This window comes from Anolis sagrei, chromosome 5 (genome assembly GCF_037176765.1).
Source record: "Anolis sagrei isolate rAnoSag1 chromosome 5, rAnoSag1.mat, whole genome shotgun sequence".
In the NCBI taxonomy this organism is placed as follows: Eukaryota; Metazoa; Chordata; class Lepidosauria; order Squamata; family Dactyloidae; genus Anolis; species Anolis sagrei.
In genome coordinates this window covers 176368591-176635344 of record NC_090025.1, presented here as the reverse complement: position 1 = coordinate 176635344, position 266754 = coordinate 176368591, and the positions used below count along the sequence as shown (strand labels likewise).

Below are 266754 nucleotides of genomic sequence, written 5' to 3'. Positions count from 1 at the left end.
ACCGACAGGTCGCAGGTTCGAATCCGGGGAGAGGCAGATGAGCTCCCTCTATCAGCTTCAGCTCCTCATGTGGGGACATGAGAGCAGCCTCCCACAAGGATGATAAAAACATCAATTCATCCAGGCATCCCCTGAGCAATGTCCTTGCAGACGGCCAATTCTCTCACACCAGAAGCAACTTGCAGTTTCTCAAGTTGCTCCTGACACGACAAAAAAAAACCTTCCTACTAAAGCGGTACCTATTGATCTACTCACATTTGCATGTTTTCGAATTGCTAGGTTGGCAGAAGCTGGGGCTAACAGCAGGAGCTCACCTCGCTCTTCAGATTTGAACCGCCGACTTTTTGGTCAGCCAGTTCAGCAGCTCAGCAGTTTAACCCACTGTGCCACTGGGGGCTCCTGGAATTTATTATGCTTTTGATATTTAGCACTGAACCAACTTACCACATATAACTCACATACAGATAATTTACTTGTTAACAATAAAGTCTTAGAGACTGCTATATGATGTAGTTAAATTGTGGACAGGCCATTTCCTTTAAAATTAGCTAATTACTAGTAAGTGAAAAATAGAATTGCCTGGTATCTCTTTGCAGCTGCAATTTTTCTGATGTAGCATGTGGCTGTCTTGATAGGACAAAGTATTTGCTTGTTTATATGTTAGCCTGCTACTACACTCAATTTCTAAAATTAAAAGGTATACCTTATTTTTTTATATACTACTAACTAATCAAATGAATGGCATGGTGCCTAAAATGGCTCGGAGCTATATCTTTTCTTTTAAAGCTTCCCTCCTGCTGGCAACACATTCAAACCCATGTTCAGAATGTCTGAATTTTACCATGATAAATACCAACACCTCAGTCTGAGTCAATCTGGATAAACTTTTAAATTCTGGCCACTTCTGACAAGATATTGCTGTAATTAGTGGTTAAGTGTCAAAGAACACCAAATAAATACATAGTCTGAGACTGATAAGAATTGCATAAAATGGAGCACAAGTGTTGAACCATAAAAAAAAGAGAGAGCAGGCAAGAAATTGAAAAAAAAACATTGCGATTTGGCAGGGAAAAAATGCCTCTCCAGAAAGCGACATGGAAGTGATTCATCTTCAAGACAGAAGAATTGTGGGACACGACATGCCTGGGTGGAACAGAAAGCAACAATGGACTAATTAATTACAGAATTTGATTTAGTTTGTGTGACTGATGAATCATACCTAGCTGGACCAGAACAGGGAGTAACAAAGGAAGAATCGAGTGATGGATGGATCACTGAAAGAAGAGGAACCTCTAAAAAAGGGAGGCTCTCCAATTTGAAGGTGTGCCAGACTCATTCAACACTGTCCAATGTCTGGTCACCTGTTTTAGGTGGAAAACCTAAAGGCACCCTGTAACAGAGTGAGGAGTAAAGAAGAATGTGTGATGAGACAGTGGGGTTGGGAAAGAAGGATTGAAAAGGAGAATGCCTAGAGCAGTGGTTCTCAACCTGGGGTCCCCAGATATTTTTGGCCTTCAACTCCCAGAAATCCTAACAGCTGTTAAACTGGCTGGGATTTCTAGGCCAAAAACATCTGGTTGAGAACATCTGGTTGAGAACCCAGGTTGAGAACCACTGGCCTAGAGCTATTTGGGAGGGGGAGATGCAGAAAGAATGGATGATTTGTATTGCCCTTGGATCTATTTGCCACAAAGACATAATACGTATTTTGTGGTTGCTTGTGAGCCTGCCAGGTGACGTTTGCTGACTCTCCAAGATAACAGTTAATCCTTTTTGCACCTAGTGTTTATAGGAAGCAGAGTTATTTTTTTAATTTGCTGAAGCTGCTGAGCTGTTTGTTTTCTTTATCAGGCTTTGATTTAGAGAGTAAATACAATGCAAGCAGAGATCCCTCTTTTTAGCGTAGCATATGGTCCCGTTCCATTTAAAAAGAAAACGTTTCATTTTTCAAATCCCATCACATGCTGTTATTTTCAACCCTTTCTCCCAAAATGAACCATATTCTGTTCCACCAATAGCGCAATTCTGAAAGCCAAGGTGACTATGAAGGAGAAAATACAGCGAAAGCAAAGTAGTGATATCTTAAAATTGTGCTATTCTGAATGATTTAATTAATTTTTAAACATTACTGTGCCAGGCTCATGCAGCTGGATTTTGGAAAAGAAGTGGAGCATCAATGTTATTATTATACTGGATGCTGTGCCAAAAGATGACGACGATGATGATGATGATGACGATGATATATATCCCACATTTTCTCTTAAAAGAGACTCAAAGCAGCCATTATCTTTTAAGATCAAACAATGAGGTTATCTGGCCAGCATTACAAACAACAGAACCAAGCATGAAAAGGAAAAAGAAAAAAAGGCTTGGGAGATAAGGAGTGAGAGAGCTGAGAAAGGGGCTCCTGGAGAGAGTAAGGATCAAAGCAAAAGATTGAAGAAACAAAGCCATGATTGAGTGCATTGATAAAAAGAGTTCTGAACTGAAGCTGTTCATCAGCCTGACAGCCTCTTTCACCTCTTCTTCAAAACAGGGCTTGCTGTGATATGAGGCCAGTGAAACCCAAGCAACTAGGTGAGCATAAATGAGCATTAAAACTCATTTGTTGTTCAACAACTCTTTTATACAAGTTCTTTTAAAATTGATAATGATATGAAGAATAAGGTTTTTGCTTTTGTTCAATAGTTCATATCATTGTATTTATTTCTCCGACAGCACAGCTGAATATACACTGTAATTGCGATTTCTGAAGTGGAGACTTGCGTTGGCATTAAATCTGACTCATAAAGTGCAACTTTAAGGAATTCCTTTTTTCTTCCAAAACAATGAATTCCTATGGCACCTGCTAGATTAACATTTTTATTACAGCATAGACTTTCATGGCCTATAACATGTTTAGTCCACATATAACAAATTGTTTAGTTTTTAACACATTGTAAGACTCTTAATGAAAGCATGCAATAACGAAGCCTAACATCTATTGCATTGGAGAACCTATGACATTTCAATCTTTTGTTGTTTTTGCTCTAGTATCGTCAAGAAAGACTTAAAAAAAACACTAGAAAAATTTGAACACATAGATGATAATAAGAAGGGTTTTTTTTTTAGTGTCAAGAGCAACTTGAGAAACTTTAGTGAAGTCGCTTCTGGTGTGAGAGAATTGGCCATCTGCAAGGACATTGCCCAGAGGACACCCAGGTATTTTGATGTTTTACCCTCTTTTTGGGAGGCTTCTCTCATGTTCCCACATGGGGAATTGGAGCCGATAAACAGAGCTCATCTGCACTCTCCCAGCTTTGAACCTCCGACCTGTAGGTCTTCAATCCTGCCGGCACAAGAATTTAACCCATTGTGTAAACTCTCATAATAGAGATTAAAGTGAAATAAAGCAGATATTAGCAATGGGAATTCACAAAAGTTAGTTGAAGAAAACATTTAAATCTTCCTGGGATTTTCTTCTGACCTCAGAACATCTATCTTTGAACCAAACAAGCAAATAACCCTTTAAAAGGAAGATTTGAAAGAAAAACAGAATAACTGGAATGTATCCGCAACCGCCTTAGTTATTTAGGATCACAGGTCCTACCATGCTGGTTTGTCATGCTTTTGTATTCGCTTCCTAACACTAGTTGATGAGATGTACTACACAACTGGTGATGCTGGGAAGAGAGACTGTTTTTTATTCTCTGTTTGGGATAATGAGCAGCTGTGTGGGAGAGGAAAACCAAGCCTGAGCCGCCAAGGTCATTCCTGTGAGAAAGCTGATATAAGGGAGAAGGAGTAAGGCTTGGCAAAACTGTGTGCTGTGGTTATCTCTGTTTTCTGCATAAAGTTGCCTTAATCAACTAAGAATTTGTTTTTCTGAACTGGGGTTTGCTAATACATCATATTAGTCTACAAAAGCATATGCTACCAACTACGCTTTCGCTCAATTTCTAAGGTGCTACAAGGTCACTTTGCATATTTTCTTTTCCAGGAGCGACTTGAAAAATGACTTGAAAGTTGCTTCTGGTGTGAGAGAATTGGCTATCTTCAAGAATGTTTCTCAGGGGACGCCGGGATGTTTTGACGTTTTATCATCCCTGTGGGAGGCTTCTCTCATGTCCCTGCATGGGGACCTGGAGCTGACAGAGGGAGCTCATCTGTTTTCTCCCAGACATCATAACAGAGTGTGGTTTGGCAATTTGCAGTTCACAACATTTTAAAGAGGTTTTAAAGAGATTGCCTTATGTTTTTTATATATGTCCACCTAAAATCAATGTGACAGTAGTAAAACAATTCCCACTCCTTAAGAGTAAACTCAGTATCAATGTAACTGTTGACAAAAAAAACCCACTTCACATTCATCTACCTAAAAATGTTTGTAAATGGCATGAAAACATAGTCATCTGCACTGGTTTATGAAAGGGAAAATATCCAGACTCCACAGGTAGACAGTACCAATGCTGTTAAACACAGTACTCCTCATCCAAAAAGATTTATAGTCCACCAAGAACATTCAATAAAAAAAGAAATAAAATGATTTCCCCTTTCCCGCTCAGTGAGGCAATGTCCCTCAATGCCCACTTTTCAACCCTTTATATATTTTTATTAAAAGTCCATAGAAATGTACTGATTCATACCAGCAAACATACAAACGGAGTCTGCAGCTGCGAATCCTTCCTGCAGCAAACCCAATTATTAAATGTATTCATTCTCCCTCCAATGTGTCCATTTTTACATACTTTTATCCCCTACCCTGTCTTTTCCCACATATCTCGCCCCCCAAAAATCCTATATTTAAAATTTAAATTTAAAACAGTTTTCTTGACACTGCTTTTCATGTCCAACCAGCCATTTTGATGTACTTTGGTATGAGTTACCTACCCCAGATAGGGGTACCTACCCCTATCTGCACATGTGAGGAAAGCTAAACAAAAATAAACACAATGTTTTTAACTTCTTTAATGAAATATTACTAATATGATCTGCTGTACCCTTTCCTCTCTATATCTTAGTTTATGACATGTATGAATTAAATAGGATTTCTGCACAAAGCCAGCCACAGAGGTCATTGCCCCTTGCTGACCTTGCTGTGGAATTTCCTGAGACATCTGGAATGGGCAACTCACAAAACAAAAGGTAACAATCAAGGTCCATTGTGTACACATGCTGGTCAACAAGCAGTTTCCTCTGCAAGATCAGATAAATGCCAGCTGATCACTTCCATTGAACTGACCACGGAAACAGGAACTCCAAATGTACACACATACCAGATCCCTTTGTCTGTCACCCAAGATTTGATTGAAGACAATCATCAACTTTTTGTGTCAAGGCACCTGACCCTCACCTCTCCCAGGAAACTTCCTCCTCACTCAACATTAGAACAATTGAAACAATCAAAGACTTATTTGCATTCCCCAGGAGGGGAGGGGGGGGAACAGACTTCCTGGGGTTCACCTCCTCCCAGGAGAGCTGCCTTTCAACAGCTGATTGGCCCTGCCTGGGTCAATCCTCTCCATCTCCTCCCCTCTGCGTAAAAAGCCAGGTCTGAAGTTTCGCTCCAAAAACCGGAAGGAATGGGGCCTGGTTGATGTCACTGGGAAGGGAGTTCTGCAGCCAAGGGGTTACCACTGAGAAGGCCCTGTTTCTTGTCTCAACCAATCATGCTTGGGAAAAGGTTGGGACAGAGAGCAGGGTCTCCCCAGCTGTTCTTAAAGCTCTTGTAGGTTCATAGATACATTTGGACAGGTAAGGTATTCTACCATACTTTATGGAAAAAATATTTGGAAATTATTAATAAAAATGGAATCCCCTCCAAAAAGTGTTGATAATAAAGAAGCATTTGCAACAGATTTGTGTAAAAGTCTAAAGCAGCCACTAGGTGATCTTAAGAAAACCTTTTTGTGATCCCGGACCCGGAGTTTAAGAAGCCCTGGTATAGGGAACATGGGGGGCAACTTCGTTACATGAAAATGCTCAAAACCATGAAGAAAGATCACATGTACAGTCTTTGGAGCACAACAGAGAAACTTGGGATATTTAGTTTACCTGTATTAAGCAATGATTTTGTAACATAACTTAAAATAAAACTCTGAAAAAAACCCCTTTTATTCTGTCTGTGCTGTTTTAAATAAACATCACATAAAAAACTTACCTTCTGAGGTAACAGCCAGTCTTTTATCTTTCCAAACATTAACATTTATTTTTTTAAGTTGCTTGCAGTTACAAAGCTGTAGAAGAGCATTATCTGAGATATCACAATCCCGAAGGTCCAGAGCCTCCACTGCAGGGTGCAGAATCTAAAACGTAAAAATGGCTCACAATTAACATGGTACAACACAGCACTCTTCCTCTTACCCTGTACATTCTCAGCTGGCTAGGAAAATGGGGATTGCTATCCAATACACTGAAGGCACCATATCCCATCTGACCTTGGAGTCGCCCTGGTTAGTACTTAGATGACAGACCACCAAAAAAGCAGGTGCTATAGGCTATACTGAAGGTGCCAGCCACAGATGCGAAATGTTTGAAGAAAATGCTGCTGAACATGGCCATACAGCCTGAAAAACTCACAGCAACCTAGTGATTCTGGCCATGAAAGCCTTCGACAAAGTAGAGATATGTTATGACACACAAAAATCAGAAATTATTTCTATTCAAAACTTACAATATTCGCATGTGAAACGAATCTGACAGTAAAGCCTTTCACCAATAAACAAAAGATATGTAGAACTTTATAAAGACAAACTGAATCCTTCCTCCAAAATGCATCCAAGGATGCCTTTTGTTTCATTAGATACTTCTCATATTATTTCCATTAAACAGAGGCTGGGTGGCCATCTGTCAGGAGCGCTTTGACTGGGTGTTCTTGCATGGTAGGGGGTTGGACTGGATGGCCTTTGTGGCCTTTTCCAGCACCATGACTCTATGATTGTATTAGATGTTTGCCTTTTTTATACTTCAGCAGATTAACTTGGCTACTTTTTGAAATAATTTCTTGTTTTCTATAAAATGCTTATCCATCCATTTTGTTACAAAATGATAATCCGCAATTGTTTCCACTGCACTAGCCAATATTTAGTAAGACATCAAGGAGGCTTTTGTGAGAAAATTGGGATGGAATATTTGCAAAATATATCTCATTTCAGCTTTAACCTTGGACCAATCATCTCAAAATGTTCCCTCAACTGTTAAATTTTGCATTGATTATATCTACTTGTTATTGAAACATTCATCAGTAGGTCAAAGCGATTCAAGGGACCAATGAACACAGTTCTGCTTTTATTTCAAGCTGACCATTTTGTATTGCCTCAAGCAATCAGCTATATTGAAGATTTATCCATGCTTGGCTATTTTAACAAATTTAGCATGATAAATAGACCTGAAAGCTGAGAAAATAACTTTAATAGTCTTTAGGCTGCTAAGAACCTGATCCACACTAAGATTTGAATACTGCTATAAATCCGCAGTTCATCCAAAACATTACAGGAGATGGGTTGTTGTAGGTTTTTCGGGCTGCATAGCCATGTTCTAAAAGCATTCTCTCCTGATGTTACAGGTTATATATAAGCTTGTTGATTTCATATGGCTCACTTGAACTGACTTGGAATTATTTATGAAATTAGCAGAACACGTAAAAAAAGAATATGTAAAAAAAAAAAGAGTGTCAAGAATTGAAATTACAATATTACTTCAACAAGACCAACAATGTAAATAAAACTCTGAACTGCTGTGAATGTTGAACAAAATTGTCATCTGACATTAAGTACAGTCGTGTCTGACTCTGGGGGTTGGTGCTCATCTCCATTTCTAAGCCAAAGAGCCGGCATTGTCCGTCAACACCTCCAAGGTCATGTGGCCAGAATAACTGCATGGGGTGCTGTTACCTTCCCACCAGAGCAGTACGTACTGATCTACTCACATTCGCATGTTTTTGAACTGCTAGGCTGGCAGAAGCTGGGGCTTATATACCCTTAGGCAAGCATACATTTAGCAATCATGTTCCAAAGTCTGTATCCTGTGGTTAATCATTATGTATCACTAAGTATGTTGTAACTAAGCATTTTAGCTTTGGACCCTGCTTATCAGTAGGTGTGGAGCAATCATGTACCCTGCTTATCAATCACTGTGTACTTTGTGGTCAAGGCTGTAGCAATCATGGAGCCAGCATGCTCTGGGTCACTTGCTCCATTTAGCACACTTCGAGACATGGCATTCCCTCTCAAAACAACTTGAAGTTACTCAACAACACCAATCCTAATTACTTAGGTGATCCCTCATAGTCCAAGGCTGATGGTCCTCCAAGTTCGGTGTCCTGGCGGTGGGTCTGTAGGTGACTGTGGAGCCCTATTCTTGATCTGCATCTTCTTCCGCAGTGAGGACATTGGTTTCCAGGTGGAAGGCAGTCTCGGTCGGGGTTAGCTTGATGTGCCTTCCTCTTGGCACGTTTCTCTCTTTCACCCTCCATCCGTGCCTCTTTAAATTCTGCAGCACTGCTGGTCACAGCTGACCTCCAACTGGAGTGCTTAAGGGCTAGGGCTTCCCAGTTCTCAGTGTCTATGCGAGTTTTTGAGGTTGGCTTTCAGCCCATCTTTAAATCTCTTTTCCTGTCCACCAACATTCCGTTTTCCATTCTTGAATTCGGAGTAGAGCAACTGCTTTGGGAGACGGTGGTCGGGCATCCGGACAACATAGCCAGTCCAGCGGAGTTGATGGCGGAGGACCATCGCTTCAGTGCTGGTGGTCTTTGCTTCTTCAAGCACACTGACATTTGTCCACCTGTCTTCTCAAGAGATTTGCAGGATTTTCCGGAGGCAACGCTGATGGAATCGTTCCAGGAGTTGCATGTGACGTCTGTAGACGTTTCACAGGCATACAGCAGGGTTGGGAGGACAATAGTTTTATAGACAAGCACCTTGGTATCCCTACGGATGTCAATGTCCTCAAACACTCTTTGCTTCATTCGGAAAAATGCTGCACTCGCAGAGCTCAGGTGATGTTGTATTTCGGTGTCGATGTTGACTTTGGTGGAGAGGTGGCTGCCAAGGTAGCGGAAATGATCAACACCATTAAGCTCTATCTCTGGCATTGGAGAGCGGTTGGCTGGTGACTGCTGGAACAGCACTTTGGTTTTCTCAATGTTCAAAGACAGCCCGAGTTTCTTGTATGCTTCTGCGAAGGTATTTAGAGTGGCTTGTAGATCTTCTTCTGAATGTGCACAGATGACGTTGTCATCAGCATACTGGAGTTCTATAACAGATGTTGTTGCAACCTTTGTTTTGGCTTTCAGTCTGCTGAGGTTAAACAGTTTGCTATCTGTCTGATAGATGATTTCCACTCCGCTGGGAAGCTTCCTATCAACAAGGTTAAGTATCATAGCGATGAAGATGGAGAATAAAGTTGGGGCGATAACCCATCCCTGTTTGACACCTGATTCCACCTTAAATGGGTCGTTTTGGGAGCCACTGCTGTCCAAAACTGTTGCCATCATGTCATCATGGAGGAGCTGCAGGATGTTCACAAATTTGTTAGGGCACCCGATTTCTGGAGGATGGTCCAGAGAGCGCTGCGATTCACTGTGTTGAATGCCTTTGCAAGGTCAATGAATGCCATGTACAGAGGTTGTTTTTGTTCCCTGCATTTTTCTTGGAGCTGTCGTGCAGTGAAGATCATGTCCACTGTTCCTCTGGAGGGCCATTCTGGGATTCTGGGAGGGTGTCTTCTGAGAGGGGCAGAAGGCGGTTTGCAAGGATTCTTGTCCCCTTTTTTGTAGAGGGTGATGATGGTGGCATCCTCGAAATCTGTTGGGATTTTCTCGGGCACCCACACTTTTTCTATGAGCTGGTGGAGTTGGTGTGTCACCTCAGGTCCTCCCCCTTTAAAGATTTCAGCAGGGATCCCATCAGGTCCGCTGGCTTTGTTATTTTTTTGTTGGTTGGTGGCATCGTGGTTTGTTGTTGCGGGATTTGTGAGAGGACCTCTTCGGCCACATTGGAGGCTTTGGTAGTGTTCTTTCCAATGTTGTGCAATTGATTTTTGGTCCTTCAGGAGTTTGGTTCCATCTGATGAGCGTAGAGTATGTATGCCATGGTTCTTGGTCCACCTTTGTGGCTTTGAAAAATCCCTGAGCATCATGGGTATCTGCCAGGTGTTGTCCACCAGATATTGTTGAGTTCTCTTGTCCTTCTTTGGACCTCAGCTTTTGCACTGGCGTATATCTTTTTCTTAGCAGCACAGTTGATGTCTCTCTGCCATGTTTGGTTAAAATTGTTCTTCAGTTTAAATATTGTAATTTTTTTTCGTGTCAGGAACGTCTTGAGAAACTGCAAGTCGCTTCTGGTGTGAGAGAATTGGCCATCTGCAGGGACGTTTCCCAGAGGATGCCCTGATGTTTTGATGTTTTACCATCCTTGTGGGAGGCTTCTCTCATGTCCCCACATGGGAAGCTGGCGCTGACAGAGAGAGCTCATCCGCGCTCTCCCCGGATTTGAACCTGCAACCTATCTGTCTTCAGTCCTGCCAGCACAAGAGTTTAACCCATTGCACCACTGAGAGCTCCTAATATTGTGTTATTCTTTCATCTTTTGCACTACAAATCTGATATGTGGTTGAAGAGGTTCTTTCACAAATCCCGGAACAACAAACCAGGGATGAGCTTGCAGCACTGCCTAGCTTGGAAGATGTCAGTAATGCCATCAGCCAACAAAAAAATAACAAAGCCAGCAGACCTGATAGGATCCCTGGTTAAATCTTTAAAGAGGGAGGACCTGAGCTGACACAACAACTCCACCAAATCATTCAAAAAGTGTGGGAGACCGAGAAAATTCCAGCAGATTTCCAAGGACGCCAGCAAAATGTATTGTCTGGCCCCTCAATGGTCTGCTTCCCTGGAGACTAGGACGCAGAACAATGGCTTCAAACTACAAGAGAGAAGATTCCATCTGAACATGAGGAAGAACTTCCTGACTGTGAGAGCCGTTCAGCAGTGGAACTCTCTGCCCCGGAGTGTGGTGGAGGCTCCTTCTTTGGAAGCTTTTAAACAGAGGCTGGATGGCCATCTGTCAGGGGTGATTTGAATGCAATATTCCTGCTTCTTGGCAGAGGGTTGGACTGGATGGCCCATGAGGTCTCTTCCAACTCTTTGATTCTATGATTCTATGAGGGATTGTGAACCGGCCCTCGGCTTACAAAGTTTGAGGACCCCTGACATAGAGCACGTTCAATGTATTGTCGAAGGCTTTCATGGCTGGAATCACTGGGTTGTTGTAGGTTGTTTCTGGCTGTATGGCCATGGTCTAGAGGCATTCTCTCCTGACGTTTCGCCTGCATCTATGGCAAGCATCCTCAGAGGTAGTGAAGTCTGTTGGGGCATGTTAATAATAGAGCATGTTAATAATGATCATGTGACAATTTTATAAGACACAACAACAACAAACAATAACCAAAAAAAGCAGTCAAAAACGACCTTTACCATACTAATATTCGAATCCGTGATCAGTCCTCGGACACTGAGCGATTTAATTAATTTATCTTTGAGGTTGGGAGGCAAAGGCTTAATATCCGCAGCGTATCTGGATATGTTTCTTGTTAAGCAGTAAATGCATCTAAAGAGGAGGAAAAAATATGATTAAGAAGGCAAGATACTGTCTTGTTGACGGTGAAGTCAATCTGGAGGCCTATTTTATACATTGTAAACAATGGGGGAAAACAGGTCTGGGCAAATTTTGGCTCTCCAGGGGTTTTGGACTTCAACTCCCATAATTCCCAACAGCCTACCAATACAATTTGGGTTATTATGATGTGAGAAGGTAGGCCTGGCTGGCCACTGTTGTTGACAGCATGAATTGATGTATCTAGAGCAGGCCTGGGCAAGCTTGGGCCCTCCAGGGGTTTTGGACTTCAACTCCCACAATTCTTAACAGCCTACCGGCTGTTAGGAATTGTGGGAGTTGAAGTCCAAAACCTCTGGAGGGCCCAAGCTTGCCCAGGCCTGCTCTAGATGCGCCCTACGTGAGCTAGAAGGCTTCCTTTCCACCACTTACTGGTCTAAGAGGGACCTGACGGCCCCACACCTGCTGCCTTCGCCGAGGGAACTCATCGCCGCCCCCGCCCGCCCTTTCCCTCTCAGTCCGGGGAATCCCTCCAGTAAGGGGCCGTCCCTCAATTCCGAACACAGCACATTCTAGCTTCATAGCACGGCTCAACCACTTGGTCTCCCTAACAGGAAGGAATGAGGTGAAGAATTTGCCCGGAGTCCCTAAGAGGAATGTTGTTTGGAGGCGCAGCGGCCATCTTGGTCGGCTCTCTTGAAAGGCGAAAGGCTGTCCTAGAGAGTCCCTAAGAGAGAGGCGGGAGCGGAGCATGTCGGGAAATGTAGTTTAAGGACGTGGCGGCCATATTGGCTGTCCTAGGCTTTTCCATAATGCTGTGCACTGTGTATTGGACTGATTACTCAATATGGATTCTATACTGTATAGAATTCATATTGCTCCTTAAGATTATTTGAATATTCTTCATTCTTAGAAATCTCAGAATTATTATAATAAATATTAAGAGCTCATATTCTTGTTAATTAATAATAGCTAATTAATTAATTATAACTAATTAATTAACAATAGCTCATTATTAATCGATAGTAACTAATAGTAGTTAACATTTAATAGTAGATAATTAGTCAATTAGTAATATTCTTAATTAATTACAACTAATTAATTAACAATAGCTCATTATTAATTGATAGTTAACATTTAATAGTAGATAATTAGTCAATTAGTAATATTCTTAATTAATTATAACTAATTAATTAACAATAGCTCATTATTAATCGATAGTAGCTAATAGTAGTTAACATTTAATAGTAGATAATTAGTCAATTGGTAATATTCTTAATTAATAATAGCTAATTAATTAATAATAACTAATTAACCAATTAATTAACAATAGCTCATTATTAATTGATAGTAACTAATAGTAGTTAACATTTACTAGTAGATAATTAGTCAATTAGTAATATTCTTAATTAATAATAGCTAATTAATAATAACTAAATAACTAATTAATTAACAGTAGCTCATTATTAATCGATAGTAACTAATAGTTAACAATTAATAATAGATAATTAGTCAATTACTGATAGATATTTAATAGTTATTAATAATCACTAATACATTAATAGTTACTTATAATAACTAAATAATAGTTAATAGTTGTTAGTTAATAATAGTTAATTGATAATAGCCGATTATTTACTTATTTACAACATTTATATGCCGCCCTTCTCACCCTGAAGGGGACTCAGAGCGGCTTACTATATATATATATATATATATATATATATATATATATATATATATAAAATCATTGTTAGTTAATAATAGTTAATTGATAATAGCTGATTATTTATTTACTTATTTACGACATTTATATGCCGCCCTTCTCACCCTGAAGGGGACTCAGTGCGGCTTACAATAAAGCATAAAGACATTACATATATTAGAAACCAACACTTTCTGATTACTTTATTTTCCAGATCAACAGACTGGGCCACAGCAATGCCTGGCAGGGGAGAGCTAGTGTGTGTGTGTGTGTGTATATATATTGTTAATAATTGTTAGTTAATAATAGTTAATTGATAATAGCTGATTATTTATTTACTTATCTACAACATTTATATGCCACCCTTCTCACCCTATCTATCTACTAGCTGTCCCCTGCCAGGCATTGCTGTGGCCCAGTCTGTTGATCTGGAAAATAAAGTAATCAGAAAGTGTTGGTTTCTAATATATGTAATGTCTTTGTGCTTGAGGGTAAACAGTATTTCTTGCTGTTTCTTTGTCAGTGTTGATGTGGAGAGTGTCTGGTTTGCCCACCCTGCAACATGCAACATATCATCGTCCTTCTTTAAGGGTCCCTTTCAAATCTATGATACTATATCTCTCTGTGTGTGAATCATATCTATCTATCTCTATGGCTGGATGGCTCTTTGTCAGAAGGGCTTTGATTACATTTTCTTGCCCTGATGAATGGAGTTGGATTGGATGGCCTTAAGTATTTTCTGTTGGTCATGGGGGTTCTGTGTGGGAAGTTTGCCCCGATTCTGTCGTTCATAGGGTTGAGAATGCTCTTTGATTGTAGGTGAACTATAAATCCCAGTGACTACAACTCTCAAATCTAAGGTCTGTTTCCTCCAAACTCGATCTGTGTTCATACTTGGGCGTATTGAGTGCTTGTGCCAAGTTTGGTCCAGATCCATCATTGTTTGTGTCCACAGTGCTCTCTGGATGTAGGTGAACTACAACTCCCAAACTCAAGGTCAATGCCCACCAAAACCTTCCAATATTTTCTGTTGGTCATGGGCGTTCTTTGTGCCAAGTTTGGTTCAATTCCATCATTGATGGAGTTCAGAATGCTCTTTGATTGTAGGTGAACTATACATCCCAGCAACCACAACTCCCAAATGATAAAATCATAATGTTTTGAATGATGGTCACTCCTTGTGTTGTGAGACGTTTTGTTGCCAAATCTGGTGTGATTACGTTCATTGGTTCTTTTGTTTTTAGGGTACTCATTATGCACAGAGCATTTATAGATAGATAGATAGATAGATAGATAGATAGATAGATAGATAGATATAAAAATGTCATGTTTGTGGGATTAACAGAACTAAAAAACCACTGGGGGAATTGGCACCAAATTTGGACACAAGGCACCTAACAAACCAATGTACGTCCTTCACTAAAAAAAATAAATGATTTTGTTATTTGGGAGTTGTAGTTGCTGGGATTTATAGTTCACCTACAATCAAAGAGCATTCTGAACCCCATCAATGATGGAATTGAACCAAACTTGGCACACAGTTCTCCCATAACCAACAGAAAATATTGGAATGGTTTGGTGGGCAGTATCCTTTGGTTTTGGAGTTGTAGTTCACCTACATCCAGAGATCACTGTGGACTCAAACAATAATGGATCTGGACCAATACTCAATATGCCCAAATGTGAACACTGACAGAGTTTGGGGAAAATAGAATCTTGACATTTGGGAGTTGTAGTTGCTGGGATTTATAGTTCACCTGTAAGGGATCACGGGTTTAGGGTGCAGGGTCCCTTTTCGAAGAAATCCACAGAGTCCAATTGGTTCATGTAAGACACTGTTTATTCACGGTGATCAACATGAGATGGACGGAAGCACTTCTGTTTGTGCTTTCAAAGACGGCAGCCCCCTCCTCTGTTTCTGCTGGCCTTTATACTCAAGTAGTAAGTCATGGAAAGTACTCTCTTTCCAGCCCCCCTCCCTTGACCTTTTGATGGAAAGTACCTTCTTGTACCTGCAGACTCTGTGCTTAACCACAACCTTTGCACTTCCTATGTAAGCTTGAACTTTGTATGACTTCTACATGATGCCTCTTGTTTTAAAAACATTTTCTTCCCTGTTGCTCCTTTTCTACAGAGAAAGGGTATTATTCTCTTTTGCTGTTCATTTCATTCAAAGCCCCTTGCTTAGCATTTGCAAATTTCACTCAAAGACCCTTTCACACCTACAATCGCAGAGCATTCTGAACCCCACCAACGGTAGAATTGGGCCAAACCACCCACATAGAACCCCCATGTGGGCCTTACTTAGGCGATCCCTCGTTGGACGAGTAAGATGGTCTTCCATTATGGATTTCCTTGTGGGTCCGTATGTGGCTGTGGAGCCCTATTCTTGCTCTGCATCTTCTTCCACAGTGAGGGCATTGGTTTCCAGGTGGAAGGCGGTCCCGGTCGGGGTTGGCTTGACGCGCCTTCCTCCTGGCACGTTTCTCTCTTTCACCCTCCACTCGTGCCTCCTCAAATTCGGCAGCACTGCTGGTCACAGCTGTCCTCCAGCTGGAGCGCTCAAGGGCCAGGGCTTCCCAGTTCTCAGTGTCTATGCCAGAGTTTTTAAGGTTGGCTTTGAGCCCATCTTTAAATCTCTTTTCCTGTCCACCAACGTTCCGTTTTCCGTTCTTAAGTTCGGAGTAGAGCAACTGCTTTGGGAGACGGTGGTCAGGCATCCGGACAACGTGGCCGGCCCAGCAGAGTTGATGTTGGAGGACCATCGCTTCAATGCTGGTGGTCTTTGCTTCTTTCAGCACACTGACGTTTGTCCGCTTGTCTTCCCAGGAGATTTGCAGGATTTTCCGGAGGCAGCGCTGATGGAAACGTTCCAGGAGCTGCATGTGACGTCTGTAGGCAGTCCACGTCTCACAGGCATATAGCAGGGTTGGGAGGACAGCAGCTTTATAAACAAGCACCTTGGTATCCCTACGGATGTCCCGGTCCTCAAACACTCTCTGCTTCATTCTGGAAAATGCTGCACTTGCAGAGCTCAGGCGGTGTTGTATTTCGGCGTCGATGTTGACTTTGGTGGAGAGGTGGCTGCCAAGGTAGCGGAAATGGTCCACATTTTCTAATGTGACACCATTAAGCTGTATTACTGGCATTGGAGAGGGATTGGCTGGCGACTGCTGGAACAGCACCTTGGTTTTCTCAATGTTCAGTGACAGGCCGAGCTTCTCATATGCTTCTGCGAAGGTGTTTAGAGTGGCTTGTAGATCTTCTTCTGAATGCGCACAGACGACATTGTCATCAGCATACTGGAGTTCTATAACAGCTGTTGTTGTAACCTTGGTTTTGGCTTTCAGTCTGCTGAGGTTGAATAGCTTGCCATCTGTCCGATAGATTATTTCCACTCCGGTGGGAAGCTTCCCATCAACAAGGTGAAGTATCATAGCGATGAAGATGGAGAATAGAGTTGGGGCAATAACACATCCCTGTTTGATACCTGATTCCACCTTAAATGGGTCACTTTGGGAGCCACTGCTGTCCAAGACTGTTGCCATCATGTCATCGTGGAGGAGCCGCAGGATGTTCACAAATTTGTTTGGGCACCCGATTTTGTGGAGGATGGTCCAGAGAGCGCTGCAATTCACTGTGTCGAATGCCTTTGCAAGGTCGATGAATGCCATGTACAGAGGTTGGTTTTGTTCTCTGCATTTTTCTTGGAGCTGTCTTGCAGTGAAGATCATGTCCACTGTTCCTCTGGAGGGCCATTCTGGGATTCTGGGAGGGTGTCTTCTGAGAGGGGCAGAAGGCGGTTTGCAAGGATTCTTGTGAGGATTTTCCCAGCTGAGGTTAGAAGGGAGATACCTCGATAGTTTCCGCAGTCTGTTCTTTCCCCTTTTTTGAAGAGGGTGATGATGGTGGCGTCCTTGAAATCTGCTGGGATTTTCTCGGTCACCCACACTTTTTCTATGAGCTGGTGGAGTTGGTGTGTCAGCTCAGGTCCTCCCTCTTTAAAGATTTCAGCAGGGATCCCATCTGGTCCACTGGCTTTGTTATTCTTCTGTTGGCTGATGGCATTGCTGACTTCTTCCAAACTAGGCAGTGCTGCAAGCTCGTCCCTGGTTTGTTGTTGCGGGATTTGTGAGAGGACCTCTTCGGCCACATTGGAGCTGTGGTTCAGGAGGCTTTGGTAGTGTTCTTTCCAACGTAGTGCAATTGAGTTTTGGTCCTTCAGGAGTTTTGTTCCATCTGATGAGCGTAGAGGCTGTATCCCATGGTTTCTTGGTCCATAGATGACCTTTGTGGCTTTGAAGAATCCCTGAGCATCACGGGTATCTGCCAGGTGTTGGATTTCTTCAGCCTTCTTTGTCCACCAGATGTTCTTGAGTTCTCTTGTCCTTCTTTGGACCTCAGCTTTTGCACTGGCATAGATCTTTTTCTTAGCAGCACAGTTGATGTCTCTCTGCCATGCTTGGAAGGCTTTCCTTTTCTTGTCAATTAGCTGTTGGATCTCGATGTCATTTTCATCAAACCAGTCTTGATGTTTCTTGGCTTGGGATCCAATAGTTTCTTCGCAGGCTTGGATGATGGAGGTCTTCAGTTTGTTCCAATGTTCCTCGACACTTTTGGGGTGTACTGTGGGTAGATGGTCCTTGAGTGCTGTTTGGAGATGGGCTCGTCTGGAGGGCTCCTGAAGGGCTTGGGTGTTCATTTTGCGCCTTGTCTTCCTTCCTTGGAGTCTGCGCTTGGGGGCAATCTTGAGAGCCATTGAGGATCGAATTAGCCTGTGGTCAGTCCAGCAGTCGTCAGCACCTGTCATGGCTCTTGTGAGGAGCACATCACGGCGGTCTCTGACGCGTGTGATTACATAGTCTAAGAGGTGCCAATGCTTTGACCGGGAGTGCTTCCATGATGTCTTGAACTTGTTTTTCTGGCGGAAGAGCATGTTGGTGATGACAAGGTTGTGCTCCGCACATTTGGTGAGAAGCAGGATGCCATTTGAGTTGCTGTTTCCAACCCCGTCTTTTCCGATGGTCCCTGGCCACAGGTCGAAGTCTTGCCCGACTCTTGCATTGAAGTCCCCCAGGAGGATGATTTTGTCCTCCTTAGGTATCCCCGATAGGACGGTATCCAGCTGACAGTAGAATTTCTCCTTGATGTCTTCGTCAGCATCTAGTGTTGGTGCATGGTCCATGTGGGCCACAGCAATGTGTGGCAGGGGATGGCTAGTATCTATATAAATAAAAATGCAATGTTCGTTTGTGGGATTAACAGAATGGAAAAACCACTGGACGAATTGACACCAAATTTGGACACAAGACACTTAACAACCCAATGTATGCCCTTCACTCAAAAAAAATAATTTGGTCATTTGGGAGTTGTACTTGCTGTGATTTATAGTTCACCTACAATCGCAGAGCATTCTGAACCCCACCAATGATGGAATTGAACCAAACTTGGCACATAGTTCTCCCAAGACCAACAAAATACTGGAAGGGTTTTGTGGGCAGTGTCCTTTGGTTTTGGAGTTGTAGTTCACCTATATCCAGAGAGCACTGTGCACTCAAACAATATTGGATTTGGACCAAACTCTACACGAAGACTCAATATGCCCAAATGTGAACACTGATGGAGTTTGGGGAAAATAGAATCTTGATATTTGGGAGTTGTAGTTGCTGGGATTTGTAGTTCACCTACAATCAAAGAGCATTCTGAACCCCACCAACGATAGAATTGGGCCAAACCTCCCACACAGAACCCCCATAACCACCAGAGTGGGCCACAGCAATGTGTGGCAGGGGACGGCTAGTATACACACACACACACACACACATACATACAATACATTGTTGCAGCACCCTGCTGCCATTTTTCAGGATTCACAGAGATCCGTGGAGAAGGAAAAGACAGAGACAGCTTTGCAAGTTTCCAGCATTTATTCTTACCCAGGTAAGGGTGCCCAGCTCTTCAAGATGGCTGATGAAGCACACCGCACTGCCCAAATTAGCCCAGTATATATAGAGAGAATTACCAGTTTGCACATGCGTATATCAACTCTGACATGTACACAATACATAATCATTAACAGGTGTCCTTCATGTATTGTTACCAAGAACAATCCCTTGGCAAGGTCATGATGACAAACATTTGTCCACTTCATATAATTATTAACTTCTACTTTTCAATGTTATCGATTTTCCTAACTCACGAGGCCTCTAGCCTGACCTTTTATTGTATCTGTTGAATTTCCCTTGCTGTAGAAATCTCCCGTCAGCATTTAAGGTAAGGCTTTTCTGTTCATTTTAAATTCATTTTTATAATTATTATTATTATATTTTAATTTTCTCCTAATGGCTGCCACAACATTATATTATTAGCATAGTACAATATCAGTATTATTGTAGAAGCAGAACTGTGTGATTTATCCAAGGTCAAAACTAGGTTTGAATAGTCAAGCATGGATTCTAAACCTGCTCTCTAGGTTCCAACACTCAAACCATTGTAGAAAATAAAATAAAAACCACAGTGACTCTATATTATGTGACTATATTATTGACTTCACATCAACTCAACTGCCAGATTTTTTCCATAGAGATATTCATGTTTGGCTGTTTCAGTTAAAAAAAATTAGGAAAGAGGGAAAAGGGAATTTTTAAAGGGAGTTTTAAAGGGAACCTGGGCTGTTCCTGCTTAGCGCCCATTGGTTGTCTCCCATTCAAGTCCAGACCTGAGACAGCCCTGCTTAGCACCCATTGGCGTTCTCCCATACAAGTCTGCACCAGGTCTGTCCCTGCTTATTGGTCTTGAACATGGGGCCCCTGTGCTGCCCGGGTTATTTAAGGAGGGCATTGTTTGTGCTTCAGGTTTTGTCTAGATATAGTGTTGGCTGGGTTCAGTGGGTGTGGGTGAACTACGACTCCCATATGTTAGTCCCATGGTCCATCTTCCTTCAAACCGCACCAGGATGTAGAGTGGGTCATGGGCGCTCTGTGTGCTAAGTTTGCTCTTGATCAGTCATTGATGAGGGTTGCAGTGGTCTCTGGAAATGAGTGAAAGTACTGCAAGTCCCATCATCCATAGTCCATCAACCACCAAACCACACATGTAGAGTGGGTCACTTTGTGTGCCAAGTGTGGCCTTGATGAGTCATTGGTATGGGTCGTAGTTGTCTCTGAAAGTGAGTGAAGGTACTGCGGATCCCATCATCCATTGACCGTCGTCCCTCAAACTGCACCCCTAATTCATGCTTCTCATGTTGTTTGTTCTTGTGTGTTGTGCAGCTTGAATGCCTTTCAGCTTGGAACACATTAATGACTGAATGTTATTCCCGTTTCAGGCTAGTTGCATCATTACCAACTACTCATAGTTGTTATTTACTCTTCCCCTGTACCTCGTTGAGTGCTTTCCAGTCCTGGCACTATCTCTAGTTTTATTATGGATTGTCTCATCATAGGGTTTTTGAGGTAAAAGACAATCAAAAGGAGTCTACCATTTCTTTTTCTTTGCAATATCAAGAAGTAGTGATACTACTGTTGTCTCTCAGTGATCTGGTATGGGAAACTCTCCTTATGCCAGATATCCAAAGTCCCAGTTATCCATTCAAAAGGGTGATTCACTCCTTCCTTCTTAGCCTTTACTTTCATGAGAAATGTAAGCCCCTGGACACATCTGGTCAGGTAAACAGTGCAAAACACATCCCTAGTGATAAAGGGATTATTTGTCTTTCACCAACATACAAAAGGATTTCTTCTTTAAGTTTGGGAGATCACTGGAGGGATATTTCTTAATGGTTTAGCGATCCTCGTTCTCGGGGGTTCATGTTAATAGAGGGGACTGGGTAAAAGGGTGCCTTCAGAATATATTTGATTTAATTTTATTCAATTTTAATTAATACAGCATACACCAAAATATAATTTAATACATTTATTCAAAGGCTCATCTGATAAAGCATGAGGTACAGTCAGTTACTGCTGGGTCCTTCTGGAGCTTCTGACTTCTTCTCTTTTTAATTTTATTTTATTATGCTATACACACAAATCAACAAGCCATATTCCAAGTATTACAAGCATATTCAACAAATATTATTGACATTGTGGGGGCAGTTAAAAATATATTGATTTTTCCCTTTTGGTCCTGTTTGAACTGCATGTATAAGTCAGATCTGCTGACCAGCACAAGGTCACAGGAGATATGACCTGAACACGCTGACTTTCCAGATGATTAAAATGTTTTCCTATGTATTAATAATTAATTAATGTCAACAAGTCATATAAGCAATTGTATATAAATATGTGCTTTGTTTAAAACAAGGTGTGTGGAAACCCCTTGATTCAGCTGCAGGCTGAGGTTTCCCACCCTTTCCCATGGAAAAGTAAAGTTTTGAACTTGGAACTCTGCTCTAGCCTGGTGTCGTTCTTCCACCCCATTTGCGTCCCAACAGCCAGGCTGCTGTCTGCTGCAACAACATTATGCTAATTTACACTGGCGTAGATTATATTTTTCCTACCCTCCTTCCCTTCCCCTCCCTCAACCACAGTATATTTCTACATATTAATCATCAGTTACAACAGATGGAGCTCTTAGATTATCTGCAAAATGCTCTTTATTCAGCCGAGAACTTGAGATCTCCACTTCGGCTTATGCACTTTGAACCTTGGCAGTGGCTCATGCTTCCCCGTTTTGATTTGGTTTCATGCTTCTAATTGCAGATGTATGTAACTTGTAGGCATACTGGAGTCCTTGACCCTCAAGGACTCCTCCTATGTGATTAATGTCTGCCTGGACTCCAGCACATAATTTTTCAGTTTCTACTTCCTCTGTAATTGGAACATATACTCAGATGCTGTCATTCCATTTCTCATTAGATTTTAATCCTCTGAGCAAAACACTGTAATTCTTGGCTTTGGACTGTGGACTTTGGTTGGTTTTTGTTTTGGACAGAGCTTCTGATAAGCGGGTATGTTTACAACAGTAGCAAGGTTTTGGAATGAGCACAGCTGAATGACACTGCCATAGGCCAGACATCTCTGCCTATAAAAGGAATTTAAGAAATTCATGCAACTTGCTCTCCCCTTCACTTACACCTTCCCGGTGAGGCGCCCCTTCACCTCACCATTGGGACCACATTAAGTCCACAAATCCTGATAAATGAATTTTCTTCTACCATACCTGTACAGCGTCACCCTTAATGCTTTCATACAGTCGCTGCATACAGCAGGGATGCGGCCACTGCCATTTTTGAGCTCCCCCCACAATATGCAGCAACTACAGGTTCTCCAGTCCAGATTGGAAGTTTCAGGACCCGCTCTATAAGATGACTCCTGGCATATAAGACTATTCCCACATATAAGCCGACCCCCATGCATAAGGCTACTCCAGCATATAAGACGACTCCCATGTATAAGACTACTCCCACATATAAGACAACCACTGACTTTTGAGAAGATTTTCTTGGGTTAAAAAGCAGTCTTATACGCCAGAATATACGGTATATCAACTGCTTTTACATGAAACTAAGATATACCCCTTCTTCCTTCTTGAGGAATAAGGAGATAAATATAAGAGACAGACATTTCCTGTTATTTAGCAAGACAGGACAAGTCACAGTGTCTAAAGTCTGTTGAATAAGAGTAAAAGGTTGAAGGATCAGCAGAATAACGAGGAGGTCAAGCTTAGTAGGTCAAGAAGAACCAAATATTGTGTAAAAGGAGAAGCCCCCTCCCACATTGGAAGGAGTAATATGCAGTTTGTTTGCCTTATTTCCTTATTTGGAAAATGCAGAAGCAGCAAAAAGTAAAAGAGGATGTAAAACTTTAACATATAACCATGTATGGAAAGCTTAACCTTTTGCCTAAAGCTCATGATTTAAGTTGCTTGTCAAAAGATATAAAAAGCCTCACTCTGAGATGTTCGAAACGGCAGCCACTTGAGAAGGGAACACTGTGTTGTTCCTGGCTGTCCGTCTCTCCACAGCCGTGAAGAAATAAACAAGATTTGCTTTACCTCAGGAGACTAGACTCTCGTCGTTTACCACCCTCCGCGACGAACTCTGCAAGGACCCCGAGCGGGGGTCCCCAACATTTCAGTTACAATTTGCTGGGTTGTTAATTTTTGTTATTATATTATTATGGATGTATTGTTATTATGTTATGTTATTATGGGTGTATTGTTATTAGGTTATTAGGTTCAGGCATTGAATATTTGCCTTTTTATGTTTGGAGTCCCTCTGAGTCCCTCTGGGGAGATAGGGTGGAATATAAATAAAGGTGTTTGTTGTTATTATTATTTTACTGTCACAGCAAATGAGATCTATATCCTGGATTTCATATCACAAAATCACAAGTCGAACACTTCCCAAGCGTCTAGGAATGTGTGATTATTTTCGAATGATGAACGCAGATCCAAGTATGGTGGCCTTTTACAGTTGAGAGATCATGATTTTGGTAATGTTTATTGTTTCCAAATGACAGCTGAGATCTTTTGGCATGCCACCCAATGTGCCCATTACCACTGGGACCACCTGTACTGGTTTATGCCAGAGCCTTTGCAGTTCGATTTTGAGGTCCTGATAACGGCTGAGTTTTTCCTGTTGTTTTTCCTCAATGCAACTGTCACCCGGTATGGCGACATCAATAATCCAAACTTTTTCTTTTCCACAAGCGTGATGTCTGGTGTATTGTGTTCCAAAACTTTTTCAGTCTGGATTCGAAAGTCCCACAGTATTTGTGTGTGTTCATTTTCTACTACCTTTGCAGGTTTATGATCCTACCAGTTCTTTACTGCTGACAGGTGGTACTTCTGACATAAGTTCCAATGAATCATTTGGGCCACAGAGTTGTGCCTCTGTTTGCAGTCTGTTTGTGTGATTTTCTGTTGTTGTTTTTGTTGTTGTTATTATTAGTATTATTGTATGAGCCAGTAAAAATATATAGATTCACAAAATGCTCCAGAGACTTAATTTATTATTTTGGGAGGGGGGCATGTCAATTTCTTGATAACACATTCTTTCATTAGTATTTGCAACATTATAGCCTTCATTCATGTGCTATGTTTTTTTTTTTTGTATTGTTACCAAGGATTCTCTCAAGACACGTGTGTGAGCTCATACATGCATTGATATGTCTGTAAGGTAGAAGTGAGAACCTTTTCAAGTTCTGGAAACTACATGTGACATCCTCCATTGAACCTTAGAAAGCCAGAACCTCCCTCCACGTACTCACCATATATTCATGAGTGGAGAACCAAGTAACATCTAACTTTGCCAGGAGCAGCTGCAATCAATGCATTCATACCTGGTGTTTGCATGTTCCTAGAGTTCCTGACACACCTTTTTCTCTGCTGGATTCTGACATTTGAATGATCATTGACTTCCTATCTGGCTTTCCTTCACTTGATTCACTAATGGCATGGTAGGACTTTATCTGATCTGAACCCAGATCTTCCTCCTAGACTGTGATTTTGGGCAATCCATATCTTGTCACTAATCTCTGTGTTTTCTTGAGTCTCCTTAGTTGCTTTGTTGACACTGTCTGAACCTTCTTCGGACTATCCTGATTCTATTGGTGCTTTAAATGCAATTTCCTGCTTCTTGGCAGAAGGTTGGACTGGATAGTTTTTTCCAACTCTAGGATTCTATGATTCTATTGCCACAATAATAAGCCTAGAACAATGGTTCTCAACCTGTGGGTCCCCAGGTGTTTTGGCCTACAACTCCCAGAAATCCCAGCCAGTTTACTAGCTGTTATGATTTCTGGGAGTTGAAGGCCAAAACATCTGAGGACACACAGGTTGAGAACCACTGGCCTAGAACCTGATTCAAGGCCGGCCTAACTGAATTAGTTAGGTCGGCCTTGAATCAAGGAAGCACTGGCCCTTGTGCGCTTTAGCTGGAGGTCAGCTGTGACCAGCAGTGCTGTAGAATTTGAGGAGGCACGAATGGAGGGCGAAAGAAAGAAATGTGTCAAGAGGAAGGCTCATCAAGCCAACCCCAACTGGGACCACCTTCGACCTGGAAGGCGATGTCCTATACAGGAGAACATGCAGGTCAAGAAGAGGGCTCCACAGTCAACTACGTACCCACCACCAGGACACCGAACTTGGAGGACAATCTTACTCAGACAACGAGAGATCGCCTAAGTAAGTAAAACTGAGTGTGTGGGGTTATAGTGGTTTGAGTGCTGCATCTAAATTCAGGAGACTGAAATTCAATCCCCATTCACCCATGGGAGCCTTCAAAAATACTGGATGTCTTTGGGCAAGTCACGTGCTCTCATTCTCAGAGGAAGGCAATCCAAACTACTCTGAACAAATCTTGCCAGGAAAACGTTATAATAGGTTTGCTTTAGGATTTTGGAAATGACCTGAAGGCATTTAGTAACAAACTGAGCTGGGAGATATTATGGCTGTACTTTGACTCACAAAGAAAACAATATTGAGATGATCACCTGCCAAAGTAGTTTTTCCTTTTTCAGCATGACGTCCATTTCAATAGAGCTTTGTCAGATGCAGAGGTGCATTAGGGAGATAAAGCTCCTTACCTGGAAACATTCACTCAGCAAATTTGCTCAGCATTCTTTTCATATGTACATACAAACTTCTCTTCCTTCTCCTCCTCCTTTTGTTATTTCAAGTTGTTTTTGACCCTAAGAGAACCTATCAGCAGGACATTTCCTGCTTCTTGGCAGGGGGTTTGACTGGATGGCCCACGAGGTCTCTTCCAACTCTATGATTCTATGATTTTGTTTGCAAGGTTGTTCAAAGTAGGTTTGCCTTTGTCTTCCTTTGAGGCTCAAAAAATGTGACATGCCCAAGCTTACCCAGTGGGTTTCCATGGCTGAGCAGGGATTCAAACCTTGGTTCCCAGAGTTATAGTCAATGCCCAAACCACTACACTGCTATTCTCCATATATTTGTTTATCTCAATCTTAAAGGTGCTACAAGTTCCCATTGCATCACGATTCAGAGATAATAAGGCTATGCCTTTGAATTCTAGACTGAAGTCGAGGAAACCACAGCCCCAAGTTTGCAAAATCTGTCAATAATAGGATGTCTTGGAAGGTTCTTCATTTATAGGGTTGCCGTAAGTCAAAGTTGACTTAACAGCAATTGACAATAAAAACAATAAAACCAACCATTTGCATTTCCATTCTCCCTCATCCTACCCCAGCTCAGCCCAGTATATGTTCAATCTACCAACTGTCCACGGCTGGAATGCTCACTCTCCTCCAAAATTGTGAAATTCAGTTCAGGCCTTGAATTGAAAGAGACAACCAATGCAACCTTTTAGTACCCACACAATTTGTACTTTATTGGGTTTACTGCAACAGAATGTCACATAGTTGTCCCCTAGAAATTATGCATATTGACCACTCTCCAAACTATCACTGATAATCATCCTACCTAGAACCAGGAGGTTTGCATTAACGCTGAGGCTCCTTCCGCACAGCTGTATAAAATCCACATTGAACTGGATTATATGGCAGTGTGGACTCAGATAATCCAGTTTAAAGCATATATTGTGGAAGGGGTTCAAAGGTTTTCCTACTGTTATTTTTAATATTGTCACTTGTGATCGCAGGGAACTCCCAGTGGTGCAATGGGTTAACCATTGTGCCAACAGGACTGCTGATCAAAAGGTCGGCGGTTCAAGTCCGGGGAGCAGGGTGAGCTCCCATCTGTCAGCTCCAGCTTCCATGTGGGGACATGAGAGAAGCTTCCCACAGGATGGTAAAACACCAAACATCTGGGCATTCCCTAGACAACATCCTTGCAGACAATCAATTCTCTCACACCAGAAGCGACTTGCAGTTTCTCAGGTTGCTCCTGACACGAAAACAAACAAACTCATGATTGCAATATTATTCTGGTTATTTTTGGAAATACTTTGAATGTGTATCTTTTGTCCTATGTTTGCCTGAAGAAGGCCATAGCCATAACATAGATTTTTGGTTTATAACGAGTCAGTCTGTGCTCAGGAAAAGATGGTTTTAGTTCTGTCCCACATACTTAGCTCAGCATCAAACTTCAAGTATATCTTTCGAGTTCATCTTAATTTTCTCCCAATATGGAATTCAAGGCAGCTTATCATCTCTTCCTCTCTCTTCCCTCTGGCCAATACAGATCAGAACCATATAGCAAAAGAGGAAAGCTAAATATGGTCCCAGTCTGAGTTGTGGTGGTGGTGATGGCGGGGAAGTTGCTAAGTACCTCTGGAAAGTAGCACCAGCTTTCACTTTCAGCTAACCAGAATCAGCCAGGAATAAGATCTGGATAAGATCTTATTCTCATCCCTCCTATCCCATGCATAATATAAATCTACCATTTCCTTTAATCTGTCTTCTAAACAAAAAGATTGTGCCTTATAGTTGGGTGGGCAAAGTGTCACCTTCCTGATATTGTTGGACTGCAACTCCTCTCAGCATCATCCAGTAAGGAAGAACGCTAGGAGGTATGCCATTGCTTTCTTTATTCAGCCTTGAAGAAGTTGCATTTTTTAAATAAATTATCTCATGTATTCTTCATGTTCTCAGGAGGATTGTAGGATTCTGAGAAATATTGTTTTCTAAACTGGGTAGTTGTAGATTTTGGAGCATTTCATCCTCACAGATTTACAGCAAACTGTGAACTCTATTTCAGCTACACTGTCTAACAAACAACAGAAGTTTTAGAGTTCTGAGATCGTCAATTCTGAGAGAGCCAGTTGGGATGAAATGTTTTGATAAAAGATATCTGGCAGAAAGAGAAAGTTGCAAGTTTGTTCTACCCTGTACCAAACCTCCTGGAATGATATCACTCCCTGGCGCTGGGTTACATTTTCTTCTCAAGAGAGGAATGCAGAAGACTGATAATGGAAAGCCTAGCTAGAAAAATATAGATAAGAAACCTAGCAATGAGTCAGTATAGCAACAAATGCAAGTCTTAAAAAGTGTATGAACATTTGTATGCCACAGCTCATTATATTAGTACAACACATCTCCAGGTACAATTTCTATAAAGAAATAATAATAATAATAATAATAATAATAATAATAATGATGATAATAATTTGTTTCCTACTTTTCCTCAAGGTGAGGTGCAACATAGTAACTAAATACATGGTTATTATGGGATGTGTATACATGACTAGCCAAATAAAAATGCTCCAAGATATATGATCTATTAATGGTGGAGCTTTGATGTAGACGTAGTTGTTATTAACTGTTGTCAAGCTTGTTGGGGTTTGTAAATGTAAATAAACAGAAGCTTTACCACAGTTTCTGAACCAAGATATACCCTGCAGTATAATAAAATGTCACTTGGGCTTGTGTAACAGGTAACAGTATCTTTACTTCAGTTCAAAAGGTCAAACAGGGCAACAATATATACAGCAGACTCTATGAATACACACAAATAATACAGGGAATAAATGACTATTTATTCCCTGTATTCTCTGTGTGAATTTTTAGATAGTTTTAAATGTGTGAATTTTTAGATACTTTTAAATGTGCCTCATGCATTATAAATGATCAGGCTTCAGAGAGTTGGCAGCCATTTCCAGACTGGCTGTTACCATTCAGTGCTCTCTTCACCCTCTCAGTGGAAAATGGCAGTTAAAACCGTTTGTCTCAGCAGCAAGCCAGAGACAGCAGCCAATCAGAACTCTGGCTCCTGGCATGCTCAGCCAATCAGCTGCCGACACATGTCTTTCCAGTTAACCCACCACATCATGGCACTCTTTACAAATCCTCACAAAGCTGAATTTGATTTATGGTAACCAAATGAATATGGCATCTCCCCCTATGAACCAACTAGGATGTTAAGATCGTCTGGAGAGGCTCTGCTCTCGGTCCCGCTTGCATCACAAGTACGTCTGGCGAGGACGAGAGACAGGGCCTTCTCAGTGGTGGCCCCTCGGCTGTGGAACGCCCTTTCTACAGAAATTAGATCGGCCCCCTCCCTTTTAGCATTTCGGAGGAAAGTGAAGACCTGGTTATTCGAGCAGGCATTTGAATAGGCAGTGTAACGAATATAGGAATATGGAACAATTCAGAGACTGGATCTTGATTTTAACTATGAGATGATGATGAGACGTTATGATGGTTAATTGATTGCTGTAATGCTATTGTTTTAATTGTTTTTAACTGTTTTATGATGTTTCAAGCATTGAATTTTGCTATCGTGAGCCACTCTGAGTCACCCGAGGGCTGAGAAGAGTGATATGCAAATATAGTAAATAAATCAGTAAATAAATAAGTTGAGGTTTCAGTTCCCCAAAACCGACCACTTGCAACCTGAAGGTAGAACTTGTTGAAGTAATTCTGAAGAAAAACAAGTTGGAACTCTTGATTTGCTCCCTCCAATTAATACAGTGGTTCTCAACCTGTGGGTCCCCAGATATTTTGGCCTTCAACTCCGAGAAATCCTAGGAGCCGTAGCAAACTAGGATTTTGCGAGAGCAAACTAAGCCAGCACAAGCAATGCTCCGCCTCTTTCTCCGCCTATTTCCCTTTGCTAGGGCAGCGTTGTGAGCATACGCTCGTGCCACAGCAAACTACAGGAAGCTTGCGCTCGGGCTTGCTCCGAAGCCCCGCCTTTCCCCCCCCCCCCCCGAGGCTGCTCTCTCTCTTGCTAGCGTGCCTGTTTTCCATTGCAGAGGGCAAGGATGTGAGCGTATGCTCACAGTTGAATTCTGCCAACTGCGAGAGTACACTCGCATTGCTTCCCTAGCAAGGGAAAACAGGCACACTAGCAAGAGAGAGAGCAGCCTCGGGGGGGGGAAAAGGCGGGGCTTCGGAGCGAGCTCGAGCACAAGCTCGCTCTCGCTTCCAGTAGTTTGCTACGGCTCTAACATCTGGTAAATTGGCTGGGATTTCTGGGAGTTGTAAGCCAAAACATCTGGGGACCCACAGGTTGAGAACCACTGACTTAATACGTATGAGTGAGTTTTGCTTCACCTTTGATCATATGACGCTGGCACAGGCATGTATGATTTATTCACTTTGCTCAGCAGGAACAGCCTATGTACACAGATTCTGTACTTCTAAATAAAATGGAATTTAATCATATTCAGAGGATGTCCTTTTTGTCTGTCTGAAAGAATAAACTTCAACTCATGTAGGAAAGGTTGGCAATGCGACAAAAACATATGGAAAAGCGGTTCTGGGCTGCGATCCTGGACAAGCCCCAAAATTGTTAGCGATGTTCAGTCTACCTTCCACACTCTGAGTAGGCATGGAACTATTTAAGAAACTTTGAACTTAATCAGAAATCACACACACGCGCTCACTTTGATCATCTGGAGAGGCCCTGCTCGTGATTCCACCTGAGTCGCAGGTGCGGTTGGTGGGGACGCAAGACAGGGCCTTTTCTGTGGTGGCCCCCTGACTCTGGAACACCCTCCCCAAAGATCTTAAACAGGCCCCTACATTGGCAGTCTTTAGAAAGAACTTGAAGACCTGGCTGTTCCGATGTGCCTTTCCAGAATAGGAATCTCCAACAACAAGTCCCAGAAGCACTTTACTAGAATTGAGATTGCCACACACTGCACACTGCACTTACCCTATAATCCTTACATATCACCTGTCACATCAGCACTTTTAACCTTGTACCCATTACTCTGGCCCGGCCCAGTTTTATAGTGTTTTGTTGTATTGTTTATTGTTTGTTGTTTAATATACTTTAACTGTTTTAATTTGCTTTAGGTGTTGTATTGTTATGTTGTGTTTTGAGGCCTTGGCCTTTGTAAGGTGCATTGAGTCCTTCGGGAGATGCTAGCGGGGTACAAATAAAGTTAATAATAATAAATATAATAATAATCCTGGGAACTACCGCTCCTTCCAGCTACACTGATTTCTCTCCTTCTGAATTCAACAAGCAAATACTGCCTTCTTTGGGGTTTCCTCAACCATTGGACCAAACCGATATTCGTGGGGGTTATATTACAACAGCATCTGATCTTTTACGCCTGTGTTTCCCAACTCTAGCCATCCGGAAGGTTTGGACATCATTGGTCAAAGCAGGTGAAGCTTCTGAAAACAAAAGTAAAAAAAAGAAGTGGAAGTCTAGAGCCATGATGGCGAACCTATGACATGCATGTCAGCACTGACACGCGTAGCCATTTTCGATGACACACGGCCATATGTGGCCGCATACAGGGAAGCATGGCGCCTCATGCCAAGAAGGATGTTTCATCCTTGGCTCCCGCACAGCTAGGTACAGTAGCCAAGGGTGAAACATTTGCTGTAGTGTAGTGTAGACACTCTGTGCCGGAGGTCTGTAGGCCAAAATAACAGAACTCCGGCACAGAGCATCTAGTTCTGGGACTTCCAGTTAGGTTGTTAGGGGATCTTTGAACTCACTTCCAGCCAGCAGAGTAGGGAGCAGAGGAACGCCATGGGGGACGCATCTCTGGGGCCCTGTGATTGCCATTGCCAGCAACCACATAACCACAGCAACTATCATCCAATGTACTGTTCTGGGGTGTCATGGATTTCTAATTGACCATAATAACTGAAATAAGTGGGGGAGGGGGGGCTGGGAGAGGCGAGGGCCTGTGCTATGGGTGCCATTTCCCGCCATTAGAAATAGCGGGAGCCATCTTAATTTGCACTAAGCAGGTAAGTTAAATAATTAGTTTTTGGTTTATTAAATATAGTTATATATTGCAATTATACTTTTTTGTTATTTATACTATAAATATCACAAAATTAAGGGTTTTTTCTCAAAGTGACACCCCACCTGAGTTATGTTCAATTTTTTGGGCAAATTTTGACACACCAAGCTCAAAAGGTTGCCCATCACTAGTCTAGAGATTGCTATTTTAAACTCAAACTCACCTAAGTTCTAGATACCCCAAAGCTGCACCAGTCTCCCAAGTCAATTAAGAGAAAAGTTAGGAGGGAAGAACCAAGATTTTTTATTTTAAGTTTGCACAAACCAGGAGTATGTGTGTGCTAGACATAAAGCAAGTGTGTCCTCCCAAACATTATCAATAGCTGTTTTTTATACTTTTGTTCCATGGTGTGCTAATTGGCTGATGTTACATATCCTGCATATGTATGCTAAGTTTCCTATATGCATACATGTGGTTCTCTATATGCATAGCATCCGTTTGTTTTCAGTAAGTATAAAGAGACAGATGTTTTCTGCATGTCTCTGATCTATGTGACCTTTTTGTTTCAACCGCAGCTAAGAGACAAGAAAATTGGGTGTGACAAAAAGCAGAAGTGGTGCTATGTTGTCTGAAACTTTTTGAGCAAGAGAAAATGAGCTTCCTTTTTGTGAGAAGAGCTATTAATTGCCCAATGATTTCCTCTTGGCATGTGTGCCTAAGATACCACGTGGTCTAGAAAACTGAAGGGGGGAAATGCCAAAATCTGGAGCCGCATTAAGACTAGGAGGCAGTTCACATTAAGACCTCATCACATGAAGGTCCTTAAGCGGGACATCTATTGGGTAGTGGGGCAAATCCATTGGGCAGCAGGGTAAACCATCAGGCAGTGCCTTACATTGCCCTCTTACCATCACACGCAGAAACCCATCTGTTCCCAGCTTGATCCTGTACAGTCCCATGCCTACTTTATGAGAACACGGGTAGTCACCTGTGTTCTCAGGGCAGCTTTTCAACTGTCCATTGGCCTGTAAAGCCCAAATATTTATTTCTAATTATTTATTTCTAAATGTATCTTTATCTACATAAAAACGCCATTAAACTCCATTACACCATTAAAGCCATGGCAGAACGTGCAAAAAGAATCTGCGAACCTCACCTCCTTCAAGAAGAACTGAATCACCTAAACTGGTCTTTACAGGCCAATGGATACTCCACCTCAGACATCAGAAGAGCTGCAAGACCAAGAACAAGCCACGAGAGTATGGGCAGAGATCCACCCAGAGGAAATGCGTTCTTGCCATACATCAAGGAAACCACTGACCGCATAGAGAAGCTGATGAGGAAACACAACATACAAACTATCTACAGACCCACTAAGAAAATCCAATAAATGCTACGTTCAGCTAAGGACAAGAGGACTCTGCAGGAGTACCGGATATCATGCAGCGGTGGACAAGTCTACATAGGGACCACCAAACACAGCATTGCCCAAACATGGATCAAGGAACAGGAAATGCACTGCAGACTACTTAAACCAGAGAAGTCAGCCATAGCAGAGCACCCGATGAACCAACCTGGATACAGCATATTATTTGAGAATGCAGAAATGCTGGACCACTCTAAGAACTACCATGTCAGACTACACAGAGAAGCCATTGACATCCACAAGCATGTGGACAATTTCAACAGAAAGGAAGAAACCATGAAAATGAACAAAGTCTGGCTACCAGTACTAAAAAACTCTAAAATTATAACAGTAAATAAAAAACAAAACTCAAACACAGAGAAACTCCAGCCAGGAAACAACACCTGGTCACCTCTCAACAAGGAAATTTCCCAAGTGCTGACAAGCCACACCTAAAAACTGTCAGGCCATCAAATGCTAATCAAGGTGGCTAATTGAAACATTCACACCTAGCTCCACAGACAAGAGTTCTTTCTCCCACCCTGGACCTTCCACAGATATATAAACCCAATTTTCCAGTTTCCAACAAACCTCACAACCTTCAAGGATGCTTGCCATAGATGCAGGTGAAATGTCAGGAGTGAATACTTCTAGAACATGGCCATGCAACCCGAAAAACTTACGACAACCCAGTGATTCTGGCCATGAAAGCCTTCGACAATACAATACAAAGTTAACATCTGTCCAGGAACTGATGGAATCAACATGTTTTAGTTGTCTGTCAGTAATTTACAACTTTCAGAACAACAGAAAATACTAAATAAAAAGGACCCTTTTCTCTCAGGAAAGGTGTGCCAGACAGCTGAACACCATTTCTGAACACCATTATGAACAGCTGCCTCCTCTCAAGAAGCTGATCAACTTAACCAACAAGGATTATAAGAATGCTTGATGAATGAATGAATTATGAATGAATGTTAGAGTATATGTATAAATGTTGATGCAATTTCCCCTTTTGTCTATGTAACCGATATATGTAGTTATTGTAAAACCCAGTACTGGAGTCTGTGTCTACTTCTTTTTTTGAAAGTGTCTAATGCAACCTGTGCTGGCACGGCAGTGCCAGGAGATTTGAACCTCTTTTTCTTACACTGCTAGTTTGTATGAATTTATTTAAGCCATCCATTTTGCAATCGGGTAGCTTCCCCAGGTTGCAGTCGTAGGGCCAGCAACCTGGCAATCATCGTTAGAGTCTTTAGACCTGCCTTTTCCCCAGGGTTTTGGAGGCAAAGGAGGACTTTTGTTTAGTCTCACTGTTTGGAGCCTAACAGCAGGACGTGTGGGGTTCTCTATCCCACCTGCACAAAGGCTTCACAACTCACAGCTCTGCTGGGAGAGAAAAGGAATAGTTCCACAACTTTTGCTGGGGGAATATAGCCAGCCTTTGCTGGGGCAACAGGATAGTTCCTACAGCCTTCGTGGAATAAAGCTAAAGGACACCTTTCAGCTTGGCAGATCTACAGGAACCTTGTCTGGTAAGGGACCACTTGGGCTATCCATAAAGCAGCTTGGAGCCGGGAGTAGGGGCCTCACGCCAGCAAGATATAGAAAGATTGCCCAAGGAGCAGTCAGAAGATTTCCCTAAGGAAGAAAGGAACAGTTTACTCCCAGTTGTCTGCCCTTGTTGGCAGATTGAGGAAGCTACCAAGTTTTCCAAGGTTATAAAGCGTTTAATTCGTTTGTTTGAAGATTTAAGCCCAAACGAAGAACTTTGTTGAACTTATTTTGAGCCTCAATAGAACTTTGTGTTGGGAAATCTAAGGGGCCCTTCAGCTGAGCAACCCCTGTGTCCCGTTGGGCATACAGAAGGCACGTCCTGTAAACAGACATTATTTCACGCCCAGCGTGCAAGAGCACACAACCCATCTCACTGAAGGTGGAATAAAATAACCTTTTTTGATGAAGGCATGATGGAAATACATAATACATATATTGGAAAATATATATTGGATGTAACCATATTAGAAATAGGAATTAGTAAATATATATGAAATCACAAAGGGATATGTATGTATGCATGAACATTCACTTGGGAAGAGATGCTCTTCCTAAAAGCTGCAAATTAGATGCCACAAAGAGGCCAGAAAGGGGTCTATGGAAGGGAATGTCTAAGGCATCTGGCAAATATCAAGACACATACCAAGCACGGCTTATCGTAAGATTAATGAGCCTTGCTCTCAAGAGGCTTCTTCAGGAAGGGCTTATCTCAAGATGGATGGAAGCTCTTGCTATCAGTAGCCGGAAGCAGACATTCTGGCGCTATGGGTTAGAGGATGGTACACTAATAAGCCGCTCTTTAGATAAAGGTGCTTAATAGAAAAAAAAGGTGTTGAAGTTAAAATATGCTATTGAAGACAATGTAAAAGTGGAATTTTGTGATACACATTGTGATGCATGCATGTTATTTTAAAGGGTATATAAACCAAGGCAATTCTTTTGTTCAGCACCCTGTTTTTTGGAATACCAGCAGGGTCCATATCCGGGTTGATGCCAACCGAGAATAAACCATGCTTTTACAGACCTGAGGAACTCTCTTTTATCTCTTTTCCTCAAACCTTCTCCCTGCCATTTCATTTTAATGTTTAAAAAAGTACTTGTAACATCCCTTCACCCATGCTTTCCATATTGTCCATGGCACTAGTCATGGGCTGAGTTTTACACAAAGAAGCGTCTTTTCCTCCTTCTCCTTGTTCTCCTTCTACTCTTCATCTCCCCAAGTTGAATCTTCTGATGTTACTTAATAATGTGAGTGGGCAGTGGAAAAGGAAAGGGCAGTGGACAGTTTTTGTACCCCTCCCAGTATTCTTGCGGACCACATGCTCAGGGTGCATGGCTAGGCTTACACAACGCCATGTATTCTGTTAAGCTTGCAACAGTTCTTGCATAGGAAATTGGTTTATGGATATGGATAAGAGTCTGCAGATGTTTTCCTATTTAGGTGCAGAAAGTCTGTGGTTTCGGTGGTTTGGCATCAAATGGCTAGGCTTCAGAAGCAAAAGGACAACAGGTGCATCAACTCTTGCTTGTTTAGTTTGGTCTATAAAAACTTGATGATTTTAAGTCAAACTTGGCCACAGTAGTCCACGCTCTGGTTACATCCTGTATAGACTACTGCAACACGCTCTATATGGGGTTGCCTGTGAAGACTGTTCAGAAGCTTCAACTAGCCCAACAATCAGTGGCCAGATTACTCGCTAGAGCAATTTACAGGGAGCATACCACCCCCCTTCCATACACCTGTATAAAATCCACATTGAACTGAATTATATGGCAGTATGGACTCAGATAATCCAGTTCAAAGCAGATACTCTGGATGATCTGCCATGATATTCTGGGTTATTTGGCTTGGGGAAGGGCCCTAAAAATGTGATCCTCACTCTTACATAGTTCAGTGTACTCAAACTTTGTTTCACGCACAAAATTACTAAACATATATGCAAATGCAAGTACATGTACATTTACAAATAATGTAGAGACAGTAAAGCAGATGAATGCTTGGGTTAACAAGTTAGTTGCAGTACCTTCTTGCTTATTTCCACACATTATAATTTCTCAACTGACCTCCTTCAGCGATTATTTAATACTTTTAAGCGTAGCACATTTCATGTAAATGGAGGCCTTTCAGCTAGATAATGTGCCCTCCCTCCATGCTATTTGGTAGCATCTCAACTTTAAGCTTAGTTTCTACTGATTTTGGAAACAAATGTGTTATCTATTTTCTGTGTTCCTTTTGTTCTAAACTGAAACCAGCATTTCTGTTCCTGACTTGATTTGCATTGATACACAGATATATCTTTCTGTGTATGCTTTCTTCTGTTTCTTAAAGTGCTAATAAACTAAAACAGATCCCAAGAGACATCTACTTCACACCCTTTCTGCTTGATAGGAATGCAAGAAATAGTATTTTCGGGTTGCTGTGAGTTTTCCGGGCTGTACGGCCATGTTCCACAAGCATTCTCTCCTGGCATTTCACCCACATCTATGGCAGGTATCCTCAGAGGTTGTGAGGTATATTGGAAACTAGACAAGGGAGGTTTGTATATCTGTGGAAGGTCCAGGGTTAAAGAAAGAACTCTTGTCTGTTGGAGACAGATATGAATGTTGCAATTAATCACCATGGTTATCATTAAAAAGCCTTGCAGCTTCAAGGCCTGGCTAATTCCTGCCTGGGGGATTCTTTTTTGGGAGGTGTTAGCTGACCCTCATTGTTTCATGTCTGGAATTCCCCTGTTTTCAGAGTGTTGTTCTTTATTAACTGTCCTGATTTTAGAGGTTTTTTTAGTACTGGTGAGAGGAGATGGAAAGTTTTTGTACCCTTTCCAAGTTATCAGGTGAGTAACATATCAGGATCACACATTGTGCCAGGCTTGCATAATGCTATAATACGTTCAGCTTGAGAGCTTGTAGTTTTGCATAGGAAATTGGCTTGCGTTTAGTCATAGGCGTCTGCAGATGTTTTCCAGTATATGTGAAAGGAAATGTCTGTGTTTTCAACAGCTTGGCATCAAATGACTAGGCTTCAGAAATAACAGGAAGCAGATGCACTAACGCTTGCTTTGAGGTATTGATGGGAGGGGGCTAAAGGAGTAGAAATAAAGGAGATGTAGTAAATTTCCATGACGTGTACTTTGTTTACCTTAGTGTATAAAAGCTGGATGGTTTCAGGAGATTGGGGTGGCGGTCCTTTATGCTACTCTGGCAGTGACTGCTCACCTATTTTTCTAGCTGGCAAAAAAAGCTTGATCTTTCACTCACCTGAAGTCTCTCTCTTCACTCTCTGAGCATCACAATGGAACTTAGAAGGAGAAGGCACACCCATTAGTTCCTAACACTGGTAGACAGATTTCTTCCACCCTGAACCTTCCATAGATATATAAACCTCACTTGCCTAGTTTCCAATAGACCTCACAACCTCTGAGGTCTATACAGACATTGTATTTCTCAGCGCAAAGATTTCTGTAGATGCAGAAAATCAGATATTTACTTCTTGGGAGGAGAGGAATGACCAATCTTGATAAAATAGTGAAGAGTAGAGACATCACTCTGGCAATGAAGATCCGCATAGTTAAAGCAATGCGCCCGTACCTTGGGAAGTCTGACTTGGCCACGGTAGTCCACGCTCTGGTCACATCCCGTATAGACTACTGCAACACTCTCTACGTGGGGTTGCCTCTGAAGATTGCTTGGAAGCTTCAAATGGTCCAACGATCAGCAGCCAGGATGCTAACAGGAGCGGCACTCAGGGAGCATACAACTCCTCTGTTGTGCCAGCTCCAGTGGCTGCCAATTTGCTACCAGGCACAATTCAAACTGTTGGCTTTAGCCTTTAAAGCCCTAAACGGTTCTGGCCCTACCTACCTGTCCAAACGCATCTCCTTCTATGAACCAGTTAGGACATTAAGATCATCTGGGGAGGCCCTGCTCTTGATCCCGCCAGCTTCACAAGCACGCCTGGCAGGAACGAGAGAAAGGGCCTTCTCAGTGGTGGCCCCTCGGCTGTGGAATGCCCTTCCTACGGAAATCAGATCAGCCCCCTCCCTATTGGCATTCCGGAGGAAAATGAAGACCTGGCTGTTCAAACAGGCATCCGACTAGGCAGTGTAATCGATTATTGGAACACGGAATAAAGGATAATGAGACTGGATTCTGATTCTATCGTTGAGACGTGATGGATTTGTTATATTGATGTTTGATGTTTAATTAATTGTCATACTATTGCTTTTAAATGTCCAATGATTTTGTACTGTGTATATTGAAACTATTGTTGTTAACCGCTCTGAGTCGCCTAAGGGCTGAGAAGAGCGGTATACAAATGAAGTAAGTAAATAAATAAATAATAAATTTGTGCTGTCGCACGCTGGGCTTGAAATAATGTCTGTTTACAGGATGTGCCTTCTGTATGCCCAAAGGGACGCAGGGGTGCCTCAGCTGAAGGGCCCCTTAGATTTCCCAACACAAAGTTCTATTGAGGCTCAAAATAAGTTCAACAAAGTTCTTTGTTTGGGCTTAAATCTTCAAACAAACAAATTAAATGCTTTATAACCTTGGAAAACTCGGTAGCTTCCTCAATCTGCCAACAAGGGCAGACAACTGGGGGTAAACTGTTCCTTTCTTCCTTAGGGAAATCTTCTGACTGCTCCTTGGGCAATCTTTCTATATCTTGCTGGCGTGAGGCCCCTACTCCCGGCTCCAAGCTGCTTTATGGATAGCCCGAGTGGTCCCTTACCAGACAAGGTTCCTGTAGATCTGCCAAGCTGAAAGGTGTCCTTTAGCTTTATTCCACGAAGGCTGTAGGAACTGTCCTGTTGCCCCAGCAAAGGCTGGCTATATTCCCCCAGCAAAAGCTGTGGATCTATTCCTTTTCTCCCCCAGCAGAGCTGTGCATAGTGAAGCCTTTGTGCAGGTGGAGTTGAGAAAACCCACACGTCCTGCTGTTAGGCATCAAACAGTGAGACTGAACAAAAGTCCCTTTTGCCTCCAAAAACCCTGGGGAAAGGAGCGGGACTAAAGATTGTAACGATGATTGCCAAGTTGCTGGACCTATGACTGCAACATGGGAAAGCTACCTGATTGCAAAATGCATGGCTTAAATAAATTCATACAAACTAGCAGTGCAAGAAAAATAGGTTCAAATCTCCTGGCACTGCCGTGCCAGCACAGTATTCCCCATAGTAACCTATGGATGCAAGAGTTGGACCATAAGGAAGGCTGAGCGAATGAAGATAGATGCCTTTGAACTGTGGTGTTGGAGGAAAATTCTGAGAGTGTCTTGGACTGCAAGATGATCAAAGCAGTTCATATGCTAGGAAATAAAGCCCAACAGCTCACTGGAGGGAAGAATATTAGAGGCAAAGATTAAATACTTTGACCATATAATGAGAAGACAAGAAATCTTGGAGAAGACAATTATGCTGGGGAAAATGGAAGGAAAAGGGATGAGGGGCCGATCAAGGACAAGATGGATATATGTTATCCTTGAAGTGACTGGCTTGACCTTGAAGGAGCTGGGGGTGGCCACGGAGCTCTGGCATGGGCTGGTCCAAGAGGTCATAAAGAGTCGGAAGCAGCTGAACAAATAAACAGCAGCAACAACAAATACTTATATGCATTGGCTTTGCTTTTATTTTGTACTGTGTTGTGTTTGAGGTTAATCTCCTTGAGTCCCTATGTTGCTGCAGAGACAACCAGAGAGTGTTTAGAATCATAGAATTGGAGGATAACAGTTCAACCCCCTGCCATTCTGAAAAAACCCTCGACAGATGTCCATCCAGCCTCTGTTTAAAAGCCTCAAAAGGAGCCTTCAGCAAACTCCGAGGCACAGAGCTCCACTGTTGAACAGCTCTTATGGCCAGGAAGTTCTTCTTAATGTTCAGGTGGAATCGCCTTTCCTGTAATTTGAACCCATTGTTCCGAGTCCTAGGACTTCATTCCACAAAGCGAGGAAAGTGAGTGAAATTGTTTTCTTTGTGTGGTATTTCATGGGGTTCTGTCTGTCAAGAAGATGGAGAATGTACTCACCCGTATCACACAGGATTGACCCCTCACCTTACCTTCTCAACCATTTCAAAGATATCAGCACACTTTTTAAAACAGGCATCCTTTCTGAAACAGCACTTTCCATTGGATCATCCCTCTTAAGCCCCTACACTAGTGTTTCTCAACCTGGGGGTCGGGACCCCTGAGGGGGTCACGAAGGGGTGTCAGAGGGGTCGCCAAAGACCATCAGAAAACACAGTATTTTCTGATGGTCATGGGGATTCCATGTGGGAAGTTTGAGCCAATTCTATCATTGGTGAAGTTCAGAATGTCCTTTGATTGTAATGAACTATAAATCCCAGCAACTACAAGTCCCAAAAGTCAAGGTCTATTATCCCCAGGCACCACCAGTGTTCACATTTGCGCATATTGAGTATTTATGCCAAGTTTGGTCCAGATCCACCATTGCATGAGTCCACAGTGCTCTTTGGATATAGGTGAACTATAATTCCCCAACTCAAAGTCAATACCCACCAAACCCTTCCAGTGTTTTCCGTTGGTCATGGGAGTTCTGTGTGGCAAATTAGGTTCAAATCCATCACTGGTGGAGTTCAGAATGCTCTTTGATTAGAGGTGAACTATAAATCCCAGGAACTACAACTCCCAAATTACAAAATCAATCCTCCCCCAACCCCACTAGCATTTACATGTGGGTTCATTGGGTATTTGTGCCCAGTTTGGTCCAGTGAATGAAAACACATCTTGCATATTTGATATTTACATTATGATTTATAACAGTAGTAAAATGACTGTTATGAAGTAGCAACAAAAACAATGTTATGGTTGGGGGTCACCACAACATGAGGGACTGTATTAAGGGGTCACGGCATTAGGAAGGTTGAGAACCACTGCCCTACACTGAGGGAGAGAGACATCCTTTCTTTCTTTCTTTCTTTCTTTCTTTCTTTCTTTTCTTTCTTTCTTTCTTTTTTGAAACACCACTTTCTATGGAATCATTGCCCTTAAGCCCTTAGGGTCGGAAATCTGCCCAATTTCAATCTGGGCTGGGGAATGTGTAAGGATTTGGCAAGAAACCAAGTATGACAGCATATCCAGGTGGTTAACTGCAAGGTCAAAATGACAGAGCAAGTTTAAGTGTCTGATGAAAACTTGAAGTAATGCCAAAGCACCAAGGATGGTGCAAAACAATATTGGATTGGCTGGGTTTTGTATAAAAAGGATAGCCAACATGGTGGTTGTTGGTGGTCATTGATGGACATTGGAGTGAGAGATCTGCGTTGGAGAATTTGCTGAGAGAAGGAGAGCATGTGATTTTTGTAGAGCTGTTTGTGTAACTGAACTGCAAGATAAAAGCCTTCCTCTGCTATTTTCCTGTGTGTGCTGTTCAATCAGGTACCTCCAGACTACTTAGACACTTATGACCTCATCACACTAGAGAATGAATCCACTTTAAATCTGGTTGCTGCTTCCTGCGGAATTCTGGGGTTTGTAGTTTAGGGAGGAGCCTTTAACAGCCTCACTAAACTACAAACCCCAGAATTCTGCAAGAGGCAGAAACTGGATTTGAAGTGGATTCATGCTCTAGTGTGATGAAGTATTTAGAGCTAGCTTTCCTCACTCATACAATGAGCACAAGCTCCTAACAGAATACTCCTGACATCAGGAGTGGATGGAGTCTCCTCCTTGGTGGGAAAAATAGACAGTTGTTATTGAAGGGCTTGGAGCCGGAGGTTTTTGGAAAGGGGCAGGCAAACATGTGTTGAGGCACTTCATGATGGGATCGTTGACCAAATCCAATTTGTTTAATGGGTGAGCCTCAGAAACACAAGGGGGCTGTAATGTAAATACGATCTGTTCAATGAAAAACATACAGGTTTTATCTGTATGCTGTTGGTGTCTCGCAGCAGCTAATCCCCCAATTCCTTCAGGAGATTTAGCTTTTCCAGCTGGCATTGTTTTCTCTTGGGGGACTCACCTCATGGTAGGTGTGGAACCAGCAAAGCCCCTCAGGCACACACACACACACACACACAAACAAGCAGGATAGTTTATAAAATATTTCCTTAAATGTGCTGGACTGCATATGTACAAATATGCTTTCCCACTTGAGTGCATCTCAGTTCTTTTTTAATACAGAACATATATGTGTGGGCCTCAAAAGGCTCATAACCATGTCAATATTATAAATGATGTTTTAAGAAAACCCAGGGATATATAGTATTGTAACATGGAGCGAAACTCCTTTTGTCTGGGGATTAGCAGATCATCTCTTTGTCTGGGGGTTTGGGGCACCCATTATTTTGGTGAAAGATTAACTAATCCTCTCCGGAATGTGTAATTTCCTGGCTGCTGGAATTGGTCTACTCATTTATTTATTTATTTTGTCAAAAGCGACTTGATGGTACATTTATACTGTATTTAAAAACACAAAACAAAGTTAAGAACTTGGCATTATACTAAATGTCCTTTGATCAGAAGCTGGCTACTTGGAGTGCCTCTGGTGTTGCCGTAAGAAGGTCCTCCATTGTGCATGTGATGAGGCTCAGGCTGCATTGTAGTAAGTGGTCTATGGTTTACCGTTCTCCACACTTGCGTGTTGTGGAATCCACATTATAGTCCCATTTCTGAAGACTGGTTCTGTACCTCGTGGTGCCAGAGCGCAAGTCTGTTCAGTGCCTTCCAAGTTGCCCAGTCTGTGTGCCCAGGGGAGAGCCCCTCATCAGGTATCAGCCATTCATTGAGTTTTAACCTGCCACTTTTGGACTCTCACTTGCTGAGGTGTTCCTGCGAGTATCTCTGTAGGTCTTAGAAAGCTATTGCTTGATTTAAGGGGTTGTTGTGCTGGCTGATATTCGAACAGAAGATGGGTTGGAGATGTCACTGCCTTGGTCCTTTGATTGCAGACTGCTATTTCCTGACAGATGTCAGGTGGTACAATTTTGCCAGCAATGTAGGGCATAAACATCCTGTGATAATGTGGCATGTTTCATTAAGAGCCACATCCACTGTTTTAATGTGGTGAGATGTCTTTCATACTGGGCGTGCATATTCAGCAGCAGAGTAGCAAAGCTCAAGGGCAGATGTCTTCACTGTATCTGGTTTTGAATCTCAGGTTATGCCACTCAGCTTTCATTTTATATTATTTCTAGCACACACTTTTTTACTTTTTTAAAAATAGTTTTATTAGGGTTTTGTATATACATACATAAAAACTATAGAGGAAAAGGGAGGAAGGGGGAAATGGATGTTTGTTGGGATAGTGGGGTTGGGAGGAGAGTGGATGGAGAAGCAGAAGAGGAGAAGTGAGAAGGATAAATAATAATAGCAATAATAACAATAATAATAATAAAAGATATACATAAAAGTGTAAGATTCTGAGTTTCCACATTCTTCTTCCCTGCGCGTACTGTTCTACATTTTTTTCTTCTCTTTCTTTCTTTCTCTTCTTTTTTTCCTCTTTTCGTCCATAAGGTTTCATTGGATTTAGTCACTTCCCTTTTGAATCGTACTCGATCTGGAACCTATTTTTCTAATTAACCTATCTCCCTCCGAAAAATTATGATGGTAGTGGATTCCGTTGTGCTTTCATATACTCTCTAAACAGTGTCCAATCTGTGGTTGTTATAGGTTTTCCCCCTGAGTCTTTGAGATAAAAGGTCAGTGTGCTGTCGCACGCTGGGCCTGAAATAATGTCTGTTTACAGGATGTCCTCTCTGTATGCCCAACGGGACGCCGGGGTGCCTCAGCTGAAGGGACCTTTAGACTTCCCAACACAAAGTTCTATTGAGGCTCAAGATAAGTTCAACAAAGTTCTTTATTTGGGCTTAAATCTTCAAACAAATGAATTAAACACTTTATAGCTTTGGAAAACCGGTAGCTTCCTCAATCTGCCAACAAAGGGGCAGGCAACTGGTGGTAAACTGTTCCTTTCTTCCTTAGAGAAATCCTTTTGACCCCTCCCTGGGCAATTTCTCTTTACCTTGCTGGCGTGAGGCCCCTACTCCCGGCTCCAACCTGCTTTATGGATAGCCTGAGTGGTCCCTTACCAGGTAAAGTTCCTGTAGATCTACCAAGCTGAAAAGGTGTCCTTTAGTTTCTCCACAAAGGCTATAGGAACTATTTCTTCACTCCCCAACAGAGCTGTGGATCTATTTCTTTAACCCTCAGCAAAAGCTGTGGAGACTGAACAAAAGCCCTCCTTTCCCTCCAAAACCCTGGGGAAAGGGGCGGGCCTAAAGGCTCTAACGATGATTGCCAGGTTGCTGGACCTATGACTGCAACCTGGAGAAGCTACCTTATTGCAAAATGCATGGCTAAATAAATTAATGCAAACTAGCAGTGCAAGAAAAAGAAATTCAAATCTTTTGGCACAGCAGAGTCAGTCTGTCCATATCCATTATTTCCCATACTTTGTTTTCCCATTCATCTTTTGTTGCCAGTTCATTCGATTTCTGTCTCCTTGCAAATACGATCCTAGCCGCGGTAGTCAAATAGGTGAAAAGTATGTCTTTGATTTTGTCTAAGTCAATATCTTCATCTGTAATTCCTAGCAAAAAGTAGTCTGGCTTTAATTGTATTGATACTTTTAAAATCTTCTGGCAAGACTTCTGGATCACACTTTTTACTCGATAGTCAAGCAGTGCTTCTTGTAAGTCAGAACATGGTCCAGGGTAACTCCCAGGTATTCTAGTGTGCTACAATGCGCCAGTGGGATTCCTTCCCAGGTCAACCTCAGACCTCGAGATGCTTGTCTATTCTTAAGGTGAAAAGCACACGTCTGCATTTTAGGTGGATTAGGAATCAGCAGTACTACTCTAGGGAAAAGATGCTGATTTGTTATTGGGAAACCTCATATAAAGTGAAATGTAAAATATATATAAATAAAATTCCCATTTGGCTTTGGAACTTGCATTTAGTTTATCAGGCAGGTTTTTAAAGAAGAAGGTTTTTAAGATCATGTCAGGGGCTGATATGGTTTTAGATATTTCTATGGATTAAATTCCAAGTTGTTTTTAATACTAATGATTTATTTATTTATTTAAAACTTTTATATCCCGATCTTCTTAACCTCCGTAGAGGGACTCAGGCCGGCTTACAGCAAGAATTCAATGCTAACAGTACAATCTAAAAACATCATATAATAACGAGTTAAAATACATATCGATTAAAATTCCAAATAAGCCAAATCGCCAAGATAAAATCATGCCCAACTCAGTCCGTATGTGTAGTCGATAACTGTTTTGTAGCCAGTTTCAACCATTACTCTGGGAATGCTTCCTTCCATAACCAGGATTTCACCAGGATTAATACTGTTTTAATCTTTGTATATTTTAAATGGTATCGTAATTCTTTAACATTAATTGGCCGCTTTGACTCTCCCTACGGAGAGAAAAATGGGATATAAATAAACATAATATATGTGTTGTCAAAGGTTTTCATGGCCAGAATCGCTGGGTTGCTGTGAGTTTCCCTCGCTGTATGGCTATGTTACAGAAGCATTCTCTCCTGACGTTTCGTCTGCATCTACGGCAGGCATCTCAGAGGTTGTGAGGTCTGTTGGAAATTAGGAAAATGGGATTTATCTATCTTGGGATGTCCAGGGTGGGAGAAAGAACTCTTGTCTGCTTGAGGCAAGTGTGAATGTTGCAGTTGGACACCTTGATTACACTGTTCTACAAATTTTCAGTTTTTTTCAGTTACGGAAACGAAATGTGCCATTTCTTAATAAATTTAACATGCTGAATTCAAATATAATAATTAAATGTGTTAATTGGCTATGATTTTTATTCAACAGCTATTTCAATTCTCCACAATAGGTAATTCGTGAATATTATGATAATGCACCTAACCTTACTGCATGTATATAAACCGTGAATATTTACTAAATTTTAGTCAAATCATATTGCCAATAGTTTATACATGAGAAATATTTATTTAATTAGTCTATTGTTTATGTTTGTGCAGCAAGAAACTATATTAGTAGGCCTAATGCAGTTGAAAAGTCTGAAAGTTTAAATGTCGCTTTAATTGTGACTTTAGTTTATATCCTGTTTGCTTCTCTTGACTTTTCTTTTGTATTCAAGGAAAGGATTGTCTCTTACAATGCTCCAGCAGTAGTCTGACAGCATTGACGTAGTCCATTTGCCTTGATCTCTTTTTTCCATAGTGCTTTATTTACACACATGTGAGGAGGCATAACTACAGTAAAAAGAACAATGTAAAATGATGTTTAACTATACTGTCTCAGTCTTCAACTGACTGACCCTCACCGTTCAAAAGTCTGGCCTTATATAGGGCTTTCTGGCTTTTGCACATGGCACTAATACGGCGTCATCCAACTTTCTAGAGTATTCTAGAATCTTCCATAGTGTAAGTCGCAACATGCATTTTTTCAACCATACATGATCACGTGATTGCTTATATCATAAAAACTAGAGCCAATATACATTTTTAAATGTCATTTTCATTTTCAACACCCCAAAATCATAAAAGAACAGCTATTTTCAGGCCCGCAACTTTCTAGAATCTTCCATAGTGTAAGTCGCAACATGCATTTTTTCAACCATACGTGATCACGTGATTGCTTATATCATAAAAACTAGAGCCAATATACATTTTTAAATGTCATTTTCATTTTCAGCACCCCAAAATCACAAAAGAACAACTATTTTGAGGCCTAAAACTTTTTCTCCGTTGAACAGTGTTATCATTTAAATGTCAGAAATATTAAAAATTAACTGGGTATTTTTGATTACAAAAGGGTGAGTTAGCAGGCCGAAGCCTGTTAGAGTTAGTGGGCCAAAGCTAGCATCGCCCTGAGGAGAGTGAGTAGGCCGAAGCCTGTTGGAGTTAGTGGGCCAAAGCTAGCATCGCCCTGAGGAGAGTGAGTAGGCCGAAGCCTGTTAGAGTTAGTGGGCCAAAGCTAGCATCGCACTGAGGAGAGTGAGTAGGCCGAAGCCTGTTAGAGTTAGTGGGCCAAAGCTAGCATCGCACTGAGGAGAGTGAGTAGGCCGAAGCCTGTTGGAGTTAGTGGGCCAAAGCTAGCATCGCCCTGAGGAGAGTGAGTAGGCCGAAGCCTGTTAGAGTTAGTGGGCCAAAGCTAGCATCGCACTGAGGAGAGTGAGTAGGCCGAAGCCTGTTAGAGTTAGTGGGCCAAAGCTAGCATCGCCCTGAGGAGAGTGAGTAGGCCGAAGCCTGTTAGAGTTAGTGGGCCAAAGCTAGCATCGCCCTGAGGAGAGTGAGTAGGCCGAAGCGTGTTAGAGTTAGTGGGCCAAAGCTAGCATCGCCCTGAGGAGAGTGAGTAGGCCGAAGCCTGTTAGAGTTAGTGGGCCAAAGCTAGCATCGCCCTGAGAGTGAGTAGGCCGAAGCCTTGTAGAGTTAGTGGGCCAAAGCTAGCATCGCCATGAGGAAAGTGAGTAGGCGGAAGCCTGTTAGAGTTAGTGGGCCAAAGCTAGCATCGCACTGAGGAGAGTGAGTAGGCCGAAGCCTGTTAGAGTTAGTGGGCCAAAGTTAGCATCGCCCTGAGGAGAGTGAGTAGGCAGACGCCTGTTAGAGTTAGTGGGCCAAAGCTAGCATCGCCCTGAGGAGAGTGAGTAGGCCGAAGCCTGTTAGAGTTAGTGGGCCAAAGCTAGCATCGCCCTGAGGAGAGTGAGTAGGCCGAAGCCTGTTAGAGTTAGTGGGCCAAAGCTAGCATCGCCCTGAGGAAAGTGAGTAGGCCGAAGCCTGTTAGAGTTAGTTTGCCTCAGTCTGTGTGAGGAGGCTTGTCTATGGGGTAAACCTCTGTGTGAGAGAAGCCTCGTCTGTGTGAGAGAAGCCTTGTGTGAGGGAGCTCCAGTGTATAAAGGTTGATGCATGTAAAGTTACTATGTATTTCTTTATTTATTTATGTTAGCAAAACCTTGTTGTTGTAAATAGTGCAACTGTATTATTTAACTACAAACAAAAGCCTCATGTGGAAGATAGAACATTGGTCTTTGCGTTTTTGTTCTTTTTAATCACTTTGGGCTATTTTACTGCTGCTAATGAGCTGCTCTGCTATACGTTTATGAGGAGGATCTTTTGTTGATAAGCCGAGGTGTTAGCTGGCCCCGATTGATTAGTGTTGCTCTTTATATACTGATTTTAGAGTCTTTAAATACTGGTAGCCAGATTTTGTTCATTTTCATGGTTTCCTCCTTTCTGTTGAAATTGTCCATGTGCTTGTGGATTTTCAGTGGCTTCTCTGTCATGGCCCCCTTCCACACAGCTGAATAATATTCCACATTTTCTGCTTTAGAATCATAGAGCTGGAAGAGACCTCATGGGCCATCCAGTCCAACCCCCTGCCAAGAAGCAGGAATATTGCATTCAAAGCACCCCTGACAGATGGCCATCCAGCCTCTGTTTAAAAGCTTCCAAAGAAGGAGCCTCCACCACACTCCGGGGCAGAGAGTTCCACTGCTGAACTCTCATGTTCAGATGGAATCTCCTTTCTTGTAGTTTGAAGCCATTGCTCCGCGTCCTAGTCTCCAGGGAAGCAGAAGAGAAGTTTGCTCCCTCCTCCCTGTGACTTCCTCTCACATATTTATACATGGCTATCATATCTCCTCTCAGCTTTCTCTTCTTCAGGCTAAACATGCCCAGCTCCTTAAGCCGCTCCTCATAGGACTTGTTTTCCAGACCCTTGATCATTTTAGTTGCCCTTCTCTGGACACATTCCAGCTTGTCAACATTTCTCTTCAATTGTGGTGCCCAGAAATGGACACAGTATTTCAGGTGTGGTCTAACCAAGGCAGAATAGAGGGGTAGCATGACTTCCTTAGATCTAGACACTATGCTCCTATTGATGCAGGCCAAAATCCCATTGGCTTTTTTTGCCGCCACATCACATTGTTGGCTCATGTTTAACTTGCTGTCCATGTGGACTCAGATTACCCAGTTCAAAGCAGATGTTGTGGGATTTTCTGCCTTGATATTCTGGGTAATATGGCTGTGTGGAAAGGCCCGTGTTGGTTGTTTGAGTGGTCCAGCTTCGCGCTGAGGAGACTGAGTAGGCCAAAGTCTGTTAGAGTTAGTCAGCCTCAGTGAGGAAACTCATCGGTCCCTCACTGATATGCTGGGTCTAAGGGCCCTTCCATACAGCCCTATATCCCAGAATATCCCACCGTATCTGAACGTAGACTCAGATTACCCAGTTCAAAGCAGATATTGTGGGGTTTTCTGCCTTAATAATCTGGGTTATAGAGCTGTGTGGATGGGCCCTGGGTTATCTGAGTCCACACTCAGATATTGTAGGTTTTCCTGCCTTGATATTCTGGGTTATAGGGCTGTGTGGAAGGGCCCCAGCTTGGTTCATAAGGTACTCTGCTATGGTTGAATAAGACCCCTTCCACACAGCTGAATAAAATCCTACATTTTCTGTTTTGAATTGGAATATATGGCAGTGTAGACTCAGATAACCCAGTTCAAAGCAGATATTCTGATACACTTTACTTACTTGCTTGGACGATCCCTCGTAGCTTGAGGATGATGGACCTCCAAGGTGATGGTCCTCCTGGTGGTGGCCCATAGGAGGCTGTGGAGCCCTATTCTTGATCCACATGTTCTCCCACAGTGAAGACATCTCCCACAATGAGGAACTCTCTGCCCCGGAGTGTGGTGGAGGCTCCTTCTTTGGAAGCTTTTAAACAGATGCTGGATGGCCATCTGTCAGGGGTGATTTGAATGCAATATTCCTGCTTCTTGGCAGGGGGTTGGACTGGATGGCCCATGAGGTCTCTTCCAACTGTTTGATTCTATAATTCTATGATTCTCGGTTGGGTGAGAGTATACAGCCCTGCCATACTCCTTTCCCAGTCTTGAACCAGTCTCTTGCTCCATGGTCAGTTCTTACTGTTGCTACTTGGTCATTATACAGATTCCTCAGGAGAGAGATAAGGTGACTTGGTATCCCCATCCCACCAAGAACTTGCCACAATTTATTATGATCCATACAGTCAAAGGCTTTAGAATAGTCAATAAAACAGAAATAGATGTTTTTCTGAAACTCCCTGCCTTTCTCCATTAGGTAAAGGTAAAGGTAGTCCCCTGGCATTAAGTCCAGTCATGTCTGACTTTGGGGCGTGGTGCTCATCTCCATTTCTGTCTTTAATTGTTTGATTTGCTTAGATTGTATTGTATTGTTGTGTGTTGAGGCCTCGGCCTGTGTAAGCCGCATCGAATCCTTCGGGAGATGCTAGCGGGGTACAAATAAAGTTTAATAATAATAATAATAATAATAATAATAGGTTCTTGTGGGTTTTTTCGGGCTATAGAGCCATGTTCTAGAGGCATTTCTCCTGATGTTTCGCCTGCATCTATGGCAAGCATCCTCAGAGGTGTGAGGTCTGTTGGAATTAGAACAATGGGTTTATATATCTGTGGAATGGCTGGGGTGGGGCAAGGAGCTCTTCCCTGCTGCAGTTAGGTGTGAATGTTTCAGCTGATCACCTTCATTAGCATTTGAAGGCCTGCCTGAGCCTGGGAAAATCTCTTGCTGGGAGGTGTTAATCTGTGCCTGGTTGTTTCCTCTCTGTTGTTTTGCTGTTGTAATTTTTGAGTTTTTTTAATACTGGTAGCCAGATTTTGTTCATTTTCATGGTCTCTTCCTTTCTGTTGAAATTGTCCACATGCTTGTGGATTTCAATGGCTTCTCTGTAGTCTGACATGGTGGTTGTTGGTGTGGTCCAGCATTTCTGTGTTCTCAAATAATATGCTGTGGCCAGGCTGGTTCATCAGGTGCTCTGCTATGGCTGACTTCTCTGGTTGAAGAAATGCCTCTAGAACATGGCTCTATAGCCCGAAAAAACCCACAAGAACCTAGTGATTCCAGCTATGAAAGCCTTCGACAATAATAACAATATATGGCTCTTTATACTCAGATAACCCTGTGTGGAAGGGCCCTGAGTCCATACTCAGATAATGTGGGATTTTCTGCCTTGATATTATGGGATATAGGGCTATGTGGAAGAGCTCTAAGACAAATTATCTTTTGTGTTTCCATCTTTTGACAACCTGCCAGTTTGACTTGATTCACCAGCTGTCCGTGTGATTAATGATTACTTCCTTAAGTGTTTGTTTAGTTTTCAGCTGTGAGCACAAAAAGCACAAGCCGGCGGCAGAGGGCGATGGAGGGCCGCTTTGAGGCTTTTGCTGGGCTTGTTAGCTTCCCCGGGGGAGGCTTTCCCTCCCTCCCCTTTCTCCCCCTCTTCCTCGGGGGTGGCTCCAGGGAAAGGAAGGCGGGGAAGAGAAGCCCCGAGAAGCGAGGAAAGTGCTTTAGTAGCCCTTGGAGAGAGAACGAGGGCCGCTTAAGAAGCCAAACGCAGCTCAATACAGGACGCAACGCAGGCTGCTGCTTTGCAAAGTCGGATGCTTTTTTCATTTCCAGGCTGCTCCAAGGGAAAAGCTTTGGGCCCGTTTGGCCGGTATTGCAGCGATTTGGGACCGGATTTTTGCTCTTTCTGCTGGGGAGGGCGAAGGATAAGAAGGAGAAGGAAGTGGGGAAAAGTGGAAGCGGATTGGAAATGGTGAGAGCAGGAAATATTCACGCCTCCCTCTAAACTCAGGCGGGATTTCTCCTTTGTTTGGTAAGTTTGGAATTGGAGCTGATGTTTCTTCCTTGCAGCTGGAGGCTTCTGTAAGACACTGCAGGGCCCTTTTGCACAGCCATATAACCCAGAACAGGCCTGTAGCGAGGGGGTGGTTTTAGGGGTTCAACCCCCCCCCCGAAATGTTTCAGATTTTTTACAAAAAAACCTGGTTTACTCACGAATTTTAACTGGTTAACCAAATCCCCATGCTAAGTCTATGAGATGCAAAAAAATTAAGAGTCCCTCCAGAACTGTAAGCACTATCTCAAGCAAATATTGACAATTTATTCACACTGTCATTACTTGCAGCAATAGCCGATGTAGTGAAGCAACCAAATTATGTGTATGTGTGTTGAATGCTCTCATTAAGGAGGCCAGACTTGGTGGAGGTGGTTGACAGGGGCGGAGCTGTGGGTTATTGAAGGTTGCTCTGCCTCTTTGCTTCAGTGTGAGCTAGGAGGCAGGTTTCAAACCCCCCCCCCCGAAATTTTCAACCCTCCCCGAAATTTTCAACCCCCCCCCCTGAAATTTTTACCTCCTCTTCCCCGCCGAAATTGTCAACCCTCCCTGAAATTTTTTTCTGGCTACGGCCCTGACCCAGAATATCTGCTTTGAACTGGGTTATCTAAGTTTACACTGATACTGTTTTAAACTGCAGCTGGAGGCTTCTTCATTGTGTTTTTTCGAAGTGTGAGACTCCTGAGTCCTATGTTGAGTGAGCTATTACTATTAGTATCAGTTGAGCATCCCATAATCCTGAAATCCTCCCAACATGGGACACAAGAGAGTGACCCCCTTGCTTTCTGATGCTTTAGAGTAGGCTTGAGTAAACTTGGGCCCTCCAGGTGTTTTGGACTTCAACTCCCATAATTCATATCAGCCTCAGAATATTAGAATGTTGAGGTTGGCCAATCAGAAACCATATGCAAATTAGTAGATAGAGATAGCTCATGCATGGACCAACTTGGGCCCTCCAGGTGAGGGAGATGATATGCCATATTTAGGGGCTTCCGGGGGTGGTTTAGACATATAGGCTGCATGCATATTATATTGGGAACATTGCAAGTTGCCTGAGGTAGGCATGCCGTACTTGGTACTTGGACTCCTGTGGTAAACAGGATAATTGACCAAGGCACACTTGCTCCATGATTGCTACTGTTTGACAACACGGTACATGGTTGCTTGGAACAGGCTGACCACAGAGAACATAGTTGCCCCATAGCTTCTCGGAACAACCGCTAACCACAGGGTACATGGTTGCTACATGTTTACTGGTGGTTGACCACAGGGTACACAGGGCGTGTTATGTAACTGGAATATGGTTGCTAAATGCATTGTTGAGGGTATATAAGCTCAACGGTCGTGCCATTAGGCACAGCAGCTTGGTATGGGCATTGCTACTGTGTATGCTGTCTGTCCGCCTTTCTTACTGCAGTCTGAAATAAACCTGTGTTTTGCTCTAACTGATTGGACTCCTGTGGCGATCTATAGCGACCTGGTAAGATCCCGGAGGGTTTAGGGATGGCGTACCCTTACACAGGTGTTTTGGACTTCAACTCTCGCCATTCCTAACAGTCTCAGGCATAGGAGGGGGCCTGAGGCTGTTAGGAATGGTGGAAGTTGAAGTCCAAAACACCTGGAGGGCTCAAGTTGGCCCATACCTGGTTTAGAAGCAGAAATTTTGTTTCACGTACAAAACAATGTGTAAAAAATTATCCCCAGGCTGTGTGTATGAAGCGTCTATGAAATCTACATGTTTAGACTTTGGTCTTGGCTCCTAAGATATCTCATTATGCAAGTATAGGCAAATATAGGTATTTCAAAATCTGATAAAAAACAAAAACACCAAACTCCAAAATGCTTCTACTTCTGAGTATTTGGGATAAGGGATGCTCAATCTATGTTATTATTTATTTATTTATAATACAATAAATAAAGGCATGCTTTTGTATTGCTATGAATCTACAAGCACTCACTTCGCATGCCTTTATTTACACCAGTCAGTTCTCAACCTGAGGGTCCCCAGCTGTTTTGTCCTTCAGCTTCCAGAAATCCTCCAAAATCTGGCTGGGATTTCTGGGAGTTGTAGGCCAAAACAGCAGGGGACCTATTTATTTATTTATTTACTTAATTTATATACCACTTTTCTCAGCCCTTGGGCGACTCAAAGCGGTTAACAATAGCAAAATTCAATGCTCAACATCATAAAACAGTTAAAAACCAATTAAAACAATGACATAATAAACAATCAATTAAACATAACTATAACATCTCATTAACGTCTCATAGGTAGAATCAAGATCCAGTCTCATAATCCATTGTTTCATATTCCTATATTCAATACACTGCCTATTCAAATGCCTGCACGAAAAACCAGGTCTTCGCTTTCCTCCAAAATGCTAATAGGGAGAGGGCCAATCTAATTTCTGTAGGAAGGGTGTTCCACAGCCGAGGGGCCACCACTGAGAAGGCCCTGTCTCTCGTCCCCACCAGACGTACTTATGATGCAGGCGGGACCGAGAGCAGGGCCTCCCCAGACGATCTTAACGTTCTAGCGGGTTCATAGGAGGAGATGCGTTCGGACAGGTAAGTTGGGACAGAACCTACAGGTCGAGAAGCACTGATTTACATTATTATTATTATTATTATTATTATTATTATTAAGTAAGGAAACAGAATAATAAATGGTGATAATACCTGGGAGTTTGCCATCTCCAGAATATTGTCTCTGCATTTTTGTGAAGCAGGAAATGAGGCAAGCGGAGTTATATGTGCTTTTAATTCATTCCAGCTGTTCCCTACCTCCCTCCAGACATTTCCTGTTCTTTGTTGTAACTGCCATCTGTCCAGGAGCCAGTGATTTTGTGTTTTTTCCTTTGATGTGCAAGAAACCAATCCTCACAGAGCATTTTTCTTTCAGGAAACTGACATTGCAAAGCTACAGCTAAAAATAATCTGTCGCCAGGCTATACAGATCAACAGGCGCCTATGGAAAGATGTGATGTTGCATTACTTTCAGCTGGGATAATGGGCCCACTGTGAGTAAATCTATTTTAACATTTCTTTAGCACAAGTATAGTCCTCCCTCTGTATTCACAGATTCAGTATTCCCAGATTCCATCACCCGCTATTTGATTTTTTAAATCCAAAAAGAAAACCTTGATTTTTCCATTTTATATAAGGAACTCCATTATATTTGAGTATCCAGATTTTTTTTTCGTGTCAGGAGCGAATTGAGAAACTGCAAGTTGCTTGTGGTGTGAGAGAATTTTGCCATCCTAGAACATTGCCCAGGGGATGCCCAGATGTTTGAGGTTCCCGGATTCGAACTGCTGACCTCTAGGTGATGGTTAGTGATTAATCATTTATATAAGTTGGAAGAAGTAATGATTAATGACATGTATATATAAACTGCGAATTCGATGTATAATATATAATGACTTGGCGATGGTTGTCCGTGCCTTAGTTACATCTTGTATGCATTATTGCAATGCACTTTATGTGGGGCTGCCTTTGAAGATGGTCCCAGAAGCTTCAATTAATGTAAAGATCTGCAGCCAGACTGCTTACAGGGGCAGGTTGTAGACTGCCCTCTTGAAGCAGCTCCATGGCTGCCTGTTGGAAATAGTAACTTTCTTCAAACCTACACTAATTATTTGTATAGGATATAACTCGGATTGCTTCCTGTATCGTATATGTGTATATTGGTTTGCAGTTTTTCTTTAACTCTTTGTTGTGGGTGGGACTGCAGACCAAGTGATCAGGTCTGGGCTTGTTCAGGACGCAGACTCTACTTTAGAACAGTATGCCTCAGACTTCAGTGGGAACTATATGCTTAGAGACTTCAGTAGAAAAAGATGTATGCTTTTAGAAGTGAGTTGAAACAGACTTCAGAGACTATTAGACTTTCATAATAGAGAGATGTTTTAGACTTTGGACTGTTGATTATGAGAAAGATGCCCTGTGTTATTGACACAGAGAAACTACTTCAAATCCTATCTGTAACTGGATTGATATGCAAAGTACCTGTATGCTGAATACATGAAGTTTGTGAGTAAACCAACTATTTTACTTTTAAAGAAGTCTACTTACTGTATTTTTGTTTCTTGAGAGCATGATTTAAAGGCAAATATATTTGAAGGGACAGTAGATGTTTTTGAGCAACTAAAAAGAACACTTCTCAAACTCTGCAGAATATACTGTATATACTCGAGTATAAGCCTAGTTTTTCAGCCCCTTTTTTATGCTGAAAAAAATCCCCTCGGCTTATACTTGAATCAAGGTTATTTATTATTTTACTCTGCTATTAGTATTATTTTTATCACATTTATTATTTTACTCTATTATTATTACATTTATATTATTTTACTCTGTTATTACTTTTAATACATTTATAATTTTACTCTTTTATTACATTTACATTATTTTACTGTATTATTATATTTATTGCATTTATTATTTTACTCTATTATATTACATTTATTACTTTATTATTATTACTATTATTATTAAATTTCCATTATTTACTCTTATTATTTTTATTACATGTTATTATATTTATTATTTTATTCTGTCATTATAGGTAATAAGTAAGAGCACATTTACATTGAAGGAGGTTAGAATAATGGTTGAACCAGAGTTGGGCAGTCTTACCTTAAATTACAGTTTTATGTAAATACTCAAAAACATTTAACCTACTGATGATTACCAGTAGCAGCTACATTTCTCACCCTCGGCTTATACTTGAGTCAATACGTTTTTCCAGTTTTTGTGGTAAAATTAGGTCCCTCGGCTTAAATTCGGGTCAGCTTATACTCAAGTATATACGGTATATAATGCGTGGGCATATCTTTGTCCCTAACAGTTTAAAGACATATTTAAGATATCAGTTTAACGGCTGAGAAACTTAATTGTCTTGAATGCCATTTTCCCGAAAGCTTATGACTCCAACAGGTCATGCTTTTACCAAGAGGGCATGGCAGCATTTTTCAAAAGGTTACAACTTTGGTCATGCCTTTCCAAAGATCATAAAATCTCCAAAAGGTTATGGAGATTTTGCCAAAACCACTGAATTGCTTCCAGACCCAATTCAAAGTGCAGGTTATTACCTACGAAGTCCTATGTTGTGAGAGCAGCTATTTGAAATTGCCTTAATGTAATACTTTCTTGTGTTCTGATGGAATAATTTAATAGGAACAATTATAAGAATCTGTAGGAAATTTTCTAACCTCTGATCTTACCGGCAGTCTGATATTGATTAACAGAACATGTCATGTATTATTTATTTATTTGAAACATTTATATTCTGCCCTTTTCACCCCAAAGGGGGCTCAGTGCGGAGCACAACATATGTACAGCAAGCATTCCATGCTGGGACATCAAATAACTATAAAATTACACAACATTAAAATCAGTTATATCTACTTTAAAATCAGCTGTTCCTGTACCGTGAACATTCCATTCTGATAAGACAATTAATGACATAATGATAAGTTAGTAAGTGCAAATAAGAGCATCTGCGTAGTATGAACTATAGACTTAACCTAGCGTTACTTAATATAATCATTAATGAAAGGTTACCTAAAAGGATGTGAACAATGAACGCCATCTAGGGTGACTTAATAACTAATGAAGCATAGTAAAATAATATATACTATAGATTATGGACTTACTCCATATGGGATTATTTTATTAATTAAATCTATATCTATATATATAAAATCCAAAAGGGCGTCGTTAGGGGCCGCAAAACGCGAAAACCCCCAGACGAAAACTCACCAAACTTGCCGTACGCATACCTCAAACCACAAGGTATGCACAACACTCATCACAATTCAAAACAACATTATCACAAACTCACAATCACAGAAACAAACAGCATGAGCAGAGGCGTCCCGGCGCGAGCCGCCCGCCGCGCGCACATGGCCGGACCACGCCCCCTCCGTGGAAGCCACGCCCCTCCCTTCGCCACACCTACCCGCCCATACGCCATCCTCCCCCTCCTCCCCCCCGCCCACGCCCCCTGCCTTCGCCACCCCGCCCCTTCCCGCACTGACCCAATCTTTCCCTCCTCCTCCCCCTCCCCCTCCTCCCCCACCCACGCCCCCTCCAAGACAGCCACGCCCCCACCCTCCGCCGCCCCGCCCATACGCCATCCAAACAGAAAGAAGGAGAGAAAGACGCAGGGAAGGAAAGAAATAAGGAGAAGGAAGGATGAAAGCAAACAGCTAAGGAAGGAAGTAAACAGATAGAGAAGGAAGAAAGGAAAGAAGAAAATGGAATGAAGGAAGGAGTGAAAGAAGCAGAGAAAGAGGGAGAGAAGGCTGGCCACAGCAACGCGTGGCGGGTAAAGCTAGTAATTTATATAAATAAAAATGTAAATTTTGTTCAAAATCTCAAATTTCTCAAAGTTCTTCACCGTTTGCTTTGAAATACTGACGCAATGTAGCATTTGAATAGGCATATGTTTTTAAGTTTTCATATACCTACTATTATATACATGTCACACATGTGACAGGTAAAATTATGCTTTTTTGAAAAACAGCACCATGTGTTGGACGTTAAAGCAGCACACGCTATACTATATATTTTACGATTCTATTTCAATGTTTCTGAATGGATTGTGAAATTGAATTTTCATAGATTTCAATTTAGTTTCATTTTGATTTAATTATTTAGTGTAACATTACGTTGGAATTGAGAAGTGTCATTTTTTAAGGGATCATTTAGGGTGCGGGGTCCCTTTTCGAAGACATCCACAGAGTCCAATTGGTTCATGTAAGACACCATTTATTCAAGCTGATCAGCATGAGACGGACAGTCATCACTTCTGTATGAGCTTTCAAAGACTGCCGCCCCCTCCTCTGTTTCTGCTGACCTTTATACTCAAGTAATAGGTCAAGAAAGTACTCTCTTTCCAGCCCCCCTCCCTTGACCTTTTGATGGAAAGTACCTTCTTGTACCTGCAGACTCTGCACTCAACCACAACCTTTGGCTTAACCACAACACAACTGCCTATGTAAGCTTGAACTTTGTATGACCTCTACATGTCAAATCTTGTTTCTTAAAAACATTTTCTTCCGTGTTGCTCTGTTAATTTCATTCAAAGCCCCTTGCTTAGCATTTGCCGTGCCATTGCCTTTCCAACTCAATGCTGCTTCTCAGTCCAAAGTTGCACCTAAGGGAAAGGGAGCGCGCCTCGACCACTCACCAGGCCTCTTTGGGCAGGTAAGGCAGGCCTCACCTCATGGGCTCTGTGTGTTTATTTGGCTGAGGGGGCATGTGCATTGCACACTCTCCGTTGGGTTTCCCTAACTTCATATCCTCCCCTTTAAATAAAAGCCTTCACTATCAATCATTGTCTCATCTGAGGGGGGTGGGTCTTTCTCTCTCCTTCCCTCCTCCAATGCCACCTCCCCCCTCAGCAATGCCGCTGTATGTTTATTATTAATTTCATTGGGGCTCCTTTGGGTGCCCTGTGACTTTCTTTAGGCCCCTTCCACACAGCTGTATACAATCCACATTAATTTACAGTGGGGAAAAAATTATTTGCAAATTATGGAGGAAAATAAGTATTTGGTTACCTACAAACAAGCATGATTTCTGGGCCTCACAGACCTGTAACTTCTTCTTTAAGAGACTCCTCTGTCCTCCAATCATTACTTATAGTAATGGCACCTATTTGAACTTGTTATCAGTATAAAAGACACCTGTCCACAGCCTTAAGCAGTCACACTCCAAACTCCACTATGGTGAAGGTCAAAGACCTGTTGAAGGACACCAGAAACAAAATTGTCGCTCTGCAGCAGACTGGGAAAACTGAATCTGCAATAGGCAAGCAGCTTGGTGTAAAGAAATCAACTGTGAGAGCAATAATTAGAAAATGGAAGAGATACAAGACCACTGATAATCTCCCTCGATTTGGGGCTCCACGCAAGATCTCACCCCATGGGGTCAAAATGATCACAAGAATGGTGAGCAAAAATCCCAGAACCACATGGGGGAACCTAGTGAATGACCTGCACAGAACTGGGACCAACTTAACAAACGCTACCATCAGTAACATATTATGCCGCCAGGGACTCAGATCCTGCAGTGCCAGACGTGTCCCCCTGCTCAAGCCAGTACATGTCCGGGGCCAACTGAAGTTTGCTAGAAAGCATTTGGATGATCCAGAAGAGTATTGGGAGAATGTCATATAGTCAGATTAATCCAAGTAGAACTGTTTGGCAGAAACACAACTCGTCATGTTTAGAGGAGAAAGAATGCTGAGTTGCATCCAAAAAACACCATACCTACTGTGAAGGGGTGGCAGCATCATGCTTTGGGGCTATTTCTCTGCAAAGGGACCAGGGTGACTGATATATGAAAGAATGAATGGAGCCGTGTTTCGTGAGATTTTGAGTGCAAACCTCCTTCTATCAACAAGGACACTGAAGATGAAACGTAGCTGGGTCTTTCAGTATGACAATGATCCCAAGTACATCGCCAGGGCAACAAAGGAGTGGCTTCGGTAGAAGCATTTCAAGGTCCTGGAGTGGCCTATCCACTATCCAGATCTCAACCCTATAGAAAACCTTTGGAGGGAGTTGAAAGTCTGTGTTGCCCAGTGACAGCCCCAAACCATCACTGCTCTTGAAGAGATCTGCATGGAGGAATGGGCCAACATACCAGCAACAGTGTGTGCCAACCTTGTGAGGACTTACAGAAAACATTTGACCTCTGTCATTGCCAATAAAGGATATATAACATCTCAATAAGTATTGAGATGAACTTTTGTTATGGACCAAATACTTATTTTCCACCATAATTTGCAAATAAATTTGTTAAAAATCAGATTGATTTTCTGGATGTGTTTTCTCATGTTGTCTCTCATAGTTGAGGTCTACCTATGATGTCAATTACAGGCCTCTCTCATCTTTTTAAGTGGAGAACTTGCACAATTGATATCTGCCTAAATACCTTTTTCCCACTGTATATCGCAATCTGGACTCAAATTACCCACTTCAAAGCAGACATTGTGGATGGTCTGCCTTGATGTTCTGTGTTATATGGCTGTAAAGAAGGGCCCTAAGTCTACACTTAAATATAATCCAGTACAACGCAGACATTGTGGATTATCTGCCTTGATATTCTGGGTTGAAAATGTCCGCATTCCTATGATTGCAACAGATATACTATTTCAGTTTAAGACATTGCCATTCCCAATTCAATTGGCGTTTGCAATCCCCATCAACAAAGCTCAGTGCCAATCTTTAGAATTGTGTGGTTAAATCTAGACACGGATTACTTCTCACATGGAGAAATATATGTTGCGTGTTCTACAGTCGACAAACCTATATTTACACAGATAATGAAACAACAAAAATATTGTATACCCACAAGCATTGTGAAATTAAATATATTAGAAACCTGCTCTTTCTCTTTCTTTTCCATTTAACCAGACTGGGCCAGGGACATCTAGTGGAAAATAAAGATGAACTGCATGATCTGTGACATGCCAATAAAAGATAAAGATGAACTGCTGACCAGTAAAAGGTCATATAGGTTTATTGGAATATGAACTGTACACATGGATAGCTGTATCTCTTTCATTTGTTTAATAATTAATAGTGGTCAACAATTTATGTAATGTTTGTCATCTATATATATAAATTTGTTAGGGGCATCCAACGAGGAAACAAAACTCAAAAACCCCCCAACGAAACTTAACCAAAATTCCCATGCCCATAACACAACCCACAAGGTACAAACATATCTACTCAAAATGAAAAACAACACAACAACACACTCACAAAACGGCAAAACAACAAAACTCAAAAATCCCCCAACGAAACTTAACCAAAATTCCCATGCCCATAACACAACCCACAAGGTACAAACATATCTACTCAAAATGAAAAACAACACAACAACACACTCACAAAACGGCAAAACAACAAAACTCAAAAATCCCCCAACGAAACTTAACCAAAATTCCCATGCCCATAACACAACCCACAAGGTACAAACATATCTACTCAAAATGAAAAACAACACAACAACACACTCACAAAACGGCAAAAGAATAAAACTCAAAAAAACCCCAACGAAACTTAACCAAAATTCCCATGCCCATAACACAACCCTCAAGGTACAAACATATCTACTCAAAATGAAAAACAACACAACAACACACTCACAAAACGGCAAAAGGATAAAACTCTAAAAAACCCAACGAAACTTAACCAAAATTCCCATGCTCATAACACAACCCACAAGGTACAAACATATTACTCAAAATGAAAAACAACACAACACACTCAAAACGGCAAAAAAACAAAACTCAAAAAAACCCCAACGAAACTTAACCAAAATTCCCATGCCCATAACACAACCCACAAGGTACAAACGTATCTACTCAAAATGAAAAACAACACAACAACACACTCACAAAACGGCAAAACAACTGAGCATGCGCATTGGCACCCAGCCGCAAGTTCCCTGGCGCGCGCACATGCCCTTCCGGCCAACGTTCCCTCTGCGGAAACCATGCCCACTCCAAGCCCCGCCGCGCCGCTTCCCGCACACACACCCCTGCCACACATACACACACAACCCCACACTCCATCATTCCCCCCGCCGCCGCACACACACACGCAACCCCACTCCCCCCGCCACCGCACACACACACGCAACCCCACACTCCATCACTTCCCCCGCTGCTGCACGCACACACGCAACCCCACTCCCCCCGCCGCCGCACACACACACGCAACCCCACGCTCCATCACTCCCCCCGCCGCCGCACGCACACACACAACCCCACTCCCCCCGCCGCCGCACACACACACACAACCCCATGCTCCATCACTCCCCCCCCCGCCGCCGCACACACACACGCAACCCCACGCTCCATCACTCCCCCCGCCGCTGCACACACACACACAACCCCATGCTCCATCACTCCCCCACCCCAATCTTACCTCCTTTTACTTCACGCCACCTCCAAACCCCACCCCGCCCCTTCCCGCCCTGTCAAAATCTAGGAAAGGCAGGAAGGAAGGAAAGAAGGAAGAAAGAGAAAGGGAGGTAAAGAAAAAGGGGGAAGGAAGGAAAGTTAGAGAAAGAAGGAAGAAGAAAAGGAAAGAAAAGGAAAGATGGAAGGAAAGAAAAGAGAGACAGCAGAAAAGAAAGAAAAAGGGGGAAGGAAGGAAAGAGATAGAGAAAGAAGAGGAGAAGGAAAGATGGGAGGGAAGGAAGGAAGGAAGGAGGGAAAGAAGGAGAGAAAGAGGGAAGATTGGCAAAGGAAGAAAGGGGGAGGGAATGAAGGAAAGAGAGAAGGATGAAACCAAGTAGTGAAAGACAGAAAGAGGTAGAGAAGGAAGAAAGGAGAGAAAGGGGGAGGAAAAGGGGGAAGGAATAGGTAGGTACCTCTCTTTCATAATAGTCCAGATATCTACCTCAACTTTGATAAGTTTTACTATAGGCCACAGCAACGCGTGGCAGGGCACAGCTAGTGTATTATAAATACAGGCATGATCAAATGGAAAGGTCTGGTAGTCCTTTGATCAGCTTGAGCTGAGACTCCCACCGTATTTAGTTAAATAGTAAAGGTTGCAAATTGGAACTGTTTCCATCTTTTCCTAATAGCTGTGCTCAAACGACAGGCAGATTTACTACAATAATATCGCTTGGGTACTGCCTGTTTATTTGATCACATTCTCCCCCTTCTGTTCAGGAGAAATACAAGCCAGAGGGATGGATCCTGTTGGATTTGCATGTCACAATAATCAACCACAGATCTGCTGATCTGCTGTATTGGAGAAGCAAATAGCTAGTCTACGTCATCCTGGTGGTTAATAATAATAATAATAATAATAATAATAATAATAATAATAATAATAAATAACAACAATTTTTTGTACCCTGAAGAGACTTGGGCAGCATACATGGGGACAGCCCAATCAAACATAGTTAAAATAACACATTTTAACTATGTTTAAAATACATAGATAACAGCATTAATCAAAATAAAACAAACATTATAACAGCATGTAAGAGGAACCATCAAACCAAAAACCAATGAATCTGCAATAATCAGTTTCTGGGTATGGGTGGGTAGATTGGTACAAATCAATTGTGAGGATAAGACTGATGGATAAAGTGCTTAAGTCAAATGGCAGTATTAGGGATAGAGAACAATATAAGATTTATTGTTTGCTGTTTGTTCGTTTTGGCAGTGAATGTTTGCCACTTTCTTCTTTTGTCTGTAAACCGTCCTGAGTCCCTTTGGGGAGATAGGACAGTATATAAATTATTATTATTATTATTATTATTATTATTATTATTATTGACTTAGGAAACAGAGCCTTCCCAAACCATGAAGACTATATGGAATTTGAGTTGATCACTGTAGGAATCCATATTTTGTATTAAACGTGTGGTTTATGTTTTATTTTCTCCATTTTTAATAGTAAAAAGGGCATGGAGACTGGGATACAGGTGATTTTTAAAAAAATATTCTTTATCTCTATATTTATATGCAGTTTTGAAACAAATCTCTGAATTCAATGCTACTATTTGCATCAGCAAAGACACCCCCATTGAAATAAATAAGTTAAGATGTGTCTGACATGCATGTATCTTCAAAACAACAATGGCCATAGAGCTAAGAATGCTAATTGAGGAGATATTTCTAGACAGCACTCTCTGGGGTGTTAAATGGAACAAGGTTAATTTCAGATGTGAGCACCTTATCCATGCTTCATGGGCTTGCTGCAGGAACATCCATGTGTAAACAGTCATTGTTTGCAGTGCATTGTGTGAAAGATAGGGTCACTCTGACTCTGTTCTTGAATATGTAAACTATTGCTCATCAGTGCTTCCTCTTCAGCATGGAAATAAGTGATGAGTGACAAATGAGGGAGATATGGGCCAAAACTAACAACATGAAGTTCAACAAGGACAAATACAAGATACTCCACATAGGCAGAAAAAATGAAATGCAAAGATACAGAATGGGGCAGGGGTGCTAGCAGTACGTGTGAAAAAGATCTTGGAATCCTCGTGAACAACAAGTTAAACATGAGCCAACAATGTCATGCGGCGGCTAAAAAGCAATGGGATTTTGTCCTGCATAAATGGGAGTATAGTGTCTAGATCCAGGAAAGTCGTGCTACCCCTCTATTCTACCTTGGTCAGACCACACTTGAAGTATTGTGTCCAATTCTGGGCATTGCAATTGAGGGGAGATGTTGATAAGCTGGAATGTGTCCAGAGAAGGGCGACTAAAATGATAAAGGAGAAAAAGCCCTATGAGGAGTGGCTTCAAGAGTTGGGTATGTTTAGCCTGCAGAAAAGGCTGAGAGGAGCCATGATGGCCATGTATAAATGTGTGAGGGGAAGTCATAGGGAGGAGGGAGCAAGCTTGTTTTCTGATGCCCTGGAGACTAGAACACGGAACAGTGGCTTCATACTACAGGAAAGGAGATTCCCCCTGAACATTAGTAAGAACTTCCTAACTGTGAAAGATGTTCAGCAGAGGAACTCTCTGCCCTGGAGTGTGGTGGAGGCTCCTTTGGAGACTTTTTAACAGAGACTGGTTGGCCATCTGTCGGGGGGTGCTTTGAATGTGATTTTCCTGCTTCTTGGCAAGGGGTTGGACTGAATGGCCCACGAGGTCTCTTCCAACTCTATAATTCTATGTTCTGTGGCCTTATTTCCTGATCTGCTGAGGTTGCATTTTCTGATGATAACAGAAAGCTTCTCTGGATTGGCCGTGGGATTCATAGCAGCATACTATTGCTTATGGAGTGTTAGTTCTAAATGTATCATAGAAACAAATGTGTGCTTCTTGTACAAACAGGTAGTTAATACCATATCTTATTTCAAGGAGTTTACTCCTGGTTTTGAGCTTTCATTGTCTATAGCAGATTATTCCTGAGAGCTCTTATGAAGGAGCATCATTATCTATAGGAAAATAAATGTTTAAGGTTGAAACCATTGTGAAATTGTGTCAAAAATTTTAAATTTGGAAATGCAAGGGGTAATATATTATGTCCTCTATATTTTCAACCCAGTCTTGTATGTGCAGTTTTGGAAATAAGCCCCATTGTTGATACGTTTAGAAATAAATATTTAGAAATAAATATAATCACACGCACACATATATATTGTATGCATGTAATAAGCACACAATATAGAAAAATCATACTGTTTCTGTCTGTGTATCAGAAGTTCAGAAGTAACAGAAAACAGGTTCAGGAAGGTGGTCTGTGTCAGGCAAAAAGGGAGTGAGCTGCTTAATCTAAACATTCCTGGAGCTTTCTTATGCCTGGCACTAGGACCTAAAGTGACCAGAGGCCCCATTTGATTGATGAGTTGAAGATGAAATGTTATCTTTACTTGCTGTTGCTATCTATAACCCTGCTTTTAGAGTGCTCTTAGAAAGAACCAATGTTTGTGCCATATGTTGAGGAAGGCAACAGGAGCTTTCCATGACGTGTAAACTGATGTTGTATTGTGACGATGCATGTATGTAACCAGAGTCTATAAAAATAACAGATTTTCTTTGTTCAGACAATCTGCTCTTTAGAAAAGGATTGCTAGCACAGTCTTTTTGCCAGCTAAGTAAACATCTCATGTTTCCTTAAAAGATTAGGTTCTGTGGCGGAATGAAAAAGCCATGTGTAGTTCACATATTTACCAATCCACACAGAGAAAATATATGCCACACATATGATCAGTAAAGAATAAGGTGTTTACCCTTTTGTTATGCAGTCACGAGAACAGTTGCATTGACTGACACAATGTCCTTTGAGAGATTCAAACAGTCCTTAGGTGTCCATGTAAAAGATCTTCCAGCAGCCAAGGAGCAAGCTCCTGCACAGAAAACCTAAATATGTAACTGTTGCCAAAACTCCCAGACTCAGCTTCTGGGTGTGGCCCAACCAATCAGCTTAGTGCTTTGCGTTTTTCAGTTAACACACCCACCAACTGATTTTTTACATGCTCCAACATGTAATTTCTCTGCTACTTCCTTGTGTACACATGATTGTCTTCATTTGCTATTTTTGCCATGTTTTTGTGTTTCCTATATTACTAGAGGACAGCTGGAGTTTTATTGCTCTGTTATAAAAACTGACTTCGGAAAAAGCAGGCAGGCAGACAAAAGAAGACAAATTGAAGGTCTCTTTTTATTTGTGTACAAAGATGCATTTTCCCATTGTATACCTCCTTCATACTGCTGTCATGGCCTTTATCTTTTGTTGTTTTGCTTGTTACTCTTTCCTTATGGTCTTTTTTCAACATGTTCAACTTTTTGTTAAAGTTTTGTTGGTAGCTGCATCTTCAAATACTGTCAGCCTCCATTTCCACTGGTTCTGTATTCATGGATCCAACCATACATGGCTTGAAAATACGTATATATAAAAATCCAAAAAAAAGGTCTTCATTTTGTCATTTTATATAAGGAAGATCATTTTACTATGTCACTGTATATAAGTATATAAGACCATTATATATGTCACTGAACCCACACATTTAGGTATCCACAGGAGGTTCTGGAACCAACCTCAGCAGATATCAAGACCCACTGTATTATTTTAAAGCCTGAAAACCTTTTCAGAAATAGGGAACACTATTGGCAAGTTGACAGAATTTTTTGGCATCCCTTCAGTTCTTTTCTGCTCCTGGTAGTAGGAGTGGCAGTTTTGTGTCTAAACAGATTACAAGATCCGGAAAAGCACCAGAATCCTGTTGAAGTATTATAATAAGAATCTGGAAGTAGATTTGTTTTATCTCTTGTAACAACAATATTCGTGGCTGGTTTAGTGAAAGTTGGCCCCAGAGTATAAGAAGTCACCTACCCTTTGTCTGGAAATTAGGTACTTGTGCCTTGGCTCCTATTTGGCTTTTTATATTGATCTCCTCTTCCACCTTTTGTTTTTGTTGAGAAAAAAGCCCCAGTGAGATTTGCAATTATTGTGTGGTTTCCATTGGGAAAATACGTAATTGAAGCTTTGTTATTATATGCCAATTGGTACTAGGCAACCACTGAGATTGTCCTAGAAGAGGAAGTGAAAGTAGATCAGTTTATCAAAGCCATCTGCTTTATTCTCCAGGTGCTAAGAGAGAAATAGAGGGTTGCTGTGAGTTTTCCAGGCTGTATGACCATGTTCCAGAAGCATTCTCTCCTGATGTTTTACCCACAGCTATGGCAGGCATAATCAGAGATTGTGAGATCTGTTAGAAACTAGTCAAGTAGGGTTATATCTATGGAATGTCCAGGGTGGGAGAAAAAACTTGTTTGTTTGATACAAATGTGAATGTTGCAGTTGGCCACCTTGATTGGTATTGAATAGCCTTGCAGCTTCAAAGCCTGTCTGCTTCCTGTCTGGGGGAATCCATTGTTGCTAACTGTCCCTGATTATTTCCTGTCTGGAATTCCCCTGTTTTCTGAGTGTTGTTCTTTGTTTGTTGTTCTGATTTTAGAGGGTTTTTTTAAATACTGGTAGCCAGATTTTGTTCATTTTTATGGTTTCCTTCTCTGGTTGAATTAGTCTGCAGTGCCTTTCATGTTCCTTGATTCGTGTTTGGGCAGTGCTGCGTTTGGTGGTCCCTATGTAGACTTGTCCATAGCTGCATGGTATACGGTAGATTCCTGCAGAGGTGAGAGGATCCCTAATGTTATTTGCCGTATGTAGCATTTGTTGGATTTTCTTAGTGGGTCTGTAGATAGTTTGTAGGTTGTGTTTCTTCATCAGCTTCCCTATACGGTTAGTGGTTCCCTTGATATATGGTAAGAAAACTTTTCCTCTAGGACAGCGTTTCTCAACCTGGGAGTTGTGTCCCCTGTGGAGGTTGCAAGGGGGGGCGTCAGAGGGGTTGCCAAAGACCATCAGAAAACACATATTCCTGATGGTCTTAGGAACACAGTGCTCTCCAGAGGTAGGTGAACTATATCGCTCCTAAATTACTGTCAATTCCTCCTAAATCTCTCTAGTTTTTTCTGTTGGTCATGGGGGTTCTGTGAGGGATTTTTGACCCAATTGTATAGTTGGTGTGGTTCAATTGTAGGGGAACTATAAATCTCTTCTGATGTCTGTGGTGGAGTATCCATTGGCCTGTAGAGCCCAGTTTAGGTGGTTCAGTTCACCTTGGAGGAGGTGGGGTTCGCAGTTTTTTTCGCACGGTCTGCCAGGACTTTAATGGTGCTTCTTTTTTGACTTGTAATTGAGTGCATCTTGGTAATAACCAGACAAACAGTTAAGCTAGGTTTTCCGTCTACCATATCTGTGAAGATAAAAAGAGAGCAGATAAGATGGCGCCGGCGTGATAGGCATTTTAAGGAGCTCAATATCTCTGCTGTTTTTAGTCTACTGGGCACAGCAGTTCACTGTCTTGAACTTTCTTCTATTTTAATCTCCTCTGCAAATAGGGAACAAAAAACAAAAACCCCAGACTAGAACAAGCCCTGACATGGCCAGACCTCACAAGCCCTCTAAACAACTCAAAATAGATGATTTTTTTGGGGAGGAAACCATAAGTATTCCAGACTGATTATTGCTAATAGCGAATGAATGAGTGTTCTTGGAATCATGCAGGGCAGATATGTTTGGGAAAAATTCTCTGATTATTGAGATACAACAATATGCTGAACAACAATGAATATACCCTCATGATTTTGCAGCGAAACAATGTCTTCCAACTGCCCACACTGTGATACCTATATTTGTGTTGTGGTTCAGCCAGCTGATGAAAGTGAGGGGTTTGGGTGGGGGAGCAGGGCCTGATGGTTCTGTGGGTGCCCAGATAAAGGGGGTCTTAGAGCCAAGATGGTTCTCCAATTGAAAGAACAGAGGGGCTTTTGGAGCAAGATGCTGTGGCTGAGTCACAGTGTGAGAGTGCAACTGATTTGGAAACCAACAGGCAGGGAGGGGAGGATAACGTTAGCTTATCCAAGGAAGCAGCTTAGACAGAGATGCCAGGCTCCTTCTGAGGGGACCGAAATTCAAGTGCAAGAAAAGCCATGGGAAAGAGAGGCAGAAGCGGGTCTCTAAAGGTCAAAGGAATGTGTTCACGTTTTGCAGCCCTTAAATTAGGGAGAGAGCTGTTAGGATTTCAGATCACTACTGGTCGCTACTGGAGTGAGAAACTCCCGTCTTGTTCCTGGTGCACGCTTTAGCTCAAAGTCCAAGATTCCAGGTCAAGTTTTGCTTCTGGCTTTATGAATTTACTTATGGATTCATGCTCTTCTTTTGTTTCTTGTTTCCTGGATTAATGTTTATGTTTTAACTCTTGTTATTTGGATTTACCTATTGATTTTGGGAATTGCTTTTTTACTAACACTTGGATTTTTACCCTATTATTCGGTGCATTTGGCCCTTTTTTATATGTGCTTTATCAATAAACTGTTTATTACCACGTCTGGTTTCCTGTTGAGTGCTGTGAGCAAGCTGAATGCCTGCTGAGGTGCAACAATTTGAAGGTTTATAAAAAATGACAAAACAACCTGAGCTCCTTATGCTTTCCTTTGATTCTTTTGCTCAAATAATACAGCTTTAAAAGAAAGCCCAGCTCAAGCCAATAACACAGAGCCCAGAAAGGAGGAAAGGAGCCCGCTCAGTAGTTCCTCCTACTAAGGAGTTGCAAAAGGAAAATTGCAACAGTATCTTACAAGCAAAACAGATGATGTTGTAAATTGCTCACAACAGACTAAATAAGGGCAGATGTGGATCACTGAGAGCCATTAGTGTCACAAGAAATTCAATGTGCAGATTTGACAAATATGAATTTAATATGATGTGTAGGAATGAATGGAAGAATGGAAGGATGTGTGGTTGAAGTTAATAATTTTGGAAACACCAGTGTAATATTAAGGCCTGCAATGACTAACTACCTACTTGCTGGAACTGGGATCAAAACCTGCTAATGAGAATTGATAAGAACTGTGACAATGGTTCTTTCAAGTTAAGGAAATGTTTGCAACATTCCTTATGTTAAGAAGGAAGTTAACATAAGATCAACACCAATCAAGAAGATCAACATCTGGCCAGGAAACTGAGATGGAGCCAGGATGGAAGTCCTCTATCATTAATTTACAACTTTGGGACTACATCAACAGAATATTCCTATAAAAGACTCAGTCTAATAATGCTCAAATTGTGGCAGACTGAGGAGTCTGTTCCACCTGCTATGCTCTGCTCCATGGGAAGGAGAGAGATAGTTCACCTAAGGAGAATGACAGATATGCTATGGGAAAGCATGATTTTGGTCACTTTGGGGCTTCTTTCTCAAGGGAAGAGGAAGAAGTTCACTTTTGGAGTCTTAGATTTTGTGGAGGGAGTCAGGTTCTGCAGTATGGAAAACATCTGGTCCTTGGCATTGTTCTTAGGGAAAGAGGTTTTGGCATTTCAGTGTTTTGAAGTTTTGGTGTTATGGAAGTTTTGGAACTATGCATTGATAGGTTGCAGGAAATCAGGGTCTGACCTAACAGGTGCTTCTCCAAGGAGGGAGAAATGATACGGTAATACTTGAATGCCTGAGGATGAATGTGTGTGCATGTGTATGAATGTTGAGTGAAAATGTAATTCCCCTTTGTTTGTTTGTTAACCAGTGTAATTGTAAATCCAATGTAGTTGCATAGAATCCGAATGTCTGTATGTCTATTTATTTATTTATTTATTTGCTGCATTTGTTGACCGCCGTTCTCAGCCCTAGGGCGACTCACGGCAGTGTACAACATATAAAAGACAATCTACAATAAAGCAATAACGAAATAACAACATATCAATAATACCACAATAATATAATTACACTAAAATAATCCGCTCCGTCTCAACGTGGAATCATAACCAATCTCGTAGTCCATATTCCGTTCCAGTCGTCATTACCCAGTATTGTAGCACTCAATTAAATGCCTTCTCAAATAGCCATGTCTTTAGGCTCTTACGGAAAGACATAAGGGAGGGCGCCTGTCTGATGTCAACAAGGAGGGTGTTCCACAGCCGGGGGGCCACCACCGAGAAGGCCCTCTCTCTCGTCCCCGCCAGACGTGCCTGTGAAGCAGGCGGGATTGAGAGAAGGGCCTCCCCAGACGATCTCAAGGCCCTCGTGGGCTCATAGGCCGAGATGCGGTCCGAAAGGTATTTTGGGCTGGAACCGTTTAGGGCTTTGTAGGCCAAAACCAGCACCTTAAATTGGGCCCGGTAGCAGATCGGCAGCCAGTGGAGCTGGAACAACAAGGGCGTTGTGTGCTCCCTGCGTCCCGCTCCTGTTAGTAACATGGCTGCCGCGCGCTGGACTAGCTGAAGCTTCCGGGCCGTCTTCAAGGGCAGCCCCACGTAGAGAGCGTTGCAGTAGTCAAGGCGGGATGTGACCAGAGCGTGTACCACCGTGGCCAAGTCAGACTTCCCGAAGTACGGGCGCAGCTGGCGCACGAGCCTAAGCTGTGCAAATGCTCCCCTGGTCACCGCTGAAACCTGGGGGTCCAGGCTCAACGATGAATCCAGGATCACACCCAAGCTGCGAACCTGCGCCTTCAAGGGGAGTGCGACCCCATCCAGCACAGGCTGTAACCCTATACCCTGTTCGGCCTTGCGACTGACCAGGAGTACCTCTGTCTTGTCTGGATTTAATTTCAGTTTGTTCGCCCTCATCCAGACCATTACAGCGGCCAGGCACCGGTTCAGGACCTCGACAGCCTCCTTAGTAGCAGGTGGGAAGGAGTGACAGAGTTGGACATCATCTGCGTACAGATGACACCGCACCCCGAAACTCCGGATGATCTCACCCAGCGGCTTCATGTAGATATTAAACAGCATGGGGGACAGTATAGAGCCCTGTGGAACCCCACAGGTCAAAGGCTGTGGTGTTGAACAGGAGTCCCCCAATAACACCTTCTGGGTGCGGCCCTCCAGAAATGACTGGAGCCATTGCAGAGCAGTGCCCCCAAGACCCATTTCCGCAAGGCGCCCCAGAAGGATACCGTGGTCGACGGTATCGAAGGCCGCTGAGAGGTCCAGGAGCACCAACAGGGACACACTCCCCCTGTCTAGCTCCCGGCGCAGATCATCCACTAAGGCGACCATGTTTTTCTGCGATCTGATATACCCTCTCACACTGGAAATTGCAATAAAAAGAACCTATGCTTTAAAATAATTGAAAAGTCATTTATGATATAATAACATCTTTGAGTCAACTTTTACATATGCATCCCCACTGCATTGATATGATTAAAGTGGAGTGGCTCCCCCAAGTATCTGCAGACAAGAGAATCCTTCTGACATTCCAGCAACCCACAATACCAACTATGCTGATGAAGATGAGACTTTTCCTGCACAGATTCCAAATAACTCCCAACATTGGGGTTTTTTTTCGAGACTTGGACAGCACCCCTCTGATAGCGCCTTACATGCCAGAGGCATGCCAGTGGAAACAAGTAGTATCTGCCCGACAACTCCCAGGGAGACTTCTTGTAAGAAAAGACAACAATCCAGTCCAGCCAAAACCTCCAGTATTTCAACACAGAAACAACCCAAGGACCTAAGTAGTTCAATCTGCAGTGAACAACATGACATTACCTTTAAGTTGGGCTACCTTAAGAACTGGTTGTTTATCATCAAGGACTTGGCTGAACCACTGGTAAACTTAGTACCCACTGATGAGCCCTCTCATTCTAGGAGAGACCTGGAGGGAGGCCTTGTTGTCCATCTACAAGTGATGAATGAGGAAGAGATCACAACCACATCTTCAATACAACTCTTGGAACCTAGGAGGGCTAACAACACACCCCCTCCACACGAACTGTTCTCTAACCCAAAAGTCCTGGAGCAGACCATTTTCTTTTTCCATGGTGAATTAGATGTTTGGGTGGATGCTGTTGAGGTGGCTCCAAATGGTGAAGGTGTCATCCACATATCTGAACCATATAGTGGACTTTTTGTTGCTGTTTCCAGGGCTTGTTTTTCAAAGTGTTCCATGTAGAAATGTGCTATGACCGTGCTGAGAGGATTCCCCATGGCTACTCCATTTTTCTGTTCATAGAATTAATTGCCCCACTGGAAGTAGCTTGTGGTGAGGCAATGGTGAAACAGGGCTGTGATGTATTCTGGAAATTCTGGTTGATTAGTGCGATGGTGTCTGCTACTGGGCCCTTAGTAAATAGAGACACCACATCAAATCTAATCAGTTTGTTATTGATCTTGAGCATGAGGTTGCTGATTTTTTTCTGTGAAATGGGCTGAGTCATTGATGTAGTGCTTAGTGAGCTCAATATGGGTTTATAGCTCTGCAGCCAAAATTTTTGCCAAATTGTATGTATGGAATCCAATGGCACTCACGATAGATCTGAGCGGGGTGGAGTCCTTACAGAGTTTTGGGAGTCCATAAAGCCTAGCTGGGAGTGCTTCTGATAGTGGGTTACTAAAATGCAAATTTCACATACTGCAATTAAATATAGTACAACAACTCTAAGATACAGAATGATTGGCCTAAAATAGGAGGCATGGTATTTTTTGATGGGAAAAAGTGTGTCAAATGCTTTTACAACAGTACATTAAAGAATACTTTAATGTACAGTTGCAGTGACTGTATTTTTGGTGTGTTATGAACCCAAATGGTTCCTGTTCTTTTGATGCAGTGTTCAAGGAATAGAGATACTTCAGAGGCCAAATTTGGTTTTACCACTTTTCATGTAATATTTATTGATCGGAATCACAGAATTACATCAAGAAAGAGCTCTCATCCATTCATCTCAAACACTCCATCATACTCACAATCAGGTCTTAGAAGAAGGTGATCAGTCTTTTCTAGAGGGTCGGACGCTCAGTTGCTGTGATTTCTAGAAGCGTGCTGAATCTTTGAAATCCCCTGCATTTTATAACCCAAAGTCAGTCCGCCTTGAGTGAATATGTTCCGTTGTTCAAAACATTCTGTTCCTTCACACCTTATTGTCCATTGTTATCCAGATACGCCTTACTGCTTTCTCAAAATCCTCGCTTCATCTGCCTGCCAGGTCCAACCCATATCATGCTTTGCACAAACTCCGTTTTTGTTCTTCCGACGTGTCACCTTCTAGTCTTTTTCACACATTAAATCTTTACAGGTGCACATGTTACCCCAATCCCTTAAAAGTGCAGTTTTGCGATGCAGCAGGCAACAACCAGGCATTTCTTAATCTCGGAGAGAAGCTTTATTTGCAAAAAGAGGTAAAAAAACAGAACAGGAGTGCTCCAGTGTGCAAAAATGAGACCCAAGGGATACAACTACATTCATTCTTATAGTTTTACAATATGGTGCCACTCTTCTGTGACCCTATTTAATCATTGACAACCTTATTTGGTCAAGGCATTGTTGTGGTGATTTTACATCCTAACACATCACTTATCTTACACCCTCCTTGTGTTCAGTTCTAATCAGTTGGCACTCCTCATTTTGGCCCAGGACATACAAGGCTGTTGTTGATGCAGATAGGGCAGGAAGGGGATCTGCATTCTCCAGTTATCAAGTCCATCTGTTTCCAGAAGAACAGGATACGGTGTCCCCTCACATATGTTTCCAGGCTTTGTTCTTTATTCTATTATGTTGTAGTGCTGAAATGTTGTGCTTCCCATGAATTTAAATCATACTTTTCCCCATTCTTTAATGGAAGATCTCCAAGAAAACCTTATACACCAATAAATAAATAAATAAATCAGGACATACATTCAAGAGGAGAAAAGTGAAACAAAAGAGGTAGCAAGCCAACTCTGATGCTACATTCGAAATTACAATTTAAATAATGGTTCTTACAATGGTCAGTTTGAGTAAAAAAAGAACTTTTAGAGTGGAGTGGACAATGGACAGATCTCATAGGTCCTATCCATTGATTTTGTCCCTTCATCAAAATTTAAGTGACATCTCCTTCAGACCAAAGCACACTCCTTGTCAGTGTGTATATCTTCTTTTAAATGACAATCTTGTTCTTAGAGAAATGTGGCTGTGTTGTAGTGGGCCCTAGTAAGTTCCCATGTGTATGTTGAATATGTATGAAGGAAGGGAGATATTCATATTTTTCCCTAGACCAGAGGTTCTCAAAGTTTTCAACCGTGGAGCCCTTTTTGAAGCAAAAGTTTCTTGTGGAGCCCCAAAAATGCTTTTATATAATATCGAAGATCAAGAGGAAATTGTGTGTTCTGAATACACAGGATGTTCCAAATGTCAATGTACACTGGACATTCCAATGCTTATCTATATAAAAATAATGTATGTTTATCCATGCTGGTGCTCTGGCACAAACCTGTAAAGGTGGTCCCAGTGGTGATTGGCACACTGGGTGCAGTGCCGAAAGACCTTGGCCTGCACTTAAACACAATCGGCGCTGACAAAATTACCATCTGTCAGTTGCAGAAAGCCACCTTACGACAAATAACTGGTGGGATCACAAGCCGGAAAAAGTGTATCGTATTATTCGCCGATACACCACACAGTCCTACACACTTGGGAAGTGTCCAACGTGTGATCCAATTCAATACCCAGCAAAGTAATCTTGTTTGCTGTGTACTAATCTTGTTGTGTTTCTGATGATGATGATATCAGAAACCCCAGGAGTCATCCAGTTCAACTCTTTTTGTTGGTGTAATGAAAAATTACCATGTAGTTTGCGTTTGATCAGTCCACACAGTCTTGCCAGAGAAAGAAAATATGCCACACAGATGATCAATAAAGAACAAGTAGTATACTCTTCATAGTACAGAACAACATATGTAGCATCATGTGATCAGTTGCATTGACTCATAATGTCTTTTTAGAGAGATTTTAAAATGGCCTTTCTTTGTCCATGTGGAGAAACACCTTCCAGCACTCCAAACTGTCTCTCTCTCTCTCTGCTTCTCTGCAAGCACCTGCACAACTAAAGCCTGAAAAATGTAACAGTATCCAAAAGTCCCAGACTCAGTCGGCTCTCCAGGCGTAACCCCATCAATCAGCTTTATTCATCTTAATTTACATTTGACATACATATACAACTGATTTCTATATGCTCCAACACTTTTTGCCATGCAGGAAAAGCACAGTCAGAGCACTCCCTGAGTGGCGGGAGGGAAAAAGGCTTTTGGCAACAAGGGAGATGGAGGGTGAAGACTTTTGGCGGTGAGGGGGCGGAGGGAAAAAGGCTTTTGGCAGCAAGAGAGGCAGGGGAGGGGAAGAGAAGAAAAGAGGAAGGAAAGTTTGGAGGGAAGGGACGGAAACTGTAGAGCCTCTCAGTACGCTTTGCGCAGCCCCAAGGGCTCCATGGAGCACACTTTGAAAACAGCTGCCTTAGACCATAAAAAACCCGTCTGATGTAGGATCATGAAGTTTTTCCTGTTTAAGCATCTTTACAGCATTCATATGTTTAAGACCTTTATTGCTTAAAATTGAAGACACATTCAAAGCATTTGCATATTTATTTACATTTACATGAAACGTTTAATGATGGTGTACCTTTGGTAAAGATAGCATATGTCAGTTGTGATAAGGTGGCATGCAGATGTCTGACCAGATTTGGAGGTCATGAATAAGTTAATACTTGTGTAACAACAAGAAGGGGAAGTGGTGGCCTTAGAGATAAATCATGGGAACGGATACACCCACACAGAGAAGGGACAAAAACAGGAAAAAGCCGTTAAAGTAAAAAAAACAAAAACAAAACCCTAGCATTTGATAGAAAAGCAAGGAAAAATGTAGGGAGAACAAATGATACACATTGCAAAGACCAAGATAAGCAGAAAAAAAGAACACTGAGGACCTCAATGGATTGTATGAGAGAATGTTAACCTGTAGATAACTGGACCCAAATCATTGTGGGGATTTAAAGATCAAAGCCATCAGTTTGTGCTTTGCCCAGAGACTAATTGGCAACCAGTAGAATGGCTTTAGTATATAGCTGTGATATGCTCACTCCTAGATATTCCCATAACTAATTTAGCTACCATATTTTGAAGTAATTAGAGTTTCCAAACTTGGGACGGAGTTAGCCCAATGCACAGTGCATTGCAGACTTTGATGTTACCAGTGTGTGCACTAAAACTACTTATAGGCTTCTACCCCTGTTAAAGAAATATCTGCTAACCTTCAGCCCTTTGTTTTTAGTACTGTCAAAATGACAGGAAGTTGACAATGTGATACAAAGATAAATGAGGTGCACCTACTTGTTTTGTGATTGTTTCTCAGAAACGATAAATGTTATTTTCGAAAATTGAACATTCCTGACAGCTGTGGTTTTTGGCTTGTTGATGGGTATATGTGTGTGTGTGTGTGTGGAAGGGGGGGGGTGGAGCTTAGAGGTTAGAGACGGGCTCACATAGCAGCCAGCCAGTGGACTTGCATTCTGCTTCTGCTACATGCTTGGCAAAACTATACAAGGGTTCTTTGACTGCTTATTCGGGGAGCCTGTGATTTGGAGTTTTGCTGTTGCAGACTCCATTCTTCCTGTCACAGATGTATTTTGCTACAATACTACCACTCTTTCAGACTCCTTTGGTGATTTTTCACTCTCAGACTCTGGAACTCCTCCATCCCTATAGAGGCTGGGATAACCCCATTCATTTTATTTTTCAAGGAAAGGTGAAAAAATACCACTGTCATTGGGCATTTATGGAATGATGAGAGGTGAGCTGCTGGGGTTGGTGCAATTGCAATTTAGAGATGGCTGTTTTTTATGTTTAAGATTTAATGACATAAAGGGTTTATTTATTTTTAATATGTTTTTTTTGCATTTTTTTCATTTAATTTGAATTGTGTTTTAATTTGAATTGTGTCATATTTATTGTTAGCCACCATGTGTCCCCATATTGGGAGAATTAATAATAGTAAACACAATAAGGTAGGTCCCCTGTTAAATGATGGAAGTGACTAGTGACTCAATTAAATACGAGCAGTTATCTGGTTTGAGCAATAGTTCAGGTTATTTTATTTGTATCCCATCTTTCTCCAAATATAGGGACTCCCTATAAACTGGGAACAATAAGTGAAATCCAGTAAAAAGCTGAGACTCAAGATATAAAAATAGATTCAAGTGCCTTAAAAAATTTGAACAGTTATATTATATGACCTTTTTGGAGCGGTTAAAAAGATGAAAGGGACAGCCATAGAGAATAATCGGAAAAGTATAGCAGTTTTGGTATTGGTCTGCACACTTCATCATTGTACAAATATATTGCTAATAAGCATAGTGATCCAAAGAGCTGTGTATTTTATGAACAGAGACACCTGGTAAAAGGTTAGGACATGTGTGCTTTTTTTCTTTAAACTCTGTGTCTCATATACTTTTAAAACTACTGTACTGTATTTCACTGCATGATAGTCACACTTTATACCCGTTTTTTGGCTGAAAAGGGGTAGGAGCGACTATTATGCGGTGAAATAAATTCCAGCTGTGTGGCTTTATTCAGTCAGCAGCTTTACATTCCCATTTACCTATTCCCTTTTATTGTAGCTGCTAGCCAAGTGAAGCCCCATAACTCCCAAGTGGACAGTTGCATTGGTGGAGTCTCACCCTTCATTTACTAGACTGGGAATTTTGGAAAATGGCATTCATAACCTTTTGAAAAAACACTAATTGCAGATCGTAACTGTTAGAAAAGTATGACCTTTCAGAGAAGAGCCAAAAACTCTTTAGAGTGGAATCTTCTCTTATGGTATACAACCAGATATAATTATGCTAGGCAATGGTTTTAGTTGTTAGACTGAATAACCTGCTACCTCAGATTTGTTAGGAAAACAGCTTGCCAGTGCATAAAAACAGCAGAGCTTTAGAAGTGTTTTTCAGTTTCCCAAAAAACATATACTCTCACATAAAACAACTTATTTTATATTATGCACTCAAGAGACCCGATGAAGTAGACTTTGATAAAATAACATACTTGGTTTACTCACAACCTTCATGCGTTCAGTATACACAGGTACACAATTTATCAGTCCAGTTTCATATGTTTGAGATAATTCTCTGTGCTACCTGGCCAGGGCAGCTGTCTTATAACAAAACAGCTATCAACAGACCACATAGTCAAAAGGAGGGAGAAGGAGAGAGCATGTTACCATAGAGTAAAGGAAGCTGCATACCAGAACATACATATAAACAGTAAACAACAGGATCATAGATAAACATTACTAGAGAAGGCTTGAAGAAGGTTGTCAACAGGGCAGGTGTATGGACAAGTGAATGAAGCGTGTGACTATTATGTGAGGAATACAAACATGTCAATTTTGCCACCCCAAAATGGGAGTGTGAATACTGCTCAGTGGTGTCTGTTATGTGAGATAATGTGAGAATGTGATTTTCCTCTTGTAAAGAAGTATTAATGCCACCAAATATTGTAAAGAAGTTCCAAGAATGCTAAATTAAACTGCCACCAATATGTATAGAGACGCTGGTATTAAAGTCTCTGTTTGTCCCTATTTGCGTTGTGAGGTGATTTTGGTAGAGTGGACTGCACTGAACGTAAAATCAATGGAGATGAGGCAGATTTAAAATAACGAAGAGAACAAGTTTATTGTTAAACAAAGCGTATTGTTACAATATGAAGATGTTGAGCTTGGCATATGCTTGATGGTTACAATATGGCTTGGTTGAGATACATTTCAGGCTATTGATGTTACAACTTATAAACTCTTTCTTTTAGTGAAGCGCTTTATTATTTCAGTGTTCCCTGTTGTGAATATTCTCACTGTTTGACCTACACTGGATCAAACCACTGATCTCCAGTCTTCCACTACTGGCGATCCTAAAACGCCTCTGTTAGATTCTTTCTACTCAAAGTAATCTAACGAGGTTTCCCTTCAGCTCCCTTGCTGAAGAAATATTCACAACACTAAAAACCTAACTGACTTTACACTGCTTCACTCCTCAGAGTCCTTATCTGACTCTGCTACTTTTCCAGAGTCCCTATCTGACTCTGCTACTCTCCCAGAGTCCTTATCTGACTCTGCTCCTCTTCTCAGGGTCTCTTCCTCCTGACTGAAACTAACTGGCACTTTCTAAACCTTTTTCTCTCTAAGCTCTGCCCACCTCCTCTTCAGCCTTGTCTCCATGGCAACCTATCCCTCACAGCTAGGCCATAGGCAACCAATGTAAAACACAAATACAGTTATTAACACATTATAATAAACACACTTCTGTGCACCTCTTAATCTATTTCTCAAATGTGCCAATATTGCCTTATTTGGGTTATATAATTGTAACTGAAATTACAGCTTTATGGCTTTTCAATTCTTTAGAAATACATAGCAGAAACTGCTTAGGAAACATTGCTTTGACTGTCTTGATACTAACTTAGCTTGGTTGCATCTAAGTGATCAATAACGAGCTGTATTGTGAGAGGTCTTAAAATATATCGTTTAATAGAATTTTATCAAACATGTTGTGAACAGTTTTATAATACATGTCTTTTTATAATGTTTAAATGATGGTGAGACCTAGGTTTTGTGTAGAGATTAAAATGCAAAAGACTGAGAACCAAATAGGTAGATAAAGCATTCTATTGTGTTAACCTCATAAGTGTTGTAGCCTGGCAAGAGCCAAAGGATTAGGAGAATGAGAGTGTTCAGGTAGATTTCCAGACAGGTCAGACTGACCTGGCTGATGCTGTGCAAACATTCTTTAGCAACCTTGGGAAAGTGAAACTTCTGTTTCCCTAGAGAAAGAACACTGGGAAGATAAACAGGATGAGGACACAAGGGAGTGCTGGATTAGATCGCAGAAAACAGAGCATGAAAAGTAGACAGACTAGGTCTTCAAGCGCCTCCAAGATAAGGCCTTGAGATCCAGGTGCCTTTGGAATTATTTCATGGGTGCCTGGATGGGCTTAAATTAAGTGTTTGGTTCCAAGTATTTCAGAGGAGACAACATTACTAAAGGGGTAAAACAGTCTCCTGTTCATATTACCAAGTTTTCAAGTCCATGGTTTTTGTATTGTCAAGATACTTGTTTCATGTTCCTTTGCCTATGTACCTTCAAAGAGTTTTGCCTCGAAGTGTTTCCTGTATCCATGTTCTTGGATTATATATGTTTTGGAATTTCTAGCTTCTGTAATGTGTCCCCGGTGGCACAGCTGGTTAAAGTGCTGAGTCCCTAAACTTGCTGACCGAAAGGTGGGCAGTTTGAATCCGGAGAGCGGGATGAGCTCCCGCTATTATCCCCAGCTTCTGCTAACCTATTAGTTAAAAAACATCTACAGACAATGCCGGCTCTTCGGCTTAGAAAGGGAGATGAGCACCACCCCCTAGAGTCAGACACGACTAGACTTAAAGTAAAGGGGAAACCTTTACCTTATAATATTTCCTTGGCATTTTTGAAAGACTTTTATTGAACTCTGGCTACTTTTGTATACAGTAGAGTCTTGCTTATCCAACCTTCGCTCATGCAGTGTAATGTATTCTCCAACGTAGTCTGCCTCCCGCCCAGATCTACAGCTGTTTCAATACATTGTCATGTTTGGTGCTAAATTCATAAATGCAGCAATTACTACACAATGTTACAATGCATTGAACTGCTTCTTCTGATTTGTTGTGAAAGATTATATTTTTGTGCTTAATTTGTAAAATTATAACGTAATTTTAGTTTAATAGGCTTTTCCTTAATCCCTCCTTATTATCCAACATTTTCACTTATTCAACATTCTACTGGCCCATTTATGTTGGATAAGCAAGACTCCACTGTATTGCTGTTTATATCCTGACTACTACTTTTGGATATAACCCCCCCCCCTTTTATATTCTTTATTCTATAAACACTTTATTATTGGATTATTGGTCTCTGGTGTGGTGTGGGGTGAACAGGTGCCTTAGGGCTAGGGTGCAACAATAAGTAATTTATTTACAAATACTACATCCCCATATTTGTTCTTTCTATTTGTCTTACCTGATATCCTTAAAGAACAGGGTGCAATGGCAGTTCTTTTGTTTGACAACTGACAGTTCTTTTGTTTGACAACTGTACCTTGTCCAGAAAAAACACCCACCAAAAATGTCCTGTGGTGAAACACTCTGGCATGTCTGGCAATAGAGGAGAACTTTATGTGATAAAGTTGATTTTTTTGAGGATTCCATTATGTAGCAGAAATGCTCCGTCCCTACAATCTTACCCTCTGGGATCTTGCCAGGTCACTATGGATCACGACTCAGAGTTCAAATTAGTTAGAGCAATCACAGGTTTATTTCGTATTGCAATAGGAAATGGCGGACAGACAGCACATATATAGAGTAATGCTGATTGCCAAGCTGCCGCGCCCAAATGGCGCTGCTGGGGCATTTTTATACCCTAGTTGTTGACAACTTACGGTTCCCCTTTATCCTTATTTAGGCATAGCATGAGTTATGCAAACCTTTCCTTTAACATAAACATCTCCGGGAAGAAGCCCACCACAGAGTTTCCTTTGCAGTAAACAATTCCAGGAATGTGTCCCATATATGGTAGTATAGTGTACATTGCTTACAGTTTCCAGTAACTGGCCGACCATAACTATTTCCTAGAACAGTGGTTCTCAACCTGGGGTCTCCAGATGTTTTTGGCCTACAACTCCCAGAAATCCCAGCCAGTTTACCAGCTATTAGGATTTCTGGGAGTTGAAGGCCAAAAACATCTGGGGACCCCAGGTTGAGAACCACTGTCCTAGAACAATTTGTGTAACACTTCCCTTGGGGGAGGCAGGCTGCATCCTTTGAATGGAAATTGTCAATGTCCCCTTCATGGCACACCGCAGTGACAAGCAAAATGGAGTCTATATGGCTCACTGTTTCCCTCAGTTACATAGTTGCACTTCTCTATTTGAGCTCAATGCAAACACTTTTTAAAACAAGCCTTTGGGTCATGTGCTCCCTCCAGTGCATTCCAAAGGAAGATTTTGGGGAGTTTCCATATCCATAATCTATAGTTTGACATTTTGTTTTTACTAAGCATGGTTACAGTTAACCAGAGTTTGGTCTTTTTATAGCTTGCTTATTATTATTAAATTGAGCTGGAAAAAGAATTTTACATTTTCATTGTTACAGTTGCATGTAGAGTCAGACCGAGGGACAGTGCAGGAATCAAGAACCTACTAGAGGTCATTACTGTAGCGCTAAACATTTAATAAAAGAAATGTAGTAACATATGTCAAACAGATGTTACTACATGTGCCGTAATGCGAAGAACTTTAAAGATGGTAATTTCTGTCGGTTATTTGGCCTAAGAGCGACTGCTAAGAAGCACAGAACAAACGAAGCTTGGAGCCTTCATAGAATCATAGAATCAAAGAGTTGGAAGAGACCTCATGGGCCAGCCAGTCCAACCCCCTGCCAAGAAGCAGGAATATTGCATTCAACTCCAAAGCCTTGGAGAGGTACTTTATTGTTACTTTCTAGAAAAACTACAGAAAAACAAAACCTATGTGCAAGAATAGTTACAGGCACATCTTCACTTTTCAAGGGACATCTCTGGAAGAGGAACGGAGTTATCTCCTCTCTGGAATGTTTGACGTAGCAGGAACTGTCCAAAAGCTTAGTGCATTTAACCCTTGCACAGCATTACATTTCTACACTGAACACACAGAGTTTTAAACTATAAGCAATATTTCATCCCTGTTTAAAAAACATTACTGACAATTTCTTCAAGGATTTTGGTTGATTTTATTGGGAAAAAGGATTTTGGTTGATTTTATTGGGAAAAAGGTTTTCATACCTTAACTATGATGTGTATTTAAAGGCCCTGGTGAAATTGTTCATTTTTTAAAAAAATTGGAAAGTAGATGCTCATACTGTACATAGTCTGTCTGGCAGATTATATTCCAAATGTTGTTTAAGAAGTGAAACTCATAAATCTTACTTGGACTAGGGGACTGGTTTGTTTTATATTTAACCTACATTATTAGTCTGATTTCAGCTGGCTTTTTATTTTAGTAAATTATCTGATGAGATTGATAATGTTATCAATTAATGATTTCTTGGCAGCAATCCCAACATTTTTATCCTTTTCCAATTTTGGAATCACTATCTTTGATTTTATGCAATTAGAAATACGTATTTTACTCTAGTCTGTTGGAGCATGCAAGGAATCAGTGAGTGTTTGCGTGTCAACTGTAAAATAAGATGCACAAAGCTGATTGGTTTAGCTTTGTGTGGGGAGTTGGCTGAGCCTGGGACTTTTGGTTACTGTTACATTTTGTCCAGGCTCTAGCTATGCAAGTGCTTGGAGAGAAACAGAGAAGCAGAGAGAGATAGAGTTTGGAGTGTAACCTCACTTCATGAGCTGCGGAAGGAGTTTATCCACATGGACAAAGAAAGACCATTTTAAATCTGTCATAAAAGGACATTATGTGGGTTGATATAATATCACATTGTACATATCTTGTTCTGAACCATGAAGAGTAAACTACTTGTTCTTTATTGTTCAACTGCGTGGCATATTTTCTTTCTCTGGCAAGGCAGTGTGTGGGCTGATCAAATGTGAACTACATGTGGTTTATTTTTTGCATTACTCTACATAGTCCCTACATACCTTTTCAACGTTGTGGATTAAATGCTGCTTTGCAGGGTTTAGGGGCTAATGTGGAAAAACCACAGATACCTAAGGGGGCAGGGCTCCCTTGTATAGCCAGTAGGTTTGCTTATTTCTGTGAGTTACAAATGACTCATTTTCCATTTCTTTATGCTTAGATATTATCTTAAGGTTCTTAATAGAAACTTTGTCCCATTTTTCATGCCCCTATGCTCATGCAACTGGGTATTTTATTTTATTTTTGGGAGGGGACAGTGGGTTTGAAACTGATACTTTAAAACTAAACATAGGGTAGTTAACTCCTTGAAAGTCTTGCAATTCTTTTTTTGATGTTTCAAGAACAATGCGCCATGTTTTACACAAGCTTTTTTTCCTTTTTCTCCCTCAGAAAACTTTGCCGTGTGATACCAACTGCTCTGAAAGATAAATGAATTTGGAGAAAATCTAAATTAACTAATGGTAAGTATTGTAATTCAGTTGGTTTTACTTAGCCATTCATACTACAAAATTATTCCACTGTAACAGTTAACTTTGGGGGTAATTTCAATGCTTAATCTAGGAAGAATCAAGGATCTTTGTGGTGGGTAATTTTGGGAATTGCAGGCTTATAGACTGGAGCTTTGGTACAACATGAAATAGAGGTTGAAACCGATCTCTAAGCAATCAAGGCAACCCATAGTTTGTTGGCTTGTTTACTTACGAATACTCCCATAGTCTGTTGTACGAAATACGTTAATTTGCGTATGATTTTTACTGAGTTTTAAACTTCTTTAATCACATTAATAGCTAAGTCTTAGGACAGCAGAAAACTCTGAAGTAACTTCATTTAAGCAGTAAATCAGATAACAGCTTTTATCTATTGATGTGTAAGGGACTACCTTTCTGTCTACAGTAATACCATTTGTCTTTTCCTTTTAGATTTCTGAAAATATAAGAACTAACAACACGATGGACTGGAACATGAGCTCATCTGACTCCAACTTGCAGGCCAAGAAATTTGAATTCCAGGGTCTACCTTTGGAACAGCAATTTTCTGCAACACATGGCTTTTCTCAAGACCATGCACCTACTCAGAAGCTTTGTGTTTATCCTGGAAATAACCAAACCGTAAATAGTCCATCTAATCCTATGACTGCAAAAAAGCTGCCTTTACACAATACTGGAGCTACCAGTGCCTTACAGCCAATCCATCCTAGTTCGAAACGTCCAATAGCTGCTAAAGGTTTGACCCCATCTTTGTCACTTGTCCAGAAGACACCTGGCGTCATTCAGAATTCATTTGTGGTGGGAACTGTATTACATGGTAGTACTGGAAATCCTGTACAAACTATACCTCAACAAAGAATGCTTCCATATACAGTTTTGGGAAATTACAATAATCAATCCCCACAAATTTGTTCTAATTCTGTAAGAACTCCAGGATATCGGCAAGTTTGCAAAAATAATTTGTCTCCAAAAAACCCGGCAGCAGTTCAATATTACGTGAATGGAACAGTCTCTCAGATGGGTGCCGCAGTCCCTCTTAATTCTTCACCCAGCCATTATTTACATTCTCAACAGAACTTTTCTTGTGTTATTCTCCCTGTTGGACAAAATAATCCTAAACAAATAAATGGCCAGAATTCAAACATGACAGGAACTGTACAGCCACAGCAGTATGCTTCTGATCATATAAATCCTGCACCGTACAATGTGTCTACTTATAATCACAACAGAAATGCAACTCAGATTTCACCATGTAATGTGCCTAATCAAGTTACCAATAAAAACCTGCAAGCACCACCACCCTATTCTGCCCAGCCTATACAAACCAACTATGGACAGTTTCCATTATCACAACCAGTTGCAAATACGTCTGCTGAAAACCTGCAGAATTATCATAATCCCATACCAAATCTAAATGGTACTTCATATTCTGCTTATTACAACCAGAAGGGCCAAATCTCTAGAGAAACAAATATAGTGGGGAGCACTGCCTATAATATAAGTGAACAAAGATCTGAAAATCAGCTTTCTAATGAGCCAACAAAATCATCAGTTGATTTCTGGGAGAACCCGTTAAACAATGTGCAAGCAGCAAGAATAGGTTGTGCTGATGGAGCCTTAACACTACGGACAAGTCAAACTTCAGAACCACCAAAGAATCTAATCAGTCTAGAAAACCTTTCTATAACATCCTCTGACAATAAACCTAAAATAACAAAAGAGAGTCTAGAAGTGGATTATAAAAAACTTCTGAAAATAGAATATGCCTTGTTAAAGCTTGGGGAAAATTATAAGAGAAAGTGCAAAATGTTTATGTCTGCAGAACAGAACGAACAGGCTGCTGCTCACAATCAAAATCTTAACCAGTCTACTCCTGGTAATGTCACTCAGAATCAGCCTTCACATGTTGCCAATCCAGCACTACAGTTTTCTTCACTTGATGCCACTCAGAATCAGTCATTTGCTCCTGCTTCCTGTGATTCTAATCAGATTAAAGATATTCCCTTATTACTAAAGAACACAGATGCTCACTTATTGCCAGTTCTACGGAGTTTACTTCAAGGTACTGCTGATGAACATATGATACTTAGTTCTTACTTCGTAAAAGACAGTATAGATCAAAATAAACAATTGGCCATTGATGGAAGCTCATCTGGCAGTAGTGGTAAATCTGAATACAATATTAAAAATCCTGTTAGCACTCCTAGTCCAAGAGCCCAACTATCTCAAATGAATCCTACCCAAGAGCCTTTGCCACACATGAAAAATAATCATGCATTTAATAATTTTAAGATCAACAAAGATGCAATAGAAGCTCTTCGTCATCTCTTTAATCGCAAGCCTCAGAATTTAGTTCAAAGTTCAGCTACTTCATGTGAGTCTTCTTCATCAATAAACAAAGCAGTAAAAGAAAACTCTGAAATATCCCATCAAATGCCACCCATGTGTCCTACATTGATGCAAAAGTCTGTGAAAAACATTAACATTGAGAGTGAACATGTTTCTGATGCATCTAGTTCAGCTGTCCAGAAAGAGAACCACACCACCTCTGCAGATTCATGTAGAAATGGAGGCGTTTGTTCTATGGAGGAGCTCAAAACAAGTCTTGCTTTATGGAAGAAGAGTCTTCCAGAATCTCTCAATGAACGGACATGTGAAAGTACACAATCATCTGTTGGTTTGCCTTCCGCAGAAGGTGGAAAAGGTTATAAAATGATACAAAGTTTGCAAAACCACACCAACGAATTTATTCAGAATGACCAAACTCAAGTTACATTTGAGTCAAATGGGACAGCTCAGACTTCTGTTCCTATATCTCGAAAGACCCATGAAGATGCAAGTTCCAACCTGCTAAAGGGTGCTGAACCACAAGTAGCTATCGTTACTCCTTTAATGATGTCAAAAGACTATGTTCAAATTGCTGTACAAAATAATAACCCAGTATCACAAAATCTTAAAGAGATACAAGACACAATTTCTTCACCATCTGAGCCAATTAAACACTGTGAAGATTTAGATATAAATCGTAAAGCAAACATATCAAGCCAAGATAGTGGCATAGTCAAAGTTGAAACTCAGAATAGCTGCTGCTTTGAGCTAGGTCAAGTAAGAAATAGTCACTCTCCTCCAGAATTAAAAAACCTAAAATCTGAACCGGATTCAGGAGATTACTTTCCACCTGACAACCAAGTTTCTCAAAAATGTGTACTACCCCAAACTATTTCAGATTTGATAGAACCAAGAGATAATGATGAAGTTGTACAGAATGACACTGTCTTACAAATATCCAGCGTGTGCAGTCTGGTAAAAGGTGATGCATGTTACAATTCCCAGATCGCTAGTATCTTTAGTACCAGTCCTTTGACATCTACCATGGAAAATGACACTTCTTTGAATGATAGTGTGCCCTCTCTTCAGTGTAACGATCAACAGCCTGTTATTCTGAAAACTGAACCTGAATCTGAAATAAGCATAAGTGTTACAGAGAGAAATACCTTGTTACCATCACCATCCACTTTAACAAAGGCTGTTAACAACGCATTAAAACAAGTACCAGCTTTAGAGATGGATCAAAGTTACAAGACTGCAGATGAGATGAATGAAAGAAATTATGAGGAAGGCAAGAAAAAAGAAAAGAAAAGTATGCCTTTTCCAGAAAATAAGCTTGAACAAAATGTATCTGGTAGTGATGTTTATATTTCAGATTTCACCAGTGATACCCAGGAATTATATCACAATAAATATGACCAGCTCAGTTCTAGTGTTGCAGATGGCTTGGGTGGTATTGGCAAAGAGGGTACTGCTGAAGAAAGTAAAAAACAAGTACCAGCATTAGAGATGGATCAAAGTTACAAGACTGCAAATGAGATGAATGGAAGAAATTCTGAGGAAGACAATAACATAGAAAGTGAAGGAATACCTTTTCCAGAAAAGAAGCATGAACAAAATGTATCTGGTAGTGATGTTCACAATTCAGATTTTGCCAGTTATACCCAAGAATTGTGTCAAAATCAATATGACCAGCTCAGTTCTAGTGTTTTAGGAGGTGTTGTCAAAGATGGTACTGCTGAAGAAAATGAAAAACAATCTGAAAGCAACACGGAAGCCCCTGTAACTTTCCTAAGTGATCAACTGGCTGAACTTTCAGAAGAATTTCCTTACGGACTTGGCTATTTGAAGACATTCAGTGAAACAGAAAATAATGATCCTGTGCCTAAACTGAGTGATCCTGGAAATAGTGGAAACCTTCAGAGCTCAGAAAAATTTCCCAATTCCTCTGACGCAATAGATCAAATTCAAATAATACTGGACTCTCAACCGTCAAACAAAGTGCTTTCTGAAGACAAGCAACACTTCTCTAACAAATCAGAAAACTCTGAAAGTGGTTATCTCAAAACAGATTCAGAACATAAGTTGCCAAGAGAGAATGTTAGCCTGAAAACTGATCAGGCTATAGATATTGAAACTGGAGTGACCTCATCAGAAACACCTTTAAGAAGAGAAAAGCAGATATATTGTTGCTTACAAGGTTGGCTGGCTTCCTCATGTGCAATGGAGCCTTGTACATGCAAGCAAGTTAAAGAATCTGATTCCAAGCAAGAAGTGGATCTTTGTTTACAGTCTGAAACTACAGTGAAAGATAGACCAAAAGCCAGTGAAAATTGTAATGTTGACTTTAGATTAAATAATCAATTGTCAATTTCTACGTTGGATACAGTTGCCAAGAACGTTTCTTCAGAAATGCAATGTGACAGAACCTTGAATAAGATTTCTGGACACACAAAGGCAAAGGAAAACAAGCCATACACCAGAGATCAAACAGCTCCTCTACTTCCATCTTCGGAAAAGCTAACTTGGCCAAAACTTGAACAAACTAATGTGCACCCAGAGAAAGAGTTGTTGCACCATGTACCTTCTCTGCCCTTAAAGACAGAAATGGAAGCAGTTGAAATAGATATGAGGCGAGACCATGTAGACGCAAGAAGGAATTCATCTACAGCTGAAGCACAGCATCTTTCAAACACAGAAGATGTAAATGCTAAAAATCTCTGCAGATCTGACTCCTCTAGCAAACAAAGAACTGAAAAACGAGATGTAAAATTAAAGACAGATGCTGTTCGACACAGACCTATAATAAATAGACACAAAACAAACGGCGAAAGATATAAAATTAAGTGGGACTCTAGTGAAACGCACATGATTAAGGGACCCATTTCGAATAAGAGTTTGAAAAGACAAAAGGCAATGGAAAGAAAGCGTAAAGCTTTGGCAATCCACTATAATGATGCCATAAATGATTCAAACGTAAGTGGTATTGGCTCAGATTTTAAGAAGCATGAGAATCCCCAGTGTATGCCTACCTCACATTCACAAGGACATTTAAATGGAAATAAATTTATATTAGATTTGGGGAAAAAATTTGGATACAAGAAAGCAAAACATAAAGAACCAACATCTTCCGAGTCTACTGATCGCCATTCTGAGAGTACCGAAAACCATTCTGAGTCCACTACACCAAAAATTAAAAAGGTAAATTTGGAAAAATATGCTTATTCAAAAGACAGACAGAATGCTTGGAAATGTAGAAGTTCTCATTTAGAGAACAGCAAAACTCTGACACCACAAAAACAATGGATGCAACCCCTCAAAACATCGAAAATGCTTTCTCCAGGCAAAGAAGCAATGTTAGATGCGACTAAAAGAGAGAAGAGGGTTGAGAGATCTCTTTCTGATAAAATGTCTTGTTTTAGTAGAAGAACTGGTAAACTGTCCATATCTCTTCATAGGGAACCAAAAAAAACCTACTTGAACCGAGTTGCATTCAAACGGACAACGCACAAAACTATTTGTCTAACAAACCTAGAACCATGGCATTCTAGATCAGATTGGCAAGTGAAATCAAGTAGCTTTTCTGGATGGTCTCAAGATAACAGCAAAAGCAGCTCATCTCCCCAGAAGCCTGAAGAAGACAAACCATCAATTCAGTTCAAAACCTGCCCAGATATACTGTTTAGAAATCCAGTCACTGAAGAACAAGTATTAGATGAAGAAAACCCTTCTGAGAAAGGCAGAACCCAAGTCACAGGTACACGATCATATTCCTGCCACAATGAGATAGTTAAACGATGAAGGTATCCTGTTATATAATGTCTAGGGGCCCTTCCACACAGGCCTATATCCCAGAATATCAAGGCGCAAAATCCCACAATATCTGCTTTGAACTGGGTTATCTGAGTCCACACTCAGATAATGTGGGATTTTCTGCCTTGATATTCTGGGATAGAGACCTGTGTGGAAGGGCTCCAGGAAAGACATGAGGTAACAGTTTTGCATTTGCTTACATTAAGATGCCTGTAACTGTCAATATATTTTTGTCTATGCATATTATGCATACCTGAGAATGACCTAGGTATGTTAGTAGTGTTGGGCTTCAAATAAAATGATTAACACAATTTCCCTTGAACCTCAATTTTTTAACTGAGGCCCCTTCTACACACCTGAATAAAATCCCACATTATCTGCTTTGAACTGGAATATATGGCAGTGTGGACTCAGATAATCCAGTTCAAAGCAGATATGGTGGGATTTTCGTCCTTGATATTCTGAGTTATATACCTGTATGGAAGGGCCCTTAGTCAATCCTTTTTTATATTCTGCTTGCAGTTCTTTAGTTTTCACCGACTGTTTTTCACGTCAGGAGTTACTTGGAAACTGCAAGTTGCCTCTGGTGTGAGAGAATTGGCCATCTGCAAGGACATTTCCCAGGGGACGCCTGGATGTTTGATGTTTGATCTTAGTGGGAGGCTTCTCTCGTGTCCTCACGGGGAACTGGGGCTGACAGAGAGAGTTCAACCTGCTCTTCTCAGATTCAAACCGCTGACCCCTTGGTCAGCAGTCCTGCTAGCACCCATTACGCAGCTATAAAGAGGACATTCACTCTTTCAACATCAGTGGATAGCTTCTCATACATCAGTCATGTAAATGTAGGAAGCTTTCTTTTTCCAGCTTGTACTCATAGTATCCGGGTTTCCCTTTCATGTGGTGAAACTATGCCTAGCTTAAATGCTGTCAGGTTAAAGTTTTATTCCTTGGGCTTCCTGGAACCAAGGCAAGGCAATTGTATCAAAGTGTTTACTTTGGATGCTGAATGTTAGTTTATTAAAACAAGGAAACTAACGTTTGGCAATCATAGAAAAATCCATGGTCCTTCAGTCCTCTCTTTTCAAAGATGTACAGCTCTGAGTGCTGTCTTGAGTTTTTAAAAGATTCAAATGCTTGAATGTTTCAACATTAATGTAGGATCTAATTGTGAAGCATGTAATGAGAATACAGTGACTTTTCCGTATTATTTATTATACACCTATGGCTTGGAGTGGGGAGCCCCCGGTGGCGCAGTGGGTTAAAACACTGAGCCACTGAGCTTGTTGATCAAAAGGTCGCAGGTTCAATTCCGGGGAGCGGCGTGAGCTTCCGCTGTCAGCCCTAGCTTCTGCCAACCTAGCAGTTCGAAAACATGCAAATGTGAGTAGATCAATAGGTGCCGCTCTGGCGGGAAGGTAACGGCGCTCCATGCAGTCATGCCGGCCACATGACCTTGGAGGTGTCTACGGACAACGCTGGCTCTTCGGCTTGGAAATGGAGATGAGCACCACACCCCAGAGTCAGACATGACTGGACTTAATGTCAGGGGACTACCTTTACCTTTACCTATGGCTTGGGGTAATAAATTGCAGAGAAGGATGTAAAATAATGGTTTTCTGTAGGCCAACATATTAGGCTGAGCTGCAAAAATATTTGACTGCTACATTGGTAACATTTTAAACAACAGATATTTTAAATTGTTACTTGCAGCTATCAAAAGTAAAAGAGAAGATTGGATAATGGATGCTCCTGCGAAAAGGAAAAAAACAGAGGAAAATAAACCTCAAGGTAACTTTGTTTCTTGCCAAGACTATTAACAATTGTGAGGAATCTCATCACTCCTTTTTCTCTTTATTATGAATGGCACTGATATGATCTTTTATTTCCAGATTGAGATTGGTTTCTTGATAGGGCAAAGGTATTGGAGAAATTAAATATAGCAACTAAGTTTATGCTGGAGCCCCTGATGGCACAGTGGGTTAAACCGCATAGCTGCTGAATTTGCTGTCCGAAAAGTTGGTTTGAATCTGGGGAGTGGGCTGAGCTCCCACTGTTAGGCCCAGCTTCTGCCAACCTAGCAGTTTGAAAACACGCAAATGTGAGTAGATGTGTTGCAGCAGACAGCAGCCTGTCTGTTGGGATGCAAATGGGATGGAAGAACACCAGGCTAGAGCAAAGTTTTTACTTTTCCATGGAAAAGAGTGGGAAACCTCAGCCCGCAGCTGAATCAAGGGGTTTCCACACACCTTGATTTAAACAGAGCACATATTTATATACAATTGCTTATATAACTTGTTGACATTAATTAATTATTAATACATAGGAAAACATCTTAATCATCTGGAAAGTCAGCGTGTACAGGTCATATCTCCTGTGATCATGTGCTGGTCAGCAGATCTGATGTATACAGGCAGTTCAAACAGGATCAAAAGGGAAAAAATAATGTGTGTGTGTGTGTGTGTGTGTGTATATATATATATATATACACACACACACACAACACACACACAACACACACACACACATACACACTGCCCCCACAGATGAATAGGTACTGCTCCGGCAGGAAGGTAACGGCGTTCCATGCAGTCATGCCGGCCAGATGGAGGCATCTACGGACAGTGTTGGCTCTTCAGCTTAAAAATTGAGATGAGCACCACCCCCCAGAGTCGGACATGACTAGACTTAATGTCAAGGGGAAACCTTTATCTTCTATATATATATAAAAATGCTCTGGTCATAATGAGTACCTTAAAAACAAAAGAACCAATGAACAAAATCACACCAAATTTGGCAACAAAACGTCTCACAACACAAGGAGTGATCATCACTCAAAAATTATGATTTTTCCATTTGGGAGTTGTTGTTGGGATTTATAGTTCACCTACAATCAAAGAGCATTCTGAACTCCACCAACGATGGAATTGGCCCAAACTTGGCACACAGAACTCCCATGACCAACAGAAAATATTGGAAGGTTTGGTGGGCATTGACCTTGAGTTTGGGAGTTGTAGTTCACCTACATACAGAGATCACTCTGGACTCAAACAATGATGGATCTGGACCAAACTTGGCACAAGCACTCAATACGCCCAAATATGAACACAGATGGAGTTTTGGGGAAATAGACCTTGACGGGATTCACAGTTCACCTACAATCAAAGAGCATTCTGAACCCCAAAAACAACAGAATCAGGGCAAACTTCCGACACAGAACCCCCATGACCAATAGAAAATACTTAAGGCCATCCAGTCCCACTCCCTTCACCAGGGCAAGAAAACGTAATCAAAGCCCTCCCGACAGAGAGCCATCCAGCCATAGATATAGGTAGATAGATATGATTCACACACAGAGAGATATAGTATCATAGATTTGAAAGGAACCCTTAAAGAAGGATAATGATATGTTGCATGTTCCAGGGTAGGCAAACCAGACACTCTCCACATCAACACTGACAAAGAAATGGCAAGAAATACTGTTTACCCACAAGCACAAAGAAATTACATATATTAGAAACGAACACTTTCTCATTACTTTATTTTCCAGATCAACAGACTGGGCCACAGCAACGCGTGGCAGGGGACAGCTAGTACCTTTATATAAGTTTATGCTGCACTCCTCTTTCATCTCCCTTTGTAATCTATATAATCATCATTGATTAAACTGTCAGAAGTGTACTATAATTGGTATCATTTTACAAAGCAGAGATAACATTTATTTCAGGAATGCTACAATTTCAGTTTTGTGGAGAGTGACCCCTATACTCTTAGCCTATATTGAATTATCTAAATCTTTGCTTTATTTTTACAGTTGATGAAGAAATCCCACTTGAAACTGCAATAAAATTACTGGAAAGAAATGAAACATTTGGTATGCCTCTGAAGGAAACGACATATGAGACCTATAGGAAAATGCACCTGGAAAAAAGCAGAAGCTTGGATAACAGTCCTGTGACTTAGATGTCTGTCAATTTCAGCAATTCCTTGAGCATGTTTCCTGGAAGATACACGCTTTCATCTTATTTCTCCGAAGCCATCAGAACTTTTATATATGTAATAGAATGTGACTGATCAATTGGAAACTGTAGAAATAAAGTTATTGAATATTTCTACATGTTATAGGTTTTGTTAATATTCAAAATATGTTTCCATCTATTTAAATTGTTGTTTTTTTAATTGTAACACATCAAATATGTCATACTATCCAATTGATAAACACTTTCGGTGTTTTTCCATTGTAATTTCATCAGGATGAGAGCACTGCCACCTCAATGATAACCCAGGAATGTTGGCCTGGCCTCTTGCCCCTCATATTTTGTATTTCATGTTTCCTTCTTTTGGGGAGGGGGGAGGGGGAGGCAGTTGAATAATCAACAGAAGTAGCCAAGCCTCTGCAGTATTTATTGCAGGCTTTGGGGACTATGAATGCTGCTACCCAGTTTATCTGGTTCATAGACTTTATCAGAAAGCTGCCTTTTATATTGTGTTTCATTTCAGTTATTTGATATATGAATTTATGTGTGCTGTTTCTAATTAAAGAATGCAAAGGTTATTGTTACATATTTGTACTCTGGTTAAAATGTTAATGGATTTGGAAACCCAACATTTTGACCAAAACTTCATTGAGGGTCCAGATTTTATTTGAATTCTCATTCAGTTATTTAAGTTGTACACATCTTTCCATAAGCTATATTAGCTCACTAATTCAAATTTGTGCCCTAGAAACTGTTAGGCTGTTGAGTATTCTTTCATAAGTATCTTTTGTAATTTTTTTGGTATTTTGGAAGTTATTTTGTAATTTTGTGGCATTTGTAAATCTGTCTTTTTACAATGTACAGTTGCACGCAAATGCACACAAGAATAATAGAATTAAAAGCACATTTATTTTTCCAGCTGTGTATATGTGTATTTGTAAAAATCACCTGCTTAAAATGTAATTGGAATGGCAAAGATGCTAAATGGTGCTTTGCTCCAAAGATAGTGTGATACTATTACAGTTAGGAATTATGGACCACAATATGAAGTCAGAGCGGCATAAAGTGGAGTTTGTTAAAGTGGAGTTTGTAAATATGTTGATGTGTGGGATAATAAAGATAAGAAGAATGGCTTCAGTGTATCTCCAACAGAAGTGAATTGGCAGCTAGTGCTAAATAGTTACTTGCAAGCCTTGTATTTTTTGGTGTTCCGAAATACTGTAAACTTTTTTTTGGAAAAAAATTGAGTAACTCAGTGTATCGTATAATTAACAATACATTAGTTAATTATACGATACTATATTGATGGCCGTGGCCTCACGTAAGCCACACCGAGTCCCCCTGGGGGAGATGGAGCGGGGTATAAATAAATAATAATAATAATTATTATTATTATTATTATTATTTGTGAAACTTGGTGAACTAGAGCACTGGTTCCCAACCTTTTTTTGACCAGGGACCACTCTCCAATATTAGTACCAAAAGGGTTACAAATTGGTTTTTGGTCAACTTTTGATTCGGTTTTGGTTATTTGGGATGCTGATTCAGATACTGATAGACCACATCAGCTCTATTTTCTGATAAAGAACATATACCATCCAGTAGTCACCATCTGCTCGCCCAAATAAAACCATATTTAATAAGCCTCGGCACTCTAAGGTTTTTGTGAGAGCAGTCGCTCTTATTGCAACCGTGTAGTAATGGTGAGGCTGCGGACCATATTTCAGTTCTTGCAGACCACTGGTGGTTCACGGAGCACAGGTTGGGAACCACTGAACTAGAGTAATGGATGTGTATCGGCATAGGAAGCCTTTTACAAAAGAGGAACAGCAGTCAATATATGAGTAATGGCATCAAAATTGTTATAGATGCAAAGATGGACAAATTGTCATCTACACGGACAAGAGAGTGGAATGTTAGAACTTATCATGATTCATTCCTGGGAAGTGAAAAAGGCCAGTCCATATCTATGGCTACATGTTAGTAATTTAACATGAGTTCAAGTTTTTCTGTTCTGGTGTCAATGCATGAAGCTATATGATCATGGCATGAGGAAAAAACTAACAGAAATTGCAATTTTTAGAAGGGGTTGAGGAAAACTCTTGTTTTGCCTCTGTAAAAATATATGCAGTCACTATATTTAGTTTTCCAGAAGAACTGATTGCTAAGTGCAGGTATAGCCAGCCAGACTGAGCGGTGGTATTACATGACCTTTATTTTTATTAGGTATCCCAAATGTGGGTCTTATAGTCGGAAACTTAGTTGGTATAGAGTAATAGAATAATAAGAGTTGAAAGATGTATTGTCGAAGGCTTTCATGGCCAGAATCACTGGGTTGTTGTAGGTTTCTCAGGTTGTCTGACCATGTTCTAGAAGCATTATCTCTTGATGTTTCGCCTGCATCTATGGCAGGCATCCTCTGAGGTTATGAGGTCTCACAGGAGAGAATGCTTCTAGAACATGGCCACACAGCCTGAAAAACCTACAACCCAGAGTTGGAAGAGACCACATGGGCCATCTAGTCCAACCGCCTGCCATGCAGGAAAAGCGCAGTATAGTTCAATGGGTTGTCAACATAATCTGCAGTCATTGTTAAATGTAACATCAACAGTGCAGCATAATAGACTCCCTGGTTAGAGGAGAGAAGACTGGCAAAAAAGAGGGTTCTGTCTGTAACTGTTGTATTTTTACTCAACATATATCTGAAGTGCTGGTACTGAAGCTAGAATATAGGTGCTCTGTGTATATTCATGGGCACTTCTGACATTAAGGCAGAAAGGTACAGCTGTAGATAGGCAGAAAGGTACAGCTATAGAAAAGGTAAAAAGCACAGCTTTAGTTTTACTAAAGCTGCCGGGGTTTGCATGTAGAAAAGAGAACGGATGGACTTGACCATATATGGGAGACAAAGACAGGCTCAAGATGAGTTTTTTTTTTGTGAAAGGGTGAAAAATCGGTCATGAGACTTGCCAACTTTGCAGAAAGGAAGTAGCCAAGGCTAAAGTTAAAACTTGCCAAGATCAGCAGATGTTTTCAGCTGTATTTTGCATGTCGGCATCTTGAGATGTTTCCAAGAAGGGGTTTGCTTATTGCGAAGCGAAACTTAAAAATATATGAGCTAATTGCTTAATATAACTATAATATTGACAGCTTTCTTAACCAATGATTTAATCTTCGGGGCGGCTCTTAAAGCCGAACCCCTTTTGATGTATAAAAGGAACACTACCTTTGATGCGGGTGGGCTTTCCCAGAGACGCCATTGTTGTGTCGGAGAGCCACTAGCAGCTGCTATAAATAAACTTTGATATTCTTGCTGAACCCAGTTGGCTGTCTTTCCTGACTCATCTGCGTCCGCAATTTGAACTGAAACGGAGCATTTTGGCTGAGCCTCTGAGCAATTGCTCAGGGAAAGAAAAAGCCTGCTTCATTTTGGAGGTTCCACCGAGATTTGATTCAGACGGGCCAGAGTCGGGGGAGACGGATCTTGTTGGCAAGACGATTTTTGATCAGCATCAGGGGCGCGAGAGGCGATTGCCGTGAGCCGAGACAAAGGGGGCCCCCGACTAATAGCCGGCTGCGACACTCCCCTCTTCTGTCGGTGCTGCTTGATCAAGGTAAATCGCAACTCTTCGGGTTCTCAAGAAATCAACTGGGAGTGGAGGAGTGATAAGAAGGATCCAAAAGGAGGAAAGTCCGGGGGACGAAGGTTGTTCCAACGTCTACAGAGACCCGGCAAGTATAAGTGGTCAAGTAAGACACTAGGTAACACACACCAGCGCTGGGGGAAGGGGGACCACTAAGTATCCCGTGGGGTAGTGGGAGGACGGGGCAAACCTTGCAGTTCCTAAAACGTGCCGTCGAGTGTCTGGGCGTCTAGGTCAAGGTTTGCTCCCCACTAGAGGCCATGGGTGGGAGGAACTCAAAGACAGTGACTCCGCTTCAGTGTATGCTAGACAACTTTGACAAGTTTGTAGCTGCATCGAGTCAGGGAGATCCAGGAGATTTTAAGGACTACAGATTAAGGAATCTGTGCACAGGAGAATGGCCCACCTTTCCTTTTGGGTGGCCTGCAGAGGGGTCGTGGGACCTAAAGAAGATTAGGCAGGTAGAAAAATTTTGTGCTAACCATCATCTGGATCAATATATTTATATTGATGCCTGGGACAACGTGGTGACCCAAAATCCTGATTGGGTCCGGAAGTGTAAAGAAGTACAGTGTATGATGATAAGAAAAAAGGAAAGGAAAGTCAAGGTTAAGATCCTTGCCCAGGAAGAAGAGCCGGCGGAAGAACATAGTTACCGGGGGCAGCGATATGCAATTCCCAATGCGCCCCCCCCCGCTAACAGTGGCTATGGGCACTAAAAGAGAGAATGTACAGAGAAGGTGTCAGGAGAAGAAGGAGGCGAAGGACGAGGTCAAGACAGAGGCAGAGAAAGAGATAGAGGATGTGGAAGAGACAGTGGAGGCTATACTCCACACCAGAAGAGGGAAGCAGTAGTGGCTGCAATAGCAGAAGAAGAATGGGAGGATGCGGAGGAAGAGGAATGAACCGACCAGGCTCTCGTTTTGCTGGACCCCGGGGAGCCGATGGTCACTATAGAAGTAGGGGACCAGCAAGTTGACTTTTTAGTGGACACTGGGGCAGAACGGTCAGTGGTGAACAAACTTATTGGTCCTACCAGCGCAGAAGTCACCAAAGTGGTGGGGCTGTCAGGAAAAATTCAGAAATGCCCTTTTCTACAGGAACGGACATGTAATCTGGCAGGCCATAATGTGAGTCATAAATTACTATATCACCCTGATTGCCCAGTGTCATTATTAGGAAGAGACATTTTGTCAAAATTAAGAGCACAAATCCAATTTTTAGACAATGGCCAAATGGAATTGACAATACCCATGGAAGAGGAATGGAGGATCGGGCTCCCAGACTTGGAGAAACCGTTTGACTTGTTCGTGTCTGAAAAGGAAGGAGTGGCAATAGGGGTGCTTACCCAGACATTAGGATCATGGCAGAGACCAGTGGCTTATCTGTCAAAACAGTTAGACACGGTAGCACAGGGAATGCCGCCCTGTCTTCGTGCAGTGGCAGCAGCAGTAGATTTGATAAAAGAAGCAAGTAAATTGACCATAGGACAGCCACTGGCCGTCAAAGTACCACACCATGTAAAGGCGCTGTTAGACACCAAGGGACCGCGCTGGCTCACAAATGAGAGATTGACAAAATATGAGGGGGTGTTGTGTGATAACCCGATGGTGACCCTAGAAACTTGTGCCACCTTAAATCCGGCCACCTTGTTGCCTGCCCCAGGAGAGGAAACAGTCCACCAGTGCATTCAGGTGATGGAACAGGTATATTCCAGCCGACCTGACTTAAAGGACGTACCAATGTCCAAGGCAGACATGACCCTGTTCACGGATGGCAGTAGCTTCATGGAGAACGGTGAGAGGCGTGCAGGATATGCGGTGGTACAGGGGGGGGGGAGAGATTCTGGAAGCAGAGTCGCTCCCCCCGGGAACCTCCGCTCAACGGGCTGAATTGATAGCCCTCACCAGAGCACTGCAGTTGGCAAAGGGAAAACGGGTCAATGTCTACACGGACTCAAAGTACGCCTTTACTACGCTCCATGCCCATGGAGCTTTGTACAAGGAGCGGGGACTCCTTACGTCGGCTGGAAAGGGCGTTAAAAATGCAGCTGAGATTGTGGCCCTCCTGGAGGCGGTATGGGACCCGGACAAAGTGGCTGTAATGCATTGCAAAGGACACCAAAGGGGAGAAGACCCAGTGACACAGGGTAATAGACTAGCTGATTTGGCCGCAAGAGAGGCAGCTAAGCACCCCCACAATAAGCAGCATCTGTTGGCTGTGACGGTAATAAGAGATCCCCCATTAGAAAAGTTTACATACACAAAAGAAGAGGAGAATTGGGCTTTGGGGGAAAAAGGAGAATGGAAGGGAGAGGTCATTGTGATGCCAGATAACCGCGTTTATGTCCCTAAGGATATGGCGTGGCACATAGTCCGACATATGCACTCCAACACACACCTGGGTAAGACAGCCTTAGCTAAGCTGCTAGAACGGCAAATGTACATTGATGGACTCCATAGCCTGACAGCAGCAGCAGCACACCGATGCTGGACATGCGCCAAGAATAATCCTCGAGAAGGACCCTTAAAGCCACCAGGAATTCAACACATAGGCAACGTCCCATTCGAGGCAATTTTGACTGATTTTACTGAGATGCCCCCGCAAAAGGGCTACAAATATTTGCTTGTTTTTGTGGACACCTACACCGGGTGGGTAGAGGCATACCCAACCCGAACTGAAAAGGCAGTAGAAGTTTCAAGAGCACTTTTGAAGGACATAATCCCCAGATTTGGAATACCATTAGAAATAGGGTCTGACAACGGTCCAGCTTATGTACACAAGGTGATTCAAGGACTGTGTCAAATATTGGGCACAAAATGGAAATTGCATTGCGCTTATAGGCCCCAGTCCTCAGCTAAAGTTGAGAGAATGAATCGGACTCTAAAGACTGCTATGTCAAAAATCTGTCAAGAGACAGGGCTGGGTTGGACTGTAATACTGCCCATGGTACTATTGAGAGTAAGGTGTACCCCTCACAAAAGAACAGGTCTGACCCCCTATGAGAGACTATATGGCAGACCACCATTAAATTTGAGGTCGATACTGGACAAAGGGGGAGACCAACATGTGATTGGAGATAAACAAACCATTCAACAAGTGCAAGCCCTGGCTGGACAGATAAAACAAATTGCACAATATACTTCAGAGTTAAATCCACCCTATCCTACCACACCTTTGCATTGTTTCTCGCCAGGTGACGAGGTGCTTGTGAAAGAGTGGAAGATTGACCCACTAGGACCTAAGTGGAGAGGGCCCTATACTGTGCTGATATCAACCCCTACTGCCATTAAAGTGAAGGAAGTTAAACCTTGGATACATTACACCCGTGCCAAGCTGGCACCCCCCATGTGGGAGATAAAAAAGGCAGATCAGAGTGACCTGAGACTCAGGATCGTCCGGCAACTCCCTGAGGGGTCAACAAGGCCATGAAGCTGACCTCTTCGGGAACAACAGATCGTCGCAGGTCAAATATGACGCAGTGTGGCCCAACGAAAGCCCTATCTTGGAAGTGGTGGATAGAGATTATAATGGGGAGGAGAGAAAGATGCCCTAGAAAACCAATAGGAGTTCGAACGGTTTTTGGATATATGATGCTTATAAACATGATCACTATGATACAGGAAAATTGGCTAAAAGAGCATGCTAGATTCATGTTTGATCAGCATGGAAAAGATGTGGCACTCCTATATGAACATCCAGAGAAAGTAGGTGACTTCTCTTTCCTCCCTACCCTAATAGCTGACCCCCAGGTGGTGCTCGGGGGGTTACAAGGAACTATTCAAAATCCCACCATATTTTCTCAGGTCCCCGATGGATTAAAACACATTAAATTTAGACGAATAAGATATACTGCCACCACGAGAGGAATGTGTTTTTGTTGTGCAAACAAGGGTACATAGAATCAAAAATGGAAAGGCTGGGAGCACAGAAAAGCCTTCCTAACAAGGTTGACAAATTACACTCACTGTCAGGACAAGTTTTATTTGTATGGAACCTATAACTCTACATATGTTAACAAACAAAATCTAGCCGACACGGACTGGAAGGAACTGTACCCTGAATACCCACTGTTTGAGTCAAATTACACATCCCTGAGAAATGGAGGCAGTATTTGTTCAGGATGGCATATTAGAGATCCCAATATGTGGTTTTTCTTTGATAAATGGGCAACCAATTTTCATCCAGGAAGAAACCAGTGTGTTGGGGTAGGATACCTGACATTCCCTGTACAAGTCCTTAAACACCCTAGGAGGCTTCAGAGATCTTTAAAAGCCATAACACTCCTAGGACCTGAGTGCTCAGACGAAGTGATTATAGACTCACAACTGTCCGAAACTGGAGGCTCAAGGATAGGAGGAGGATTAATAACAGGGCTCCTAACCCTCGGGTCCTATCCTGGAATAATGGCCCAAGAAAACAGAAAGAGTATCATGGGACTCACATGTAGATTAGAGAAAAGCATAAATGCCACAGGAAAAATAGTTAGACAATTACAATCAGAAATTGAAGAACTAAGCCAAATGGCAATGCAACACAAGCTAGCCCTAGATTATTTGTTGGCAACAAAAGGAGGATTCTGTTCTATAATAAAGGGCCAGTGCGTGGTCCAGTTTCATAATCTGAACCAAACAATTGAAGATGATTTGGAAAAATTGCAAGAGTTAATAAATCATAACGTAAAGGAAGATGGATGGCAACCTTTCTCATGGTTGACGTCTCTGCTTCCTTCAGCATCATGGCTTAGAGAAATAATACTTGTGATTATGCTATGCGGTTTTGTCTTTTTGTTGCTAATGTGCTGTTTCCAATTTTGCTTCAAGTTTGCCAGAGATATATGCATCAGGCAGCTTCGGTAGAAAAGATAGCTCTCATTAGAGGGCATAATTGGAGAGATCCGTAATATCTAACCCTTGCTGATTTGCTCTCGCTTTTGTAAACCGCTTCGCAAAACAAAAACATGTGGGAATAAGGCAGAAAGGTACAGCTGTAGATAGGCAGAAAGGTACAGCTATAGAAAAGGTAAAAAGCACAGCTTTAGTTTTACTAAAGCTGCCGGGGTTTGCATGTAGAAAAGAGAACGGATGGACTTGACCATATATGGGAGACAAAGACAGGCTCAAGATGAGTTTTTTTTTTGTGAAAGGGTGAAAAATCGGTCATGAGACTTGCCAACTTTGCAGAAAGGAAGTAGCCAAGGCTAAAGTTAAAACTTGCCAAGATCAGCAGATGTTTTCAGCTGTATTTTGCATGTCGGCATCTTGAGATGTTTCCAAGAAGGGGTTTGCTTATTGCGAAGCGAAACTTAAAAATATATGAGCTAATTGCTTAATATAACTATAATATTGACAGCTTTCTTAACCAATGATTTAATCTTCGGGGCGGCTCTTAAAGCCGAACCCCTTTTGATGTATAAAAGGAACACTACCTTTGATGCGGGTGGGCTTTCCCAGAGACGCCATTGTTGTGTCGGAGAGCCACTAGCAGCTGCTATAAATAAACTTTGATATTCTTGCTGAACCCAGTTGGCTGTCTTTCCTGACTCATCTGCGTCCGCAATTTGAACTGAAACGGAGCATTTTGGCTGAGCCTCTGAGCAATTGCTCAGGGAAAGAAAAAGCCTGCTTCAACATAATAATAATAATAATAATAATAATAACTTTATTTATACCCCGTCTCCATCTCCCCAAGGGACTCTGAGCGGCTTACATTATAAGGGATCACAGGTTTAGGGTGCAGGGTCCCTTTTTGAAGAAATCCACAGAGTCCAATTGGTTCATGTAAGACACCATTTTATCAAGCTGATCAACATGAGACAGACAGAAGCACTTCTGTTTGTGCTTTCAAAGACTGCCACCCCCTCTGTTTCTGCTGGCCTTTATACTCAAGTAATAGGTCATGGAAAGTACTCCGTTTCCAGCCCCCCTTCCTTGAGCTTTTGATGGAAAGTACCTTCTTGTACCTGCAGACTTTGCACTTAACCACAACCTTTGGCTTAACCACAACTCAACTTCCTATGTAAGCTCAACTTTGTATGACCTCTACATGATGCTTCTTGTTTTTAAAACATTTTCTTCTGTGTTGCTCTTTTTCTACAGAAATCATTTCTATTTCTCTTTTGCTGTTAATTTCATTCAAAGCCCCTTGCTTAGCATTTGCAAATTTCACTCAAAGACCCTTTCAACATGAGGCCAAGCCCAACAAGCACATCAATAAACAAGAAAGCAATAAACAAATAACAACAATACAGTTAAATAAATCACATATAAACATTAACATGCAAGGATTTAAAAACCTATGGCCAGGTCAGATGTAATAGTTAAAAATTAAAAAATAAACGCTGGGCATGAACAAGGTAGGATATATCTAATAAGAGGGTTTTAAAGAAGTGAGGGGAGCGCAATCCAAGTGGATAGTTAAAGTGCATTTGAGGACATTTTGCTGGGAATTATTTCCTTATTCATGGAAGGCACACTGGAATAGCCACGTTTTCAGGCTCCTCCTAAAGACTGCCAATGTTGGGGCATGCCTGATATCCCTGGGAAGTGAGTTTCAGAGTCGGGGGGCCACCACAGAGAAGGCCCTCTCCCTCGTCCCCATCAATCGCGCCAGCGAGGGAAGCGGGAGCGAGAGCAAGGCCTCTCCAGATGTACGAAGAAATTTGGTCACGCAGGTAGGTGGGTCCCAAACTGTTCAGGGCTTTGTAGGTAAGAACCTGCACCTGGAATTGGGACCAGAAAGTGCATGGCAGCCAGTGTAGCTCCTTAAACGGGGGGGGGGGGGGGGGGGGTTGACATACAGATGCTATAAAAATATTTCTATGTGAGAAGGGGTGTTAAACCTACCTATGACTTGTGTAAGATGCCATGTGTCTATAGATGTGGTGTATTGTTTTGAATGTTGGCCTAGGGCTGTGGGAGACAAAGAGTTTGAATTCTCAAATGTGACCTTGGCCATATCATGTTTTCAGTTTCAGACTACGGCAATCATAAAGTCATACTGAACAATTACTGCAAAAAACAAAAACAAAACTCCACGTTAGGGCCATCTTAGTGTTATATAATCGAAATGGCCTGAAGGCACACAATAATGACAAGGTTTCTAGATTTGATTGCATCATCAGCCCCTAGCCTAGTCTATTCTAAAGGGACAACTTCAATCTTCACAATATAGTCTCCAGATTAATAGAGATCTCATGCTGTGGTTGAACAACCCACCCCGAGGATTTATAGTTTACCAAGGACACTTAAGTCAAGTAAGATGGAATCATTTCTAATATTCTTCATCACTGCCTCTGCCTACGTTGTATCAGCTCTTGCTAATATTATGACTCTATAGTTTATTACCTATTCTGTCTGTCTAGCTAGCTATCGTGTGTGTGTGTGTGTGTGTGTGTGTGTGTTTTAAAATATAATTTCTACCAGAGTGAGCTACAGGCTCATCACCTTCACATGACCTCACAGAGGAATTTCCTGAACTCTCAGGGTTGGGTTAATACTTAAACAAAGGCAGCCATCAAAGACTCATTGTGGGTGTGGTGTGGTGGACACAGCTCAGCAGGAGGTTAATGTGTCCGTATTTGACAACCAAAGCTTGATTACAGGAGATGAAGCCAGCAACAGATAGCATATTTGTATCTGTTCTTCATCACTTTTCATAAAACTTGCAATTTCTCAAGTTGCTCCTGACACGACGAAAAAAATAAATAAATCACTTTTTATGTAACTTCTATGTTGTTGTTCATTCGTTCAGTCGTCTCCGACTCTTCGTGACCTCATGGACCAGCCCACGCCAGAGCTCCCTGTCGGCCGTCACCACCCCCAGGTCCTTCAAGGTCAGTCCAGTCACTTCAAAGATGCCATCCATCCATCTTGCCCTTGGTCGGCCCCTCTTCCTTTTACCTTCCACTTTCCCCAGCATAATTGTCTTCTCTAGGCTTTGCTGTCTCCTCATGATGTGGCCAAAATACTTCAACTTTGTCTCTAGTATCCTTCCCTCCAATGAGCAGTCGGGCTTTATTTCCTGGAGGATGGACTGGTTGGATCTTCTCGCAGTCCAAGGCACTCTCAGAACTTTCCTCCAACACCACAGCTCAAAAGCATCGATCTTCCTTCGCTCAGCCTTTCCTAAGGTCCAGCTCTCACATCCGTAGGTGACTACAGGGAATACCATGGCTTTGACTAGGCGGATCTTTGTTGCCAGTGTGATGTCTCTGCTCTTTACTATTTTATCGAGATTGGACATTGCTCTCCTCCCAAGAAGTAAGCGTCTTCTGATTTCGTGGCCACAGTCTGCATCTGCAGTAATCTTTGCACCTAGAAATACAAAGTCTGTCACGGCCTCCACATTTTCTCCCTCTATTTTCCAGTTGTCAATCATTCTTGTTGCCATAATCTTGGTTTTTTTGATGTTTAGCTGCAACCCGGCTTTTGCGCTTTCTTCTTTCACCTTGATTCTTCCTCGGCTCCTCCTCGCTTTCGGCCATCAGTGTGGTGTCATCTGCATATCTGAGGTTGTTAATGTTTCTTTCAGCTATTTTCACCCCAGGTTTGTATTCATCAAGCCCTGCAAATCGCATAATGTATTCTGCATACACGTTTAAAAGGTTGGGTGAGAGTGTGCAGCCTTGCCGTACGCCTTTCCCAATCTTGAACCAGTCTGCTGTTCCATGGTCAGTTCTTACTGTTGCTACTTGGTCCTTCTACAGATTCCTCAGGAGAGAGACAAGGTGGCTTGATATGCCCATCCCACCAAGAACCTGCCACAATTTATTATGACCCACACAGTCAAAGGCTACTTCCAGTGTCTCAGCAGACAACCATTTTGCCTTCTTGGTTAATACTTTTTCTTTGGGACGTACTTTGTTGCCGCCTCCTGAACAATGTTGCGGACTTCTGTCCAAAGTTCTTCTGGGACTCTGTTTGCTAAATCTGGTCCTTCAAATCTGTTCATCACTTCCACTGTATATTCACTAGGAATGTTAGTGAGATCATATCTTCTATACTATATCTATTTCATAGATTTATAAAATCTATGTACTCCAGTGTATTTTAATACCTATGGGCATTTGTATATTGAACATAGAAGTCTGAAGAGGGTTTTGTTAAAGTTGGTTTGAATGCATATACAAAGTTTCCATGAGTGAGGAAGCCAACTTTATACCAACTCTTACTTTAGAATGAATAATGTTCACGTCTTCATCCTTGCAACATGTGTGAGATAGAAGAGAGCTGAGGAGATGAGTCAAGAGAAAGGTCTTTTGAAAATGATTGCAGAATATTACTGTCAATTCCACTAGATGACAGTGTAGCGATGATAGTCTTTCCGAGGGAGCTATCTGTAGAGTGATTTTCAAAACTCATTCCCTTAAGGCTTATGTTTTCAAATGTGTCACAATTAAACCGACTAACATTGTAAGGAAGTAAGAAACAAAGCATTGTACATTTCTTATCAAAGGTAATACGCTATAATTAAAATTACAAGCCCCTGAGTGGACTGTTACAGTTATTGAAATGTGATCGTGTGTTCTTCTTTCTCAAAAGTTAAACAAATAGTTAAATTTCTCAATAAAATCCTACATTTAAATGCTACTAACCTGTAGTACAAAGCATTGATTGCCATGTAAATACCCACAACAGAGCAGAAGGCAATGACACAAATGGCACCAGCACTGAGACTGACCCTCCTCCATTTTGTAAGGCCATATTTTTATGTTTATATAAACAACTAAGTATTGATATTGAGCAAGAATTTGGAGGGTCTCATCCTGGCGATGGAGACCCGACAGACCCACCAATGAGAATTCGTTACCCTGGTGAGAAAGAAGCATGCAAAACAGATTATCTTCCCTTGAATTTTCCGGAATAAATGTCACCAAAGTTGAAGTAAATGCCACCAAGTTGTTTATTTCATTCCAGCTGGAGCGAATGTCAAACTGCAATCATTTCCCAAAGCTGACATAAATCACAAAGCAAAATAACACAGTTTTTATAGAGAATACAGAGCTGTCAAATTCAAATTTCCTGCTCCCGCCCCCTTTGCTGGCTTCACGCTGATTGGTTGGAGTCATCAGCTGGCTGGGAGGCGCAGCTGGCTTAGCCGCGCCCCAGCCAATCAGAGAGCCAGCGCCGCTTCAGCTTTTCTGCCATTGGGAAGGAAGGAAGTGATCCAGATGGGAGACAATAAACCGGGAGAAAAGATGAATGGATTAAATGGTTATTTAGATAAGTGTGGGTGATAGCTTTCCTTGAGCCTTCAAGCCCGCTCCTCTATTGTCTTTGGTTCCTGAAAGCTGATTAGGAAGTCAGTCCCTTTGTTGGCTTTCAGTATGGGATATGAAATATGCTGATGGCATCTTGTGTCAGTATCGGCCAAGGGGTTGTCTCAAAGGAAGGAGACAGAGGTGACTAAAACACCTTTTCTGAAAGATAATTAGAATGTCCTTAGAAACCATTCCTCAGATGGGCATGCCTTTGGCTTCTCTTAGGTCTGAGGAAGTACAGTCATTTGTTTATCAGTCACGCAAAATGTTCTTGGTGAGTCCTTTTGTTTAGGGATTTAGCTGTTTAGGGATTTAATGAGAGAGTTTCCTGGAGCCCTGAGGATATGAGGATATGGGGAAGGGGAAAAGCCATACAAGGGGGCCATGGGGAATACATTCATATTGAATGGGGAAGGGAAATCATAACTGCCCTCCCCCCCCCCCACCCCCGGAGTCCATAGAAAGTTCATAAGACATAGCTAGAGTCCTTGGGGTTTGGGGAGAAAAAGTTTCTAAAAAGTTTCAAAAGTTTCCCAAAGTGGGCAAAAGTTCAATAAAAGTCCAAAGAGTTCATATAAGAGGGGAAAATATCCATAAGAGTCCATGGGGGTGTTCACTGGGGTCACTGTGAGAGCTGAGGATCGGGATCCATCCGTTGAAGAAAGGCAAACTATAAATCCAATGTCATCCAAGGTCCAGGATGGCCAGTCAGGGGTCTGGGGGTCCCAAGGGGTGACTGCAGCAGGCCTCCCAGGGCTGGCAGGCTTCTGGACGCTCAGCAAGTTGCAGCATGGAACCAGGGATCACTATCAGCTGGTCACTACATGAGGTTTTTGGGGTAAAACAGGGAAGGCTTATGAGAGGATGACAACATTGCAAAGAATCCATGTAAAATACATAAATGAGGCAGGGAGAAGTTTTGAGAAATTCTTATATTTTTGGAATTGTTATACTTATAAGTCAGTGTTCCTCAACCTTCCTAATGCCATGACCCCTTAATACAATTCCTCATGTTGTGGTGACCCCCAACCATAACATTTTTTTTCATTGCTACTTCATAACTGTAATTTTGCTCCGTTTCTGAATCGTCATGTAAATATCCGATATGCAGAATGTATTTTCTTTCACTGAACCAAATTTGGCACAAATACTCGATATGTTCACATTTGAATGCTGGTGGAGTTGGCGGGGGGTTGTTATTTTGACATTTGGGGATTGTAGTTGCTGGGATTTATAGTTCACCTACAATCAAAGAGCATTCTGAACTTCAACAACAATGGAATTGAACCAGACTTGGCACACAGAACTCCCATGACCAACAGAAAATACTGGAAGGGTTTGTTGGGCATTGACCTTGAGTTTTGGAGTTGTAGTTCAACTACATCCAGAGAGCACTGTGGACTCAAAAAAGGATGGATCTGGACCAAAGCTGGCATGAATACGCAATATGCCCAAATGTGAGCACTGGTGGAGTTTGAGGAAAATAGACCTTGACGTTTGGGAGTTGTAATGTATGGGATTTATAGTTCACCTACAATCAAAGAACATTCTGAATCCCACCAACGAGAGAATTGGGCCAAACCTCCCACACAGAACCCCTATGACCAACAGAAAATACTGTGATTTCTGATGGTCTTTCGTGACCCCTTTGCACCCCTTAGTGACCCCTCCAGGGGTCCCGACCCCCAGGTTGAGAAACACTGTTATAAGTGATGTAATTTACCCAAATAGGTGGAATTTAACAGAACAGTGAGCAAGCTTTTTTTAACAAAGGGTTTTATGCCTTCTTTGTGCTCCATGTTATCCTCCATTCATTATTTAGAATTCTGAAAGTTGATACTTAACAGATGTTTCTGGTGTGTTTGAGATAAGATTTTTCTAACCTAAGATTATTACCTTTTTTACTTCTAGGTGAACTATACATCTCAGCAACTACAACTCCCAAATGTCAAGCTCTATTTCCCCCCAACTCCATTAGTGTTCACATTTGGGCATATTGAGTATTTGTGCCAAGTTTAGTTCAGATCCATCATTGTTTGAGTCCCCAGTGCTCTCTGGATGTAGGTGAACCACCAAAGCCTTCCAGTATTTTCTATTGGTCAGGGGAGTTCTGTGTGCCACGTTTGGTTCAATTCCATCGTTGGTGGAGTTCAGAATGCTCTTTGGTTGTAGGTTAACTATAAATCCCAGCAACTACAACTCCCAAATTACAAAATCGATTCCCCCCCTCCAACCCCACCAGTATTCAAATTTGGGCGTATTGGGTATTTGTGCAAAATTTGGTCCAGGGAATGAAAATACATCCTGCAGATCAGATATTTACATTAACATTCGTAACAGTAGCAAAATTACAGTTATGAAGCAGTAACAAAAATAATTTTATGGTTGGGGTTCACCACAACATGAGGAACTGTATGAAGAGGTCGCAGCATTAGGAAGGTTGAGAACCACTGCACTAATGCTAATAATGGCATTTATATAATTATTTACTGTTTTATCATAGGTTCATCCTTTCAACATTAATGTTACATGATACTGAAAGGATTGTTTATGTTTCAGAATGTATGGTTATTGAGGGAGAAACTTACCTTTTTATCATCTCACATGGCAATTCTAAAAAAACCAAGAAAATGCTCACATTTTAACTAAGAATAAAGTCTTAATAAAAGAAATCCTGTACTACACAGCTGGAAAAGAGATACGATTGGATATGTATTTTAGTAATTACAGTTTACATTGATGACAGTAATTTATCTTAATTCCATATAAAGGCCATCAATTATTCTATAAACTCCATATGCTATTTGTGATTACTTTGATCTGAGAGGAACATTACTTCCTTGTACTGTTAGGACATTAAAGTGAGAAGAAATAGAGATGACAACTGACAGATTTCTGTATTGTCGAAGGCTTTCATGGCCGGAATCACTAGGTTCTTGTGGGTTTTTTCGGGCTATAGGGCCATGTTCTAGAGGCATTTCTCCTGACATTTCGCCTGCATCTATGGCAAGCATCCTCAGAGGTAGTGAGGTCTATTTGGTATTTTATTTGGTATTTTAATTGTTTATTTGCTTTGTATGTAGTTCTATTGTAATTTGTATACTTCTGATTGTTTTATTGGAGATGAAACAATGTGACTGGACACAGGGAGTGACCAGGGGAGGGCAGAACCAATTAGTTTTTGCAGGCACTGAATGCGAAGCTATTGTGGTCTGAACTGGGACATATTTTCTGCTCTCTGCATTATCAATAGAGCACTTACCTAAAAATTAATATGGATGGTGTTGGGAGCTCTGGTGCACTCGTGCTTTTTTAAATCTTTAATTTTGGCTTTGCAGTTCAGCCCTAATTTTGACTTGCATTTTGGTTGGTTCTAACTTCTGGCTTTGTGCTCAGCTCTGTGATCTGTCCTGTGTTTTATTCTGATTTCTGTTTTTATTTCTTCACTGACATCTGATTATTTCTTGAGGTCTCTGAATGCTTGATTTATTTCTTGGCTTTGATCCCTGGCTCCTGACCCATTTCAGAGGACTCCCTATAGTTTAGCTTTGGCAACAGCAGTGAAGGGCCTTTGTCTTATGTCTCTCCCAGTGCGTTCTGCCTAGGGTGGATATGAACCGGCAATAATGTGAAAGAGCAAAAGAAACATGTCTTTGTTGGTCATTATAATCTAAAAGGAATTAATTCAATGTGCCTATATAAGTATCAATGTTGTTTGATCTTAGAGGCTAAATAAGGCCAGCCTTTGGATGGGAGACTGCCGGTGAAAGAACCGGGAAAACCACCTCCAAGTGATATCAAATCAGAAAAGGACCCCCTCTCTCTTTTATTTGCCTCGGCACACCAATCGGGACTTGAAGCAGGGAGTTCTGCAGGTCCCTGCACATTCTGATCATCCCGGATGGCTGCCTACTGCCAGATGGCTCCAGAAGCAGCCAGCAACCTCCAGAAAGACTTCTTGGTTCATCTTTAACTTAATACTAATACACCAAACAAAAGAAACTGAACTTCTCTATCCTTTTCTTAGTCACCATCTTTTCCCGCCACAAAATTCAAACCACTTCCAGGTTCTTGCCAGCTGACGAAAAAGGCGGTGCAGATCTCCGGCGGGTCTGCTCCTCTCTTCCCTTTCACAATAACACTCCATTTAACATACTATAACAGCTATATAAATAAAAATGTAATGTTTCTTTGTGTGATTAACATAACTCAAAAACCACTGGACAAATTGACACCAAATTTGGACACAATACACCTATCAGGCCAACAAGTGACCATCACTCATAAAAACTCTGAAAAACACAACAGAAGAGATTTAAAAAGCCAAAATTAAAAATAATACATTACAAAGCAGCGCAAAACTACATATATACACCTATACACAAATATATATGCACATATATACAAACAAAATACATATACACAGACTGGGCCACAGCAACGCATGGCAGGGTATGGCTAGTATAAAATAAAATCTGGACCTTTTTGGGAGCCAGGGACTGCTTCCCTTTAAACCTCGGATAAGGAAGCCCATTGCTCCTCCCCCCATATCCACGATCATGGATGACAGGTGTCTCCTGGGCCCCATCCATGCTTTACATCCTTAGGAACTCCAGTTTTCCTGGTAACCCCTTTATTACCCTGCCTGCCCCTACTTTCCTCCACTAACTACCTAATCCATAATCCCCTATCCCCATTATCCTGGTCCCAACTGTACTGTTTTCTTCCAGATTGGGTCTGCCGACCCCAAAGACCCACACAGACACACTGACCCCCTGTGTAGGTTTCCCCAAGAACCCAGGGAACCCCCAGGACTCCTGGGACCCTTATGTACATGTCTTCCTTACCAGGTTATCCTTACTATTTGCTTATTTTTTCTTCCCCCATGGGTGATGCAGAGGAGATTGAAACCCCGAGGTCCCCAAGGACCCCAATCTGTGTGTCTACCCCTAACCTGTGGGGACCAGGCCTCCAGAATTTGGTACTCCTGCAACCACAGCCCCTCATGTGTATATGTGTATAATCTTGTTTATGCTTTATATCACTTTGTGAAATTATTGGAGAATTCACCAACTGAAGTCTTACAGTGGCCTTGGCCTGCTTTTCTTTGTCCTGGGAAGATTTGCCAACATCTTGCCAGGCTTCATTTACATGATTGGATCTACCAGCTACCTCAGGGGAACCCATACAGATAAGTAGCCCTGAGGATAATGGGAGGCAAATGGTCTGCCCTTCACCTTTGTCACAGCTTGGACAATGCATGTCATTCACCAACCCAGCATGGGGTTTCCAGTCGCAGGATAACCATGCCACTGTCTTTGGAAAGGCCAATCTCCCTCTTTGTTATTCCCAGCCATTGGACATGTCTATGGATAATATTTTCTGTTGAAATCTTCAAGGAAGTCTAGTGGTGAGACCATCGGGCTTATTCGGGAACTAGAAACATAAGGGACAATAAAAGGTTTCGGGAGACCCATCAGGGTCATTGTGTCCACACATTTGGGATATTTAATCCCACCATCAGTCATTGGCTCTATTTTTTTAAGGCTCGCCAGCCCCTCTGCATCCACTGGACAGAGGGAAATTTCCATCTGAGTCAGCTGGCACTCTCAGCCAAACATGGTGAAGCCAGGTCCAGCTGGGGGCAGCGGGAGTTTCAAACCTGTAAAGTGTATAAAAATGCATGATTTTCTGTATTGTGTATCTCAGCTACCTTTCTACGGGCTACTGCTAGCTGTTATCACGTCAGCTGATTTTAATAAAATTTTCAGTGACTTCTCTCCACCTAAGTGAGCATTCTTTCATCGGATTGGCTTCCTTCACTCATCAAGTGCCAGATCCTCAGCAGCTGGCTAGGTACTGGAGCCATCCTCTGCCTAACAGGCTTGGCTCCCGGTCCTAGTTTCCAGTTTTCCATGACCCGGATCTCACTATCCGCAGCTGCTTTAAATTGCTCTATTTCACAAGTACTTACTTAAACCCCTGTGCCAGCAGGACTGAAGACTGACAGGTCACAGGTTCGAATCCAGGGAGAGGCGGATGAGCTCCTTCTATCAGCTTCAGCTACTCATGCGGGGACATGAGAGAAGCCTCCCACAAGGATGATAAAACATCAAATCATCCAGGCGTCCCCTGGGCAACGTCCTTGCAGACGGCCAATTCTCTCACACCAGAAGCAACTTGCAGTTTCTCAGGTCGCTCCTGACAAAAAAAAAAAACTTGCCTAAGAAAATCCTATGAAATTAATGGGGTTACCATGAGTTGGCAGGCAACCTGAAGGCACAAATACACAGAAGGCACACACACAACACAAGACATTCCAGTACATACTGTGCAATTGCATGGAAAGGATAGAGACAAAAATGCAGCGACTTTGATAAAATGTCAGAGGGAATACCATGGATTTTGCTAATCCCCTTTGAGAAGTGCTTCAAAAGCTGGATTTTGAAATTTTGCCTAATAAATGTCAAGGAAATGTGGAGAACATAGAAGAACAAATGTAGACTGCAAAGAGGAAACAGAATGGAGATTGTTTTTTGCATGATGTCATTTTGCCATTTCCCAAAATGGGTTACAAGAAAAAGCCTGGGGCTTTTCAAACGTGGACAAATGGCTCTTTTGTATAGTAAAGAAGAGGCTGAAGTGCTTTGAGAACAGTTGACGAAATGTTCTTATTCAACAAACACACTACCCATTGCCGACTTGAATGTTTCTATTTTCTAGCCAAATCTTTTTTTCGAGGACATCATTCAATAGCCATTTGGAGAAAATCGGTAGAGCTGCTGCTTTGTGCTTCATATTCATATTGCATAATGTCCTTGGAAAAACCTTCAAATAGGAAATGCTTAAATTGGCAATAAAGAGTCATTTTAAGAGCTGTTTTCCAGAGTTACTTACCTTTTGTGTGGTTGCTACGCAAGAAACAGTAGTTTTGTTGTGAAACAATTGACTCCCCTTCCCTAAAAATAAACTTGATACATGAAAATTATGAATATATTTTGTATATTATGTAATTATGAATATATTTTGTATATTGTAATAAATGTATATATTTTATTACTTCATACAAACTCAAAATAGAACAATTCTCCAACAACCCAGCCACATCTAGGCATTCGGGAGGAGATTAATCATTCACCAAGATCAGGAGGCCCTGGGGCAGGTAGAAGGGAAGTGTGTGCTTAAGCCTCACCGTAATCCTCTAACAAAGGAGATCCAGGTGGTGGGAAATGCCAGGGGCACCTTGATTAAATCTGCATGTTTTCTATTGAACTGTTCATATTAGCATAACCACCCCTTTGTCTCTGAGACTTGCCCTTTTGTGTAATCATCATAGGCTATCACTCATGGCCAAGCATGATTGTCTTCAATGTGTAGAGTCTTGGCAGTGTGTCTGCAAATGATTATAGAGACCTATTCTGGATCCACGTGGTCTTTCACAGCAAGGATATAAATGGGCCAGAGCTCATGACCTCATGGGCCAGAGCTCACTGTGGCCAGGAACTATAGGGAAAGTTGAGGTTGGAAACAGCAACTGAAATAGCATCCCACTTCTCACTGAATGTGCAGAGCACAATTTTGTCACCACTAAGTTTAAGACATCATTGAAGCACCCCCAGTGAAAGCTTTGGCATCTCAGAGCATGTAACGATACCTACCAGAAACTGCTGCAATGTACTTCCCACAGGAGCCATGACAAGAGGTGACTGCTGATGGACAGACCACCAACTAATTCGATCCACAATCAAATTATAACATAACGTGAATTGTAACCCTTTATTCCACATTTTCTCCCATTGTTCCAACATTATATTGTGCCCCACATTTTGTGCCAGAATTCTGTTACTTTCCTTCTTGAGTCAAACTCCATTTTCAAATTTGATGTCACCAAGTTCCTGTAGTGATTCCTCCTCCTTACAAAAGCCACCTGAAATGGATGCTGGATGCTTCTTCTTCTTCTTCCCTTTCTTACTACAGCTTTCATCATAAATTAGTATCTTAATTATTTGTAGTTTATTTTTTTATGGCCCTGCTCCCTTAACCCCGGTAAATATAGAGGTCTGACTGTAAATGATTGGCTGGTGTGGCCCTGCTTTCTTTGTTGCCTACAGAACAGAGCTGAATACAAGCTCTAATTCACACACACACATCTTTTAAAAATATCCCCCAAGACAGCAGGTGTCTTTTCCTTCTTATTTATTTATTTACGATATTTCCACCCTGCCGTTCTCGAACCCCAAGGTGATTCAAGGTGGCTTTACAACATAGGCAGCTATTCAATGCCATTAAAACAATGTAAAAATTACGACAAACATTTATGTAATGTTGATTATAATTACTATGTAATGACCTCAAAAATTTCAGATGTCTGCCATAGAAGGTCAACAGCACCAGATACCTTCTCTGGCCATTCTCTAACTGTTTACAGGCTTGTTTCCAGGAGCTTTATCTAATTCATTAATTTTCAAGACATGTATCTGCTTTGACAGGTTTCTTAATGTGACTCTGTGACATGCTTGCAAATCAACTTTACCTCAGGCTTTTGCAGTTTGCTGCTTAATAGACTAATCTCTGAATGGGCTATCTTCTCTTGGCACTTTGGTTCCTAGTTAGACCTTGAGCTAGGAGCTATAACAATTCCATACTGTCAGTTTGGGTACTCTTATTTGCTCTTGAGATACATTTCACACATAAAGGTGGTTCTGGAAATACAGTGGGAGAAAAAAGTATTTAGTCAGATACCAATTGTACAAGTTCCCCCACTTAAAAAGATGAGAGGGGCTTGTAATTGACATCATAGGTAGACCTCAACTATGAGAGACAACATGAGAAAACACATCCAGAAAATCACATTGTCTGATTTTTAACAAATTAATTTGATTTTATGGTGGAAAATAAGTATTTGGTCCATAGCAAAAGTTCATCTCAATACTTTGTTATATATCCTTTATTGGTATGGCAGAGGTCAAACGTTTTCTGTAAGTCCTCACAAGGTTGGCACACACTGTTGCTGGTATGTTGGCCCATTCCTCCATGCAGATCTCTTCAAGAGCAGTGATGGTTTGGGGCTGTCACTGGGCAACACAGACTTTCAATTCCCTCCAAAGGTTTTCTATAGGGTTGAGATCTGGATATTGGCTAGGCCACTCCAGGACCTTGAAATGCTTCTACCGAAGCCACTCCATTGCCTTGCGGTGTGCTTGGGATCATTGTCATGCTGAAAGACCCAGCCATGTTTCATCTTCAGTGTCCTTGCTGATGGAAGGAGGTTTGCACACAAAATCTCACGAAACATGGCCCCATTCATTATTTCATGTATACGGATCAGTCGCCTGGTCCCTTTGCAGAGAAACATCCTCCGCACCAGGAAACATAAATAACAGAGATGCAACCATGACAGTGGGCAGTGGGTGCAGAGGATTTTATTTCAGCCTAGCAGAAGTAGCATCCAAGCCATGTTTAATCCTTGTTTGTTAAAAATAAACATGCTTGTTAATGAATGAATGTGCTTGTATGTGAGTAAATGAGCTCTGTGCTGAAGGATACAGAAGAAAGGAAAGGCCCGTTTTCAAAATGGAGAACTGCAATGCATAATGATATGGTACCTTTACATTTGAAGCAGAGGAAAGCAGGATGTTTGACCCCTTTTAGATGGACGAAGGAGGGATCCACTAAGATAAGGTGTTTGAGGATTCTCACTTCTCAAACCCTAGAAGGAATGTTATCTTTCCATTAGAGAAAGGAATTTGCATTACCAAAGGAATAGTCTGCTTATGTTACTAGACAGAACATCTACAAGAACTGGACAATAAAAACATATAAAAAGCATATAAAAACCAGGAATAAGAAAAAAAGATATATAATCCAAAAATGTTTAGCAACAGGTAATAACCAAACAGTAATCCAAATGTCTCATAAAGTTTCAGAGGTGACAAAGTCCAGGAACAACCAGAAATCACAGATACAGCATAAGTCCACAATCCAGAAGGTATAACTAGTAAAACTTGAACAAGAGTACATGAACAGGAACACAGAAAACTCCCAGGATATCTTAAATCCAAAATCAGCTTGACTTGAACCAGGAACAAAAGAACTCAGGCTTAACTTCTCACTCTAAAGCAGCATTGCCTGAACTGACCTAAAGGTAAACAACTTGTTGTTTAATAGACACCCATGAAATCATTCTGTTTCCCATGAATTTCCATCACAATTTTCCCACATAATCTCTCTGAATGATGCAATCTATTTTTGGTTCTGATTTGTAAACAAAGACTTTTGTTGATCTTCGTAGCTACAGGTGGGTTCCCATGGGAACCTTATCACTCAGTCGTACACTCGATTCCTTATCTGCTGTTGCTACTTCTGACTCTTCTGAATGCCCTTGAGGCCCTGCACTTTCTGAGTTGGTTTTCTCACAGAGAGAACCATCATTTCCCAGACTTGAATTTCCCAGATTTGAGGGCCCATCACTTTGTGCCACAGGAAAACTCACAACCCTCTCTAATTCATCAATGAAACCATCAGCCTCTGGTGACTGATCTACAACAGATCACTTAGTACCAAGGGATTACCTAAAGTGCCAAGAAACCACCTTTTACCAAGTGATAAGACTGTAAAATGATGACATGACAAGAAATAAGAAGCTGTTTTGGTCAAAGGGGGTATTTCCCATGAAATATTGTCAAATGTTTTGTTTCAAAAATAGGAGGTATATTATAAACATTGAAATCCCATCATCTTTTGGAGTAGCAACTTTGTAATCAAAGGAGATAAGGCTATGCCATTTTTAAAAAAGTATTTTCAGTAGATACTAATATGTGTTATGGGTCTTACTTACTTACTTACTTACTTAGGTGATCCCTCGTAGTCCGAGGATGATGTTCCTCCAAGGTCAATGTTCTGGCAGTGGGTCTGTAGGTGACTGTGGAGCCCTATTCTTGATCTACATCTTCTCCCATTGGTTTCCAGGTAGAAGGCGGTCCCGGTCGGGGTTGGCTTGATGTGCCTTCTTCTTGACACGTTTCCCTCTTTCTCCCTCCATTCATACCTCTTCAAATTCTACAGCACTGCTGGTCATAGTTGACCTCCAGCTGGAGCACTTAAGGGCCAGGGCTCCCCAGTTCTCAGTGTCTATGCCAGAGTTTTTAAGGTTGGCTTTGAGCCCATCTTTAAATCTCTTTTCCTGTCCTCCAACATTCCGCTTTCCATTCTTGAGTTTGGAGTAGAGCAACTGCTTTGGGAGATGGTGGTCGGGCATCCGGACAATGTGGCCAGTCCAGCGGAGTTGATGGCGGAGGAGCATTGCTTCAATGCTGGTGGTCTTTGCTTCTTCCAGCATGCTGACATTTGTCCGCTTGTCTTCCCAAGAGATTTGCAGGATTTTTCAGAGGCCGCATTGATGGAATCATTCCAGGAGTTGCATGTGATGTCTGTAGATTGTCCAGGTCTCGCAAGCGTATAGCAGGGTTGGGAGGACAATAGCTTTATGGGTCTATGACTAAACTAAAACACATACTATATATGATGCCAAATGACCCTATTAAGAGCTGCAAGAGCCACTTAAACGAGCCATTTAAAATACGGCATAACATTACCTTCAGACTATTTGTGCAAGGTATACTTAAAACATAAATGACTTTCCTGCTTAGACTTGGGCCCCATCTTTAAGATGTCTTATTATGTACTTATGTACATGTGTATTTAATGTTTTTAAAAATCTGAAATCCCAAATATTTTTATTTCCAAGCATCTTGGATAAGAGATACCAACCTGAATGTGGATTTCATTAGTCCTCCACCTTTTCTTCATTTATTCAAGCATTGCTTCATTTTTCCTAAAAAATATGTCCTTTGTGATTAAAAGTATATCTTTATTTGTATACTTTATAAACCAAAACAAAACAGATTTTTGCTTGCAACAGCGGCAAAACCTGTATTTTTTTCTTCAACCAAATGACATTTATTTCTTTGCTGGTCTGACTTGATTAAAATGTTAGTGCTTCCTCCATGATCAGATTAGATGTTATCATTCCATGGTAACCAGCTTGTAAAATAGCAGGTGAACTCGCAGGATGTATTCTTGTCCATGCCGCTGAGCAAACGGATGGAATGAATCTCTGCTTCTATTTATAACAGCACAGTCTGTGTTCACCCACTACTGAAAAACGCCTGCAAAGATACAAAAGGTTCAAAGCAGTGTATTTTTTTTAGTTTTACCTCTCTGTCAAGAGGAAGAGAGTATGAAGGAAAAACAACGAGACAACAAACTGCATAGGTTTTTTTGTGGATTTTGCTTGAGTTAACAAAAGTGAGTTGGGGATCTAATCCATGATTTAACACTGGCCATCGTGGACTATGGGCTTCTGCATAAGATAACACCCTTAGGAAGAAGGATTAGATGTGATGTGCCTGTCTGATGAGGTATTTTATGAAGAGGTTGCTATGGCACTACGGGAACACAGATGGAGTAGTCAAAGGATGGAGAGAGAGATTGTTGATGCAATTTCCCCCCTCCAGAATTAAAGGCAAAGAGGAAGAGCTGCTTGTGGATCTTTTTCTTTGCAATAATAGTTTTTCCATTTTTTTTCCTATTGTACTTCCCCACTCCTACAGAAACAGTAGACCAAAAGAAACACACATGAATACACTGTTCTTAAATTATGTTCTATTTCAATGAAAAAAAAATCAAACCTAATATATTGATTTAGTCCAGAGTGGGTGTGGAGAAGAGCAAAGCAAACCACAGACTACCTATTATAATGCAGCTTGAGCCCTGCCACATGCACAATGGAGGACCTCTCACAGCCACACCAGAGGCACTCCAAGTGGCCAACTACTGGTCAAATGACATTTAATAGAATGACAAGTTTTTAAACTTTGTGTTTTCTCAAATACATTGGTTTGCTTGTGATACATTAAATACATAGTCTGAAGCAAGAGGAGACATTATTAAATATCCTTAGTTGTGGAAAAGGTTATGCATGAGGAGTGGCTTAAGGAGCTGGGTATGTTTAACTTGGAGAAGAAAAGGTCCATGTCTTAAGAAAATGCTTGATTATACCATACTAAAGTGAAATCCAGCCTCATTGTTGTGTTAGAATTATAGAATCATAGAGTTGGAAGAGACCTCATGGGCCATCGAGTCCAATCCCCTGCTGAGAAGCAGGAAAATTGCATTCAAAGCACCCCCAACAGATGGTCATCCAGCCTCTATTTAAAAGCCTCCAAAGAAGGAGCCTCCACCACACTCCGGGGCAGAGTTCCACTGCTGAACAGCTCTCACAGTCAGGAAGTTCTTCCTAATGTTCAGATGGAATCTCCTAGTCTCCAAGGAAGCAGAAAACAAGCTTGCTCCCTCCTCCCTATGACTTCCCCTCACATATTTATACATGGCTATCATGTCTCCTCTCAGCCTTTTCTTCTTCAGGCTAAACATGCCCAGCTCCTTAAGCTGCTCCTCATAGGGCTTGTTCTCCAGACCCTTGATCGTTTTAGTCGCCCTCCTCTGGACACATTCCAGCTTGTCAATATCTCTCTTGAATTGTGGTGCCCAGAGTTGGACAAAGTATTCCAGGTGTGGTCTAACCAAGGCAGAATAGAGGGGTAGCATGACTTCCCTGGATCTAGACACTATGCTCCTATTGATGCAGGCCAAAATCCCATTGGCTTTTTTTGCTGCCGCATCACATTGTTGACTCATGTTTAACTTGTTGCCCATGAGGACCGCAAGATCTTTTTCACACGTACTGCTCTCGAGCCATGCGTCCCCCATTCTGTATCTTTGCATTTCATTTTTTCTGCCTAAGTGGAGTATCTTGCATTTGTCTCTGTTGAACTTCATTTTGTTAGTTTTGACCCATCTCTGTAATCTGTTAAGATCATTTTGAATTCTGCTCCTGTCTTCTGGAGTATTGGCTATCCCTCCCAATTTAGTGTCATCTGCAAACTTGATGATCATGCCTTCTAACCCTTCATCTAAGTTCTTCATAAAGATGTTGAACAGGACCGGGCCCAGAATGGAACCCTGCAGCACTCTGCTCGTCACTTCTTTCCAGGATGAAGAGGAAGCATTGGTGAGAACTCTTTAGGTTCGTCCGCTTAACCAATTAAGTAGTTTTTCCTAGCCCACATTGGACTAGTTTGTTTGCCAGAAGGTCATGGGGGACCTTGTCAAAGGCTTTACTGAAATCCAGGAACTCCACAGAAAGATGTGGACGTCCAATGGTGTGAGGTCAGATGAATAACGGGGGATGTGGTAGAATTTCAAAGCCACAGAGCATGCTTCCATTTAGGCAACATGTGAGTTTTTAACTGGTGCATTGTCTTGCAGAAGGCAGACCCTTTTGGTGAGCATGCCACGTCTCTTGGTTTTGATGGCCTCCTGCAATTTCCGCAGCAATGAAGCATAGTATACCCCTTTGCTAGGAAATCCATCAATACTACTCCATGCTGGTTTCAAAATCTGTGAGCATGACCTTGCCTGTCAAGAGCTGGGCACATCCTTTCTTTGGAGGTGGTGAGTCATGATGCTTCCATTACATCGACTGCACTTTAGTCTCAGGATCATAGTGATGGACCCAGCTTTCATCCTGTATGATCAGTCTGTTTAAAAGTCCTCCTGGTTTCCATGGCACATTGTCAATAGAGCCTGAGAGCATTAGACTAATTCCTGCTTCTGGAAAGGTGTGAACAGCCAGGGGCTCAGCAAGTAGATACCTTATGCATGTGGAGATAGTCTTGGATGATTTTTTCCACGGACCCTACACTAATCTTGATATTTTGGGCTAGGTGACAAATGGTTACATGATTTTCCAAAAAGGTAGCCTCTACTTGCTGGATGGTGTGTTCTTCAATAGCAGTCTGGAATTGGAGCTGTTTCCACCAAAGTCTGACCACATTGGAGTTGACAACGCCAGTTCTTGAGTACATCATATGATGGGGAATCATCACCATAAACCTCTTTCATCTCCTCAAATGTCTCCTTTCAAGTAAAGGAACTTGAGGACTGCTCTGTATTCCACTGGGTCCATTATCAAACCTCACATCACTTCAGAACCTGTAAAATCAAGACTGTTATCCATTCTGTGTTGTAAATTGGCATATAACTTATAGAGATGTGCAGTTTCAGTGTCCTGTGATAAATAGAAGTGAGTCATGGGAAATCTTTAATGAACATCCCTTATATAATCTATGTATAATCTATCATTTATCTCTATCTAGCATCTGTCTGTCTCTCTACTATGTATGTATGTATGTATCTATCTATCTATCTATCTATCTATCTGGGTTGCTGTGAGTTTTTCAGGTTGTATGGCCATGTCCCAGAAGCATTCTCTCCAGACATTTTCCCCACATCTGTGGAAGGCATCCTCAGAGGTTGTGAGGTTTGTTGGAAACTAGGCAAGTGAGGCTTATATATCTGCAGAATATCCAGGTTGGGAGAAATAACTCTTATCTATTTAAGGCAAGTGTGAATGCTGCAATTGGCCCTGTTTTTTAGTATTGCTCTTTAGTTACTGTCCTATTTTAGAGGGTTTTTTTAAAAAAAAAAATACTAGTAGCCCAATTTTGTTCAATTTTAAGGTTTCCTACTTTGTTGAAATTTTCCACATGCTTGTAGATTTCACTGGCTTCTCTGTGTAGTCTGACATGGTGGTTGTTAGAGTGGTCCAGCATTTCTGTGCTCTCAAATAATATACTTTGTCTAGGTTGGTTCACCAAGTGATCCTCTATCTATCTATCTATCTATCTATCTATCTATCTATCTATCTATCTATCCTTCCATCCATCCATCCATCTATCTATCTATCTACAATCCCATTTTACCAAACTTATTATTTCATCAAGTTTTAGTGTGTTTTAATTCATTTTAGTTAACTATTTCAGGAGCTTTAGGATAGTGGTCATTGTCTATTTGTAGGTATAACTTTTGTTTTTGCTTTTATTGTTGATATGGTCAGTGGAGTTATCAGTACAGCTTTACTTTGTGAAAGATATAATCTATCATTTACCGTATTTCTATCTGTCATCAGATCTATCTTTCTCAGGCATGGCAAACTTTGGCCCTCGATGTGTTTTGGACTTCAACTCCCACAATTCCTGACAACTGGTAGGCTGTTGGGAATTGTGGGAGTTGAAGTCCAAAACACATGGAGGGCAAAGTTTGCCCATGCCTGATCTATCTCTTTCTATCATCTTTGTATTGCATCATTTCTCCCTATGAATTATTTCTCTTTTATGTATCTATCCTCTCTATCTTCTATGTATATGTATAATGGATAATTTATCTCTTTCTAGCATCTGTCTATAAGTCTCTCTCCTGTCTGTCTATCTATCTATCTATCTATCTATCTATGTATCTATATTTATTTATTTATTTATTAATTAATGCACTTGTATACCGCTAATATCTCAGCCTAAATCGGCGACTCATTGCGGTTTACAACAATTAAAAAACACTTAAAAACAACAATATTCAGATTAAAAACATAGAACACGTATACAGTACACAGTATTGGGCCACCAATACAGATCAATGCATCTCTTAACTAAAATCATAATCCAATTTCGTTGTCTGTGATTGCCAGTCCTTGATCATGAACTTCATCGCACCGGATTAGCCGAATGCTTGTTCAAACATCCATGTCTTCAATTTTTTTCTAAATACCATCAGCGAGGAGGCTGATCTTATCTCTATAGGGAGGGCATTCCAAAGCCGCGGGGCCACCACAGAAAAGGCCCTGTCTCTCGTTCCCACCAGCCGCACCTGTGAAGCAGGTGGGATGGAGAGTAGGGCCTCTCCCGAAGATCTTAGGGTCCTGGTGGGCTGATAGGCCGAGATACGTTCGGATAGATATGTTGGGCCAGAACATATATATCTATCTATGCATCTATCTATCTATCTATCTATTTATCATCTATTTATGTGTCTGTCTATCTATGTATCTATCCATTTTTCTTTTATGTATCTATCCTCTCTATCTTCTATGTATATGTATAATCTATAATTTATCTCTTTCTAGAATCTGTCTGTAAGTCTCTCTCCTATCTATCTATCTATCTATCTATGCATCTATCTATCTACAATATCTATCTATCTATTTCTCTTTCATGTAACTATCCTATGTATATGTATAATTTATCTCTTTCTAGCATCTGTCTGTCAGTCTCTCTCCTATCTATCTATCTATCTATCTATCTATCTATGCATCTGTCTATCTATGTATCTATGTGTGTATCTATCTATTTCATTTTCATGTATCTATCCTCTATCTTCTATGTATATGTATAATCTATAATTTATCTCTTTCTAGCATCTGTCTGTCTCCTATCTATCTATCTATCTATCTATCTATCTATCTATTATCTATCTATCTATCTATCTATCTCTATCTATCTATGCAACTGCCTATCTTTCTATCTACAATATCTATCTATCCATCTATCTATGCATCTATGTATCTATGTGTCTATCTATCTATCTATCTATCTATCTATTTCTTTTTCATGTATCTATCCTATCTTCTATGTATATGTATAATCTGTAATGCATCTCTTTCTAGCATCTGTCTGCCTCTCTCTCTCCTATCTAATCTATCTTATCTATCTATCTATCTATCTATCTATCTGTCTATGTACACAGGCATGTAGCCGGGGGGGGGGGGGGGCTCGGGGGGCTTCAGCCCCCCCCCCGAAATTTTCATGGTGGTTCGTGAAAAGGCCTTAATGGTGCATTATTTAAACTGTTATGTTTATTCATATCATGATCTGATCACCATACTCAATATATCCCATATGCATGGGGGTATTGGGGTAACGATACAAAAGGTTTGCTAGGCTAGCCCCTCTTTCACTCAGACTCAGCCCCCCCCGAAACTCACCCCCCCCCGAAACCCCCCCTGAAAAAAATTCAGGCCCCCCCCGAAACGAAATCCTGGCTACGGGCCTGTATGTACAGTATCTACCTATGCATCTATCTATTGATTTTTCTATTTCTTTTTCATGTATCTCTACTCTCTATCTTCTATGTATATGTATAATCTATAATTTATCTCTTTCTAGCACCTGTTTCTCTCTCTCTTCTATCTATCTATCTATCTATCTATCTATCTATCTATCTATCTATCTACATGAGTATCTATTTATCTATCTAAGTTATCTATTTATCATCTATCTACCTACCTAACTATTTATCTATGTGTTGCCTATGTATCTATCTATGTATCTCTTTCTCTCTGTATGTCAAGGTGTGTTTGTGTGTCCTTCCGCTCTCCTCCAATTGCTGGACTTTCCCTTGCTCTTTGGGCAAGAGAGGGACCCAAAGCGTGTGCCCCCCCCCTTCCCCCAGAGAAGCCTTGAGGAGACCTGTGAGGAAGAGGAGGAGGAGGAGGAGGAGGAGGAGGCGCTGCTGCCTGGCCCATCTGCCTTCCTCCTCCTTCCCTGCCGAGGAGGGGAGGGGGAGCAGGGAGGCGGGCAGGGCGAGGCGGCGGCGGCGGCCGGAGGAGGAGGAGGAGGAGGCGGCGGCGGCACCCCGGTCCTGCTCTGCCGCGGCCCTTCTGGCGATGGTGAGGCTGGCCTTGTCCCTGGGGGCCAGGAGACGGATCGGCAGGCGGCCCCCCGCCCTGTCTGCCTCCTCTCCATCCTTCCTCTCCATCCCTTCTTCCCTTCCTTCCTTCCCTGAGAGGCTGCGGCAGGAGAGAGAGAGAGAGAGAGAGAGAGAGAGATTGGCGAGGGGGAGCAGGTGGAGAGAGACTGCAGTGAAGGCTGCCCGGGAGACATGGCGGACCGCCGGCTCTGAATAAGCAGAAAGAGAGAGAGGAGAGAGAGAGAGACAGAGAGAGGGAGAGTGGGGCAGAGGAAGAGAGAGGGAGCCCACCATGCCACCGGATTGAAGGAGAACAGCCCAAGGACAAATGGTGCAGAGCCACCTTGAGGGGCTTCCAACTCCATCCCTCCTCCACCACCACCACCACCACCACCACCACCACCACCTTCTCTTTCATGGCGCATCCTTCCTCTCTCCTCCGGCCTTAAGCTGAGGGCAGCCAGCGGCCCCAGGCAAAGCCGCCCTCCATCCCTTCCTTCCCACCTCTTCCCACCCTTCTTTCCCTCTCTCCCTCCACCTTCCCGAAGAAGGCCATGGCTGCAGAAGAGGTCTCCGAGACGGTGGACCATTACAAGACGGAAATCGAGAGGCTGACCAAAGAGCTCACCGAGACCACCCACGAGAAGATCCAGGCGGCCGAGTACGGGCTGGTGGTTTTGGAGGAGAAGCTCACCCTCAAGCAGCAGTACGACGAGCTGGAGGCCGAGTATGATGTCCTCAAGCAGGAGCTGGAGCAGCTCAGGGAGGTGAGTTCCCCTTCCAGAGGGACGGGTGGCCCCTTCTCCTTCGCCCCCTCCCCAAGCCACATTCTCACTATGTATCTCCTCTGTATTTTTGAATGATTCTAAGTCACTCAAGACCTAGGTACTTGTGGGTTTTTTCGGGCAATATGGCCATATTCTAGAGGCATTTCTCCTGACGTTTCGCCTGCATCTATGGCAAGCATCCTCAGAGGTAGTGAGGTCACTCAAGACCTCTTCTGCTGACATCAGTACAGATAGTATTCCTACTTGGTCACTGGAAATCAATCAAGACTCAGTTTAGGCCAGAGAGAGACCTCTCCTGGGAGATGGATGCATGAAGCAGGTGGTGTGATGTCCTCAGAGAGCTCAGCAAAACCTCAGAAGATATATTGTCCAAGGCTTTCATGGCTGGAATCAGTGGGTTGTTGTAGGTTTTTTCAGGCTATAAGGCCATGTTCTAGAGGCATTCTCTCCTGACGTTTCACCTGCATCTATGGCAAGCATCCTCAGAGGTAGTGAGGATGCTTGCCATAGATGCAGGCGAAACGTTAGGAGAGGATGCCTCTAGAACCATGATAGTGAACCTATGACATGCGTGTCAGCACTGACACACATGGCTATTTTTGATGACACGCAGCCACATGCGGCCACATACAGAGAAGTACACCTTATAAGAGCCAATCTATTTCCATCCTTAAATTTGTAAAAGGCTCTACAAATTTAACATCTGCACGTTTGAGCATTATTCACTCCATAACTCAGCACGGAATATACATTTTTCTTATTTAAACTATAAATATTGCAAAATTACGTTAATTTTTTCTCGAAGTTGACACCCCACCCAAGTTATGGTCAGGTTTTTGGCAAATTTTGACACACCAAGCTCAAAAGGTTACCCATCACTGCTCTAGAACATGACCATATAACTGAAAAAAACCTACAACAACCTCAAAAGATGCTCAAGAGAGGATTAGGGATGTGGTATTTTGGTTCTAGTTTAGGGAGGCACCTTTACTAGAATCTGAAGCAAAAAAATCCTACAATATCTGCTTTGAACTGGGTTATCTGAGTCCACATTACCATATATTCCAGTTCAAAACAGATAATGTGGGATTGTAGTCAGCTGTGTGGAAGGGGCTCCAGTTCAAAGCAGATATTGTGGGTTATTCTGCCTTGAAATTCTGGGTTATATGGCTGTGCGGAAAGGCCCTTGGAAAGCCAAAGTTCAACACTCAGGGCATCATTAACTATTAAACTACAAACCCCAGAATTCTGCGGGAGACAGAAATTGGATTCATTCTCCAGTGTGATGAAGTAGTAAGTAAAGATAAAGGTTTCCTCTGACTTTAAGTTAGTTGTCTGAGCTACTGCTGTTTTACTAGGTTTAAACTGCATAATATAAATTTGCCATAACTATATTATGGCATATGTTATTAATAGTAAAGGTAAAGGTTTTCCCCTAACATTAAGTCCAGTCGTGTCTGACTCTGGGGGGTGGTGCTCATCTCCATTTCTAAGCCGAAGAGCTGGCATTGTTCATAGACACCTCCTAGGTCATGTTGCCAGCATGACTGTATGGAGCACTGTTACCTTCCCGCAGAAGCAGTACCTATTGATGTACTCATACTTGCATGTTTTTGAATTGCTAGATTGGCAGAAGCTATTCCACTCCACTATTGATTAAAATCCCAGAAATATTTCCTTACATGGGTATACATTCCTGCTTTCAGAGATCTGATGCAAACATGTTTTAAGTTTATTATTATTATTATTATTATTATTATTATTGTATTGTCGAAGACTTTTATGGCCAGCATCACTGGGTTGTTGTGAGTTTTCCGAGCTGTATGGCCATGTTCCAGATGCATTCTCTCCTGACGTTTTGCCCACCTCTATGACAGGCATCCTTAGTGGTTGTGAGGTCTTCTGAGGATGCCTGTCATAGATGCAGGCAAAATGTCAGGAGACAATGCTTCTGGAACATGGGCACATTGCCCAGAAAGCTCACAACCCATTATTATTATTATTATTATTATTATTATTATTATTATTATTATACATTAGAATTATAACTTATCAATATATCATTTTCTTATTCAGAAAGGGCTATTCAAAAAGAAACATTGATGAACATGAGCTTTATTTACACTTTTAAAGCTTCCATAAACATGAACTATCAATACAGGAATATGCAGAGGTTATTTATGTGCCTGTTTTATTTTCATTTTTTGTAGCATCACCCATCATCTTTTCATCAAAATATGTTCTTATGCCAATACAAAAATTTGTGTTTGATCCAAGGCAAACATGTTTATTATTATTATTATTATTATTATTATTATTATTATTAACTTTATTTGTACCCCGCTAGCATCTCCCGGAGGACTCGATGCGGCTTACACAGGCCGAAGCCTCAAAACACAATACAGTAAAACAACACAACAGTAGAAATGTTTGCCTGACTTGGCTGGAATATTTACTATTTAAAAATGCATTGTCAAATCTTTGCATGTCATTGTGTCTCAAATATTTGCAGGCCATTGAACTCCCTCTAGTTTTTATTTCTTGTATATATTTCTGGAAAAGAGTCACAACAAACATTTTTGTCTCTGTTCTGCATTATTTCCTTTACCGGACTGCAATATTTCCATTATCCTACAAAGTGGAATTCTGAAGCATCTTGTGTTTGTCATAACATTTGACACATTGTACAGAACACCTATAGACAGAAGTAAACCCAAAGATACACAATGAGACCTATTTATAAACATCAGCCATAATGTGCCAAAAAGCTTAAAACAAAAAAGTAAGCTTTCTATAATGTACCTTTTAAAAATAAATGTTTACTTTCCGTTATGTCAGCTTTAAACGTAGCTTCATTTGCAATAGTTCTCCAAAACCTTTGGATCCCAGTATTTATGATTAATGGGACATTGTTAAAACCTTATTACATATACAGTCCCTGTACAAGGAATGCAAGGGAAATTTGGACAACTGGCACAGTGCGTTAAACCACTGAGCTGCTGAACTTGTTGACTGAAAGCTTGGCAGTTCGAATCCGGGTGGCAGCGTGAGCTCCCACTGTCAGCCTCAGCTTCTGCCAACCTAGCAGTTTGAAAACATGCAAATGTGAGTAGATCAATAGGTCCCACTCCAGCGGGAAGGTAACGGTGCTCCATGCAGTCATACTGGCCACATAACCTTGCTGGTGTCTATGGACATCACCAGCTCTTTGGCTTAGAAATGGAAATGAGCACCAACCCCCAGAGTCGGACACGAATGGACTTAATGTCAGGGGGAAACTTTTACCAACCTAAACAAAATACATTCATAAGTAAAATGCTAGAAGCAATCTGTAGGTAATAATAATGATGATATCTATTATGATGAGAAAATTTCTGTGTTAGTTTCCAGTAGGAAGGTTGCCAACTTTTTTCTATGGCTTAAGCTACTGTGGAAGCCAGAAAATCAAGAGATGCAGTTTTATCAATCACGAAGGTGTACATAGAGAGGTAAACTGTTATACACCGAACATCCGCTTGAAATGTAGCTTTTAATAGCACAGAACATTTGTCGGAAAAAAGAGGGAAACACTATTCAACATGGAAGTGCAATGATGAAAACATTCAAGTTTTTGGTACATTTTTTAGAATTCTTTATGCTGCTACAGTGGAGAGAACTATTTATAGGACTACTTGTCTTAAGAACATATGTGAAGAGAATACATAATTTCTTCCCAGGTGTCCAGTATTAAACCAGTATTTATGACCTTAACTCAATTGTGGACTACTTGTTAACTTCTAGATGTCTTCTCTCATCATGGGCTATGCTTCATAGTACTAAAAGACCTCCTACTACATCTGGAGTGGCCATGGGTTGACTACCCACTGCAGTCCTTGGATATCAATAATCTAATTAATGTGTCATATGCATTCATTTTTCTAAATAAATTTACCAGATAACTTTTTAGACTACATATCAATTTATCTTCTAAGCCAGAGGGGAAGAAGTATGGCCCACATCCTGTCCCCAACCTATTTATGGCCCTCCAGTATCCTTCCAAGTTCCACGTGATATTTTAAGCATGTGGTTTGCATCTAAAATGGCCAAAAAAGCACTATGGATCACTAGAAGTTGAATTTATTAATTGTAATTCACAGTTTATTATGTACATGTGGGTGGGGCAATTGGAGGGCAACTAATGAAAATCAAATTCCCTGGAACCAGTCACTTCCCCCTGATGAAGAGAAGTTGCTGCCAAGTCAGAATTGTTATTGACGATAGATGTTGATGATAGGGTGATTTGGAGGATTCATATTCATGGGGTTGCCAGAAGTCTTAAGTTGATTTGATGGAAGTTAGCAACAAAAAGCACATTTACATTTAATTACATAAATTCATACACCCAATTAATAATTTGTTTCTAATACTGGATGACAAAGGGATATATTCACCATCTGCCTTGTGAAACAACTCCCTGATAATTGAACTCAAATGTTACCTGTGGGGCATCCCACATATAGCCATGTTCCCATAAGCCAGTGGTTCTAAATCTGTGAGTCCTGGGGTGTTTTGGTCTACAACTCCCAGACATCCCAGCCAATTTACCAGCTGTTGGGATTTCTGGGAGTTGAAGGCCAAAACATCTGGGGACCCATAGGTTGAGAACCACTGCTATAAACAGAGGCATGGCAATGATGTCATCTTCAGGGACCTCTGGGGGATGCTCATAAGGTCCTGGAGGATGCCGTCATCATCACAGTTGCACCTAGAGCAGGCAGGGGCAAACTTTGACCCTCCAGGTATTTTTGACTTCAACTCTCGTAGTTGGTAAGTTGACGGGGATTTCTGGCAGTTGAAGTCCAAAACACCAGGAGGGCCAAAGTCTGGCCATGCCTGAGCTATAGGAACATAGTTGTACCCTGTTGTCCCACCACCAGACACTAAATGTGTGGGTAGGAGTGCTGCTTTGGTCAGACCTCACCTGGAATACTGTGTTTAGTTCTTTGCACCAAAGTTTAAGAGGGATATTGACAAGCCAGAATGTGTCCAGAGAAGGGCAACCAAAATAGTGAAATGTCTGGAAACCAAGGCTTATGAGAAGCAGCTTAAAGAGTTGGGTATGTGTAGCTTGGAGAAGAGAAGATTGAGGGAGACATGGTAGCCATGTTTAAATATTTGAAAGGATGTCATGTTAATGAGGCGGTAAGCTTGTTTCCTGCTGCTCTGGAGACTAAGACATGGAGCAATGGATTCAAATTCCAGGAAAAAAGATTCCACCTAAACATTAGGAGGAACTTCCTGACAGTAAGAGCTGTTTGGCAGTGGAATATGCTACCTTGGAGCATGGTGGAGTCTTCTCTGGAGACTTTTAAGCAAGGGCTGAATTGTCCTCTCTCAGGGGTGCTTTGATTCTGTGTTCCTGTAAGGCAGGAGCTTGGGCTGGATGGCCCTTATGGTCTCCTCTGTATGATTCTATGAGAGAGTTGAGTTCTTCATGAAGTGTATGGTGTAGTTTGGTTCTATCAAATGATGCATGATTTCAGCTAATAAACCAAAAAAAAAAAAAAATCAAAACTGCAATCCTCAGGTATTCAACCAATCCTCAAGGTGGTATATCCATACATTTATCTGCCCCTGAGTATGAGTTTCCTGCGTTTGTTACCAATATCTAAAAGAAAGGTGGCAGTAAGAATGCAGCACTGGATACAGATTTCAGTTATATTTACATCTCTTTGAGTTCAGTGGGTCTTTGTTAAATGCAAGCAAGTCTGAATCCAACCTGTACAGGATACATCTGACTGATAAAGCATTAAAGATTTTTTTATTAAATCAGTTTGTAATGCAATAAGATTACCAACACATTATTGACCGTATATTGTCTCCGAAAAACATTAGGGGATTGCTGGACCTCTTTGTTTTTGTAGAATGGAATTTCAAGTAGGTCTTCTATTTAGATCTGGCAAAGTAATTGTAGCAAGCGATGACATTAGTGTTTAGCACAATATATAGAAAATGACAGTTATAACCCATAAGAGCTAATACATGGTTATGGATGATTGTACTTATCGCAGTGGACATCATGGCAAGGATTTTATACTTCATGGACATATGGTATGCATGCCACCTTGTTCCTCCAGCTGTAACTTATTTGTAGGAATGCACAATGCCCTTAATATACTGTCTTACAATATTATAGGTCTTTTCAGAACAGCTGAGGTCATGAAATGTGGTCACATCTGTTTATTCTGGTATCACATCTTACTCAGACAAAATAGTCTACCTGGTTAATTTGTGGTCAGAGTATTTCTGTATGAGTACGTTTATGTTCCTGGTATTTTAAAAAAGAAACCGCATATTCCCTGGTATATGGTGCTTGGATATATTCTGCTTCCCCTTGGCCCCTTTTTTCTTTCTATTTTTATGGTGTAAAAGAATGTGTGCTTTTAGACTGGTTTTAATTCCATTGATATTAATAATTATATTTAAGTTTATTTATGCCCACTTGGGCATAAATAGGGATATAAAGGAATCAAACAAGATGGTAATAATAAGAATAACACTTTTGGGATTGGTGCTCTTGTTATCTATTGCATATACATTTTGTAATACTTTCAAATAGCCGTAAAATATTTATTTATTTATTTATTTATTGTGTCAGAAGTGAATTGAGAATACAGTTGTTGTTGTTGTTGTTCATTCGTCTCCGACTCTTCGTGACCTCATGGACCAGCCCACGCCAGAGCTCCCTGTCGGCCGTCACCACCCCCAGCTCCTTCAAGGTCAGTGCAGTCACTTCAAGGATGTATAAGCCGAAAGCCGAATACAGTTGTAATGTATAGAAAAACCAGAAACAATATTAAAAACTTGGCATTTTACTAAATTTCCTTTGACCAGAAGTTGGCCACTTGGAGTGCCTCTGGTGTCGCTGTAAGAAGGTCCTCCATTGTGTATATGGCAGGGCTCAGACTGCATTGTAGTAGGCGGTCTGTGGTTTGCTCTTCTCCACATTCGCATGTCATGGACTCCATTTCATAGCCCCATTTCTTAAGGTTAGCTTTGCATTTCATGGTGTCAGAGCGCAATCTGTTCAGTGCCTTCCAAGTCGCCTGTGTATCCAGAGGGAAATTTCTCATCTTGTATCAGCCACTGATTGAGGTTCTGGGTTTTAACCTGCCACTTTTGGACATTCTCTTGCTGAGGTGTTCCTGTCAGTGTCTGTAGATTTTAGGAAGCTATTTCTTGATTTAAGGCGTTGGCTTGCTGGCTGATAATCAAACAGAGAATGGGCTGGAGCTGTCAATGCCTGGGTCCTTTCATTACAGGCTGCTACTTCCCGACAGATGTCAGGTGGTGCAACACCAGCTAAACAGTATGATTTCTTCAGTGGTGTAGGACTTGCAGCATGCAACCTAAAAAGATGAAGATACACATATTTTACAGGTTCTTTTTAAAGTTTACTCATCTGCCTAAGGGTTCAGGTTCATTCTTGTAAAAATATAAAACAACAAGTCAGATATGACTTTGGGCCTTCCCACGCAGCCGTATATCCCAGAATATCAAGACAGAAAATCTTACAATATCTGCTTTAAACTGGGTGATCCGAATCCACACTGCCACATATATTTAAAGCAGATAATGTGAGATTTTATTCACCTGTGTGGAAGGGGCCTTAGGGCCCTTCCACACAGCCCAATATTCTAGAATATCAAGGCAGAAAATCCTATATTGTCTGAGTGTGGACTCAGATAACCCAGTTCAAAGCAGATATTGTGGGGTTTTGTGCCTTGACATTCTGGGATATAGAGCTGTGTGGAAGAGCCCTCTGATAATTTGCATTTTTCACCAATGGTTTTTTGTTGACATAAATAAGGAATGTCCCTTCTGAAAGAATGAACTTGAGTAGTCATTTTGAGTCTTGGGGCCCTTCCACACAGCCCTATATACCAGAATATCAAGGTAGAAAATCCCACATTATCTATCTGTGGACTTAGATAATCTTGTTCAAAGCAGATATTGTGGGATTTTCTGTCTTGATATTCTGGGATATAGGGCTTTATATCCCTTTAAGACAGAAAAAGTGGCACATTAATGATGATGGTGATAGCCCCAAACTACTCACCTGGAATAGAACATCATGGTGCTGTATCCATCTTGGAGCTGCATAGTGGAAAAGCCCTTCCCTCTAATAAAGGACCCTTCCATACAGCCCTATATACCAGAATATCAAGGCTGAAAATCCCACAATATCTGCTTTGAACTGGGTTGTCTGAGTAGACACTCAGATAATGTGGGATTTTCTGCCTTGATATTCTGGGGTAGAGAGCTGTGTGGAAGGGCCCTAAAGCATCTTATAGTACGATTATGGTATCAGGAACTATTAAACCAGTCTAATCCCATAAATACTATTATCATACAATAAGGAAATATGCAAATACTGTCATGGCTTGAATGCAATGCAATGTAATGCAATAGCTATTGCCTGCAACATAACCAAGTATTCAATCCTACAAATGGGGAGAGCATTTTCATTGCATTACATTTTCATACTTCAGAACCCCACATGCAAAAAGGGTTATGATCAGGTTTAGTGAATTGTCTCTTTTCCCCCATCCATCAGATGGAATATTTCTACTTCTCACTGTGCAGTAACTGCAGTAGGAAGGTGCATTCTCACATACCCTAGAACACAGCAACCCATTTGGAAATCTGTGCTAACACACACTTACTGTTAATGGGAAAGCTATGGATTTAGTTTCCAGTGATTTTTTTCTTGCTTAAGGAATGCTGAATGTGAGTTGCCGTAGCTGCAAAACAGCTGATTGCAAATGTTCACCTTCAGAAATAGTATCCTTCTGTGCAACCAAAAAGCTGTTTGTGCAAGTGACTTCCAGTTTCTCTTTGGCAAAGGATTTGTTTATTTTTAAATATATATTTATATTTAAGGAGAAGAAAAGCGATCTAATACAACAGTAGAAGAAAAGCTCACAATTACAGGGTAGCTTCCTTTGGCTGCACTGGCAATGACTTAACCTTCAAAGGATGGAGAGGAGGAAGAGAAAGGGCATGGGACTTCTCAGTGTACCCTTTGTGTCGGTCTGCGTGCCTTTCTGTGCCCATTGCCAAGCTGCTAAATCCCTCTTCTTAATATGAACACTTCCCAGTCATGGCAGCTCTGTTGCATTCCAGGGATGGGAACCACCTCTGTACTTAACACACACTCCAGTCCAGGGGTCCACACACTTTTTAAACAGAGGGCCAGGTCACAGTCCCTCAAACTGTTGGCGGGCCGGATTATAATTCGAAAAAAAACATGAATGAATTCCTATGCACACTGCAAATATCTTTTTTGTAGTGCAAAAAACATTTTAAAACAATAAAATAATTAAAATCAAGAACAATTTTAACAAATATAAACTTATTAGTATTTCACTGGAAAGTGTGGGCCTGCTTTTGGCTGATGAGATAGGATTGTTGTTGTTATTGTGTGCTTTCAGGTAGTTTCATACTTAGGTTGACCCAGAGAGAGGGCCGGGTAAATGACCTTGGAGGGCCTTAGTTTGAGGACCCCATCTCCAGTCCAAGGTAAAACAGCAAAGTTGTTTATTGAAGAATATATAAAAAAAGCAATTCAGCAAAATAATGTAAAAAACCAAAGTTCAAATAAAAGTAACAATCCACAGGGAAAAAAAAGTAAAGGAGTAGCATAAAAAAACCAGAAATACAAAAGCAGAATAAATCCAAAACATGAAATTCAGGAACAGTCCTCAAAACCTGGACTCATGGGGCATGAACAAAAGGAAACATGGGACTAGAAATCCCTTGACTTGACCATGGATCTATACTCAACATCAAAGTTGCCTGGACTAACGAGCCCATTTGGGCTAGCTAACATAGAGAGAAATCATGGCATTTCCCCTGGGAAATTGATAAAGATTTCTTGTCTAATAAGTATCTTGACCTTCACACTCTTTCTTGAGAAGCCCTATGTTGATGGAACATAAATCCCCCATCCAACTGCTCATTATATTGGCCACCTGGACTTTCATTTCCATCCTCTGAGCTTAGATATGCTCCTCATCTTGCTTCCCTAGCAAACTGCCTTTCAGGAATGTGGCCTTCAGACACAGACCGCTCATTTTCAGGGCTTAAAATCTCTTGCTGGCTCCAGTGCTGACTTGCAGACCCAGTGTCATCAGAATGACTAACAGACTGAGAATCCCCAATCAGGTGTAGGCGCAATCAAAGGCTGAACTACAACAAACTCTACCTGAGGGAAAGTGGCTTCAGTTCTTATGATGTAACCAAGATGAAGGAACAGGAAGCAAGGGGTTTGTTTACCATCAAAGCAGTCATGCCTAAGCATATTTTTTCAAGTGAAAAAAAGTACCAAATAGGAAAATGTTATCCATTTCGGCAATTTTTCTCAACTAATTTGTGCCTGTTAAAAAGGAATTATAATAATAGGTACCTAAAATGTAGAAGCCTTCATATGGTCTCTAGAACGTTCAAAGCATTTTTATTTCTGTAGGCAAGGATTAGCCAATTAGGTTTTTTTTTCACATGTGCATATTAGTTTTGAATAAAAGGTTTGCTGAAAAATTTTGGCGTTATCCCTACTCTTTCCATATTACTTCAACCTTTAGTACCAAATTTTCTGTTAAATAGGAACATTTCTACCTGCAGTTAGAAAATGATGTTGGATATATAACAAGAAAACTGCATGAGAAATTGAGAGGACCCTGCTTGCATTGAAACTCCACACAAGTGAGCCATTGCTCTTGGAGACAAAGCATTTGAATTGCAGAATTTGTGGAAATGCCACTTTTTAATTGGGCCTTCTGAGAGGCGAGAATGATATAATTGCTATTTTCAAGCCTTTTGGGTGGCTCCCAGTGTAAAGAGTGCTCTATTTTAAGATAAAGGCTGCTATTTTTAGTTCTCCAGAAGCAAAGTTTTCAGAAAGCACAAGATTATGACTGAAAGCAAACCATGCAGGGATTCTGGCTGTATGAGGAAGAAAGAAATGACCCCATTTGTGAACGTCTCTGCAATACGTTTGAAGCTGTGTTTGAAAGAAAAGTTACATAAAAGGCCAAGATCTTTTTATAGGACTGCACAACACGTTAATGTGAGATTAAATATCTTTTAAAAGCCTTACTCATTGTATTTTTTGAAATTTTGCAAATGTTCTTCATGTTAAAAAGGAATCAAAAGCACATTTAAAGATATCTGTGAGTAAAACTATAATTAGATTTAGGCTGCAGTTCCATGCATGCTGAGAGAACAGTATGTTCTTTTTAATTTAATGGGATGTCCTTCTGAATAGATACGCACAGGTATCTACTCTTAGCTTGTACTCTTCAATCTGGTTGCCCTGGATAGTAAAGGTAAAGGTTTCCCCTTGATATTAAGTCTAGTTATGTCTGACTCTGAGAGATGGTGCTCATCTCCATTTTGAAACCGAAGAGCCGGCATTGTCCGTAGACACCTCCAAGGTCTTGTGGCCAGCATGACTGCATGGAGTACCGTTACCTTCCTGCCAGAGTGGTTCCTATTGATTTGCTCATGTTTTCAAACTGCTAGGTTGGCAGAAGCTGAGGCTAACAGCGGGAGCTCTCCCAGTTCCTGGATTTGAACCACTGACCTTTCGGTCAACAAGTTTAGCAGCTTAATGGTTTAACTTGTTGCGCCACCAGGGTTTCCTGGGATATCCACTTCTAATTTATGGATTTCAATGTTCTAGTAAATTATCAGGTACAGTCATCCCTCCACATTTGTGGTTTCGACTATTACAGATTTGATTATTTGAAGGTTTGATTTTAAAATCTCTCTAAGAATATCAAAGTCTTCTAGTGTGACTTTATGGTCAACTTCCTCCCCTTATGCCGGAGGACCTAGTGATTTCTAGAGAGAGCAGCTATTTAGGAATCTCTAGGTCCTCCAATGCTATTCCATTGTTAAGCAGAAGTTGGCCATAGAGTCATGATGAAAGACTTAGGCCCCTTCCACACAGCTGAAAAAAACCCCACATTATCTGCTTTGAACTGGAATATCTGGCAGTGTGCACTCAGATAACCCAGTTCAAAGCAGATATTGTGGGATTTTCTGCCTTGATATTCTGAGTTATATGGTTGTGAGGAAGGGCCCATAAACATTACTGTGGGATGTGACCACTGCAGTTGTTGGTCACATTCCAGCCCTGCCTGACCTTCTAGGGAACGGCAGATGTTGCATACACATGGGGTCAGATACAGATTTTGAAAATTAATTTTTTGGATTACAACTGATAGACTGTGGGGGCAAAGCAGGCCAGTAGTTAAAGTATCTAATAATCTAGAATTTTACATCTCAAGCAGGATTTATTTATCCTGGTAGAATCAGAGAGATTGGGTTGAAGTGTGGTCAAAAATGTGTGTTTGTGTATGTGCCTTCAAGTTGTATGTTGACTTATGGAAACCCTGTGAATTGTCTATCAGGATTTAAATTGCCTTATTATTGGAAAAGTATGAGTCTCCTTGTGGAGAGAAAAAGTGTGTGTGTGTGTGTGTGGGGGGGGGGGGATAATAATCATCATCATCAACTTTGGAAGTGTCAGATGTGTGATCAAATACAAAAGCCAGCATAGTGATCTTGTTTGCTGTGAACTAATCTTGTTAAGTATCTAATAATAATAATAATAATAATAATAATAATAATAATAATAATAATATAAAATATGCTCAAGCAGCTGAGGGGGGAAAGGAAAGGGCCTGAGGCTGTTAGGAATTGTGGGAGTTGAAGTCCAAAACGTATTGTTGAGGGCTTTCATGGCTGGAATCACTGGGTTTTTGTAGGTTTTTGGGTTGTATGGCCATGCTCTAGAAGCATTCTCTCCTGACATTTCATCTGCATCTGTGGCAAGCATTCTCAGAGGTTGTGAGGTCTGTTGGAAACTAGGAAAATTGAGTTTATATATCTGTGGATTGTCCAGGGTGGGAGAAAGAACTCTTGTCTGTTGGAAGTAGGTGTGAATGTTACAATTGGCCACCTTGATTAGCATTTGATGGCCTGACAGTTTTTAGGTGTGGCTTGTTACTGCCTGGGAAAATCCTTTGTTGAGAAGTGACTGATTAGGTGTTCCTGATAGTTTCTTGTCTTGAGTTCCCCTGTGTTTGAGTTTTGTTTTTTATTTAATGTTATAAGTTTAAAGTTTTTTAAATACTGGTAGCCAGATTTTGTTCATTTTCATGGTTTCTTCCTCTCTGTTGAAATTGTCCACATGCTTGTGGATTTCAATGGCATCTCTGTGTAGTCTGACATGGTGGTTGTTAAGAGTGTGTTCTCAAATAATATGCTGTGTCCAGGCTGGTTCATCAGGTGCTCTGCTATGGCTGATTTCTCTGGTTGAAGTAGTCTGCAGTGCCTTTCATGTTCCTTGATTCGTGTTTGGGCGCTGTGTTTGGTGGTCCCTATGTAGACTTGTCCACAGCTGCATAGTACATGGTAGACTCCTACCATGTACTATGGTAGGACTTATGGAAACCCTGTGAGAGGATTCCTCCTGTCCTTTGCTGAACGTAGCATTTGTTGGATTTTCTTAGTGGGTGTGTAGATTATTTGTATGTTGTGTTTCCCCATCAGCTTCCCCACATGGTCAGTGGTTCCCTTGATGTATGGCAAGAACACTTTTCCTCTGGGTGGATCTTCGTCTTAACTCTCGTGGCTTGTTCTTGGTCTTGCAGCTCTTCTGATGTCTGAGGTGGAGTATCCATTGGCCTGTAGAGCCCAGTTGAGGTGGTTCAGTTCATCTTGGAGGAGGTGGGGTCTGCAGATTCTTTTTGAACAGTCTGCCAGGGCTTTAATGGTGTTTTCTTTGACTTGGGTGATGGTTGGAGTTCTTATGTAGGTATCTATCTCTGTGTGTAGATTTTCTGTAAACTGCGTGATCCAATTGTTGATCTGGTTTTGAAATGACTAGGACATCTAGAAAGTTTTCCAAGAAAAACTGCTTTTTCTGAACTGACAAAGTATTGCATAGTTTGTTTCTTATTTATCTAAGGATTGCATAGTTTGTTTCTTATTAAGTAATGATTTCCAGGACATGTCAGCTACTTTGAATCTATATTATAACTGTTACTATCGCTAATGCTTTGTAATGGCTAACTTCAGGAGGTGCTCAAACTAACCAATTGAAAACGAAAAGTTCTGTCCCTTTTTCTTTGAGATAGAAAATCTGTTGTCAATTTGCAGACATCAATGGAAGTAGCTTTATTTGTCTCTAAGGATCCCACATAAGCTCTAAGGAGGATTATTTGTTGACAGAAATGCTATACAAATGGAAGGGCAGCCAGTTTCCGCAAAAGGAAAGCACTGTAAAGATTGGCACATGCATTGTGCCATATTTCTTTCATATGCACTAAACCCACAAATGTAATTGTGTGTATGCACATGCATACATTGGGAAAGAGGACTAATACAAAGTAGATTCAGGCTTAGAACATGAGTTGTGCACATTATGGTTTGTGATATTTTCTGTAATATGCAAGATGACTATTAATTACATTAGCAATTGGTGGTGACCCAGTAACTGAAGTCATACCAGCAGGAGCTCACCTGTTTCTTCTGCTTGTTTTCTAGTGCGATATAGATGACTGCTTGCCAACAGTGCCCTTCTGTCATCTTTATATCTGACAGCTGGGCTTACCCTTCATGCATCTGAATTGAACTCAAACCTATTAAAACCTGTTTCTCAATAAAGGCTTTAGTCTTTAGGGGTACATTAAAAATCCTTTTTGATTTTACTGATTTTATACTGACTTCATATATTTTGTTTTTGCTACTGACATATTGCATTAGCTGTTGCTGTAGTATTACATTACCCAGAAACTCAAATATCTTACAAATATTAGTGATAAGATACAAATGAAATAAAAAAATCCATATTTTTGCAATGTTTTCAATGGCAAGAGTGTTATAAAATGCCATACCTCCCGAACAGCTCTGATGCATTATTTTGTGAGTCTGTTGTAAGTTTCATTCTTGATGTTAATAATTTTTAATCATTTTTTAAATTTGAGATTTCTTTTTGTATGTGCTGTTATTTTGTTAGGGTATGTCAGTTAAGGTTGTTGTTGTTGTTGTTGAAAATATTAGAGAAATGATGCAGTCAATCCATGGGCGAAAACAAAAGCAACTTTGTGAATATTCTGGTAAACCATACAAAATGCTCAGGATCATGCATTGCGATTAAAATGCACTGTACATGTATTGTGGGAGTAAACTAATTGTACTGGTGGCTGGTTATATATTGTCTTGGGCTAGAGAGCTTCTGGGTGGCAATAGTGGACTATTTGCAATGCATGCAGGAATCAGAAACATGTTTGCATAGAGTGCTTTAAAACTTGCAATTGATTTTTCCTCCCATGTCATTTGTGAAGAGAGGTCATGCAGCTTTGCAGGTGACAAGAAGATTATGAATCTGAGAGCATCTTGGGGATGGGGGCAGGGTGCATCGGCAGAAGAGGGATGAGGGAGAGAGAGCCAGTGGAAATGAGTCAGCACAGCTCAAGTAATGGCGAATGCATGCAGCCTGAACGACGGCTGGAATCAATAGGAATCTCAAACAGAAAGGGCATGTGCTGATATAAAGCACACTGGAGTCATCTGTAATGAAAAGAATGTGCTGCATTTTACAGTTCGAAAGGAAATAAGAGCTGTCATGAAGAAGAGTGATCACAACACACACACACTCACTTCTTGGAATGAGATATTATGTCTTATATGTTTTGATTTTAAGTAGAGGGAACACTGCTTTCTAAACCAGCAACCAATATCTTTCTCCTCATTCATTCTGTATAAAGTTTTAGGGTACTGCCTTTTTATTAATGAGATCATTATCTTTATGTGTTACTTCTCCTCCACAGAATTTTGAAGGCTGTGGACATCTCCCTTAACAGGCAGTGACCAGATTCAGTCCTACTTAGATGCAGTAAGTGGCTGTATCATGCATCCAAATCCTTCTTCCCCTGCAAAGAGCTTAAGATGGTCTCTTTCCACCACCATTCCCCACTCTTGAAAGAGCTGAAAATGACCACAATACACTGGTTGCAAATTCATGCTATCAGGGCAGTACTTACTTACTTATTTACTTAGGCGATCCCTTGTTGTCTGAGTAGGATTGTCTTTCAAGATGGGTGTACTGGCGGTGGGCACATAGGTGACTGTGGAGCCCTATTCTTGATCTGCATCTTCTCCTACAATGAAGGCATTGGTTTCCAGGTGGAAGGCGGCCCCGGTTGGGGTTGGCTTGACGTGCCTTCCTCTTGGCACGTTTCGCTCTTTTGCCCTCCATTCGTACCTCTTCAAATTCTACATCACTGCTGGTCACAGCTGACCTCCAGCATGGAGTGCTCAAGGGCTAGGGCTTCCCAGTTCTCAGTGTCTATGCCAGAATTTTTAAGGTTGGCTTTGAGCCCATCTTTAAATCTCTTTTCCTGCCCACCAACATTCCATTTTCCGTTCTTGAGTTCAGAGTAGAGCAACTTTGGGAGACAGTGATCGGGCATCCAGACAACGTGGGCGGTCCAGCAGAGTTGATGGCGGAGGCAGTGCAAGTCACACAATGGTGACTGTTGGAAGCAGAGTTCAGCACAATCTGCTGATGTCATTTTATAGTGGCACCAAGTCCTTTGGAACTTGCAATTTCTGTTTGCCACATTAGCAAAGAGTTCCATAACATTAAGAGTATGGCTTACCAAGCATCACCAATGGGTTTGTTATTTGGAGCCCAAGACACAAAGTGATGAGGGCAGACTCAAGAATTTGCCTTTATTGCTTCAATGATCAAAGAAGGATGCTGTGGAGAGTCCCAGATCTGACATGCCTTCCACTCACAGACACTGGTATTTTATGGATATTCAAAATAGCAGACATTGCTCTGATTGGTGCAGAGTTGCAGTCTGTTCTCTCACTGGTGTGATGTTCATTTATTGCCAAGTTTTGCTTTGTGACTGGCAGGTTGTGTATGGTGGGAACTTTAATAACATCTTATTGGAGGAAATGTGAGACTGCAGCCTATGCTGGTGTTCATCCCCATTCTTTTGGCTTTCCATGTGGGGGAAATGAGTGCTGGTTGAGAACAATGGTGACAATAGTCATGATCAGGGTGGCATGGACCTTGGGTAATGGGATTTACTGGTCCCCCAAATGCAGTCGTTCTCTCTGGGTGTTTTGGACTTTAACTCCCAGAAATCCCAGCTAGCTTATCAGCTGTTTGGAATTGTGGGAGCTGAAGTCCAAAACACCTGGAGGACCAAAGGTTGGGAACATTGCCCTAATGGAACAACAGGGGAGCTGGGCTACAGAGATGGCTTTTGGATCACCTTAGGTGGGACTTAGTATGTCCCTGCATGATTGATTATTGGCATTCTGATCTATTGTCTTAGGCAGGTGTCTGGGCTGATGAGGAATCATACATTTTGGTGACCTAAACACATTCTCTGTTGATGGGAAGGAGGAAAGCCAGAGAAGGCTTCCCAGTGGAGGCTTTTCTGCTTCTGAAATCGAGGAGCATCTGAATCCAGTTTTCGGGGCTATAACTTTTAGGGTCTGGAGCGGGGATTTGTACCATGATCTCCCAATGTCTGAATATACTGTTCAGATCACTAAACCATGCTGTACACTTGCCCAGTGCTATTTTGAGCCACCTTAGTATTAAAGCCCAGGAAGTTATTTTTTCAACTATTTCATACCCATTACTCATTACAGTGTTTTAAAATGGTCCATTATCATTACTTACTATGGTGTTGGAAAACCAACATGTGACTTTATTTTTTGCACTGCTCCTATAAGTGCATGATAAAAGAACTGGAGCTCACCAGGTTAGGGAAGCCTGTCATAGGCTTTCAGCAATACAATAAAGTACTTTGATAAAGTTAGACTGAATTATGTTACTTTCATTTCAACGATCTATTCCATTTCATTTGCATTAACATGAGAAAAATATCTCCTTAAAGTGATTTTCTACTGTGGTTAATTTTATTCTCATATGAATAATGACCTTAGTTTAAGGATGTCACAATGGATTACATAAAAGTTTAATCACCATGGTCTAGCTATTGAAACATCTTTTCTTTTTTGCTAGTCAGAAATGAAGATTTGTGTTTTTCATTTGTATATAGTCATATCGTCCCAGTAAGAGGTTCTTCAGAAAGCTCTGTTGTTGAAATGTGCCAAGGTGGGCATCCAGTAGACTTTATTTTACTGCACAGTGATCATTCCTCAAAAACAAGCATATTAGACACCAGAGTTATTCTGGTTTTTACGCTCAAAGCGAAGAAACTTGGCACAAAATCTGAATGTTACAACACATTTAAGGAATCACCAATACCTGCAGTTTCACTCATCCACATATTACAAAATATGTCCTGTTTAGGAATTTTCTACATCCTTCAGAATGACACTCGGTAACTTCTGGTCAAGTTGTTCATTTCAGTAAGGTTTGCTATTATCCATAGTTTCCTGTTTCCACTAGGGATGTGCACTCCATTAAAAATGGTTCAAAAGTCATTACAAAACTGGGGAACATTGGCATTTCATTTCTAAGTGTTTCTAAAGTATAGTTAGTGAACACTTCATTATTATTTCGTTATAGTAATTGTGCATAATTACTATAATTGGGGAAAATTCAGGGGCTCTTTTCTCCCTCATTTTTATAGCTATTGGGGTGAAACCCATTGCAATGGTAGAACACATTTACCACCAAATTTTAGAATGTTTCACTTATCCATGGATTTTTGGGGAATTTTCAAAGTTTTTATAAACAACATTTTTAATAATAAAGAAAACATGTTCCTAGTTTCAAAGTATTATTTCCTGTTAAATTGTGTAGTGCTTACTTTGAAAGTAGTCGATTTACACAGGAAAATTTGTTTTTGTGCCAAACACTTGGTTAAATGTATGGATGATGATGTTAAATTGGTGGACTGGATAGCAAATTGTGCTATAACATGGTGTCCCTCATGCAAAGACAAAGTTTGTGCAGTTTAATAAACTTTCACCATGTTTTTCCGATAGAAGCAATTAGGAAATGACATTTATAACCCAGAAACAGAAACCATAGTGTAGAAACTATCAAACCCGACAGATGGCCGTTCAGCCTCTGTATAATAAAAACAAAGAAAACATGTTTCAAGTTTGAAGGTGTTATTTCCTGTTTAATTGTGTAGTCCTTACTTTGATAGTAGTAGTTTTACTCCTGGAATCTTGGTTTTCATAGAATCATAGAATCATAGAATCATAGAATCAAAGAGTTGGAAGAGACCTCATGTGCCATCCAGTCCAACCCCCTGCCAAGAAGCAGGAATATTGCATTCAAACCACCCCTGACAAATGGCCATCCAGCCTCTGCTTAAAAGCTTCCAAAGAAGGAGCCTCCACCACACTCCGGGGCAGAGAGTTCCATTGCTGAACGGCTCTCACAGTCAGGAAGTTCTTCCTCATGTTCAGATGGAACATTTTTTGCGCCAAAAAACGTTGTTAAATGGGTGGATGATGATGTTAAGGTGGACTGGATACACTACAGTAAAATGTGCTGTAACATGATGTCTCTCACACCAAGTCACAGTTTTCGCAGTTTAATAAACTTTTGCCATGTTTTTATTATAGAACCAATTAGGAAATGACATTTATAACCCAGGAACAACAACAATAATTTATTGGAACTTTGACTGGCTTCAGAGGGGCAAATCTCTCTGATGCTGAGCTATGCACTGCATTCTGGGAAATGTAGTTTAGGGCAGGGCCTTTTGAATTCTCTGGCATAAGGCTCATCCCTTCCCAAACTACATTTCTCAGAGTTCTGTGCTGTTCCCAGTAAACACTGCACTCTGTTTCTCCTCCTAATGGGGAGACTCCATTCACTTTTTAATTTTTGATGTATTTTAACCATTTTAAATATGTTGTAATTTTAAATTATTTTAAGGTGAATTTGTTGTTTTGAGGCACTGGGTATGTGTCATTGTAGGCCGCCTTGAGTCCCCCTGCTAGGGTAGAGAAAGACGGGGTATAAATATAGCAAATAAATAATAATTAATTTACAGAGGAAAGGCAAGGTGAGGACATGAAGGCAGCCTTTTTGGTTTTGCTTTTAGCTTTGCTTCCTTGCACTGAATATGAAACTGACTTTGGGAGCCTTCCAAGATCTACAAAACTAAAACAAAAAAGCATGGGGTAAATTTCGATTCTTAAATTTTTGGCACAGGCCACGCCCATGTATTGGATATTACCTTGTAAGTTTAATGAATTTAATCCGATTTATCTAGTTTCTACACTAAAATCAGTAGTGTATTTCCTGTGGATATGGGGATTGTACTGTATAATGTTTACTAGTTATTTGTACAAGTCACACTCACATGGCTTCATTGAGAAAAAATTAAGATAGTATGATGGATATATAAGCTTCAACAACAACCAATTCCATGTCAGCTTAATTCTAATTCCCTTGAAATGTTTTTTGAAAAAGCATGTGTGCAAAATTGGATGAAAAGGGCTCATGTCTAGTGAAGCTTATGTTACAATAAACAGTTGAGCTCTTAAAGTGCCATAGGATTCTGCAATAGGATTACTGCCCTACAAAGATGTGAAATGAAGCAATAAGCAGAACCTTCTTAACTAGGCTGGATAATGTTTTTATTAAGATAATAAGACATAAATTGTGTACAATAAAGGCCGGTCAATTAGCAAAAAGAATCTATGCATCATGTTTTAGATGTTAGATTATGTACAGATGTGAAATACTACCTGTTGGAGCATGTAAGGAATCAGTAAGTGTGTGTGTGTCAACTGTAAAATAATATGTATGAAGCTGATTGGTTGGGCAATGCCTGGGGAGATGGCTGAGTCTGGGACTTTTGTGTACTGTTACATTTGTGTTCAAGCTTGAGCTATGCACATGCAGAGAGAGAAGAAGAGTGAAGCAAAGAGAGAGTCTGTAGTGTGCTCTCGCTTCATGAGCTGCTGAAGGAGTTTATTCACATAGACAAATAAAGACCATTTTAAATCTCTCATAAAATGACGTTATGTGAGTTGGTGCAACTGATCACATTGTATATATGTTGTTCTAAACTAAGAAGAGTAAACAACTTCTTTACTGTTTACTATTTTCTTTCTTTGGCAAGGCAGTTTGTGGGCTGATCAAACGTGAACTACACGTGGTTTATTTTACATTGTGCCACACTGTCATGATAAATTTGGAAAAGAATTGTATGGGCAGAAACCCACTGGGTGTTCCTGGACAATCATTCAGTCTTGGCCTGAGAGGATGGCAAAAGCAAACACTGTTTGAATAAATATTGCCAAGAAAACCCTGTGATAGCTTCACCCTAATGTTTCCATTAAGTCCAAAATGACTTGAAGGCACACAGCAACAGTTTAGCCTGAAATAATCCCAAGTTGAACTTGTAGGAATAAATAGTTGCAGTAATTTATGATTAGAAGTCTTCATGAAAGAGAAGGAATCCAACTGAATTGCTGCCTGTTTTGGAATCCACCAAACTCTCCTCCAAAAGGAATGTTTTGCATTCCTTTTAGATGTGCACATTTGTTATTTTGACATTTTTATGAGCTTTCTTTCTTTGAGAAGTGAATTAAATTGCCCCTGCCTACAGATCTCCTTACTTCTTGAAAAAATACAAAACTGCATAGTAGCTGGTTCTGATGGCTTCATGTATAAGAGAAGTAAGATAAACTGTTCTGTATGGATATTGGAATCCATTTTCTACATATGATAGCCACATTCTGTAAGTTAGTATGTGCTAGTTTGCATTTTTTTAAAAGTGTATTACCATTGATATCTTTAAAAAAAATGCCTACTCACACAGTATACTAATAAGGATCTCAGAGTAGTAAGGTAACAGTGATATGTAGGAGGGAATTTCATCTGCAAGCCTACATCAAATTATGTTCTCCTGCTTGACAAATTACAGCTTCTGAAACTCCTGCTTCTACACTAGTAGCTGTTAAAGGTACAAGAGTCCTATCTTTATTTTTTGTTTGCATCTGGTCATCTGCCAACTTATTTACATATGTACACAGTGACATAGGGAAAGCTATATTATGCACAGCATATCATATGTATTCATCTCTAGTACCTTTGCATTATCCATCTTCACATCTGTATAGCAGAAATAGAATCAACCTTGCAAAAATGATTTCACTTGGCTTCCTTGTATATTTTCCCTTTAAGTTTGTACCCACATCACAGGTAAGTACTTCACATAAACAGAGGAAATTGCTCTAACCTGGTTTTGGACTGAATGCTTTGGGAAAATGTATCGTTAATTGGAAAGGAAAACTTTCTATTCCAGCTATTTTATCATTTTTCATCCATAAAAAATACTTCAGTTACAGTCAACAAACATTCTCTCCACAGCGTAATGCTTAGACTTTTTTGACTGGTTGTTGAAGAGTAGCGATGACCACATTAACACAGTGGTTGAAAAGGAAAGGAAAAGGCAACATTTCAGGGTCAACATTTCATGGATCCCTTTTCAGTTTTGTGTTCCTTGGTTGTATAGTGTTTTGTAAAACAATGTTGCTTAATGTTTTTTGCTGTGTACAGGCAACAAAAAATAAAAAATTGAGTGTAAGAAAGGAGTGCTTTCTCTTTTTTTGCATCCTGAATTCTCAGTCCCTGCAAAAATTGTGCCAATATAGAATACTGGATTAAAAAAAGCACCAAAAAAAAAAAGCAATATTGTAGCATAATAGAATCCACTGTAGCAATATGCTCCCATTTGGTGAATTATTTTTCGTTTCAACATTTTAGCAGGTGTCTGCAATCAGGCCTGTAGCCAGGATTTTGATTTGGGGGGAGCTGAGTTTGATTCGGGGGGGGGGGGCTGAGTCTGAGTGAAAGAGGGTCTACCCTAGCAAACCTTTTGTATTGTTACCCCAATACCGCCGTGCATATAGGATATATTGACCATGGTGATCAGATCATGATATGAATAAACATAACAGTTTAAATAATGTACCAGTAAGACCTTCTCGTGGACCACCATGAGAATTTCGGGGGTGGGGTGGTGGTGGGCTGAAGCCCCTCAAGCCCCCCACCGGCTACATGCCTGTCTGCAATTTACCAAAGTAAGTATCAAAGAAAATAATAATTAAAGGGAGAACCTCATTTACCAATTTAACTATCCGTCTTCAGGTGTGATTTCCATAGCTATAGTAGCACCACCTGAAGAGAAAACATCTGTGCCTCCTGCAAACAAAGAACTGTCAAACATGGAAAGGGATTTACTTTTATGTAACACAACTGTGTAAATGCAGTTGGTGATGGATGTGCATGCTAAAGCTATAAATAATGTGTGTATGTGTATATATATGTAATTGAACACACAAACACACATATATGGAGCACATTAGGGCCAGAAGGAAATAGAAGACCAATAATATGACAGAGAATAAGATCTTTTGTTAAAAATGTGCTGCAAAACACAAAGAGAAATAATCAGTTATACCATATTTCACCACTCATCCCATTTGCACCTTCACTCAGTAGGTTTCCATGGCTGAATTGGTATTTGAATGCAGTGCTCCAGAGTTCAAGGCCAATACTTAAACTACTCCACCACGCTGGCTCTCTTCCAGAGATAAAATAGCTAACAGATGAGCACTTTTTTAATTTGAGAAGATCAGTCCATACATTTTTGGATAGTGATACCACTGTACTACAGTCCACAATTATAACTGTGCCCTAAAGACTCTACAGAGGTTGAAGACTTCCCTCTCTATTAATTTCATAAAAATAAAACAAATAGTAATTTGCTTAAAAACCTGTTGGTGAAGGAAGAAAGCTGAATGGCTGAATATGTCCTTTGAATGTAGAACGTTCTGTGTTCAATTCTGGCTGTCTCTTCATACAATAATAAAACACTTTAATTGCACACACAGTATTGCAATTGCTTCATAAAATAATAAAATAGCAGAATTTGCAGGGAGAAGAGAGAATACTGTGCTAGATGAATAGAAAACAACCTTATATCAACTTGGTCTGCGTACCTGATATAATCATGCATTACACCTAATAAAACATGCCTTTTATCTTAAAATATTCAATGCAAATTGGAGGAGAAAATGTTGACAGTGAAGGCATAGAACAAAAATAGTAATACATACAGCATGAAAAATTGTTGTGGTGTGGGGGCAGTTTAAAAAAATGATATTAATATTACAATATTAAAATTAAAATATAAACATTTTAAAATACCTGATTTTTCTTGAAAGCATTCCTCCCTGACAAAAGTCAATAGAAAGGTATATATTGATTTTTCCCTTTTGGTAAAAAAGTCCTGTTTGAACTGCCTGTATAGGTCACATCTGCTGACCAGCACAAGGTCATAGGAGATATGACCTGAACACGCTAACTTTCCAGATGATTAAGATGTTTTTCTATGTATTAATAATTAACAAATGTCAACAAGTTATATAAGCAATTGTATATAAATATGTGCTCTGTTTAAATCAAGGTGTGTGGAAACCTCATGATTCAGCTGCAGGCTGAGGTTTCCCACCCTTTCCCATGGAAAAGTAAAAGGTTTTGAACTTGGAGCTCTGCTCTAGCCTGGTGTCGTTCTTCCACCCCATTTGCCTCCTGACGGACAGGCTGCTGTCTGCTGCAACAGTGGTACATGTGTTTTGACTGGTAGTATAGCTGCAATGCTAGCTGGAATATTTCATTCAGAGAATTTGGAAGAAGCAATTGCAACACTGTATGTGCAATTAAAATTTTGAATTTCACTTATCAGATTGGTTGGTAATATAATACAGTTTTACACCTGGCAGTCTTTTCTAGGAGAGAAATCATACAAACCAAGCATGACAAACTCGTAGACAGCATTTATTTATATAATTCTTCTTCTTCTTCTTCTTCTTCTTCTTCTTCTTCGACATTTGAATCTTGAGATTATGAATATGAAATTTCGAAATCAGCTCTTACCATTTATTCTTCTTCATTGTTGCAAGTGATCAATTATAGCAAATATTCCTAAATTAAGAATTTATTTATTTATTTCATTTCAAAAGCATGGCATAAATAAAAGAGTATAAAACTGATAAAATAAAGGGAGCACAAGCAGCTAAATAGTTTTAGACCAAAAACGGGCAACAGCGACTGCATTGTCTGTAGCTTCAAGCAATTCTTCCACTGTATATGAGGCAGGGCATTGTGGGCAAGCATACAGATGTGAGTTCTTTGTTTTGCTCCACAGTCGCACAAAGTGGAGGATTCTTCTAAGTAGTACCATTTTGCCAGGAATTGACCTATCTCCTAATTCAGATCCTTCTTTAAAAGTTATTCTTAATTTATTCCAAATGTTGGGAACATTTTTCAATTTTCATGAAATTGCACCGGGACTTTGGCACAGCTGGCTGGGTGTCAGCTGCATTAAGATCACTGCAGACTGAAAGGTCATGAGTTTGAAGCCAGACCGGGTCAGAGTGAGCTTCTGACCAAATTTGTGTAGCTTGTTGTTGACCTTTGCAGCCCGAAAGACAGTTGCATCTGTCAAGTAGGAAATTGAGGTACCACTTTGTGGGGAGGCTAATTTAACTAATTTACGAGACCATAAAGATCAGCGGGGAATGAGGAAGTACTTCATCACTGTTGCAAATGGATGGTGAAGCGACAGCTCTCCTGGTGGCCAGAAAAAGTTGGAATGTTAAAAATAGCCTCTGACTGTCTGTCTATATGTGTTGTGTGTCTATGGCATTGAATGTTTGCCATGTATATTTACATTGTAATCTGCCCTGAGTCCCCTATGGGGTGAGAAGGGCGGAATATAAATACTGTAAATAAATAAATTCATTTTTGTGTGTAATCTTGAAAAATATTCACATACGTTCCTGCCCTTCATTTCTCTGATTTGCCTAGGCTGACTTGGAAACTAGTGGGGCGATGGAGGAGGCACACAGGGCCACCTCCTCCTCCTCCTTCTTGAAGGCATTGGCTGGGGCACATGAGGCTGAGGAGCAGCTGTGGGACAAGGATCCGTGTCCTTCTGCCATTTACTTCATGGCGATGTCTTCCCCCCGGTGCCACCACTTGTACTCAGGAAGAGGGAGAAGTTAGGGTGATGGAGGATGGTGAAGACCAGAACTGGACCACGGTGAGGTGGCCATGGCTGGACTTGAGCACCTCTCAGTGAAAAAGAAATCCTCGTGGAGCCCAATTAAGCGGACAAGAGAAGGTGTGAGGAGGGAGGCTAGGGTCAGTTCCACTTTATTACTGCCCCACGTTTTAAATAGAAATAAACAAACTTGTCATCCATTCATGTTCTCCCTTAGTCTTGTGAGGCTTGAAGTTCCTGTTAAAAGTGGTATCAGGCAGAAGTAGAAGCAACAACAAATCTGGGAATAATCAACTTCAATAAATAGAAATAAGAGACTGTTTGGCAGAATGAACGGGGAAAGTTTGGGTTTAGATTGTGTGGAGAGAAGAGATACCTTCATCATGATTGACAGATATTGTGATACCTCATTTTGATCTAAGATCTGTTAGGGATTAGTTGCGGCAGCCCTCTCTTGTGTCCAGCCTGGCAATCATCATAAGGTGCAAGAGTCTAGTGAGTTAGGATTTGTTTATAGGGGTGTATTATAATAAAAAAAGGTGATGGATGCATTTTCAGTCTGAAATTCTGTGCCATAAACTGTCTCTACATCAGTGGTTACCATCTTTTTTTTTATTACCAGGGACCACTTGACCAGGGACAGGGCCATAGCTAGGGGTAGAAGGGTTTAAGGGTTCGAACCCACCCACCCCCGAAAAATGTCAGGTTAAAAAAAACCCTAGTTCTACTCATGAATTTTAACTGGTTAACCAAGCTATGGCTCTGACCAGGGACCACTTTGACCAGGGACCACTCTCCAGCATTATTACCAAGAGGGTTACGAATCAGTTTTTGGTCAACCTTAGATTCGGTTTGGTTATTTGGGGTGAGGATTCAGAAAATTGCATTATATACACCACATCAGTTCTAGTTTCTGATACAGAACATATGCCATCCAGTAGTTGCCATTTGCTCAACCATAGAAAACTATATTTAATAAGTCTCGCATTATAAGAGCGTTTCACAAGACCAATCGCTCTCGTTGCAATGATGTAATAATGGTGAGGCCACGGACCATATTTTAGTTCTTGCGGACCATTGGTGGTCTATGGACCACAGGTTGGGAACCACTGGTCTACAGATACCAGCTTTTGTTAGCAGATATCAAAGACTGACTTTGCACTTCTAAAGGAAGCTCACATAAAGGACTGTTTGAAATACACAAACCATTCTGGACAAGGTTATATTAAATGTATGAGTTTCACCCTCATCTTAAACAATGCTTCATTGTTAGGATGGCAGAAAGTTCCTAGCCTATCCACATGTATCATTGAGGCACCCACGTTCAGTAACATTGTAATTGCTGAGAAAATATTTCTGAAGCTTTACCATTTACAGTTTTAAGTTAGAGCTGATCCCTGGTTCAAGATTAAAAGATGATGTAGATTTGCATTCTCTGAAGGACTATATACTGGATTGCACAGTATGTTTTTCTGTCATAAAGGCATAAAGAACATATTGCTAGGTATGACCAAAAAATGACAAGTCAACAACATTCCAGTTTTTAAGATCCTGCCCAAAACTTCCCTATTATCCTCAGAAGTGTTCTCATGTCTGCATTACAGATTTGTGGGAAAGCGGACTCTTTACTGGTGCAATTTTTCTGCATGTGATTTATGGGGATCCATGCTGGTAACAAAATGTTGTCATTCAGGATGAGATAACAGCAGCAGTCAAAGCCAAATGTTGCCAGCATTGAATGTTTGCTTTGACCTGAAGGATGCCAGTAGATTGCTGTGCTCCACGTTTTAATGAGCATCTATATTATATTGGAAAGAGGTAGTAACAGTAAAGTCTGCTTTCAGTGCTTTTTATTTCTGGCATTGGTCTCATGCTACAATCACCGGTTCTTAGTGTCATTTTCCTGAAGGCACAGTCTGTTATAGCTTGACTTCCCTTGGAACAAGTTTCACTGATACCTTATGAATATATGAATACCATTTTCCGAATTGAACTAATATTGCATTTTAAAATTTAGCTTTATTTATTTCATGTCAAAAGCATTGCATAAAAGAGTTTATCTAAAAATGATAAAATAGTTTAAAAATGATAAAATAAAGGAATCACAAGCTACTAGATAGTTTTAGACAGAAAACGGGCAACAAGGACTGCATTGTCTGTAGCTTTAAACAATTCTTCTTCAGTGCACGAGTCAGGGCATTGTGCACTAAGTATTTCCCGAATACACTTCCTTTGCAATTCCCCCTCAGACTCCGGCTCGTGAGCAGTCCTTTTTACACCTCTGCTCACTTCCTCATTCCTCATGTCGTAATCTGAGAAGCCAGGAAACGTATCGGTATCACTTGGAGCCGTGATGATTTCTCTAATGTGCTGACGCTGCCGTTCTCCCACTGACTCCCGAGGAGACCTTTCCCCTCTGCTACTAGGAGTAGCAACGCTGTCAGCACGCTGAACTACAACACTTCCACCTTGTGCGACTATGGAGCAGAACAAACAACAGATGCTTTAGCTAACCTCATTGGATTAAAGTGTAAATATGGGCCATTCTGTTTGTAAATGCATGGGATGTAATGTTAAAAGTTTTGCTTATGTCAATTTTGAGTCAAATTTGAGGTGAACTTTTGTTTAATATTATTTTTCATTGATTCTAAAAGAGAGATGCTATGTATGCACTTGTATATGGCTGTAAACACATACAATGTAGTAATTTTATATTCTTGGTTATCAAAATCCTCAGATTGGGTGCTTTATAAATGAATTGAAATCAACAGAATTTTCTTTATAATTGGGTTCCTCAATTAATTCCAGCCATATTAGTACTGTATACACAAACACATCCATTTAATTCATTATCAGGTGCCCTGGAAGAAGATTGGTTTAGATTGGTTTAGCAATAATCCGTTGTCATATAAAAGAAGATCTCTGATCTGGCAATCATTACTAACATAAATGTAAAACAAATCATGTAATTAAGATGGGATACGTTATCACAAACGGTCAAAAGGGCATGATAGTCTCTGACATAACTGTGTGGAAAGCAATTTGTTCTATATGGTATTTTCTTTATGCTATTAATTTAATGATGGGGCATTGCCTATGCCAGATATCATTATGATTGGATTAAACTCTAAATGCGGACATGACTCTTGAGGATTATAAGAATTATTTTTCAGTGTTGCATAATTATTTTACAGATTTGCTTCAGTACAGAATTGCTGATGTATTGTTCCTTGTTGTGATGAGAATGCAGTGACACTGTACAGCTGTGAATATACGTGATCTCATTTGATTATATTAGAAAGTAGTCAGGATCAGGCTTGGTTAATGCTTGAGTGAGAACCATGAGGTAATCAGAAGTACATCTTGAGCATCCTGTATCCAGAATTTTGAAATACTCCAAAACCATCCACATGAGTATCAGAGGTAGTGACACCTTTGTGTTGTCGAAGGCTTTCATGGCCAGAATCACTGGGTAGCTGTGCATTTTTCGTGCTATATGGCCATGTTCCAGTAGCATTCTCTCCTGACGTTTCACCCACATCTATGGCAGGCATCCTCAAAAGTTGAGGGGTCTGTGGGAAACTAATGTTTATATATCTGTGGAATGTCCAGGGTGGGAGAAAGAATTGTTGTCTCGCAATCTCTGAAGACGCCTGTCATCGATGCAGGTGAAATGTCAGGAGAGAATGCTTCTAGAACATGGCCACACAGTCCAGAAAACTCACATTGACCCAGGGACTCTTGTCTGCTTGAGGCACCTGTGAATGTTGCAGTTTGCCATCTTGATTAGCATTTAAAGGCCTTACAGACACCTTTGCTTTCTGATGGATCAATGTACATAAACTTTGTTTCATGCAGACATTTATTTTTTAAACTAATAAAATTATTTTCAGGCTATGTATATGTAGTATATATCAAACAGAAGTGAATTTTGTATTTTGACTTGGGTTGCATCTCCAAGATAATCTCATTATGCTTGTATATGCAAAAACAGGTATTCTGAAATTCAACACATTTCTGCTCCCAAGCATTTTAGATAAGGGATACTCAATGTGCAGTAACAGGGATCCCCAAGGAAAACTAAGAGTCTTACTGGAAATCTTGGAGGCTCATTTAGAGATGATAGTATTGAATTAGACAGAGCAATAGTCTGACACCATAATAATGTGTTTCTGTGAAAAGCAGATGAAACTTTTTTGGATCTAATTGTGGTCTGACTGGGTCTGAAGCCGAGAACATGATCCAAAGGGCTACCCAACATGCCCTAATGCAATGGTTCTCAACCTGTGGGTCCCCAGATGTTTTGGCCTACAATCCTCAGAAATCCTAGCCAATTTACCAGCTGTTAGGATTTCTGGGAGTTGAAGGCCAAAACATCTGGGGACCCACAGGCTGAGAACCACTGCATGGTAAGAAACATGCTGGAAAACGAGACTAGGGACCATGCCCTTTTGCAACTAGACTGTATTTAAAACAATGTACTTGTTCATGCAGCATGTGACCCCATTTAATTGATTTAAACCAGTTTTTCTGTATTCTGGGGTCAGGACCCCTGGGGGGCGTCGCAAGGGAGATTTCAGAGGGTTAGCCAAAGACTATCAGAAAACACATATTTCTAATGGTCTTAGGAACCCTTTTGGCAGAGAAGGCTGAAGATCTCTCCACTTGTCCTTCTCTTCCTTTTTGGTGTTGGTGAACTACAGCCCTCCCAGCCCCACCAGTATTCAATCTTGGCCATGCAGATACTGTGCCAAGTTTGGTGCAGATCCATGGTGGGCTGGGTTCAGAGTGCTCTTTGATTGTTGGTAACTATAAATCCCAGCAACTATAACTCCCATATGTCGAGGTCTATTTTTCCCAAACTCCACCAGTGTTCACATTTGGGCATATTGAGTATTTGTGCTAAGTTTGGTCCAGATCCATCATTGTTTGAGTCCACAATGCTGTCTAGAGGTAAGTGAACTACAACTCCAAAACTAAAGTACCCACCAAACTCTTTCAGTATTTTCTCTTGGTCATGGGAGTTCTGTGTGCCAAATTTGGTTCAATTTCATCATTGGTGGAGTTCAGAATGTTCTTTGATTGTAGATTAAGTATAAATCCCAGCAACTACAACTCCCAAATGACAAAATCATATTTATTTTTAGCAACAAAAACAATTTTATGGCTGGGGGTCACAACAGCATGCGGAACTGTATTAAGGGGTTGTGGCATTAGGAAGGTTGAGAAACACTGATTTAAACTGAGGACAAGTCATGGACTTAATATGGAGCTGCCCGTAGTCAGCACTGACACCTATTGAACAGCTTAAATGAGAAAGGCAGAAGAGATACAACATATCCAAAATATATTTGCTAACTTTGCATTAAAAGATAGAACCCATTCTATTCCTTTTACACTATAGCAGTATTCATAATAGAAATATTTATTGCCATAGTGTACATTCCTTAGCCGAGAGATGTAGCCCAGACCCTTGCTTTTAAGCAGCTAAATAATGCATTCCATTTGGATTTCATTTCCTCATAGCCAAATATGAATAATATTATTTACTTTAGATTTTTTTCAAGGACAATAAGTGTCTGTTCTGTACAAGTGTTTATCATTAACACTTATACAGAATTTTTAATTTGAGAAATTCCTCTTCTCACACTGAATTTAGAGTTTTAAATCTCCATTCCCTGTAGGATCACATAGGATCCAGATGGTCATTGTTCCCTAGATCCTCCTCTATCCTGTGACCTGATACATAAATGAGAAAGGGAGCTTCCTGCTTGATTTACAACTGTTAGCGTCTTCCTTGTCTAAAGTGACAGACTATCCAAAGTAAACAATCTGAAAATGTCATGTTCTTTAAAAACGCGCACACACCCTGTGACCATGTTATCTCCCATTAGACAGGAGCAGAATTCAAAAACGATATTAACAGATTAGAGAGATGGGCCAAAACTAAAAAAATAAAGTTCAACAAGGACAAATGCAAGAAACTCAATTTTGGCAGAAAAACAATGAAATGCAAAGATACAGAATGAGGGACAATGCCTTGCTCGACAGCAGGACATGTGAAAAAAGATCTTGGAGTTCTCATGGACAACAAGTTAAACATGAGCCAACAATGTGATGCAATAGCTAAAAAAGCCAGCAGGTTTTTGGCCTGCATCAATAGGAGTCTAGTGTCTTGATCCAGGGAAGTCATGCTACCACTCTATTCTGCCTTGGTCAGACCACACCTGGAATACTGTGTCCAATTCTGGGCACCACAATTGAAGAAAGATGTTAACTGGAGGAGGGCGACTAAAATAATCAAGGGTCTGGAGAACAAGTCCTATGAGGAGCGGCTTAAAGAGCTGGGCATGTTTAGCCTGCAGAAGAGAAGGCTGAGAGGAGACATGATGGCCATATGTAAATATGTGAGGGGAAGTCATAGGGAGGAGGGAGCAAGCTTGTTTTCTGTTGCCCTGGAGACTCAGGCGCTGAACAATGCATTCAAACTACAAGAAAGGAGATTCCACCTGCACATTAGGAAGAACTTCCTAACTGTGAGAGCTGTTCAGCAGTGGAACTCTCTGCCTTAGAGTTTGGTGGAGGCTCCTTCTTTGGAGGCTTTTAAACAGAGGCTGGATAGCCATCTGTCGGGGATGCTTTGAATGCAATTTTCCTGCTTCTTGGCAGGGTATTGGACTAAATGGTCCATAAGGTCTCTTCCAACTCTGTGATCCTAGGATTCTAAAAATCTCTCTCTCTCTCTCTCACACACACACACACACACACAATGTGTTAAAAGACAAATATCTCTAGAACTGTTTATGTAGCTTTGGGCTGCATATTCATGTTTTCCTGACTCATTACATGGAAAACAACCTGTGAAAACTGTATATAAAGTGGACTCTGTAATACTGTACCTCCTTTGTCTCACTTAGAGCCTGGTTTAACTGCGTATCAATTTCTGCTGCAGAAATGAATCTTTTTTCCTGTCCTTGTTCTCATTGCTTTGCAGATTTTGACTAATATGCTAGGCAGCAAATCTCATACTTGTGACACAAAGCATAAGGGCAGTGACATATAAATATTTAATAATCTCTGTTGTTTGGAGAACCGAGTGGTGCTGACAAAGTGTTTATAAATGGCACCTTCTAGCTTATTAAGCCTTGCTGTTCTGCTGCCAGAAGAAATGCTGTGCATCCAGAATGAAAAAGACAATGCATCTTGTATAGACCATCTCACATAGGAAGACTATGTCAGTTCCTTTCGATGCAATTCCCATATAAGGCCTATTAATCTAGTCATTTTATGCTTGCATTCTGAACAGAAAACCATTGATAAACCCATAGAAGATAGCATGGCCATCCTGTGTTTTGTATAACTGAAAGGGTCTTTGAGTGAAATTTGCAAATGCTAAGCAAGGGGCTTTGAATGAAATTAACAACAAAAGAGAAATATACCCTTTCTCTGTAGAAAAGGAGCAACACGGAAGAAAATGTTTTTAAGAAACAAGATGTGACATGTGGGGGTAATACAAAGTTCAAGCCTACATAGGAAGTATTTTTGTTGTAGTTAAGTTCAAAGGTTGTGGTTAAGCGCAGAGTTTGCAGGTACAAGAAGGTACTTTCCATCAAAAGGTCAAGGGAGAGGTGATGGAAAGAGGGTACTTTCCATGACCTATTACTTCAGTATAAAAGTCAGCAGAAACAGAGGAGGGGTGCGGCAATCTTTGAAAGCACAAACAGAAGTGTTTCTGTCCGTCTCATGTTGATCAGCTTGATTAAATGGTGCCTTACATGAACCAATTGGACTCTGTGGATTTTTTTCGAAAAGGGACCCCACACCCTAAACCCGTGATCCCTTACATAACTACTAAAAATTAGCAAACCTTGATGATAGAAGAGCTGTTGTTCTACATAGTACTTAAATCTTGAGGCATTGGATGATTGGAATGTGAAAAACATTATCAGCCATGTAAACTGTAGACATAAAACAGATGCAGAGTGGCAAGGGTTTGACCAAAAGGCCTCTTTATGTCCACAGGAATGTGAGTAAATTCTCTCTCTTTTTGTCTGAACTTTAAAGATACAGCTTCGGCTGTATTATTGGATATGCTTTCAGACACATATGAATGTATATATTTTCTGACTATACTTGATCTTTGGACGTTTGTAGTAGTGCAATTACACAGCTAAGATTTGACAGTACATAAATATAGAGAGCTATTGAAAATGGAAATTTATTGAACGTACATGAACCAAAATAGTAAAACAATAAATGTTATGTTAGAGATGTATAAATATCAAAGGACAAATGGGCAATAGAAATAACTATATAAGTTTGAAGCAATGTATTCTTGTAAAAGCAAACCACACTATACTATGGTATAAGAGGTCATACCTTGAATGTATCCCAAATGGTCCAGAGAAAAATAAAGACATGTTTTGTTATTAGTGTTTGTAATGCCATGGGTGTTAGCTTTGCTTGAAATGATGGCTATTATATTGTTGTGTCAGGAGCAATTGAGAAACTGCAAGTCGCCTCTGTTGTGAGAGAATTGGCCGTCTGCAAGGACGTTGCCCAGGGGACGCGCGGATGATTAGATGATTTTATCATCCTTGTGGGAGGCTTCTCTCATGTCCTCACATGAGGAGCTGGAGCTGATAGAGGGAGCTCATCCGTCTCTCCCCGGATTCGAACCTGCGACATGTCGGTCTTCAGTCCTGCCGGCACAGGGGTTTAACCCACTGTTAGCTTTGCTTGAAATGATGGCTGATTTCTTATATCACAGTCAAACAGAGATGCACAAGAACCTTGACTTATCATGAATGAAACAGCATGCTCATTGATAGTGTCCACCAGGAGCAACTAAACAAGCAGTGTAGTTTGTTCATTGCAAGATAATATAAAAAAATTGAACCCCCAAATTATAAAATTGTATATAAATTGTCTCTGGAATGTTGCCCGGTTGCACCCAAAACATCTTTAAATTTCCATAATCTCTTCACAGTGAACTGAAAGGTGGGGGGAAATTACTCAGTGGATGTGCATCAGAGCACCCTGGGTCCATTTACTGTTCTTATTGATAAGATCGGGGCTATCTGTGGGAAAGATCTAGCACTCATGACTCAAGCCAACTTCACCTATTGAGATGGTTATCATCCCCAAATATCCATTGTGTACACTGGGTTAACCCTATTGTATTAACCAGAGCTAACCGGTTAAACCCATCAAGGACTTGTTACATATTGCCACACCGCATTCCTTTGGGATCACACCCCTTTCAGAGCTGGACCATTAAACAGACTGGCACTTCAAATGATCCAATGACAGTTTATTGAATTTCCTGCCATAGGAAGATCCAATCAAAAAGATGTCTGATGGAGTCCCGAGTCACTCAAGACATAGATCCTAGCTGGACAATTTTTCAGTCAATCAGAAGCTGGAGTGGGATTTTTGAATATCTGCCAAATGAAATAAAAATTCTATGTATTTGCAGGTGCAATATGTCAGTACCTTGGAGTGCTTTCTCCACTGACATCCTCTTTGGCTTTTGAGAATAAACCTATGATTTTGCCTTCTGCCCTGACTGTGACTGATTAGCATTCTGGGTGAGCTAGACCCACTGGGCTTCTGAACCCAAGGTTCTTGCAGTTGCTGAAATCACTCAACAAACCCAACTGGTGGTAATAGTAGTTGTTGTTTATTCGTTCAGTCGTTTCCAACTCTTCGTGACCTCATGGACCAGCCCACGCCATAGCTCCCTGTTGGCCGTCACCACCCCTAGCTCCTTCAAGGTCAATCCAGTCACTTCAAGGATGCCATCCATCCATCTTGCCCTTGGTCAGCCCTTCTTCCTTTTTCCTTCCATTTTTCCTAGCATAATTCTCTAAGCTTTCCTTTCTAATAGTAGTAGTAGTAATAGTAATAGTAATAATAATAATAATAATTTTATTCTTATACCTCGCCACCATCTCCCTGAAGGGACTCAGAGCAGCTTACATATGGGACAGAATGTCAACAAGACACAAAGCAGAACAATCCATTAAAACAAAAATACAATTAAGATAAGAACATAATAAAATATAACAATCCATAGAAAAACACAGTTAAATAAAACATAAAGAGTATAAAACAGCAGCATTGAACTCTATGAAAACGATGCGCGACAAGGCCCAATAAACAGAGATACTAAAATGGGTATGATCATACTATAAAAAGGGCCGAGCATGGGATAGTGCAAAATAACATACCATAGCTGTAATTCTAGCTTGTTTTGCTTCTGAAAAGCTATAAAAAATAACCACAAAGTAAACTCTGAATTCTCTCCCTTCTGTTCAGGATAGATACAAGGTAGAAAGATGGATTTTGTCAGATTTGCATGTCACAATAATCAACCACAGGCCTGTTTAGCCTTTCCTGCTGTGCTGGAGAAACCAATAAATCACGCTGTTGGTTAAGCCTCAACTGGCCATAATTCTCTTGTTGTGAAGTGCAGACAGGTTGTGAGTATCATGCAATGAGCAGTTAGACTGAGGAAACTTTGTTTCACAGCCTTCCCAAACCATAAAGACTATGTAGAATTTGAGTTGAAGACTGTAGGAATCTATATTTTACATTAAATGCATAATTTGACTTTATGTTTTATTTTCCCCATTTAAAATAATAAAAAGGGCATGGAGACTGGGGCACAAGCAATTTTTTAAAAAATGTTCTCTATATATCGTTTTCAAACAAATCTCTGCATTCAGTGCTGCTATTTGCATCAGCAAAGTCACTCCCGTTGGCACAGGGATTGAAATAAATAGGTAAGATGTGACTGACATGCATGTCTCTTCAAAACAACAATGGCACCAGAGCTAAGAATGCTAATTGAGGAGATATTTCTAGACAGCACTCTCTGGGGTGTTAAATGAAACAAGGTTAATTTCAGATGTGAGCACCTTATCCATGCTTCATGGGCTTGCTGCAGGAACATCCATGTGTAAACAGTCAGTGTTTGCATTGTATGAAAGGTAGGGTCACTCTGACCCTGTTCTTGAATATGTAAACTACCATAACGACGTGAATGTTTCAGGAAAGAAACAGCCTGTAAAGTACACAAAGCTAAGCTAAATGTCTGCGCAAAATACAAGTTTGATATGAATGCTCACATATCCAGAATACTTTAAAAGGGTTTGGTCACTCATTAGGAGCTTTCAGAAAGATTTGTTCCAAGTAATGAAAAGTATGTCCACATTCACATCCTTGTGTTCTATACAGAAAGGAATGTGCTAAAAATTTTTTGTGTTGATTAACAAGTAAGAAAATTAGGTGAGGCCAAGTTGCTAAGTGACTATATTAAAGCCTTCCATAACAATTGAGTCTGACGGTATCTATTGACACCCAAAAATGCAGTTCTAATTATATCAGCGTTACTCAACCTGGGTGTCATGAGGGAGTTTCAGAGGGGTCCCAAAGACCATCTGAAAACATATATTTCTGATGGTCTTAGGAACCCCTTTGGCAGAGAAGGCTGAAGATCTCTTCGCCTCTCCATCTCTTGGTGAGCATGTACGGGTGAGGGAGAGCGTGCGAGGTTGGAGGGAGGCTCATGCCATCAGAACCCCCCTTCAAATCAGGGGGGGGGGGGTTCTGTGTGGAATGTTTATGAACCATCTAGGATGTTAAGATCGTCTGGGGAGGCCCTGCTCTCGACTCCGTCTACGTCATAAATATGTTTGGCGGGGACAAAGGACAGGGCCTTCTCAGTGGTGGCCCTTCAGCTATGGAACGCCCTTCCTAGGGACATTAGATCAGCTCCCTCCCTTTTGACTTTCCAAAAAAAAAAAAAAAAGAGAGGCAAAACCTGGCTGTTTGAGCAGACATTTGAAAAGGCAATGTAATGGACATAGGAATATGGAACAATCGGCCGATGAGATCAGACTACATTTTTATCTTGGAGACGAAATAATTTGCTTTTACTAATGTGTTATGGTCTTACTTGATATGTAAATGCTTTAAAATGTTTTAATGATGTTGTTGGCATCGAATTGTTGCCTTGTGAACTGCCTTGAGTCGCCTGAGGGCTGAGAGGGGTGGTATAAAAATGTAGCAAATAAATAAATAATAAATAAATGTTTGGCCCAATTCTATTGTTGGTTGGGCTCAGAATGCTCTTTGATTGTAAGTTGACTATAAATCCCAGCAACTTCAACTCCCAAATGACAAAATCAACCCTTCCAACCCCACCAATATTCAAATTTGGGCGTATCGGGTATTTGTACCAAATTTGGTCCAGTGAATGAAAATACATCCCGCACAGCAGATATTTACATTACAATTAATAACAGTAGCAAAATTACAGTTATGAAATAGCAATGAAAATAATTTTATGGTTGGGGGTCACCACAAGATGAGGAACTGTATTAAAGGGTCACAACCTTAAGAAGGTTGAGAAACACTGAATTATATGCTTAGCTCATCAACATGCCCATTTCCAGCACATTCTTTTTATCTGCTTCCTTTTATTTGGAAGCACAGTGAATCCTGCAATCATACAGCTTATTCTTACTGATGACCTGAAAGCTGGAACTTCCAATGACCTTTTCCAGGGACATACTTGGCATCATCATTGCTGTGTTGGAAAAATGCAACAAGAAGCGGAACATAAAAGTCAACAGAATGCATAAATAGGGGATGAATGAAGAAAACAGCAGTGGGTAGATGTGGATAGGTTCTGGCACAATGAGGTCTCAAATGTTCCAGAAGGAGTGTGGGAGCTAAGAAGCAATCCCAAATAAATAAGCTCTGTGAAGTGAGAAGGCTAGTCAGACCTTTAATATGCAAAATTATTGTCCCGTTTTAAAAAGAATCTCTCTTTGGCTGCTATGGATACGGAGACATTTGGATGAAAGATAGTAGTTACTGTTCCAAATTCTGCAAATATTACAGATGGTATAGTTATTCATGATGGATTTATCTAGTTCAGATATCAGCTTTAGTTTTAGTTCCTCCCACCTTGATGATCTCAATCTGGTGCCAAAATAGCACTTAAAACAAGAGTTTGCAATTGTGCCAGTTTTCATCTCTGCACTTCTCTCTCCTAAAACCCCAGTGAGGAGTAAGAACGTATGTCCTGTGACCTGAAACTTATGCCATGTCACAGCCTCAGCCATCTTTTCTTTTCCTTTTCTCTCTTGTTATCTATTTAGGATTGTTTTTCCCCTGTGCATTGATAGTACAATAATAAAAAATAACAGTAAGAAAACATGTAAAAATGAAATCCATTAGCACAATTAGTGCCTATTTGTTAATAGTTGCTAGACACAGATTACTATTCCCTTTTGGGGTATACCTCTTTCACAATATTAGTATGCATTTCTAGATACAAAACTGAACAGATTTTCTTACTGAATTACAGTGAAGAGTTCTGTCGGGTGTTACCTTGTGTGAACTGGAGTACTGCAAAACAGACAAGGATATTATACTCTCAAATGACAGCATGGAAGGACATTAGCAAAATCAATATTCCATTAGTGATGCAGACTCCATTAACATTAAGTCAATATGACAGATTATTTTCCATCAATGCTGACATCACATTTGTATACACACTTTCCTGGATCTCCGTGAGATAGCTGTTTTATTCTGCATCTACCCTGTAGAATTGATACAATTTGACACAATTTTAACTGCCTTGGGTCAATGCTATGGAACCATGGGAACTGTAGTTTTACAAGGTCTTTAACCAAATTACAACTCTTATGATCCCATACCTTTGGCTCAACTATTGTCCTCAAATTCGTTAGACCAGGTTTTAGCATCTCAGATTTATTATGAGAATCAGAGAGATCCATATACTCCCTATTTAAGGGGGTTTGATTTTCAAGAGTTTTAAAACAATTGGGGATCAGTGTTCTATATGTTTGAACTGGTTCTAAGAAATACTGAGAACGTAAAAACTTTTTCTTTTGGGCCGGTGTAATCAAGCCTTTGTGAGGCTTCCTGTATCTGCAGCAAAGATTGAGGACTCGTGTCAAGAAAAACAAATTGGAGGGATCAGAAAGCTTGATAACCGAGCTTTAATTTTAAATAGCATAAGTGGTATTGTAACTGTTCAGCAGATAAGCTGTAATCTGCCCAGCTGCTGTGGGAAGCTATTGTACTATTTTTAGATCTATACATTGTGGCTGACTAATAACTGGCTTAATGATCCTTTATCACCCTTATAGCAAACCCAATTTGTTCCGCGTATCCTCTTTGGCACAATTGAGAGATTTGCAAAGCTTGATAGACCCTAGAAGTACTCAGTGCTTTGGTGCTTGATTATTGTTGTTTTTTGTGATATTTACATTTGTAGTAGAACAGCTTTCTGTGATGGAGAATTCAGTTTGCTCAGTCTCCTGGCTTAGAGTACGGAGTAGTAAATTATCTTTAACCTATGGGAGAGCCTCCAAATCATTGTCAACTACTTTCTAATCATGTCCATTTCGTTGTAAAGCATCTGTAACTTCTTAGAAATGGCTATGATAATTTATTCTGCAAGAAGATACTGATCAATAAAATCACGGAGAGATTCCTTGTTAGAAGAGTAGGAGGGAGAAGAGGAAGGCAATTATGTCTATCGTTGTTTTAGAGGGAACACTACAAACACTTCAGAAGAGGAGATGATAGTCCTTCCAGTTGCCAGGGAAACTGACTTTTGGTAAACAGACTGGCTGATTTTATATATCCCCACTAACTGATCATTGCAAAAATCTGAAAGACCTATATTATCCAGACCTCTGAAAATTTAGGGCGAGATACATGATTTGCATCTTTCTGGATCCTATTAATTATATCTCACTCTCATAACTGTATAAATACGTTTTTAACCTGAAGTTTTACTAACTGTGCTCGGCATCAGAAGTGGGTTTATATACGCAAAAGCTCATGCTAAAATAAAAACCAGATAGTTTTACAGATAGAATCATAGAATCATAGAGTTGGAAGAGACCTCATGGGCCATCCAGTCCAACCCCCTGCCAAGAAGCAGGAATATGGCATTCAAAGCACCCCTGACAGATGGCCATCCAGCCTCTGTTTAAAAGCTTCAAAAGAAGGAGCCTCCACCACACTCCAGGGCAGAGAGTTCCACTGCTGAACGGCCCTCACAGTCAGGAAGTTCTTCCTCATGTTCAGATGGAATCTTCTTTCTTGTACTTTGAATACTGCTGAATCTTTTTTCTCGTCCCTCTTCTTTCCTCCCTTTCAAGTTTCTAGTAGGCCATCAATCTGTAGTTGCTTCATTGCTCTGTTGTATTGCTAGTTTGAACTGGGCATCAAGGGTATTTTATTGCCTCCACCCAAAAAGTTTACTGGAGTAAGTTACTTCTTGTTAACTGCCCTATGAATTACCTCTAAGTTACCCTGTTATAAACAGTCCTGGTCAGGTCTTGTAGACCCAAGAATCATCGTTTCCTTAATTCAGTCTGTCCATCTATAATGTAGTCTTCCTCTTTTCCTATTGCCTTCTACCTTACCAAGCATTTTTCTCTTTTCTAGTGAGTCGTGTCATCTTAAGAGATGTCCAATATATGACAATCCTGGCTTCTAAGAGGACTTCAGGCTTTACTTACTATCATACCAATTTACTTGTGTTTTTAGCAGTTTATGGTATCTGTAGAACTCTTCTTTACCACCATATTTCAAATGAGTTGATTTTGCTTTTACCTCTTTCCTTCATTGTCCTGCTTTCACAACCATACATACAACCTGGAAATATCATGGTGTGGGACAATCCTAACTTTAGGATTTTGTCTAGTTCTTTCATAGCTGCCCTTCCAAGTCCTAGTCTTCTTCTGATTTCTTGAGTACAGTCTTCAACCTGATTAATGACTGAACCAAGGTATGGAATATCTTGAACCATTTCAATGTATTCCTCATCTACTTTAAAATATGTAACTAATCTGCAGCCAATCACTTTGCACTTTCTTTTTTTCTTTCTTCAGTGATCACGTCAAACCTTTGCTATTTTCCGCAAGTAGTATGGCATTATCTGCATATATTACATTGTTGACTTTTAATGACTCCAATTTTCATGGGTCCTTCCTCTTTGCCCAGTCCTGCTTTGCATGGTAAATTCAATGTACAAGTTAAATAGATAGTGTGATAGCATGCAACTGTAATGGATGGGTTTAGTATCAATTGACCTGAAGACATTTAAGAAACCTATAGAAGTTGAAGTTGAACAAAGTGCTCTATGGTATCTGAGACTTGGCAAGTAAAGAAAGGATTTTCATACAACTGCTGAGTTGGAATCCTTATGGCAAAAACAAGAAGGAATGTTGGACAAAAGTGACATGAGATAGAACAGAAATGTACAAAAAGAAGTAGGAATGTTATAAACAAGTACCCTATATAAGTGCGGGGCTTTCCAATTAACCCTCATGGCAGGACTGAACTGCAGTTTGGTCCTGTCCCATCTGGAAACCTTTTTGGACTTGATCACTCCACATTGGGTTAGTTTTTTTTTTTTTTTGGTCGTGTCAGGAGTGACTTGAGAAACTGCAAGTCATTTCTGGTGTGAGAGAATTGGCCGTCTGTAAGGACGTTGCCCAGGGGACGCCTGGATTATTTTGATGTTTTTATCATCCTTGTGGGAGGCTTCTCTCATGTCCCCGCATGAGGAGCTGGAGCTGATAGAGGGAGCTCATCCGCCTCTCCCTGGATTCGAACCTGCGACCTGTCAATCTTCAGTCAGGTTTAACCCACTGAGCCACTGGGGGCTCCTATTGGGTTAGCTGCAAGATGAGTATGTGTGTGTTGTGTAGTTTTTCCCCTCTTAAGTATACTATGCATCGAATTGTGCCTTTTGTAAGCCGCCCTGAGTCCCCCCTCGGGGTTGAGAAGGGCGGGGTAGAAATGCACGAAATAAATAAATAATAAATATGCTTCTGAGGAAATAAAGAAGAAGTGATTGACCAGTACTGATTGCCCTCAAATCTACTTGCTGCATTTTATTTATTTATTTATTTGCTTTATTTCTATACCGCATTTTTCAGCCCAAAAAGGCGACTCATTCCAACTGTCACCATAATCCAATACAAGATCATAAAAGAATTAAAGGGGATGATCTTTGTCACACAACCTTGCCTAGCCCCCTTGTCATTTGGAAGCCATTCAAATCTTCTGTATTGTGTCTTGCTTATAAACTTCTGTTTTGAGTATAAGCACCAGGACAATCACATGCTGTGGTATATCATCTTTAAAGAGTGATCCATAGTTTTTTTTATGATCTATGCAATCAAAGTGTTACAGACCCTCCCCTGAAATACTTAGGTTCACATCACTATCCAATATATCTGTGCAATATGATCCCGTGTCTCTTTCTTTCCTGATTCCTCTTCAGATACTGGCAATTTTCACTCCATATATATTAAATGTTTTCTTGAAGAATTTTGAGCATGCATAGTAAATTGATGTAGTGGAAAATTCCTTGTAGCATGGCAAACAGGCACTTTTGATTGTGTCAGGCAACAAAGGAAATTGCCACTGGCAGTCACTAAATAGGGGGAAATCTTGTTGATGAAAAGCCACCCTGGACAAGCAGAGGGCATTGGAATCATTCATTTGACCCAGAAGATTCTGCAACTTCTGATGAAACTGTCAAGGATTGTGTGGTTGGTACCAGTTGAGCAAGGAGTCCTGAAGTCAAGTTTTACACAGCTGATTAATAGGAAGATATTTTAAATGTATATTAAACTTGCCAAACCTTGCTTTCTTTCAGAAAAATAATTTTTGGGCTTATGGCAAAGAAGCTATTGACACTAGCATCCTGAGTAAGTTGCCTGACTAACCAAAAAGAGGGGAAAAGAGGGAGAGATGAAAAGGAAAAAAGTGCTCTTCTTTGACAAAGCAACAAATCCAAAAAAGTTTATTAAAACCTGGTATGTGCACGGTGGACGGGAAATCCAATTATATTTGAGAAAACAAAGAAGAATTTGATATTATTATTATTAATAGAACTTTGCCTACTGTGAGAACGCTGTGGGGTTGTTTGTGTAGGGAGGAATAAGATAAAGACCTGCTGACTTGATGTGATTTGTTTGCTATGGGAGTCTACAGTAGACTGAATTATAGAATAGCTGGAGTGCTGCCATCTAGTGCAGGGGTCCCCAAACTAAGGCGCATGGGCTGGATACAGCCCTCTAAGGTCATTTACCTGGCCCTTGCCCAAAACTGTAGACTTAGGGTGACCCTAAGTCCCAAATGACTTGAAGGCACACAACAGCAATCCTGATGAATTTGACTATCTCATCAGCTAAAAGCAGACCCACGCTTCCCATTGAAATTCTGGTAAGTTTATGTTTATTGAAGTTAGGTTCTTGTGGGTTTTTTCGGGCTATAGAGCCATGTTCTAGAGGCATTTCTCCTGACGTTTCGCCTGCATCTATGGCAAGCATCCTCAGAGGTTGTGAGGTCCTCACAACCTCTGAGGATGCTTGCCATAGATGCAGGCGAAACGTCAGGAGAAATGCCTCTAGAACATGGCTCTATAGCCCGAAAAAACCCACAAGAACCTAGTGATTCCAGCCATGAAAGCCTTCGACAATTTATTGAAGTTGTTCTTCATTTTAAATAAAGTGTTCCCTCACTTATCGCGGGTGTTACGTTCCAGGACCACCCGCAGAAAGTGAAAATCCACAAGGTAGGGATGATATATATATATATATATATATATATAGAGAGAGAGAGAGAGAGAGCATTCCAAGGGTGAGGCAGAAGCAAGGAAAGATTTAAAGCCACTGCACACCATTTTTTTTTGTTAGTTATAAGGAAGGAGCCATAAAGCCATGGTTTACATACTGCTTCGTATCTCCTCTCTCTCTCTTTTATGATTGTCTGCCTCTCTCCTGAGGGGGAGGGTGAAATCCCCTTCTACACTCCATTGCTGCCAGGAAGCAAAAACCCGTGAAATAGCGAGTCTGCGAAAAGCGAACTGCAAAGTAGCGAGAGAACACTGTATTGCATTGTTCTTTCATGTATTTTAGCACTACAAATAAGACGTGCAGTGTGCATAGGTATTTGTTCATGTTTTTTTCAAACAATAGTCTGGCCGCCTAACAGTCTGAAGTCTGAGGAACCATGAACCAACCAATCCTCGTCATACAAAGTTTGAGGACTAGTGGGTATCAGGAAAATTAAGAGTGAATAGCTCATTTTGAAATACTGCCACCCAGTGGTCAAATAACATAATATATTTAAATTGGTTATGACAACTGGAGAGTCTGATCTGAGACAGTTTGAGGGGTTTAGCTTTTGGGGGCCCATGTTGAAGAGACAGAGAGTAGATTGGAATCCAGATTCATTATATGTGCTGCTGATAGTGGAATACAGGATAGGGCAGATTTTTATTTTCCTGTGATATCTGTATCTCTATGTTAGTGTAGTGTAGTGGTTTAGTGTTGGGCCAAGACTTCAGAGACCACGGTTCAAATTGCTCCTTGGCCATGGAAATCCAGTGGGTGACTTTGGGCAATGGCAAACCTCTCTGAAAAAAATATTGGCAAGAAACGCCCGTGCTAAGTTCATCTTAGGGCAGCCAGAAGTCCTGAAAGATTTGAAGGCATACAACAACAATATTATGTTAATGTTGATGTGTTTTCCTTGCCCTGTGTAGCTACTTTTCAAAGCAGCAATCAAATGCATTGCTTGATTTTCATATGAAGTACTCATGAGGGTTGATTAAAATTTCTCCTCTCTTTACATCAAAATAAAAAACAGTGCAAAAGAGAAATTAATATGCAGTGGATTAAAAAGAGAAAGTGTGGGGAAATGCTTTGTGTTTGTAGTTATGCCAGTTCCAAACATGCTCTTCTGAAGATATGGACTATTTCATGCTTTAATTGCCCATTACTAATTATATATATCTAAAAATAGCCTATAGTAGACTCACAGCACTCAGTTCCCATAGTAGGTTTGATTAAATGGACTGCCAACTTGGAATAATTATATTTTGGAATTTGCAGTGGAGAATAAACTTTTAAAAACAAAAGTTTGCTGAGGTCCTAGTTGTTATGTGATGTAGTGAAATGGTAATCATTTTGAGAAACTGGGAAGAGTTGTGACACTTTTGAAACAATATCTTGCTAAAGGCAAGATGTTCTTTTAGGATCAAGAACAATATCCACATCATTGGGAGCCCTCGGTGGCGCAGTGGGTTAAACCCTTGTGCCAGCAGGATTGCTGACTGATAGGTCAGTGGTTCAAATCTGGGAAGATCAGGTTGAGCTCCCTCTTTGAGCTGCAGCTTCCCATGCAGGGACATGAAAGAAACCTCCCACAAGGATGGTAAAACATCAAACATCAGGGCGATCTCTGGGCAATGTACTTGCACATGGCCAATTCACTCACACCAGAAGTGACTTGCAGTTTCTCAAGTCACTCCTGACATGGAAAAAAATGACTGGGAAAGGTTTAAATCTTTATTGATAATTGGCACAGAAAAGGATATGTGGCAAGGGTACAGAAAAGGCAGTTGGGCATTTTCATGGTCTCCCACTATGAGTGGTACAACAGAAGAGAGATCCACCAAAAAAATCCACAGGTGTACAGCATCACCACAATCCAATGACTGCATAGAGCACACAAAGTTTTATTTGTACAGTATTGCCCCCATATCTGCAGGAGCTGAATTCATAATTTCACCGACCACATCTGACAAATATGTTTTCTCTAAGAAATTTCTAGATCCTCCAGGGTGATTCTGTAGTATTCTTACTGGAAGCACAGTGCACAGTGCATGTCCAAAATTGGAATAAACCAGCATTAAAATGCCAGTTTGTGCTATGTTTTAAGGCCATAGGTAAAGGTAAAGGTAGAGGTTTCCCCTTGGCATTAAGTCTAGTTGTATCTGACTCTGGGAGGTGGTACTCATCTCCATTTCTAAGCCGAAGAGCCGGTGTTATCCATAGATGCCTTCAAGGTCATATGGCCGGCATGACTGCATGGGCATTCCCTTCCTGCCAGAGATGTACCTGTTGATCTATTCACATTTGCATTTTTCAAACTGCTAGGTTGGCAGTAACTGGGTCTAACAGCAGGAGCTCACCCCAGATTTGAACCGCCGACCTTTTGGTCAGCAAATCAAGCAGCTCAGTGATTTAACCCGCTGTGCCACCGGAGCCACCAGAGGCACCCATGGCTGGCCATGACCTTCCCTCCTTGCCCCCCGTTTTGGCCCCAAAACACAGAGAAAAGTTTCTTATCGGGGCAGGAGTCTGTTCTGTTGCTCTATCATGCTCAGTGATGCTGCGATGGAGCTTTGGAGAGGTAAAGTTTTGGAGTCACCATAAGTTGATGGGCGACTTCAAGGCACTTACTGTTCTTATTCTGAGGAAATAGACTGGATCTCATTCTTATTAGAGTTCCATGCCAGGGGCATGGTATTACACGATTCTGAACTCCTCAAAGGGAAGCCAGAATAAAATATTTAAAGCCCTTTTGCTAAATTTCATCTCCTTATATCATCTTCAATGACTATTATACTGAAGGGATTTCTTTTGCTCCAGGCCTCCATCATCACTTGTGCCTGGAAGGAATCGCCCAGAAGGGTATGGAGATGATCATTTGTGAAGTTCTAAAGAGGCCATTAAAATAATAAAATGCCTCTTTTTGGTTGCTTATCAAAGGCAATCTCAGAAAGGCTACTTTAATAAAAGATGTGTAACCTCCTCTAAGGAAAAAATAAATGCTGCTTCCATGTGCTGCAGGCATAAATTCACAGAGCTGGAAGAGACCACAAGGGTCATTTAGGATCCCCTGCCATGCAAGAATGCATATTCAAAGCACCCCTGACAGATGGCCATCCAGCCTGTGTTTAAAAACCTCCAGAGAAAATTTCACACACCCTTTGTTTTGAAGGTCACGTAATACATAATGGATGTGTTACATCCTGGCTACCACCAGAAAGCTTCCTTTCAACATGGATGAGAGTATAGGGAATCACTGGGCATATTTTTACACTTTATTACTACTAGTAAAATCTAGTGTGACATTTCAACAGAAGTCTACAAATAAAAACATGAGCATAACCATACAAAATCATACATGAATACAACTTCAGATTTATCTAGTAAGTCTCTAAAAACAAATTTAATGTATACGTGGATGGGAAGTCTGTAGTAACTGAAGCCTGGCAAGAATTAAAAATTGTTCTGTAAGTAGAATACTTGGGAGCTATAGTAAAATTACTAATGTATATTGTAGCACTTGCTTCCCTGCCTATATTCACATTCTAAGGATCTATTCATAAATGCATGCACATGCTTTTGCCTTAAGCTTGTGTATAACTAGAGAAAAGTAATAGCTGTCTGGTAAAACTCCATGTTATTATAGCCTTTGAATATGGATATGTTTGATAACCCTGATACGTCTCCCTGCATAATCTTCAACATTATTTAAGAGCCTCTGAGACAGTGTTTCTCAACCTGGGGGTCGGGATCCCTGGGGAGGAGGGGTTGTGAGGGGGTGTCAGAGGGGTTGCAAAAGGACATCAGAAAACACAGTATTTTTTGTTGGTCATGGAGGTTCTGTGTAGGAAGTTTGGCCCAATTCTATAGTTGGTGGGGTTCAGAATGCTCTTTGATTGTAGGTGAACTATAAATCACAGCAACTACAACTCCCAAATGTCAAGGTCTATTTTCCCCAAACTCCACCGGTGTTCACATTTGGGCATATTGAGTATCACGTGCCAAGCAATGCTGGCCATGGGAGTTTTGTGTGCCAAGTTTGGTTCAATTCCATCATTGGTGGAGTTCAAAATGCTATTTGATTGTAGGTTAACTATAAATGACAGCAACTACAATTCCCAAATGACAAAATCAATCCCCCAACGCCACCAGTATTCAAATTTGTGCATATCGGGTATTTGTACCACATTTGGTCCAGTTAATGAAAATGCATCCTGCAAATCAGATATTTACATTAGGATTAATAACAGTGGCAAAATTACAGTTAAGAAGTATCAGAGCTTGAGGAACTGTGTTAAGGGGTTGAGGCATTAGAAAGGTTAAGAACCACTGCTCTATGAGAAACCACTACATAGCAGTGCAGTGCTGCAGTTGCAATTGCTACATATTCAAAAGCTGCATGCATTAAAATTAGTGATCAAGAAGAAAAAATATTGATATATTCATTAGCTGAGTAGCTTAGGTACTCAGCATTGCCTGGGTTATTTGAAACAGATTTTTTTTAAAAAATTAAACGCAGAAGGTAGTGGGTGAACTACCAACACATATCATGCTAGGTTAACCCTCTCAAACTCCATCAGTATTTAAAGTTAAACATGTTGGGCATGTGTGGCAAGTTTGCTCCAGATATGTACTCAGTGGGGTTTGTTGTGCTCTCTAGCTGCAGGGTGAATTATGACTCACACCATGGGAGGTCAGTCCCTTCAAACCCCTCCAGTAGGTTCAGCTGGTCATGGGGGTCCCAGTCTATTGTTGGTGGGGTCACAGTGTATCCAGATATAGAACTACAACTCCCAGGAATCAATATAAATTCCCCTGAAACCGCTACAGTATTTTCAGTTGGTCATGGGGTTCTGTGTGCCAAGAGTAATACAGGTTCGTTGTCAGTTGGGGTCACAGTTTCTTTGGATGTAGATGAACTACAACTCTCAGAAATCAAGGTCAATCCCCATCGTTAAATGCCTCAACTATATTAAGTTGGTCATGGAGTTTCTGTGTGCCAAATTTGGGTTATGTCCATTGCCTGTGGAGGTCACAGTTTCTCAGGTTGTAGGTGAACTACAACTCCCAGAAATTAAGGTCAATCCCTCCAAAACCCCTCAAGTATTCAAATTTGGGTGTATCAGGTATGCATGTCAAGTTTGGTCCAGATCCATCATTGTTTGGGTTCACAGTGCTCCCTGGATGTAGGTGAACTACAACTCCTATCAGTCAAAGTTAATTCTCCCAAACATCTCCAGTATTGTTTATTGGTCATGAGGGTTCTGTATGCCAAATTTGGTCCAGGTCCATTGTCGTTGGGGGTCACTGTGTTCTGTCTTAATGCAGAGTGAACCACAAGTTCCATCATGTTAAGTCAGTCCCCCAAACCCCTCCAGTATGTTCAGCTGCTGATCAATTCCACTCTGTTTGCTATGTGCCAAAGAATAGGCAGAAAAGGGTTTTGATAGAGGCAGTGGGTGGGATCATGCCTCTGGGATGTCTATGGTGGAAGAAAAACATAAAATCTAGGAGGAAATTGTCTCCAAATGAAAGCATTCACTTGGTGGTTGACAGTATTGTGTTTGTGGATGACATTGGCAGGCTTCTTGTACATGTTTACGGCACTCACTATAACCTGCAATGTCATTGGAGGGAGGGCCATTGGTGCCTCCTGAGTGGTGGATGTTATAGCTGTTTGTGGAAGTGGGAGTTTGTCTGTGTAAGTCGACACCCCTCACAGATACATACACATATTTTCACTTTTATTATATGTATAAATTAAACCTTTCTTCCCTCAATTGGTATTTTGCTATATAGTGTCAACAGATTGCCACTTGTAACCTACCTCCTTTGGGGAACACAGTAATTGCTTATTACAGTAATTGCTGCCCATCAATTAAATTAATTCCAAGTGCTGCATTAAAGACTATGAAAACAATTGCCAGGACATTGTCAGGGAACGTATTGCTAACCCAACTTTGGAGGGACAACAGTTTTTCCTTAGGGACAGACATAACACCATTTATATGTCTGCTCAAAATAAACAAATAGTACATTAATGATCATAAACTCAACTGTATCAGCAGTTTATGCATCAATAAATACATGTTGTAGGACATTATGCAATCATGATTAAGTTGTAGTCCCCCCGGTGATGCAATGGGTTAAACCCTTGTGCCGGCAGGACTGCTGACCGAAAGGTTGGTGGTTCGAATCCTGGGAGTGGGGTGAGCTCCTGTTTGTCAGCTCCAGCTTTTCATACAAGGACATGAGAGAAGCCTACCACAGGATGGTAAAACATCCAGGCATCCCCTGGGCTACATTCTTGCAGACAGCCAATTCTTTCACAGCAGAAGCGACTTGCAGTTTCTCAAGTTGCTCCTGACATGAAAAATAATAAAAAGCTTATTTGAAAAAGCGCTTTATATAAAATATTTTGAAACTAGATACACAGGCTGGAAATAATTCCTTTTTTGTCTAGGTTGGAAGATAGAGGATGGATAGATAGCCAACTAGATTTCTGAAAGTAAAACAGAATTGAGAATGTATTGTCGAAGGCTTTCATGGCTGGAATCACTCAGTTCTTGTGGGTTTTTTCGGGCTATATGGCCATGTTCTAGAGGCATTTCTCCTGACGTTTCACCTGCATCTATGGCAAGCATCCTCAGAGGTGAGGTCACCTGAGAATTGAGAATCTTGAATTTAAATGTTTAATATCAGTACATCCTGTGGAATCTAAAATGGGTACAAGTGATACATTCTTGAGTACCTCTCATACAATCAATTTTAAGTACTATTAACAAACTAACAAAAAAGAGTAATAACAACAGTATTAAATCAGTGCACACAAACCAGATCAGAGCGCTCATACAAAGAAAATAAAATGTCATCTGGAAGCTACAATCATCCCATCCTAGTACATCACTCCAAATGTTTCTATGAGTGTCCTTGCAATGATTTTTTAAAATAACTAATTAAGGGAGAGCAAATTTCTGTAAAGTTGTCTGTGTCTCCATTTGGTTCTTTAACATTATATATTAGTTTTTTCAATAGCAAAACCTTACCATACCATTAGCCAGTGGTTTTCCGTTTGTAGGCTATCACCTGCTGAGCTACCATTAATAAAAAATGTAAGTTTTTTGTGGAATAAATTAGCATTTGTTCCAGAAGAAATGTTCAGCACTTCCAAGCTAGGAATGACTTGAACTTATTGGTTTGTTATATTACCTATTTCTTGGAATACCTCTTTCTAGAGCATGCAAAAATCCTCAGATATGTACCACAAATGAAAATAACTGCCTTATGAATTAAATAACTGCCTCTTCAACAATCTGGAAAGCTATGATAGAAAAATTGTGGCACATTGGCATTAAATACCATATATAAATCAACCCATGTGGAGTTTCCCTAGATTGAATGGAGTTAGGTTGTGCAAAGTTAGATTTAAGAGCTTCATCATTTATAAGCTACTAGCTGTGCCCTGCCACGCGTTGCTGTGGCCTTTAGTAAGAGTTTTGAATTCTCTGCCTGGCCTCTCTTCCTTCCTTCCCTCGCTCTCTTTCCCTCTCTCTCTCTCACACACTCCTTCCTTTCCCCTCTTTCTCTCTTTCCCCCTTTTTCTCTCTCACACTCCTTCCTTTCTCCTCTTTCTCTCTCTCTCTCCCTCTTTCTCTCTCTCTCACTCCTTCCTTTCCCCTCTTTCTCTCTCTTTCCCTCTTTCTCTCTCTCTCACTCCTTCCTTTCCCCTCTTTCTCTCTCTCTTTCCCTCTTTCTCTCTCACACTCCTTCCTTTCCCCTCTTTCTCTCTCTTTCCCTCTTTCTCTCTCTCACACTCCTTCCTTTCCCCTCTTTCTCTCTCTCTTTCCCTCTTTCTCTCTCTCACACTCCTTCCTTTCCCCTCTTTCTCTCTCTCTTTCCCTCTTTCTCTCTCTCTCACACTCCTTCCTTTCCCCTCTTTCTCTCTCTCTTTCCCTCTTTCTCTCTCTCTCACACTCCTTCCTTTCCCCTCTTTCTCTCTCTTTCCCTCTTTCTCTCTCTCACACTCCTTCCTTTCCCCTCTTTCTCTCTCTCTTTCCCTCTTTCTCTCTCTCACACTCCTTCCTTTCCCCTCTTTCTCTCTCTCTTTCCCTCTTTCTCTCTCTCTCACACTCCTTCCTTTCCCCTCTTTCTCTCTCTCTTTCCCTCTTTCTCTCTCTCTCACACTCCTTCCTTTCCCCTCTTTCCCTCTCTCTTTCTGTCTCTGGCATCCCTCCTTCCTCCCCCTTCTTTATGCTTGGCCATAGGGGTTCAGTGTGGCATGTTTGCCCTAATTCTGTCATTGGTGGGGTTCACGATGCTCTTTGAGTGTTGGTGAACTGTGAATTCCAGTGACTACAACTCCCAAATGTCAAGGTCTATTTTCCCCAAACTTCATCTGTGTTCATATTTGGGCGTATTGAATGCTTATGCTAAGTTTGGTCCGGATCCATCATTGTTTGAGTCCACAGTGCTGTCTGGATGTAGGTGAACTACAACTCCCAAACTCAAGGTCAATGCCCTCCAATCTTTTCCAGTGCTTTCTGTTGGTCATGGGAGTTCTGTGTGCCAAGTTTGGTTCATTTCCATCATTGGTGGAGTCCAGAATGCTCTTTGATTGTAGGTGAACTGTAAATCCCAGGAACTACATCTCGCAAATGACAAAATCATAATTGTTTGAGTGATGGTCACTCCTTCTGTTGTGAGATGTTGTGTTGTGTTGTGGAGCCTCCCCTTCCTTTCCCCCCCCCCCCGCCTTTCCCTTCCCTTCCCTTCCCTTCCCTTCCCAGCACTCGCCTCTTTTGCTGTTCTTCCGTCGTCCCTCCCTCTGGCCGGATCGCGATCTAGGCAAGAGAGGCTTCATGCAAGGCTAGGCCCTGCACAGAACCTCCCTCGCCTAGAGGGGAGGGGAGGAAGAAGGAGGGGGAGGAGGTGAGATTGGGGAAGAAGAAGGAGGAGGTAAGAAGGAGAAGGGAGGGGTGGTGAGTTAGCGGCGTGTGTGTTTGTGTGGAAGGCAGGGGGGTTTGTTACCGGCGTTTGGTTGTGTTGCGGAGAAGGGAGGGGGTGTGCGTTAGCGGCGTGTGTGTTTGTGTGTTGCAGGGAAGGCAGGGGTGGTGAGTTAGCAGCATGTGTGATTGTGTGGAAGGCAGGGGGGTTTGTTACCGGCGTTTGGTTGTGTTGCGGAGAAGGGAGGGGGTGTGCGTTAGCGGCGTGTGTGTTTGTGTGTTGCAGGGAAGGCAGGGGTGGTGAGTTAGCTGCATGTGTGATTGTGTGGAAGGCAGGGGGGTTTGTTACCGCGTTTGGTTGTGTTGCGGGGAAGGGATGGTGTGTGTGTTAGCGGCGTGTGTGTTTGTGTGTTGCAGGGAAGGCAGGGGGGCTTGTTACCGCCGTTTGGTTGTGTTGCGGGGAAGGGAGGGGGTGTGTGTTAGGGGCGTGTGTGTTTGTGTGTTGCAGGGAAGGGAGGGGTGGTGAGTTAGCGGCGTGTGTGTTTGTGTAGAAGGCAGGGGGGTTTGTTACCGGCGTTTGGTTGTGTTGCGGGGAAGGGAGGAGGTGTGCGTTAGCGGCGTGTGTGTTTTTGTGTTGCGGGGAAGGGAGGTGTGGTGAGTTAGCGGGGGGAGGGGTTGTTACCGGCGTTTGGTTGTGTTGCGGGGAAGGGAGGGGGCGTGTTTTACCAGAGCTGCGTTGGAGGAGGGAAGGAGTGTTTCAGGGCCGGAAGGGGTGGGAGGAAGTTGCGATGCGTGTGTGTGTGTTTGTGGCGGCGACGTGTTCGTGCTGGGCGAGGGAGGGAGGGAAGTGCCGTTCGGCCGTTCGGCCATGTGTGCGCGCGCGCTGGGGTCTTTGCGGCAGTGCGCATGCTCAGTTGTTTTGCCACTTTGTGAGTGTGTTGTTGTGTTGTTTGTAATTGTGAGTGGATTAGTTTGTACCGAGTGGGTTGTCCTAGGGCCATGGCAATTTTGGTGCAGTTTCGTTGGGGGGGTTTAGAGTTTACCTGTCCGGTATAACCAACCTAACAGATTTATATATATAGATTCCAATTAACATCACCCAGGTCTTGTTCGCACTGAATTTTTAATCCACGCAATTTTGAGTTCCCGTTAGAGAGGAATAAATTATAAATAACAGGAACCAACCTTCAGGATTTAGAGGCTGATGTTTAAATAAATTACTCACAGGAAGTGCATGGTAAGTTAGCTCGTTTAATTACTTCTGCTTTTCCTAGAAAATGTAAGATCTGTTGAGTTCTGTATTATTTTCAGAATTTTTTAATAACTTCTTGTCTAGTTGTGCATTTATCTAATAATCTGCACAGGCCTAAATCTTCTCATTTACTCTATTTACCAAATTAACAAAATAGTGTATGTTTTTCCTGGCTCCTAAAGCATCTAACCTTAATTAGCATGAACAAATATCAGCAGGCAGACCTGTTTAAAATCCAGAGTATTTATCTTCGATTTTTGTCACAATTACAAAGGTGTATAACAGGGGTCCTCAAACTTTTTAAACAGAGGGTCAGGTCACAGTCCCTCAAAATGTTGGATAGCCGGATTATAATTTGAAAAAAAAAAAAAGCATGAATGAATTCCTATGCACACTGCACATATCTTATTTGTAGTGCAAAAAACATATAAAACAATATAATAATTAAAATGAAGAACAATTTTAACAAATATAAACTTATTAGTATTTCAATGGGAAGTGTGGGCCTGCTTTTGGCTGATGGGATAGGATTGTTGTTGTTGTTATGTGCTTTCAAGCCGTTCTAGACTTAGGTTTACCCTGAGCGAAGGTCGGGTAAATGACCTTGGAGGGCCGTATCCAGCCCCCGGGCCTTAGTTTGAGGACCCCTGGTGTATACTTTTCACAGATATGGGAGATATTTTTTGATGTTGTTATTGTGTTCCTTCATGTAATTTTCATCCTGTGGCTAACCTAAATTTTCACTTAATTCTTCCAAGCACTTTATCCTTTCCTACAGGTATGTGAGATGCAAGCATTTGATCTCACGAGTCCTTATTTTGCTCTTGCAGGCCTTCGGACAGTCATTCTCAGTCCACCGCAAAGTAGCTGAAGATGGCGAGACCCGTGAGGAAACTCTCCTTCAGGAGTCGGCCTCAAAAGAAGCCTATTATCTTGGGAAAATCCTGGAAATGCAGAGTGAGCTGAAACAAAGTAGAGCTGTTGTTACCAACATTCAGGCGGAGAACGAACGATTGACAGCCATTGTCCATGACTTGAAAGAGGTAAAGGCAGTAAAGAAAAAAAATATGATATTTCAAATGAATTTTAACTGAGCTTTAAGAAATAAACTATTTAGAGCAGGCATGGTCAAACTTTGTTCCTCCGGATGTTTTGGAGTTCAACTCCCATGATTCCTAACAGCCGGTAGGAATTGTGGAAGTTGAAGTCCAAAGCACCTGGAGGGCTGAAGTTTGCCCATGCCTTATTTAAAGCCAAGCTAGAAGTGATGCTCTCGTAGGCTTATTTCTCAAAGAGTAACCATAAGTACAGTAGACTTTCAGTTAACCAAGACCCTGTCAGGAAAAGTTGAGATAAATCACCTTTCTTATCTCAGCTGCTTCAACCTTGCAAGTTCTTCTTGAAGGCGGGGAAGTTGGAAAAATACTGGACTCATCAATTCAGCAGCACTTTATCTTTATTTACAAAATATACATCAATCTCCACTTATGTCTGTTCACATCTCCTTACACTGCACCAATTGGTAGAGTGTCACTTTTGGAGTGACACTCCATCCATGAATTTCTGAAACCATACTGTTTAAACTATAAGCAATTTTCACACTAGAAAACATTGCATACTGACACACCCAAGGAGATTAGTAGATGTCGGATAAATGTAGTATTCCAGTTGTTTGAGCATTACTATTGAAAACAGGCCTAATGAATACTATACCCATACTAGAGAAAACTTTGTATTGATATTAATATTGAAATTAAATACTTAAAAGCAAATTAAGACAAGTAAACTTAATGTAGCACAAAAACAGCTTTGAGAATACAGTATGCAATTTTAGTTAGACTTTTTGCCAGTTGCTTGAGAGTTCTGCTTCATTGAGTTCTAATGTATTTTATTTTGCAATTGAGCCAGGGAGGGTGCCACTTTGCTGAAATTAATTAGCTGCAATCTGCCATTTGCTTCTATAAAATGAAACACACAGAAACGCAATATATGTAAGCCACCTTGAGTCTCCCTGCTGGGGTAGAGAAAGGTGGGGTATAGATATGGTAAATAAATAAATAAATACGTTAGGAAGTATTATAATGGTTCATACATGTATACAGGTATGAAAGTTTGTTTCATTTTTTATGAATATGTAAATTAAAATTTAAAAACCATATTAATCTGAGAAACACAATGGCTAATTTTACCCTTCATATATGCATGTGCATGAACCTGAGATTTGGATTTGGATCATGGCATTGGGCACAGAGCTAGACTTCTCCAGCATCAAGACCAACAAAGATTCAAATCCTTCTTTTAGTTACTTCTTGAAAAAGGGGAGGTTACTAGAAATTCTAGTGATAGAACTCTAATTTCACCCCTATGCACTTTTGAGAATAAGTCAGTTTTTATGTTTCGTTTTTATACAATTAAATCCAGCTAGGAATGGACAAACTTTGGCCCTCCAGGTGTTTTGGACTTCAATTCCCACCATTCCTAACAGCCTACTGGCTGTGGGAGTTGAAATTCAAAATACCTGGAGTGGGCCAAAGTTTGCCCATACTGATGTACAGCCTTATAGAAATGTCCTTATCCAATAAAGAATAGCAGTTCTTTTATATGTGACACAAGAAAGCCCAAGGTTACTTTAGCACTGAGTGCTGTCTATTTATTTGGTCAGTTGCTTGGCTGCACCATTTCTTGCAGTTTAAGGTAGTGTCGTTTTTCTCAAAGGCTGATTAGCTGAGTTGGAAGCCTTCCAGCCTGGTTGCTATTAATGAATGATACTTGTTTGCTGGCACTTCCCTACCAAAAACAAATCCTTCAAAATGTCAGCAAGAATTAAAATTGTCTGCTGCTAAATTTATTCAGAGCAGAAATATTTGTTTATACAGGATAATGAAGAGCTCTAGCCTTGGAACACAGGCATTTCCCCATTTTTTAATATTAAAAAGGTGCCTTCTAGACTTCCTGTTCTCTTTCCGCTCTGCATAAATGTTTTTAAATGTGACTCACTGAAGATGAGTTGAATAAACATTCTCACAAATTCAGATTTACCATTCTCATTATACGCAATACATTTCAGCCTTCTGGAAAAGCAGAAAGGACATTATCCTAAGAATACTTTGGAGTGAAATTCATGTAAACGATCAAGCTACATGTCAAATAGGCAGCTTTAGGAGAGACTGCATCTGCATTGTGGAATTAATGCAGTTTGACGCCACTTTTAACTGCTGTGGCACAGTATTATGGAACCATGGGAGCTGGAGTTTGGTGAGGTTCCAGCATTTGGCAAAGGATGCTGAATACTTCATAAACTACAACTCTCATATTCCATAGCATTGAGTCATAAGAGTTAAAGGTAATAAAGTACATTAATTCTGCAGTACATTGTATAGCATGTGGTTTGCAAGCAGTGGAGATAGTTCTGGATGTGAGAGGAAAGAGAGAAATGGAATTTTAAGTACTCCTCACTGACTGTCTCAAGGAGGTGAATAAGTGCTACATGGCATTGCTCAACTGATTGCTGAACTGCTAGAAGATAACATTATTTAACTTGAAGATGCTAGTAACAGAGTCTGCAAGCAGGTAACTGGTATGGGAGGAGAGAGGAGCACGATTACCTAACTGCTGTAACTTTGATCTGTTGAACTTTTCATGACATATACCTTGTTTGTTTATGGTAAGAAATGGTCACACTAAGGGCAGGATATGGCAGTCCTTCTACTTGCACCTGATGCAGAGATTGCATACTATCTTGCTTGGCTGAGCAAAATAAGGCTTGTTCTTTCAACTCACCTGAAGTCTCTCTCCTCACTCACTGAAGTGCCAACGGACCCTAGAGCAGTACGGGGGCATCCCTAGGTTCCATTACAGATGGCCTAATCTAGTAGTATCCTAACCATACTAGATTCAAGGACACATCGGAATAAAATGTGCCACTGATGATACAAAACTTAGCTTTATTGATTATAAGCAGATGATGAATGAATGCCATCTTCTGGTATCCACATAACTGAAATATTACAGTTCTCTGTAACATCTGTTTTGAGTCTCCTTTGAGAGACCAAAGCCGAATATAAATAAATATAATAACGATAGTGATAATGAAAGAAGTCAATAGCTGATGTTCTCGGTTCTCTGATGATATAATTAGGCTCATGGACAAGCCAGCCAGCTCTCTTCCTTTCAGGACCGAGTCACACAAATACCTGAACCAGATAGGGATTGCATGTCTCACCAGAGTTTGCTTTCTTGAAGCTTGGATCTCTCAGGTTTCCCCCTCCCTCTGACCTCTTGGATTGGTAGAAAAGGCAATTCCTGTCCTCAGGAAGAAAGTATTCTTGTCGGTAGGAAGGCTGACTCAGCTGCAACGATGTTTACATCTCTGCCTTGCATGGTTTATCTCAAGGGACCTAAAGGGACTTATGAATGCAGGCAGCAGAAAGAGACCGATCAGACAAACAGATATATACACCTCTTAGTATGAATACACACATACACTAATATATTATCACAGTATTAGAAGACAAACTGAAAATGTAACAGTTGCATTCCTTTCTAGTCTTCTGAAAACATAACTCATTATAGATGACAACATTTTAACAGTTTCAGGCCAAGGATGATACATATATGGCATTTAAGCAGACCCTGAGGACGTCTTTTTTGTTTCGAGCAACTTTCCAATACGATATTCTGTAGTGTTTAAGTGCTGTCTGGAGTTAAACTGTGGCAGGTATTATCTCGGAAGACAGAATATTAAATTTTGAAATAAATAAATATCACATATCTATTGCTGAATAAAATATATCTAATGAGTAAGACCTTGCCAAAAGAAAGAGCGTGTATTTGTGAACCTCTGATCTCTTTCTCCTTCAGACTTATGTTTTGAAAACCATGAGTACAGAGCTAGTTAAGCTCATTAACATTCCTATCATGGAAGTTTTGCTGTTCATTAATTTTATCTTGTGAGTTGTAGGCAGGACAAATCTCCCTTTTTTGCAAGCCCAGCAGCTGGTGCAGAACTGTCTTTCCAGATCAGATAAAGTTTTAATTCTTTTTCCATTATGCTTCACAAACCTGCGAAGCTTCTAGTAACATGGTCATCTTGGTGCTTTTGCTGGTTTTTCTGTTTAATCATTCTTTCATTTAACTTTTTAAAAATAATCTGTTATCTTTTTGAATACCAGAATGACATAAAATATAGTTTTAAAAGCATACTATAATGAAATGAACTCTGTAAGATGTAATCAAAACAAACCAAATCAGCAAAAACAATAACAGACCAAATCAACTAATTTATATGGCCCAGAAACCTATATGTTCTTTTATATAATGTAATTTTGTGTATATCTAGTAAAGTAGCAGAGGTGCTAAGAAACCGTGTTACTCCATTGCAATACATATTGGGACACCAGGAAAAGTGCCCAATGCATATTAGTGCCTGATGCTCATTGGGGTGATGCACTGCACTTGAGGACCAATGTCATGCACATTGGTTTCAATGAACATTGGTCACTCTCATTGTGCATCAGACTCCAGTGCACATTGGGCATGATGTTGACTCTACTACGCAATAACACAACAGTAGTCCTCTACTAAATATGGACATTGCTAAACTGTGCAGATGGTTATATTGGTTGCAGTTCCGACTACAATTTGAATTTAAAGTGGATGCAATTGATTTTAATGTTTGTGTATATTTATAATATGTTTTATTCTGGCATGGAATGTTTGCCGTATATATGTTGTACTCCAACCTAAGTCCCCTTTGGGATGAGAAGGGCGGAATATAAATGCTTTAAATCCTGTGTTCTGTATTAGCAATAATTTCTAGATTCTTGTCAAGAGAAGGTCCTTATGTAACTCATTATAATAATGGATATACTAGATTATCAGAACTACTTTGACCCAAAAGGGTAACCAACCAACACTCAGGCCCTTTTTACACTGTTATATAAAATCCAGATTATCTGCTTTGAACTGGATTATAAGGCAGTGTAGACTCAGATAATTCAGTTCATAGCAGATAAAGTGGATTCTCTGCTTTGATAATCTGGATTATATGGCAGTGTAGGAGGGATCTCAGTGACTAAGATCACTTAAGTGGTTATTACTGGCTTAAGGACAATGTTTGAGATACCATAGTCTACAGTATTGAAAACCACTGAGAGAACAAGTATCAATAACTTTTCCAATGAAAGTTATCTGTCAGAACAGCTAAAACTTTTTAGTTTCCAACTCTCAATCAAGATAATCTGTTTGTCCCCAAAACAGTCCAGGAAGCAGATGGGCCTTCTTATCCAAGATGGTTTTTTATGGGCCTTTGAGACCATACATTATGATAAGCAGGAACTAAATGTCTCAACAGACAAAACATCAAAGAAAGAGCAGATGAACCTAGTACGTTTGCAAGCAGATGAACCTAAGTCCCTTGGTTTACAGCAGCAATAATGTCTGTAGTTAAGTTCAAGATAAAACGGACCTCTCGACATATATAAACACTCTAGTTAACTAACCACTTTGTCTTAACTGAAGTGTCCTATCACTCAGGTAGGTGAAAATATACCAACCATTCTTGTTCCTTGATTGGGCTAATCAAAATAATCATTAACTGAACTACTCCAAACATCAAACATGTAGAGGATGACCAGGTTATCCAATCGGGTGAATGATGGTCTAACTTAATAATCATCTGGCATCCTTCTACATTCCAAGGTACCCCACATTCCAAGGCCATACTTTTCTAATTAAGTCTGACTTTAAGATATATATTCAGTAAAAAATATATTAGCCGTTAAGTTTTTCAGGGAATAGACAGAGTACTTGTGACATACAGACCTATCACCAGGGGCACACAATGGGTTAAACCCTTGTGCTGCTCGGTCAGCGGTTCAAATCCGATGAGAGTGGGTTGAGCTCCCTCTGTCAGCTTTAGCTCCCCATGGGGGGACATGAGAGAAGCCTCCCACAAGGATGGCAAAACGTCAAAACATCCAGGTGTCTCCTGGTCAACATCCTTGCAGACGGCCAATTCTCTCACACCAGAAGCGATTTGTAGTTTCTCAAGTCACTCCTGACACACACAAATTCTCCTGGATATTGCAATGTTTAAATGGGCACTTAAAATATTATTTTTGTGTGTCCATTATGCAAGGTTTATTTTTAGTTGGCTGGCCTCCTGAATTTATAAATGTTTTAAATGTTGTGTTTTATTATTAATGTGCTGGTTTATATTTGAATTCTATTTTAATTGCTGTTTTTCACTGTTTTTGTACTACTCTCTGGAAGATGGAATCAAAATACATAATGCTTTTGTTGTCTTGGATCACATGCAAAGAAAAAGGGTGCATTTTTTCGTGAAACAGAAATGAAGTCTACTTTTATGCCACCGTACTAAAGGGAAACCAAGGTCCCACTTGTGTACAAACTAAGGGCAATGCTCTGCATTACAGTGTATGCCGTGGTTTAGATCTTAGTCCTGACACAGCTTCTATTTTATATGTGAATTCCCTCTTCTACTGAAACCTCAAAACTAATTACCAGTTTGGCACACACATGAAACTGCAGAGACATTCTTGGCTCTCATCCTGCAATCTAATTGTTTTCTTCTGTGTTTTCAACCACTACCCTTAAGGGAAAAACAGAATGTGTGAAGAAAATAGCAGGAAGGGGAATAGTGAGAACCTAGGCACTGCACTATAATGACTTTTTTTTTCAAATGTATTATTCTGTGCCAGGCAAGCTGTTTATTTTTAGCTATTCTCAACAGCCAATGCCAGTCAGCATCCAGGAAGAGGACATAGAGTCATTTAGAGGTCAGACAGTGGTATCATGATTTCATTGTGATGATCAAATCCACTGCTAAGCTTTAGGGTTCAGTGTATTTGTTTCTGAGGTCTGACACATGCTTCAGATATGAAGCTGCCCACCCCCCCCCCCCCCCGGTCATTTCCCCATAGTAGCTTACCTGGGTATTTTTTTAATTGAAGATGATCACGTTAAAACTGACATATTATTTTATTGTAGTTTGGCATACCAAACTTTCTTTAAGCCAAAACATACATTCTTTTTTTTAAGTCAAGGATAATTTAAAAATGTTTGACTAATATTTTCTTTGGAGTTTCATTTAAATAATTACCTGAGTTGTTGTTGTTCATTCGTTCAGCCATTTCCGACTCTTCTTGACTGACTTCATGGACCAGCCCACGCCAGAGCTCCCTGTCAGTCGTCACCACCCCCAGCTCCTTCAAGGTCAATCCAGTCACTTCAAGGATACCATCCATCCATCTTGTCCTTCGTTGGCCCTCTTCCTTTTTCCTTCCATTTTCCCCACCATCATTGTCTTCTCTAAGCTTTCCTTTCTTCTCATGATGCGGCCAAAGTACTTCATCTTGGCCTCTACTATTCTTTCCTCCAATGAACAGTACCTGAGTTACTGAGTCAATATTAAAGCATGTTTATTTTAACTTGGCCTATTTCCCATTATGTCTAAGCCAGTGGCTCTCAACCTTTGATCCGTGGATGACCAATGATCCTCAAGAACTGAAATATGGTCTGCAGCCTCACCATTATTACACTTTTGCAACAAGAGCAAAAACCCTCTTATGGTGCTGAGGCTTATTAAATATGGGTTTCTGTGGGCAATCAGATGGCGACTACTGGATGGCATATGGTCTGTATTCGAAACTAGAGCTGATGTGGTCAATCTAATGCAGTACCCCAAATAACCAAACCAAATCTAAAGTTGACCAAAAACCGATTCATAACCCATTTGGTACTGTGTTGGAGAGTGGTCCATGGTCAAGTGGTCCCTGGTCAAATTGGTCACTGCTCAAAAAAAAAGGTTGGGAACCACTGGTCTAAGCCAAATTATCAAGACTGAGAGAGAAGGGCCTCTCCAGGTGATTGAGGAGTTCTAGTGGACTCATAAAGAGAAAAACTGTGCAGTACTTCAAAAATCCTGGACCCAAGCCAGGTGTTAAATTTTTGCTTGCTTGCTTGCTTTCAATACCTAGATTATCTTGTGTGTTTAATTGCTGAATTTTTCATAGTCAACTAAAAGTAAACCAAAAAAAGAGAGAAAACAATTGCGAACTCTAAGACAAAAAAAAATCTTAATGTCCCACCCCATAATTTTTATTATTGTTGTTGTTGTTGTTGTTGTTGTTAGTAATAATAATAATAATAATAATTTTTCCCATCCCTATCAACAAAGAATAAAATCATCAAAAGAAAAAAAAGAGAGGAACATAAAAAACACAACTGACTTCCTCCTTCTCAATCAAAGGCAACTATTAAACTATTACATATACTCCTTGTTTTACTTAATTGCATTTTGGCTTCTGCTAAATATAAAGCACTATATTTAAAATTAATATATTAACCATGTGTTCATATCAACAATTTGTCCATTTTGACTGGAATTCCAATTTCTATACATTTTAGTATATTTATCTTTAGATTATCAGCTTAAAATCTCCCCAAATGCTGTCCCCTTTTAATTTAAATACATCAAATCTATATTATCCCCTATATTATTCTTTTAATATACTTTATTTTACTGTATTCCAACATTTTTCTATACACTATCTTGTTGCATTCCCTCTTCATTTTAAATGTTCCACTTGCCAATAGATGTATTAATACAATATGGTCTGAAATGATCTGCTAGCTCATTGGCGCAATTGCAAACTGTGCCAACAAAGAGAAAAAATAGGACAAGTGCAAAGAAGCCAGAATGGATGTCCAAAGAACTTCTAACTGTGCTAAGACACAAAAGAGTCATGCACAAGAAGTGGAAAAAGGGAGAAATCACCAAAGAAGAATTCAAACAAATAGCCAACACCTGTAGGGAAAAGGTCCGCAAGGCTAAAGCAAAAAACGAGCTCAGACTTGCCAGGGACATTAAAAACAATAAAAAGGGCTTCTATTCTTATGTCAGTAGAAAAAGGAAAAACAAGGAGGCGATAGGACCTCTTCGAGGAGAAGATGGGGCAATGCTGACAGGGGATAGGGAAAAGGCAGAACTACTTAATGCCTTCTTTGCCTCGGTCTTCTCACAAAAAGAGAGTCTTCAACCTCAGCAAGATGGAGTGGATGAGGGTTTGGAGGACATCCAACCCCAAATTGGGAAAGAAGTCGTCCAGGAATACCTGGCCGCTCTTAATGAGTTCAAGTCCCCAGGGCCAGATCAACTACACCCCAGAGTATTGAAGGAACTAGCGGAAGTCATTTCGGAACCATTGGCAACCATCTTTGAGAGTTCTTGGAGAACGGGAGAAGTTCCAGCAGATTGGAGGAGGGCCAATGTGGTCCCAATCTTCAAGAAGGGAAAAAAGGACGACCCAAACAACTACCGTCCGGTCAGCCTCACGTCGATACCGGGCAAGATTCTGGAAAAGATTGTTAAGGAAGTGGTCTGCAAACACTTAGAAACAAATGCAGTCATCGCTAATAGTCAACATGGATTTATCAAAAACAAGTCATGTCAGACTAATCTGATCTCTTTCTTCGATAGAGCTACAAGCTGGGTAGATGCAGGGAATGCCGTGGATGTAGCGTACCTGGATTTCAGTAAGGCCTTCGACAAGGTCCCCCATGACCTTCTGGCAAGGAAACTAGTCCAATGTGGGCTAGGCAAAACTACGGTGAGGTGGATCTGTAATTGGTTAAGTGGACGAACACAGAGAGTGCTCACTAATGCTTCCTCTTCATCTTGGAAAGAAGTGACAAGTGGAGTGCCGCAGGGTTCCGTCCTGGGCCCGGTCCTGTTCAACATCTTTATTAATGACTTAGATGAAGGGCTAGAAGGCATGATCATCAAGTTTGCAGACGACACCAAATTGGGAGGGATAGCCAATAGTCCAGAGGACAGGAGCAGAATTCAAAACGATCTTGACAGATTAGAGAGATGGGCCAAAACTAACAAAATGAAGTTCAACAGCGACAAATGCAAGATACTCCACTTTGGCAGAAAAAACGAAATGCAAAGATACAGAATGGGTGACGCCTGGCTCGAGAGCAGTACGTGTGAAAAAGATCTTGGAGTCCTCGTGGACAACAAGTTAAACATGAGCCAACAATGTGACGTGGCGGCAAAAAAAGCCAATGGGATTTTGGCCTGTATCAATAGGAGCATAGTGTCTAGATCTAAGGAAGTAATGCTACCCCTCTATTCTGCTTTGGTTAGACCACACCTGGAATACTGTGTCCAATTCTGGGCACCACAATTCAAGAGAGATATTGACAAGCTGGAATGTGTCCAGAGGAGGGCGACTAAAATGATCAAGGGTCTGGAGAACAAGCCCTATGAGGAGCGGCTTAGGGAACTGGGCATGTTTAGCCTGAAGAAGAGAAGGCTGAGAGGAGATATGATAGCCATGTATAAATATGTGAGAGGAAGCCACAGGGAGGAGGGAGCAAGCTTGTTTTCTGCTTCCTTGGAGACTAGGACGCGGAACAATGGCTTCAAACTACAAGAGAGGAGATTCCATCTGAACATTAGGAAGAACTTCCTGACTGTGAGAGCCGTTCAGCAGTGGAACTCTCTGCCCCGGAGTGTGGTGGAGGCTCCTTCTTTGGAAGCTTTTAAACAGAGGCTGGATGGCCATTTGTCAGGGGTGATTTGAATGCAATATTCCTGCTTCTTGGCAGGGGGTTGGACTGGATGGCCCATGAGGTCTCTTCCAACTCTTTGATTCTATGATTCTATGATTCTAAGGGTAGTAGCAGTCACAGATGGAGGCTGCAGTCACCAATTTAGCCCCTTTGCAAAGGTTGCTTCAGCTATAAGCTGAAGAACTCCAGGTAAAACACCCTTCCCTGGACATTATAAACCTACTGTAATGAAGAATGAAGATTGGGAACCTCCTTAAATTAAAGCACGTTTTGTAATTTTCACCTATCTCTGTTTAAATGTGATTGGAAGATTTAAGAGTCCACTGTTTGGTTGGAGAAGATTTCCTCCCCACCCCTTTTCTCTTTGATGTTGAAAGAGTTAATGGAGCTTATTAGGGTGCTGAGATGTTAAAATGCTGAAATGCAAGCTTAAAAGAGAGGTTTGTCCTCTGGCCTACAGAAGAGCGAAGACCAAAGGGAGATAAAGTATCTGGAAGACACAGGATGCTCCATTGTCAAGGATGCCCAGGGCGAACTGACACCCAAAAAGTTTATCTGTAATCATAACATGTATGTTTGCTCTAGTATGCAGAAGGTTATCGGTTTAGAGGCGCCAAAGTGGCAAAATATGAGAAAACATGTTTTTGAAAGGTTGATCCGGTAAGGGATGTGTCTGCCCCATGACACAGCAAAAATAATGTATAAGAGGGGACTGAAAGGTTCAAATGGCACAGACAGCCTTCTTTGAAGACACTGAATTGTCTCGGCTGTTTGTCCCAGTGTGGTCACACTTGGAAATAAAGAGAATTTTTTCTTCACCTGATGGAGGCTATTTGCCTTCTGTTACCAGCATTGGGTTGCCTAATTAAAGTAGTTCCCTTCAATTAAAACTCTTCTAGTTCTGCTTGTTGGAAGATGGCAAAGGAAAACTAGCCTCAAGCTGAAAACAATGTATTACTAATTGCACAATATTTTTGGACAAACCTCAAAATGAAGGAGGAGATAAAATAGTTGCAACTAGTGAATGATTTGCAACATCTGCTGCTGGAGGAAAATAAATTACCATCTTCCAAGACCAAGCTATTTCAACAGCAACTAATTTATGTTTGCTGTTTGTCAGGAAGGCTGTAATACTTCCAGTCCCTGCATCTGTTTCTGCTGTCCCGAAAATTCAAAGCTAGAGGTTTTGGAAATGCTTTTGGAATTTTTATTTAAAAAGCATTTTCAAACAGAAAAAACTAAGCAGGAATTTGAAGCTATAATATATGAAGCTAAACAAATGTTAACAACCACAAAACTAACTACAGAAAAGCAATAAACAGAAGATTTGACTTGTCAGAGTGGTCAAAGTTTATCAGATGAATTGACAGCTCATAAAGAATGCCAACATTTAGACTAGGTTTCCATAAACAAACTGTGTGCAAGCGGATCCAAATTCACCTTAAGAATGGGGAGAGTAAAGAATCCTATAATACAGTATTAAAGGAAGGCATATGCTCAAGTTTTCATGTTTTACTAAAAGAAATAGAACCCATACAAGAAATTTACGTAGAGAATGGATACGTAGATCCTTTGTGAACCCATTTCAATGGGAGAAGCATCTTAAAATTAAATGGACATATAGTTACCTTAAGGATGGCTTGCCTTGCAAAAAAAAAACACAGAGACTGGAGTGAGATAAATGAATGAAGAACTTTGGAAGGATAAAAATAAAGCAATGCCTTCTTTCTTTTATGGAAGTGGTCAAATAACTAAAAGGGAAATTGAATATAAAGGTGGAATTGTCTAATTGAACTTTAGACAAAATGTTTAAACTATTTTCCCTCTGTTTTCTACTTGACTCACATAATAAATAACTACATTCAGCCCTTTGTATCAGCATCCATGGATTCAACTATCCAATGCTAATTGTTTAAAGCAATTTTAAGGAATGAAAATAATTTAAAAAGAGATTTACAATACTAAAACTGTTTAAAATCCTTTGCAAAGTATTTGAAGTAAATCAGTGAATCCCAAAGGCTTTAATAAACAGCCATATTTTCCTACGACTCTAAATGAAACTAGTATTGGTGCCAATCAGATCTCCAAGGGGAGGCCATTCCCTAGCTATAGGAGACAAAGTTATAAGTATGTAAGTTTTAACTTAGGTGTTCAACTTGCATAATTAGTATGTGTATGACATTCAGCTCCTTGTCATTGGAGTCAGAAGGGGATGTACAGGTGTTGGAGCGATGCCCAGATGATGTAATGGACTGGAAAGGGGCCAATAAACTGAATTTACCATATATACTGAAGTATAAGCCAGGTTTTTCAGCCCCTTTTTTAGACTGAAAAAGCTCCCCTCAGCTTATACTCAAGTCAAAGTTATTTATCATTTTACTCTGTTATTATTATTATTATTATATTTATTAAAAGGTAAAGATTTCTCCTCGACATTAAGTTTAGTTTCCATTCCTAAGCTGAAGAGTTGGCGTTGTCTGTAGACACCTCCAAGGTCATGTGGCCAGTATGACTGCATGGAGCACCATTACCTTCCCGCAGAAGCGGTACCTATTGATCTACTCATATTTGCATGCTTTCGAACTGCTAGGTTAGCAAAAACTGGGGCTAACAGTGGGAGCTCACCTTGCTCCCCGGATTTGAACCACCGACTGATCTGTAGAGTACATCCATGTGCCAAGAGGTATCTATGCAAACCATGCAAGAACCAAATGTATTCATCATAGTAAAGATAAAGGTTTTCCCCTGACATGAAGTCCAGTCATGTCCGACTTTGGGGTGTGGTGCTTATCTCCATTTCTAAGGTGAAGAGCTGGCATTGTCTGTAGAGACCTCAAAGGTCATGTGGCCAGCATGACTGCATGGAGCACCGTTACCTTCCCACCGGAGTGGTACCTATTGATCTACTCACATTTGCATGTTTTTATAACGGTGCACAAAAGCCAGGGGGGGGGGGGCAGTCTGTGAAAGCACTAACAGAAGTGCTGTCTGTCCATCTCATGCCAATCAGCTTGATTAAATGGTGCCTTACATGAATCAATTGGACTCTGTGGATTTCTTCAAAAAGGGACCCCGCACCCTAAACCCGTGATCCCTTACACTAGTAATTCTAAGAAAGGTGTTTTCTCAGGTAGAGAAGTAGCAATTTTTTATTCATGGTTTTCCACTTTCATAGGAAATGTTGTGGCCCTACCCCCAGAGAATGTAGAAGGCTGACTGTATTTCTTATGTCTGAATTTGGCATTCTATTTCATGTTTACAGATTATTTTTATACTGTTTTTTATTATATTATGTATATTTATACTTTTCTTCCCGTGGGCACTATGTTGTGCTGGTTGTTAGCAACCTGAGTCTCTCTGTGGAGGTGAGATAGGATGGGATATAAATGCCTTAAATAATGATAATAATAATAATAATAATAATAATAATAATAATAATAATAATAATGTTGTAGTGGTATGGATATCTGTACTTACTAGTGCAACATTGTGGGTTTTCTAAACTATAATTGATCTTTATTATGGTATATGTATCAGGATATTTCTTATATTTGAAAAATAATATAGAAGGGGAAGTCAAAAGGAGGAGGGAGCAAGCTTGTTTTCTGCTGTCCTAGACTAGGATGCTGAACAATGGCTTCAAACTACAAAAAAAAAAAAAAAAAGAGAGATTCCACCTGAATATTAGGAAGAACTTCCTGACTGGGCCCATCCACACATCCCTATATCCCAGAATATCAAGGCAGAAAATTCCACATTATATGCTTTGAATTGGAATATATGGCAGTGTGGACTCAGATAACCCAGTTGAAAGCAGATATTGTGAGTTTTTTGCCTTGATATTCTAGGATATAAGACTATGTAGAAGGGCCTGTGCCCCAGAGTGTGGTGGAGACCTCCTTTTTGGAGGCTTTTAAACAGAGGCTGGATGGACATCAGGGTGCATTGGATGTGATTTTTCTGCTTCTTGGAAGGGGTTGGACTGTATGACCCTTGAGGCCTCTTCCAACTCTATGATTCTATAACTAATTAATTTAATTTAATTTTGATCTATCATTGTATAGTTAAAATGACTTTTCTTTTTTGTGCCATGAGCAACTTGAGAAACTGCAAGTTGCTTCTGGTGTGAGAGAATTGGCCGTCTGCAAGGATGTTGCCCAGGAGACACCCAGATGTTTTTGATGGGGCTGACTTTGTGGTTTTATAATCTAGGAGAGGTTGCTATTTTTAACTCTTCATTTTTGCTCTCTGAGATGAAGTAACTAGTGTAAATTACCATATTTATCTGCATCAGAGGAAGCCCCAGAACACAAGACCTTGGCCCCTTCCACACAGCCCTATATCCCAGAATATCAAGGCAGAAAATCCCACAATATCTGCTTTGAACTGGGCTATCTGAGTCCACATTCAGAAACAAGGTCTAAATTAAATTCCAAATGTGTTTCCTGTGTTTGGTTTGGGTTTGATATATTACTCTGAATTCTAGTATGTCTATTCAGTTCATAATTTGTTTGCTGAGAGATCAACTTGTGCAGGAGAGCAGACACGTGGTTATTTACACTGCATTTTAAATGTCCTGCTTCGTTCTCCATCACTTATGAGCTACCTATATCAGGAAAACAGACAGAGTGGTTTAAGGTATTTCTGAATATCTTTGCAAGACTGAATTTTCACTTATTTGTTAAGAAAAAGGAAGGTTATTCCTGAAAAGATGAAAACAATGGCTTTGCTTATTTTGTTACTTTAGCTGTCTCCATCGAAATATATTTCTTGTGTTATATGTGTCTGACTGATCTTCTCTTGTCCTTTGATGGTAGCCAGTTACTGTCTGTGTTCTGTCGCATGCTGGGCCTGCAATTAATTGACCTTAAAAACAGGATGTGTGACCTTTGCCCAACGGGAAGCCAGGGGCCCAAGGAGTTCTCAGAGGTTTCCACTACAAAGAGTCTTCAGATGGCTTGAGAAGTACAATAAAGTCTTTTATTAATGAACAATCAAACAAACAGGAACTTCTCTTGTCTTCAGCAAAGTTAAGCAAATAATTCCAAGCTTTTAGGGAACTGGTGAATTCCTAAACTTGCCCATGAAGGACAGGCAACTGACTTCAATAACTTCTTCTTTAAAGGAAAACCCCCTTTTTAACTTCTCCCAGGCTGACTGAAATCCAACCCTCACTGATGTGGGCTCCACTACCGGGCCGAACTGCTTCTCAGACACTAAGGGGACCTACCAGCAAGGCAGTGGATGTTCTACAGCTGGAGTTCTTTAGTCTTTAAGGCTGTTTTCCTGGAAATTCTTAAAGCTGTGGGAATGCTTCCCTGGAGCTCTTAAAGGTTGAAGCTTTTGTACAGGGGAAGTTACACACATCCTATACATAAGTTAACCTGGCTGAGACTAGCTAACAAAATGGCTCACTTCCCTTCCCAATTACTCTGAGCAAGGGGCAGGTCCAAAACTTAACAATGATGGACAGGTAGCCTGCCCTATGACTGCAGCCAAAGGAAGCCACCTATCTGCAGAGTCCCTGAAACTTAGGACTACAAACAAACATTCAATGCAAAGCAAACAAAATTGGAGCTCCTGGTACAGCTATTCCAGAACAGTCTGTATGGTACGATATTGTGGGGATATGTTCCCACACTTCGCAAAAATACATCTAACTGCAGATAATAGCAAACCCTATTGAAAATGAAGCCCTTTTAGCTCTTTTAGCCCCAAATACCATAGGGTCATGCTGGCGGACCTAAATAATACCTAGAAGGGACATGTTTTATTGGATGTGAATAAATCAATAAATAATAAATAAAATATAGGGGTGTTGTTCATTCGTTCAGTCGTCTCCGACTCTTTGTGACCTCATGGACCAGCCCACGCCAGAGCTCCCTGTTGGCCGTCACCACCCCCAGCTCCTTCAAGGTCAGTCCAGTCACTTCAAGGATGCCATCTATCCATCTTGCCCTTGGTCGGCCCCTCTTCCTTTTGCCTTCCACTTTCCCCAGCATAATTTTCTTCTCTAGGCTTTGCTGTCTCCTCATGATGTGGCCAAAGTACTTCAACTTTGTCTCTAGTATCCTTCCCTCCAATGAGCAGTTGGGCTTTATTTCCTGGAGAATGGACTGGTTGGATCTTCTCGCAGTCCAAGGTACTCTCAGAACTTTCCTATATATATATATATAGGGGACACATTGCATTAGTCCTAGACCTAAGCAATATTCATTGAAAGTCTAGGTAAGATAGGTAAAGGTTCTCCCTCTGACATGGAGTCCAATCGTGTCCGATTCTGGGGGTTGGCTCTCATCTCCATTTCTAAGCCGAAGAGCCAGTGTTGTTCGTAGACATCTCCAAAGTCACATGGCTGGCATGACTGCATGGAGCGCCGTTACCTTCCTGTCAGAGTGGTACCTATTGTTCTACATGCATTTGCACGTTTTCGAACTGCTAGGTTGGCAGAAGCAGGTGCTAACAGCGGGAGCTCACCTTGCTCCCTGGATTTGAACCTGCGACCTTTCGATCAGCAAGTTCAGCAACTCAGTGGTTTAACCCACTGAGCCACCTGGGGCTCCAGTGAAAGTTTAGGGATTATGAATATCAAATACCTATATCTGGAGTACAAGAAAAGTGGATGCTGGGATTATATTAATTTGCTTCTTTAAAGAGAAAAATATGTATTATTGAGTATGTATTGTCCCTATTGATGTTGTATGCATAGTTGTCTGGCTGGAAGTATAATAAGTTAAACAATATAACTAACTTAAAATGAGCACATTTCTAGCAGCGTGGATGTGCACATGTTAAAGAAAGGCACCCTCAATTTCCCTCTTGTCTTACAAAGCATCTCCCTCAACTTTTTTTTTTAAAAAATCTTTAAATCTGTATTTATTTATAGCCATGCTACTGAATGTCTCCCAGTGACAGGGAAAATGGGGTCAAGGCACCAGAATAAAGTTATCGTAGAATGTTAGCTTAATGAGATGTATTTTGATTGACACACACAGTAATTTGCAAGTCCATCTTCTTTGTAGGAGCTAAAAATATTTTGCCAAAGTAGGTTCCGAAAATGTGTGGGCAGAATAGTTACATTGTGTAATCTCTATGTTATGAGGAATTATGTTCACCAATAGCCTGGAAATGTGATGCCCTTCAGATAAAAAGTGACTGGTCAACTGAATTCAGGCCTTTCCCTTTTGTCTTAACCTACTGTAGTCTGCCAGTGCTCCATCCCTGCTTCCCTCTGTTATTCTTGGTGGCGTTAGCTGCTTTTTGCTGAACCAGCAGCCTTTGAGTGTGATAGATTATGCAGGACTGTTTTTTTCTTCAACTTGTCAATCATATTCTTACATGTGTATCTTCCCAAGGTTCAAATGCCCAGCATGTAGCATCTTTGTTTTCAGTGCAGCCTAACCCTTCATGTATGTATAGGCAGCCTTCTATATTCACTGCAATGTTATCTGAGAAAATACCTCTCTGGGTCCTCCAGCTCAATTTGGTGGAAGCTGACCACAGAATTGCACTGGAGGCAGGCCCGTAGCCAGGATTTCGTTTCGGGGGGGGGGGGGGGGGGGGGGTTAATTTTTTTTCAGGGTTTTTTTTTGGGGGGGGGGGGCTGAGTTTCGGGGGGGGGCTGAGTCTGAGTGAAAGAGGGTCTAGCCTAGCAAACCTTTTGTATCATTACCCCAATACCCCCATGCATATGGGATATATTGAGTATGGTGATCAGATCATAATATGAATAAACATAACAGTTTAAATAATGCACCAGTAAGGCCTTTTCGCGAACCACCATGAAAAATTTGGGGGGGGGGGGCTGAAGCCCCCCAAGCCCCCCCCCCCCCCCCCCCGGCTACATGCCTGACTGGAGGATTTCGAGATTCCGAGTGAGAACATTTAAACTGAGAGATTACTGCTGGACCTCTGGTTGAGAACTATTTTATACTTGCGCTTCTCTAGTATATGTTAGCTCAGTTACCAAAACTGATCATGCAACCACTCTGGCCACAAAACCAATCTACACAATTTTGTTAAACAATAGTTGACTTTTGTAAATTAATGTGAATGTTTTACATTCAGATTTTACGTCATTGTATAATTCTTGTTTGATCATGATTGGTTTGATTTATTGATATTAGTTCTAATATTGTTTTAAGATGTGGGGCTTTTCTAGGGTTATAATGTTGGTACTTGTTTGCTTTATGGAGGCACTAAATGTTTTCCATGTTGGAATCTACCCTGAGTCCCCCTGGGGAGATAGGGCGGAATACAAATAAATATGGAGGCTTCTAAAAACAAAGGTGTGAAGATCTTTGAACAAAAGGCGATGTTGTTGGGCAAGCAGGGCTTGGCTGTCAATAAAGAGGTTTAACAAATGCACATATGCTGTGCTTCTGTTTCCACAGGCAGCAATCTCTCAGCTTCAAGTGAACCATATGACTAGACAAACAGTTTTGGGTTCATCTGGGCTGACACAGGAAGTCACCTATCACACCAGACAGAGAAACAATGAATTCAGTGTATTGTCGAAGGCTTTCATGGCTGGAATCACTAGGTTCCTGTAGGTTTTTTCGGGCTATAGGGCCATGTTCTAGAGGCATTTCTCCTGACGTTTCGCCTGCATCTATGGCAAGCATCCTCAGAGGTAGTGAGGTCTGTTGGAAATAGGAAAACGGGTTTATATATCTGTGGAATGACTGGGGTGGGGCAAAGAGCTCTCTGCTGAAGCTAGGTCTGAGTGTTTCAGCTGACCACCTTCATTAGCATTTGAAGGCCTGGCTGAGCCTGGGAAAATGTTCTGTTGAGAGGTGTTAAGATGTGCCTGGTTGTTTCCTCTCTGCTGTTTTCCTGTAGTAAATTTAGAGTTTTTTAATACTGGAAGCCAGATTTTGTTCATTTTCATGGTCTCCTCCTTTCTGTTGAAATTGTCCACATGCTTGTGGATTTCAATGGCTTCTCTGTGTAGTCTGACATGGTGGTTGTTGGAGTGGTCCAGCATTTCTGTGTTCTCAAATAATATGCTGTGTCCAGGCTGGTTCATCAGGTGCTCTGCTATGGCTGACTTCTCTGGTTGAAGTAGTCTGCAGTGCTTTTCATGTTCCTTGATTCGTGTTTGGGCGCTGCGTTTGGTGGTCCCTATGTAGACTTGTCCACAGCTGCATGGTATACAGTAGACTCCTGCAGAGGTGAGTGGATCCCTCTTGTCCTTTGCTGAACGTAGCATTTGTTGTATTTTCTTGGTGGGTTTGTAGATTGTTTGTATGTTATGTTTCCTCATCAGCTTCCCTATGAATTCAGTGATTACCTAGCTTGGGAAACGGCCAGAGGGTTTTGCACAGCCTTCTTGTTCCCAAGGGATTATCTCGGCAAGGTCACAGATAGTTGACTGTTTCTGGGCTACCTCTCTCTCTCTCTCTCTCTCTCTCTATATATATATATATATATATAAGAATGAAATATATACAGTACACAGAAAGATACAAGTTACACAGAAAGTCAAGAAAATAGATACAATTTACTGAAGGATTAGAAATGATAAAGTCGCTGGGGTGGGGGGTGAAGCTGCTCCTTGTCTGTTCCTGGTATCTCAATGCATCGGACTCCTGAAAGTCTGGGAGAAAGTTTTAAAAAGGAAAAATATATTTGTTGCAGAGCATTTGGTGAACCATAAATCTTCCAGTAGGGTGGAGGTACGGGGGTGAGGTGGCAGTATCCTAGTTTAACATCATTATCACTGGTAGGTGACAAGACAACCTCAGAACATTAAAGAAAGGCTGTTGAGAGAAAGTGTGACGTAGGAATTCTTTGCAGCTTTCTTAGAGGCCTTCCACATAGCCCTATTACCCAGAATACCAAGGCAGAAAATCCAACAATATCTGCTTTGAACTGGGTTATCTGAGTCCACACTGTCATATATTTCAGTTCAAAGCAGAAAATGCCAGATTTTATTCAGTTGTGTGAAAGGGGCCTTAGGTACCTTAGAAAAACTGTTGATTTTGCATGAAAATACCAAAACACAGAATGTGTAAAAGGTAAAACTGCCTCTATATTGCAGTATTGAAAAGGGCATAGAGCTCCCCACAATATTTTTAAAATTTCTGTTAGTTTATATGGCAGTGTCATGGTTTCCTCTGGAATTTCAAGGAAGACTTCAGAGAAATCCATGCTATGAAAGGAAATTTACAACAAGCTGTTAATTATGGTCACCTGGCTTCATCAAGGCTGAGAAAGGAAGCCATAACATTTGTTATTTAGATTAAGTTTGGAGCTGGGAACTTTGCATCCTGAGAACCTATGTAAACTATTGAGACGGGGAAAGGGACAGGGATGTACCCGAGGGGATAACAACCCTCCTTTTCCCACCAAAAGCTTAGAAGTGGCTGTCTGTCTAACCCAGTGGTTCTCAACCTGGGGTCCCCAGAAGTTTTTGGCCTACAACTCCCAGAAATCCCAGCCAGTTTACCGGCTGTTAGGATTTCTGGGAGTTGAAGGCCAAAAACATCTGGGGACCCCAGGTTGAGAACCACTGGCTAACCTGTAATGATTTGAAAATAAAGGAATCTATTTCAAGCCCTGGCTGTGAGTAGTTTTCTTCCTAGAAAATCTGCAGTTCCTGACAGGTAATTGTATGGGTTAAAATGATACAGAATACACCATGTGCTTTTTGTTTAAGACCTGGCAAAACAGGAAGCATCTTAATGAATGTAATCTAGTCTTTTTTTTAAAAGAAGATATCAAGGATGACAAAACATTGGGTATTGAATCTGTTCCAGCACAATGCAGGTATTCTCAGTAGCCAGAATATTTCAGCCAGCATTGTATGTTCTCTATGAAAAGATTGTCATTGTGTAAAAGTCTTTGTGTAGGGTGATTTTACCTTATTGTATTAATACTTAGTCAACAAATCTGTAGGAATAGTTATGACTAATTTATAATTATGCAGTTTAAACTCAGTAAAACAGCAGTAGCTCAGACAACTAATAAGGGGGATTTTGTCCAATTTATCCTGGAATCAAGAGGTAGACGACAAGAGATTAAAATACATTTGAACAGTACTTTTTAAATAAAACAATTCCACTTTTTGTGTAATTGCATGTGTTTATTTATTCTGGCTTACAGATTCAGGTTCATTGTGTAATCAAAGCTAACTCCCCAATAAAATATAGTTTATAATCAAGGAATTCATAATTTTGCCAAGGACACCAGGCTGGAATGATATAATAAGAGTTAAGTCTTGGCCAATTTGCAAAAGGACTGCTGTTTCGCTTTTTGCTGAATTGACCCCTATGCCCTCCAAGTCCATCTTTTTCTCCATCCAAAAGAATCTTGTGGATACCAAAGACCTTTTTGCGATATGTCTGGGCAAGTTATCAGCCTTTTAGAATATCAGGTTATCAAGAGCGGCCCACAGGGAAAATGAAGCGAAAGAACCAACACAATGACAAAGAATATGGGGCAACTTTTAGAACTTAATAGCGAACTCCTGCAAAGCAGACTGCCTCTGATATCAATACTATGGCAAATTTTTAGCCATTGGGGGTAGTTCATATTCTTGCAATGTTGAAATCTCTGCTTGGGTAATATTGTATTTAGCATAACTAGTTACAGTAATGGTTCTCAACTTTCCTAATGCTGCGACCCCTTAATACAGTTCCTCATGTTGCGGTGACCCCCAACCATAACATTATTTTCATTGCTACTTCACAACTGTAATTTTGCTACTGTTATGAATCGTAATGTATATATCTGATATGCAGGATGTATTTTCATTCACTGGACCAAATTTGCCACAAATACCCAATACGTCCATATTTGAATACTGGTAGGATTGGGGGGAGGGATTGATTTTGTCATTTGGGAGTTATAGTTGCTGGGATTTATAGTTCACCTACAATCAAAGAGCATTCTGAACTCCACCAATGATGGAATTGAATCAAACTTGGCACTCAGAACTCCCATGACCAAGAGAAAATCCTAGAAGGGTTTGGTGGGCATTGGCCTTGAGTGCTGGAGTTGTAGTTCCCCTACATCCCAAGAGCAGTGAGTACTCAAACAATGATGGATCTGGACCAAACTTTGCATGAATACTCAATATGCCCAAATGTGAACTCTGTTGGAATTTGGGGAAAATAGACCTTGACATTTGGGAGTTGCAGTTGCTGGGATTTAATGTTCACCTACAATCAAAGAGCCTTCTGAACCCCACCAAAGACAGAATTGGGCCAAACTTCCCACACAGAAGCCCCATGATCAACAGAAAATATTTTGTTTTCTGATGGTCTTTGGCGACCCCTCTGACACCCCCTTGCGACCCCTCCAGAGGTCATGACCCCCAGGTTGAGAAACACTGAGTTACAGGTTCTGCAGAATGCTGAACCTAATGCCATTTTTGTCTTGAGATATAAGCCTAGCATTACTCCTAAATAATCACAATATATTTTTCATTAGCACTTAAACATTTTTCTTTTTGTTCTTTAGATAGATATTTTAATGCAGCATGTACTTTGCAATTGTGTGGATGGAATTTGTATTCCTTTCTCAAGGTTATTAGTACTTATCTTCATGGGAAAGACTCTATTATTTATTGATCTTCTTTATACACTTAGAAATGCGGTAACACTGAAAGAAGAACACTTAGTAACTGTGTTTCATTGAAGCCTTTATCCAGTTAAAATAATTAGATGCTTAAACTCTGCAGGGAATTAGAATGAAGTAGGTATTTCAGTTTAGGAGGAACATTAATCTTGAGGCTGTGTTGTTCATTTTGTCTACGTTTACTTATTTTTGAAGACCCAGTGGTACACTATATAATAGGAATGAGTGATTAAGGTAACATTCAGCCAGTTTGATGGCTATTTTGATCTGATTTTTATTATTTTAGTTTTGGTTTCTTCTGTTAACAAATGGTAAGTTTATTACTTTTGTTTTGCTGGAAACTAAGTGGTAAGTTGTTTTATTTCTCCTTTTCTTTTCAGAGCAATGACATGGCAGAACTGCAGCGAGTTCGAATGAAAGATGAAATAAGAGAATATAAATTTAGAGAGGCCAGACTCCTTCAGGACTATACAGAACTGGAAGAAGAAAACATTACTCTGCAAAAGTTGGTTTCCACTTTGAAACAGAACCAGGTGAGAACAGTTAATATATTTCAGAAATGGTTTGAAAATAACAATGCTAACAGTGATTGGTGCACTTTTTTCCAGTACAGCATATATCTCTTTACCCATTCACGAAATACTATTTTAACAAGAGATACAGTTTAAAGGAGGGTGCGTAGAGACACATCTTGGGAAAGTTACTTTTTTGGGGTACAGCTCCTAGAATCCACAACTTCTATTGCCATTGGGAGCTGTAATTCAAATAGTAACTTTTCCAAAGTCTGATAGCATGCTTTCATAGAATCATACAGTGGGAAGTGACCACAATCCAACCCCCTGCCATACAAAAAACCCCAAAACTAACCACAATCGAAACACCTCCAGGATCCTCAGCATCAAAGGTTTCATTTAGAAGATTCCAGACAGAATTACTCATGTCTTAGTAGCTTTTCATATAGCAGGTCTAGCAATGCTCACAATTTGTAACCTTGTGGATTGATCCCTGATAGATTCTGTTCAGTAGACAGCACTGGGCATCTTCATATGCTGCTTGTCATTATCATACCTATATTTCATCACAAAATAATTGCGCCCTCCTTTCTGGGAATCTAGTTTCGGTATTTTTTATTTTCCTTGCATGATAGCTGCACCCTTAGTTCATAATAGTTGCACCCTTAGCAACACCCACCAATCACCTCTTCTTTCCATGCTATGGAGAGTTGCCTTGGCCAAGGTAGCCTTCTGGAGCTGGGAGGAAAGAGGTGATTCAGTGGGTGGACTTGCCTTCCTGGACAGCCTTTTTCCTTCAAGCTATGGAGGGCTGCCTTGGACAAAGCAGTTCTCCAGAGCTCAGAAGAGAGAGACATATGAGTCAGTGAGCCTTCATTCACCTGCACACCTGCCGGCAAGAACAATGACATCTCCCTCAGCTGGCCATCTTGTAGCTCTCCCTGGCATGCACACAGGCAGCTTTCCAGCTATGGGATTGCAGCCCCATATCTGCCAAAAACAAAAATTAATCATGTAATAATTGCACCCCCCCCCCAAAAAAAAAGGGAGGGGAAAAATTATGACTATTATGCAATGAAATACAGTATTCAGTCATTGTAGGCTAAAATTATTCCTATTTGTAATGCAGTTTTAAAAGTTGTAGTGAAAAGAACTAGATTGCAGAAGATTTTTGTGGGAAAACTCTCTTCAGAAGGTTTCACATATGCAGGCATTTCCTGGGATAGTGCACCCAATGTCTTTATAGGGTGTACCAGCCAATGGTTGCACCCATGGTCTACTGACTACCAGCTCAAACAGGCTGCAGTTTCAGTGTGTCTACATGATAAGGTTTGCACTAAATGACCCAAGAAAGCCATAGAATCCATATGATTCTATGGCTTTCTTGCAAATGAGAACTCATTCTGTCAGACTTGCTGCATAAACTGGTTTTGAAGTCTAAGATACTAGAATATGACAGCTGGAAATCCTACTTGGAGATATATTAACCTTGCTCCAAGGTATATCTTTACCCTGTTGCTTTACATAAGTAGAATCATCCCCCTGTCCCACCAACGATCAGGCAACAAGGTGGAGCTGTGGTGTAGAAATACACAATATACTTGTATAGTTATGTCACAGTAGAGGATATAGGTGTCCCCCCCCCCCCCCAAAAGATGAGAAGACAATTTTGGAGAGACCATTTTGATGCCACTCTGATCTCATGTGTAACGTGCAACTCTATCTACATGTTCGTCTTTATCATTGTTAAATTTCCTTAAGAATATAAGGCCCATTCCTTTTCATGAAGCGGATAAGTAAGTGGATTTTTATATATCATTAGAAATTATGTTACCTGTATGTGTGTATGTATATATTTCACTACTAGACTGTAGTCATAGGTGTACTACTTGATATTTGATAAGGGGGCAAAGGAGCACCTTGTGTGGCTGATAGGATTTTGGATTTTTCTTTCCTAAACAGAAACTGCTAATGCCCTGGGACGGAACACAATTAAAAACAGAAGGAAATCTCAAAAGTAATTACAGTATATTCTGCCGTATAAGACTACTTTTTAACCCAAGAAAATCTTCTCAAAAGGCAGGGGTCGTCTTATATGCAGGTGTAGTCTTATGCATGGCTGTCGTCTTAACTCTATATTTTAACTGGAAAAATTGGGAGTCGTCTTATACCCCCAGTCGTCTTATATGCCGGAATATACGGTAATGCTATTTCACAGAGGTGGGGTGCCTGATGTAGAGCGCAATAAAGTCCAAATCCCACTGGGATTTGCAAGCCGTTAGGCATGCCCAAAATAGCTCTTTGGCTCTTGAATTATATTAAAAGTAATTCATGCCCTACATCATTCTGCTTTCTAATGAACACAGTACATAGCAAACTAGGCCTGGCTTTCTAATACAAAGCAAGAGATGTGTTTGTCTCACTTTTTTTCTTTTCTTGCAATTTGGTAAATTGCTCTCACTTGTAAAATAAAAATATTGGATGAATTTCTGAGATTACTCATTGTACAGTGATTGTTATTGTTGAAAAGCATATGAATATAATCTACTTCTACCACACAGGGAATAATTTTATTGCTTTCGCTATTAACAAAAATCAAGTTTCTCTCATGATATAATAATATTGATACATTTGATGAAATACTCTAGTTATATATTTTTTGAGGGAATATTCATAGGCATCAGTTTGATCTTTTAAACTTCCCATGTTTTACAATTATAAGTTTGTTGTCTTTTTCAAAATGTTATGATACACCTAAAAAATTAAAGCATTCTTGCCAAGGCATAAAATGTTTATTCTTTTAGTTTGAAAAATGTGCGAGCCTATTTAACTTTGACTATGCAACCTTTATATAGAGAAGATGAAATAAAAGGTATTATAGGATTGCCATGAAATTTGGATATCTTACTTAGGCGATCCCTCGTTGTCCTAGTACCATGGCCTTCCAAGTGAGTCCATAGGAGACTGTGGAGCCCTATTCTGGATCCGCATGCTCTCCCACAGTGAGGGCATCGGTTTCCAGGTGGAAGGCAGTCCCGGTCAGGGTTGGCTTGTAATGCCTTCCTCTTGGCATATCTCTCCCTTTCACCCTCCATTCATGCCCCTTCAAATTCCACAGCATTGCTGGTCACAGCTGACCTCCAGCTAGAGCGCTCAAGGGCCAGGGCTTCCCAGTTACCTCTCCAGCAGTGTCTGCAACCTGTAATGCCTGCATCCTTTTTCCATTCAATGGTTCTATGTGCATACAATCTTTTCTTCTTTGGTACCTTCATTTAACAGATGCAGCAAATCGCAAGATGTTTGTTAATCCAAGTTTTAGTATTTTGAATGTTCTTTATCTTATCTAATCCAGGTTGAATATGAAGGTCTGAAACATGAGATAAAACGATTTGAGGAAGAGACTGTATTGCTTAATAGCCAGCTGGAAGATGCCATCCGGTTAAAAGAGATTGCTGAACATCAGCTTGAGGAAGCCTTGGAGACGTTGAAAAATGAGAGAGAGCAAAAGAACAATCTGAGGAAGGAACTCTCCCAGTATATCAATCTTAATGATAGTATGTATAATAACCATATTAATATCTCAGTAGATGGATTAAAGTTTGGAGAGGAAGGGAATGAGCCCAATAACGATGAGAAAATGAATGGACATATTCATGGACCACACATGAAAATGAATGGTGACTATCGGACTCCCACAGTTAGGAAAGGAGAATCTCTGCATCCGGTATCTGATCTTTTCAGTGAGCTCAACATCTCCGAAATGCAAAAACTGAAGCAACAACTCATGCAGGTAACACATGACTTTAACTATTGAAAATGAATTTTCATATAATGCACTGGGCATATTCAGAGCTTGGAAAAGCCATGAATGGGAAATCTAGGATATTTTCTGTTAATACCACACTCTCCATAGTTTGGGTTCAGTGTAAAATATTTTTGCATGAACAAATATTTACTTGATCTGTTTCAGAATACAGATTATTGCAATCTTGTCCTTGTAAGGGTGATAGATATTTCCCTACGAGCCCACACGATCTCTAAGATCTTCTGGGGAGGCTCTCCTCTCACTTCCACCCCCGTCTCAGGTGTGGTTGGTGGGGACGAAAGAAAGGGCCTTCTCGGTTGTGGCACCTTGGCTCTGGAACTCCCTCCCCAGGGAGATTAGGCTAGCACCCTCCCTATCCACATTTCGCAAAGAACTAGAGACATGGATGTTCCGTTGTGCATTTAATTAGACAATTCCCTGGACAACTGGCCTTAACTATGACCTAAGTCTTGTCCTTGCACCTTATTACTATTCCACCCAAAGTCTTAATTATCCAGTTGAAACTGCTCTTATCCTTTTGCTGCTTTATCTTCTACGCACTTTACTCATTAGACCTACCTTTAAATTGCTGTGCACCAGACCATTCTCCTACAATGAGACTTGAATTATACTATTGGTTGTTGTTTCTGATGTTTGTTTTATTGTTGTTATAATGTTGCTTGTGTTGTTTTATATTGATTATTGTATTTTGTACATGTTATGTTTTAACCGCCAACTGGGCTTGGCCCCATGTAAGCTGCCCAGAGTCCTTTCAGGGAGATGGAGGCGGGGTATAAAAATAAAGTTATTATTATTATTATTATTATTATTATTATTATTATTATGGATAGCAGAACTTTATCAGCAGTTAAAGGCACTCACAAAGGAATCTTGAGAATATCTTTAATGCTAGGTTACTACACTACAGCAAAGTTACGACTAAAGAAAGCACGGGGAAACAGTGAACATTATACAGACATCCCTTTCTGGTCCAAGTCAGTCTCTTCTCAGGCTAGGCCGGAATTATCAATCTTTTCCCATGTGTGGGCCTCCTAATATTTTTCATTCTTCACCCTGGTATGGGGGATGCTTTGGTGTCTCAGAAACACCAGAACAGACTCCATGACAGTAGGCGTCTGTGTAGCTTTGGCAACATGGACTGAAAATAAAACCAGAGAGATAGGTGTTTTGACTAAAATGAAAATGTATTTCTGTTGGCCAAGGGAAGGTCAAGCTGTGCTCACACACAAAAAATTGAAATAAAAAAAATCAAACTTCTCAAGCAAGCCCTTATATATCTTTCATGCAGAAGCAAAATCACAGAAGTGAGGAGGACGGTGGTTACCGATTAATGTTGACTCGTGTATATGATTAAGATTAATCCGTCGACCCCTCATCGTTACTTAATTCTTAGAAAGAGCTCCTTGGCAATCTTCAAACTTCAAAACAACTATCTCAGCATTTGGCTATTTTTGTTATCTCAGACAGACCACCTCATTATTCTGTCACAAATTTAGACATTTGTACTTTTCAGCATCTGACCCTTTGACCCACTATCTGCCTTAGATAATTTCTCAACTCAGCTTTCAATCTTATTAATGTTTTTAGTAACTTCTTCAGCCATAACATGTAACGTGATTTTTTATTAACTTCAGCCGTAACATGTGATTTTTGCTTAACTTCCTCTGTAAGTTGTTTGCTCAAATAGTTTACACAAAGTTAACATTTTATACTTTAAAACAAAAATAGCATAAAATCATATTTAAATATCAATTTTGCACCTACAGTTTAAGCTTTGCAACAGTAATAGAAATGTAGATGCTAACAAGAATATTACCCAAAACAAGGTGCACTGCTTTGGGTAATATTATATGGGTAAAATTATATGTCTGTCTGATATTCCCATAAATTGCAACCCTATACGTTTCTAGGGTTTTAAAGTGACAATGCCCAATCTCTTGCAAACTAATTAAGCCTGTTTTTATTATCTCTCATCAAACAAGTTGCAATTGAGATTGCTCATTTGTGCATGTGTGTGTTTAATTTTACACCATTGGGCTATTGCTATTTGTTTCATACTGATTAATATCTATAACTATAATATCTTAAACTAAACCACCAAAATGATATAAAGTTTTCCCGTTTACAAAAAAAGTTCCTAAAGTTTTGATGACACAAAGGTGTTCTTGACAATTGAACAAAGAATGGGAGGGTTGTTCATTTCTCACTTGCTGTTGAACTGTACATCAATATGGGTGTAATGTGTGCAGTTTTGGTGCTTTATAAGCAACAAGAAGAGCAACAATAAAACAAATATACTTATTAAACAGTTTTATTTTCAGAAATTTCATATGACAGTAATTTAAAAATCCAATCGAAAGCATTCAGGTTTTGCCCACCTTTCAACACCTTGCTTTATAATGACTTGCTTGTTCAACTCTTGCAAATTACAGACAAATTCTATTAGTTTGACAAGGGGTCTGCTTTTTCATCCATTCTTCTTCCCTATGAAGCACGTGCATGTTCCCAAGGCTTACTTACAGATAGAACAGAGCCCCCCCCCCCCCGCCCCACCATCAACAGTGACATATGGTGTGTTATTTACATTTTTCAGTTGCCAAAATGCATTTGTAAGCATTTGTCATCAACGGATAGTGTTCTGGTCTCTACCCATCAGATAAGCAGCGCTCCTTGTATTTTATAGCCTTTCTTTTGGCTAAATGGTGTGAAAGCTGTGAATGTGGAATGTGCTTTGATGCTTTAATATCAATTACTTTCACTCACATTTTGTAAAGCGATGCAGTTGTATTCAAGTCAAATTTCATACTGTGATATATTTTCATGAAGAACAGTATACAAACACCATCCCATTAAAATGATAACAATTACAACTTCATAAAAATAATTAATATTAATCAATAATAGTTATCATGCCTCAGGTGAGACTTTGAGATTTTATCAGATCTGCCACTGCCTCTAGAGTGCCATGCTAAGTTTTTTTCTTGTGTTGTTGTTGTGTGCCCTCATGCCTTTTCTGACTTATGACATCCCTAAGGCAAACCTATAATTGGGTTTCTTGGGCAATATTTATTCAGAGTGGGCTTGTCTTTGTCACTTTCTGAGACTGAGAGAGTGGGGGCCCATTTACACTGACCATTTAATCAGTTTCTAACGTGTTATTGAAGAAAGAGTTTGTGGTGCAGATGATGTGATAGGAAATCCTAGACCAGTTTGAGGCCCTATTGGTGATTACACAAAGCATTAATGTACATTAAGAGCTCTCTTTCACATGCTTTTGTGGGATTTTGTCATCTGTCCACTGCAGTTTGAAACTAGCTTCTAACTGCATTAAATGGTCAGTGAACATGGGGCCTGAGACTTGCCTAAGGACATCCCGTAGATTCCCATGGGGATTGAAACCTTGGTATCCAGAGTTGTAGTCCACAATTCAAATCACTACACCACGTTGGCTCAGAAAAAAACCCAGGGAAAATGCAAATGCTGCCCTGCACTACCACCAATCATGCAGTTGAATTCCCTGTATTTGTGGAAGATGCAGGAGTCAGCACACCCAGGGAGCAGTGGATGAGCTTCAGCCTAGGAAAACCACCTTTGTGGTATCTTTGCTTCCAGGTGCCATGGCTATTGAGTATCAGTGTTTTTGCTACTTTGTTTTAAGACACTAATATCTTTTTTTTCCCTGGGTTATTGCAGGTGGAACGTGAGAAAGCTCTTCTCCTAGCCAATCTTCAGGAGTCTCAGACGCAGCTGGAGCACACAAAGGGAGCACTTACTGAGCAACATGAACGGGTTCACAGGCTCACTGAGCATGTCAATGCCATGAGAGGCCTGCAGAACAACAAAGAGTTGAAAGATGTCGACTTCGAGAAAGGACGAGATTCTGGGGAGGAAACCCATGACTATGAAGTGGACATCAATGGCTTAGAAATTCTTGAGTGTAAATACAAAGTAGCTGTTACAGAAGTAATTGACCTCAAAGCTGAAATAAAAGCCTTAAAAGAGAAATACAATAAATGTGTTGAAAATTACACTGAAGAAAAGGCAAAGTATGAGAGCAGGATCCAGATATATGATGAACAGGTGACAAACCTGGAAAGGTCAACTAAGGAAAGCCATGAGAAAATGATGCAGATGGAAAAAGAGTTGCAAAGGATTACAGGGGTTGCGAACGAGAACCATAATACCCTCAATACAGCCCAGGATGAGCTGGTGACTTTCAGCGAGGAGCTTGCACAGCTCTACCATCATGTATGTTTGTGTAACAATGAAACACCTAACCGGGTTATGCTGGATTATTACAGACAAAGTAGAGTTACTAGAAGTGGAAGCCTGAAGGGACCTGATGATCCAAGAGGACTTCTGTCTCCTCGACTCATCAGGAGAGGAATGGCATCCCCAGCAGAAGCCAGGACACCAACTGAACATGTCTTGAAAGAGGTCACAGAAGCGAGCAAAGAACAAAGTCCAACAAAGACGCCTACCATTTCCCCTGTCATCACAGCCCCTCCTTCCTCCCCAGTTTCTGATACCAGTGACATTCGCAAAGAGCCAATGAATATTTACAACCTGAATGCCATAATAAGGGACCAAATCAAGCACTTGCAGAAGGCTGTAGACCGGTCGCTGCAACTGTCTCGGCAGCGTGCAGCAGCCCGAGAACTAGCGCCTATGATTGATAAGGACAAGGAGGCCTTAATGGAAGAAATCCTGAAACTGAAGTCCCTTTTGAGTACAAAACGAGAGCAGATAGCAACCCTCAGGGCAGTGCTGAAAGCAAACAAGCAGGTAAACTATTATTAATTCCTCAACTGAACTTAAATCATTAATATGCATTAATAAATTAAATTAATTAATACAATTATTAATATGCAATTAGGATGTTTATGGTAATTACATTTCTTTCCTCATAAAATCCAGTCTTTTGTTTTTCTTCCTTAACATTTTATTCTGTATCTTAATATACTTTGGAGGAACTGGTGAAATTGCTTAAAATGAATTCTTAGTTCCAACTAAAGTAGGTCCATTGACTCACAGAATCATAGAATCATAGAAGCATAGAGTTGGAAGAGACCTCATGGGCCATCCAGTCCAACCCCCTGCCAAGAAGCAGGAAAACTGCATTCAAAGCACCCCTGACAGATGGCCATCCAGCCTCTGTTTAAAAGCTTCCAAAGAAGGATCTTTCACCACACTCTGTGGCAGAGAGTTCCACTGCTGAACAGCTCTCACAGTCAGGAAGTTCTTCCTAATCTTCAGATGGAATCTCCTTTCTTGTAGTTTGAACCACTGACCTATTGGTTAGCAGTTCTGCCACACAAGGGTTTAGCCCATTACACCACGGGCAACAGATATACTACAGCAATCCTTTGGCTAGCTTTCTATCCCAAATAGAAAATACACAACAGCTAGCGGCCTATTGTGTGTTTCGACTTGACTGTGGTTGGAGGAGCTACAGAAACCCAAAGTTTTACCTCGGCAGGCAGAACAAGTGGGCTTTGTTACCTAGACAGATTACGGCATTTCTCTTTGCTCCCCCCAGCCCACAAAGCCCACTTTAAAGTCTGCTCTTCATAAAAGCCCAGCATGAACAGTGGAATTTCTGACTTGCCTCAGATACCGAGGTGACTTTTATAGTTTTCAAGTAGCTTCAGGGTTATATTTTAAAAGTTTAATTTCATCACATGTTTTAAGTTTGCTGAGGAGGGGAAAAAAGATGTATTTTTAGTGGGGGAAAAGTTTTTTTTCTTCCCCCACTTCCCCCTTTCATATTTCTCCCCCCCCCCCCCCCCGCGCTTCACAGATGTTTGATCTCAATCACATCCAGACCTCAAAGCCTGGGCACCAGTCAAGTTTGTTCTCCTACGGATGGAAAAGAGAAAATGTCATTTATTTGCAGGAGACGTGGTCTTCCCTCCCCTTGCCTCTTTCTAACACCTATTTTTTTTCTTCCAACCACAACTAGTATGCAAGTTAACGTCAAATAATAAATGTAAATCCACTGAGCTGTTGAGATTGAACCAAAGCTATTTTGCTGAATAGATGGCACAGCAGCTTAGCTGTTAAGTTTAGGTCGAGATTTTCTCACCTTCTCTGTAAATATTCAAGGTTTAATAGTTCTGTAAGTCAAATGAAAAATGCAACCAACGGGGCTGATGTAGTACAAAGTTCACAATACAAGTGGCTGGAAAAAAAATAAGGTAAAGGTAAAGGTTTCCCCTTGACATCAAGTCCAGTTGTGTCCGACTCTGGGAGTTGGTTCTCATCTCCATTCCCAAACCAAAGAGCTGGCATTGTCCATAGACACCTCCAGCATCACTGCATGGAACAGCATTACCTTCCCACCAAAGTGGTACCTAGACTCAATACGAATTTGATATGTTAGCACAGTAGGGCTGCTTAGTTGGAATTAACTGGATTAGTTTGCTCCAATACTGAATTGACTTGGTTTATTAATTTGCATTTTGTTATTTCTTTAGAAAACAATGGAGCATTCTGTTTAATTATAAATGTGGGGCACATTGAAAATTACATGGAATTCTAGTAACTTCAAGAATTTGTTTCTATGTGAGATCAATTCAGATGTATCCAATCCTTCAGGCAAAATCTCTTTCTTCTTACTTTCCGTATGAGCAAACTATGTCTGGCATTTTTATATAAACTGGACAAATCATGGTTTGCTTCCAAACTATATAATGAAACTCACCTCAAACCATGGTTTACCAATCTACTTTGTAATAAACTGTGGTTTGTACCAGGCAAAAATCGGTTGTAATGGCAAAGTCACTCACGTCCATATCTATGCTATACTGCATTTTTAGTATTGTGTGTGGTATTTCATTGCATAAGAGTCACCATTGCATAATAGTTGCAACCTCCTTTTTTGGGTTCCAGTTTTGGTATACCGTATATACTAAAGTATAATCCGACCCAAAAATAAGCCGAGGCACCTAATTTTACCACAAAAATCTAGGAAAACTTATTGACTCAAGTATAAGCTGAGGGTGGGAAATGCAGCAGGTACTGATAAATTTCAAAATAAAAATAGATACCAATTACATCAGTAGGTTAAATATTTTTGAATATTTACATAAAACTGTAATTTAAGATAATACTGTCCAACTCTGATTAAATAATTATTCTAACCTTTTTCAATGTAAATGTGCTTACGTATCCTTCTAATAATCACCATAGTTTATTTTAACTATACATTTTGGGGAAAATACTGTGTGTATATGAATAAGGAAAAGTGAGAAAGATTGGCTCTGAGAGAGGAGGAGAGGAAGGCACGAGTTGCATTGAGAGAGGAGGAGGAGAAGGAGATCTGGGTTGCTGTGTGGAGACGTGAAGTCCTGGCAGGAAGGCGTGGGTCTGAAAGAAGCCCTTCTTTCAGCCCCATGCCTTTCTGCCAGTACCCTCACCTGAGGACACACTGAGAGGGGCTTTTTCAGCATTAAAAAAATGCTGAAAAACAAGTATATATAGTATTTGATGTTCCTCCCACCACTTCACTGCAGTCTTCAGGAGCAAGATCTGAGAGGCAGAGGAGGTACGGTAATAGGATACAAGGGCGGGCCAGACAGGTAAAAGAGGTGTGTTTTTCTCGGCCCAGAGCCACCCTATCTCTTTTTTCCATACCCCAGGCGCCCTGGACACCTGCAGCTTGTTCTGACCTTCACTTACACTTTTCCGGTGAGGCGCCCCTTCACCTCACCATTGGGAATGCATTAAGTCCACGAATCCTGATGAATGGATTTTCTTCTACCATACTTGTACAGCGTCACCCTTAATGTTTTCATACAGTCGCTGCATATGGCAGGGATGTGGCCACTGCCATTTTTGAGCTCCCCCCACCATATGCAGAAACCACAGATTCTCCAATCTGGATTGGAAGTTTCAGCACCCACTCTATAAGACGACCCCCGCGTATAAGGCTACTCCCACGTATAAGATGACTCCCGCATATAAGACGACCCCTGACTATTGCGAAGATTTTCTTGGGTTAAAAAGTAGAGTTATATGCCAGAAAATACGGTACCTACAGAAATAGTTTTAGAGGTAATGCTTTAGATGTTTGTTTTGTTTAGCCGATCCCTCGTTGTCTGAGTAGGATAGTCTTCCAAGATTAGTAAAAGGCGAAAGATTTATACGATCTGAAGAGAAACCAGAGTATTCCAAGATTAGTGTATTGGTGAGTCCATAGATGACTGTCAGGCCCTATTCTTGATCTGTATCTTCCCCCACAGTGAGGGCATTGGTTTCCAGGTGGACGGCGGTCTCGGTTGGAGTTGGTTTGGTGCACCTTCCTCTTAGCACATTTCTCTCTTTTGCCCTCTATTCGTGCCTCTTCAAATTCTACAGCACTGTTGGTCACAGCTGACCTCCAGCTGGAGTGCTCAAGGGCCAGGGCTTCCCAGTTCTCAGTGTCTATGCCAGAGTTTTTAAGGTTGGCTTTGGGTTAGGTATTTTCCTTGGAAGATGCCTGTGCGTGAGTTTTTTTAATGTGTGGAGGTCAGTGCATAACTGATCAACACACGGTCTTTACAGAGTGAGGTTCCACTGGTGGCATAGTTTAACAAGACAACCTTAGCTTCTCAATCTGTTGCCCACTTCTTCCGCCTTCACAGCCGTTGTAACATGTACCATGTTATCCTCCACCTGCTCTGCCATTGAGGTCTTTGGGTCTTTGGACTTTAGATATATAAGCATTCATAGTACTGAGAGTTTGCATCACAATGATGCTTATTTCTTTGAGATGTTTTGATTTTTAGAAGTTTGTCTAACTATTATTGCTATGTTGCTGAAAGAGTACAAGTGCTAAAATATTAAATCCATTTCCAATTTGTTTGGATATTAACTGTGAGAGATGTGTAAATTAAACCTTAGTCGAAGTGACAGGGATGTAGTAAGAAATATATTTATGTATGTATGTACACATATACTGTATTATTTCACATTGAAATAAAGGAAATTAATTTCTAAGATGCAGTAGCTAGAAGGCAAAGGAATATTGAAGAGGTCTGTTCAATGTAAAGGCAAGGGAATTATCTGTTATCTGTCAATTCCAGATATCAGGGAACAGGCTGACACTAAGCTTAATAGAAGGAAAATGGTAGGGCTCCTTGATGAATGAGCTGAAAATAGAATGTTTATCATTGACTGTGCCTTGAAAAGAACTGGTGTGTGTATACCACATATTGAGAGGGTCAAAGGTTATCTCTGAAGTAGAACTGACTATGCATGTAACTTGCCTGCCTGTAACTGAGGAAGGTATATAAAGAAGAGCATTCTTCTCCTTAGGAGCTCTGACTTTTGGAATGGATTTCCATCAGAGTCTGACCAGCTGGAAAATTAACTGTGTTTTTTCAAACCTCAGAAAGGTCTTGGTGGCTTCTCTCTTCAATCGCTTCAGAAGGAACTGGAGGTTTCATTAGGATCTACAGTAAAAATACAGGCTTTCTGGAATATGTTGTTTAATAGTTTACACTTTACACAGTAAGATCTAATAATTGTAAGACTTATGGCTACCATCTGATGTCTAGTAAGAGCGGTTTTCAGTGCAAGCTCTTGCACTGCCCAAAGAAATGGGATATTTTCTTGTTAGTAAGTTCTGAGAGTGCCTTGGACCGCCAGAAGATCCAACCAGTCCATACTTCAGGAAATAAAGCCCGACTGCTCATTTAGGGAAGGATAGTAGAGGCCAAGATGAAGTACTTTGGCCATATCATGAGAAGAAAGGAAAACTTAGAGAAGACAATTATGCTGGGGAAAATGGAAGGAAAAAGGAAGAGGGGCCGACCAAGGGCAAGATGGATGGATGGCATCCTTGAAGTGACTGGATTGACCTTGAAGGAGCTGGGGGTGGTGACGGCTGACAGGGAGCTCTGGCGTGGGCTGGTCCATGAGGTCACGAAGAGTCGGAAATGACTGAACGAATTAACAACAACAATCTTAAAAAGACAAGTAGATCTGATCTGATCCATAAATGTTTAATGATAGTTTTGCTTTTCATCTATTTTTGTGCTTTGTACTCTTTGTTCAGGATCATATACTTGGAACATGTTATTTATATATATATATAGACTGCAGGAATTCACATTATTATCTTTCAAATAGATCTACCAAATACATAGTTTTAATACATTTTTGTAATTACATTGTAGATAATAAGCACAATTGATGGTACATTGGTGGGAGTTGGCATAGCTATGCTGGTGTACACATTGGTGCTAAACCCTTATTTCCTGGAGTTTACTTTGCAGGAATGAATCTTGGTTTCAATTTGTGCAGTGAGCCATTTCATTATGAAGAGTTCAGATTTACTTCTCATAAACAAATGAGGTAACTTTAGATCAAAGAAAAGTAAAGAGCTACTTTTAGTTCGCTGGAAAGAGGCCAAGCACAATGTTACATCATGCCCATTTTTTACTGCTAAAGCAATTTTCTATTTATTGCTGATTTGCACCTTCCTATATTCATGATATACACTGGATGCTTAGATTTGTCAACACTGGGCATCTCTTTGAAGTTAAACCAGTATATTTTAGGCTCCATGCAGTTAAAAGTCTGTTTGAACTGAGAATAACAGATTATGAAACTTCAGTAGTAGTTGGAAGCCTGAAATTTAGGTCACACTAAGTGGTTCAGCTCAGACATGATAGCAAACTTGAATCACTTATAATTTTAGTTTACTTTGAACAAACAGGCATTCTGGTTGCTCTTTTTGCCTGTTCTTTGTTGTTGTTTATTTGTTCAGTTGCTTCTGACTCTTCATGACCTCATGGACCAGCCCATGCTAGACTGCAGCCAAGAAATCAGAGAGACATTTACTTCTTGGGAGGAGAGCAATAATCAATCTCAATAAAATAGTGAAGAGTAGAGACACCACACTGCCAACAGAGATCTGCAGAGTTAAAGCAATGGTATTCCCCATGGCATCCTATGGATGTAAGAGCTGGATCATATGGAAGGCTGAGCAGAGGAAGACGCTTTTGAATTGTGGTGTTGGAGAAAAATTCTGAGAGTGCCTTAGACTGCAAGATTATCAAACCAGTCCATACTCCAGGAAATAATGCCTGGCTGCTCACTGGAGAGAAGGATATTGGAGTCAAAGATGAAATACTTTGGTCACATAATGAGCTGACAGGAAAGTTTGGAGAAAACAATGATACAGGAGAAAATAGAAGGAAAAAGGAAGAGGGGCCGACCAAAGACAAGATGGTTTGTTTCCTGTTCTGCTGACATTGGAATCTCTGGTTTGTTTTGTTCTTGATAGGTCAGAATCATGAATCAAGTGGAAAGTAGTTAGATTTGGTTGATGAGACTTTAAAAAAGAGGGGAAATTTGTGAGCTCCAAGATGTTAGAATTTAGTAAGAGCCTTCTATATGGCCTCATATCAGCTACAGAGCTGCACCCTGTAGAATACTCATAGAGACCTCTCTGTTTCAGTCTTTGATTGTTTGGTTAAGAAATATTTATCCTAACGGGCATTTAAGGTGGATTGACATTTTAAATTCTGATTTCTTGATATTATGTCATTTTTACCAGCAGACTCTTCTCTTATGTTGATATTATGCAAGAATTTCTCCCCAATAATATTTACACTGTTGCCTCTATTAAGTGGGTTTTGAAAAGGTAGATATTTTCCAAAAAAATCTGCAAAACCCCCTTGACTGGAACCTTGAATGCAGCAAAAGAAGTATTCACTTTTGAAAATGGTGTCTCTTTGACTTCTGCAGTGCGCGCTCTACATTGGGCTACCTCTGTACCAAGTTCAGAAACTCAATTTGACAGTAAGAGTGGTTATGGATACATTGAGAGCTCCTTCTCCCACATTTTCTGCTTTGAACTGGAATATGTGATAGTGTGGACTCAAATAACTCTGTTCAAAGCAAACATTGTGGGAGTTTCTGCCTTGACATTTTGGGTTTTAGGGCTGTGTAGAAGGGCCCAAAGAGGGAGCATGTCACATTTAAACTAAAACCACTCTACTGTTTGCTTATTAGTTTCTGAGGGAAGCACAAAGTGTTGGTTATTACCTATATGGTTTGCGTCCGGATTGCCTGCAGGATTGCCTTCTCCTGTACAAATCACCCCATACATGCAGGTCTTCTGGGGCACATTGACTTTAACCAGCCAGAACTCAGTAGCTGTCACTCAGAGGAACTTTTCAGCAGCTGCCCCTAGACTGTGGAATGACCTGTCAGAAGAGATTTGACAGCTAAGCGAACTGTTTGAATTTAAATCAGACTTAAAAATCCATGTCATCTGTCAAGCCTGCCTGGTTTATTTTAAACTGGCACTTTATTGGTATGCATGATTTTATTGTGTTCTAAATCTTGAGTCTATGTCTTTTAAAATATGTATTTAAGTGTTCTTGTGTTTTTATCTTTGTATTTTAAGTATGTGGTATAAAAGTGAGTATATATTTGGTAAAAAATCTTCTTCCTATGGATCACTTGAGACTCTGAGTTGTCATCTTCATTTCACTTCCTTGCAAATGTATGTAATACTCATGTCTTTGTTTCAGACAGCGGAAGTGGCCCTGGCCAATCTGAAGAATAAGTATGAAAATGAGAAGGCCATGGTGACAGAAACCATGACAAAACTGCGCAATGAGTTGAAGGCTTTGAAAGAAGATGCAGCAACCTTCTCATCCTTGAGAGCCATGTTTGCAACCAGGTACTGGAACTTGGTTTTTAGCCTCCTTTACCACTGTGTAGTGTCTTCTTATGTGAACACACCCGTTCCTGTGTTGTGAGAATTTGGTCACATAGGCTGCCATACCTGGTCAGATGTAGACAAATCAGCAGAGAGAAAAGTGTTAACCACACAGATGTTGTTGGATTACAACTTTATTGCTTAACATTGGCAGTGCTGGCTAGAACTTATAGAGTCCTCAGTCCAACAACATTTGGAGAGCCACACATTCCCTTTTCCTGGATTGCATAGATAGGCAGTAGTTTAGAGGATTTTAGGGGAACTACTGAACTTTTCCTTGTGAAGCATGTATTACACCATGGACCACTGTCACCTGCCTAACCAACAGTGGCCATAAATACAACATTTTAAAGTGTAGCTTCTTCAAATCGTAGATCTATTCCAGTGGTGGAAATTGTGTGACTCTCCAGATATTGTTGAGCTGCAAATCCCAGTATTTCTCACAAAGTGAAACACTGGCTAGCTTTTCAGCAAGATCTGGAGGGCTGAAGGATCCTCTCCCTTGCTCTGTATAGATGTTGAATGGAAGAAATAAATGGGACCCTGTCTGCACTACTACACTTTAAACAAGGTACAGATACTGTGGAGATAGGTAAGAACATACAGTTTTTAGATAGATATGAGTGTTGGATCACTGCACAGAGATCAGGCATGGGCCAGTAGGCATGATCACAACATTTTATATAGCTATGAGTGTTGGATCACTGCACAAAGATCAGACATAGGCCAGTGAGTGTTATCCTAACATGCCCTCTCTATGAAATATCAAGGAGAAAGCAGGCTTATGAGTAAGTAAGAAACAAAGGCATACTTCAAAAAAAAAAAGAACGGTAAAGAAGCATTGTGGATAGCCTAAAATGGAAAGAGAGAGGGAAGCATATAAATAATATATTTCTAATTACATTTTTCCAGTTTTAGTGCTGGATTTCTGGTGAGCACATACCATTATCAAATTAAGTAATTTCCAAATGCTACTATTAGATTCTTACTTTCTAGGTCATATTGCTAATGTCCAGTTCTTTCAATATGCTGTGTGTTTTATGAATAACTTTTCAATAACTTTAAAGCATAGGTTCTTTTTATTATAATTTTCCAGTAAAAGAAAGGGATTCAGAACTTTTACAGAACAACATTTAGACATACAGATTCTATGTAACTACATTGAATCCACAAATAACCTACAGTTACATTGGCTAACAAACAAAGGGGAATTAAATTTTTACTCAGCATTCACATTACCCATACACATTCATACCATATCCTTTCTCTCTCCTTGGAGAAGCACTTGCTTAGACCAGAGCCAGCTTTCCTTGCAGCCTGCCAACACACAGTTCCAAAACTTCTAAAATGCTAAAACGCACCATCTTTCCCAAAGAACAATGCCAAGGATCAGATCTCTGTTTTCCTTATAGCAGAAACAGACTCTATGCATGACTCCAAAACCGCACTCCTTTCTCTTCCTGTGAGAAAAGGAGCAAGTAATCAGACTGGATTTCATTGTAGATCTGCCACTCCCAAAGTTACACCATCTCTTTCAATAGACCTGTCTGCCACACTTGAGAATGATTAGATTGAGTATTTTATAGGAATATTCTGCTGATGTTGTTCCAAAATTGTAAATCGTTGTCCTGTTGAAATTATCTTGACTCTTCACCTCCTGACATAGATGTTTCTCTTCAGGTAATGAAGCATTGTGTTCTGAGTTTGACTTGAAAGAGTATTGTCTTTGACTAATGTAAACACTAACAGATATAATGTCCTTTAGAGTTAATCTGGGTTCTGGTCAGCAAATGTTGACAGGTGTAAACAGATGTAAACATTTCTCTTATCACTGTCACAGTTTTTATCACAGTTTACTATGGCAGGTCAACCATTTCAGTTCCTCATTAGCAGGTTTTAATTACAATTCAGCAAGCAGGTAGTTAATGGTTTAGTCATTGTAGGCCTTAATCTTCAGAATGGTGTCTCCAAAATTACAAGATCTCATTCATTCATTCCTTTCATTCAGTTCATTTATACCCACACATATTAAATCCACATTTATCAAATCTGCACATATGGCATGTGTGTGGATGTTAACAAAGAAAGCAGCAGTTTATTTACAACAAAGTATGAATTTTGAATATATCTCAAAAGACATGACAGTAGATCTAGATTTATTTGTAGATGAAGTAATTTATTAAAAATGTTTAATGTGATTTCTAAAATATATTACTTTTCCACATTGATTCTATATGTTATGTGAATAGGCCACCATAATTGCTCCCTCTTGTATATTTTATTATATGTTCAGCAGATGAGCTATTGATAAAGCATTAGATGGTTGAGAACAAGGGAGCTTAATCTCTTGGTAAGTGATAGCATCAGAGTATCCGTAGCTACAGAACAACGTGACTCTCTGAGCACTTGGCTTCTACCATAATGAGAATTCCTGTAAGCAAATGGGCTTTCAATATAATTAAATATGCTTTGTTCCAATCAATGATTAATACAGTGACATAATGGTTTGGCTTTTATAGAAACATGTCTACTCATAACTTCATTGGCCCATTACCATTTTGCTACAGTCTTTACATCATTGCATTAACTTAATTGCCTTGAGTGTGATACACCTCTCCTCTTGCCAGCAGACTGGATAAGGGTAGTAGCCCAGGTCAATTTTCACAGCAATATGGGAAATTAAGCCAGGACTCTATAGAGGAAAACAACTGGAGGAACAAATTGTTCGGTTTTAAGTCTGACTTTTTTGCTGCTTGCACAAGGAGTATCCAAGTGGTATCTCCCTGCGACAACGGCCTGACCACCTTATACACATATGTACTGTCCAAGGAGGAGGTGGCCATCCAGTATAACTTCTCAATACAGGCCAGCAGTATTTACAGTTTCTTCATTCCTCATTTCCTGGCTTTGGGGCATCTTTGTAACCTTGGAGAGGGATAAGAAAAAGATGGTTGCAGATGCAGCTGACATGTGTCAGGAGACACATTTTCAGGTTATCTGCCATGCTAACATTTGCAGAGTGTTCTACTTAAACACAACAAACACAATACTCAATCACAACCTGAATACATCATTTTCTTGAGGATCTTACACCGGGAAGCAATTTGAGCAAGAAAATGTGGGCTCTTTTATAGATCACCCTACAATCTAATATAATGAAGAATGACACAGAACTATTTCAATAAAATAAAGAGAAGTAAAATCAAGTAAGAGAATTTACAGTATAGTTATACTGTCTGTTGCAGGCATGGGCAAACTTCGGCCCTCCAGGTGTTTTGGACTTCAACTCCCACAATTCCTAACAGCCAGTGGGCCATTAGGAATTGTGGGAGTTGAAGTCCAAAACACCTGGAGGGCTGAAGTTTTCCCATGCCTGGTCTATTGTCTTCATCTTGCCATTCCACATGCCTGATGATGATTTATTAAGGAACTATAGAAAGCTCTTTTGTACATGTTCACAAATGTATCTTATGCCTGTACGTCTCTGAAGATATTAATGTCTTGTTGGTTAATGTCTTGTGTCCCCAGGTTTCTGTTACTTTCAATTGCTTACTGTCACTTGGAAAAGATTTTTTGGGCTGTATGGCCATGTTCTAGGAGCATTCTCTCCTGACATTTCACCTGCATCTATGGTAGGCACCCTCAGAGGTTGTGAGCCACACCTAAAAACTGTCAGGCCATCAAAGGCTAATCAAGGTGGCCAGTTGAAACATTCACACCTATCTCCTACAGACAAGAGTTCTTTCTTCCTCCCTGGACTCTACACAGATATATAAACCCAGTTTTCCTAGTTTCCAACAGACCTCACAACCTCTGAGGATGCCTGCCATAAATGCAGGCAAAACATCAGGAGAGAATGCTTCTCGAACATGGCCATACAGCCCAGAAAACTCACAACAACCCAGTGATTCCAGCCATGAAAGCCTTCGGCAATACACTTGGAAAAGAGTTGGGATTAGATCTCTGATAGGCATGACTTATGACCACTTCAGTCAGGAAAATTGGTTTTATTTTTTAATTCCATAGCCTGACATCGGATTGACCCAAGCTGGTGGCTATGGCAACCACATCTGCTGCTGATATATTGTTTTTCCAATTGATGTGATCCCATAAGTTACTGCTGGGGGCAATTCTCGCCATCTGTAGTTAGTTTATACTGACATTTGTCCAGTTGATGTTTAGGAAAGAGTTTATAGAGAGTAGAACTGACTCGCAAGAAGGTTCCCCTTCTACCCAGCTCACCATGTTTCTCTTTCCTCCAGGTGTGATGAATATGTCACACAGCTGGATGAGATGCAGAGGCAATTGGCAGCTGCAGAGGATGAGAAGAAGACCTTAAACTCTTTGCTGCGGATGGCTATCCAGCAAAAGCTCGCCCTCACGCAGCGTCTGGAAGACTTAGAGTTTGATCATGAGCAGTCTCGGCGGAGTAAAGGCAAACTTGGAAAGAGCAAGATCGGCAGCCCTAAAGTAAGTGAGGAGGCATCAGCCACCGTGCCAACAATAGACACTTTCCTCCTGCATAGTCAGGGCCCACAGCAACCAAACATACTGGTCAGCAGTGGCACTCAGAGGAAAAGGTATGCATGCAGTCATCTTTATAGTACAGTGCAGTGGCCTGACCTGAATTAGGGTCATCCACTGAATTGAAATTATTTATATATATATCGGTTGGGGATAATGAGAGGCTGGGTATGGGTGGGACAGATAGTGGTTTTTCAATATGTGGCTTTTACTTCCACCTGCCCATAATATCTTCTTGTCCTTTTTGATATGGCTGTAAATCATATCCTATTGACATTTCAGCATATTCTGTATGTCTTGAATGTACCTGCTTTCCGTACTGCAAAATGTAGCTTTGCTGGGGTGGTGGTGGGGAGAGCGATACCCAAGAAGCACATTCACAGCCAAAGGGAACCAATCTGTTCGATAAACTATGGTGCTAATAAAATAGCCCTTTTTCTCTTCAGTACTGAAATACGGGTAGAACTGTGTTTGCTTCATTGTGCTTCTCATGTGTTAAAATGAACAGATCTTCAGGACTGAATTACCTTTATTGAAATAGCAGATGAGCATGATCTGCAGAGTATGATCTGGTTTTGTGGTTGACCTCTCAATAGGAGGGAAGTGAATCACATAGAACAGTGTGGGCAAATGGCCCTCCACTTTGGGGATAGTGGTATTGGGGAAGAGATAATTTCCAATAAATATCCAAACAAGATTTCTGATGACTGAAGATCTTTGGGACATCATCATCTGATTACTACCTGTAAACGTTAAACGTAAATACTATCATCGATTCAAGAGAGTATGTACGGAGCCTAAACACTAAATAGTCATTACAGTATCAACTGAAGAAATAGATTTGGAAGGGAGAAGGAAGCAGAGAGAGTATCTCTGGTTTTCACTGCCTGTGACTTGCCAAGCTATACACAGCCATTTATAATGTTCTGCCAGATTCTTGGCAACATCCAAGAACAATATCAAATATGCAGCCAAACTTAAAACAATTTTCAAGTAGCCAATAAAAACAGATCTTATAAAACCAATGGCAGGTCATCATACATGGCTGGTTTTCTTTGTTCAGCTTGATTGGCCACAAGTTAAGCAGCTACTCTTATGACTTTCTAAAATATATGGTCAAGACCTTGAGAAATATGTCCTGTTGTGGGATGACAGCAACAGTAGGGTGGTGGTGTCAATATGTTGGGGTTGTTTTGGAAGCGGGAAGAGAAAAGTAATATAATGTTGTCATTCAAGGGGCCATTGCTTGGTAATTAAAATAAAAACTCTTTTGTTTCCGTATGTATTTTTTTCTTGGATCTCCTGCAAGACTATTCTCACCTTCCCCTTGTGATCAGAGCCATCCCAGGACTTCAGGGACACACCTACTGCCTTTATTAAGAACCCCCCCTGATCACGCCTCCACAGAATCATATCTTCTGAGGGGCCCCCCTTCCATGAATGAATTCTTCCATGGGCACCGTCTCAGCAAGGAAAAAAGGTTAACCGTGGCCATCCCAGGTAAACATTTTTTCCTTGGGTGCATGTGGTGCAAAATGATTTGCTGAGTCTAAGAGGAGTCCTCTGCAAACACTGCACATGACATTTCTAGTTTGAGCACATTTTTAGATCTTTGATAGAGAAGAATCTTCAGGCTGATTTAGAATAGCCCCTCTATAGTCATCCTAGGTGTCCTCTGCTTAGGATTCAGTGTATCACATTTCTATTTGCCTCATTTTAAGTCATGGTTTGAGGCCCTGTTAACCTCTTCATAAACAATGAAGAAGTGAATGAAAATCAGGGTTAAAACTTCATTTATCTCTCTCCTTCTTGGTATACAAAGTCTCAGTGCAAAGATCTTTGCTTGTTTTAAGACAAGATTCACTATTAAGTCTGAGCCAGGGACTGTCTAGGAAATTAAAATATAACCATGGTTTATTTTCCTGGGTGTATATAACTTCTGTTCAACCGGAATCTCACCATGCCACAGCTTCATATAACATTATTTATGAATCCCTTGAATGATCATGCAGACCAGGTCCATAATACTATCCCAAAAACCGAGTTTTGTTTGTTTACATTATGTCTGAATTTGTGCCAGTGTCTCATCAGAAGAAATACAAAACCTGGTAAAATGAAAGAAGAGTCACATGAAGCATCTATGATGACTTTACTGGCTATTGTATTTCTTGATATATTATCCAGCAAAGTCACCATATCCCGTAGATAGGTGGATATTTACAGAGCTGACAAATTATCTTTTTCAGCTTATACAAGCAATACTTTTTCTCCTTGAAGAAAAATTGTAAAGGCAAATGCAGTATGCTAGATAAAGTTTAGAGATTTAAAAATTATAAATATTTTTAGGTCCAATGAAGTTTCTATGGAAACTTCTGAAAGCTGGGAAAACTTAGGAAAGTGAGAAGGAAGAGGAAACTTCTTGATCACCGTCCACAAGATCTGGTTTCTGTAGGTTCAGTTGCACTTTATGCCTCACCAAGGCAGTGCCTTGAATTTCCATCCTGAATTTACAACATCAATGTTTTTTCATGCCCTGAAAGCTGCAGACTGAAAAATGTATAATGATAAATCAGAGGGGAATACTATGGAAATGGAAATCCCACAGGGTAGAGGGTAAGAAGATAGCTAGATGATAGATAGATAGATAGATAGATAGATAGATAGGATAGATAGATGAATAGGAAAAATCCACTTGTGGTCTTGCATACACATTTTAAGTGGAACAGTTTAATACTTATATAATAAATAATATTAGAGCTTATTTTTTCTATATGGAAACCATCTCCAATTGTATTCACTGGGATACAATTTTGAAGACATCTGTTTCCTGGTGAACCTGTATGATTCTTTCTAAACCAGGATTTACCTAAGATGATGGTCTACAAATGTGTTTGGCTATAACTTCCATCACCCCCAGACTGGTTCAGACTGGTTTCATGCAATTGTGGTTTGTTTGAACATCTTTACCCACACCAGGCAAAACAAACCATGGATATTTTTTTTTGCAACAAATTCCAATTTGAATCCGAGGTTTGATGTTGGTTTAAATCCTGGATTGGTTTAACTATGGTTTAAAATTATATCTGAACCCAGAATCCTGTTTTATTTCCACTTTTTTTCTGTACCTTGATCAACCTTCTTGCTTAATCCATAAAGGTGTAGAAAAAGGGCAGATAAAAAGCAAGCCACGTCTCAAGGCTTCACATTTCTCACTTGCTTCCACCTCTTCCTCAGCAATTCCTCATCTATCCTCATTCTCTTTGCTAACAGCCTTCTCTCCATTCTCAACAAAGCCTGCTATTGCTGGAATGCCTATGCTTCATGCCCATTTTTGTTTTTTAAAAAATGAGTTACAGAATCCATGCTTGATTTTGATATCCACATATTAAAAACAGCAAAATCTCAAAAGAAAGAAAGGATTTATTAATTCTTATTTTACTGATTAATGTTTTCCCAGCTGTGTTGCTGGTATCCGCTAGGCTATGGGTCTACTCCTATTTGGGTCACATATTTGCATTCTTTCAAAATTTTGAGAAAGTATTCTGGTCAACATCACACAGAACACGAGTTTAAAATTAATGATTAAAATGAGATGGGTAGGCCTGCCAGACAAGATAGGTCTTTAGAAGATTTTTAAACAGTTGCTACCAGGTTGTTGCTAATCAGGAAATGAACAACTTTACCACAAACCACCTATTTCACACAAAGCTGAAATGCAAAATTAACAGAATGGCAAATGCAAAAGCTAAAAGCTGTGAAATTGTAATATTTTACTATACACAGTGCCTGGAAAATGTGGAAAATATGATTTTATAACTAATGAATTAATATCCCATAGTAGAGACTGAACTAAAAGTAGTTACCTCTGCAAAGAATTTCATGTAGGTCATGTACTACTCAAACATGTAAACAAGCAAAGTGTATGCCCCAACCCACATTCATCTGTCACACACCCTAGCAAAGACAATACAAATATCATAATACATTTCTTAAAAACATGCACATGGATATACCCATATATTTTCAGGCTCTACAAATATTCAATGTATACATCAGACAAAAATGCTGCAAAGACTTGCATCTTCCAAAACTTCACAAACAACCCTGACAAAAAATATAATCTGCAAATACTGACACAGCATCTCAAATATATAGGCATTTTGCCTCCCAACCTGAAAAATACCAACTAAGACCCTCAATCTGTATGAACACAGAAATAGAGCAGCAATTTCCAGAAAGTGGGGCACTGGGGATGATGTTGGGAAACTGCCAGAAGAGGTGAAAGGGAAACAAATCAGCACTTGGCCCGATAAACTTTGCTTCATGGACTCTGACTTGTTCAGCAAACCATAGTTAAAACAAATCTTGGCTTAGGGTTTTCTGTAAATGTACCCAAAGTGTGATTTTTATACCTCATTGTGATAGGCAACCAAAATAAAGTAATTTCTAATTGGCAAAAATGTCTCCTATGTATCCTGCTCGTTGCTTATAATATCCTCTCTTCTACCTCTCAAAAGTTTTGCCACCAGTGGAACGTTATCAAATGCAGAACATCCTTCATGAGGAGCACTTGAGAGGAATTTTCATGGATTTGGCATCTAGGCCCAGTACATGTTACCAAACACAAGGTGGGGGCATTTTTGGTCGTATAAGTAATTCCACCATCACTGATAATTGCATTGTTTGTGCTAAAACTGATTCCAAGCTGACCTGTTTTGGTGGAATTGATTTGATGCATTTGGGATTCCTCCAAATGGAAGAGCTTGATATCCTGGCATTCTTATTTCAAAACAGAACAAAACAAAAACAAACACCTCTCTTGAGCTTATTTACATCCCGCCGTTGGGTTGAGGTACTTCATTTTGATCTGTTACACGCTAAACCGAATTTATTTATTTATCAAACAACATCAAGCAAAAGATGCCAAAACACAACATTCCTTCTGAAACATAAGGATGTTGTGATTCAAATAACTGTCACTCTAGGTGAACCTGCAGGTTCCCATTGAGAAACCTTCTATTTTCATTTTTTAAACTTTTAAATTTAAACTTTAATGCTGCCTTTAAAGGGCAGTCTTCTCTGCAAACATTGTCTGCCCTTGATGTCAGCTAATTTGGAGACACCTAAGAAATCTGATTTTCCTGTTCTTCTTGATTGCAGATTGCAGAAGGCTCACAAGATGACTGGATGTGATTTTGTAGTTATAGCTGCTAGTAGCAAGCATTGGAATACAACAGAGTAGAGACATTTCAAGTTATGTTGCCCCTTCAAAAACCACTAATATGTGTTAAGCCAAACTACGTTTTTAAACTACTTGCTTAAGATGTCCAATTTTATTTTGAAGGTGAAGCAGCCACATCAGCTGTGGTCCTGATTGCATCTTTAACAGTGCAAGCTTAATTTCCATGAATTAGCAATAAAGAGCAATTGGATATTCAAAAACAGCATAAAAATACACATGCGACATGTGTATTTGTAAACAATGCTAGGACTGTCCATAAGGGCACTATGCCGGTGATGATTCTTGCACAAGGAGGAAACCAACAAACCAAACCAGGGATTTTTACCTTGCTCTCAACAAAAAGGATACCAGGCAGCAGCCAAGGGAACTGCATGACACTGTCTACCCAAAACAACTCAGATATTCCTAGGGTTTGCTTGCTCACATCCCTCCCATGAGTCCACTCCATTCAAGTTATTGGCCAGCATATTTGGGGTATTACAGCTGGTGTGTTTCTCTATAGAGGTGTTGCATATTCTGATGATGTAGCAAGATAGCCTGCCAATTTTTCATCCTTTCAGCAGATGGATCTACAAGTAGAGGATTGCTATATTCATTTTAAAAAAATATTATTAGAAAGGGACTGGTTATTTATGGTTTGAGATTTTGTGCAGTGTTTTGCAGAATTCTGTATTGTTGCTTGTCAGAAGTTTTGTTCCTAAGAATCAATGTGATTTCACATCCTTCCACTGAAAGATGTAGCCATTTTAATCCTATGGATTATATCTGAATTAAATGATGTGGCATTTTAAATGTTTGCTTTTAAAATAACAAGAACTAAATTTGTATGTGTGTCTATGTATGTATGTGTGTGTGTGTGTGTGTGTGTTGTATTTCTTCAATTCTAAGACACATTTTCTCCATGTAAACATCTCCAAAAATGAGATGCTTTTATCTTTATTTACACATCAATAAAGCTTTTTCTGTTGGTACTGAAATTAGTATACATCTTTCAATCAATGACATCTTAGAATCAAAGAAATATAGTGTATAGATAGACAGACAGAAAGATAGGTTGAAGACATAGAAAGCACTTTAGACCTAGGAGCTCATTTGATAAAATTGAACCCTTTCCTCCACTGTTGTTAAAGGAAAACAACTTTTATTGGATTAGGTGTTTCAAAGAAGATGGCACCAAATGTTCATCCCTTGTTCCTAGTACACATTCAAATGGTCTTCCTGCTCTTAACAGCATTTTAATATACAATACTCTGTGTGTTAGTGTTTTTATTTACTGAATGTGTAGGTTGCCAGGAAATCATCTAAAGGCAACATTTGGAAAAGAGCTGAAGATTTTTTTTGCCCATCCATTTCATATGAACAGATTCCAAAATAAATTGCTTTGGCATAACAAAACATGACTCACTGGAAAAGATAATAGTGATGAGAAAAGTGGAAGGCAGTAGAAAAAGACTGTATTACAGATGAATGGCTCAATAAACGATGCCGCAGCGCTGAATTTGAAAGACACAAATAGCCCTGATAGAAACTGGTGCTCTTGGAGGTCTCATATTCATAAAGTTAAAGTCAACTTGATAACACACAATCACAACAAACAAGTTTGCCCACAATCCTAACCTTAGCCTGAAGCTGTTGAAGCACAGAAAGGAGGAGAAGTGCTGCTCCTCTTGCAGTGTAACAAATCCCATTTCCCTTTCAGAAGCAGACCTAGGGGTGTCCTGTAAACAAAGACATACGGACCTGGTAATGCTCTATCTCAAACGCTTTTTTCTTCCAACCTAATCTTTCTAGCCTTAGTAAAATTGTTATACTATAGTAAATTGTCCAATTATGCTATAGTAAATTGGCACTGCAATGGATTTAGCAGTGGCTCTGGCAGTAAATTTAATTTACTTCCCCCACCAGTCCCATTGCTGGTATGATTGCTCTACACATTTTTCTTCTTCTCAAGAAAATGTCCTTCTTCAAGCAGTTTGGTCCCCGTTTCATGCATGAAAGGTCTGGTTCATCTGTAACATTTATTAAAGTCAGATAGGAATGCAAATAATAAGGACCAGCTGGCTCATCTAGGCAAGGAGGGGGGTCAGTTGAAAAGACCAGAATTTAGAGTAGGAAGAACAAATATTAAACATGCTAAAGCCTGGCCAGGTAGGAGAGATGTAAAAGCCCATGTAAGAGAGAAGAAGGGAAGAAGTGAGTTCTTACTGAAGTGGGAGAAGGGACATCAAAAAAGAGTGAAGGTTTAAACTCATGCATGAGCAATAGATAACACACACACACACACACACTGATATATTGGTGCAACCAGAAATATGATGTCACATGCACTATAGATTCTATGTACTTAAGCTACTGAGGGCTGTAGGATTATGATGGGCCATATACACTTCTTCACTTAGACCTTAGGTCTACATCCAACAAGTTAGAATAATAGAATCATAGAGTTGGAAGAGACTTCGTGGGCCATCTGGTCCGACCTCTTTCTGCCAGGAAGCAGGAAAATCACATTCAAAACATCCCTGACAGATGGCCATCCAACCTCTCTTTAAAAGCCTCCAAAGAAAGAGCCCCCACCACACTCTGGGGCAGAGAGTTCCACTGCTGAACAGCTCTCACGGTCAAGAAGTTTTTCCTCATGATCAGGTGTAATCTCCTTTCCTGTAGTTTAAAGGCATTGTTCCACATCCTAGTCTCCAGGGCAGCAGAAAACAAGTTTACTCCTTCCTCCATGTGACTTCCCCTCACATTTTTATACATGGCCATCATGTTTACTCTCAGCCTTCTCTTCTTCAGGCTAAACATGCCTAGTTCTTTAAGTTGGTTGCAGCAGTTCTAGGTTACACAGTACCCAACCCTGATCTAGGTCCTAGATCAGCCGCATACAGCTTTTAGGATCCAGAGAAGTATACAACTATTACCACATGCACAACTGCAGCTTGGACATATATTCTTGAACAATAGTTCCATGATACAAGACTATATTAATAGTCGTCTAATTTCCTAAGAGAATAGAATGATACTTATTTTCCAATGCACAGATTTCTTCTTCAATTGCCTTGCTGTAGCTCCCTCTATTGAATGGCCTGGGAATCTGCTATAAAAATAGTTAACTACTGCTGTAACTGATCAAATAATTCAAAGAAGCTTGTAAGATGAAGTGTGAATCTGCAGTTCAAAGAAGAAGCAAACAAATTGAGTCTCTATGGAGCAGGATGGGCAAACTTTGCCCCTCCAGGTGTTTTGGACTTCAACTCCCACAATTCCTAACAACCTATCAGCTGTTAGGAATTGTGGGAGTTGAAGTCCAAAAGACCTGGAGGGCTAACGTTTGCCTATGCCTGCTACATATATATTCAAACTGTTTGGGTTCTGACCAATAAGGGAAAGGGTAGAACAAAGTTGATCTGTGATTGTTTCCTGTTGGCAAACCATAAACCCCAGTTCTTTTTAATCGATAGTTTTTTCAAACTATGTATACTTTTGTAAACAAGATAAATTATAGAGGGAAAGGGTAGTGTGCAGAAAAATTCTAGTCTGCAGGAAACAATTTGCATCTGAGGCTTTTCATGTATTGATACCATCATATATAGACAGAACATTAAAATGAGAGGCAGCTTCCATTTGCAGGGATCCTGTTTGCACCCTGGAGCCACCAAATGTCAAGCAGAGCAAATGCTAGCATGTTATTTTGTGTCCACTTCATTTTCTAGTATTCAGTGTTATTTTATTTTGTCTGCGTTTTAACATATCATATCTCTGCTTGTGTGTCACATCATTATTTTTGATCCTCCCATATTTGATATGCTCATTCAATTAAACCAATGAGTATTACCCTTGTGTATAATCATTCCAGCTGTGGTACAAGTCTTTGTGAACCAACAGTTTCAAGATTAGGAAAAAAAACCTTTGTTTCACTTGATTTAACTGATTAACAAATCAACATACTTTTACCTCTTGGTGCCACTGCTTTGTGCTTCTTCTTCTGATCGGGTTAGGTTTCCAAGTACTGCCGAGTCAAGACTGAGACCGTGCATTTCATGCTGAGCAATATGATTTCATAGGTGTAATGCCTCAAATCCACTGCTGTGCCTCACATATTAACTTCTGAATTTTCATTCTGAAATGTATAAGATAGGTTCACTTTACTATTTATTTTCCTGACATTATGTATCCTATTTCAGACTTTAGTCAAATAAAGTAACAGAAGGAGAGGATACATGTCTGTCAGGTGTTTTTTCCAATTATTAATTTCAGCAGTTGTGGTCTCACTAACAAGAAGAATAGTTCATAGTTAAAGAATGCATTCATCTCAAAGTTGTTGTTTACAGGTTCCAGCTGATTCATACGTTTATTACATGTGTGATCACTATTTGAAAATGAACCTGCAGATGGCACACTGTGAGACTCAAATGGTTGCACTGGTTTCGATCACATGCAATTTCTGGCATGCTGTTATATAGAGTACTATGCATGTTTAACACTGGTCATGGCACTGCATCCCCAGTTTTCTGCTATGTGGTTTTCTGAATTTTGTCAGAAATATTGCTTATAATGATACTATCCGTTCTCATCCAGTGAACTATTCAAAAGTAATATGTCAAAACTAATCACATGGTTGTGCACTATGCCACATATTATGGTATAGCTTTTGGTTGTACCTTTGAAACTCTTGATCTGTTGGTACTTTTATCCAACCTTAAATGGATCCAGCAAATTATGTTTGACTTCAGACATATGGCGTATGGAATGGTTTCGGAAATTAGCATGCCGACAACCTATTTTCTCCTGAACTCATGAAACTATGTGTCATGTTTTAATATGAGCACTTATATTCTTGCTGCTAAATGTTGTTTCTATGTACTGTACAATTTAGGAGATACATTTATTTATTTTTTAAAAAATCTTTTTCTGTGTCTCTTACATGACTAACCTGTTGACTAAACTATCTGTGGATTTAGTGAGGAATGATTTAAAACCATGTATTTGCAGGAACATTAGCATATTATTTTAGACAATCATTTGCAAAGTACAGAGTAACATGATTCTTCTCTGTATTCATTCCAATGTGATTGCTACTACATAATTAATAATCGTCATCTCAAATTGGAAAAGAAGCTGTGAAAAACTAAAAATGAATCAATATTTTAAGTGCCAGTTGCTTGCTTCCAGTTAAGTAATCATGCCATATTTTTAGGAGTACATAGATCAGTGGTTCCCAACCTTTGGCCCTCCAGAAATCCCAGGCAGCTGACCAGTTGTTAATTGTGGGAGCTGAAGTCCAAAACACCTAGAAGACCAAAGGTTGGGAACCAGTGACCTATATAAATTGTTACTGTTTGGAGAAACACACAATTCAGGTTGCCGCATCAGATCAATGGCTCATCCAAACAACCATCCTCCCTCTACCAGTAGTCAGCCAGAGGTCTACAGTCCTTTCCCTCCCTTGGGCATGAAAGCAGCAAGTATCTTCTGATAATTGTCTTTAACATTCAGATATAGATGTGTAATGTCCTGATATACTGCCCCTAAACCTAGAAATTCCATCACAGCACTGTGACTATGATTGTGTTTCTTGCTTCCTTTAGAACCCCCTAGGCCAGTGGTTCTCAACCTGTGGGTCCCCAGGTGTTTTGGCCTACAACTCCCAGAAATCCCAGCCAGTTTACCAGCTGTTAGGATTTCTGGAAGTTGAAGGCCAAAATATCTGAGGCCCACTGGTTGAGAACCACTGACCAATTGGTTAAAAGAAGTTTTGATTGGTTGAGATATTGTAGGTGCACAAATTGCTAAGCTCACCTAGAAACCACTTGAGTGAAAATACAAAGTTGTACAAAGCCATCGATACAAAGTTTGGAAGAAAAAACAAAACCTTATTGTAGAACAGATGCAGGCAATCTGTTCATCTCCACATATTACTGGACTGCAAGTCACATCATCCACCATCATTCGTTATGGTAGATAGGACTGAAGCAGGTTGCAATTCAGCAATATTTGGAAGACAGCAGGTTGTAGATTGAGATGTCATAGCCCCACAAGATCAAATCAGCTTAATTTTACCTAGCTAGGCTTCTCAGCAAACACAAAAATGACAGAATTGCAGTCAATGAAAAAGAGGATATGGACTCCAGCTGCATATACATCCCACTCTGAGTCCTCTTTGGGGTGAGAAGGGCGGGATATAAATGCAAATACACATAGCGCTTTTTAAACTATGTGATGTTTGGGACTAGCAGTTTTGGGTTTCATTTATTTTTGTGGTAGCAAAACTGCTACCGTATTTATGCCCATTGGCTGCAATTGTTGCTTTTTTCCTGAAAATTGTCCATGGACTGCCATTCTGAGTATGACTTCAGTAGGCCAGAACTGGCCCTGCCATATATCCAATACCATATAGCAATTAGCAATCTCATTTTGTATGTGATTTTAAAATGTGAATGTGCCGTCACACCCAGACCCTATAAAAATAAAACTAAGATGTGCTTCTTTCTTTGTCTGGGCGGACCGCGGGGGTCTTTCTTTAGAAGCTTGAGATTCCCAGCAACTGAGGCTACTATAGGCTTTGAACATCAAAACAGAATATTTATTTCTCAAAGTCCTTGCAGACTTGGCACAGCTTGTTAAAGTTACAAACAAAACAGTCAAATGGTGAAACCACAGAGATGTTCTTTCTTTCCTTTTCCTCTAGTAGCTGAGCTGCCTTCATCCAAATGGTAGAAAAAATCCTGAGATCTTTTTACCCCAACCCTGAGCCACTATTTTTTAGAAAGCGTAGGCCTTCCCTATTCCAGCCCAAGGTTAGTTTGGAGATGAAGCAAATAGTACTCAATAACTATTTCTCAATAACTCAATATCTATCTATAACTCAATTGCTCAATTACTCAATTGCTATTCTATCTATATCTATCTATCTATCTATCTATCTATCTATCTATCTATCTATCTCAATTAGCTTCTTTATCTATATAACTCAATAAGCTTCTCTATTTAAATAACTCAATCAGTAACTATGTCTCAATTGTTCTTACAATGGGTTTTTCAGAGTTACCTGCCTGACCAACAGCACACCTGAAGCTTTCTTTTCTACTGAAGGAGGCAGGGGAGATTCCAAAATGGAGATCTCAACCCTAGGAAAAAAAACTGTCCCTAGACCCAAAGAGATACTTTCTAAACCAATAGCTGCAAAAAGGCCTGCAGGCTGGCTTTCCAACCTCTGATGCTATTAACTTTCAGGGTGCAGCTGAAATTGTAGCAACCCTGGGGAAATGCAAAATAATGCTAACCCATGCACTAAAAGGCAATGTAAACATGCTCCTGGAAGACGGAACAGTGAATATGTATCTTCACTGATTCCTAACTGGTGTTCTGATATTGGGGTCATCATATGGCATGAGTGGACGTGTTTTTCCACCTCTCCCCCTCACTATTTCAAAGCAGGGTGACGTTACTTTTACTCTATTTTTCCTCTTTTCTTTGCATTATCATTGTTCCATAATTGTGCCATTTTGGCAAATAAAAAATGTAATTTGTACAGGGTTAGGGCACATACTGTCAGGATGTGTCCATCCTAGATTAGGTCAATAAACTGATCGTCCACTCCATGACACGAGATGGGAGTAAATTGCTGGAGTCTGATAAGAGCCATCTGGACTATATGGGGAGAGATGCTGCATGTTCTGTGGGAATGGAATGTAACTGTTAGAATAGATAAGGAGGGAAGTCATGGGGCGGATAGGTAAAATACAACCGCTTGGCGGGAACAGAGTTAGAACTAGCTTTTACTTTGTTTTGGTAAGATCGAATAAGACGTGTATCCGAGGATTCTTCCTTGTGAGCCTGTTTTTGTTCTTCCTGCCAAGAGATGACACATACAGGAAGATGAGATTAGCAAAACAGGAAGGAAGGCAGAGTTTTTGGACAGTGCAGCACCAAAGCCAATATTGTGCCAATATTGTTAAGTTTTTGTTTGCTTCAACAATGCAGTTGTTGGGGGACAACAGGCTGGTACGATAAAGCCCTTGCCCAGTACTACCACAAACCACCACATTGCATTTGCTCTTATTTTATTGTTACTCTTTCTTTCTTCGTGGATTACAGAAATGTGATATAGAAATTAAATTAAAATCAATTATATGAGAGAGAGGGAGAGGGAGGGAGGGAGGGTAAGAGAGATAGACGGAGAGAGGCATCTAGCTTGCTACTGCCCAGAATGCTGAACCAGATGGAGCTTAGATCTGGAATCACTTATGCAACAACAGTATAGTTAGGTAGTGGATGCTAATAGGATTACAGATAAATCAGAACCATTGAGAAAGAAGAGGGGAAACTTCTCAAGTTGATTAAACCTTCAGATATACAAATGCTATCCTTGTCTCTGAATTAGGCAGCAACACCTTAAATAACAACCGAGTAAAGATTGCATGTGCTCCATGTTTTCCAGGTAACCAAGTGATTTAGCTAATAAAGTAATTTAAAGAACACATTAACCATTGTTCTTTAAGTAAATAAATAAGAACAGTAATGATCCATGAGAGCAAGCTCGATATGTTCCTGGAGGCAATTCAAGCATACCTACCCTTTGGGCTATTTGTCGTCTACTATATCTAAATAGTGGTTGGGTTGCTATGAGTTTTCCAGGCTGTGCAGCCATGTTCCCGAAGCATTTTCTCCTGATGTTTCACCCACATCTATCTGGCACTCCCAAGTGGCCAGATACTGGTCAAAGGACATTTAATCAACTACCAAGCTTGCAAACTTTGTGTTTTGTCTGTCTGTCTGTTTGTTTTGTTAAAAATGTAATACAAATGTCTGGAGGCTCCTGACACGATAAATAAATACCCACATCTATGGCAGGCATCCTCATAGGTTGAGGGGTCTGTTGGAAACTAGGCAAATGAGGTTTATATATATGTGGAATGTCCAGAGTGGGAGAAGGAACTCTTTGTCTACTTGAGCCGAGTGTGAACATTGCAATTGACCACCTTGATTAGCATTTAATGGCCTTGCAGCTACAAAGCCTGGCTGGTTGCTGCCTGGGGGAATTCCAGACAAGAATAAATCACCTCCCAACAAAGGATCCCCCTGCTCAATGGTAGTTTGAATACTTAATTTTTGTTTTAGAAATGAATATCTATGCAAAAATTGATTAATTAATTAGTTTACAGTATTTATATTCCACCCTTCTCACCCGAAAGGGGACTCAGAGTGGATCACAGAACACACATACGGCAAACATTCAGTGCCATTATACACTGACACGACAGACAACTGTACATAGATAGAGGTATATATATAGGCTTTCTCGTCTTTGGCATCTTGGAGGCTGTGCTCAGTTCCAGCCACAGGGGGGTGCTGTTGCTCTATCTTCCCTGCTAAAGAGCTTTGTTCGTAAGCTTCATAAAAATGACACTGACTGATTCTGTGCTGGGGCTTCATGTGAGATGTATAGAAAACAAGCCAGTTTTTATAAATTCCTTCGTGCTAACAGTAATAATAAATGTGCAACCATGTTGTAAAATTTAATCTATCAAACACAGTTTTGATGGTTCAGTGCATATGCCTCTATTGTGGTCAAAAGGCACAGAACACTTTGTGATCACCATGGAACAGCAAACTGCAAAGTAATAAATAAAAAGCAGAAAAATACAGAGAAGTCATTAATAAGTGATAAAATGTAAACAAAACCTTATGGGACAGCTTCCATTGTTGCTGAAGTGCTTTATATTTCGTTGCCAGATGCAAACTAATGTAGCGTACGACAGATTACAGTGGAAAAGTTTTTAAATTGTTTGAATACTAAGTGAGAAGTTGATAACTTGCAGAAGAACAGCACTTAGAAGATTATCTACAACTTAACTTACCTTCACTATCTTTTTATACTGCAAAGCCATCTAACATATTAAAATTACATGCAGAATGGGATCTTGTGGTTTTTCTTGCAAGTGATTACTATAGCTCAGGCATCAGCAAACCAGATTTCCAGGTGTTTTTGGACTTCAACTCCCACAATTCCTAACAGCCAGGGGTTGTTTTTTTTTTCATGTCAGGAGCGACTTGAGAAACTGCAAGTTGTTTCTGGTGTGAGATAATTTGCCGACTGCAAGGATGTTGCCCAGGGGACGCCCAGATGTTTTGATGTTTTCCCATCCTTGTGGGAGGTTTCTCTCATGTCCCCACATGGGGAGCTGTAGCTGACAGAGGGAGCTCATCCACACTTTCCCCGGATTCGAACCTCCAACCTGTCGATCTTCAGTCCTGCCGGCACAAGGGTTAAATTTATTGTGCCAGCAAGTAGGCTGTTAGGAATTGTGAAAGCTGAAGTCCAAAACACCTAGAGGGCTGAAGTTTGCCCCATGCCTGCAATAGCGCCTCCTCCTAATGCCAAATTTGCCTTGTCACACAGAAGCACCCTAACCCTTAGGTTAATTAATAGTCCCCTCTGTGTCTGCTTATGAATTCCTTTCTACTAAGTATTCATGAACATAATGGAACATGCTTGAGACTACATCCTTGCTTTTTGCTAACTAAAGTCTACAAACCAACTGTTCCACATTGTTTATGCAGTAAGTGCTGTATATTTCAGTATAGAACCCTCAGTGTAAATAAACCCTGGAAAAATGAACTATAACAACACATTATATTTAGAAATCTTTCAGCTCTCCTCCTTTTATATAAAATAGTTCATTGCTGAATTCAGTTCACAAAACATCTGTATTTATTTGCCTTAAAAAAGAAAGCTTTCCAGCCTTTCTCCACTGTACTGAATGTGATTATACATCTTCCTATTTATATTGCTCCATAAAAAGGAATATACAACTATACAAATGCCTCCTTGGTGGTGCAGCGGGTTAAACCGCTGAGCTGCTGAACTTGCTGACTGAAAAGTCAGCGGTTCGAATCTGGGGAGTGGGGTGAGCTCCCGATGTTAGAACCAGCTTCTGCCAACCTAGCATTTTGAAAATATACAAATGTGAGTTGATAAATAGGTACCGCTTCTGTGGGAAGGTAATGGTACTCCATGCAGTCATGCTGGCCACATGATCTTGGAGGCGTATATGGACAACGCCAGCTCTGTGGCTTAGAAATGGAGATGAGCATCGCCCTCCAGAGTCAGATACGACTAGACTTAATGTCAAGAGAAACCTTTACCTTTACATAACTATACAAATAGTTGAAGTGTAATACTTTTCGCTTCCAAAATACCTTCTTAAAGTAATAAACATGCTGTCTTTTCTTTGCCCAAATATGTAATTTACTTTAACATACATAATATGCCCACAGGAGGGCAGTGCAGATTTCCACAGATGAAAAAGGAGTGCCTTTAAAAAGGGACATGAAGGCTTATCTAGTAAGGGATCAATTCCCTAGAGAGGGAAAAGTCCCTGGAAGTACTGAAGCTTTCTAATTCTTTTTGTTTTGATTTTATCTGCATGTTCATGGTTTTGCAACCAGAGATTTTCTCAGAATATACCAGGTTTTGCTCTGTTCTTCCCCCTCCTTTCTAACTGGACTCAGGCAACTGACTTCCACCAATTTCCATGGTAGCCTTTGTAATATTATTTGCTAATAATTGTAATATTATTTGCCAAGTATTAGCATCATTTTCTTTTGTTGCTAGCATTTCTCCTCCCCCCCCCCCCCCCATTTCTGTTAGTCTGGATCCTGAGGAAAATATTTTTTCTTGATAGTGAGAAATTTAGTTAATTTCAAGATAATACAAATATACAGCCATAGAGAGGTACATTTCATTTCAGAAACCACTGGGTTAATTTAAACTGACCTGGAGAGTGGGAATGAAGAATACTTGGTAACCCCGGAGTAAACAGACAAACTAGAGTTGGAAATTGACCCAGGAACGGCCAGTAACGGATGAAGATTTGAATGAGAGGACATCGTTTCTTTTTAAATTGTTTATTATGCTCTGTCGTTTATGTTTAATTTGCACTTGATGTTTTTGCTTTATTAATGTATTTTGTTTCGGCATCAAATTGTGCCGACTGTGTATACCGCCCTGAGTCACCTTCGGGCTGAAATGGGCAGGATAGAAATAATGTAAATAAATAAATAATAATAAATAAATAATGCCAGGTGTTCCCCAAGAGCGGATTACAGAATATATTTATGGCAAACGTTCAGTGCTGTTATACAAATTAACAAAGACAGACAAACATAGACAGAGGCAAGGCTTCCTTCTTTTTTTCATTTCTGGCACTTGGAGGCTGTGCTCGAGTCGGTCATGGAGAAGTGCTGTTGTTCCATTTTTCCATGCCAAGGAGCCTGTTGTCCTTGGGCGCCTTGCTGGCATGCCCTCAGGGATGCTTTTTACCTCTCCATGAAAGCAGTACCTATTTATCTACTCACATTACTATTTTCAAGCAGAAGAGCTAGGGCTGATGGCAGGAACTCACCCTACCCACAGCTTGAACTGCCAACCTTCCAGTCGGCAAGATTTTCTGTAGCCGACGGTTTAACCCATTGTGCTAACGGCAGCCCCTAAGAAATAATCTGGGATTCGGAAATACCCTGTACATCTACAAAATAATAATTTTTTTGCACAGGAGAAAAACCTGGTACTTTCAGATACCTTTTCTTGTCTGGAGAGGCTCTGAATTAACATGGAAAACAAACAAAAGCACACTAAAATTGCTGGGACAGCAGCTGAAACACAGTAGCAATATTAATTCTCACATCAAGCATATATTTGCATTTCTATGTTAATCTTCACAGACAACAATGTAATATGATAATTAATCCTTTCTCTCCTCCTCTATATGAAGATGTAGATTTGCAATAATATTTATGCTGAAACACACTCTGCAGAAAGGCAGCAATATCTCTGTTTTGTAGGGTTATAGAGACCAGTCAACCAAATATTAACGTAGCACAAAATGAAAATAATGAATGAATAATTTCTGCCAGATGATGAAATTATGATTAGTACATTTTTTTCTTTGTGCCTTATCATAAGTATGGGGAAATTGAAATGTAGCATGATATTAGAGCTTGGAAAAATAATTATTTATATAGACTATGTCTCTCAGAATCCCTAATGCCATTGTTTGCTAGGGATTCTCAGAGTTGTCACAAAAAATAATAACATTTCCAAACCTGAAAATTGATACGAAGATAACATATCTGAATAGTTTACAAAGTGTTCTTCAAGAATATAATTACAATATTCCAACTACTGTATGAGTTCATTGCAGGAAAATGTCAGCATGCTTAAGTTCTGAAAAGGATAGCTGTATTCAGTACATATAAATCTATACATGACAGCCACTCTTTTATGTAATTCTTGTAAATTAGAAAAGCGCATTTTCTTACTTTTCCTCCTAAAAAACTGGATGTGATTCCAGTTTTTGAAATGAGAAATTGAGGCTGAGGGATATTGATTTGTAATGTCAACATGATGGAATTTGAACTCGTATCCACACCACACTTAGATCAGACTCCATATATAGGTACTTTGCCCACTGAAAAAAATGAGTAAAGGTTCATGAAAAACATCTTTAAAGTCCTGTAAGCACATAAATTAGGTAACACGAGTTTTGTTCCTGGGTTATAAATGTAATTTCCTAATTGGTTCTATCATAAAAACATGGGAAAAGTTTATTAAACTGCAAAAACTTTGTTTTTGTGGTCTGCATAAAAGTTAAAAATGGTATATTTTCATTAAAGAAAATTACAAAGTGCCTCGACTGAAGGAAATAATAGTATTATCCTCAGCCACAAAAACAAAGTTTCTGGAGTATAACAACCATTTTCAAAGTAAGTACCGCACAATTAAACAGGAAATAACACTTTCAAACCAGGAACAGATTTTTTTATAAATTTTGTTACATAGTGTAATCAGACTGCATATTCCTCACTAAATCTCTTCCATTACTTGCCTTGTCTGTTTATTATTTACTAACCCCTTGTGTCGTCTCTTTGTATATATGTCTAATTTATCAGTTTCTTGTAGATTGTCAGCAGCCTGCTGCCTCCATACCGCCACTCGGCTCACAACTAGCCAGGAGGCAAGACTGTCCGACTGTCAGGTAATGTACTAACTCTTCTGTCTTCTCCTGTCGGACCTCACTGCATGCTGTTACTAGTGTGTCACAGGCAATAACTGCATTTCCCCATTCCTTTCCTATTCACTTAGCACTCCCAATCCTACCTAAACTCTGTCTTCCTACTCCCCGTTTTTGTATTTTTTGCATTTACAAAACAACAAGTAGAACAATAATAAATATATGTATATTCATAATACAGGTGGAGTCTCCCTTATCTGAAATGCTTGAGACTAGAAGTTTTTTTTTTAATTCAGGTGGGAAAGAGGGCTAGCTACACATCTAGCAATGGCTGAGTTTGACTTAAGGAGCTGCCAGAAATTTGAAAGAGAAAAGTGAATGTTGGTAGGACTGTGGGTCTTGCAGGTTGTTACAGAAAGCCCCTGTAAAAAGCAGGTTTTGGAGGAGGGGAAATGTCTCCGGCTGCTAATAGTAATGTTGGAAAGCTCCAACTGTTCAGCCATGCCATGCCACACTTCCTTCTGCACAACCAATGGTGGCACACAGCAAGGTGGGAGCCCTGGAAATGGGTTGAAGGATGAGCGCAACATAGATTGGGTCAAAAAATTGGAGCAAGAGCTTCTTGAGAAAAGCTAACTGAGTCTTGTGTGTGTGACTAGCCCTATTCCCTTAAAAGCAGAAGTGGTAGCACCAGCAAAAAGTTGGTTTTTGGAATCTTTCAGATTTTGGATTTCCAGAAAACTGAGATACAACCAGTATACAACCACCAGATACCCATACAATGCAGTATTCTTGTACATGCTGCACACAGAGGAAAGAGTACATGAGTAAAAAAAAAACCCTCCCACTTTGTGTGTAGAGGGTGTGCAGCCCTTTGCAATAGGTTATGCTCAAGTTGTGGCTCTCCAGCTGTTTGTACCTCCAACTCCCAGAAACCCTAATGAGCTTGTTTAATTGTCAGGAATTCTGGGAGCTTAAGGCCCAAGCAGTTGGAGGGCCGCAGTTTGAGAATGCCCGCTTTACATTATCAAAGTTCCAGGTACACGAAAGACAACAGTATTGTGCATGGCAAGTCAAAACAGAGGCAGCCTTGTGGTTTGCCGATTAAGGTAGTTAAGGCATGCAGGAATGTCCAAAAGAGAAGGCTAACAGGCAGATACCATCTGGTAGGTAACTGTGGAAGACAAGGTTTAAGAGTCAGGTTTCTGTTATGTGTGTAGCATATTTAAATAGCATGTTGTTGTGCTCACCCAGAGTACTTCTGTGTTTATTTTCTTTTTCCAAAAATGAACAATTCTGGCTCAGACTAATCCCTGGCATCTCCAAGACCTCTACAACCATGGATCACTACTAATCAGTGTAGATCAGGAGTAGGACTCTTGTAGTCCTCCAATGTTGTTAGGCTGCAGTTCCCAGCACTCCTCGCCATTACCTGTGGCAGTTGTTCTCAACTTGTGGGTCCTCATTGACTCCCAGAAATCCTAACAGCTGGTAAACTGGCTGGAATTTCTGGGCGCTGTAGGCCAAAATACATGGGGACCCTCAGGTTGAGAACCACTGACCTATGCTGTCCAAGGGTGCTCGGAGATATAGCCCAACAACATCTGGATATCCACATTGTTCTCATCCCTAGTGTACATCATATTTAGTGATAACCGGACCAGATGAAAGGAGGGGCAGCTTCCTCTCTTCCTGAACAATCAGCAGCATTGGAAAGATCTGGACAATAGCATGCAGAGGAATGTAAAAACCCTCCCATACACACTGGTTTTCTACAACTCACTGATAATCAAAATAATGAATATTATTTTTAAAATTGAGAGTTAATCAGTAATCCTTTTTATGCTAAAGAAGAAATGATGATTTATTCATCTAACTGATTAATCTACTAAAATACTCTTTGGTTCTATGCGACTTGCACAAGAAATCATATTCATACTAGATTGAAAAGGCTTCCTTCATTCTAATGAAGTATTAGGATTTTAAGTAATTTATAGCAGTCTGCATCTAGATGTGATCTGCCATTCAGACCTGAAGGCAGCGTAATTCGTTTGAGCAGACAACATAGGATATATTCACTGTTGCAGAAACATCTTGCAATATTTGCTTAAGAACGGAATTTATTTCCAAGAGAACAATGTTTACCAAAGATCTGACAGGGTGCGGTTCAGTTACTCATATCTTGTTGGACAACTTTTGAAAAATCCATAGCAGAACAGAAAACAGCCATAGCAAACTATAATACTTAATCCATCTAAGTCCAATTTGGAAAGAAAGCTAATGTTTTTCCAAAGAGTGGTGCTTCATAATTCCTATTTGTAGGAGTTTGCTCATAAGAGAGAGAGAAAAGGGGGTTTCTTCATTCTCTTGAGACACCCCCCCCCCCATACAGTTTCACCTTTGCTTGCAGGATTTTTTAATCAATGGTTAGGAATAGTCCTTTGGATGTTCCTATCAGTGGCCCACAAATTGTTAATGTAGGTGTAAACATAGACAGGTGGAACAGTAGGACATTTTACAGCTTAGTACAAAAATATAGAAATATTTCCACATTGCCTCTGTTAAATGAGATTAAAACTGCTTGAAAAAAAGGGATATGTGTTTGAATGTTCTCTGAAATAGATTGCTTCCTTCATGATCCTTTGGTTAATGAAAATAAATACAGATTGCATCCTACTAGCTTGCAACATGTCTTTTATAGCTTCCATATTCAAATTACAATGTAATAAAACATTATCCCTGATGGCCCAGTGGATTAAACTGCTGAGCTGCTGAACTTGCTGACCAAAAGGTTGGTGGTTTGAATCCAGGGAGTGGGGCAAGCTCCCGCTGTTAGCCCCAGCTTCTGCCAGCCTAGCAGTTTGAAAACATGCAAATGTGAGTAGTTCAATAAGTACTGCTTCTGCGGGAAGGTAACGGCGCTCCATGCAGTCATGCTGGCCACATGACTTTGGAAGTTTAGAAATGGAGATGAACACCACCCCTGAGAGTCAGACACGACTAGACTTAATATTAGGGGAAACCTTTATAAATGTAATAATAATAATAATAATAATAATAATAACTAGAGTAAAATAATGTAATAAAATAATATTAATAATAATAGAGTAAAATAATGTAAATGTAACAAGAACAACAACAAGAACAACAGAGTAAAATTATAAATAACTTTGACTTTAGTATAAGCTGAGGGGAGCTTTATTCTTTCTTTTTTACCTTCTCTCTAGCTAGCAACTTTGTAGATACAGAAATTGTTGTGTTTAGTGGTCTTCTGTAACTCGGTTCATATCTTCTTGTGTAACAGTAATAAGCATCCCTTGGATAGGCTTTTTTTTAAAAAAGAAAGTTCTTGTTTCCCTTCTGGGTCCATGCAATGTTTAGTCTAGTTTAAAATTTAAAACCAGTAGGGTTTTGTTGGACATTATGGGCTGAAATCCTCCCTGAAAATTTTGGGAGATGTATGAGGTCTGTCAACCTTTTTAAAAGGATTGTTTTACTTTTAATACAACAATCCCATATGAGTCTGCATCTCCCTGTTTTGTGAGTGCTTATGTAACCCATGTTTAAAATGGCAAGCACTGAAAAAATATTTTTTCACCTATAGCATGTGAGAACCTTAGCACAGTGGATATTTGGATTGTATTACTGTCCAGTACATGCTTTACAGCTTCGCTTTCCCAGCAACAATATTCAGGCATATCTCAGTTAAGAAAGTTTTTGATTTAAAAGGATGTGTGTGTGTGTATTATGCCTATCCATTTTGCCATCTTTTCTGAATGAAAGTTTTGTACAAAAAACCCCCACAAACAAACAAGCAAACAACAGCATTGACATTGGAAGGACGGGAAAAGAAGGCTGATGGAAAATACACAGATTTTTGGTGTAATGGTGCAGCTGTGTGTCTAAAGTAAACAATGCAATAAAGCTGAAGCTGGGAAAGAATAGGCTTGTATCCCAGCCAATGCTACTGTGGCTGTATGTGCCTCCTGGCAACAGGCAAGGTAAACAGCAGCTGACTCTATAATCCCTTACTATAAATGCATGAACATCAAAACAGAAAAGGGCAAAGCAAATTGAGACAGCTTCACCATCTACTTCCAGCATGTTATAAAAGGATAGATCCAGAAATTTGGCCAATGAAATGAAAACACTGTAATGAGAAAAGTAGATACTGGTGAAAGAGGAACAAATTATCCCCTGACACATTTTGAAAGAAGCTTTAAATTGGTCTCTGTGCAGTCTGCCATTTTTTTTATTCTGTGTGCAAGATGTACTTAATTTAGTTCTTTCATTTCACATGTGCATATTGTTTGTTTTGGCTAAATCATTAGCTGAAACATGTTGAAGCACTGTTCTTTTGTGTAGTGGAGGATAATGACATTTTTCATTCAATATTTTTACTGGTACCAAATTTTCTGTTAAAGAAGTAATTGCCCAGGAACACAACCACTTTGTTAACCGGGTTGTTGTTGTTGCCATTGTTGCGTGCTTTCACATCATTTCTAAGCTGTAAGCCTTGCCTCCTACATAAATGGGAAATGACTTAAAGTCACAGCTACCCCAAAAGGCATTTGTACACAGCACCAGAATCCACTCTGAAGTGGGTTTAAGTAACCCACTTCAGCATGGATTTCCAACCCCACTCCCCCCAAAACCACTGGCATTCCCAGAGGAGAGAGGGTCTACATGCCATCTCGATCCAAATCAGAATGGCATGTACCTACCCCGAAGCCCCCAATTTACCCCTAAAAGTAAAGTAAAAGGTACCTGGCCACAATAAGGTATTCCCTCATGTCCTACTGGTGTGAGGATATGATATGCCAAGAGGGAGAAGCCAAGGAGGAAAACTCTCCTACTCCCATCTCCTGGCATGTCATTTCCTTGGGCCCGGAGGGTGCAAGGAGGCAACTTATGATGGCCAGGTACCTTTTACTTTTCTTTTAGGGTTAAATTGGGGGGCTTTGGGGGGCTACATGCCATTCTGATTTGAAGGGGGGCATCCCAGACCTTTGGGCTCCAGGAGCCCAAAAGGTTTGGAATGACAATGGGGACTCATTATATGGAAGTGAGTCCCCACAGGCCCAATACCCCATTAGACCCAGTCCTTTCTGGTTTATTATTGGTTTATTCTGAATTATGTCCTTTTTACCAGAGACATTGTTTGGACTCCTTTGGTAAAAACCAAACCAAATCCTGGGATATGGCCCTGTCTGGATGAGCCCAAAGACAACCCTTCCACAGCTTTTCTTGTCAAAATTTGTCCACAGGCCTTTGTGTGTGACATACCTGTGGTCACCCAGTGGGTTTCCATGGCTGAACCGGGTCAAAACCTGGTCTCCGGGGTTGTAATTCAAACTCAAAACATCACAGCATTCAAGCTTTCTGAATAAGACTCAGTGAATTCCTCTGGAAAACATTCAGTAGCTAAGTAAAGTTGAGCTGTGTTGTGGTTTGTAACCATATTCAACCTGGGTAGAAATTTAACAGCTGCAGTATCTTTAGCCACGGGCTATGTCAGAAAAGCTGCACATTGTTTTGTTTGCCAGGGAAAACAAAACACAATGATAATTATGAATGCTTTGTCCAGAATGGAAAGTATCACTGTGTTCATTTAAATAGGCTCAATCTTTGGATTATGAGTTTAATAACCCATGTATTTGTCCCAATCTTATTTAATCTTTTTTGGCTTTAAAGTTGGATGATTTGGAAAAAGAGAGAAAGATAATTACATTACATAAAATATATTTCTCTCTTTTCCAACATTTAGAAAATAGGATGTTTATTAATAACAGTGCTATTCATCCTGTTAGTAGTGCTTTAATGTCAACTCCCTAAACATGCTAAGCCTTGACTTAACTGTATTTCATTTGGTACACTAGATGATAACTTTGCTTGTCATATTTATTTGATAATCCAATGGAATTTTAAAATGAAATAAAATCTTTACTTGGTTTTCAGATGTGTAGTGCTGAACATAGGGGCTGGATTAGCCTAGCCACCTTTAACAGGGCTGTGGTTTAAGGCAGTGTTTCTCAACCTTCCTAGTATCGCAACCCCTTAATACAGTTCCTCATGTTGTGGTGACCCCCAACCATAAAATTATGCCCAAACTTGAACACCGGTGGAATTTAGAGAAATAGGCCTTGACATTTGTGAGTTGTAGTTGCTGGGATTTATAGTTCACCTACAATCAAAGAGCCCCTTGAACCCCACCAGCGATAGAATTGGGCCAAACTTCCCACACAGAAGCCCCATGACCAACAGAAAATACTGTGCTTTCTGATGGTTTTTGGTGACCCCTCTGACGCCCCCTCGTGACCCCCCCCCCCCAGGGGTCCCAACCCCTAGGTTGAGAAACGATGGTTTAAGGGATTTTTGATCGTACTATTGATTCTTTTCTGTTTTTTAAACCAATAGATCATTGTCTGTATTGCACCAATACACATTCCGCATAAAAATGATGACACATTGTGAGAGTATTCAAAGGCAATCCTGTATCTCTTCAGAAGAAAAGATTCCTTCAGTGTGCATATATGTTTGTCTGACAACTTGGGCATGTATTTTAAACATTTCTTCCCTTCTTTTAATTTTCAGTCCTGATGTAGCTTGTCCAGAAGAACAGCCACATTCCAGCTCTCAGTGTACCCCCCTCAGTTGTCTACCTAAACCGCCTCCTTAACCCTAGTCTTCATATGCAACCTAAGAGTTGGGGGGGCACCCCACACAATACAAACTGAGTCGGAGATCTCACAGCAAAGGTACAGTTTGCGCCGAAGGAACCAGCAGGCATGACTGCCTTGTTGCTGTATCGATGAGTCCGGACACATATCTGCAGTCTTCAACAACTGAGGATGTGTGGAAGAACATAAAGCACAGTGCCCAAACTGTTGAGAAGATCTTCAAGGTTCCTCTGGTTATACCCAGATAGACATGTCTGCAGTTTGGACGTTAAAACCTGTTCCTCCCAGCCGTTCAGCTTGTGCTACTAGTGAGTTGAGAACCTAAACTACTAACAAGCAGAACAAAGAAAGTACGATACAAAACCTTAGTTTGACAGTCTATTTTCAAGCACCAACTTGAGTTTTCCGTTCTATGATTTGTTACATTGTCTTTTTGTTGTTGTTTTAATTATATTTGCACCATGAGTTTACATTTTCTTAAAAACTGTCCTTGGTATGTGTTTTTATTCTATTAATATTTTAAGTGGTGCATTAGAAATATTTTTTTTCCTCGCCAGTTAGGGTTTTTATTTTGCAATCGAAGATTGTTCACTTGGCCAAAGAGTGTGGCCTGGTATTGTTGTTGTTTTCTTAATTGCACAAAAAATGTTGAAACTGAGTTGAATTGGAATGTGAACTTTGGGGCATTCCAGAGAAAGTTGGATGTGCCTGAATCCCATTGAAATAAAATAGGCACAGAGCATAACATTTTAATTCCATTGATTTCAATAGAATTTTGGTGTGCCTAACTTTCTCTGTATTGTGCCCACTGACATGTACTTTTCTGCTGCACTGGCATTGTTTACGCACTTGTTTTATAACTAATATGAAGTTAGCTGCTAATTGTTTTGCTAGTTCATTGGAATCTGATTGAGCCTAAAAATGGTTTTCTTGAACAATGCATTAATGATGGTTTCTTTGTGTTTAACTTTCAGTTTTAGGTGGGATTTTTTTGGCGATCCCCTCCTTCTTTTTTCCTTCCCTTTTTTATTTGTGTGTGTGTGTCTCAGATGAGCTGATGACTTGGTGCTGTTCTTTTTTTCTGTTTGGTATTTGGAAAAACAATTGTAAATGAACTTGAAATATGCTGTGGTTTATTTTTTACTGAAATGTTTAGGATGTTTTTCACTTGCTGCTCCCAAATTCAGTGTTACCAGGTTAAAGGCCTTATTTTGGCAGAAAAGGTAAGAAAAGAGAGTTAACCAAGTGTGACAAAATTTTTAGTTTCCAGTTGCATGTAGAAGTGAAGGTAACTAAGTTAAAAAAAAAAGTCTGATAGCTGGGATGGAAGGTTCTTGCTGTAGTGCATTTTTTCCTTGCCAAAATTCCCAAAAGCTATAGAGATCTAGCTCATTGTCAGTTCAATGACAAATACTCAGGTGAAACACAATACACAGTTTCTGTCCCCATGCTACATGGTACTCCTGCTCTAAGATTCCCTCCTTTAACAGCTTTTTTTTGAAGTGCAGTGGATATAAAGAACATGAAGGATGATGAATTTATTTTGCACAATGCTCAGAAGCAAATCACATTGCTGGCTAAGCTTTGAGTTATCACTTTGAGCCTTCTGCTGGGTTCCCCAGAGATAATGCTACCCAGGATTCTTAGCAGAGTTCTTGCTCTCAATCAGGTAGCCTTAATACATTTTAAATAAGAAAGGCCTGGGCACATGTAAGTTTCCTTATCTGCTGTACAGGTTCGGAGGAGAGAAATGGCAAAATATCCTGAGCTATGCATCCATTTTGAAAGAAATCAAAAGAAGCCGGGAGAATTTTGCCTGAACCATTTGAATCTGAGAGGAACGTCAGCCAAGAAATCAGAAAGTCTAGTTGGCTAATCTTTGTGCCTAACAATCATTATCATGAAAAACCAGTAACCAAGGTGCTAAACACAGGATTATCCTAATCAGCAATTCATGTATTATAATTTCATCAGAGCAGTTGAGCTTTTCTAAGAGACAGAGGTGAAAAGTAATTCTGCAATGGAGTCCACAATCCATTCGAAAGCATCCTCTTTGCTCCTTAAGGATAAATATCACAGGGGCTTAATGAAATGGAAATATACTGACTTTAAAGGGTTTGCGTCTGGTACAGTTCTTCTGTTAAAAAGGTAACAGCCATTTGCACGTATTCATGTGTTTCCATGTTGATTATCTTGTGATACAATTCAAATGTTAATGTTCATATTCTTTTGTAAAGGAGGAAAGACTGTCTACAAATTCTTATATTTTAACAACATCTGGGTTTGCCAATTACATCTGTAAATTGGGCTTTTGTGTTTACAAATTAGTTACTATGCAGATGAACTGACAATGTCTGTTTGTGTGCTGGGTGTGTCAGCTATAAGCATATTTCATCCATCCCAGTGAACCGCTGATCACATTGACTTTAAAAGGATCTGGAATCCCATCCAGGAGCAGAGGTGTCAATTCAGTGTTCAATATTTTGTCGAAGGCTTTCATGGCTAGAATCACCGGGTTGCTGTTAGTTTTCCAGACTGTCTGGCCATGCTCTAGAAGCGTTCTCGCCTGACGTTTTGCCTACATCTATGACAGGCATCCTCAGAGATTGTGAGGTCTCTTGGAAACTAGGCAAGTGAGGTTTTCTACAGATATATAAATCTCACTTGCCTACAACAGACCTCACAACTTTCATAGATGTGGGTAGAATGTCAGGAGATAATGCTTCTGGAACATGGCCATACAGCCCAGAAAACTCACAGCAACCCAATTCAATGTTGGTAAACACTCAAATGGACCACATGGAGATTTGTTTGATTTGAATGGTCACTGTTTTATCCTACATTATGTGGTATCCAAGACTCCACAGATACAAAATATGCACAATCATGTCCCTTAGTATTAAGTAGTATTGACATGAATGTGCACATGTCAGTGTTTTTTGCATTCATGTTACTACCATTTAATAATATGGGGCATGATGATCTGAGGTCCGTTGAATTCACAAATTTAAAAACTACAGATCTGGAGAGATCATTTGGTTCTTACCCATGGAGAACAATAGATTTTAAAAGAACTTTGCTCTGGATGAATCATGTCCCTTATTTATTATGACACCATCATAGAGATAATTCAACTGGGCCAAAGTACAACTCAGAATGTTTGGACAGGTTAGAGGAAAGTGTTTGTGTATTTCAAATATGAAAAATATTGTCACTCTTGTATTAGTTGCGCTATAGCTAATTTTCCTTATGAACCATAATTTGGAATGATAATAAATATAGGAAATAAACCCCATTGAATGCAGTGGGGCTTTGTTCCCATGGATAGGACTATATCCTGAAACTTCACTCCTAAGCACACTTGCTTCAAACCTGAAAGTCAGAGGTCTCGAATCTAAGTTTACATATTGAGAACATCAGTTTCTTTATAATGTAGATTGTAATCTGAAGCAGTGGATGCGGAGAGATCGTTATTCTGAAATGGTGATTAAACATATTGGAAAGTATAATTAGGTTATATTAGGTTAAACTTTCTAAAGGGAAGAACTGTAAATGACATTTGAATATCAACAGCAATATACCCCAATTCAAAGATTACTATAAGCATGTGTATGTTCACCCACAATGCGCAAGAGCAATGAGGTGAGGGTGAAAAACCCATGCAGATTGGCTTTGTAGGACCTCAATATCCCCAGTGCCAGTTTTCATGCCTGGGATGTAGACCTCGGTATATTTGTCTTGTGCAGCCATGGGATCCATTCAGATCTCTATGAACAAATAGATACTTCTCGATGTGGAAAGCTCCTACTCTGTACTTAAAGCAAAAGCTGGGTTATCAATATACTGAAAGGCGAATTGCTAGAAACTCAAGATTAAGAGGAATCAGAAAGTGATGAGAATGATTGAAAGTGACAAAGTTGGCGGTAACATTCAAAAAGCCCCTTATACAAACTCTTGGCTATTTATAACCAGGAAGGCACCTTCTTTTAGCCAACTTTTTTTTGGACAAAATGAATTTTTTCAACAAAGTTAGCTTAAGTGGACTTTACAAGTATTAGTAACATGGGATGTATGTCCAACATCAGGACAGGAGGAGACCAATGTTTTACTAAATACTAGGCTAGTGGTTCCCAACCTGTGGGTCCCCAGGTGTTTTGGCCTCCAACTCCCAGAAATCCCAGCCAGTTTATGAGCTGTTAGGATTTCTGGGAGTTGAAGGCCAAAACATCTGGAGACCCACACATTGAGAACCATTGGACTAGACAATCCTGTACTATTGAAGCCTATAATATTTCTGTCTAGCTGTTAATCTAATTCTACAAATGTTATTAGTTGATACTGATGACTGCTGTACGATTGTTTTATTTTAAATTATTTTGTTTCCTTTGGTTATAAAAGTGTTAAGTTATTTCAGAATTCGAAGCACTGCAGACCTGCATTAGAAGCACAGCCATTTTGTTATATTTATTTTTAAAACAGCATTTTCCCCTTCCCCACAATTGTGCATCTACTTTATCTGAAAGGAGCGTATGGCTTTCAGAATTTCCCCTCCATTATTAAACTGTTTGGGTTAAATATTCTGCGTGATGTGTATAAAAAAAGATAAGCAATGAATTGCATTTAGCACCAAGGCTGAATGCATCTAAATATGCAATATAAAAAAAGCTTGCATGATGTAATTTCATGTACCCTTTCCCATAACGTCAAAGATGAAGCTAGAAAATTCTTATTTCATGAGATTATTCTTTTCCCCTCCCTAAATATTGGAAATGCATGTCTGATACAACGCCCATTAAGAGATGCACGGCTTAATTGCATTTTAATCTCTCTCCTCCAGAGTTCTTCAAAATTCTCTCTATTAAATCTGAAGGCGAGAGTGTGATAAATTGACAAGATACAAAGGGAAAATGACATATTTGGAAATTGGAGTTTATTTTCTGTCTGACCCTATAGAAATTAGAGCCTTGTGTTTCAATTAGTGTGTTGACAGGAAGGTACATACGCTGTTCGTTATTATGCACTAATAGAAATTGCACTGATTATTTTGATATTTTGCAACACAAAGATTTGGTTTTGTCGAAACCTTATTATTAATTCTGTTTTGAAGATTTGCCAAAAATGTTTTGGAATCAATCTTGCCAACAGTGGTATGGGAGGAGAGGAAGAGGGAAAAATAAGAATAATCTAGCTTTTAACAAAATATTTATTCATGGGTATGGCTTTGTGCACCATATCTTTGAATAAACAAAACAACACCTCACTAGTAATAGATCTAGTGCTTCAAACCATGTGGTTTGACTGTTAAAAGGTTGACTAAATTGATCCTTTGTAAAAAAAATTAAATTAAAATCTTCATGTTTTGTGAATTTTGTAATCTATGAATGTTCCCCTTTGCATGAATATCTTTATCTAATCGACCACACGAAAGGACGTATTGTGTTATATCCAAATGGGTTTAAATACTGGTGCAGTTTGCGTTAAAACACAATTTGTATGCTATACATTTGCCTGCTGTAAAGGTTGGCTATTCCTAAACTGAATTGAAGTTCTGTTGTAATGCCTTTATGAGGTTGGATGGAGTATTTCTAGATGGTGGAGAATACAAATAGATGTGCTCATTGACTTAAAGACTGAATGTTAGAAACTTTTATTGTGTTGCAACTCTAATTTTAAGGCAAGACTATCTACTAATTTTGGATTCCCAAACCATTTGATCTGAACGCTCTGAAAAAAATTGCCATGTCAAGCCCTTTCCCATCCTGGTCTTTATACATGTGGACAATCCTAGGCGAATTTCCTTGTGAGGGAATCATGTATTGTTACATGGACGATTGTGCAGTTTGAATGGTTGAGAAACGAAAACAGTCCAGAACGGAAAACAATGAAATTAGAAGCTAATATACTGGTTCTTACATCATTATGTTTCAACTAAAATTATGGTGTAATGCATAACTATCCCAGTAAATAAACTGGTCATCTTTTGTTCATTGAACTCTGTCTGTGTATGCTTTATTGTGTTGTTGTGTATTGAAAGTACTACATGTTCCCTCAATCTTTCACTGAAAAAAAGTAATGGGAAGAGAAATTAGTGCAAAAATCAGTGGGCATTTGAATTCACCACGAGTATTATATTTTGATATTCTCTTAGAAATACATTGTCCCTTTTCTCACGAAAAGAAAATGCAAGATACTCCACTTAGGCAGAAAAAAAATGAAATGCATAGAATGAGGGATGATGCCTGGCTCGATAGCAGTACCTGTGAAAAAGATCTTGGAATCCTCGTGGACAATGGGATTTTGGCCTGCATCAATAGGAGTCTAGTGTCTAGATCCAGGGAAGTCATGCTACCAATGCTCTATTCTGCCTTGGACAGACCACACCTGGAATACCGTGTCCAATTCTGGGCACCACAATTGAAATGAGATGCTACAAACCGGAATGTGTCCTGAGGAGGGCAACTAAAATGATCAAGGCTCTGGAGAACAAGCCCTATGAGGAGCGGCTTCAATAGCGGAGTATGTTTAGCCTGCAGAAGAGAAGGCTGAGAGGAGACATGATGGCCATGTATCAATATGTGAGGAGAAGTCATAGGGAGGAGGGAGCAAGCTTGTTTTCTGCTGCCTTGGAGACTAGGATGCGGAACAATGGCTTCAAACTACAAGAAAGGAGATTCCATCTGAACATGAGGAAGAACTTCCTGATTGTGAGAGCTGTTCAGCAGTGGAATTCTCTGCCCCGGAGTGCGGTGGAGGCTCCTTCTTTGGAAGCTTTTAAGCAGAGGCTGGATAGCCATCTGTCAGGATGCTTTGCATGCGATTTTCCTGCTTCTTGGAAGAGGGGTTGGACTGGATGGCCCACAAGGTCTCTTCCAACTCTATGATTCTATAAAGAGCTGCTAAAGCCCCTGCCAGAAAGGAGGCTTCTGCAATTTGTCTCTCCAATTTTCCACCAAGCAATGGCTTTGGGGAAGGATTCAGCAACTCTTTGATAGGTCTGGCGATGATAAATAGCTCAGCACGATTCTATATTTGGCATTACTATTGTACACTAAACCAGTATTAATATGTTTATATCCTTCCTTGGCTCAAGACAACATAAAAGAAGTAAAAGAGATGCATACAAACAGCAAAATGGTGTTAACATGTAATTAAATTATTGTACTTAAAGTATAAATAGGGTTGCCATAAAACAGAAAGATGTTGTGCGTTGCTGACTTATGGCAACACTCTTTTTTGGTAAGATATTGAAGTCTCGGAGTAATAGTATGATACTCAAACTATTATGCAATACTTGCTCACAAACTATGTAGAGAATTAAAAGCATTGATAGTATGACCATTAAAAAGGCAGTAAAAAGGCAGGGACCCTTAGTCATCCAATTAAGAGTGTGAGAAGTAATGAGAGATAGGTAGTGTCTTACCTTACTGCTTGATCAATAGTCCTGTATTTGTACTTAGTTGTCTCAGATCAGAACTCACAACTTTGAATATTAACATTTCAGAAAGTGATTGATGATTACCTTTATAGTTGTAATCCCCCCCCCCAATTTAAATGTATACAGGCAAGAGGATAAAGGAGGTAATTCACTAGGCAATGGTATCAGAATCCAGAGTCTCATCTAATACAACCATCTTTGTAATGTATAAAACAGTCAAAGCTGTCTCATTACTTCTGCAAAATGAAAGAGAATAAAATGCTACACCTGTGTATAAAAAATCAATATGACCTGTAAAACATAAATGACGCATAACAAGAACACTGGCACATAATTCATTGCATAATTCTGCGTGACTTAGTACAAGGAGCCATAAATACTGCTCTGGAAATCCTGCTTCATCATCCTGCTGGCACCTGAAATGTTGTTTGTAACCATATAAACGTTAATGTATTCCGACTTATTCTTAGATGGGGAAAGATCACACAATTACAGAGACTAACTAGAAGCCCAGCCAAGAGATGTTTAATATTGGTGCCAGGTGCTGATGCAGAAACGTTTTATAAGTTGGCACAGCTCATTTCCTTGTAGTTCTTCCACTTTGGCTAAAACCGAGCACAAGTTAAACTAGTTATAATTAATGCCCAGAGATCTAAAGTGGCCTTGATTTCTGATGACAGTTCTTAGTCATAAGAACCATCTTATGCCAAATTTTGCATCAGTGGGATAGGCAGCAATGGTGAAAAAATGTCTGGAATCTCTTTTTGGAACCAATATCTTTGTTATTCCTTCCTTGCTTTCAGACAGAAAAAGAAGCAACACAGAGAGCATGCATTTCTATCTAATATAGCAGTCTTACTGATGCACTCCAGGCCTGGAAACACCTATGACCACCTCACCCCACATACATGTCTTGACTCAAGTATTTCCCCTCTTTTTCTTTTATAGAGATTTTTTTTAATATACAGAAAACTTTAGTGGCGAAACACACTTGTCTTACCTCAAGTCCCCCCACCCCCCTTCTTTCTTTCTCTTCTAGAGTCTTTTAGTACACGAAAAACTTGTAATTAAAATAAACTAAAAGAAAAGGCTTGTATGGTGTGTTGTGTACATTTGAGTTGGTTAATAAAGATCTATTCTGTGGAGGATTTTAACCTTTTCCACTTTAACTTGAGAGAGGAAGAACAAAAAGGTAAGCAAAGAAATCTGTCTCTTCACAGACAATGTGCTGAAGTGTAAAAAAGTATATAACTGTGTATACTTTGGTATAAAGGTAAGTGGAGCAGACAAATACACCAGTCTATCAGGTGACCGGGGGCATAGTACTGAGGTATATAAAGGCGTATAGTTTGGTGCAAAAGTATATCACCTGGTATATATTTGTATAGTTTGGTATAAAGGTATATAAGCATCATCATCATCATCATCATCATCATCATCATCATCATCATCAAAGCCAGAATTGAAAAGTTGGCAACAGATCCCAAATGTAGACTCTGCAAGGAAGCAGATGAAACAATAGATCACATCCTCAGCAGCTTCTAGAAGATCTTGCAGACAGACTACAAGCAGAGGCATAACACTGTTGCTCAGAAGATATAAATACCATCTGCCTGCGACAAAGGACTGGTGGGATCACAAGCCTGAAAAAGTTACAGAAAATAAACACGTCAAACTACTCTGGGATTTCCTAATTTAGACAGACAGAGTTTTGGAGCACAATACTCCTGACCTCACGATCGTGTTAAAAATCAAAGTATGAATTGTTGATGTTGCAATCCCAGGTGACAGCAGGATTGAGGAGAAACAACTGGAAAAGCTGACATGATATGAGGATTTAAAGATTAAACTGCAAAGACTCTGGCACAAGCCAGTAAAGGTGGTCCCAGCAGTGATCGGCACACTGGGTGCAGTGCCTAAAGACCTTGGCCTGCACTTAAACACAACTGGCACTGACAAAATTACCATCTGCCAGCTGCAGAAGGCCACCTTTCTAGGATCTTCATGCATTCTTCATCAATACATCACACAGTCCTAGACACTTGGGAAGTATCCGACGTGTGATCCAATACAACAGCCAGCAGAGTAATCTTGTCTGCTGTGGACTCATCTTGTTGTGTTTCAAATAATAATAATAATAATAATAATAATAATAATAATAATTCTTACCAGTTTCTCCTCACAGCTCGGCAGGTTACAACATTGCTAAAACACATAATCAAAACACACAATCATTTAAAAACACTCCGCAAAATACACATATTAAAACATATTTCCATAAAATTCATATTAAAATACACAAAACAAAAGTTAGACATAGAGTGGAAGTTTAAAATATCGCTTGGTATAATCATGTATAAAGGTGTACAATTTGGTACAGAAGTATATAAAGGTGTATAATTTGGCATAAAGGTGTGTAAAGGTAAGTTGACTGGCCAAACACACCTGCCGCTCTTTACAGGTTACTGGAGGTGGGGCACTGAAGTATATAAAGATATATAAAGGCATATAGTTCCGTGGTAGGCATATAAAGATGTATAGTTTGGTATAAAGCTATATCGTTTGGAATAAAGTCATATAAAAGTATATAGTTTGGTATAAAGATGTAAGCTGAGCAGCCAAACACACCTATTGCTCTTCACAGGTGACTGGAGGCCAGGCACTGAGGTGTCTAACGATAGATGTATAGTTTGGTATAAAGGTATATAAAGGTGTACAATTCAGTGTAGAGGTATATAATGGTGTATCATTTGGCATAAAGGTGTGTAAAAGGAAGCTGAGTGGCCAAACACCATCACGGAAGAAGTCGACACTCTGTTTTCGCAACCAGTGTCTCACAGTTCTCTCATCCTGG

General features: G+C 40.5%; 3 protein-coding genes across 11 annotated transcripts in view; 2 read left to right on the top strand and 1 right to left on the bottom strand.

Annotated features, from left to right (window-relative positions):
• AMN1 (antagonist of mitotic exit network 1 homolog) overlaps positions 1–12300 on the bottom strand; it is a 17943-nt gene extending 5643 nt beyond the window's left edge. The window contains exons 1-3 of the mRNA XM_060776801.2: positions 12027–12300; positions 11456–11588; positions 6140–6284 (exon numbers count right to left, since the gene is read on the bottom strand). Coding sequence (XP_060632784.2) covers positions 6140–6284; positions 11456–11588; positions 12027–12082 — 334 coding nt within the window. The 5' untranslated portion in view covers positions 12083–12300. The remainder of the gene's footprint in view (positions 1–6139; positions 6285–11455; positions 11589–12026) is intronic.
• Positions 12301–52065: 39765 nt separating this feature from the next.
• Positions 52066–97436, top strand: RESF1 (retroelement silencing factor 1). The gene is made up of 6 exons (XM_060776785.2): positions 52066–52444; positions 55368–55485; positions 86308–86378; positions 86838–92490; positions 94257–94334; positions 96358–97436. The coding sequence occupies exons 3-6, from the start codon at positions 86376–86378 to the stop codon at positions 96504–96506; spliced, it is 5883 nt and encodes a 1960-aa protein (XP_060632768.2). The 5' UTR covers positions 52066–52444; positions 55368–55485; positions 86308–86375; the 3' UTR covers positions 96507–97436.
• Positions 97437–128909: 31473 nt separating this feature from the next.
• On the top strand, positions 128910–262457 carry BICD1 (BICD cargo adaptor 1). 9 transcript variants are annotated; one of them, XM_060776786.2, is made up of 11 exons: positions 128910–129774; positions 185599–185811; positions 209332–209484; positions 212816–213253; positions 216983–218074; positions 225817–225968; positions 230270–230587; positions 231841–232031; positions 235049–235159; positions 249734–249809; positions 256380–262457. In XM_060776786.2, exons 1-11 carry the CDS (start codon positions 129562–129564, stop codon positions 256462–256464), a joined length of 3042 nt encoding a protein of 1013 aa, XP_060632769.2. In that variant the 5' UTR covers positions 128910–129561; the 3' UTR covers positions 256465–262457. The 9 variants fall into 9 exon arrangements, with proteins under 9 accessions (XP_060632769.2, XP_060632770.2, XP_060632771.1 ...); XM_060776787.2 differs by lacking the exon at positions 235049–235159; XM_060776788.2 differs by lacking the exons at positions 249734–249809; positions 256380–262457 and adding an exon at positions 235692–236357.
• The last annotated feature ends 4297 nt before the right edge of the window (positions 262458–266754 follow it).

Coding starts and splice junctions, on each gene's coding strand:
- RESF1 (XM_060776785.2), top strand. Junction 92,491..94,256: donor AGGCAGAACCCAAGTCACAG/GTACACGATCAT, acceptor TGTTACTTGCAG/CTATCAAAAGTAAAAGAGAA. Junction 94,335..96,357: donor AGAGGAAAATAAACCTCAAG/GTAACTTTGTTT, acceptor TTATTTTTACAG/TTGATGAAGAAATCCCACTT.
- BICD1 (XM_060776786.2), top strand. CDS start 129,562: ATGGCTGCAGAAGAGGTCTCCGAGACGGTGGACCATTACAAGACGGAA. Junction 218,075..225,816: donor TGCTGAAAGCAAACAAGCAG/GTAAACTATTAT, acceptor TCTTTGTTTCAG/ACAGCGGAAGTGGCCCTGGC. Junction 235,160..249,733: donor TACATGTTACCAAACACAAG/GTGGGGGCATTT, acceptor AGTTTCTTGTAG/ATTGTCAGCAGCCTGCTGCC.